Consider the following 240,394-nt stretch of genomic DNA (forward strand, 5'->3'; position numbering starts at 1 on the left):
GAACATGTTACTGAAGTAAGTCCAACTTGGACTGGTACCAGACTAAGGAACATGTCACTGAAGTAAGTCCAACTTGGACTGGTACCAGACTAAGGAACATGTGACTGAAGTCGGTCCAACTTGGACTGGTACCAGACTAAGGAACATGTTACTGAAGTAAGTCCAACTTGGACTGGTACCAGACTAAGGAACATGTCACTGAAGTCAGTCCAACTTGGACTGGTACCAGACTAAGGAACATGTCACTGAAGTCGGTCCAACCTGGACTGGTACCAGACTAAGGAACATGTGACTGAAGTCGGTCCAACTTGGACTGGTACCAGACTAAGGAACATGTTACTGAAGTCGGTCCAACTTGGACTGGTACCAGACTAAGGAACATGTTACTGAAGTCGGTCCAACTTGGACTGGTACCAGACTAAGGAACATGTCACTGAAGTAGGTCCAACTTGGACTGGTACCAGACTAAGGAACATGTTACTGAAGTCGGTCCAACTTGGACTGGTACCAGACTAAGGAACATGTGACTGAAGTCGGTCCAACTTGGACTGGTACCAGACTAAGGAACATGTTACTGAAGTCGGTCCAACTTGGACTGGTACCAGACTAAGGAACATGTCACTGAAGTCGGTCCAACTTGGACTGGTACCAGACTAAGGAACATGTTACTGAAGTCGGTCCAACTTGGACTGGTACCAGACTAAGGAACATGTTACTGAAGTCGGTCCAACTTGGACTGGTACCAGACTAAGGAACATGTTACTGAAGTCGGTCCAACTTGGACTGGTACCAGACTAAGGAACATGTTACTGAAGTCGGTCCAACTTGGACTGGTACCAGACTAAGGAACATGTTACTGAAGTCGGTCCAACTTGGACTGGTACCAGACTAAGGAACATGTTACTGAAGTCGGTCCAACTTGGACTGGTACCAGACTAAGGAACATGTTACTCAAGTCGGTCCAACTTGGACTGGTACCAGACTAAGGAACATGTTACTGAAGTCGGTCCAACTTGGACTGGTACCAGACTAAGGAACATGTTACTGAAGTAGGTCCAAATTGGACTGGTACCAGACTAAGGAACATGTGACTGAAGTCGGTCCAACTTGGACTCCAACTTGGACTGGTACCAGACTAAGGAACATGTGACTGAAGTCGGTCCAACTTGGACTGGTACCAGACTAAGGAACATGTCACTGAAGTAAGTCCAACTTGGACTGGTACCAGACTAAGGAACATGTGACTGAAGTCGGTCCAACTTGGACTGGTACCAGACTAAGGAACATGTCACTGAAGTAAGTCCAACTTGGACTGGTACCAGACTAAGGAACATGTCACTGAAGTCGGTCCAACTTGGACTGGTACCAGACTAAGGAACATGTTACTGAAGTAAGTCCAACTTGGACTGGTACCAGACTAAGGAACATGTCACTGAAGTCAGTCCAACTTGGACTGGTACCAGACTAAGGAACATGTGACTGAAGTCGGTCCAACTTGGACTGGTACCAGACTAAGGAACATGTTACTGAAGTCGGTCCAACCTGGACTGGTACCAGACTAAGGAACATGTGACTGAAGTCGGTCCAACTTGGACTGGTACCAGACTAAGGAACATGTGACTGAAGTCGGTCCAACTTGGACTGGTACCAGACTAAGGAACATGTGACTGAAGTCGGTCCAACTTGGACTGGTACCAGACTAAGGAACATGTTACTGAAGTCGGTCCAACTTGGACTGGTACCAGAATAAGGAACATGTCACTGAAGTCGGTCCAACTTGGACTGGTACCAGACTAAGGAACATGTTACTGAAGTCGGTCCAACTTGGACTGGTACCAGACTAAGGAACATGTCACTGAAGTAAGTCCAACTTGGACTGGTACCAGACTAAGGAACATGTGACTGAAGTCGGTCCAACTTGGACTGGTACCAGACTAAGGAACATGTCACTGAAGTCAGTCCAACTTGGACTGGTACCAGACTAAGGAACATGTTACTGAAGTAAGTCCAACTTGGACTGGTACCAGACTAAGGAACATGTTACTGAAGTCAGTCCAACTTGGACTGGTACCAGACTAAGGAACATGTTACTGAAGTCAGTCCAACCTGGACTGGTACCAGACTAAGGAACATGTTACTGAAGTAAGTCCAACCTGGACTGGTACCAGACTAAGGAACATGTTACTGAAGTCAGTCCAACTTGGACTGGTACCAGACTAAGGAACATGTTACTGAAGTCGGTCCAACTTGGACTGGTACCAGACTAAGGAACATGTCACTGAAGTAAGTCCAACTTGGACTGGTACCAGACTAAGGAACATGTCACTGAAGTAAGTCCAACTTGGACTGGTACCAGACTAAGGAACATGTTACTGAAGTAAGTCCAACTTGGACTGGTACCAGACTAAGGAACATGTCACTGAAGTAAGTCCAACCTGGACTGGTACCAGACTAAGGAACATGTTACTGAAGTAAGTCCAACCTGGACTGGTACCAGACTAAGGAACATGTGACTGAAGTCGGTCCAACTTGGACTGGTACCAGACTAAGGAACATGTTACTGAAGTCGGTCCAACTTGGACTGGTACCAGACTAAGGAACATGTCACTGAAGTCGGTCCAACTTGGACTGGTACCAGACTAAGGAACATGTCACTGAAGTCGGTCCAACTTGGACTGGTACCAGACTAAGGAACATGTCACTGAAGTCGGTCCAACTTGGACTGGTACCAGACTAAGGAACATGTCACTGAAGTCGGTCCAACTTGGACTGGTACCAGACTAAGGAACATGTCACTGAAGTCGGTCCAACTTGGACTGGTACCAGACTAAGGAACATGTCACTGAAGTAAGTCCAACTTGGACTGGTACCAGACTAAGGAACATGTTACTGAAGTTGGTCCAACTTGGACTGGTACCAGACTAAGGAACATGTCACTGAAGTAAGTCCAACTTGGACTGGTACCAGACTAAGGAACATGTCACTGAAGTAAGTCCAACTTGGACTGGTACCAGACTAAGGAACATGTCACTGAAGTAAGTCCAACTTGGACTGGTACCAGACTAAGGAACATGTTACTGAAGTAAGTCCAACTTGGACTGGTACCAGACTAAGGAACATGTCACTGAAGTAAGTCCAACTTGGACTGGTACCAGACTAAGGAACATGTTACTGAAGTCGGTCCAACTTGGACTGGTACCAGACTAAGGAACATGTCACTGAAGTAAGTCCAACTTGGACTGGTACCAGACTAAGGAACATGTCACTGAAGTAAGTCCAACTTGGACTGGTACCAGACTAAGGAACATGTCACTGAAGTAAGTCCAACTTGGACTGGTACCAGACTAAGGAACATGTTACTGAAGTAAGTCCAACTTGGACTGGTACCAGACTAAGGAACATGTTACTGAAGTCGGTCCAACTTGGACTGGTACCAGACTAAGGAACATGTCACTGAAGTAAGTCCAACTTGGACTGGTACCAGACTAAGGAACATGTCACTGAAGTAAGTCCAACTTGGACTGGTACCAGACTAAGGAACATGTCACTGAAGTAAGTCCAACTTGGACTGGTACCAGACTAAGGAACATGTTACTGAAGTAAGTCCAACTTGGACTGGTACCAGACTAAGGAACATGTTACTGAAGTAAGTCCAACTTGGACTGGTACCAGACTAAGGAACATGTCACTGAAGTAAGTCCAACTTGGACTGGTACCAGACTAAGGAACATGTCACTGAAGTCGGTCCAACTTGGACTGGTACCAGACTAAGGAACATGTTACTGAAGTAAGTCCAACTTGGACTGGTACCAGACTAAGGAACATGTGACTGAAGTCGGTCCAACTTGGACTGGTACCAGACTAAAGAACATGTTAAGAACCAGAACCACCTTCTTTGTATCTAACTGAAACACGTGAACAGAAGAATGTATCGATCTGTGATATTTAATCAGTGAGTGAGTCGGCGGAGAGTCCCGGCGCCGCCCGGAGCGCAGCGCAGCGGGGCGGGGTCTCTGTAGGACCTGTTGTACGGCTGTCGGTGCGGATCTCGCAGCTCCAGCTCTCTGCTGGACTCTCCGCGGCTCTCTGGAACTTTTCTCGGGCGACTTGGACTACGGTGGATCGCGGAGCAGCCCGCCGAGCTCAGGTGAGTCTGACCCAGGTCCCGTTGGACCCTTTTCACGGATCCAAGTTGGAATAAGCTGCTGGAAGGAAGGAACGCGCGTGCCAGGCGTGTCTGACAGCGGCGCTCCGGACTCCATGCAGGAATGTGGCGGTTTTACTTGAAGAGGGTTTTCTGTTTTATACTGTTAATGTGAGAGAAGCGGCTGCGCGTGCGTTCAAAGGGAGGCGGGACGTTCTCTGATTCGGTTCTAAAACACAGACCACACGCCCCAGTTCAGTACCGGTTCTGCTGGTTTCATTGGCTCAGCCGCTAAACCGGGCTGAGAGCAGCGAGTTTAAAAGTGGAGTTTTTGTACCAGAGTCTGGTCCAATGACGGACCTGCGGTTCGGTTCGGTTCTGACCTCAGGTTATCGGGCTGTGTTCTCTGAGCGTGTTTCTGTCTGCGGCTTCAGGCCTGTCCCGGCACGGCACCGATCAGCCCGGAGGGAATAACTCGCATTCCAACACACGCGGGAGCATACACGCACGCACGCACAGAGGCAAACTGCTGTAATTTTTATGGGAGAACATTTTAAAGGCACCTTCATTGACATTACATAAGACGAGTTTCCTCACGTGACCCGCGGACTGTTCAAAGTAAAAACAAATAACAGCCGGACACAGGAAGTGGATCTGACTCAGTTAACTGTTACTGAACACAGTGAAGTCTGCAGCCCTCAGCGGACGGGCTGAGTCCCGGTTCTGTTGGGTTCCGGTCGGTGTTCATGGGACGGTTCTGCAGGTTCTGTTCAGGCTCAGCAGTGATGGGGTCTGTTAAATCTGTTAAAACAAACAGAACCGCACAGCCTCCATGTTCTGCTGTCACTGCAGGTTTCTGGTTCTGACCCAAAGGGCTGATAAAATCCACGGTGGCTCAAATCAACTTTGTATTGATTAAAAACTGATCAACATCTGAATGTGGAACCCGGAATGATTTATGGACCGATCTGACGTCTGTTCAACATAAACGAAGTTCTTTAAATGGTTCAGTCTCAGTCTGCTGTCTGGGTGATGCTCAGAACCAGGGAACGGACCTAGCTGTAAAATAAAACCTGCTGTTCTCATTCATTTGATCAAAACAAGCTGGACCGACAGCACCAAAGGTCCAGCTAACGCTAACCTGATGATCAGCTTTCTCCAAAGGTTCCCACGTCAGTAAAGTGGAACCTTCAGGTAATGTGAGCAGAACCAAACCATGAAAGTGTTGAACTGCAGCTGACGGGCGACCCGGGACCCAGAAAGAAATGTGTTGCTTTGTGAAAGTCTGCAGACATTTAACCCAGAAACCTGAGCACCGGGTCAGAGGAGCTCCTCATCATCAGGGAGATGAAGATTATTAAACTGAAACATCCATTTGACTAATCTGAAGGATTTAGTCTGAGTCCAGAGTCAGATTATTGTTTGTGCCTAATCACCTCTAATCCACACACACTGTTAATGTGCTTTAATCTGCGCTTCAACTGGGCTCAAACCAGCAGCACCAGCTCAGGGTTCCACTGTCCTCAAACCGCAGTTTTCTGTTTCATGTCCTGGCATTCGGCCGGTTTCTGAACCACGGCCGGTCCAACCAGGTCCAGGTGAGGAGGAACCAGAAGCCCAGAGGTCCAGCTGCTGTTAACGTTTAAATAAAATCACTCTTCAGGGGTTTCCTTAAACTGAAGCCAGTCTTTAAAAATGGTTATTTTATTTGAGTAAAGCCAGTTCCCAACAAACAAGGCAACAGTGGAGAGAAACCCCTCCATCAGAACCAGAACCAGAACCAGGAAGGGCTCCAGCCCATCTGACTGAACCTTCCTCATAATAATCCACCTGCAGCTGCAGGAACTCATCATCATCATCATCATCTGCTGTAAGGAGGGGGCAGAGCCACTGATCAGGTTATTGATCATCTTTCCCTCCTGCTTTGTTACTTTCAGTCTGAGAAACTAAAAGATTCTGATTGGTCAGCTGAGCTCACCTCCACCTGTTCAGCACCAACTGCACAGATCACAGAACCGAGCACCAGCATCATGTTGTTGGTCAGTTAAAGCAGATAACCAGTTGGATCTGCTTCATGGCCCATGGTTCTGGGGGTGGAAAAGCTGTCATGTGATCAATAACCTGATACGTACTGTTACAGCAGTTCTGTTATTGATCGGTGCAGCTGGCGTTGGTCCCGAGAATGAACTGAGATGATCCTGTTGATCTGATGGAGGTGTATCTGTTTTAACCTGCTGTTTCACCATGGTAACCGATGCTGAGCTCATCACCATGGTAACCGATGCTGAGCTCATCACCATGGTAACCGATGCTGACCTCATCACCATGGTAACCGATGCTGAGCTCATGATTCTGTTCAGAGTTTCAGATTAAATGGTCTGATAACTGACAGAATTGAACCTGAAGAGAAAACCATGATAGAAGCTGTTATCTCTGATTTGCGGTTCTGGTTCTGGTTCTGGTGAGCAGTGAACACAAAGAAAGTCTGGCTGTGATGAACTGACTCACAGAACAACTGTTTAATTAACACTTACTGAGAAATAAATGAGTATAGAGCTGAGAAACATCTGCAGGAAGTGTCTTCTGCCGAGTCCGTGAAAAGTGTGTGTTACTGTGTGTGTGTCTGTGTGTGTGAGTGTGTGTGTTACTGTGTGTGTGTGTGTGTGTGTGTGTGTGTGTGTGTCTGTGTGTGTGTGTTACTGTGTGTGTCTGTGTGTGTGTGTGTGTTACTGTGTGAGTGTGTGTGTGTGTGTGTGTGTGTTACTGTGTGTGTCTGTGTGTGTGTGTGTGTTACTGTGTGTGTGTGTGTGTGTTACTGTGCGTGTAAATAAGAAATTAAATTGAACTGTAACTGTAATTAACTGCATTAAAACAGAGGGGATGTTCTCAGCATGGATGGAGGCCAAAGATAAGAAAATAGTTTTTTAAAAGTGTTGGAGGCTCTAATGCTAGACTGATCCACAAGTTGGGTTGAGCTAACAGAGCTATGAGCTAACAGAGCTGTGAGCTAACAGCAACTATGAGCTAACAGCAGCTATGAGCTAACAGCAGCTATGAGCTAAAAGCAGCTATGAGCTAACAGAGCTATGAGCTAACAGCAGCTATGAGCTAACAGAGCTATGAGCTAACAGCAGCTATGAGCTAACAGAGCTATGAGCTAACAGAGCTATGAGCTAACAGCAGCTATGAGCTAACAGAGCTATGAGCTAACAGCAGCTGTGAGCTAACAGCAACTATGAGCTAACAGCAGCTATGAGCTAACAGAGCTATGAGCTAACAGCAGCTATGAGCTAACAGAGCTATGATCTAACAGCAGCTATGAGTTAACAGAAGCTATGAGCTAACAGAGCTATAAGCTAACAGAGCTTTGAGCTAACAGCAGCTATGAGCTAACAGAGCTATAAGCTAACAGAGCTTTGAGCTAACAGCAGCTATGAGCTAACAGAGCTATGAGCTAACAGAGCTATGAGCTAACAGCAGCTATGAGCTAACAGAGCTATGAGCTAACAGAGCTATGAGCTAACAGCAGCTATGAGCTAACAGAGCTATGAGCTAACAGCAGCTATGAGCTAACAGAGCTATGAGCTAACAGAGCTATGAGCTAACAGCAGCTATGAGCTAACAGCAGCTATGAGCTAACAGAGCTATGAGCTAACAGAGCTATGAGCTAACAGAGCTATGAGCTAACAGCAGCTATGAGCTAACAGAGCTATGAGCTAACAGAGCTATAGCACACGTTCATTCATTCATTCTTCTTAAAGTATTGGTGAAATAAAGACAGATAATGCCTTATTTAGAGGCTGCATCCTCTAAGCCCCGTTCACTCCGTTATATGGATCTCCAGTTATCTAAATATCTTCTGAAGGACGCCGACTTTCACCAAACTGTTCTCAGTGAGCAGATGAACGTATTTCATGCCAGAAATAAGGTTTAAAAACACCGGAGTTCCCCTTTAATAAACGCAAGACTCTTTCCAAGTGAACCTTTAGTATTCAGATCAGGGGCAATTAAATTTGGAAATAATCTGCAAAATAGTGAAAATAAAGGTGGTGAGTGGGTGGGATGCAGTATCAGTGCCTTTAAAGGTGCAGCACGTGGCAGACAGGCAGGTAATTGGTGAAGAGTTGTTGCTTTTGTTGCAGTGAGATCAGCAGCTTAAAGCAGCTTTACCCATAATGACCTGGGGCGACAATTTTAAGACTCTGACTTTGAACATTTTTACAAATATTGATAAATGTGAGCACAAAGTCAGTGATTTCCAATAAAAGCTTAAAAACCACATTGTTTTTATTTTTTAGAGGCTGAGAAGTAAAAGATTTTATTGGACGGTTTTAAGTTCTCCAGAAAACCCTCAAAATCTGGTTTAGGTTTGTAAAGCGAAGTGTTATTTATCTGCGTGTGGTCCTTCTGGTGGCCCTAAAACCATGAAAATCCACATTAATCTCCTGAGTGTGTTTGGTGGTTAAGACCTGGTTTATGGCGCTGTACCTCTGGGTGGGTGCTGGGGGTCCAGGAAGTGTCAGTACCAGCCAAAGGTTTGGACCCAACGTAAGTCTGAAGTCTTTCCAATCGAGTCCAGTCCAAAGTAAACACACGAGTCCCAATTACAGTCAGGTTCAAATAAACTTTGAATTTTCAAGTCATTTGACCAAATATCAAATTCAAATGCAGAATAATAATAAAATATTTCCAGAAATAATAACTGGTGCATTTATTTTCCAAAGTAAGCAGCAACTGAAAGGACAAATAATTAACCCAGGACCAAAAATATACCTCGGCTCTAAGCTAACGTTACCTAGCCTTAGCTTACAGTTCTTTATGTAGCTGGTGCCTCCCGGCCATAATGTTCGTTCCGCACGTTTTGCACCCCGCAGTTCGCTTCTTATTGACCACGTGGTCATTTGTAAGCAGACCAAATCACCTTCAGTACCATTTTTTCCAAATGGGACCCAGTAATGTCACTGTGACTTCACAGTATGTTGTGTTGGACTTCAGGGTAGATGGTGTAAACCGACTGAAAATTAATACAGTTGATTGATTGAAATATGCTGTGAAATATCAAGTATTTTCATATATATATATATATATATATATATATATATATATATAAAGTGTGGTGCCGGGGTGGTTTTGAATGTCTCTGAAGCAGGGAATTGTGGGACAGAATAGCTCCCTTTGTTTCCTGAGGGACAGCAGTAAGGAAGCATTGGAGCTCCTTTGCTCAGTTTTTGGAGGATTCTCTCCAGTTCAAACTTTCAGGTCTCACTCTCCGTGAGGAAAGAGAGGAAACAGAAGTGTTGGACCAGAACCAAGGAGATTTGGACCAGAACCAAGGAGATTAATACATGCTGTGTCCTGCAAACACAAAGTTTCCTTCAGATCTCTTCCTGCAGTCACATGATCCCGAACCGTTCTGAGAGTCTGCAGTGAGTCCGATTCTGTGCAGGTTCTGTTTCTGCCGTTTGCAGATGTTGGGGGTCGGACCAGGACCTCACAAAGAGGGCAGAGGGGCTCAGGGTGGGGGTGTTTATTGTTGATTCCAGATTAGGGTGGGGCCTCCACAGGCTTATATTAACGCACACAGTGGGGTGTGGAGGAAGCGTCCTTGATCACACCAACTGCTGCACCCCTCCCCCTCCTGTGTGTCAGATCACGCACACACCGCCGTGTAGCTGGAGGTGATATTAATAATCCATGAAGAAGCTGGTTTTCTCCGAATCGCTCCCTGTGGAGGCTGCTAACCAGCTGCCTGTCAGGCAGACTCTGCATCACTTTCTGCTCTGAAACTGCTTTACTTTTACTTTGCTGCAACCTGTAATTGAATAAATCTGAAGCGATTCTGGTGTCCAGCGGGTTGCGGTTTGGACTCATGTCGAGGTGTAAAATCCATGCAACAGCTTGGGGTGACGTGGTCGTCAGATTATAAACGCACGCAGCTGCTGGTTTCTTCTTCTGCAGCTTCGGTTTTACGCCTGCAGTCCCTGCTGTCTGCAGGGTGGGGCCTGAGGTCCTGGCACTGCTGATTGGTTTGAGCTTTGTGGTGTCCCTCCTCAAAAAACCTGGAACTAAAGTTTGTTAGATTTTTGATTTTCACCCAGAAACCGTTTAAAATAATGTAAACGAGTTGGAACCAGAGTTCTGACAGATTGATCCGGAGAAGAAGAGTAGAAAAATAATCTGGTTACTAGTGTGTGTGACCCGTCGGAGCTGGTTCGGTTCTGCTGCTGGGGCTCACCTGGACCTCCAGCTGATGAACATATTTTTTGCGCTGCACCTGAACTGTGACATCATCAGGTGTGACATCATCAGGTGTGACATCATGGTCACATTTCGACCAGATTCTCAGGGCCAGAATCAGACCGGTTCCGGTTTTAGCTCCACTCGGTTAGTCAGGCATGTCCCGCTGATGGTTGGGGTTTCCATGGAGACGGTAAGGTTTCCATGGTGATGAGGAGCAGAACAGGACCTCGGATAGATGGTGAAACAGCACAGCGTGTGTTTGGCTGATGAAAAATTCTGTTTGATGTTGAATTGAAGCCACTGACTCCCAGAACCGGTCGGATCAACTTTATTCTCAACATCATCAGTGGCCGTTTGTGGTCAGAGCAGTTTTCTCTGAGTGGGAGGCAAACAGAACAATCCCTGAATGGGATGTGGGTCGATGTGTTGGTTCTGAAGAATCAGACCGTCGGGGTGAAGTGGGCCGGGACCCGGGCCTCTGATTAGGAGTTTCAGCCTCTGTTCATGGAGCATCCTGACACCCTGCATCGTGCTCAGCAGACATTTCATTAGATGGTTCTGGTTCTGGTTCTGGTGAGCAGGTGTGGTTCCCTACCTCCAAACCTGGGCTCAGGTTCTGTTTCCATCCAGCTGCTGTCGTGATGTTATAAAAAATATAAACAACAGAACCAGTTGGACCCGCTATTGTGTTTATGTGTGTATTTTTGTGTGTGTCTGTGTGTATTATAGTGTGTATTATAGTGTGTATTATAGTGTTATTGTGTGTTATAGTGTGTATTGTGTGTGTTATAGTGTGTCTGTGTATTATTGTGTGTATTGTTGTGTTATAGTGTGTCTGTGTGTGTTATAGTGTGTCTGTGTGTATTATAGTGTGTATTATAGTGTTATTGTGTGTTATAGTGTGTATTGTGTGTGTTATAGTGTGTCTGTGTGTATTATTGTGTGTATTGTTGTGTTATTGTGTGTCTGTGTGTGTTATTGTGTGTATTGTGTGTATTATAGTGTGTGTTATTGTGTTATTGTGTGTCTGTGTGTGTTATAGTGTGTATTATTGTGTGTATTATTGTGTGTCTGTGTGTGTTATAGTGTGTATTATTGTGTGTATTATTGTGTGTCTGTGTGTGTTATAGTGTGTCTGTGTGTGTTATAGTGTGTATTATTGTGTTATTGTGTGTCTGTGTGTATTATAGTGTGTATTATAGTGTGTGTCTGTGTGTATTATAGTGTGTATTATTGTGTTATAGTGTGTCTGTGTGTATTATAGTGTGTATTATAGTGTGTGTGTGTATTATAGTGTGTATTATTGTGTGTATTATTGTGTGTCTGTGTGTGTTATAGTGTGTCTGTGTGTGTTATAGTGTGTATTATTGTGTTATTGTGTGTCTGTGTGTATTATAGTGTGTATTATAGTGTGTGTCTGTGTGTATTATAGTGTGTATTATTGTGTTATAGTGTGTCTGTGTGTATTATAGTGTGTATTATAGTGTGTGTGTGTATTATAGTGTGTATTATTGTGTTATAGTGTGTCTGTGTGTATTATATAGTGTGTCTGTGTGTGTTATAGTGTGTATTATTGTGTTATTGTGTGTCTGTGTGTATTATAGTGTGTATTATAGTGTGTGTGTGTATTATAGTGTGTATTATTGTGTTATTGTGTGTCTGTGTGTATTATAGTGTGTATTATTGTGTTATAGTGTGTCTGTGTGTATTATATAGTGTGTCTGTGTGTGTTATAGTGTGTATTATTGTGTTATTGTGTGTCTGTGTGTATTATAGTGTGTATTATAGTGTGTGTCTGTGTGTGTTATAGTGTGTATTATTGTGTTATTGTGTTATTGTGTGTCTGTGTGTATTATAGTGTGTATTGTGTGTATTATTGTGTTATAGTGTGTATTATTGTGTTATAGTGTGTTATAGTGTGTATTATAGTGTGTTATTGTGTGTCTGTGTGTATTATAGTGTGTATTATTGTGTTATAGTGTGTCTGTGTGTATTATAGTGTGTATTGTGTGTCTGTGTGTATTATAGTGTGTCTGTGTGTATTATTGTGTTATAGTGTGTATTATTGTGTTATAGTGTATTATAGTGTGTATTATTGTGTTATTGTGTGTCTGTGTGTATTATAGTGTGTATTATAGTGTGTGTCTGTGTGTGTTATAGTGTGTATTATTGTGTTATTGTGTTATTGTGTGTCTGTGTGTATTATAGTGTGTATTGTGTGTATTATTGTGTTATAGTGTGTATTATTGTGTTATAGTGTATTATAGTGTGTATTATAGTGTGTTATTGTGTGTCTGTGTGTATTATAGTGTGTATTATTGTGTTATAGTGTGTCTGTGTGTATTATAGTGTGTATTGTGTGTCTGTGTGTATTATAGTGTGTCTGTGTGTATTATTGTGTGTATTATTGTGTTATAGTGTGTATTATTGTGTTATTGTGTGTTATAGTGTGTATTGTGTGTATTATTGTGTGTATTATAGTGTGTATTGTGTGTATTGTTGTGTTATTGTGTTACAGGAAGTCTCCTCTGAGTCGCACAATGAGCTGTTTTTACTCTCCTGCTGTTTCCGTTTCCTTCCCAGCTTTGGGTTAGACTTCCAGCCTCTTCCCTAACAGAACCTCCGGGTTCCTCCTCCTCGGTCCGTTCTCTGTCTGTCGGCTGCGGCTCTTTTTCGGTTCACCAACAGAACCTCGAACAGAACCTCGAACAGAACCTCGAACAGAACCTCGAACAGAACCTTTTACTGTTCTGTAACTCGTCTCCGGAGGGATTTTGGAGCGGCTCAGAGCAGAAGGTGAGCAGGATTTGTTGTAAATGAGGAAGATTAGGGCTCAGGCAGGTGTAGATCGGATCAGAACCAACAGGAAGCGCAGTCGGCACCACTCAGACACTTTGAATTCTTTGGTGTGAACGCTGGGTTCTGATTGGCTGAAAGGAGCCAGGAAACCTGAGGCCTGAAGCAGCAGGGAGATATTTCAGGCCCGAGTGTGACCCGTTCCCTGTTCACGTGCACTCTACTGGGCTGGTTCACGTGCACTCTGCTGGGCTGGTTCACGTGCACTCTGTTGGGCTGGTTCACGTGCACTCTGTTGGGCTGGTTCACGTGCACTCTGCTGGGCTGGTTCACGTGCACTCTGTTGGGCTGGTTCACGTGCACTCTGTTGGGCTGGTTCACGTGCACTCTGCTGGGCTGGTTCACGTGCACTCTGTTGGGCTGGTTCACGTGCACTCTGTTGGGCTGGTTCACGTGCACTCTGCTGGGCTGGTTCACGTGCACTCTGTTGGGCTGGTTCACGTGCACTCTGCTGGGCTGGTTCACGTGCACTCTGTTGGGCTGGTTCACGTGCACTCTGTTGGGCTGGTTCACGTGCACTCTGTTGGGCTGGTTCACGTGCACTCTGCTGGGCTGGTTCACGTGCACTCTGCTGGGCTGGTTCACGTGCACTCTGTTGGGCTGGTTCACGTGCACTCTGCTGGGCTGGTTCACGTGCACTCTGCTGGGCTGGTTCACGTGCACTCTGTTGGGCTGGTTCACGTGCACTCTGTTGGACTGGTTCACGTGCACTGTTGGGCTGGTTCACGTGCACTCTGTTGGACTGGTTCACGTGCACTCTGCTGGGCTGGTTCACGTGCACTCTGTTGGGCTGGTTCACGTGCACTCTGTTGGACTGGTTCACGTGCACTCTGTTGGGCTGGTTCACGTGCACTCTGTTGGGCTGGTTCACGTGCACTCTGCTGGGCTGGTTCACGTGCACTCTGCTGGGCTGGTTCACGTGCACTCTGCTGGGCTGGTTCACGTGCACTCTGCTGGGTTAGGGGTGGCTGTGCTTCCCGACCCGGAACTTGTTTATTCTTCTGTCTCCAGTGTCGGGTTCAGGTTAAACCGGCCGGTTCTGATGATGGGTTCTGCTCAGGAAGATAAAGGTTTGTTTGGAGCAGTGAGATGTCAGATGATCTTGGATCAGCTGCAGTCTGGTAACAACAGAACTCTGTTCCTGCTGCTTTCAGCCGGGCTTTAAATGGCTGCTCTGGGATCAGATTACAGCCTCTGGAACAGAAAGAGTGTAATTGGTGTCTGAGAGAGCAGCTGTCCTCATTCAGCAGCTTCTGTTACACCCCCAACTTATAAATACACACGTGCACACTCACATGCACACTCACATGCACACTCACACACATTCACACATGCACACACACTCACACACACATGCACACACACGTGCACACACACGTGCACACAGGCAGAACATGAACACAATAAATGAAGAACCCTTAAATCTGGAGCTGAAAACCAAAATCTGAAGAAATTCCGACTGAATGAAAAATGAATCTGAAATAAATCAGTGATTCCTTTAACTCTTATTTATCGTCAGACAGTCTGAGCTCAACATGTTTCCTGTTCAGCTTCATTTAATCTGGTAACAAACATCATTTCTACACCTCAGACCTGCAGCATCCCATAAAGTCAGTGAACCTTTTCCCACTTTGTCTCCTTCTGCCAACACTTAAAGCCGTTCTGACTCTGAGGAAACCAGGTGATGCAGAGTTCCAGCTGTTATTTTGTCCCATTCCTCCTTAAACAGGTCTTAAGGTGTGCAGCAGTGCGGGGGGGTGGTTGTTTCTCTGCTGGGGACAGGTCAGGACTGCAGGCAGCCAGTCCTGCACCCGTACCTCTTCTTCCTCAGCCAGGCCTTTGGACTGTGGCAGAATGTGGTTTTCCATGGTCTGCTTGAACAATGCTGGGACGTCCCAGGAAAAGATGTGGCCTTGAAGGCAGCATATGTTGCTGTAAAATCTCAGGGAACTTTTCTGCATTAATGCTGCCGTCACAGAAGTGGAAATGAGCTTTGCCCCCTGATCCAACCCCATACCATCACAGAGCCTGGCTGCAGGGACTGGCTGCTGACAGCAGGCTGGATGCTGCTTTTGCTCTTTGCTCCATTTCTTCCAGCAAAGATGTGGAATACTGATGGGTCTGACCACAGCACACGTTTCCACCGTGTGACGGTCCATCCCAGACGCCTCCGAGCCCAGAGAAGTGGACGGTCCATCCCAGACGCCTCCGAGCCCAGAGAAGTGGACGAGGTTAACATCAGGCTTCTTTCCTGCACAGTACAGCTTGTGGTGCTTAAGGTTTCCACAGTAAACCTTCATCAAATAGGAACATTTTAAACTCCTCTGCTGCTCACAGACTCTCATGGAGGCTGATTTAGAATCTCTGAACTGCCAGCTCCAACATTTTTAGAATTTGTTGTCGCCTAAAATGTAAAAATGAACGTTTTTCAGTCAAAATGAATTAATTTTGACTGAAAAAAAAAGAAATATGTTCAGACAGAAATAAACTTTTATGATTTGGGGTTTGCACTAAAATGAAAAAAGGACATTTCTAAATGAACCATTGGTTTCATGATTCTGTTCGAAGGATGAAAACGAAAGTTAGTGAACACAGATTCAGCATCAGAGCAGCCACAGCTGCCGGGTCGGTCCGGGTCGGTCCGGTTCGGTCCGGGTCGGTGCGGGTCGGTGCGGGTCGGTCCGGGTCGGTCCGGGATAAACCGAGCACACTTTAACAGACTCAGATGTAAACGGGAGCTGAAAGTTTCCCACCTGCAGCACTGAGGAACCCACATGTCTGAGAGTGCACGTGATTAAATGTGTGCTGCTGAGAGTGCACGTGATTAAATGTGTACGATATTCCATGTATGCAGATTACAGCTTGATATTGTCTCAGTTTGCTGAGTTTCAATCATCAGATTAACTCCAGAGATTAGTGAAAGAAGGCCGCTGGCTTTAATGGGACCGGGCCGCTGGCTTTAATGGGACCGGGCCGGCGGCCGCTGGCTTTAATGGGACCGGGCCGCTGGCTTTAATGGGACCGGGCCGCCGGCTTTAATGGGACCGGGCCGCCGGCTTTAATGGGACCGGGCCGCCGGCTTTAATGGGACCGGGCCGCCGGCTTTAATGGGACCGGGTCGGCGGCCCATTTAACCACAGTTTGCATCTTTCTGAGCAGGGATCACATGATTCTGGATCAAAGTTGCAGATGAAGAAGAACCACAGGCTGTGTGGTTCTGTGTGGTCATAGTTGCCATGGTGTCGCTCCTTTTCTTCTCTGATTGGCTTCTTAGAGACAGAAGCTCCGCCCCCTGGTTGCAGTCCAGAGTCCAGGCACCAACCTGTGGTTCAGGTCCAGGAGAGATGCTTTTGATTTACAGGAAACCATATGTCAGCATATGGATCATGTTGGACCATGAGTTCAACACCAGAACCAGAGAACCTCTTCATGAGAAGTTCTGTCTTCAGTGAACACCGAGACGTTCGGGTTCAGCCTCTGTGATTCTGCAGGTTTATTCAGCCTCTGTGGTTCTGCAGGTTTATTCAGCCTCTGTGATTCTGCAGGTTTATTCAGCCTCTGTGTGATTCTGCAGGTTTATTCAGCCTCTGTGATTCTGCAGGTTTATTCAGCCTCTGTGGTTCTGCAGGTTTATTCAGCCTCTCTGTGGTTCTGCAGGTTTATTCAGCCTCTCTGTGGTTCTGCAGGTTTATTCAGCCTCTGTGTGGTTCTGCAGGTTTATTCAGCCTCTGTGGTTCTGCAGGTTTATTCAGCCTCTGTGGTTCTGCAGGTTTATTCAGCCTCTGTGATTCTGCAGGTTTATTCAGCCTCTCTGTGGTTCTGCAGGTTTATTCAGCCTCTGTGATTCTGCAGGTTTATTCAGCCTCTGTGGTTCTGCAGGTTTATTCAGCCTCTGTGATTCTGCAGGTTTATTCAGCCTCTCTGTGGTTCTGCAGGTTTATTCAGCCTCTGTGATTCTGCAGGTTTATTCAGCCTCTGATTCTGCAGGTTTATTCAGCCTCTGTGTGGTTCTGCAGGTTTATTCAGCCTCTGTGGTTCTGCAGGTTTATTCAGCCTCTGTGGTTCTGCAGGTTTATTCAGCCTCTGTGTGGTTCTGCAGGTTTATTCAGCCTCTCTGTGGTTCTGCAGGTTTATTCAGCCTCTGTGATTCTGCAGGTTTATTCAGCCTCTGTGGTTCTGCAGGTTTATTCAGCCTCTGTGGTTCTGCAGGTTTATTCAGCCTCTGTGTGGTTCTGCAGGTTTATTCAGCCTCTGTGTGGTTCTGCAGGTTTATTCAGCCTCTGTGGTTCTGCAGGTTTATTCAGCCTCTGTGGTTCTGCAGGTTTATTCAGCCTCTGTGGTTCTGCAGGTTTATTCAGCCTCTCTGTGATTCTGCAGGTTTATTCAGCCTCTGTGATTCTGCAGGTTTATTCAGCCTCTGTGGTTCTGCAGGTTTATTCAGCCTCTGTGGTTCTGCAGGTTTATTCAGCCTCTGTGGTTCTGCAGGTTTATTCAGCCTCTCTGTGATTCTGCAGGTTTATTCAGCCTCTGTGTGGTTCTGCAGGTTTATTCAGCCTCTGTGTGGTTCTGCAGGTTTATTCAGCCTCTGTGTGGTTCTGCAGGTTTATTCAGCCTCTGTGGTTCTGCAGGTTTATTCAGCCTCTGTGGTTCTGCAGGTTTATTCAGCCTCTGTGGTTCTGCAGGTTTATTCAGCCTCTGTGATTCTGCAGGTTTATTCAGCCTCTGTGGTTCTGCAGGTTTATTCAGCCTCTGTGTGGTTCTGCAGGTTTATTCAGCCTCTCTGTGGTTCTGCAGGTTTATTCAGCCTCTGTGGTTCTGCAGGTTTATTCAGCCTCTGTGGTTCTGCAGGTTTATTCAGCCTCTGTGGTTCTGCAGGTTTATTCAGCCTCTGTGTGGTTCTGCAGGTTTATTCAGCCTCTGTGGTTCTGCAGGTTTATTCAGCCTCTGTGGTTCTGCAGGTTTATTCAGCCTCTGTGATTCTGCAGGTTTATTCAGCCTCTGATTCTGCAGGTTTATTCAGCCTCTGTGTGGTTCTGCAGGTTTATTCAGCCTCTGTGATTCTGCAGGTTTATTCAGCCTCTGTGTGGTTCTGCAGGTTTATTCAGCCTCTGTGTGGTTCTGCAGGTTTATTCAGCCTCTGTGTGATTCTGCAGGTTTATTCAGCCTCTGTGATTCTGCAGGTTTATTCAGCCTCTGATTCTGCAGGTTTATTCAGCCTCTGTGGTTCTGCAGGTTTATTCAGCCTCTGTGGTTCTGCAGGTTTATTCAGCCTCTGTGTGGTTCTGCAGGTTTATTCAGCCTCTGTGTGGTTCTGCAGGTTTATTCAGCCTCTGTGGTTCTGCAGGTTTATTCAGCCTCTGTGGTTCTGCAGGTTTATTCAGCCTCTGTGGTTCTGCAGGTTTATTCAGCCTCTCTGTGATTCTGCAGGTTTATTCAGCCTCTGTGATTCTGCAGGTTTATTCAGCCTCTGTGGTTCTGCAGGTTTATTCAGCCTCTGTGGTTCTGCAGGTTTATTCAGCCTCTGTGGTTCTGCAGGTTTATTCAGCCTCTCTGTGATTCTGCAGGTTTATTCAGCCTCTGTGTGGTTCTGCAGGTTTATTCAGCCTCTGTGTGGTTCTGCAGGTTTATTCAGCCTCTGTGTGGTTCTGCAGGTTTATTCAGCCTCTGTGGTTCTGCAGGTTTATTCAGCCTCTGTGGTTCTGCAGGTTTATTCAGCCTCTGTGGTTCTGCAGGTTTATTCAGCCTCTGTGATTCTGCAGGTTTATTCAGCCTCTGTGTGGTTCTGCAGGTTTATTCAGCCTCTGTGGTTCTGCAGGTTTATTCAGCCTCTGTGGTTCTGCAGGTTTATTCAGCCTCTGTGGTTCTGCAGGTTTATTCAGCCTCTGTGGTTCTGCAGGTTTATTCAGCCTCTGTGTGGTTCTGCAGGTTTATTCAGCCTCTGTGGTTCTGCAGGTTTATTCAGCCTCTCTGTGGTTCTGCAGGTTTATTCAGCCTCTGTGATTCTGCAGGTTTATTCAGCCTCTGATTCTGCAGGTTTATTCAGCCTCTGTGTGGTTCTGCAGGTTTATTCAGCCTCTGTGATTCTGCAGGTTTATTCAGCCTCTGTGTGATTCTGCAGGTTTATTCAGCCTCTGTGTGGTTCTGCAGGTTTATTCAGCCTCTGTGGTTCTGCAGGTTTATTCAGCCTCTGTGGTTCTGCAGGTTTATTCAGCCTCTGTGGTTCTGCAGGTTTATTCAGCCTCTGTGTGGTTCTGCAGGTTTATTCAGCCTCTGTGGTTCTGCAGGTTTATTCAGCCTCTCTGTGATTCTGCAGGTTTATTCAGCCTCTGTGGTTCTGCAGGTTTATTCAGCCTCTGTGTGGTTCTGCAGGTTTATTCAGCCTCTGTGGTTCTGCAGGTTTATTCAGCCTCTCTGTGGTTCTGCAGGTTTATTCAGCCTCTGTGGTTCTGCAGGTTTATTCAGCCTCTGTGGTTCTGCAGGTTTATTCAGCCTCTGTGGTTCTGCAGGTTTATTCAGCCTCTGTGTGGTTCTGCAGGTTTATTCAGCCTCTGTGTGATTCTGCAGGTTTATTCAGCCTCTCTGTGATTCTGCAGGTTTATTCAGCCTCTGTGTGGTTCTGCAGGTTTATTCAGCCTCTGTGGTTCTGCAGGTTTATTCAGCCTCTGTGATTCTGCAGGTTTATTCAGCCTCTGTGGTTCTGCAGGTTTATTCAGCCTCTGTGTGGTTCTGCAGGTTTATTCAGCCTCTGTGGTTCTGCAGGTTTATTCAGCCTCTGTGGTTCTGCAGGTTTATTCAGCCTCTGTGGTTCTGCAGGTTTATTCAGCCTCTGTGGTTCTGCAGGTTTATTCAGCCTCTGTGTGGTTCTGCAGGTTTATTCAGCCTCTGTGTGATTCTGCAGGTTTATTCAGCCTCTGTGGTTCTGCAGGTTTATTCAGCCTCTGTGGTTCTGCAGGTTTATTCAGCCTCTGTGATTCTGCAGGTTTATTCAGCCTCTGTGGTTCTGCAGGTTTATTCAGCCTCTGTGTGGTTCTGCAGGTTTATTCAGCCTCTGTGTGGTTCTGCAGGTTTATTCAGCCTCTGTGATTCTGCAGGTTTATTCAGCCTCTGTGGTTCTGCAGGTTTATTCAGCCTCTGTGGTTCTGCAGGTTTATTCAGCCTCTGTGTGGTTCTGCAGGTTTATTCAGCCTCTGTGATTCTGCAGGTTTATTCAGCCTCTGTGGTTCTGCAGGTTTATTCAGCCTCTGTGATTCTGCAGGTTTATTCAGCCTCTGTGATTCTGCAGGTTTATTCAGCCTCTCTGTGGTTCTGCAGGTTTATTCAGCCTCTGTGGTTCTGCAGGTTTATTCAGCCTCTGTGATTCTGCAGGTTTATTCAGCCTCTGTGGTTCTGCAGGTTTATTCAGCCTCTCTGTGGTTCTGCAGGTTTATTCAGCCTCTGTGGTTCTGCAGGTTTATTCAGCCTCTGTGATTCTGCAGGTTTATTCAGCCTCTCTGTGGTTCTGCAGGTTTATTCAGCCTCTGTGGTTCTGCAGGTTTATTCAGCCTCTGTGGTTCTGCAGGTTTATTCAGCCTCTGTGGTTCTGCAGGTTTATTCAGCCTCTGTGTGGTTCTGCAGGTTTATTCAGCCTCTGTGGTTCTGCAGGTTTATTCAGCCTCTGTGGTTCTGCAGGTTTATTCAGCCTCTGTGGTTCTGCAGGTTTATTCAGCCTCTGTGGTTCTGCAGGTTTATTCAGCCTCTGTGATTCTGCAGGTTTATTCAGCCTCTGTGGTTCTGCAGGTTTATTCAGCCTCTGTGGTTCTGCAGGTTTATTCAGCCTCTGTGGTTCTGCAGGTTTATTCAGCCTCTGTGGTTCTGCAGGTTTATTCAGCCTCTGTGGTTCTGCAGGTTTATTCAGCCTCTGTGGTTCTGCAGGTTTATTCAGCCTCTGTGATTCTGCAGGTTTATTCAGCCTCTGTGGTTCTGCAGGTTTATTCAGCCTCTGTGGTTCTGCAGGTTTATTCAGCCTCTGTGGTTCTGCAGGTTTATTCAGCCTCTGTGGTTCTGCAGGTTTATTCAGCCTCTGTGGTTCTGCAGGTTTATTCAGCCTCTGTGGTTCTGCAGGTTTATTCAGCCTCTGTGTGGTTCTGCAGGTTTATTCAGCCTCTGTGATTCTGCAGGTTTATTCAGCCTCTGTGGTTCTGCAGGTTTATTCAGCCTCTGTGTGGTTCTGCAGGTTTATTCAGCCTCTGTGATTCTGCAGGTTTATTCAGCCTCTGTGATTCTGCAGGTTTATTCAGCCTCTGTGTGGTTCTGCAGGTTTATTCAGCCTCTCTGTGGTTCTGCAGGTTTATTCAGCCTCTGTGGTTCTGCAGGTTTATTCAGCCTCTGTGATTCTGCAGGTTTATTCAGCCTCTGTGATTCTGCAGGTTTATTCAGCCTCTGTGATTCTGCAGGTTTATTCAGCCTCTGTGGTTCTGCAGGTTTATTCAGCCTCTGTGTGGTTCTGCAGGTTTATTCAGCCTCTGTGTGGTTCTGCAGGTTTATTCAGCCTCTCTGTGATTCTGCAGGTTTATTCAGCCTCTGTGTGGTTCTGCAGGTTTATTCAGCCTCTCTGTGGTTCTGCAGGTTTATTCAGCCTCTGTGGTTCTGCAGGTTTATTCAGCCTCTGTGGTTCTGCAGGTTTATTCAGCCTCTCTGTGGTTCTGCAGGTTTATTCAGCCTCTGTGGTTCTGCAGGTTTATTCAGCCTCTGTGGTTCTGCAGGTTTATTCAGCCTCTGTGGTTCTGCAGGTTTATTCAGCCTCTGTGGTTCTGCAGGTTTATTCAGCCTCTCTGTGGTTCTGCAGGTTTATTCAGCCTCTCTGTGGTTCTGCAGGTTTATTCAGCCTCTGTGGTTCTGCAGGTTTATTCAGCCTCTGTGGTTCTGCAGGTTTATTCAGCCTCTCTGTGGTTCTGCAGGTTTATTCAGCCTCTGTGGTTCTGCAGGTTTATTCAGCCTCTGTGGTTCTGCAGGTTTATTCAGCCTCTGTGGTTCTGCAGGTTTATTCAGCCTCTCTGTGGTTCTGCAGGTTTATTCAGCCTCTGTGATTCTGCAGGTTTATTCAGCCTCTGTGGTTCTGCAGGTTTATTCAGCCTCTGTGGTTCTGCAGGTTTATTCAGCCTCTCTGTGGTTCTGCAGGTTTATTCAGCCTCTGTGTGGTTCTGCAGGTTTATTCAGCCTCTGTGATTCTGCAGGTTTATTCAGCCTCTGTGTGGTTCTGCAGGTTTATTCAGCCTCTGTGATTCTGCAGGTTTATTCAGCCTCTGTGGTTCTGCAGGTTTATTCAGCCTCTGTGTGGTTCTGCAGGTTTATTCAGCCTCTGTGTGGTTCTGCAGGTTTATTCAGCCTCTGTGGTTCTGCAGGTTTATTCAGCCTCTGTGTGATTCTGCAGGTTTATTCAGCCTCTGTGGTTCTGCAGGTTTATTCAGCCTCTGTGATTCTGCAGGTTTATTCAGCCTCTGTGTGATTCTGCAGGTTTATTCAGCCTCTGTGGTTCTGCAGGTTTATTCAGCCTCTGTGTGATTCTGCAGGTTTATTCAGCCTCTGTGGTTCTGCAGGTTTATTCAGCCTCTGTGGTTCTGCAGGTTTATTCAGCCTCTGTGATTCTGCAGGTTTATTCAGCCTCTGTGTGGTTCTGCAGGTTTATTCAGCCTCTCTGTGGTTCTGCAGGTTTATTCAGCCTCTGTGGTTCTGCAGGTTTATTCAGCCTCTGTGGTTCTGCAGGTTTATTCAGCCTCTGTGGTTCTGCAGGTTTATTCAGCCTCTGTGGTTCTGCAGGTTTATTCAGCCTCTGTGGTTCTGCAGGTTTATTCAGCCTCTGTGATTCTGCAGGTTTATTCAGCCTCTGTGATTCTGCAGGTTTATTCAGCCTCTGTGGTTCTGCAGGTTTATTCAGCCTCTGTGGTTCTGCAGGTTTATTCAGCCTCTGTGGTTCTGCAGGTTTATTCAGCCTCTGTGATTCTGCAGGTTTATTCAGCCTCTCTGTGGTTCTGCAGGTTTATTCAGCCTCTGTGGTTCTGCAGGTTTATTCAGCCTCTGTGATTCTGCAGGTTTATTCAGCCTCTGTGGTTCTGCAGGTTTATTCAGCCTCTGTGTGGTTCTGCAGGTTTATTCAGCCTCTGTGGTTCTGCAGGTTTATTCAGCCTCTGTGGTTCTGCAGGTTTATTCAGCCTCTGTGGTTCTGCAGGTTTATTCAGCCTCTGTGATTCTGCAGGTTTATTCAGCCTCTGTGATTCTGCAGGTTTATTCAGCCTCTGTGGTTCTGCAGGTTTATTCAGCCTCTGTGGTTCTGCAGGTTTATTCAGCCTCTGTGGTTCTGCAGGTTTATTCAGCCTCTGTGGTTCTGCAGGTTTATTCAGCCTCTGTGGTTCTGCAGGTTTATTCAGCCTCTCTGTGGTTCTGCAGGTTTATTCAGCCTCTGTGGTTCTGCAGGTTTATTCAGCCTCTCTGTGGTTCTGCAGGTTTATTCAGCCTCTGTGGTTCTGCAGGTTTATTCAGCCTCTGTGGTTCTGCAGGTTTATTCAGCCTCTCTGTGGTTCTGCAGGTTTATTCAGCCTCTGTGATTCTGCAGGTTTATTCAGCCTCTCTGTGGTTCTGCAGGTTTATTCAGCCTCTGTGGTTCTGCAGGTTTATTCAGCCTCTGTGGTTCTGCAGGTTTATTCAGCCTCTGTGGTTCTGCAGGTTTATTCAGCCTCTGTGGTTCTGCAGGTTTATTCAGCCTCTGTGGTTCTGCAGGTTTATTCAGCCTCTGTGATTCTGCAGGTTTATTCAGCCTCTCTGTGGTTCTGCAGGTTTATTCAGCCTCTGTGGTTCTGCAGGTTTATTCAGCCTCTGTGATTCTGCAGGTTTATTCAGCCTCTCTGTGGTTCTGCAGGTTTATTCAGCCTCTGTGATTCTGCAGGTTTATTCAGCCTCTGTGGTTCTGCAGGTTTATTCAGCCTCTGTGATTCTGCAGGTTTATTCAGCCTCTGTGATTCTGCAGGTTTATTCAGCCTCTGTGGTTCTGCAGGTTTATTCAGCCTCTGTGTGATTCTGCAGGTTTATTCAGCCTCTGTGGTTCTGCAGGTTTATTCAGCCTCTGTGGTTCTGCAGGTTTATTCAGCCTCTGTGGTTCTGCAGGTTTATTCAGCCTCTGTGATTCTGCAGGTTTATTCAGCCTCTGTGGTTCTGCAGGTTTATTCAGCCTCTGTGATTCTGCAGGTTTATTCAGCCTCTGTGGTTCTGCAGGTTTATTCAGCCTCTGTGGTTCTGCAGGTTTATTCAGCCTCTGTGGTTCTGCAGGTTTATTCAGCCTCTGTGATTCTGCAGGTTTATTCAGCCTCTGTGATTCTGCAGGTTTATTCAGCCTCTCTGTGGTTCTGCAGGTTTATTCAGCCTCTGTGGTTCTGCAGGTTTATTCAGCCTCTGTGATTCTGCAGGTTTATTCAGCCTCTGTGGTTCTGCAGGTTTATTCAGCCTCTCTGTGGTTCTGCAGGTTTATTCAGCCTCTGTGGTTCTGCAGGTTTATTCAGCCTCTGTGGTTCTGCAGGTTTATTCAGCCTCTGTGATTCTGCAGGTTTATTCAGCCTCTGTGGTTCTGCAGGTTTATTCAGCCTCTCTGTGGTTCTGCAGGTTTATTCAGCCTCTCTGTGATTCTGCAGGTTTATTCAGCCTCTGTGGTTCTGCAGGTTTATTCAGCCTCTGTGGTTCTGCAGGTTTATTCAGCCTCTGTGATTCTGCAGGTTTATTCAGCCTCTCTGTGATTCTGCAGGTTTATTCAGCCTCTCTGTGGTTCTGCAGGTTTATTCAGCCTCTGTGGTTCTGCAGGTTTATTCAGCCTCTGTGGTTCTGCAGGTTTATTCAGCCTCTGTGTGATTCTGCAGAGGAACAAACCTTCATGCTCTTTAGGAAGAACTGAACCAGTGCTTCTGCTTCCTGACTGAAATGAACACTGAGCTGAATGTTCTGAGTGACGACACGTCTGATATTTCCTCAGATGGATGAATGGACTCTGTGTCTGCCTGCGACCTCCTGGCCTCACTTCCTCCGACTCTCTCAGATATTACTGCACAGTAGGGACCTCCATCCCTCCTGATGACCAGAACCCAGAACTGACCCTCGGCTCAGACCTGGAGCCAGCCTGAGATTAAGTTTTTGAACAAACTTGAGTTTTATGTCTTTGTTGGTTTATAAATGGTCAGACATTACATCTAATTCAGCGTTTTCTTGCAATTCTTTTTGATATCTGTGTGAAACTGCAGTTTAGTGGTGATCATTTTGCAGCTCTGTCCTCAAACTTCAATATGATGAATAATCCAAATCCATTTGTTCCAAACAAATATTCTCTCAGCTTTGATTTAGCCCCCTGAAAGCAGCATGAAGGCAATAAACGAGCCAAACTGTGCTGCACCGTGTCATGGAAGAGCTGCATTAGCTGCTGTGGTCCTGTCATTGTCTCCTTGACCCGAGCTCTCTGGGTCCGATCCAGTGTCCTAACAGGACTTTCTTTGTTGAATAAAGGGCAAATGAACATAAAGATATCAACAAAGTGTCTGAAATTGAAGTGAGAGATGTTTAGGTGCTCATATTTGAACCTTTTCGGACCCGATGACCTCCTTAAAAACAGCCTTATTTTACATGAAACTATTTTTAAGCCCCTGAACAAACTTTCCTGTTTCTATGGAAGATGACTGGCTGCTCCGATCCCTGATCATTACCTCTGATCCTGATCTTTTTAAAGACGATTATCTGTTTTAAAACTCATATAAACACATTATTCTGCACCTGGGCTGCAAACAGAGGTCTTCACATCACCAACAGTAATAATGCAAACATCTGAAGTCGATTAATGAACGAAAATGTTCAGACAAAAGCCTGAAAACGCTGACTTTCATGCTGTATCACACTAACATGAGGTGACTGATCTCTGATGAGAAAAACCCTCCTCACAAAAACCAAGGGGAAGTTGTTGGTCCCTGCTTTTTGTCTTGCAGGCCCCAGCTGCTGTCCTTCAGTCTTTCAACATCTCAGAGCCCCAGAATAAAGCCGTCTTTGTCTTTGACACCTGCCCCTGATTGACAGGAGGCGGAGCCACAGCTGAGGGTCACTACAGGAAAGAGTCGCTGTTTTCTGAGGCTGTATGAACATCATGAGCAGAAAGATTCACTGTTTCTGACATGCTGTCCGCCTTCATTCCTCCCAGAAATGAGCTTTCCTCAGTTTAACCCGTTTCCAGAGAGACAGCAGTCCATGGTCATGTGTCTGCAGTCAGCAGGATGGGTCGGTGACCTGAAGCTCGCCATAAAAAGCTTTATTTTCACTGAACATTAAAGGTGTGTGCAGGCCAAAGCAGGGTGGGACAGGTGAGAAGGAGCTGCTCCCTCTGCATATAATCAATCAATATCTGCAGCGACTCACCAGCTCATTAACTCATTCTGTGCCCCGCCAAACAAACAAGAAGTGATTCATTGCTTGACCTCAGCGTCGGCCTTGAAGGCAGATGGCTGCCGAGGAGCCCAAAGAAATGAGGCTGCAGGCTGGGAGCCAAGAAGGGGGTGCAGGAACACACCTGGTCACACGTTCAGATCTTTATTCTAACGGCACCGTTAAAAACACTGAGTCACTGAGCAGTGCAGGTATGGGGCCACCTGAGGGAGACCTGGGTTCAGATCCCCTGCATGGAAGGTTCTACCTGCAGGTGAGACCCCCCCACTCTACCTGCCCCCCTGTGAGGTGCTTTGGATAAAAGCGTCTGCCAGATGCATAAACAGCTGTCCGATTGGTCATCTCTGATCTCTGAGATGTTCAGAGTGCTCTGGGTTTATCAGACTCTGTAAATATATCAGACGGGGTTCAGAAATCTGTTCTTGATCAATAAGAAGTTCTCTCTCTGTCAGATTCTGATCAGAACAAGAGCCCCTGAGCGTCAGATAAACCTGTAGAACTGACATGTTTCTGTGTTCCTGCAGGAAACGCCCTCCTGATGAAGAAGGATCCTCCTCCTCATCACAACAGCAGGTTGCCTCAACAGGTAGGTGCAGCTTTTATCCCGCCGGCCCGGAGGCAGTGACCTCAGAACCCCGCGGCGAGCACAAGAGTAAAAACAACCCGCAGGCGTTGAGTTGCCTGCGATGGAGACCTGCCAGCATCTTAGACTCAGGTCTGGACTTTCTAGGCTTTTCTTTGAGGTCAGGATTTCCCGAGGTTAAGACGTAACGGCGGAACCAAAGGCTGCAGAGATGGTCACGGTGCTTTATGCCGCCCTGAGGGGGGGATTAAGGACGGGGGGGCAGGAAACAGATGTTAGACAGCTGGAGTAAAATGGCCGAACCTGACCAAAACAGAACAGGAAGCATAAAGGAAAAGCAGCATCTATGAAGCAGAAAAAGCCCGACGAGGACAGTTTAGTCCTAAAAATGAATGGATGTGACGGCTGGTCTGTTTCCATCCATCAGGAACCAGATGTTAGACAGCTGAAGGACAGCAGTTTGCCTGTTTTCCTTCAGCAGCTCAGAGGGAAGGACGATGGAAGCAAAGAGAGACTCGGTTCTGGAGGAGTTAATAAGCGGCTGCAGCCTGCTGCTGGCACTGAGCCAAGAGCCTGAATGTCTCTTCATGTCCAGTTTGCTTTTTAAAAGAGTTAACGATAATAAGTTGAAGCTGAAAAATGTTCTTCTCTCTTCTATTTATTTAACTTTAGTCCTGCTGAGAAAACACGTTTCAGTGATTAAAAATATATTTTTCAATTAAGTTTAGTTGTATATAGATGTATAAAATACATAATATATATTATCAGTAGTGTGGGTGATGGCATTTATTCATCTTATCCTAACTCTGACCTTAGTAATCACAGGAGGACTTTTCCCCAAATCGTGCATCTTCTCCCAGAAGGAGGCTGTTCACCTCTTTCTTCTTCTTCTCCCCATCTCTGATCCACCTGAACTCGTGGTCACCATGAAACCTGCTCTGAATCTGTTGCATCTGAAGGTCGTGTTTCAGCGACTCTTTAAGCGTTTTTCTGGGACAGATCATCACGATAAGAAGCAGATCTGCAGGATGATCAGTTGTGTCATCCGCTGAAATGAGTTTCTGTAAATTACCGTCAGATTCAGACAGATGACTTTAATAAAGCGGTGATTTGATTCTCAGCCTGCGTGTTTTTTGTCCCTGCTGAGTTCCCGTAGATCGTGAACAGGCTGAACTTCTCTCTGCAGCTGCAGTTTGTTCCTCAGGAGACGATGAATCGAGTTGTGTTGGATGGTCTGTGGGACACATTTCCTCCCAATTACTGCGCCTCACCTTTCACCTCCTCCCCTCCCCCGCATTCATTACTCCGCCTGATTGGTTCGTGTCTGAATGGGCTGCTTTTCACGCTCTCTAAACACTCACCCCCCTTTGGAGCCTCTGCAGCCATCCTTCATCCTTTGTTTCTGCCTCACATACCTGAAGCCCTCGCTCTCATTTATATAATACGATGTATTATAGTATAGAGAAAAGATTCAGGACTGGACAATACTTTGGGTTTGGAAGCAGTTTGACACAAAGTTCCTCAGAATTAACACGGTTCTGTCCAGAGTCCTGATCCAGAGTCCTGATCCAGAGTCCTGATCCAGAGTCCTGACCCAGAGTCCTGACCCAAAGTCCTGACCCAGAGTCCTGACCCAGAGTCCTGACCCAGAGTCCTGACCCAGAGTCCTGATCCAAAGTCCTGACCCAGAGTCCTGACCCAGAGTCCTGACCCAGAGTCCTGACCCAAAGTCCTGATCCAGAGACCTGATCCAGAGTCCTGATCCAAAGTCCTGACCCAGAGTCCTGACCCAGAGTCCTGATCCAAAGTCCTGACCCAGAGTCCTGATCCAAAGTCCTGATCCAGAGTCCTGACCCAAAGTCCTGACCCAGAGTCCTGATCCAAAGTCCTGATCCAGAGTCCTGACCCAGAGTCCTGACCCAGAGTCCTGACCCAGAGTCCCGATCCAAAGTCCTGACCCAGAGTCCTGATCAGCCCTCATTTCTTTACTGACTTCTATTAAAACAGGAAACAGCTGATTTACTGAAACATGGTCAAATATGAATATAAATACAGAATATGAGGTTTTGTGATGGATTCTTTTCAGTCTGGTTTTCACAGATTACATCCAACCGCTGTACTGAAACTATCCTGTTCTGGTGTCACTGGATCTCTCCTCTGCCTTTGATGCTGTCCGCCACACAGTAAACAGGCTGTAGGAATGGTTTAGGATTACTGGTGTCCTTTTATAATGGTTCACATCCCACCGGTCTGGGATCTTTCACTGTTTCTGGGAATCGGGTAATGTCTGATTCTGTGGGGTACCTCAGGGATCTGTTCTTTTTCCAGTTCTCTTTTTGCTGTTTCCTCTTTGCCAAGTTATTCAATGTTACAATAATATTTCTTATCATCTCTATGCTGATAACATCCAGATATTATTAATCTTTTTGAAATATTGGAAATGGTCTTGTTTATAAAATTGCCTGACAGATACCAAGCAATGGTTAAAAGACAACTGCCTTCAGTTAAACAATGAGAAAACTGAAACTTTTATAGTAGCTCCAGACAAGCTGATCCCAGACAAAACACATCAGCTTTATGGGCTCTTCTGATGAATCAAATGCTAGAAATTTGGGTGTCTTTGATAGTTCGGTGTCATTTGAACATCCCTACAAACAATTAGTCAGGAGGTCAGATGGTTAGGATTTCCTGTGGTCAGATGGTTACGTTTTCCTGTGGTTCTGTGGTCAGGTGGTTCTGTGGTTAGGTGGTCCTGTGGTTAGGTGGTTCTGTGGTCAGGTGGTTCTGTGGTTAGGTGGTTCTGTGGTTAGGTGGTTCTGTGGTTAGGTGGTTCTGTGGTCAGGTGGTTCTGTGGTTAGGTGGTTCTGTGGTCAGGTGGTTCTGTGGTTAGGTGGTCCTGTGGTCAGGTGGTTCTATGGTCAGGTGGTTCTATGGTCAGGTGGTTCTGTGGTTAGGTGGTCCTGTGGTCAGGTGGTTCTGTGGTCAGGTGGTTCTGTGGTCAGGTGGTTCTGTGGTTAGGTGGTTCTGTGGTTAGGTGGTTCTGTGGTCAGGTGGTTCTGTGGTTAGGTGGTTCTGTGGTTAGGTGGTTCTGTGGTCAGGTGGTTCTGTGGTTAGGTGGTTCTGTGGTTCTGTGGTCAGGTGGTTCTGTGGTCAGGTGGTTCTGTGGTTAGGTGGTTCTGTGGTCAGGTGGTTCTGTGGTTAGGTTGTCCTGTGGTCAGATGGTTCTGTGGTTAGGTGGTTCTGTGGTTAGGTGGTTCTGTGGTTAGGTGGTCAGGTGGTTCTGTGGTCAGGTGGTTCTGTGGTTAGGTGGTTCTGTGGTTAGGTGGTCCTGTGGTCAGGTGGTTCTGTGGTCAGGTGGTTCTGTGGTTAGGTGGTTCTGTGGTTCTGTGGTTAGGTGGTTCTGTGGTTAGGTGGTTCTATGGTCAGGTGGTTCTATGGTCAGGTGGTTCTGTGGTCAGGTGGTTCTGTGGTCAGGTGGTTCTGTGGTTAGGTGGTGCTGTGGTTAGGTGGTCCTGTGGTTAGGTGGTTCTGTGGTTAGGTGGTCCTGTGGTTAGGTGGTTCTGTGGTCAGGTGGTTCTGTGGTTAGGTGGTTCTGTGGTTAGGTGGTTCTGTGGTCAGGTGGTTCTGTGGTTAGGTGGTTCTGTGGTCAGGTGGTTCTATGGTCAGGTGGTTCTGTGGTTAGGTGGTTCTGTGGTTAGGTGGTCCTGTGGTCAGGTGGTTCTGTGGTTAGGTGGTCCTGTGGTTAGGTGGTTCTGTGGTCAGGTGGTTCTGTGGTTAGGTGGTCCTGTGGTTAGGTGGTTCTGTGGTCAGGTGGTTCTGTGGTTAGGTGGTTCTGTGGTTAGGTGGTTCTGTGGTCAGGTGGTTCTGTGGTTAGGTGGTTCTGTGGTTAGGTGGTCCTGTGGTCAGGTGGTTCTGTGGTTAGGTGGTTCTGTGGTCAGGTGGTTCTGTGGTTAGGTGGTTCTGTGGTTAGGTGGTTCTGTGGTCAGGTGGTTCTATGGTCAGGTGGTTCTGTGGTTAGGTGGTCCTGTGGTTAGGTGGTCCTGTGGTCAGGTGGTCCTGTGGTCAGGTGGTTCTGTGGTTAGGTGGTTCTGTGGTTCTGTGGTTAGGTTTTCCTGTGGTCAGGTGGTCAGGTGGTTCTGTGGTCAGGTGGTTCTGTGGTTAGGTGGTCCTGTGGTCAGGTGGTCAGGTGGTTCTGTGGTTAGGTGGTCAGGTGGTTCTGTGGTCAGGTGGTTCTGTGGTTAGGTTTTCCTGTGGTCAGGTGGTTCTGTGGTCAGGTGGTTCTGTGGTCAGGTTGTTCTGTGGTTAGGTGGTCCTGTGGTTAGGTGGTTCTATGGTCAGGTGGTTCTGTGGTTAGGTGGTTCTGTGGTCAGGTGGTTCTGTGGTCAGGTGGTCAGGTGGTTCTGTGGTCAGGTGGTTCTGTGGTCAGGTGGTTCTGTGGTCAGGTTGTTCTGTGGTTAGGTGGTTCTGTGGTTAGGTGGTCCTGTGGTCAGGTGGTTTTGTGGTCAGGTGGTCAGGTGGTTCTGTGGTTAGGTGGTTCTGTGGTTAGGTGGTTCTGTGGTCAGGTGGTTCTGTGGTTAGGTTTTCCTGTGGTCAGGTGGTTCTGTGGTTAGGTGGTTCTGTGGTCAGGTTGTTCTGTGGTTAGGTGGTTCTGTGGTTAGGTGGTCCTGTGGTCAGGTGGTTCTGTGGTCAGGTGGTCAGGTGGTTCTGTGGTTAGGTGGTTCTGTGGTCAGGTGGTTCTGTGGTCAGGTGGTTCTGTGGTTAGGTTTTCCTGTGGTTAGGTTTTCCTGTGGTCAGGTGGTTCTGTGGTCAGGTGGTTCTGTGGTCAGGTGGTCAGGTGGTTCTGTGGTTCTGTGGTCAGGTGGTTCTGTGGTTAGGTGGTTCTGTGGTTAGGTTTTCCTGTGGTTCTGTGGTCAGGTGGTCAGGTGGTTCTGTGGTTAGGTTTTCCTGTGGTCAGGTGGTCCTGTGGTCAGGTGGTTCTGTGGTTAGGTGGTTCTGTGATCAGGTTGTTCTGTGGTTAGGTGGTTCTGTGGTTAGGTGGTCCTGTGGTTATGTGGTTCTGTGGTTAGGTGGTCCTGTGGTCAGGTGGTTCTGTGGTCAGGTGGTTCTGTGGTTAGGTGGTTCTGTGGTTAGGTGGTCCTGTGGTCAGGTGGTTCTGTGGTCAGGTGGTCAGGTGGTTCTGTGGTCAGGTGGTTCTGTGGTCAGGTTGTTCTGTCGTTAGGTGGTTCTGTGGTCAGGTTGTTCTGTGGTTAGGTGGTTCTGTGGTTAGGTGGTTCTGTGGTTAGGTGGTTCTGTGGTCAGGTGGTTCTGTGGTTAGGTTTTCCTGTGGTCAGGTGGTTCTGTGGTTAGGTGGTTCTGTGGTCAGGTTGTTCTGTGGTTAGGTGGTTCTGTGGTCAGGTGGTTCTGTGGTCAGGTGGTTCTGTGGTCAGGTGGTCAGGTGGTTCTGTGGTGAGGTTTTCCTGTGGTTCTGTGGTCAGGTGGTTAGGTGGTCAGGTGGTTCTGTGGTTAGGTTATCCTGTGGTCAGGTGGTTCTGTGGTCAGGTGGTTCTGTGGTCAGGTGGTCAGGTGGTTCTTTGGTCAGGTGGTTCTGTGGTCAGGTTTTCCTGTGGTTCTGTGGTCAGGTGGTCAGGTGGTCAGGTGGTCAGGTGGTTCTGTGGTTAGGTTATCCTGTGGTCAGGTTGTTCTGTGGTCAGGTGGTTCTGTGGTCAGGTGGTTCTGTGGTCAGGTGGTCAGGTGGTTCTGTGGTCAGGTGGTTCTGTGGTTAGGTTTTCCTGTGGTTCTGTGGTCAGGTGGTCAGGTGGTCAGGTGGTTCTGTGGTCAGGTGGTCAGGTGGTTCTGTGGTTAGGTTTTCCTGTGGTTAGGTTTTCCTGTGGTTCTGTGGTCAGGTGGTCAGGTGGTCAGGTGGTTCTGTGGTCAGGTGGTCAGGTGGTCAGGTGGTTCTGTGGTCAGGTGGTCAGGTGGTTCTGTGGTTAGGTTTTCCTGTGGTTAGGTTTTCCTGTGGTTCTGTGGTCAGGTGGTCAGGTGGTCAGGTGGTCAGGTGGTCAGGTGGTTCTGTGGTCAGGTGGTTCTGTGGTTAGGTGGTTCTGTGGTCAGGTGGTTCTGTGGTTAGGTGGTTCTGTGGTCAGGTGGTCAGGTGGTTCTGTGGTTAGGTGGTTCTGTGGTCTGGTGGTTCTGTGGTCAGGTGGTTCTGTGGTCAGGTGGTCAGGTGGTCAGGTGGTTCTGTGGTTAGGTGGTTCTGTGGTTAGGTGGTTCTGTGGTAAGATGGTCAGGTTGTTCTGTGGTTAGGTTGTTCTGTGGTTAGGTGGTTCTGTGGTTAGGTGGTCAGGTGGTTCTGTGGTCAGGTTGTTCTGTGGTTCTGTGGTTAGGTGGTTCTGTGGTCAGGTTTTCCTGTGGTCCTGTGGTCAGATGGTTAGGTTTTCCTGTGGTTCTGTGGTTAGGTGGTTCTGTGGTCAGGTGGTTCTGTGGTTCTGTGGTCAGGTGGTTCTGTGGTCAGGTGGTTCTGTGGTTCTGTGGTCAGGTGGTTCTGTGGTTAGGTGGTCCTGTGGTCAGGTGGTTCTGTGGTCAGGTGGTCCTGTGGTCAGGTGGTCCTGTGGTCAGGTGGTTCTGTGGTCAGGTGGTTCTGTGGTTAGGTGGTCAGGTGGTTCTGTGGTTAGGTGGTTCTGTGGTCAGGTGGTTCTGTGGTCAGGTGGTCCTGTGGTCAGGTGGTTCTGTGGTCAGGTGGTTCTGTGGTTAGGTGGTCAGGTGGTTCTGTGGTTAGGTGGTTCTGTGGTTCTGTGGTCAGGTGGTTCTGTGGTTCTGTGGTCAGGTGGTTCTGTGGTTAGGTGGTCCTGTGGTCAGGTGGTTCTGTGGTCAGGTGGTCCTGTGGTCAGGTGGTTCTGTGGTCAGGTGGTTCTGTGGTTAGGTGGTCAGGTGGTTCTGTGGTTAGGTGGTTCTGTGGTTAGGTGGTCCTGTGGTCAGGTGGTTCTGTGGTCAGGTGGTTCTGTGGTCAGGTGGTCCTGTGGTTAGGTGGTCCTGTGGTCAGGTGGTTCTGTGGTCAGGTGGTTCTGTGGTCAGGTGGTTCTGTGGTTAGGTGGTCAGGTGGTTCTGTGGTCAGGTGGTCAGGTGGTTCTGTGGTCAGGTGGTCAGGTGGTTCTGTGGTCAGGTGGTCAGGTGGTCAGGTGGTCAGGTGGTCAGGTGGTTCTGTGGTTAGGTGGTTCTGTGGTTAGGTGGTTCTGTGGTCAGGTGGTTCTGTGGTTCTGTGGTCAGGTGGTCAGGTGGTTAGGTGGTTCTGTGGTTAGGTGGTTCTGTGGTTAGGTGGTTCTGTGGTCAGGTGGTTCTGTGGTTAGGTGGTTCTGTGGTTAGGTTTTCCTGTGGTTCTGTGGTCAGGTGGTTCTGTGGTCAGGTGGTTCTGTGGTTAGGTGGTCAGGTGGTTCTGTGGTCAGGTGGTTCTGTGGTCAGGTGGTTAGGTTTTCCTGTGGTTCTGTGGTTCTATGGTTAGGTTTTCCTGTGGTTCTGTGGTCAGGTGGTTCTGTGGTTAGGTGGTTCTGTGGTTAGGTGGTCAGGTGGTCCTGTGGTTAGGTGGTTCTGTGGTCAGGTGGTTCTGTGGTCAGGTGGTTCTGTGGTTAGGTGGTTCTGTGGTCAGGTGGTTCTGTGGTCAGGTGGTTCTGTGGTTAGGTGGTTCTGTGGTTAGGTGGTCAGGTGGTCCTGTGGTCAGGTGGTTCTGTGGTCAGGTGGTTCTGTGGTTAGGTGGTTCTGTGGTCAGGTGGTTCTGTGGTCAGGTGGTTCTGTGGTTAGGTGGTTCTGTGGTTAGGTGGTCAGGTGGTCCTGTGGTTAGGTGGTTCTGTGGTCAGGTGGTTCTGTGGTCAGGTGGTTCTGTGGTTAGGTGGTTCTGTGGTCAGGTGGTTCTGTGGTCAGGTGGTTCTGTGGTCAGGTGGTTCTGTGGTTAGGTGGTTCTGTGGTTAGGTGGTTCTGTGGTTAGGTGGTTCTGTGGTTCTGTGGTCAGGTGGTCTTGTTGTCATGTTTTCGTTGCTGTTCTTGTTTCTATTGGTTTTGTTGTTTGAAGCTTTTTTTCTTGTTGCTGGTGTGGTCAATGGTGCTGTTTTTGGTCAAAGTGAGAGTTGATTTTATGATTTTATCTCTCTCTTATGAGTCTTTGTTCAAGAGTTTCATTCTGAGGAGACTGCACTCTGATTGGTCAGGACTGTCCTTTGTGTGTTTGGCTGTAAATTGTCAAGTGAACAGAATCTAAATCGTTTTTAATTGGCAGCTTTTTAATGCAGAAATATAAAGTCACATCATGGACACCAGCTGACCACACACTCATCAGTTTCCAGTCTTTGTGAGGACCCTCAGACACATCCGGACCTGAATTCTATAGCAGAACCTGCTTTTACTGGACCCTGAAAAAAGATCCAAACCCAAGCAACACCAAGAGGACATGCAGAATGCCCTCCTGTGGAGACACACACACATTAGCACAACCTCAGGCTGTGTGTGTGTGCAGCAGTGCATGTGACCCTGTGTGATTAATATTACATGAGGCTCCTGATGGGAGGTGGACAAACAGCTGAGCTCCAACACACACACATGTGCACGCATGAGGATACTGTTAGACACACACACACATATTTACCGGCAGCATAAGATGATGTTGACACATGCTTTGTCTTCACGTAGCATTAAACATTTGTGGTTACCATAACAACCGGAAACTGCAGCTGCTGTGATCTGTCTGCTATGGACCACTCGGGTGTCGGCAGACAGAAACTTTCTTGCTGCTGTCACATTCAAATACAGCGGTTCCACACTGATATATCCATGCTGGTTAGTATCAGATGTTCAGTATCCACAGCTCAGGAGGCTGCAGGCGATCTGAGACACATCTGAGCTCATATGAAACATGTTTGTTTGGACTCAGAGTTCCACTTCCTGGAGGGTCATTCACTTCCAGATGTTTGCTCCTGAAACACACACTGCTGATTTCAGTCCAGTTTATTCATACAGGACCCGTTTACATCTGAAGTCCTCAATCTCAGACCTCCAGCTCCGTTAAAATCAGTTCAGTTTGTCTGAATGTAGAAGCAGAAAGTTCTGAGTCATCCAGGTCTTTATGTCTTTAAGACAGGCTTGTAGTCTGACCAACCTGTAGGTTTCATCTGGTTCCATAGATAAGTACAGCTGAGTATCATCAGCATAACAATGGAAATTTATGCCCTGCTGTCTGATAATGTTACCTAATGGAAGCATGTATAAAGAGAAAAGAATCGGTCCAAGCACAGAACCCTGAGGAACTCCATGACTTACTCCGGTGTGTGAGGAAGATTCTTCATTTACAAGAACAAACTGGAATCTATCAGATAAATATGACTTAAACCAGCCTAATGCAGTTCCTTTAATCCCAATAACATGTTGAAGTCTCTGTAACAGAATGCTGTGATCGATCGTATCAAATGCAGCACTGAGATCCAACAGGACAAGCACAGAAACAAGTCCGCTATCAGAAGCTAACAGGAGATCATTGGTAACTTTCACCAGTGCTGTTTCTGTGCTATGATGCACTCTGAATCCTGACTGAAACTCTTCAAACAGATTATTTCTATGTAAATGATCACAAAGATTGGATATAGGTCGATAATTAGCCAACACTTCTGAATCAAGAGTAGGTTTTTAAGTAAAGGTTTAATTACAGCAACCTTAAAAGTCTGAGGAACATATCCTGTCAACAAAGACAGATTGATCAAATCCAATATGGAAGTATTGATTAAGGGGAAAACCTCCTTGAACAGTCTGGTTGGGATTGGGTCTAACATACAAGTTGATGGTTTAGAAGAGACTATTGCTGCTGTTAGCTCAGAGAGATCAACTGGACAGAAGCCGTCTAAATACAAATCAGGTTCTAAAGATACTTCTAAAGCTGCTGCACTTGATGATACATCAGTGATAATAATGGGAAGGATTCCATTAATCTTCTCTCTGATAGAAACTATTTTATTGATGAAGAATCTCATGAAATCATCACTGCTGAGAGTTAAAGGAATACATGGCTCAACAGAGCTCGGACTCTTTGTCAGCCTGGCAACAGTGCTGAAAAGAAACCTGGGATTATTCTTATTCTCTTCTATCAATGATGAATAATAAGCAGTTCTAGCTTTACGAAGATCTTATTATACGTTATTAAACTATCTTTCCAGACTAATTGAGACTCTTCTAAATTAAAGGCCACTGTCTCTCCAGCTTTCTTGCAGTCTGCTTTAAAGCAGCTGTGAATTATACCAAGGAGCCAACCTCTTCTGACTGATTACCTTCCTTTTCAGAGGGGCAACATTGTCCAGTGTTGTACGCATTGAAGCTGTAGTGCTGTCAACAAGAGAGTCAAGTTCTACTGGAGTAAAATTTAGGTAGCCGTCCTCTGTCATATCAGCACATGGCAGTGAAGAAAAGGAGGATGAAATCAACTCTTTAAATCTGGTTACAGCATTCTCTGACAGACACCTTCTATATGTAGAATTCTTCTCAGAAGCTGTTAACTGTTCACTCTCAATGCCATAAGTCAAAGGTCAAGGGTGTGATTAAGGCAGTGAGTCGGTCTGTGAACACTTTGAGAAAATCCAATAGAGTCTAATATAGAATTAAAGTTAATATTTTGTGTTGTTTTCATTGTTGTCTCTGGTCCCGCTGTCAGCTGTCAGAGGGGCGTGGCCTCTTTGATTTACTAACTTTCTCTTCCCCCCTTATTAAATATTCATGAGGCTGGTGTCTCCTCTGTGGATAGCCCCGCCCCCTCCTCTCTCTCCCTGTTGTGTGGGACAGTCTCTCGCCCTCTCTCTCAGAACAATGATACAGCTGCTCGCCCGCCCCCTCTCTCTCTCTCTCTCTCTGTGTGTCGGGCTCGTTCGTCCTCTCTCTCTCTCTCTGTTGTTGGAATGAAAGAAAGACGGAGGTAAGTCTCTCTCTCCCTCTCTCATGCATGTCTCTCACCCACTGATCAAGCTTTGATTGACAGCTGTTTACGAGGCTCTGATGCAATTAGTCGACTGGTTGAGAGACGCTGACTGTCTCTGAAGTTCGGCTTCGTACTTCAGAGATTAAACAAAAGAAACTACGAGCCTTTTTTTCACATTGATCGTGCACGGACAGCCGCGTTTGAAAGTTTCATCAGAAGAAGAATGATTTCCTCCATAATGTCTCCAGCAGAGTCCCTTCGGGTCGGTGAATTGTTGTTGTTTTCTGTGGGACACGTGCACGACATGTTGGGAGGCTCAGAAACACAAAGTAAAAACCTGCAGCTGGTTCATGAAGATTCTGCCACTGTGTTCATCAGAGTTGTGAATAAACAAAATGTCAGTGGTGAAAATCCTCTGAGCATCGCTGAGCTGCCTGCTGTTGGTTTGGTTGTTGATGAATGGTTCCACCCAGCAGTAGGATCTGATTTTGCTGCCTTGATGTTGTTGATCTTTCTCGTTTGGACCTTATTCTCTGAATTCTGGATGGTTCAGTATCTGGAGCTCTGAGCAGAGAAGCACGTCGTCCCATAAAGATGTTTTCTTCTCTTGAGACGTAGAAATAATTCACTGATTTGGTGGGAAAATGTCCTGCTGTCAGAAACTGTCGGGATGTTTCGGCCGGTCCGAGGAACACGATTGGTGCCGAGTTCTGGAAACTCAAACCGCGGGAAGCTGTCTCTGGTGGCTGGAAGCAGCTCTGAGAGGATGGGGTGTGGTTCAGGTGGAAACCTCTGCGTTCTCTGCAGCTTCGCCGCCGCTCTGAGAGGACTGAGCTGAACCTCGCTGATAGGACAATGACTTTGGTTGGAGGTCCAAACTGTGAGATGGGATAAGAGGCAGGACTCTGTCTTGTTCTGGTTCTGGTTTCATGAAGTGATTGGAGAATCAGTTAAAGGCAGGCAGAGCAGAATATTTCTGAAATACAGCATGCAGACTCCTACCCCTCAATCATGTGTTCTGACCCAGTAGAACTCTGTAGGTTCTACTTGGAACCGCTAAAAGTTTTATTTCTGTGAACCAGAGGAAGAAGAACCAGGAACAGAACCAGAGGAAGAGTTCTGCAGCAGTTCCTTAAACTGGAAAAATATTTTATGTATGAAGCAAAGATCGCTGAGACAGACAGCCTGAGCCCACTGGATTCTGGTACCAGAAGAGACCCAGTTCAGGTCCAGGTGGGGTCTGCCAGGTTTGGTTTTGGTATGTAGGGTCCAAGAACAGCAAATCTGGACCAAAGGCCCACTGAGGCTTACAGACAGGAAGTACAGAGGTTCTGATCAGAAACCTAACACCACTGGACCAGCTGCTGGGTCACAACCAGACTAACCTGGACAGGTGCAGGTGGTCATTTGGGGGCTCAGTTCTGATGGGCTCAGTTCTGATGGGCTCAGTTCTGATGTTCTCAGTTCTGATGGGCTCAGTTCTGATGTTCTCAGTTCTGATGGCCTCAGTTCTGATGGCCTCAGTTCTGATGTTCTCAGTTCTGATGGGCTCAGTTCTGATGTTCTCAGTTCTGATGGGCTCAGTTCTGATGGGCTCAGTTCTGATGTTCTCAGTTCTGATGTTCTCAGTTCTGATGGCCTCAGTTCTGATATTCTCAGTTCTGATGGGCTCAGTTCTGATGTTCTCAGTTCTGATGGGCTCAGTTCTGATGGGCTCAGTTCTGATGGCCTCAGTTCTGATATTCTCAGTTCTGATGGCCTCAGTTCTGATGGCCTCAGTTCTGATATTCTCAGTTCTGATGGCCTCAGTTCTGATGGCCTCAGTTCTGATATTCTCAGTTCTGATGGCCTCAGTTCTGATATTCTCAGTTCTGATGTTCTCAGTTCTGATATTCTCAGTTCTGATGGGCCCAGTTCTGATGGGCTCAGTTCTGATGTTCTCAGTTCTGATGTTCTCAGTTCTGATGGCCTCAGTTCTGATGGCCTCAGTTCTGATGTTCTCAGTTCTGATGTTCTCAGTTCTGATGTTCTCAGTTCTGATGGGCTCAGTTCTGATGGCCTCAGTTCTGATGTTCTCAGTTCTGATGGCCTCAGTTCTGATGTTCTCAGTTCTGATGGCCTCAGTTCTGATGGCCTCAGTTCTGATGGGCTCAGTTCTGATAGGCTCAGTTCTGATGTTCTCAGTTCTGATGGCCTCAGTTCTGATGGGCTCAGTTCTGATGTTCTCAGTTCTGATGGCCTCAGTTCTGATGGCCTCAGTTCTGATGTTCTCAGTTCTGATGGGCTCAGTTCTGATGTTCTCAGTTCTGATGGGCTCAGTTCTGATGGGCTCAGTTCTGATGTTCTCAGTTCTGATGGGCTCAGTTCTGATGGGCTCAGTTCTGATGGGCGGCACCAGCAATGATGAACTGCACTAATTAGAGAGTGCTGATGTACGCACACACTGAAACACACCGTGATGTAATTAGCATCAATATTAACGCCTCTCACCTTCCTGTACATGTTCACACATTTCTCCTCACGCACTTACAGATGTGTGTGTTACTGTTGGAGAATCAAAGTCTTGTACTTATTAATATTTCATGTTTGCAGTGATCAGTATTCAGTTTGTGGAGTTTCGCTCAGAGCTGCAGAGGACCGAAATATGGAAGAAGCATTGATAGTAGAACAGCTGAAGAACAGACTGTGTTGAGGTACAGTAGAACGCAGCAGAACACGGCAGAACAGACTGTGTTGAGGTACAGTAGAACGAGATAGAATGCCGTAGAACACAGTAGAACACAGCAGAAGACAGTAGAATATGGTAGAATGCAGTAGAACAGACTGTGTTGAGACACAGTAAAACGCAGTAGAACACAGTAGAATGAAGCAGAACACAGTAAAATGCAAGAGAATACAGTAGAAATCAGTAGAACACGGTATAAAGCAGTATAACATGGTAGAACAGACAATATGTTGAGGTTCTGTAGAACACAGTAGAATGCAACAGAATACAGTAGAAAAGGTACAGAAGAAATCAGTAGAACTCAATAGAACACAGTAAAACGCAGCAGAATACCGTAAACCGCAATAGAAAGCAGTAGAACACAGAAGAACGAATCAGAACAGGGTAAAAAAGCAGGATAACACAATAAAAACGCAATAGAAAACAGTAGAACAGACCAGGTGTGAGGCATTCACTGACCGTTGGACAGTGCCTGACTGGAATCGTGGATCATAACGTCCAGGCTGCTGCTTCCTTTGGTTCATCGGAGTTTCAGATATTTTTAGATGGGGGAGTTGTTTCCCTGCAGGAGATTCGAGTCTCTGCTGCAAATCGGTTGTTATTCACTCATTATTCTGATCTTCTGCTCAGGATTAGTGAGGGAAATCTCTACTAATTCTTCTGTCAAACACTGACTGTTGTCCTGTCAATAGAAGCAGGATCTCATCCAGATTATAAACAGTCGAGAACAGCAGCTACCGGCATTAGTGCCTAATCGTCTCAGCAGAAAGAGATTGGATCAGAACCAAAGAGTCCACAGCTGTTTTCAGATCTCTGGCAAACTGAACTTTCACTGTAAATGGGTGTTTCTATCTGAGGTTGAACCATCTTCAAACAGAATGAGAACAGTTCTTTGGGTTTGATCATCATAGATAAACATGTTGGTTATCTTCCTTTAAATATTTAATAACAAAGCTCAGAATCTCAGTAAAAATCCATCTGATAGCTTCTGTCTGACCTCCTTCTTTACTCTGATCAACAGTCTGACTCACACTTGGTGTCTTTGACCACAGCTCTGATGAATGGATCATGTAACCAAAGATCTTTTTCATCTTTAAATCAGACAGCAGATGCCATGATGACCTTTGACCTCTCTGAGTTGTGGTTAAAAACTGTTGATATGATGTAAACTCTGTCAGAGCCGTTCGTCAGACTTGTTGTGGTTGTTTTTATCTCACAGGTACCAACGCTGTCGTGGTTAGAGCTGAGCGGGTCATGTGGTATTCACACTGGACCCAGTCAGAGTGCTGGTGCTGACCCACTCTTCCAGGTGAACAGGTGTGGATCTGCCAGGACAGATCCTGTCTGGGCACTGAAGCCTGTTAGCTCAGCTACAGCAGTTTATATGACTAAATTATCCCTCTCATCGTGAACCTCATCACGTCTCTGGTGCTGTTTCCTGGTTCCGCCGTCTCCGTATTTGATGACAGACATAGCAGAAGCAAAAGTCAGTCGTTTAGTAGTTCAGACGAATAGAAACCAGTTGGTGTAACCTAGCTAACACCTTTATATTCCATCCATTCATTTTCTAAACCCGATTAATGCAGCGCCAGCCTATCAGGCAAGAAGCAGGGTAAACCCGGGCAGTTCGGTGGTCCATCACAGGTCACCTTTACATACACGTTTTTCTCTTTTCATCTGGGACTTTTTGACAGGAGAAACAGGTAGGGACAAACTGACCTGGACCAAAGTTAACTGGCTATGAGTTACTACATCCACTCTTGTTAAAACTCATGAGTCCGGAGCTTGATCAGGTCACAAACCAGTAGATTTTTAAACTATGGTATGTCTTCTTCATTCTTTCATACCACATGGTTTAGGGACCCACCAACTCCCCAGGAAAACTCCCGGTGAGTACCGGGAACCAATCAGGTGAAAGGAAGATTTATCAGGATTGCAGGACTCAGCTGACATGCAGAAGGCAGGGCCTACAACCTGTGGTTCATCAGCCTACGGGGGTCATGTGATCAGCTGCTTTCAGGCGATCTGCTGGTTCCTCTGAGGTGGACCAACAGAGTTCAACCTGAGCTTCTGTACCTGCCGCCCTGTCGCGTCTGTGGTAACCATGGGAACAACAGGATGTGTTTAAAAAGCTTCCGACAGTAACGAGTTGTCACCATGGTTACAAATTGACTTCCTGTGGGGACTTTGATGATGATGAGGATGTGTAAAGATACTCTCTCACACACACACCCATCCCGCTGGGATTTAATGTGTTTGTGTCTCAGTTGTCAAACACTTGATGATATCAAACTGAAAAATATTTATGAGCTCACTGGGGTGTGTGTGTGTGTGTGTGTGTGTGTGTGTGTGTGTGTGTGTGTGTGTGTGTGTGTGTGTGTGTGTGTGTGTGTGAGTGTGTGTGTGAGTGTGTGTGTGAGTGAGTGTGTGTGTGTGTGTGTGTGTGTGTGTGTGTGTGTGTGTGTGTGTGTGTGTGTGAAAAAGACAAAGACATGACAAAATAATCGTGAAGCAGGAAGACCCAAGAAGAAAACAAAGAAAAGTGGAAGAACGACATTTAGTTCTATGTATTTCTAACAGGAAGTTCTACTGTCTGTACGCAGTAGCACACCTGCTCACAGGTGTGTCCTCAATCTGCAGTGTGTAGGTGTGTGCCTGTAAGATGTCATACAGCCGTAAAAGGTGTCATCACTGTATCATAATGACATCATTAGGATAAAGATATTTGACAGTCTGTTACAGGTAACATCAGTTTGTTACAGATCTGTGTTTTACTGCAGTGTTTCAAACAGGCTCCGACGAGTCGGTCCGTGGGTCTAGGGACGAGCCTGACTGTGGGTCTAGGGACGAGCCTGACTGTGGGTCTAGGGACGAGCCTGACCGTGGGTCTAGGGACGAGCCTGACTGTGGGTCTAGGGACGAGCCTGACTGTGGGTCTAGGGACGAATCGGGACCGTGGGTCTAGGGACGAGCCTGACTGTGGGTCTAGGGACGAGCCTGACTGTGGGTCTAGGGACGAGCCTGACCGTGGGTCTAGGGACGAGCCTGACTGTGGGTCTAGGGACGAGCCTGACTGTGGGTCTAGGGACGAGCCTGACCGTGGGTCTAGGGACGAGCCTGACTGTGGGTCTAGGGACGAGCCTGACTGTGGGTCTAGGGACGAGCCTGACTGTGGGTCTAGGGACGAGCCTGACTGTGGGTCTAGGGACGAGCCTGACTGTGGGTCTAGGGACGAGCCTGACCGTGGGTCTAGGGACGAGCCTGACCGTGGGTCTAGGGACGAGCCTGACCGTGGGTCTAGGGACGAGCCTGACCGTGGGTCTAGGGACGAGCCTGACTGTGGGTCTAGGGACGAATCGGGACCGTGGGTCTAGGGACGAGCCTGACTGTGGGTCTAGGGACGAGCCTGACTGTGGGTCTAGGGACGAGCCTGACTGTGGGTCTAGGGACGAGCCTGACCGTGGGTCTAGGGACGAGCCTGACTGTGGGTCTAGGGACGAGCCTGACTGTGGGTCTAGGGACGAGCCTGACTGTGGGTCTAGGGACGAGCCTGACCGTGGGTCTAGGGACGAGCCTGACCGTGGGTCTAGGGACGAGCCTGACTGTGGGTCTAGGGACGAGCCTGACCGTGGGTCTAGGGACGAGCCTGACTGTGGGTCTAGGGACGAATCGGGACCGTGGGTCTAGGGACGAGCCTGACTGTGGGTCTAGGGACGAGCCTGACTGTGGGTCTAGGGACGAGCCTGACCGTGGGTCTAGGGACGAGCCTGACTGTGGGTCTAGGGACGAGCCTGACTGTGGGTCTAGGGACGAGCCTGACCGTGGGTCTAGGGACGAGACTGACTGTGGGTCTAGGGACGAATCGGGACCGTGGGTCTAGGGACGAGCCTGACTGTGGGTCTAGGGACGAGCCTGACTGTGGGTCTAGGGACGAGCCTGACTGTGGGTCTAGGGACGAGCTTGACTGTGGGTCTAGGGACGAGCCTGACTGTGGGTCTAGGGACGAGCCTGACTGTGGGTCTAGGGACGAATCGGGACCGTGGGTCTAGGGACGAGCCTGACTGTGGGTCTAGGGACGAGCCTGACTGTGGGTCTAGGGACGAGCCTGACTGTGGGTCTAGGGACGAGCCTGACTGTGGGTCTAGGGACGAGCCTGACTGTGGGTCTAGGGACGAGCCTGACTGTGGGTCTAGGGACGAGCCTGACTGTGGGTTTAGGGACGAGCCTGACTGTGGGTCTAGGGACGAGCCTGACTGTGGGTTTAGGGACGAGCCTGACTCTGGGTCTAGGGACGAGTCGGGACTGTGGGTCTAGGGACGAGTCGGGACTGTGGGTCTAGGGACGAATCGGGACCGTGGGTCTAGGGACGAGCCTGACTGTGGGTCTAGGGACGAGCCTGACTGTGGGTTTAGGGACGAGCCTGACCGTGGGTCTAGGGACGAATCGGGACCGTGGGTCTAGGGACGAGCCTGACTGTGGGTCTAGGGACGAATCGGGACCGTGGGTCTAGGGACGAGCCTGACTGTGGGTTTAGGGACGAGCCTGACTGTGGGTCTAGGGACGAGCCTGACTGTGGGTCTAGGGACGAGTCGGGACTGTGGGTCTAGGGACGAGCCTGACTGTGGGTCTAGGGACGAGTCGGGACTGTGGGTCTAGGGACGAGCCTGACTGGGTCTAGGGACGAGCCTGACCGTGGGTCTAGGGACGAGTCGGGACCGTGGGTCTAGGGACGAGCCTGACCGTGGGTTTAGGGACGAGCCTGACTGGGTCTAGGGACGAGCCTGACCGTGGGTCTAGGGACGAGTCGGGACCGTGGGTCTAGGGACGAGCCTGACTGTGGGTCTAAGGACGAGCCTGACTGTGGGTCTAGGGACGAGCCTGACTGTGGGTCTAGGGACGAGTCGGGACTGTGGGTCTAGGGACGAGCCTGACTGTGGGTCTAGGGACGAGTCGGGACTGTGGGTCTAGGGACGAGCCTGACTGGGTCTAGGGACGAGCCTGACCGTGGGTCTAGGGACGAGTCGGGACTGTGGGTCTAGGGACGAGTCGGGACTGTGGGTCTAGGGACGAGCCTGACTGGGTCTAGGGACGAGCCTGACCGTGGGTCTAGGGACGAGTCGGGACCGTGGGTCTAGGGACGAGCCTGACCGTGGGTTTAGGGACGAGCCTGACTGGGTCTAGGGACGAGCCTGACCGTGGGTCTAGGGACGAGTCGGGACCGTGGGTCTAGGGACGAGCCTGACTGTGGGTCTAAGGACGAGCCTGACTGTGGGTCTAGGGACGAGCCTGACTGTGGGTCTAGGGACGAGTCGGGACTGTGGGTCTAGGGACGAGCCTGACTGTGGGTCTAGGGACGAGTCGGGACTGTGGGTCTAGGGACGAGCCTGACTGGGTCTAGGGACGAGCCTGACCGTGGGTCTAGGGACGAGTCGGGACTGTGGGTCTAGGGACGAGTCGGGACTGTGGGTCTAGGGACGAGCCTGACTGGGTCTAGGGACGAGCCTGACCGTGGGTCTAGGGACGAGTCGGGACCGTGGGTCTAGGGACGAGCCTGACCGTGGGTTTAGGGACGAGCCTGACTGGGTCTAGGGACGAGCCTGACCGTGGGTCTAGGGACGAGTCGGGACCGTGGGTCTAGGGACGAGCCTGACTGTGGGTCTAGGGACGAGCCTGACTGTGGGTCTAGGGACGAGCCTGACTGTGGGTCTAGGGACGAGTCGGGACTGTGGGTCTAGGGACGAGCCTGACTGTGGGTCTAGGGACGAGTCGGGACTGTGGGTCTAGGGACGAGTCGGGACTGTGGGTCTAGGGACGAGCCTGACTGTGGGTCTAGGGACGAGTCGGGACTGTGGGTCTAGGGACGAGTCGGGACTGGGTCTAGGGACGAGCCTGACCGTGGGTCTAGGGACGAGCCTGACTGTGGGTCTAGGGACGAGCCTGACTGTGGGTCTAGGGACGAGCCTGACTGTGGGTCTAGGGACGAGTCGGGACTGTGGGTCTAGGGACGAGCCTGACCGTGGGTCTAGGAACGAGTCGGGACTGTGGGTCTAGGGACGAGCCTGACTGTGGGTCTAGGGACGAATCGGGACCGTGGGTCTAGGGACGAGTCGGGACCGTGGGTCTAGGGACGAGCCTGACTGTGGGTCTAGGGACGAGCCTGACCGTGGGTCTAGGGACGAGTCGGGACCGTGGGTCTAGGGACGAGTCGGTACCGTGGGTCTAGGGACGAGTCGGGACCGTGGGTCTAGGGACGAATCGGGACTGTGGGTCTAGGGACGAGCCTGACTGTGGGTCTAGGGACGAGCCTGACCGTGGGTCTAGGGACGAGTCGGGACTGTGGGTCTAGGGATGAGTCGGGACTGGGTTTAGGGACGAGCCTGACCGTGGGTCTAGGGACGAGTCGGGACCGTGGGTCTAGGGACGAGTCGGGACCGTGGGTCTAGGGACGAATCGGGACTGTGGGTCTAGGGACGAGCCTGACCGTGGGTCTAGGGACGAGTCGGGACTGTGGGTCTAGGGATGAGTCGGGACTGTGGGTCTAGGGACGAGCCTGACTGTGGGTCTAGGGACGAGCCTGACTGTGGGTCTAGGGACCGTGGGTCTAGGGACGAGTCGGGACCGTGGGTCTAGGGACGAGCCTGACTGTGGGTCTAGGGACGAGCCTGACTGTGGGTCTAGGGACGAGCCTGACTGTGGGTCTAGGGACGAGCCTGACTGTGGGTCTAGGGACGAGCCTGACTGTGGGTCTAGGGACGAGCCTGACTGTGGGTCTAGGGACGAGCCTGACCGTGGGTCTAGGGACGAGCCTGACTGTGGGTCTAGGGACGAGTCGGGACCGTGGGTCTAGGGACGAGTCGGGACCGTGGGTCTAGGGACGAGTCGGGACCGTGGGTCTAGGGACGAGTCGGGACCGTGGGTCTAGGGACGAGTCGGGACCGTGGGTCTAGGGACGAGTCGGGACTGTGGGTCTAGGGACGAATCGGGACTGTGGGTCTAGGGACGAGTCGGGACTGTGGGTCATGTAGTAAAGCCAGACTGACTAAACTAGGACTCAGGACAGGCCCTGGACCGGGTCTTAGTCCCTGTCCAGGACCGGCTCTTAGCTTTTATATCTGAACTAGCTCAGCAGACTGAAAGTAGGACGAGTAGAAACACTGAGGGAGGGAGTCACCGAGGGAGAAGAACAGGATATGAACAAAGAGAAGAAATTTAAGTGTGCACACACACAGTAACACACTGTAACACACCCACAGCTGTGTGTGTGCACATCTCTTTGAAGGGTGTGAGAGTCAGCAGCAAACCACAGAGATAATATGTGGGTGGAGGTGTGTGTGTGCCTGAGGTAAGGCAGCCTGTAATCATCACCTCCCTATGATGAAAGCAGCCTGTCCTTCATTTACATAAGGTGGGTGGGGGTGGGTGGGGGCACAAAAGAGGAGTAAAGTGCAAACTGCTGAGATTGGCAGAGTAAACTGCTGAATGTTTCACTGCAGATGCACCTGCAGCATTGTCTCTGTTGCAATGGTTACCAGCAGAACAAAACACCTGAGTGATGCGAGAAGTTCACCTGACAGCCAATCAGAGAGCAGGACCTGCTTCTATAGGAGGTTTGTGTCCACAAAGGAAGTTCCAGAGGTCCTGGAGGAGCTCCCCGTGTTCCTATGGAGACTCAGATTTTCTTGAAGGGTATCCAGGGATAACCACATAGGTCATTGAAGTCCTGGACAATGTTCCAGGTCCACCCCGTAGGTCTGTCAGAAGAGACCAGAAAACATTTCAGGAAGTCCTTGAGGAAGTTCTAAGTGTTTTCCAGGCCGGTTAACAAGGATCAAAGAGTCTGTAGTATGCTCCTGGATCCGAAAGGAGTTTCCAGGGACCCTTAATGAGATTTTGATGGTTGCTCCAAGTTTTGTGTTTTCTGCTGAGTTTTGTGCTCTCATGGCCTCTGTAGGAATTTTGGGGGGTGTCACAGAGAGACAAAGCAGATCTGAGCTCAGCAGATCAAACAGGAGTTTGTTTTCTATTTTTTTTTACGCTTCACCGCCTCTGTCTCTACCTCCTTCTTCTGTCCTTCCTCTCACCTCTTTCTGAAACTCCACTTTCCTCCCTGACAGCCGACAGCTCTCCTTCTGCTCAGCGGCATGAATTATAGATGAAGCTCCCTTCAGCTCGGGGAGGAGCTGATTAGCATACAGACTGTGTGAGGATGTGCAGAATTACCATGGAAATGTTGAACTATGTGTGTGTGTCCTGAGGCCTCTCAGGGTGTTTCCCAGCATGCACCAGGGGAAGTTAAACAGTCTGTTTGTGTCCAACATGCAGCAGGATGGCCAGAAACTGTAAAAAAGAAGCCAAAGTAACCCAGAAAAGTTCTGTTCAGGTTCTGATTCACCGAGGGGAACATTAGTGAACGTGGGGAACATCAGTGAACGTGGGGAACATTGGTGAACGTGGGGAACATCAGTGAACGTGGGGAACATCGGTGAACGTGGGGAACATCGGTGAACGTGGGGAACATCTGTGAATGTGGGGAACATTAATGAATGTGGGGAACATTAGTGAACGTGGGGAACATCGGTGAACGTGGGGAACATCGGTGAACGTGGGGAACATTAGTGAACGTGGGGAACATCGGTGAATGTGGGGAACATTAATGAATGTGGGGAACATTAGTGAATGTGGGGAACATCGGTGAACGTGGGGAACATCGGTGAATGTGGGGAACATTAATGAATGTGGGGAACATTAGTGAATGTGGGGAACATCGGTGAACGTGGGGAACATTAATGAACGTGGGGAACATCGGTGAATGTGGGGAACATTAATGAATGTGGGGAACATTAGTGAACGTGGGGAACATCGGTGAACGTGGGGAACATCGGTGAACGTGGGGAACATTAATGAATGTGGGGAACATTAGTGAACGTGGGGAACATCGGTGAACGTGGGGAACATCGGTGAATGTGGGGAACATTAGTGAACGTGGGGAACATCGGTGAACGTGGGGAACATCGGTGAACGTGGGGAACATCGGTGAACGTGGGGAACATCGGTGAACGTGGGGAACATTAGTGAACGTGGGGAACATCAGTGAACGTGGGGAACATCGGTGAACGTGGGGAACATTAGTGAACGTGGGGAACATCGGTGAATGTGGGGAACATTAGTGAACGTGGGGAACATCGGTGAACGTGGGGAACATCGGTGAACGTGGGGAACATCGGTGAACGTGGGGAACATTAGTGAACGTGGGGAACATCTGTGAACGTGGGGAACATCAGTGAATGTGGGGAACATTAGTGAACGTGGGGAACATCTGTGAACGTGGGGAACATCAGTGAACGTGGGGAACATCAGTGAACGTGGGGAACATCGGTGAACGTGAGGAACATCGGTGAACGTGGGGAACATCAGTGAACGTGGGGAACATCGGTGAACGTGAGGAACATCGGTGAACGTGGGGAACATCGGTGAACGTGGGGAACATCGGTGAACGTGGGGAACATCGGTGAACGTGGGGAACATCAGTGAATGTGGGGAACATTAGTGAACGTGGGGAACATCTGTGAACGTGGGGAACATCGGTGAATGTGGGGAACATTAGTGAACGTGGGGAACATCGGTGAACGTGGGGAACATCGGTGAACGTGGGGAACATTAGTGAACGTGGGGAACATCGGTGAACGTTGGGAACATCGGTGAACGTGGGGAACATCGGTGAACGTGGGGAACATCGGTGAATGTGGGGAACATTAGTGAACGTGGGGAACATCGGTGAACGTTGGGAACATCAGTGAACGTTGGGAACATCGGTGAACGTGGGGAACATCGGTGAACGTGGGGAACATCGGTGAACGTGGGGAACATTAGTGAACGTGGGGAACATCAGTGAACGTTGGGAACATCGGTGAACGTGGGGAACATCGGTGAACGTGGGGAACATCGGTGAACGTGGGGAACATCGGTGAACGTGGGGAACATTAGTGAACGTGGGGAACATCAGTGAACGTTGGGAACATCGGTGAACGTGGGGAACATCGGTGAACGTGGGGAACATCGGTGAACGTGGGGAACATTAGTGAACGTGGGGAACATCAGTGAACGTGGGGAACATTAATGAACGTGGGGAACATCGGTGAATGTGGGGAACATTAATGAACGTGGGGAACATTAGTGAACGTGGGGAACATCGGTGAATGTGGGGAACATTAGTGAACGTGGGGAACATCAGTGAACGTGGGGAACATTAGTGAACGTGGGGAACATCAATGAACGTGGGGAACATCGGTGAACGTGGGGAACATCAATGAACGTGGGGAACATCGGTGAACGTGGGGAACATCGGTGAACGTGGGGAACATCGGTGAACGTGGGGAACATCGGTGAATGTGGGGAACATTAGTGACTGTGGGGAACATCAATGAACGTGGGGAACATCGGTGAACGTGGGGAACATCGGTGAACGTGGGGAACATCGGTGAACGTGGGGAACATCGGTGAACGTGGGGAACATCGGTGAACGTGGGGAACATCGGTGAACGTGGGGAACATCGGTGAATGTGGGGAACATTAGTGAATGTGGGGAACATCAATGAACGTGGGGAACATCGGTGAACGTGGGGAACATCGGTGAACGTGGGGAACATCGGTGAACGTGGGGAACATCGGTGAACGTGGGGAACATCGGTGAACGTGGGGAACATTGGTGAACGTGGGGAACATCGGTGAACGTGGGGAACATCGGTGAATGTGGGGAACATTAGTGAACGTGGGGAACATCGGTGAACGTGGGGAACATCGGTGAATGTGGGGAACATCGGTGAACGTGGGGAACATCGGTGAACGTGGGGAACATCGGTGAACGTGGGGAACATCGGTGAACGTGGGGAACATCGGTGAACGTGGGGAACATTAGTGAACGTGGGGAACATCGGTGAACGTGGGGAACATTAGTGAACGTGGGGAACATCGGTGAACGTGGGGAACATCAGTGAACGTGGGGAACATCGGTGAACGTGGGGAACATCGGTGAACGTGGGGAACATCGGTGAACGTGGGGAACATCGGTGAACGTGGGGAACATCGGTGAACGTGGGGAACATTAGTGAACGTGGGGAACATCGGTGAACGTGGGGAACATTAGTGAACGTGGGGAACATCGGTGAACGTGGGGAACATTAGTGAACGTGGGGAACATCGGTGAACGTGGGGAACATCGGTGAACGTGGGGAACATCGGTGAACGTGGGGAACATTAGTGAACGTGGGGAACATCGGTGAACGTGGGGAACATTAGTGAACGTGGGGAACATCGGTGAACGTGGGGAACATCGGTGAACGTGGGGAACATCGGTGAATGTGGGGAACATCGGTGAACGTGGGGAACATCGGTGAATGTGGGGAACATTAGTGAATGTGGGGAACATCGGTGAACGTGGGGAACATCGGTGAACGTGGGGAACATCGGTGAACGTGGGGAACATCGGTGAACGTGGGGAACATCGGTGAACGTGGGGAACATCGGTGAACGTGGGGAACATTAGTGAACGTGGGGAACATCGGTGAACGTGGGGAACATCGTTGAACGTGGGGAACATCGGTGAACGTGGGGAACATTAGTGAACGTGGGGAACATCAGTGAACGTGGGGAACATCGGTGAACGTGGGGAACATCGTTGAACGTGGGGAACATCGTTGAACGTGGGGAACATCGGTGAACGTGGGGAACATCGGTGAACGTGGGGAACATCGGTGAACGTGGGGAACATCGGTGAACGTGGGGAACATCGGTGAACGTGGGGAACATCGGTGAACGTGGGGAACATCGGTGAACGTGGGGAACATCGTTGAACGTGGGGAACATCGGTGAACGTGGGGAACATCGGTGAACGTGGGGAACATCGGTGAACGTGGGGAACATCGGTGAACGTGGGGAACATCGGTGAACGTGGGGAACATCGGTGAACGTGGGGAACATCGGTGAACGTGGGGAACATCGGTGAACGTGGGGAACATCGGTGAACGTGGGGAACATCGGTGAACGTGGGGAACATCGGTGAACGTGGGGAACATCGGTGAACGTGGGGAACATCTGTGAATGTGGGGAACATTAGTGAATGTGGGGAACATTAGTGAATGTGGGGAACATCAGTGAATGTGGGGAACATTAGTGAATGTGGGGAACATCGGTGAACGTGGGGAACATTAGTGAATGTGGGGAACATCGGTGAACGTGGGGAACATCGGTGAATGTGGGGAACATCGGTGAATGTGGGGAACATCGGTGAACGTGGGGAACATCGGTGAACGTGGGGAACATCGGTGAACGTGGGGAACATCGGTGAACGTGGGGAACATCGTTGAACGTGGGGAACATCGGTGAACGTGGGGAACATCGGTGAACGTGGGGAACATCGGTGAACGTGGGGAACATCGGTGAACGTGGGGAACATCGGTGAACGTGGGGAACATCGGTGAATGTGGGGAACATCGGTGAACGTGGGGAACATTAATGAACGTGGGGAACATCGGTGAATGTGGGCTCTGCAGAGGTGTGACCTCTTTCACAGGTATAGACAGGTGTGTTTGCTTTGTTTTTAGACCAGATTTCTTTTATGTGGCTGGTTTAGTATCAGTTTGGTGAAAAAGAGCTTCGGACAGGACTAAAGGCCAGTTCTGAGTCACATATATTGGCCGAGCTCACTCTAGCTTAGCCTAAGTTATGAACCCTGCTGCGCTGTTTGGTTCAAAGCCTCCCCCTCTGTTTACCTACTGCAGCTAAAGAGGAGCTGCCATGGTGGCCTCCTCCATCCCCCCATCAGTCGTCCTCGTCTTCCTCGCCATCCTCCCCCCTCCCTCCCAGCCCGCAGATGTCGTGGCGCAATGGGTGAAGCTGGAGGGCTCCCCGCTGTCTCACATGCTGCTCAACCCGGGGGTGGGGCTTCTGTATGTGGGCGGAGTTGACCACCTGTACCAGCTGACCTCGGACCTGGAAGTGGTGTCACATGTGAACACTGGCCCCCACCTGGACTCCCCAGACTGTCTCCCTCCCATATTTCCTCAGGACTGCCACTCAGCAGCGCCAACTCACAACCACAACAAGCTGCTGCTGATGGAGGCGGGGCAGGGGGCGGAGCCAGGGAGCCTGATTGTATGCGGCTCTCTCTTCCAAGGAATCTGTGAAAAGAGGTAACTTAGTGCTGGTTTCCACTCAATGTTTGCTGTTCATTTGTCATCATATTTTTCACTGATAAATAGTTTTAAATCAGCTGTGACACTCGTTCGTCCAACCTTCTCACCGTGTTTGTGAATCTTTCTGATGACTTCATGTATTTGTGTCCCCTCCTTCTCTGCAGGAGTCTATCCAACATCTCTCAGCTCATCTATCAGACCTCCAACCCCGTTGACACTCAGTACGTTGCAGCCAACGAACCTCGAGTCTCCACTGTTGGTGTGGTAATAACCACAAAGAGCAAACAGGATGCAGATGGGGCTGGCGGCCTGCTGCACCTGATGCTGGTTGGTCGAGGTTACACCAGCAAGGGTCCTGGCGACATCCCACCGATCACAACACGCCGTCTGTTCCCTGTGAATCCACCTCGCAGGGCTTTTTCTCAGGAGGAGGAGCTTGGGAAACTCGTGGTGGGAAGTTACTCTGAGTACAACAACCACTTTGTGAAAGCTGTTGCCCACGGCAACCACGTCTACTTCCTGTTCTCCCGGCGCGATATGTGGCACAAGAAGGAGTACCGGACGTACGCCTCCAGGCTCTGCGTCTCCGATCGCAGCTTCTATTCGTACGTGGAGGTGCCCCTGCTGTGCGAGGGCGGCTACAACCTGGCTCAGGGGGCGTGGTTTGGTAACCACTCGGGCGAGGCCGTTCTGTTCGTTGTCATGGCAGCAGGGCAGGCATCTACACCTGTGGCGACAAGTCGCTCAGCACTCTGTGTTTATGAGATTGGACAGCTGGACGCCATGATGCTGAGGGCACAGGAAGTGTGTTATACAGAGGGCGGGCGGGGCAGCGGCGGACAAGAAGAGGCCTACATCGAATACGCCGTGTCGTCAAAGTGTCTCAGGCTACCGAAGGTAAACACCTGCGAACAGGTAACACACGTAACCACATAGCTTGACACTCCTCAGAGGGGGCAACATTCAGATGTTCTGGTTCTGTGTTCCGAGGCTCAAAGGCAGGCGTTCCTCACCAGATGTTTGTGGACAGCTTCAGAAACACGTTCAGAAAGATCTGAACAGCAGAGGTTTAAACTGTCTGTCCTCTCTGTCTGTGTGAACCATTCAATCACACGCATTGATCTGCTCTAATCCAAGAGGTACATCTGATGACATCACAATTCACTGATGACATCACAGATTCGGAGCTGTTTTGGAAAAAGCTGTTGATGGTCATCACCTGTGTCACTGTGTGTGTGTCTGTGTGTGTGTGTGTGTGTGTGTGTGTGTGTGTGCGTGTGTGTGTGTGTGTGTGTGTGTGTGTGTGTGTGTCTCTGTGTGTGTCTGTCTGTGTGTGTGTGAGTGTGTGTCTCTGTGTGTGTCTGTGTGTGTGTGTGTGTGAGTCTGTGTGAGTGTGAGTGTGTGTGTGTGTGTGTGTGTGTGTGTGTGTGTGTGTGTGTGTGTGTGTGGATTATCCTGGGCAGCTGTCACTCAAATACACACAGCTGGCAGGATTTGACGGATTTGACCCACATAACATTCAGATTAAAGTGTGTTAGAGGAAGCTTCAGTGTTTGTTTGTTTCTCACTGAGCGCCGTTTCTTTACAAGGACTCTCTTTCGGAGTACCCCTGTGGGGGAGAGCACACCCCCAACCCCATCGCCAGCGCCGTGCCCGTTCAGGCCACGCCCACCGTCACCCTGGCTACCCAGCTGACGGCCGTCACCGCAGCAACGGAAGCAGGACTCACCATCGCCTTCCTGGGCGACCGCGAGGGACGACTGTATAAGGTGACATCACGCAAAAACACACGTGCACATTTTTAACCTCCAAGTGCGAACACGTGGCACGGTGACCGGTCTGCCGGTACTGGTTCTGACACCAGAACCTTACTTCCTGCCTCGCTGCCTCACAGATGTGAACAGCAGAGCTTTGATTCTCTCATCAATATTTAGGGAATGATTCAGGTGCACCTGCTGAGTCTTTACCCAGAGTGCACCTGCTGGGTCTTTACCCAGAGTGCACCTGCTGGGTCTTTACCCAGAGTGCACCTGCTGGGTCTTTACCCAGAGTGCACCCGCTGGGTCTTTACCCAGAGTGCACCTGCACCCGCTGGGTCTTTACCCAGAGTGCACCTGCTGGGTCTTTACCCAGAGTGCACCTGCTGAGTCTTTACCCAGAGTGCACCTGCTGGGTCTTTACCCAGAGTGCACCTGCTGGGTCTTTACCCAGAGTGCACCCGCTGGGTCTTTACCCAGAGTGCACCTGCACCCGCTGGGTCTTTACCCAGAGTGCACCCGCTGGGTCTTTACCCAGAGTGCACCCGCTGGGTCTTTACCCAGAGTGCACCAGCTGGGTCTTTACCCAGAGTGCACCAGCTGGGTCTTTACCCAGAGTGCACCTGCTGGGTCTTTACCCAGAGTGCACCCGCTGGGTCTTTACCCAGAGTGCACCTGCTGGGTCTTTACCCAGAGTGCACCCGCTGGGTCTTTACCCAGAGTGCACCTGCACCCGCTGGGTCTTTACCCAGAGTGCACCTCCACCCGCTGGGTCTTTACCCACAGTGCACCTGCTGGGTCTTTACCCAGAGTGCACCTCCACCCGCTGGGTCTTTACCCACAGTGCACCCGCTGGGTCTTTACCCAGAGTGCACCTGCACCTGCTGGGTCTTTACCCAGAGTGCACCCGCTGGGTCTTTACCCACAGTGCACCCGCTGGGTCTTTACCCAGAGTGCACCTGCACCTGCTGGGTCTTTACCCAGAGTGCACCTGCTGGGTCTTTACCCAGAGTGCACCTGCACCTGCTGGGTCTTTACCCAGAGTGCACCCGCTGGGTCTTTACCCACAGTGCACCCGCTGGGTCTTTACCCAGAGTGCACCTGCACCTGCTGGGTCTTTACCCAGAGTGCACCTGCTGGGTCTTTACCCAGAGTGCACCTGCACCTGCTGGGTCTTTACCCAGAGTGCACCTGCTGGGTCTTTACCCAGAGTGCACCCGCTGGGTCTTTACCCACAGTGCACCTGCTGGGTCTTTACCCAGAGTGCACCTGCACCCGCTGGGTCTTTACCCAGAGTGCACCTGCACCCGCTGGGTCTTTACCCAGAGTGCACCTGCACCCGCTGGGTCTTTACCCAGAGTGCACCTGCTGGGTCTTTACCCAGAGTGCACCTGCACCTGCTGGGTCTTTACCCAGAGTGCACCCGCTGGGTCTTTACCCAGAGTGCACCCGCTGGGTCTTTACCCAGAGTGCACCCGCTGGGTCTTTACCCAGAGTGCACCCGCTGGGTCTTTACCCAGAGTGCACCCGCTGGGTCTTTACCCAGAGTGCACCCGCTGGGTCTTTACCCAGAGTGCACCCGCTGGGTCTTTACCCAGAGTGCACCCGCTGGGTCTTTACCCAGAGTGCACCCGCTGGGTCTTTACCCAGAGTGCACCCGCTGGGTCTTTACCCACAGTGCACCCGCTGGGTCTTTACCCACAGTGCACCTGCTGGGTCTTTACCCACAGTGCACCTGCTGGGTCTTTACCCAGAGTGCACCTGCACCTGCTGGGTCTTTACCCAGAGTGCACCTGCTGGGTCTTTACCCAGAGTGCACCTGCTGGGTCTTTACCCAGAGTGCACCTGCTGGGTCTTTACCCAGAGTGCACCTGCTGGGTCTTTACCCAGAGTGCACCTGCTGGGTCTTTACCCAGAGTGCACCTGCTGGGTCTTTACCCAGAGTGCACCCGCTGGGTCTTTACCCAGAGTGCACCTGGGCAACTGTCAGCTAATCAACAAGGTTTGGACCCTGAAAGCCCGGCTTTCCTGCCGTGTGTCTCCTGTTTTTGTAGGTGAGGAGCCAAAAGGAGGAACTCTGCAGGACTTTGTTACTTAACTGGACCCGGTCATCAGGCCTCTGGTGAAAACTGGGTCAGAACCCTGTCATCATGCTGCATCCATTTTTTTGACAGCAGCAGAACCACCAGTTTACAGTCTGGGCATGAAGTCCGACTCAGTTGATCTTTCCAGTGTGGACCCCACCTGCACACATGACGAGCACAGGCACCGGTACCAGGTTCTGTCTGAGTTTAGGTTGAACGGGCTTTGTCCTGGTTCTGAGAGACCTAGATTCAGGTAACAACCAGAGGGTGGTTTTTCAGTGGCAGGATTTCTGTATTTGTGGATTTTGTTTTAGACTTTTCTCTTTGTGACTGGAAACTGGGTAAAATCAGAACCTAAAGCCAGTTCAGTTCTTACTGGGCTGAACTAGCGAAGGTGAAGGGTTAGGGTTAGGGTTAACCCTAACCCTAACCCTAACCCACAGATTGTTCATCATCTGAGAACAACTGAAACTCTTTTTGAGTTCAGAGGCTGAGGACACAAAATTAAATCAGCAGAGATACTGATCAGATTATTGATCATCTTTCCCTGACAGAAAGAAATCATTCTGATTGGTCAGCTGAGCTCAGCTCCACCTGTTCTACATCAACGTGCACAGATCCACGCTCACAGAGCTGAGAACCAACCTTCATGTTGTTGGTTGGATAACCGGGAGATAAGCTGTCGGATCTGTTTCAGAATACAAACTGTTGTCCTGGACAGCTGGTGTTACATCCGTACAAACTCTACCTGATCAATAAATCCCAGATGAGGATGTCAGTTTACCTCAGGCTCTCCTGCTGCTGGGATACAGCAGCGCCACCCGGTGGTGGGCGGAGGCGTCCCAGTGCTTCCCTTCTGTTGTTGCTGACAGTCGCAGCTTCCAGCATCTCACGGTGCTTCAGCTGTCAGAACACAGATGGTTCTGTGAGGCCAGGACCCGATCAGATCCTGCAGGACCCGATCAGATCCTGCAGGAACCTTCAGAAGAGAGGAGTCAGAGCTGACCTCTGTGAACTCCCCTGTGTTGCAGGTATTGGTGCGCTCCGGCAGGTCCGGCGACCTGTATGGCAGCGTGTTGGTTGACAGTGGCAGCGCCATCAGTGCTGATCTCCTTTTGGATGAGAGCCAGCAGCAAGTTTACGTTTTAACCAATGACAAGGTAAGGAAACCTCCTCTTTCCTGCCGTCCTCTCCCCCTCTTCTGCAATTCATGTCCAATCAGAAGCTGAGGTCAGGTTTCCTGTCTTTGTTTCAGTTGTCGAAGGTTCCTGTGGCGTCCTGCGAGGCTCACACCGACTGTGCGTCCTGCCTCGCTGTCAGAGACCCGTACTGTGGCTGGTGTGTCCTGGAGGGACGGTAGGTCTGCCATCCGTCTGTCATCCATCCATTTATTATCCATCCATCATCCATCCATCCATCATCCATCATCCATCCATCCATCCATCCATCATCCATCCATCCATCCATTTATTATCCATCCATCCATCCATCCGTCCATCCATCCGTCCATCCATCCATCCATCATCCATCCATCCATCCATCCGTCTGTCATCCATCCATCATCCATCCATCATCCATCCATCCATCCATTTATTATCCATCCATCATCCATCCATCATCCATCCATTTATTATCCATCCATCCATCATCCATCCATCCATCCATCCATCCATCCATCCATCCATCCATCCATCCATCCATTTATTATCCATCCATCATCCATCCATCATCCATCCATTTATTATCCATCCATCCATCATCCATCCATCCATCCATCCATCCATCCATCCATCCATCCATCATCCATCCATCCATCCATCATCCATCCATCCATCTATTATCCATCCATCCATCCATCCATCCATCCATCATCCATCCATCCATCCATCCATCCATCCGTCCATCCATCCATCCATCATCCATCCATCATCCATCCATCCGTCCATCCATCCATCCATCATCCATCCATCCGTCTGTCATCCATCCATCATCCATCCATCATCCATCCATCCATCCATCCATCCATCATCCATCCATCCATCATCCATCCATCCATCCATCCATCATCCATCCATCCATCCATCCATCATCCATCATCCATCCATCCATCCATCCATCATCCATCCATCCATCATCCATCCATCCATCCATCCATCCATCATCCATCCATCCATCCATCCATCATCCATCCATCCATCCATCCATCCATCATCCATCATCCATCCATTTATTATCCATCCATCATCCATCCATCATCCATCCATTTATTATCCATCCATCCATCATCCATCCATCCATCCATCCATCCATCCATCCATCATCCATCCATCCATCCATCCATCATCCATCCATCCATCTATTATCCATCCATCCATCCATCCATCATCCATCCATCCATCCATCCATCCGTCCATCCATCCATCCATCATCCATCCATCATCCATCCATCCGTCCATCCATCCATCCATCATCCATCCATCCATCTATTATCCATCCATCCATCCATCCGTCTGTCATCCATCCATCATCCATCCATCATCCATCCATCCATCCATCCATCCATCATCCATCCATCCATCCATCCATCCATCCGTCCATCCATCCATCCATCATCCATCCATCATCCATCCATCCGTCCATCCATCCATCCATCATCCATCCATCCATCCATCCATCCATCCATCATCCATCCATCCATCCATCATCCATCCATCCATCCATCCATCATCCATCATCCATCCATTTATTATCCATCCATCATCCATCCATCATCCATCCATTTATTATCCATCCATCCATCATCCATCCATCCATCCATCCATCCATCCATCCATCATCCATCCATCCATCCATCCATCATCCATCCATCCATCCATCATCCATCCATCTATCCATTTATTATCCATCCATCCATCCATCCATCATCCATCTGTTTTAAAAGTTTTATTAAACTTTTATCATAAAACAGACTTTTATTTTTACTGACTGGAGAAGAAGAAAACTCCAGTACAGGTGGTTTGATCGGCACCATCTGGTGGCCATGAGAGGAGCTGTGCTTTTTACATCTGAATATCTAAATCATATCATCTGCTGGATGCCACAAACCTTTGTGCAACTAAATAATTCCTAATCTGAATTTGCCGTGTTCAGTCCCCCAAACTCCACCGACCTCACTGTAAATCATCTCTGCTGTTTGATGCCCGACCCTCAGAGAAACCTCGGTGAACACATTGGTTCAGACGGCACCCTCCACCCACACATGAAAAACTTTCAATCCTGCTTTTTTCAGTTAAGAACAATCTCCAAAATAAAAGCGTTGCTTCACCCCCCAGATTTAGACACACATTTATCCTCTCTGGCCTGGATTATTGTAGTTATGGGCCAGAAATCCCTCTCCTGTCAGCAGCTGGCACAGGAAGCAGCAGCCTGCTTCTCTCTGGTTCTGATAGACGACGTCACATCAGCCCAATCCTGGCTGCCTCTACGCTTTAGAAGGGATTTTAAGATTTCACTGATCACTTTTAAAGCTTGAATGCATCTGGTCCCACGCTAGATATCAGAAATGTTGACCTCACAGCCTTGGATCCTCGGGGGCGGGGCCACTTTGCTATCAGGGCCCCTCGAGTTTGGCATTAATTTCCCTGTCCTTTGTTTATTTAATAATGTTATTCACATATTTTAAACTTTTATTCCCTGTTGTTTGTTTCTTGACTTTTGATAACTGTTCACAGTTTCCTTCACCTGGGTTTGGGTTAACTTAGCTTCTTACAGTTTGTAACTGTTATAAAAAGTTACTTCATAAATATTTGTGTTAGATCTTGTGATGCAGATATTAATCCTTTATTTTTGATTGATTCCAGTTCTGTTTTTTTTCTATGTCTAGATGTACCCGTAAACATCAGTGTCAGCGCCACCTGCAGGCCAACCATTGGCTCTGGAGTTTTGAACCGGCCAATCAGTGTGTCAGAGTACAGAGCCTGCAGCCAGCCAATCAGAGCAAGGAGGAGCAGAGACTGGTGTGTTATTGATGTTGTTCTGGTCTGGTAGAATTACCTTGTCTTCTGGAGCTCGGAATATAAACATAATATTCCTTTTTGTTGCTTTACTGATGATCTTCAGGTCTGTTTGCAGTGAGTTAGAAGCTGAAACCCACTGAAGCCTTCACTGGACGGTCTAACTGACCATAAAACCTGCATGAAGTCAAACTTTCTGAATGAAAATAAGACTTTTGTTTGGAGAATCTGTTTCTGTTCCACGGTTCTGCTGGTACTCTGGACCGTTCGGCTCCATAAAGTCGTTCTGCTGTCAGAAATCTGGCTCTGATGTTTTACTTCTCCTTTAAGTTTCATCAGAAAGTGGCCGGGCCTTCCTCGCGCCTCTTTGTCAAGAACGCTCTGCAGTTTCCACTGAAGTGCATCAGTTTGAGGTACAGGCAGGAGAAAACATGCCTAGTATCAGAGCTGAGGGACTCCAGGGATCAGCTGGTCAAAGGAATAGAGGCAGATGAGGGCAAGCCATCAGCAGGCTGCAGCTCAGAGAGGTCCAGTGACACCCTACCATGACCCTGCAACCTCTCCCACTGGTCTGGGAGTAAAGTGCACAATGTGCAACAACACCTCCACAGGCCTCCAACACATCCTGTCCTGGCGCTACAGGTGCAGACACAGCCAGCTCTGCTTACTCCTGGGTTAGGGTTAGCCAGGAGCTACAGAAGCTGAGTTCTTGGAGGTATGCAGGGTCGAGACCAGCAGGAAAAACAGCTCTGCTTACTCCTGGGAGGGCACGACAGCTGAGAGCTGACCAGGCAGCTAGTCTTCCCACAGAGGTCAAAGAGTCCTCTCTCAGACCAGACTGCGTGCTCCACAGCTGCAAGAAAGATCACCATCAACTCAGTCCTTTGAGAGGAAGGGATACCAACGACAAATGAGTTCAAGGGACGTATCGGGGGGCAGGCCAGGTAGCAACCTGGAGGTGGGATGCAGCAGCTTTGTGGGAAAGTCATTGATCCAACTTCTGAGGACAGCTGGAGTGACTGGGGGCCACCAAGGAGCTAGCAAACAAGGCAGAGAAGGCAAGCTACTGGTTGTGCCTTCAGACGAGGGATTGAACACCGAGATGAAACACCAGCTGGAGCTGAACAGGGGGCAAAACATCAGTGAATGGTTGCTCCAGCTGAAGACCCTGCAGCTGACCTGGAGGGCTTTAGAGCAGGAATACTCCACCTGTACAGATCAGCAGCTCAGCTCTGATGAAGCCTCTGAGTTACCCCCCTGTGATGTTGGTTGGTGTAGATCAGATTGGTTCAGATCTACGTTGTTTACAAAGAGTTCAGAACACAGCAGCTCGTCTTTAACTGACCTGAAAAAGCAGGAACACCAAACTCTGCTCTTGGCGTCCCTTCACTGACTCTGTGTTTCTGTCTCCAAGGTAACACTGTCTGTCGTCCAGCTTCCTGCTCTCCAGGGGGTGGAGTCTCTTTCCTGCGTCTTTGGGCACCTGCCACCTCAGCCTGCCAGCGTCATGGGAACAACTGTTACCTGTCAGTCACCGAAGCCGGAGCTCCTCCCAGCCATGCCAGCAGGAAGTGGTGAGCAGCCAGTTTCTGTAGGATTCATTCATTGTCCTGACTCCTGTCCTGACTCCTGTCCTGACTCCTGTCCTGACTCCTGTCCTGACTCCCGTCCTGACTCCCGTCCTGACTCCTGTCCTGACTCCTGTCCTGACTCCTGTCCTGACTCCTGTCCTGACTTGCTGACTGACTCCTGTCCTGACTCCTGTCCTGACTCCTGTCCTGACTCCTGTCCTGACTCCCGTCCTGACTCCCGTCCTGACTCCTGTCCTGACTCCTGTCCTGACTCCTGTCCTGACTTGCTGACTGACTCCTGTCCTGACTCCTGTCCTGACTCCCGTCCTGACTCCTGTCCTGACTCCTGTCCTGACTCCTGTCCTGACTCCTGTCCTGACTTGCTGACTGACTCCTGTCCTGACTCCCGTCCTGACTCCTGTCCTGACTCCTGTCCTGACTTGCTGACTGACTCCTGTCCTGACTCCTGTCCTGACTCCCGTCCTGACTCCCGTCCTGACTCCTGTCCTGACTCCTGTCCTGACTCCTGTCCTGACTTGCTGACTGACTCCTGTCCTGACTCCCGTCCTGACTCCTGTCCTGACTCCTGTCCTGACTTGCTGACTGACTCCTGTCCTGACTCCCGTCCTGACTCCTGTCCTGACTCCCGTCCTGACTCCTGTCCTGACTCCTGTCCTGACTCCTGTCCTGACTTGCTGACTGACTCCTGTCCTGACTCCCGTCCTGACTCCTGTCCTGACTCCTGTCCTGACTTGCTGACTGACTCCCGTCCTGACTCCTGTCCTGACTCCTGTCCTGACTCCCGTCCTGACTCCCGTCCTGACTCCTGTCCTGACTCCTGTCCTGACTCCTGTCCTGACTCCTGTCCTGACTTGCTGACTGACTCCTGTCCTGACTCCTGTCCTGACTTGCTGACTGACTCCTGTCCTGACTCCTGTCCTGACTCCCGTCCTGACTCCCGTCCTGACTCCTGTCCTGACTCCCGTCCTGACTCCTGTCCTGACTCCTGTCCTGACTCCTGTCCTGACTTGCTGACTGACTCCTGTCCTGACTCCCGTCCTGACTCCCGTCCTGACTCGTGTCCTGACTCGTGTCCTGACTCCTGTCCTGACTCCTGTCCTGACATGCTGACTGACTCCTGTCCTGACTCCTGTCCTGACATGCTGACTGACTCCTGTCCTGACTCCTGTCCTGACTCCCGTCCTGACTCCCGTCCTGACTCCTGTCCTGACTCCTGTCCTGACTCCTGTCCTGACTCCTGTCCTGACTTGCTGACTGACTCCTGTCCTGACTCCCGTCCTGACTCCTGTCCTGACTCCCGTCCTGACTCCTGTCCTGACTCCTGTCCTGACTTGCTGACTGACTCCTGTCCTGTCTCCTGTCCTGACTCCTGTCCTGACTCCTGTCCTGACTTGCTGACTGACTCCTGTCCTGACTCCCGTCCTGACTCCTGTCCTGACTCCTGTCCTGACTTGCTGACTGACTCCTGTCCTGACTCCTGTCCTGACTCCTGTCCTGACTCCTGTCCTGACTTGCTGACTGACTCCTGTCCTGTCTCCTGTCCTGTCTCCTGTCCTGACTCCTGTCCTGACTCCTGTCCTGACTTGCTGACTGACTCCTGTCCTGACTCCCGTCCTGACTCCTGTCCTGACTCCTGTCCTGACTTGCTGACTGACTCCTGTCCTGACTCCTGTCCTGTCTCCTGTCCTGACTCCTGTCCTGACTCCTGTCCTGACTCCTGTCCTGACTTGCTGACTGACTCCTGTCCTGTCTCCTGTCCTGTCTCCTGTCCTGACTCCTGTCCTGACTCCTGTCCTGACTCCTGTCCTGACTTGCTGACTGACTCCTGTCCTGACTCCTGTCCTGACTCCTGTCCTGACTTGCTGACTGACTCCTGTCCTGTCTCCTGTCCTGACTCCTGTCCTGACTCCTGTCCTGACTCCCGTCCTGACTCCCGTCCTGACTCCCGTCCTGACTCCTGTCCTGACTCCTGTCCTGACTCCTGTCCTGACTTGCTGACTGACTCCTGTCCTGACTCCTGTCCTGACTCCTGTCCTGACTCCTGTCCTGACTTGCTGACTGACTCCTGTCCTGTCTCCTGTCCTGACTCCTGTCCTGACTCCTGTCCTGACTCCTGTCCTGACTCCTGTCCTGACTTGCTGACTGACTCCTGTCCTGACTCCTGTCCTGACTTGCTGACTGACTCCTGTCCTGACTCCTGTCCTGACTCCTGTCCTGACTCCTGTCCTGACTTGCTGACTGACTCCTGTCCTGACTCCTGTCCTGACTCCTGTCCTGACTTGCTGACTGACTCCTGTCCTGACTCCTGTCCTGACTCCCGTCCTGACTCCCGTCCTGACTCCTGTCCTGACTCCTGTCCTGACTCCTGTCCTGACTCCTGTCCTGACTTGCTGACTGACTCCTGTCCTGTCTTCTGTCCTGACTCCTGTCCTGACTCCTGTCCTGACTTGCTGACTGACTCCTGTCCTGACTCCTGTCCTGACTTGCTGACTGACTCCTGTCCTGACTTGCTGACTGACTCCTGTCCTGACTCCTGTCCTGACTCCCGTCCTGACTCCCGTCCTGACTCCTGTCCTGACTCCCGTCCTGACTCCCGTCCTGACTCCTGTCCTGACTCCCGTCCTGACTCCCGTCCTGACTCCCGTCCTGACTCCCGTCCTGACTCCTGTCCTGACTCCTGTCCTGACTCCTGTCCTGACTTGCTGACTGACTCCTGTCCTGACTCCCGTCCTGACTCCTGTCCTGACTCCTGTCCTGATTTGCTGACTGACTCCTGTCCTGACTCCTGTCCTGACTCCCGTCCTGACTCCCGTCCTGACTCCTGTCCTGACTCCTGTCCTGACTCCTGTCCTGACTCCTGTCCTGACTTGCTGACTGACTCCTGTCCTGTCTTCTGTCCTGACTCCTGTCCTGACTCCTGTCCTGACTTGCTGACTGACTCCTGTCCTGACTCCTGTCCTGACTTGCTGACTGACTCCTGTCCTGACTTGCTGACTGACTCCTGTCCTGACTCCTGTCCTGACTCCCGTCCTGACTCCCGTCCTGACTCCTGTCCTGACTCCCGTCCTGACTCCCGTCCTGACTCCCGTCCTGACTCCTGTCCTGACTCCTGTCCTGACTCCTGTCCTGACTTGCTGACTGACTCCTGTCCTGTCTCCTGTCCTGACTCCTGTCCTGACTCCTGTCCTGACTTGCTGACTGACTCCTGTCCTGACTCCTGTCCTGACTCCTGTCCTGACTTGCTGACTGACTTCTGTCCTGACTCCTGTCCTGACTCCTGTCCTGACTCCTGTCCTGACTTGCTGACTGACTCCTGTCCTGTCTCCTGTCCTGACTCCTGTCCTGACTCCTGTCCTGACTTGCTGACTGACTCCTGTCCTGACTCCTGTCCTGACTCCTGTCCTGACTCCCGTCCTGACTCCCGTCCTGACTCCTGTCCTGACTCCTGTCCTGACTCCTGTCCTGACTTGCTGACTGACTCCTGTCCTGACTCCTGTCCTGACTCCTGTCCTGACTCCTGTCCTGACTCCTGTCCTGACTTGCTGACTGACTCCTGTCCTGACTCCTGTCCTGACTTGCTGACTGACTCCTGTCCTGACTTGCTGACTGACTCCTGTCCTGACTCCTGTCCTGACTCCCGTCCTGACTCCCGTCCTGACTCCTGTCCTGACTCCCGTCCTGACTCCCGTCCTGACTCCTGTCCTGACTCCCGTCCTGACTCCCGTCCTGACTCCCGTCCTGACTCCCGTCCTGACTCCTGTCCTGACTCCTGTCCTGACTCCTGTCCTGACTTGCTGACTGACTCCTGTCCTGACTCCCGTCCTGACTCCTGTCCTGACTCCTGTCCTGATTTGCTGACTGACTCCTGTCCTGACTCCTGTCCTGACTCCTGTCCTGACTCCCGTCCTGACTCCCGTCCTGACTCCTGTCCTGACTCCTGTCCTGACTCCTGTCCTGACTCCTGTCCTGACTTGCTGACTGACTCCTGTCCTGTCTTCTGTCCTGACTCCTGTCCTGACTCCTGTCCTGACTTGCTGACTGACTCCTGTCCTGACTCCTGTCCTGACTTGCTGACTGACTCCTGTCCTGACTTGCTGACTGACTCCTGTCCTGACTCCTGTCCTGACTCCCGTCCTGACTCCCGTCCTGACTCCTGTCCTGACTCCCGTCCTGACTCCCGTCCTGACTCCCGTCCTGACTCCTGTCCTGACTCCTGTCCTGACTCCTGTCCTGACTTGCTGACTGACTCCTGTCCTGTCTCCTGTCCTGACTCCTGTCCTGACTCCTGTCCTGACTTGCTGACTGACTCCTGTCCTGACTCCTGTCCTGACTCCTGTCCTGACTTGCTGACTGACTTCTGTCCTGACTCCTGTCCTGACTCCTGTCCTGACTCCTGTCCTGACTTGCTGACTGACTCCTGTCCTGTCTCCTGTCCTGACTCCTGTCCTGACTCCTGTCCTGACTTGCTGACTGACTCCTGTCCTGACTCCTGTCCTGACTCCTGTCCTGACTCCCGTCCTGACTCCCGTCCTGACTCCTGTCCTGACTCCTGTCCTGACTCCTGTCCTGACTTGCTGACTGACTCCTGTCCTGACTCCTGTCCTGACTCCTGTCCTGACTCCTGTCCTGACTCCTGTCCTGACTTGCTGACTGACTCCTGTCCTGACTCCTGTCCTGACTCCTGTCCTGACTCCTGTCCTGACTTGCTGACTGACTCCTGTCCTGACTCCTGTCCTGACTCCTGTCCTGACTCCCGTCCTGACTCCTGTCCTGACTCCTGTCCTGACTCCTGTCCTGACTCCTGTCCTGACTCCCGTCCTGACTCCTGTCCTGACTCCTGTCCTGACTCCTGTCCTGACTTGCTGACTGACTCCTGTCCTGACTCCTGTCCTGACTCCCGTCCTGACTCCCGTCCTGACTCCTGTCCTGACTCCTGTCCTGACTCCTGTCCTGACTCCTGTCCTGACTTGCTGACTGACTCCTGTCCTGACTCCTGTCCTGACTCCTGTCCTGACTCCTGTCCTGACTCCTGTCCTGACTTGCTGACTGACTCCTGTCCTGTCTCCTGTCCTGACTCCTGTCCTGACTCCTGTCCTGACTCCTGTCCTGACTTGCTGACTGACTCCTGTCCTGACTCCTGTCCTGACTCCTGTCCTGACTTGCTGACTGACTCCTGTCCTGACTCCTGTCCTGACTCCCGTCCTGACTCCTGTCCTGACTCCTGTCCTGACTCCTGTCCTGACTCCTGTCCTGACTCCCGTCCTGACTCCTGTCCTGACTCCTGTCCTGACTCCTGTCCTGACTCCCGTCCTGACTCCTGTCCTGACTCCTGTCCTGACTCCTGTCCTGACTTGCTGACTGACTCCTGTCCTGACTCCCGTCCTGACTCCCGTCCTGACTCCTGTCCTGACTCCTGTCCTGACTCCTGTCCTGACTCCTGTCCTGACTTGCTGACTGACTCCTGTCCTGACTCCTGTCCTGACTCCTGTCCTGACTTGCTGACTGACTCCTGTCCTGTCTCCTGTCCTGACTCCTGTCCTGACTTGCTGACTGACTCCTGTCCTGACTCCTGTCCTGACTCCTGTCCTGACTCCTGTCCTGACTCCTGTCCTGACTTGCTGACTGACTCCTGTCCTGACTCCCGTCCTGACTCCCGTCCTGACTCCTGTCCTGACTCCTGTCCTGACTCCTGTCCTGACTTGCTGACTGACTCCTGTCCTGTCTCCTGTCCTGACTCCTGTCCTGTCTCCTGTCCTGACTCCTGTCCTGACTCCTGTCCTGACTCCTGTCCTGACTTGCTGACTGACTCCTGTCCTGACTCCCGTCCTGACTCCTGTCCTGACTCCTGTCCTGACTCCCGTCTTGACTCCCGTCCTGACTCCTGTCCTGACTCCCGTCCTGACTCCTGTCCTGACTCCCGTCCTGACTCCCGTCCTGACTCCTGTCCTGTCTCCTGTCCTGACTCCTGTCCTGACTCCTGTCCTGACTTGCTGACTGACTCCTGTCCTGACTCCTGTCCTGACTCCTGTCCTGACTCCCGTCCTGACTCCTGTCCTGACTCCTGTCCTGACTCCTGTCCTGACTTGCTGACTGACTCCTGTCCTGACTCCTGTCCTGACTCCTGTCCTGACTCCTGTCCTGACTTGCTGACTGACTCCTGTCCTGACTCCTGTCCTGACTCCTGTCCTGACTCCTGTCCTGACTCCCGTCCTGACTCCCGTCCTGACTCCTGTCCTGACTCCTGTCCTGACTCCCGTCCTGACTCCTGTCCTGACTCCTGTCCTGACTTGCTGACTGACTCCTGTCCTGACTCCTGTCCTGACTCCTGTCCTGACTCCTGTCCTGACTCCCGTCCTGACTCCTGTCCTGACTCCTGTCCTGACTTGCTGACTGACTCCTGTCCTGACTCCTGTCCTGACTCCTGTCCTGACTTGCTGACTGACTCCTGTCCTGACTCCTGTCCTGATTCCTGTCCTGTCTCCTGTCCTGACTCCTGTCCTGACTCCTGTCCTGACTCCTGTCCTGACTTGCTGACTGACTCCTGTCCTGACTCCTGTCCTGACTCCTGTCCTGACTTGCTGACTGACTCCTGTCCTGACTCCTGTCCTGACTCCTGTCCTGACTCCTGTCCTGACCCCCGTCCTGACTCCCGTCCTGACTCCTGTCCTGACTCCTGTCCTGACTCCTGTCCTGACTCCTGTCCTGACTCCTGTCCTGACTCCTGTCCTGACTTGCTGACTGACTCCTGTCCTGACTCCTGTCCTGACCCCCGTCCTGACTCCCGTCCTGACTCCTGTCCTGACTCCTGTCCTGACTCCTGTCCTGACTCCCGTCCTGACTCCTGTCCTGACTCCTGTCCTGACTTGCTGACTCACTCCTGTCCTGACTCCTGTCCTGACTTGCTGACTGACTCCTGTCCTGACTCCTGTCCTGACTCCTGTCCTGACTCCTGTCCTGACTTGCTGACTGACTCCTGTCCTGACTCCTGTCCTGACTCCTGTCCTGACTTGCTGACTGACTCCTGTCCTGACTCCTGTCCTGACTCCCGTCCTGACTCCTGTCCTGACTCCTGTCCTGACTCCTGTCCTGACTCCTGTCCTGACTCCTGTCCTGACTTGCTGACTGACTCCTGTCCTGACTCCTGTCCTGACTCCTGTCCTGACTCCTGTCCTGACCTTTCTGCTTGCAGATCACATGATCCTGCCCGTTTCCCTGATGTTTAATCAGGTCAGCATCACCACAGGAAACATGACCTTCTACGACTGTGGAGCCGTGAGTCGCCTGAACCAGAGCTCCCAGTAAGACACCCAGCAACAGCCAGTCTTTGAAGAGGAAGGTGGCTGTGATTCTGATGATAATGTGTGTTTCAGGTGTTTGGCTTGTGTCAGCACTGCATGGAGGTGTAACTGGTGTCCTCTGGATCAACTTTGCACTCACAAGCAGAACTGTCCAAACCAGAACATCATCCAGAACCAGAGGGTGAGACCACTGTCCATCCATCCATCAGTTTGTCTGTGTGACTGATGTTTTGTCTCAGTCTCCCTTCTGTCTACCTGCAGGACTCTCCTGGTCCCACTTCCTGTCCTCTGATCTTCTCCCTAAAGAGTCCTGCCTTAGTGCCCATGGGCCTGAGCACCACAGTGGTTCTGCTGGGTCGGAATCTGGACGTTTACACGGTGAGACTCTGTTTATTGTTGTTCTTCATGTGTCGACCCTCTGAGACGGGGGGGGGACAGGATCTGGAGGTGCAGTCGGGGGGAGGAGGGCGTCTGGTTTGGGAACCTCAGGGTTACTTCTGTTGACCTTCAGCTCACAGCTGAGTGTGAAGCAGCTGGGATGAAAGTCAGCTCTTCCAGATCTGAGGCCACGGTTCTGAACCTCCGGGTCGGGGATGAGTCTCTGCCTCAGCTGATGATAAAATGGATGGATGGATGGATGGTGGATGGATGGATGGATGGTGGATGGATGGATGGATGATAAATGGATGGATGGATGGATGGTGGATGGATGGATGGATGATAAATGGATGGATGGATGGATGGTGGATGGATGGATGGATGATAAATGGATGGATGGATGGATGATGGATGGATAATAAATGGATGGATGGATGATGGATGGATGGATGGATGGATGGATGATGGATGATGGATGGATGGATAATAAATGGATGGATGGATGGATGGATGGATGGATGGATGGTGGATGGATGGATGGATGATAAATGGATGGATGATGGATGATGGATGGATGGATGGATGGATGGATGGATGGATGGATGATGGATGGATGGATGGATGGATGGATGGATGGATGGATGCATAATAAATGGATGGATGGATGATGGATGGATGGATAATAAATGGATGGATGGATGATGGATGATAAATGGATGGATGGATGGATGGATGATGGATGATGGATGGATGGATGGATGGATGGATGGATGGATGGATGGATAATAAATGGATGGATGGATGATGGATGATAAATGGATGGATGGATGGATGGATGGATGGATGATGGATGGATGGATAATAAATGGATGGATGGATGGATAATAAATGGATGGATGGATGATGGATGGATGGATAATAAATAGATGGATGGATGGATGATGGATGGATGGATGATGGATGGATGATGGATGGATGGATGGATGATGGATGGATGGATGGATGATGGATGGATGGATAATAAATGGATGGATGGATGGATAATAAATAGATGGATGGATGGATGGATGGATGGATGATGGATGGATGGATAATAAATAGATGGATGGATGGATGATGGATGGATGGATAATAAATGGATGGATGGATGGATGGATGGATGGTGGATGGATGGATGGATGATAAATGGATGGATGATGGATGATGGATGGATGGATGGATGGATGGATGATGGATGGATGGATGGATGGATGGATGGATGGATGGATGGATGGATGGATGCATAATAAATGGATGGATGGATGATGGATGGATGGATAATAAATGGATGGATGGATGATGGATGATAAATGGATGGATGGATGGATGGATGATGGATGATGGATGGATGGATGGATGGATGGATGGATAATAAATGGATGGATGGATGATGGATGATAAATGGATGGATGGATGGATGGATGGATGGATGGATGATGGATGGATGGATAATAAATGGATGGATGGATGGATAATAAATGGATGGATGGATGATGGATGGATGGATAATAAATAGATGGATGGATGGATGATGGATGGATGGATGATGGATGGATGATGGATGGATGGATGGATGATGGATGGATGGATGGATGATGGATGGATGGATAATAAATGGATGGATGGATGGATAATAAATAGATGGATGGATGGATGGATGGATGATGGATGGATGGATAATAAATAGATGGATGGATGATGGATGGATGGATGATGGATAATAAATAGATGGATGGATGATGGATGGATGGATGGATGGATGGATGGATGGATAATAAATGGATGGATGGATGATGGATGGATGGATAATAAATGGATGGATGGATGGATGGATGATAAATGGATGGATGGATGGATGGATGGATAATAAATGGATGGATGGATGGATGGATGGATGGTGGATGGATGATAAATGGATGGATGGATGATAAATGGATGGATGGATGGATGGATGGATGGTGGATGGATGATAAATGGATGGATGGATGATAAATGGATGGATGGATGATGGATGGATGATAAATGGATGGATGGATGATAAATGGATGGATGGATAATAGATGAACAGCAGAGTCAGAATATCCCATAATGTATCCATAATGTAACACAAGGAACTGGATGTTTTCTCTCTTATTTAAGAGATTTATTAATTAATTTTAATAAATGTATTTGTTTCAGATGTTTAATTAGATGAAGAATGACTCTGTGGAAACTGTTTGGTCTGCAGGATGAAGCTCAGTATTTGTGCGTCATTGAGATCGAAGGAGTTCAGTTTAACCTGACAGCTGCTGTGGAGAGAACACCTGACAACACCCACACCTTCACCTGCAGCAGCCACCGGGTAACACTCACTGCCCCCACCTGTCTGACACCTGCCTCCACCTGTCTGACTGCCTACACCTGTCTGACTGTCTCCACCTGTCTGACTCTCTCCACCTGTCTGACTGCCTCCACCTGTCTGACTCTCTCCACCTGTCTGACTGCCTCCACCTGTCTGACTGCCTCCACCTGTCTGACTCTCTCCACCTGTCTGACTCTCTCCACCTGTCTTACTCTCTCCACCTGTCTGACTCTCTCCACCTGTCTGACTCTCTCCACCTGTCTGACTGCCTCCACCTTTCTGACTGCCTCCACCTTTCTGACTGCCTCCACCTGCCTCCACCTGTCTGACTGCCTCCACCTGCCTCCACCTGTCTCCACTTGTCTGACTGCCTCCACCTGTCTGACTGCCTCCACCTGTCTGACTGCCTCCACCTGTCTGACTGCCTCCACCTGCCTCCACCTGTCTTACTCTCTCCACCTGTCTGACTCTCTCCACCTGTCTGACTGCCTCCACCTGTCTTACTCTTTCCACCTGTCTGACTCTCTCCACCTGTCTGACTGCCTCCACCTGTCTTACTCTTTCCACCTGTCTGACTCTCTCCACCTGTCTGACTCTCTCCACCTGTCTGACTCTTTCCACCTGTCTGACTCTATCCACCTGTCTGACTCTCTCCACCTGTCTGACTGCCTCCACCTGTCTGACTGCCTCCACCTGTCTGACTCTCTCCACCTGTCTGACTGCCTCCACCTGTCTGACTCTCTCCACCTGTCTGACTGCCTCCACCTGCCTCCACCTGTCTGACTGCCTCCACCTGCCTCCACCTGTCTGACTGCCTCCACCTGTCTGACTGCCTCCACCTGTCTGACTGCCTCCACCTGTCTGACTCTCTCCACCTGTCTGACTGCCTCCACCTGTCTCCACCTGTCTGACTCTCTCCACCTGTCTGACTGCCTCCACCTGTCTGACTCTCTCCACCTGTCTGACTCTCTCCACCTGTCTGACTGCCTCCACCTGTCTGACTGCCTCCACCTGTCTCCACCTGTCTTACTCTCTCCACCTGTCTGACTGCCTCCACCTGTCTCCACCTGTCTGACTGCCTCCACCTGTCTGACTGCCTCCACCTGTCTGACTGCCTCCACCTGTCTCCACCTGTCTGACTCTCTCCACCTGTCTGACTGCCTCCACCTGTCTCCACCTGTCTGACTCTCTCCACCTGTCTGACTGCCTCCACCTGTCTGACTCTCTCCACCTGTCTGACTGCCTCCACCTGCCTGACTGCCTCCACCTGTCTCCACCTGTCTGACTGCCTCCACCTGTCTGACTGCCTCCACCTGTCTGACTGCCTCCACCTGTCTGACTGCCTCCACCTGCCTCCACCTGTCTGACTGCCTCCACCTGTCTCCACCTGTCTGACTGCCTCCACCTGTCTCCACCTGTCTGACTGCCTCCACCTGTCTGACTGCCTCCACCTGTCTGACTGCCTCCACCTGCCTCCACCTGTCTGACTGCCTCCACCTGTCTCCACCTGTCTGACTGCCTCCACCTGTCTGACTGCCTCCACCTGTCTGACTGCCTCCACCTGTCTGACTCTCTCCACCTGTCTGACTGCCTCCACCTGTCTTACTCTTTACACCTGTCTGACTCTCTCCACCTGTCTGACTGCCTCCACCTGCCTCCACCTGTCTGCACCTGTCTTACTCTCTCCACCTGTCTGACTCTCTCCACCTGTCTGACTGCCTCCACCTGTCTTACTCTCTCCACCTGTCTGACTCTCTCCACCTGTCTGACTGCCTCCACCTGTCTTACTCTTTACACCTGTCTGACTCTCTCCACCTGTCTGACTGCCTCCACCTGCCTCCACCTGTCTGACTCTTTCCACCTGTCTGACTCTCTCCACCTGTCTGACTCTCTCCACCTGTCTGACTGCCTCCACCTTTCTGACTGCCTCCACCTTTCTGACTGCCTCCACCTTTCTGACTGCCTCCACCTGTCTCCACTTGTCTGACTGCCTCCACCTGTCTGACTGCCTCCACCTGTCTGACTGCCTCCACCTGCCTCCACCTGTCTTACTCTCTCCACCTGTCTGACTCTCTCCACCTGTCTGACTGCCTCCACCTGTCTTACTCTTTCCACCTGTCTGACTCTCTCCACCTGTCTGACTGCCTCCACCTGTCTTACTCTTTCCACCTGTCTGACTCTCTCCACCTGTCTGACTGCCTCCACCTGTCTGACTGCCTCCACCTGTCTGACTGCCTCCACCTGTCTGACTCTCTCCACCTGTCTGACTGCCTCCACCTGTCTCCACCTGTCTGACTCTCTCCACCTGTCTGACTGCCTCCACCTGTCTGACTCTCTCCACCTGTCTGACTCTCTCCACCTGTCTGACTGCCTCCACCTGTCTGACTGCCTCCACCTGCCTCCACCTGTCTTACTCTCTCCACCTGTCTGACTCTCTCCACCTGCCTGACTGCCTCCACCTGTCTGACTGCCTCCACCTGTCTCCACCTGTCTGACTGCCTCCACCTGTCTCCACCTGTCTGACTGCCTCCACCTGTCTGACTGCCTCCACCTGTCTGACTGCCTCCACCTGCCTCCACCTGTCTGACTGCCTCCACCTGTCTCCACCTGTCTGACTGCCTCCACCTGCCTGACTGCCTCCACCTGTCTGACTGCCTCCACCTGTCTCCACCTGTCTGACTCTCTCCACCTGTCTGACTGCCTCCACCTGTCTGACTCTCTCCACCTGTCTGACTCTCTCCACCTGTCTGACTGCCTCCACCTGTCTGACTGCCTCCACCTGTCTCCACCTGTCTTACTCTCTCCACCTGTCTGACTCTCTCCACCTGCCTGACTGCCTCCACCTGTCTGACTGCCTCCACCTGTCTCCACCTGTCTGACTGCCTCCACCTGTCTGACTGCCTCCACCTGTCTGACTGCCTCCACCTGCCTCCACCTGTCTGACTGCCTCCACCTGTCTCCACCTGTCTGACTGCCTCCACCTGTCTGACTGCCTCCACCTGTCTGACTGCCTCCACCTGCCTCCACCTGTCTGACTGCCTCCACCTGTCTCCACCTGTCTGACTGCCTCCACCTGTCTGACTGCCTCCACCTGTCTGACTGCCTCCACCTGTCTGACTCTCTCCACCTGTCTGACTCTCTCCACCTGTCTGACTGCCTCCACCTGTCTGACTGCCTCCACCTGTCTGACTCTCTCCACCTGTCTGACTGCCTCCACCTGTCTGACTGCCTCCACCTGTCTGACTCTCTCCACCTGTCTGACTGCCTCCACCTGTCTGACTCCCTCCACCTGTCTGACTCTCTCCACCTGTCTGACTCTCTCCACCTGTCTGACTGCCTCCACCTGTCTGACTGCCTCCACCTGTCTGACTCTCTCCACCTGTCTGACTGCCTCCACCTGTCTGACTGCCTCCACCTGTCTGACTCTCTCCACCTGTCTGACTGCCTCCACCTGTCTGACTGCCTCCACCTGTCTGACTCTCTCCACCTGTCTGACTGCCTCCACCTGTCTGACTGCCTCCACCTGTCTGACTCTCTCCACCTGTCTGACTCTCTCCACCTGTCTGACTGCCTCCACCTGCCTCCACCTGTCTGACTGCCTCCACCTGTCTCCACCTGTCTGACTCCCTCCACCTGTCTGACTGTCTCCACCTGTCTGACTGCCTCCACCTGTCTCCACCTGTCTGACTCTCTCCACCTGTCTGACTGCCTCCACCTGTCTGACTGCCTCCACCTGTCCTTCTGTAGTTTCAGTTTGCCGTCACTCAGCTGCAGTACTCCGCGCTCATCTACCTGCGCAGGGCTCAGAGACGCATCGATGCCTCACCTGGACTCCAGCGTAAGAAACTGTTTCTGTGAAGATTTAGTGTCTTTAGGGAAGAACTGGGTCGAGTTCTTCAGAGACCCATTCCTGCAGAACCGGGTTGAGGATGGGTGTTACAGTCCGAACAAAGACAGAAAACCTACAGTTTTGATCATATTTGTCGACATTTCATCTACTTTCAGTCCAGCTGTATGACTGCTCAGCTGGCCAATCAGATTGCTCGCAGTGCAGAGCGGTGCCTGAGGAATATGGCTGCGTGTGGTGCCCGGGAAGCCCCGCCCCCAGCTGTGTTTACAGACAGTCGTGCTCCAGGGTACCTGCAGACACCTGTCCGCCTCCTCAGATCACAGCAGTGAGTCCACGAGCCTGTCTGTCATCCTCAGAAGTCCTGCTACCGTGGAAACTGTTCAACCTTTGTCTGTGTTCAGGTCCTGCCGCTCTCTGGGCCTTTGGAGGGTGGAGTCCAGGTGACGATCACAGGGTCAAACCTGGGCATGAGGTACCAGGACGTGATGGGCGGAGTTACAGTGGCAGGTGTTCAGTGTGTGATTCAGCCTGAAGGATACCAGATCTCCACCAGGTAACTCTTCCTCTGAACCAGCCAGTCTTTATATTCACCCTCAAACTAAACCCAGACGTCCTGGTTCAGCAGACTGTAAACGTTCATCTGAAAAGTACCAGGTGAAGCTGCCAGGAAACACATTTATGTTCTACTCATCATTCTGAAACCGCCATCTGCCTCTAGGCTTCTCTAACGCTCCCTGACACACATCCTTCGATACTTCCCCAGAGACTCATCACCAGCATAAATAGCATACTGAAGCTACAGCGGCTAACTTTAGCATATATGGAGAAGTTAGTGTGTCCTGGACGCTAGTTTCTTGGATCCAGTCAAGGTGACATCATGTACTTCTGGTCCTGTAGGTCCAGTAAAGATGATCAGGAGCTGTAGGTCTGGACTCCACTGACACCAATTCAATTCAATTTTATTTATATAGCGCCAGATTACAACAATCATCACAAGGCACTTAAATAATATAGAAACCTCTGGCAGAACCAGAACCAGGAAGGGTGGCCATCCGCCTCGACCAGCTGGGGTTTGAGAAGACAGAAAAGAGGGAAAAGAGGGGGGAAAAACACCATAACACCATTCAAAGGATACCTGCTGGAACAGGGAAACACAAGTTAATAACCACAATAATGTCACATGGACAGAAAATCATTTGAGAAATTAAACAGGGGGAAAAGAGAGAAAAGTGAGGGAAGGTGAGACAGATGAGGTCCCCCAGCAGTCTAAGCCTATAGCAGCTTAACTATGGGATGTTTCAGGATTACCTGAGCCATCCCTAACTATAAGCTTTATCAGAAAGGAAAGTTTCAGCCTGATCTTAAAGGTAGAGAGGGTGTCTGCTTCCTGAAGCCAAACTGGCAGCTGGTTCCACAGAGAGGGGCCTGATAACTGAAGGCTCTGCCTCCCATTCTGCTTTTAGGGGCCTGATAACTGAAGGCTCTGCCTCCCATTCTGCTTTTAGGGGCCTGATAACTGAAGGCTCTGCCTCCCATTCTGCTTTTAGGGGCCTGATAACTGAAGGCTCTGCCTCCCATTCTGCTTTTAGGGGCCTGATAACTGAAGGCTCTGCCTCCCATTCTGCTTTTAGGGGCCTGATAACTGAAGGCTCTGCCTCCCATTCTGCTTTTAGGGGCCTGATAACTGAAGGCTCTGCCTCCCATTCTGCTTTTAGGGGCCTGATAACTGAAGGCTCTGCCTCCCATTCTGCTTTTAGGGGCCTGATAACTGAAGGCTCTGCCTCCCATTCTGCTTTTAGGGGCCTGATAACTGAAGGCTCTGCCTCCCATTCTGCTTTTAGGGGCCTGATAACTGAAGGCTCTGCCTCCCATTCTGCTTTTAGGGGCCTGATAACTGAAGGCTCTGCCTCCCATTCTGCTTTTAGGGGCCTGATAACTGAAGGCTCTGCCTCCCATTCTGCTTTTAGGGGCCTGATAACTGAAGGCTCTGCCTCCCATTCTGCTTTTAGGGGCCTGATAACTGAAGGCTCTGCCTCCCATTCTGCTTTTAGGGGCCTGATAACTGAAGGCTCTGCCTCCCATTCTGCTTTTAGAAACTCTGGGAACCACAAGGAAACCTGCAGCCTGAGAGCAAAGTGTTCTGTTGGGGAAATATCCAACTGTGAGATCTTTAAGATGTGAGAGGACCAGCAGAGTCTGTTCTTCAACACCTCTGAGAAACCAGCATCTTCTTATTCTTCTCTGACAGCCACAGTGCTTCCTGTTCCTCAAAAACAGCTTTTACTGAATCAGCAGCTGTGACGCAGTTACCTGTCCTCACCTGCATCCCCACCTGTCCATGTCTCTGTTAGGGTTGTGTGTGAGCTGCAGCCCAGTGGGAGGCAGAGGGAGGGGCCTGCGTTGGTTACCGTGGGAACAACTCCACCTGGCATGTCAACACAGATGTTCACCTATCGGGTAAGAATGAGTTCTACATCTCCACATGTTGAACCTGATCCTCTCTCAGGACACGCAGTTGTTCTACTCACCAAAATATAGAGACCGGGTCCAACTAGATTCAGATTTCATCCAGACTTGGACCCTTGCAAAACCCTCAGTGACCTCTGCTGTACATACAGTGACCTTTATTCTGGCTCCAGGAATCCAGTCAAGCTCAGCTCAGTTCAGTTCAGCTCAGCTCAGCTCAGTTCAGCTCAGCACAGTTCAGCTCAGCTCAGCTCAGCTCAGGTTAGTTCAGCTCAGCTCAGCTCAGCTCAGTTCAGTTCAGTTCAGCTCAGCTCAGTTCAGTTCAGCTCAGTTCAGTTCAGTTCAGCTCAGCTCAGTTCAGGTTAGTTCAGTTCAGCTCAGTTCAGTTCAGCTCAGTTCAGTTCAGCTCAGTTCAGCTCAGTTCAGGTTAGTTCAGTTCAGCTCAGCTCAGTTCAGTTCAGTTCAGCTCAGTTCAGTTCAGCACAGTTCAGCACAGTTCAGCTCAGTTCAGCTCAGTTCAGGTTAGTTCAGTTCAGTTCAGTTCAGCTCAGTTCAGTTCAGTTCAGCACAGTTCAGCTCAGCTCAGCTCAGCACAGTTCAGCTCAGTTCAGTTCAGTTCAGCTCAGTTCAGTTCAGCACAGTTCAGCTCAGTTCAGCTCAGTTCAGGTTAGTTCAGTTCTTTAGAAGGAGGTCCACCTCTGACTCCCAGGCCTGCTTCCAGCTGTGACCCAGAATCTTTGGCATCACTTAATCAGCTGAGGGACAGCAGCATTGTTGGTTAGGGTGAAGTGTTGGTGCCAGCGCATCCTTACAAAAGCACACCAGTTTGGTTCTGTAATAACTCCTGTTGCTGGCTCAGAGGCATATAACCCTAACCCTTTTACCTTCCATTCCAACTCTTATTGAGTATTTACATCAAAAGCTCTGATTCTCTCAGCTTTTTTATGTCTAACAAAACACTGAAGTTGAACTGCTTCCATCATGCACCTGTCTGCGTGACTCTGCAGGACCCTCAGCTGCTGACTCTGGTTCCTGATAAAGGGCCGGTCTCTGGAGGAACCAGGCTGACCATCAGAGGAAAACAGCTACTGACGGGACAAACGTCAGATCTGAGGGCCTTTCTGGGCTTACAGCCCTGCTACATGTGAGTCCCCTACAGCCACCACTGCTAATCTCACTACTGCAAACAGTGCTACTAGCATAACCACTAACTCTACTAGCATAACCACTAACTCTACAAGCATAACCACTAACTCTACAAGCATAACCACTAACTCTACTAGCATAACTACTCCTTCTACTAACATAACCACTAACTCTACTAGCATAACTACTCCTTCTATTAGCATAACCACTAACTCTACTAGCATAACCACTAACTCTACTAGCATAACCACTAACTCTACTAGCATAACCACTAATTCTACAAGCATAACCACTAACTCTACAAGCATAACCTCTAACTCTACTAGCATAACCACTAACTCTACTAGCATAACCACTAACTCTACAAGCATAACCACTAACTCTACAAGCATAACCACTAATTCTACTAGCATAACCACTAACTCTACTAGCATAACCACTAACTCTACTAGCATAACCACTAACTCTACTAGCATAACCACTAATTCTACAAGCATAACCACTAACTCTACAAGCATAACCTCTAACTCTACTAGCATAACCACTAACTCTACTAGCATAACCACTAACTCTACTAGCATAACCACTAACTCTACAAGCATAACCACTCATTCTACTAGCATAACCACTCATTCTACTAGCATAACTACTAACTCTACAAGCATAACCGCTAATTCTACTAGCATAACCACTAACTCTACAAGCATAACCACTAACTCTACAAGCATAACCACTAATTCTACTAGCATAACCACTAATTCTACTAGCATAACCACTAACTCTACAAGCATAACTACTAACTCTACAAGCATAACCACTAATTCTACTAGCATAACCACTAATTCTACTAGCATAACCACTAACTCTACAACCATAACCACTAATTCTACTAGCATAACCACTAATTCTACTAGCATAACCACTAACTCTACAAGCATAACTACTAACTCTACAAGCATAACCACTAACTCTACAAGCATAACCACTAATTCTACTAGCATAACCACTAATTCTACTAGCATAACCACTAACTCTACAAGCATAACTACTAACTCTACAAGCATAACCACTAATTCTACTAGCATAACCACTAATTCTACTAGCATAACCACTAATTCTACTAGCATAACCACTAACTCTACAAGCATAACTACTAACTCTACTAGCATAACCACTAACTCTACAAGCATAACCACTAATTCTACTAGCATAACCACTCATTCTACTAGCATAACCACTAACTCTACAAGCATAACTACTAACTCTACAAGCATAACCACTAATTCTACTAGCATAACCACTAATTCTACTAGCATAACCACTAACTCTACTAGCATAACCACTAACTCTACAAGCATAACCACTAACTCTACTAGAATAACCACTAACTCTACAAGCATAACTACTAACTCTACGAGCATAACCACTAACTCTACAAGCATAACCACTCATTCTACTAGCATAACTACTAACTCTACAAGCATAACCACTAATTCTACTAACATAACCACTAACTCTACTAGCATAACCACTAACTCTACTAGCATAACTACTCCTTCTATTAGCATAACCACTAACTCTACTAGCATAACCACTCCTTCTACTAACATAACCTATTTACGAACTACATTTCTGACGAATAAAACTACTTCTCCTTAAATTAACTACAACTCCTACTAGCATAATCCTACCAACATAACTACTGAGAGTGCTGCTATTATTATAACCACCACTACCACTACAGCTGGTTAAACTGCTACACAGATGAACCTTTCTGCAGGAAACAGTCTGGTTGATGAGTCCTGTCTCCTGTGTCCTCTCAGTGTCGGGGAGGTCAGTGACACCATGCTGGTGTGCCAGACTACTCCCAGTAATCAGATTGGTGGAGTCCCAGTTCGAGTCTTATTTGGTAAAGCTGAGCGAGCGGTTCCAAATGCTGCCTTTCTTTACCTTGACGACCCCATCATCACTGACGTCACACCTGCTGAAAGTTTCTATGCGTAAGGACCAATCACTGATCAGTAAGATGTTGTGTCATAACCACACATGCTAACAAGATGCTGACTTCCTGTCCTCAGTGGAGGGCGTATTATCACGGTGTCGGGCAAGAACCTGGATGTGGTGCAGCAGCCAATCATATCTGTGTGGGTGGAGCCTCTGGAGGTTCAGAGGGTGAAACGGAAAAGACGTTTGGCTCTCCTCACTGCCAAGCAGCAGCTGGTCTTCAACAGCACGATGACCACGGTGAAACCAACCAACCAATCAAAACCACGTTTGTCTTCGGAAGTTAAATCAGCCCATGTGACTGTCTGCCTGCTGCCTTCCTGTCTGACTTTCAGGTGTCGGAGCGCTGCTCGGTGGCGTCGCCCTCTCAGATTACCTGTCCGACCCCCACAGTGACCCCAGAGCTCAAAGTTAAAGGGGTGTGGCTTCAGCTCGATAACGTCAGGGTCCACTATGAGAGCATCAAGGTACCTCCACCAGTCGACCTTGGTTTTTTCCACATTTAAGGATAGTTTTTGCACCACAGTGATTTTACAGATTTTTGTGTTATTTCAAAGTTTTTTCCTGTATTTCTTTATTTTGGAGACCTTGAGAAACTGATGGCTCGGATTCCCTGACACATGTTCCCGATGTCTCCACCAAATTTATTGCTGATCCTCCAGATCAGAATCAGAGATTAATTTGAAAAATGAGGACAAGGTTCTGCTCAGGAGATCCAGACTGATCGAGGCTTTACGGAACAACTTTCCATCTCTGATTAAGTAAAATTTCTGTCTCTCAGGGTAAAAGCTTCACCTATCACCCTAACCCTCAAATCTTTCCTCTGAACCGAGAAGATCCGGATGCTCCATACCGTTTCAAACCTGGAGGAGTGATCGCTGTGGAGGTACAGTAATACTCAGATTGTGTTCCTGGTTCCTGTTAGAAAGCATCCGATCTGATGCCAGGGCATCTTTCAGGGGCAGGACCTGACCAAAGCCATGTCCAGGAAGGAAGTCACAGCGAGACTCGGAGATCAAGAGTGCGAGGTGAAAACTCTGGACAGTACCCACCTGTACTGCGAACCCCCAGAGGTTCAGCCAATGAGTGTGGATGGCAGCCATGATCTGCCCAGCCTCAAGGTAACAGACACACACTGTAACACACAAAGAAAGGTTTAACCTGACCTTACAGTTAGAGAAGGAGCCAGTTTGGGTTCAGGGGGATCACCCTACTCAGGGAAAGTTACTCCTGTGTGTTGGAGAGGACGCTCCAACCAACTGTCGAACCTCAGATTCAGGAGGAGCAGTGTGGTCTTTGCCCGGGTCATGGAACAGTGGACCAGATCTTTCACCATGTAGAGTTACTGAGTTAATTATGGGAGTTTGACCAAGCAGTCTACATGTGTTTTGTAGACTTGGAGACTGTAGGGAACTGTTTCCCCTGAGGGATTCTTTCGGGGTGCTGAGGGAGTATGGGGTACCGTAGCCGCTTTTCCAAGCTATCCGGTCCCTGTATAACCAAAGCAAGAGCTGTGGTTCTGGTTTACGGTGCTCCTCCACATGGAAAGGAGTCAGCTGGGGTGGTTCATCTGGATGCCTCCTGGTTTCCTGCCTTTGGAGGTTTTTGGGTTCATCCAACTGGGAGGAGGCCCTGGGGCAGATCCAGAACTCACTGGAGGGATTACCTGGGATTAACCCATCTGGTCTGGGCTACACCTTGGGATCTCCCTGTAGGAGCTGGAGAGTGTTGCTGGGGAGAGGGATGCCTGGGTTTCTCTACTGTTTCCTCCTTGACTTTGGATAAGCGGATGCAAATGGATGATTGATAGATTCCAGTTTGTATCAGTGATGAATGTTTTTCAGATGTCTTCATGGCAAACTCTAACTCTTTTGTATCATCCAGCTTCATTGACAAATATGGCTGAGCATCATTTACAAAACATTTAATTCAGTGTTGCCTCCAAATGGAAGCATGTATAAAGTGAAAAGCATTGTCCCAAGCACAGAACCCTGAGGAACTCCAAGACTTAGTTTTGATGGTGACTGTGGAAAGGAACGACTCCCTTTTAACAGGAAGAAACCTCTGGCAGAACCAGGAAGAAACCTCTGGCAGAACCAGAACCAGGAAGAAACCTCTGGCAGAACCAGGAAGAAACCTCTGGCAGAACCAGAACCAGGAAGAAACCTCTGGCAGAACCAGAACCAGGAAGAAACCTCTGGCAGAACCAGACTCAGGAAGAAACCTCTGGCAGAACCAGGAAGAAACCTCTGGCAGAACCAGAACCAGGAAGAAACCTCTGGCAGAACCAGAACCAGGAAGAAGCCTCTGGCAGAACCAGAACCAGGAAGAAACCTCTGGCAGAACCAGGAAGAAACCTCTGGCAGAACCAGACTCAGGAAGAAACCTCTGGCAGAACCAGGAAGAAACCTCTGGCAGAACCAGAACCAGGAAGAAACCTCTGGCACAAACAGACTCAGGAAGAAGCCTCTGGCAGAACCAGAACCAGGAAGGGTGGCCAGGACTGATTCGTAACCCTGATCTGAAGGTAGCTGCCACTCACTCTGTCTGCCTGTCTCTCTCTCAGGTGTTCATGGGAAACCTGCAGGTGGACCTGGGATTGGTTCAGTACGACAGTGACTCCTTGCTGTCTCCCGTCCCTTTGGCTGCTCAGATCAGTTTGGGGGTGGGAGCTGCTGTCATCATCCTGTCGGTGCTGGTCGTCATCCTCATGTACAGGTAGACACCTGTCTGTCTCTCCACCTGTCTGTCTCTCCACCTGCTGCCTCCACCTGTCTGTCTCTCCACCTGTATTCTCTCCACCTTCTTCCTCCATCTCTGTCTCCACCTGCTGCCTCCACCTGTCTGTCTCTCCACCTGTCTGTCTCTCCACCTGTCTGTCTCTCCACCTGCTGCCTCCACCTGTCTGTCTCTCCACCTGCTACCTCCACCTGTCTGTCTCTCCACCTGTCTGTCTCTCCACCTGCTACCTCCACCTGTCTGTCTCTCCACCTGCTACCTCCACCTGTCTGTCTCTCCACCTGCTACCTCCACCTGCTACCTCCACCTGTCTGTCTCTCCACCTGTATTCTCTCCACCTGTCTGTCTCTCCACCTGTCTGTCTCTCCACCTGCTGCCTCCACCTGTATTTTTCTCCACCTGCTGCCTCCACCTGTCTGTCTCTCCACCTGCTGCCTCCACCTGCTGCCTCCACCTGTCTGTCTCTCCACCTGTATTTTTCTCCACCTGCTGCCTCCACCTGTCTGTCTCTCCACCTGCAGCCTCCACCTGTATTCTCTCCACCTGCTGCCTCCACCTGTCTGTCTCTCCACCTGCTGCCTCCACCTGTATTATCTCCACCTGTATTCTCTCCACCTGTCTCTCCACCTGTATTCTCTCCACCTGCTGCCTCCACCTGTCTGTCTCTCCACCTGCTGCCTCCACCTCTCTGCCTCCACCTGTCTGTCTCTCCACCTTCTTCCTCCATCTCTGTATCCACCTGTCTGTCTCTCCACCTCTCTGTCTCCACCTGCTACCTCCACCTGTCTGTCTCTCCACCTGCTGCCTCCACCTGTGTTTTTCTCCACCTCTCTGCCTCCACCTGTCTGTCTCTCCACCTCTCTGTCTCCACCTGCTGCCTCCACCTGTATTCTCTCCACCTGCTACCTCCACCTGTCTGTCTCTCCACCTGCTACCTCCACCTGTCTGTCTCTCCACCTGTCTGTCTCTCCACCTGCTGCCTCCACCTGTCTGTCTCTCCACCTGCTGCCTCCACCTGTGTTTTTCTCCACCTCTCTGCCTCCACCTGTCTGTCTCTCCACCTCTCTGTCTCCACCTGCTGCCTCCACCTGTATTCTCTCCACCTGCTACCTCCACCTGTCTGTCTCTCCACCTGCTACCTCCACCTGTCTGTCTCTCCACCTGTCTGTCTCTCCACCTGCTGCCTCCACCTGTATTCTCTCCACCTGCTACCTCCACCTGTCTGTCTCTCCACCTGCTACCTCCACCTGTCTGTCTCTCCACCTGTCTGTCTCTCCACCTGCTACCTCCACCTGTCTGTCTCTCCACCTGTCTGTCTCTCCACCTGCTGCCTCCGCCTGTATTCTTTCCACCTGCTGCCTCCACCTGTCTGTCTCTCCACCTGCTGCCTCCACCTGTATTCTCTCCACCTGCTGCCTCCACCTGTCTCTCCACCTGCTGCCTCCACCTGTATTATCTCCACCTGCTGCCTCCACCTGTCTGTCTCTCCACCTGCTGCCTCCACCTGTCTGTCTCTCCACCTGTATTCTCTCCACCTGCTGCCTCCACCTGTCTGTCTCTCCACCTGCTGCCTCCACCTGTCTGTCTCTCCACCTCTCTGCCTCCACCTGTTCTCACAGCTGTTGTTTCCTCTTCAGGAGGAAGAGTAAACAGGCCCTCAGAGACTATAAGAAGGTTTTGCTGCAGCTGGAGACTCTGGAGATCAACGTTGGAGATCAGTGTCGTAAAGAGTTCACAGGTCCACAAACCCTCGCTGCCTCAGATATTTCTCCATATTTCTGCCATCAGCAGCTGATCGCTGCTCTTACTCAGTGACGTTAACCCCCCAGTTCTTCTCTTTGCCCTCTTAGACCTGATGACGGAGATGATGGACCTGAGCAGTGATGTCGGAGGACCTGGACTTCCTCTGCTGGACTACAGGACTTACGCAGAGAGAGTCTTCTTCCCAGGCCAGCAGATGGCGCCACTGAGTCGTCAGCTGGACCTGCCGGAGTCCCGGAGGCAGACAGTGGAGCAGGGCCTGCAGCAACTCAACAACCTGCTGAACAACCGACTGTTCCTCACCAGGGTGCGTGCTGTGCTGTGCTGTGCTGTGCTGTGCTGTGCTGTGCTGTGCTGTGCTGTGCTGTGCTGTGCTGTGTCCGAGCCTGTGTCCAAGCAGGTGAGAGCCCGAGCTGCAGGTGATAATGACTCTGTGTGTGTCACAGTTCATCCACACCCTGGAGGCCCAGCAGGGCTTCTCTCAGAGGGACCGGGGGTACGTGGCCAGTCTGCTGACCATGGCTCTGCATGATAAGCTGGAGTACTTCACGGAGGTCATGAAGAGTCTGCTGCAGGACCTGGTGCAGCAGTACGTTGCCAAGAACCCAAAACTCATGTTGCGCCGGTACGTAAAATAAACGCATCCTCAGATATAATGAAGCACCCGAACAGAGGATTTCAAGGTTTTAAAGCTGCTGTTTCATTAAAGATTCTCCTAAAGTGAACCAAGAGGTTCGTCTCCACAGAGCTCAAATCCTGAAGGTTTGACCTTCAGCCGACCTTCAACATCTGCTGCTTCCTTAAATCGTCATTATGTTTTTCAGTGAACATCCAGCTCCAGGACTGTGATGATCCAAACAGCTGCATGTGTCTTAGTCTCAGCTCTGGTTTAGTCTCCTAGGCTCCTGTTTTCTTTTCTTTTCGTCTTCTCCTTCAGTTCCTGGTTAGAACTTTGGTTCATGGGCAGAAAGAGTTGTTTCCAAGTTGAAAGTGGCTTTACTTTATTCACATTCATTCATCCCCAAGTGGGCCGCACCCTAGGACCCTGGTTCTAGGTCTCTGGTTCTAGGACTCTGGTTCTAGGTCTCTGGTTCTAGGACTCTGGTTCTAGGACTCTGGTTCTAGGTCTCTGGTCCAAGGTCTCTGGTTCTAGGACACTGGTTCTAGGACTCTGGTTCTAGGTCTCTGGGTCTAGGACTCTGGTTCTAGGTCTCTGGTTCTAGGTCTCTGGTTCTAGGACTCTGGTTCTAGGTCTCTGGTTCTAGGTCTCTGGTTCTAGGACTCTGGTTCTAGGACACTGGTTCTAGGACTCTGGTTCTAGGTCTCTGGTTCTAGGACTCTGGTTCTAGGTCTCTGGTTCTAGGTCTCTGGTTCTAGGACTCTGGTTCTAGGACACTGGTTCTAGGACTCTGGTTCTAGGTCTCTGGGTCTAGGACTCTGGTTCTAGGTCTCTGGTTCTAGGTCTCTGGTTCTAGGACTCTGGTTCTAGGTCTCTGGTTCTAGGTCTCTGGTTCTAGGACTCTGGTTCTAGGTCTCTGGTTCTAGGACTCTGGTTCTAGGTCTCTGGTTCTAGGACTCTGGTTCTAGGTCTCTGGTTCTAGGTCTCTGGTTCTAGGACTCTGGTTCTAGGTCTCTGGTTCTAGGTCTCTGGGTCTAGGTCTCTGGTTTTAGGACTCTGGGTCTAGGTCTTTCGATCTAGGACTCTGGTTCTAGGACTCTGGTTCTAGGTCTCTGGTTCTAGGACTCTGGTTCTAGGTCTCTGGTTCTAGGACTCTGGTTCTAGGTCTCTGGTTCTAGGACTCTGGTTCTAGGTCTCTGGTTTTAGGACTCTGGGTCTAGGTCTCTGGTTCTAGGACTCTGGTTCTAGGTCTCTAGTTCTAGAACTCTGGTTCTAGGTCTCTGGTTCTAGGTCTCTGGTTCTAGGACTCTGGTTCTAGGACTCTGGTTCTAGGACTCTGGTTCTAGGACTCTGGGTATAGGTCTCTGGGTCTAGGTCTCTGGTTTTAGGACTCTGGGTCTAGGTCTCTGGTTCTAGGACTCTGGTTCTAGGTCTCTGGTTCTAGGACTCTGGTTCTAGGTCTCTGGTTCTAGGACTCTGGTTCTAAGACTCTGGTTCTAGGACTCTGGTTCTAGGTCTCTGGTTCTAGGTCTCTGGTTCTAGGACTCTGGGTCTAGGTCTCTGGTTTTAGGACTCTAGTTCTAGGTCTCTGGTTCTAGGACTCTGGTTCTAGGACTCTGGTTCTAGGTCTCTGGTCCAAGGTCTCTGGTTCTAGGACACTGGTTCTAGGACTCTGGTTCTAGGTCTCTGGGTCTAGGACTCTGGTTCTAGGTCTCTGGTTCTAGGTCTCTGGTTCTAGGACTCTGGTTCTAGGTCTCTGGTTCTAGGTCTCTGGTTCTAGGACTCTGGTTCTAGGACTCTGGTTCTAGGACTCTGGTTCTAGGTCTCTGGGTCTAGGACTCTGGTTCTAGGTCTCTGGTTCTAGGTCTCTGGTTCTAGGTCTCTGGTTCTAGGACTCTGGTTCTAGGTCTCTGGGTCTAGGTCTCTGGTTTTAGGACTCTGGGTCTAGGTCTTTCGATCTAGGACTCTGGTTCTAGGACTCTGGTTCTAGGTCTCTGGTTCTAGGACTCTGGTTCTAGGTCTCTGGTTCTAGGACTCTGGTTCTAGGTCTCTGGTTCTAGGACTCTGGTTCTAGGTCTCTGGTTTTAGGACTCTGGGTCTAGGTCTCTGGTTCTAGGACTCTGGTTCTAGGTCTCTAGTTCTAGAACTCTGGTTCTAGGTCTCTGGTTCTAGGTCTCTGGTTCTAGGACTCTGGTTCTAGGACTCTGGTTCTAGGACTCTGGGTATAGGTCTCTGGGTCTAGGTCTCTGGTTTTAGGACTCTGGGTCTAGGTCTCTGGTTCTAGGACTCTGGTTCTAGGTCTCTGGTTCTAGGACTCTGGTTCTAGGTCTCTGGTTCTAGGACTCTGGTTCTAAGACTCTGGTTCTAGGACTCTGGTTCTAGGTCTCTGGTTCTAGGTCTCTGGTTCTAGGACTCTGGGTCTAGGTCTCTGGTTTTAGGACTCTGGGTCTAGGTCTTTGGTTCTAGGACTCTGGTTCTAGGTCTCTGGTTCTAGGACTCTGGTTCTAGGTCTCTGGTTCTAGGTCTCTGGTTCTAGGACTCTGGGTCTAAGTCTCTGGTTTTAGGACTCTGGTTCTAGGTCTTTGGTTCTAGGACTCTGGTTCTAGGTCTCTGGTTCTAGGACTCTGGTTCTAGGTCTCTGGTTCTAGGTCTCTGGTTTTAGGACTCTGGTTCTAGGTCTCTGGTTCTAGGACTCTGGTTCTAGGTCTCTGGTTTTAGGACTCTGGGTCTAGGTCTCTGGTTCTAGGACTCTGGTTCTAGGTCTCTAGTTCTAGAACTCTGGTTCTAGGTCTCTGGTTCTAGGTCTCTGGTTCTAGGACTCTGGTTCTAGGACTCTGGTTCTAGGACTCTGGTTCTAGGACTCTGGGTATAGGTCTCTGGGTCTAGGTCTCTGGTTTTAGGACTCTGGGTCTAGGTCTCTGGTTCTAGGACTCTGGTTCTAGGTCTCTGGTTCTAGGACTCTGGTTCTAGGTCTCTGGTTCTAGGACTCTGGTTCTAAGACTCTGGTTCTAGGACTCTGGTTCTAGGACTCTGGTTCTAGGTCTCTGGTTCTAGGTCTCTGGTTCTAGGACTCTGGGTCTAGGTCTCTGGTTTTAGGACTCTGGGTCTAGGTCTTTGGTTCTAGGACTCTGGTTCTAGGTCTCTGGTTCTAGGACTCTGGTTCTAGGTCTCTGGTTCTAGGTCTCTGGTTCTAGGACTCTGGGTCTAAGTCTCTGGTTTTAGGACTCTGGTTCTAGGTCTCTGGTTCTAGGACTCTGGTTCTAGGTCTTTGGTTCTAGGTCTCTGGTTCCAGGTCTCTGGTTCTAGGACTCTGGTCTAGGTCTCTGGTTCTAGGACTCTGGTTCTAGTTCTCTGGTTCTAGGACTCAGGTTATAGAACTAGTACTAGAACTTTCTAGGACTCAGGTTCTAGGTCTCTGGTTCTAGGATTCTGGTTCTAGGACTCTGGTTCTAGGTCTCTGGTTCTAGGTCTCTGGTTCTAGGTCTCTGGTTCTAGGACTCTGGTTCTAGGTCTCTGGTTCTAGGTCTCTGGTTCTAGGACTCTGGGTCTAGGTCTCTGGTTTTAGGACTCTGGGTCTAGGTCTTTGGTTCTAGGACTCTGGTTCTAGGTCTCTGGTTCTAGGACTCTGGTTCTAGGACTCTGGTTCTAGGTCTCTGGTCCAAGGTCTCTGGTTCTAGGACACTGGTTCTAGGACTCTGGTTCTAGGTCTCTGGGTCTAGGACTCTGGTTCTAGGTCTCTGGTTCTAGGTCTCTGGTTCTAGGACTCTGGTTCTAGGTCTCTGGTTCTAGGTCTCTGGTTCTAGGACTCTGGTTCTAGGACACTGGTTCTAGGACTCTGGTTCTAGGTCTCTGGTTCTAGGACTCTGGTTCTAGGTCTCTGGTTCTAGGTCTCTGGTTCTAGGACTCTGGTTCTAGGACACTGGTTCTAGGACTCTGGTTCTAGGTCTCTGGGTCTAGGACTCTGGTTCTAGGTCTCTGGTTCTAGGTCTCTGGTTCTAGGACTCTGGTTCTAGGTCTCTGGTTCTAGGTCTCTGGTTCTAGGACTCTGGTTCTAGGTCTCTGGTTCTAGGACTCTGGTTCTAGGTCTCTGGTTCTAGGACTCTGGTTCTAGGTCTCTGGTTCTAGGTCTCTGGTTCTAGGACTCTGGTTCTAGGTCTCTGGTTCTAGGTCTCTGGGTCTAGGTCTCTGGTTTTAGGACTCTGGGTCTAGGTCTTTCGATCTAGGACTCTGGTTCTAGGACTCTGGTTCTAGGTCTCTGGTTCTAGGACTCTGGTTCTAGGTCTCTGGTTCTAGGACTCTGGTTCTAGGTCTCTGGTTCTAGGACTCTGGTTCTAGGTCTCTGGTTTTAGGACTCTGGGTCTAGGTCTCTGGTTCTAGGACTCTGGTTCTAGGTCTCTAGTTCTAGAACTCTGGTTCTAGGTCTCTGGTTCTAGGTCTCTGGTTCTAGGACTCTGGTTCTAGGACTCTGGTTCTAGGACTCTGGTTCTAGGACTCTGGGTATAGGTCTCTGGGTCTAGGTCTCTGGTTTTAGGACTCTGGGTCTAGGTCTCTGGTTCTAGGACTCTGGTTCTAGGTCTCTGGTTCTAGGACTCTGGTTCTAGGTCTCTGGTTCTAGGACTCTGGTTCTAAGACTCTGGTTCTAGGACTCTGGTTCTAGGTCTCTGGTTCTAGGTCTCTGGTTCTAGGACTCTGGGTCTAGGTCTCTGGTTTTAGGACTCTAGTTCTAGGTCTCTGGTTCTAGGACTCTGGTTCTAGGACTCTGGTTCTAGGTCTCTGGTCCAAGGTCTCTGGTTCTAGGACACTGGTTCTAGGACTCTGGTTCTAGGTCTCTGGGTCTAGGACTCTGGTTCTAGGTCTCTGGTTCTAGGTCTCTGGTTCTAGGACTCTGGTTCTAGGTCTCTGGTTCTAGGTCTCTGGTTCTAGGACTCTGGTTCTAGGACTCTGGTTCTAGGACTCTGGTTCTAGGTCTCTGGGTCTAGGACTCTGGTTCTAGGTCTCTGGTTCTAGGTCTCTGGTTCTAGGTCTCTGGTTCTAGGTCTCTGGTTCTAGGACTCTGGTTCTAGGTCTCTGGGTCTAGGTCTCTGGTTTTAGGACTCTGGGTCTAGGTCTTTCGATCTAGGACTCTGGTTCTAGGACTCTGGTTCTAGGTCTCTGGTTCTAGGACTCTGGTTCTAGGTCTCTGGTTCTAGGACTCTGGTTCTAGGTCTCTGGTTCTAGGACTCTGGTTCTAGGTCTCTGGTTTTAGGACTCTGGGTCTAGGTCTCTGGTTCTAGGACTCTGGTTCTAGGTCTCTAGTTCTAGAACTCTGGTTCTAGGTCTCTGGTTCTAGGTCTCTGGTTCTAGGACTCTGGTTCTAGGACTCTGGTTCTAGGACTCTGGGTATAGGTCTCTGGGTCTAGGTCTCTGGTTTTAGGACTCTGGGTCTAGGTCTCTGGTTCTAGGACTCTGGTTCTAGGTCTCTGGTTCTAGGACTCTGGTTCTAGGTCTCTGGTTCTAGGACTCTGGTTCTAAGACTCTGGTTCTAGGACTCTGGTTCTAGGTCTCTGGTTCTAGGTCTCTGGTTCTAGGACTCTGGGTCTAGGTCTCTGGTTTTAGGACTCTGGGTCTAGGTCTTTGGTTCTAGGACTCTGGTTCTAGGTCTCTGGTTCTAGGACTCTGGTTCTAGGTCTCTGGTTCTAGGTCTCTGGTTCTAGGACTCTGGTTCTAGGACTCTGGTTCTAGGACTCTGGGTATAGGTCTCTGGGTCTAGGTCTCTGGTTTTAGGACTCTGGGTCTAGGTCTCTGGTTCTAGGACTCTGGTTCTAGGTCTCTGGTTCTAGGACTCTGGTTCTAGGTCTCTGGTTCTAGGACTCTGGTTCTAAGACTCTGGTTCTAGGACTCTGGTTCTAGGTCTCTGGTTCTAGGTCTCTGGTTCTAGGACTCTGGGTCTAGGTCTCTGGTTTTAGGACTCTGGGTCTAGGTCTTTGGTTCTAGGACTCTGGTTCTAGGTCTCTGGTTCTAGGACTCTGGTTCTAGGTCTCTGGTTCTAGGTCTCTGGTTCTAGGACTCTGGGTCTAAGTCTCTGGTTTTAGGACTCTGGTTCTAGGTCTTTGGTTCTAGGACTCTGGTTCTAGGTCTCTGGTTCTAGGACTCTGGTTCTAGGTCTCTGGTTCTAGGTCTCTGGTTTTAGGACTCTGGTTCTAGGTCTCTGGTTCTAGGACTCTGGTTCTAGGTCTCTGGTTTTAGGACTCTGGGTCTAGGTCTCTGGTTCTAGGACTCTGGTTCTAGGTCTCTAGTTCTAGAACTCTGGTTCTAGGTCTCTGGTTCTAGGTCTCTGGTTCTAGGACTCTGGTTCTAGGACTCTGGTTCTAGGACTCTGGTTCTAGGACTCTGGGTATAGGTCTCTGGGTCTAGGTCTCTGGTTTTAGGACTCTGGGTCTAGGTCTCTGGTTCTAGGACTCTGGTTCTAGGTCTCTGGTTCTAGGACTCTGGTTCTAGGTCTCTGGTTCTAGGACTCTGGTTCTAAGACTCTGGTTCTAGGACTCTGGTTCTAGGACTCTGGTTCTAGGTCTCTGGTTCTAGGTCTCTGGTTCTAGGACTCTGGGTCTAGGTCTCTGGTTTTAGGACTCTGGGTCTAGGTCTTTGGTTCTAGGACTCTGGTTCTAGGTCTCTGGTTCTAGGACTCTGGTTCTAGGTCTCTGGTTCTAGGTCTCTGGTTCTAGGACTCTGGGTCTAAGTCTCTGGTTTTAGGACTCTGGTTCTAGGTCTCTGGTTCTAGGACTCTGGTTCTAGGTCTTTGGTTCTAGGTCTCTGGTTCCAGGTCTCTGGTTCTAGGACTCTGGTCTAGGTCTCTGGTTCTAGGACTCTGGTTCTAGTTCTCTGGTTCTAGGACTCAGGTTATAGAACTAGTACTAGAACTTTCTAGGACTCAGGTTCTAGGTCTCTGGTTCTAGGATTCTGGTTCTAGGTCTCTGGTTCTAGGTCTCTGGTTCTAGGTCTCTGGTTCTAGGACTCTGGTTCTAGGTCTCTGGTTCTAGGTCTCTGGTTCTAGGACTCTGGGTCTAGGTCTCTGGTTTTAGGACTCTGGGTCTAGGTCTTTGGTTCTAGGACTCTGGTTCTAGGTCTCTGGTTCTAGGACTCTGGTTCTAGGACTCTGGTTCTAGGTCTCTGGTCCAAGGTCTCTGGTTCTAGGACACTGGTTCTAGGACTCTGGTTCTAGGTCTCTGGGTCTAGGACTCTGGTTCTAGGTCTCTGGTTCTAGGTCTCTGGTTCTAGGACTCTGGTTCTAGGTCTCTGGTTCTAGGTCTCTGGTTCTAGGACTCTGGTTCTAGGACACTGGTTCTAGGACTCTGGTTCTAGGTCTCTGGTTCTAGGACTCTGGTTCTAGGTCTCTGGTTCTAGGTCTCTGGTTCTAGGACTCTGGTTCTAGGTCTCTGGTTTTAGGACTCTGGGTCTAGGTCTCTGGTTCTAGGACTCTGGTTCTAGGTCTCTAGTTCTAGAACTCTGGTTCTAGGTCTCTGGTTCTAGGTCTCTGGTTCTAGGACTCTGGTTCTAGGACTCTGGTTCTAGGACTCTGGGTATAGGTCTCTGGGTCTAGGTCTCTGGTTTTAGGACTCTGGGTCTAGGTCTCTGGTTCTAGGACTCTGGTTCTAGGTCTCTGGTTCTAGGACTCTGGTTCTAGGTCTCTGGTTCTAGGACTCTGGTTCTAAGACTCTGGTTCTAGGACTCTGGTTCTAGGTCTCTGGTTCTAGGTCTCTGGTTCTAGGACTCTGGGTCTAGGTCTCTGGTTTTAGGACTCTGGGTCTAGGTCTTTGGTTCTAGGACTCTGGTTCTAGGTCTCTGGTTCTAGGACTCTGGTTCTAGGTCTCTGGTTCTAGGTCTCTGGTTCTAGGACTCTGGGTCTAAGTCTCTGGTTTTAGGACTCTGGTTCTAGGTCTTTGGTTCTAGGACTCTGGTTCTAGGTCTCTGGTTCTAGGACTCTGGTTCTAGGTCTCTGGTTCTAGGTCTCTGGTTTTAGGACTCTGGTTCTAGGTCTCTGGTTCTAGGACTCTGGTTCTAGGTCTCTGGTTTTAGGACTCTGGGTCTAGGTCTCTGGTTCTAGGACTCTGGTTCTAGGTCTCTAGTTCTAGAACTCTGGTTCTAGGTCTCTGGTTCTAGGTCTCTGGTTCTAGGACTCTGGTTCTAGGACTCTGGTTCTAGGACTCTGGTTCTAGGACTCTGGGTATAGGTCTCTGGGTCTAGGTCTCTGGTTTTAGGACTCTGGGTCTAGGTCTCTGGTTCTAGGACTCTGGTTCTAGGTCTCTGGTTCTAGGACTCTGGTTCTAGGTCTCTGGTTCTAGGAATCTGGTTCTAAGACTCTGGTTCTAGGACTCTGGTTCTAGGACTCTGGTTCTAGGTCTCTGGTTCTAGGTCTCTGGTTCTAGGACTCTGGGTCTAGGTCTCTGGTTTTAGGACTCTGGGTCTAGGTCTTTGGTTCTAGGACTCTGGTTCTAGGTCTCTGGTTCTAGGACTCTGGTTCTAGGTCTCTGGTTCTAGGTCTCTGGTTCTAGGACTCTGGGTCTAAGTCTCTGGTTTTAGGACTCTGGTTCTAGGTCTTTGGTTCTAGGACTCTGGTTCTAGGTCTCTGGTTCTAGGACTCTGGTTCTAGGTCTTTGGTTCTAGGTCTCTGGTTCCAGGTCTCTGGTTCTAGGACTCTGGTCTAGGTCTCTGGTTCTAGGACTCTGGTTCTAGTTCTCTGGTTCTAGGACTCAGGTTATAGAACTAGTACTAGAACTTTCTAGGACTCAGGTTCTAGGTCTCTGGTTCTAGGATTCTGGTTCTAGGACTCTGGTTCTAGGTCTCTGGTTCTAGGTCTCTGGTTCTAGGTCTCTGGTTCTAGGACTCTGGTTCTAGGTCTCTGGTTCTAGGTCTCTGGTTCTAGGACTCTGGGTCTAGGTCTCTGGTTTTAGGACTCTGGGTCTAGGTCTTTGGTTCTAGGACTCTGGTTCTAGGTCTCTGGTTCTAGGACTCTGGTTCTAGGTCTCTGGTTCTAGGTCTCAGGTTCTAGGTCTCTGGTTCTAGGTCTCTGGTTCTGGGACTCTGGTCCCATGACAGTGAGTGGAACGAACGAATCTGGTTGTCTGTTGGTGGAGTTTGGACCCCTTTCTTTAAATCTGGGTTCCCTGGTAAATGGACCTGGTTCTGGACCTGGACCGACCCATCTCTGATCTGTTTGTCTTTCAGCACAGAGACAGTTGTTGAGAAGATGCTGACCAACTGGATGTCCATCTGCCTCTACTCCTTCCTCAAGGTAACTGCTTACATGTCACCAATCCATCTGTCTGCCTTGCCCCGGCACCTGTCTCACCCTCACCTGTCTCTCTGCAGGAGGTGGCAGGTGAGCCACTCTACATGCTCTATAGAGCCATAAAGTACCAGGTGGACAAGGGTCCAGTGGACGCTGTGACGGGAAAAGCTAAAAGAACGCTGAACGACAGTCACCTGCTGCGAGATGACATTGACTACTGCGCTGTGGTAACCATGGCAATACACCTGCCTACTGCAGTGTCATTGGTTCATTTACACCTGGACAGGTTAAGGTCAGAGGTTTCCTGAGCACCTGTTAATCATCTGTCTGTTTTTTCCACCTGTCTGTCAGACTCTGACGGTCTTAGTGAAGAATGGAGTCGAGGTTCAGCCGTGTCCTGTTAAAGTCCTCGACACTGACACCATCACACAGGTAGGTGCCCTACCTGCCTCCCACCTGTCTGTCTGCTCCTGGCCTTGTTACCTGCCTCCCACCTGTCTGTCTGCTCCTGGCCCTTCTACCTGCCTCCCACCTGTCTGTCTGCTCCTGGCCCTTCTACCTGCCTCCCACCTGTCTGTCTGCTCCTGGCCCTTCTACCTGCCTCCCACCTGTCTGTCTGCTCCTGGCCCGTCTACCTGCCTCCCACCTGTCTGTCTGCTCCTGGCCTTTCTACCTGCCTCCCACCTGTCTGTCTGCTCCTGGCCCGTCTACCTGCCTCCCACCTTTCTACCTGCCTCCCACCTGTCTGTCTGCTCCTGGCCTTGTTACCTGCCTCCCACCTGTCTGTCTGCTCCTGGCCTTGTTACCTGCCTCCCACCTGTCTGTCTGCTCCTGGCCCGTCTACCTGCCTCCCACCTGTCTGTCTGCTCCTGGCCTTTCTACCTGCCTCCCACCTGTCTGTCTGCTCCTGGCCCGTCCACCTGCCTCCCACCTGTCTGTCTGCTCCTGGCCCGTCTACCTGCCTCCCACCTGTCTGTCTGCTCCTGGCCCGTCTACCTGCCTCCCACCTGTCTGTCTGCTCCTGACCCTTCTACCTCTGCTCCTGACCCTTCTACCTGCCTCCCACCTGTCTGTCTGCTCCTGACCCTTCTACCTCTGCTCCTGGCCCGTCTACCTGCCTCCCACCTGTCTGTCTGCTCCTGACCCTTCTACCTGCCTCCCACCTTTCTACCTGCCTCCCACCTGTCTGTCTGCTCCTGGCCATTCTACCTGCCTCCCACCTGTCTGTCTGCTCCTGGCCCGTCCACCTGCCTCCCACCTGTCTGTCTGCTCCTGACCCTTCTACCTGCCTCCCACCTTTCTACCTGCCTCCCACCTGTCTGTCTGCTCCTGACCCTTCTACCTGCCTCCCACCTTTCTACCTTCCTCCCACCTGTCTGTCTGCTCCTGGCCCGTCTACCTGCCTCCCACCTGTCTGTCTGCTCCTGGCCCGTCTACCTGCCTCCCACCTGTCTGTCTGCTCCTGACCCTTCTACCTGCCTCCCACCTTTCTACCTGCCTCCCACCTGTCTGTCTGCTCCTGGCCCGTCCACCTGCCTCCCACCTGTCTGTCTGCTCCTGGCCCGTCTACCTGCCTCCCACCTGTCTGTCTGCTCCTGGCCCGTCCACCTGCCTCCCACCTGTCTGTCTGCTCCTGGCCCGTCCACCTGCCTCCCACCTGTCTGTCTGCTCCTGGCCTTTCTACCTGCCTCCCACCTGTCTGTCTGCTCCTGGCCCGTCTACCTGCCTCCCACCTGTCTGTCTGCTCCTGGCCCGTCTACCTGCCTCCCACCTGTCTGTCTGCTCCTGGCCTTTCTACCTGCCTCCCACCTGTCTGTCTGCTCCTGGCCCGTCTACCTGCCTCCCACCTGTCTGTCTGCTCCTGGCCCGTCTACCTGCCTCCCACCTGTCTGTCTGCTCCTGGCCTTTCTACCTGCCTCCCACCTGTCTGTCTGCTCCTGGCCCGTCTACCTGCCTCCCACCTGTCTGTCTGCTCCTGGCCCGTCCACCTGCCTCCCACCTGTCTGTCTGCTCCTGGCCCGTCCACCTGCCTCCCACCTGTCTGTCTGCTCCTGGCCCTTCTACCTGCCTCCCACCTGTCTGTCTGCTCCTGGCCTTTCTACCTGCCTCCCACCTGTCTGTCTGCTCCTGGCCTTTCTACCTGCCTCCCACCTGTCTGTCTGCTCCTGGCCCTTCTACCTGCCTCCCACCTGTCTGTCTGCTCCTGGCCCTTCTACCTTCCTCCCACCTGTCTGTCTGCTCCTGGCCCGTCCACCTGCCTCCCACCTGTCTGTCTGCTCCTGGCCCGTCTACCTGCCTCCCACCTGTCTGTCTGCTCCTGGCCCTTCTACCTGCCTCCCACCTGTCTGTCTGCTCCTGGCCCTTCTACCTGCCTCCCACCTGTCTGTCTGCTCCTGGCCCGTCTACCTGCCTCCCACCTGTCTGTCTGCTCCTGGCCCGTCTACCTGCCTCCCACCTGTCTGTCTGCTCTCTGCAGGTGAAGGATAAGATCCTGGATCAAGTCTACAGAGGAGCTCCGTTCTCTCAGAGACCAGCGGCCGACAGTCTGGACCTTGGTACACACCTGTCTGTCTCACCTGTCTGTCTCACCTGTCTGTGGTCTGACAGAAAGCTTTTACTCAGCTGGTTTTCCATTTTTCAACAGAATGGCGTTCAGGTCAAGCAGGTCACCTGACCCTGTCGGATGATGATGTCACAGCCGTGGTTCAAGGTCGCTGGAAACGCCTGAACACACTGCAGCACTACAAAGTAAGAACGAAACACAGCCGCCCCCTGCTGTGCTCCAGCTCGCTGCTGACGCCATGTTCTCCTCCTTCTCAGGTTCCGGACGGCGCCACGGTCGCGTTGATCCCTCGATCTCAGAGTTCAGGAGGAGTCAGCCAGGTGTTCCAGACTGGAGAGAGTAAGAACACAGCAAATACAACACTGAAGGAGGTTAAATATGTGGAGCCAACGAGAATAAAAACGTAAACCACATAGAACGCATGAAACCATCAATTTTATTTATAAAACAATGTCATCTCAGGGCACTTCAAAGATACAGTCCAATTTAAGCCAATTAGAGTCCAATTCACTGTAATTAAGTCCTAATCCAGTTGATGATGGCTCACCTGAGCCATCCCTAACTATAATTTAGGCTGCATGAATGTTAAAGTCACCCCTACAGTAACTTTATCTGTACTCAGCACTAACTGATAAAAACTCTGAGAATTCAGACAGAAACTCAGAATAAGGGCCAGGTGGACGATACACAGCAACAAACTTTGGGAAGAACTGAGAATCAGAGATTCAAAGAGCTGAAACTAATCTTTAGGATCTATTGTCCGACAGAATTTAAACACCTGGAACCAGAGAGAATGAAAAACTTCCTACTGTTGAAAAATGAGTGCGTAAGAACAACCATAAATGATGCAGAACTTAAAGCAGTTAATGAGGAACATCCAGAACCACGAGACCTACCATGAGTCACAGAATTTTGCTGTGGTTGCCATGGTGACCGACAGTATCTCTGTGGTTGCTGTAGAAACGCCGATGCTTGAGGGTGAGGAGGAGGAGGGTCTGCGTCTGTGGCATCTGGTGAAGAGCAGCGAGGATCCGGAAATCCCGAAACACAGGAAGAGTAGCATGAGGGAGAGGGAGAGGGCCAAGGCCATACCTGAGATTTACCTGACCAGGCTGCTGTCCATGAAGGTAACACATCAGACTGAAATGAACACCTGTCTGCCTACACCTGTATCCTTTCACCTTTTTCTTACACCTGTCTGCCTACACCTGTGTCCTTTCACCTTTTTCTTACACCTGTCTGCCTACACCTGTGTCCTTTCACCTTTTTCTTACACCTGTCTGCCTACACCTGTGTCCTTTCACCTTTTTCTTACACCTGTGTCCCTACACCTGTGTCCTTTCACCTTTTTATTACACCTGTCTGCCTACACCTGTATCCTTTCACCTTTTTCTTACACCTGTCTGCCTACACCTGTGTCCTTTCACCTTTTTCTTACACCTGTCTGCCTACACCTGTGTCCTTTCACCTTTTTCTTACACCTGTCTCTCTACACCTGTGTCCTTTCACCTTTTTCTTACACCTGTCTCTCTACACCTGTGTCCTTTCACCTTTTTCTTACACCTGTCTCTCTACACCTGTGTCCTTTCACCTTTTTCTTACACCTGTCTCTCTACACCTGTGTCCTTTCACCTTTTTCTTACACCTGTCTCTCTACACCTGTGTCCTTTCACCTTTTTCTTACACCTGTCTCTCTACACCTGTATCCTTTCACCTTTTTCTTACACCTGTCTGCCTACACCTGTGTCCTTTCACCTTTTTCTTACACCTGTGTCCCTACACCTGTGTCCTTTCACCTTTTTCTTACACCTGTCTCTCTACACCTGTATCCTTTCACCTTTTTCTTACACCTGTCTCTCTACACCTGTATCCTTTCACCTTTTTCTTACACCTGTCTGCCTACACCTGTGTCCTTTCACCTTTTTCTTAAACCTGTATCCTTTCACCTTTTTCTTACACCTGTCTCTCTACACCTGTATCCTTTCACCTTTTTCTTACACCTGTCTGCCTACACCTGTATCCTTTCACCTTTTTCTTACACCTGTCTCTCTACACCTGTGTCCTTTCACCTTTTTCTTACACCTGTGTCCTTTCACCTTTTTCTTACACCTGTCTCTCTACACCTGTGTCCTTTCACCTTTTTCTTACACCTGTCTCTCTACACCTGTGTCCTTTCACCTTTTTCTTACACCTGTCTCTCTACACCTGTGTCCTTTCACCTTTTTCTTACACCTGTATCCTTTCACCTTTTTCTTACACCTGTCTCTCTACACCTGTGTCCTTTCACCTTTTTCTTACACCTGTGTCCTTTCACCTTTTTCTTACACCTGTCTCTCTACACCTGTGTCCTTTCACCTTTTTCTTACACCTGTCTCTCTACACCTGTGTCCTTTCACCTTTTTCTTACACCTGTATCCTTTCACCTTTTTCTTACACCTGTCTCCCTACACCTGTGTCCTTTCACCTTTTTCTTACACCTGTATCCTTTCACCTTTTTCTTACACCTGTCTCCCTACACCTGTATCCTTTCACCTTTTTCTTACACCTGTCTCCCTACACCTGTATCCTTTCACCTTTTTCTTACACCTGTCTGCCTACACCTGTATCCTTTCACCTTTTTCTTACACCTGTCTCCCTACACCTGTATCCTTTCACCTTTTTCTTACACCTGTCTCCCTACACCTGTATCCTTTCACCTTTTTCTTACACCTGTCTCCCTACACCTGTATCCTTTCACCTTTTTCTTACACCTGTCTCCCTACACCTGTGTCCTTTCACCTTTTTCTTACACCTGTCTCCCTACACCTGTATCCTTTCACCTTTTTCTTACACCTGTCTGCAGGGGACATTACAGAAGTTTGTGGACGATGTCTTTGTGGCCATCCTCAGCACCAAGCGTCCTCCTCCCATCGCTGTCCGTTTTTTCTTTGACTTCCTCGACGATATGGCTGAGAAACATGGGATTGATGACCCCGAGACCGTCCACATCTGGAAGACCAACAGGTGAGACGCCACCTCAACTCTGAGAAACAAAGCAGACTGTCAGGTGACCCGTTTCTGACCCGCCTGTCTCTCCCAGTCTCCCTCTCAGGTTCTGGGTCAACATTTTGAAGAACCCTCAGTTTGTTCTGGACGTTCAGGTGACCGACAGCATCGACGCCGTCCTGTCGGTCATCGCTCAGACCTTCATCGACTCGTGCACCACCTCTGAGCACAAAGTGGGCCGGGTATGATCCATCTTCCCTTTTAGCGATCCGTCTGTCTGCTCTGTCTGCTCAGTCAGGTGACCTCATTGCACCTTTTTGTCCAATCAGGACTCTCCTGTTAACAAGCTGCTGTACGCCAGAGAGATCCCACGATACAAGCAGCTGGTGGAGAGGTGAGACCTTTACCGATTCTGTTCCCATGTAAACACTCCAAGTCTGGTTCTTGCTGGCTTTGGGTTAGGGTTAGGGTTAGGGTTGCCATGGCATCGGGTTGTAAAGAGCCGCTGTGTGTGTGCAGGGTTAGGGTTAGGGTTAGGGTTGCCATGGCATCGGGTTGTAAAGAGCCGCTGTGTGTGTGCAGGGTTAGGGTTAGGGTTGCCATGGCGTCGGGTTGTAAAGAGCCGCTGTGTGTGTGCAGGGTTAGGGTTAGGGTTAGGGTTGCCATGGCGTCGGGTTGTAAAGAGCCGCTGTGTGTGTGCAGGGTTAGGGTTAGGGTTGCCATGGCGTCGGGTTGTAAAGAGCCGCCGTGTGTGTGCAGGGTTAGGGTTAGGGTTGCCGTGGCGTCGGGTTGTAAAGAGCCGCTGTGTGTGTGCAGGGTTAGGGTTAGGGTTGCCGTGGCGTTGGGTTGTAAAGAGCTGCAGTGTGTGTGCAGGGTTAGGGTTAGGGTTAGGGTTGCCATGGCGTCGGGTTGTAAAGAGCCGCCGTGTGTGTGCAGGGTTAGGGTTAGGGTTGCCGTGGCGTCGGGTTGTAAAGAGCTGCTGTGTATTTGCAGGTATTACAGCGACATCCACAGCGCCGCTTCAGGATGCTACCAGGAGATGAACTCCACTCTGACCGAGCTGTCCGGGGTCAGTAAGCACCAACCAATCACCTGACCTGTCTCACTGTACCTGTCTCACTGTACCCGTCTCACTGTACCCGTCTCACTGTATCTGTCTCACTGTACCCGTCTCACTGTACCCGTCTCACTGTATCTGTCTCACTGTACCCGTCTCACTGTACCCGTCTCACTGTACCCGTCTCACTGTACCTGTCTCACATGACCCGTCTCACATGACCCGTCTCACATGACCCGTCTCACTGTACCCGTCTCACTGTACCCGTCTCACTGTACCCGTCTCACATGACCTGTCTCACTGTACCGTCTCACTGTACCCGTCTCACTGTACCCGTCTCACTGTACCCGTCTCACATGACCTGTCTCACTGTATCTGTCTCACTGTACCCGTCTCACATGACCTGTCTCACTGTACCCGTCTCACATGACCTGTCTCACTGTACCTGTCTCACATGACCTGTCTCACTGTATCTGTCTCACATGACCTGTCTCACTGTATCTGTCTCACATGACCCGTCTCACATAACCCGTCTCACATGACCCATCTCACTGTACCCGTCTCACTGTACCCGTCTCACTGTATCTGTCTCACTGTACCCGTCTCACTGTACCCGTCTCACTGTACCCGTCTCACTGTACCCGTCTCACATGACCTGTCTCACTGTACCCGTCTCACATGACCTGTCTCACTGTACCTGTCTCACATGACCTGTCTCACTGTATCTGTCTCACATGACCTGTCTCACTGTACCCGTCTCACTGTACCCGTCTCACTGTACCCGTCTCACTGTACCCGTCTCACATGACCTGTCTCACTGTATCTGTCTCACATGACCTGTCTCACTGTACCCGTCTCACATGACCTGTCTCACTGTACCTGTCTCACATGACCTGTCTCACTGTATCTGTCTCACATGACCTGTCTCACTGTACCCGTCTCACATGACCTGTCTCACTGTACCCGTCTCACATGACCTGTCTCACTGTACCCGTCTCACTGTACCCGTCTCACTGTACCCGTCTCACTGTACCCGTCTCACATGACCTGTCTCACTGTACCTGTCTCACATGACCTGTCTCACTGTATCTGTCTCACATGACCTGTCTCACTGTACCTGTCTCACATGACCTGTCTCACTGTATCTGTCTCACATGACCTGTCTCACTGTACCCGTCTCACATGACCTGTCTCACTGTACCCGTCTCACATGACCTGTCTCACTGTACCCGTCTCACTGTACCCGTCTCACTGTACCCGTCTCACATGACCTGTCTCACTGTACCTGTCTCACATGACCTGTCTCACTGTATCTGTCTCACATGACCTGTCTCACTGTACCTGTCTCACATGACCTGTCTCACATGACCTGTCTCACTGTACCCGACTCACTGTACCCGTCTCACATGACCTGTCTCACTGTACCCGTCTCACTGTACCCGTCTCACATGACCTGTCTCACTGTACCCGTCTCACTGGACCTGTCTCACTGTACCTGTCTCACATGACCTGTCTCACTGGACCTGTCTCACTGTACCTGTCTCACATGACCTGTCTCACTGTACCCATCTCACTGGACCTGTCTCACTGTACCTGTCTTTCTCTCCGCAGAGTTTTTCCTCAAAGATGAACAGTGTTGTTGCTCTTCATGAACTCTACAAGTACATCAACAAATACTATGACCAGGTAACACCCAGAGGTCATACGACTTTGGCTGAGAGTATTTTTTTCATCAGGAGAGGGTTATTTAAGCGATTTGAAAGTTTCTCTGAATCTGAAAAAGTTTAAGCCTGAAATATTAAATCTATTTGAACTCTCCTCCACCTCTCTGTCTCAGATCATCATGTCCCTGGAGGAGGACCAATCTGGTCAGAAGATGCAGTTGGCCTACCGGCTGCAGCAGGTCGCCGCCCTGGTGGAGAACAAAGTCACAGATCTCTAACTTCTGCTGATGAAGGACAGGAGCCACATCAGTGCTCTGATTGGACGCCTGTGACCCTGAGTCCTCTCCTGTGTGTTTGGGATGTACAAAGTTTATGTAGTTGGACTCAGGGGAACCAGGTCCTCGGATCCCTCCACAAACCACCCAACACCCAGGATGGAAGGATAGTTCCCTCAGGCTAACTCAACGTCAGATTACCTAATGTTAAATCAATCTGAGGTTAAATAAAGTTAATCTGACGCTGAGTTAGCCTCACAATGACTTGATTTAACCTGAGAAGAAGCGCTGAATTTTACCCAAACCAACAATGACAATCTAACCAACCAGGCAGCATTATCGCCACCTGCCGCCTTGCACTACATTTCCTAGAGTTTTCTCTTCGTGAAAAAGCACAAGTTCAGTTGTTTGTAGTCGAATCACTTGTATTGATCTGCCGACGTCAGACCTGCTGTTTTGTCTGTTTTGACTTTTCTACTGAAGCCAGCAGCTCTGACTCTGAGCGTCCGAATGCAATAACAGACTCTAAATCAGGGAGCATTTCCACCACCTTTCAGTTTGACTCCAGCTTCTCATTGATTATTGATCAGTTTGCAGAGCCCACAGTGACTCACTTGGTTCAGTTCTGTGACGCAGACTCGCAGGTCGCCTCAGGTCAGATGAATGTTAAGGTCAGAGGTCAGCACCTGCTTTATCATACAGACCAGAACCATGAAGTTCTGATTTGGGCCTGGTGACCTCTGCTGACCCATTAAGAGTCCCTGTTGAGGTGTAGATGATCTTAGGTAACCAGGTCCAGTTCTAAAGAAGGCTTTACAACAGAATCGGGTGAACAGTCCTTTCTCAGTCGAGTCTGGTTCTGTTTGTCTTAAGGTTCCGCTCAGACTGAGTCTACTGGACCCTCCTGGAGTCTGGGATCATTTCTTTTGGAGCGCTGATCTTTTCCGGGTCCATACCAGTCTGGATCCAGTCGGGTTGCTTAAGTTCAGTGGGCCCAATCAGAACCTCAGTCCTGTAAAGGAACCCAGGATCAAAGGAACCTGCTGAACGAACACAAAAACAATCATGAACCTGTGGCAGGAGCTAACTTTGGGTAACTTATTTTGTGTATATACTGTAACTTGTATTTGTATTTATTGATCCCAGCTGTGCCTTCACTCTTGCAGCTCGGTGGCGCCTCATGTGTCCCAAGGCATGGTGGGAAAATAAATAATGTCTACTCTAACAGGTGAGCTCACCTGAGAGTCCGTGTTGGTCCAAAAGAACCCGTCATCCTGGTAACTGGATCTGATGCTGGTAAACAGCTGGTTCAGATGATCAGAACACTTAAATGTTTTCAGAACCTCATCAGAACCGCACTAACAGGCTGATTTATTCAATAACTGATGATCAATAGTTTAACCTCCATTTTAAAGTGGGTGAATTCAGACATTCATCAGATCTTTAACCAGAACAGAATGTTTCATCATTTAATCTGTGAACCAGTTCGTAACCCGAACTAAGAACCAGAACCAGAACTTTGGACCAGAACTCGACTTCTGGATGAAACCTGCTGAGCTGAAGCAGTGTCACATGACACATGATGTGAGCATGCTCAGAACCCGAAGACAAAAACCTGGTGAACACAAACAGATCAGAACTGCTGCAGAACCTGTTATCTCTGCATAAAGGTTCTGGTTCTGAACTCTTGCTGATCCTTACTTCACACCTCAGAGAACCTTATCTCTGACACCTTCAGAATGAATTCAGTCCAGTTAAAAACATGTTGGTGAGCAGCGGTTCTGCTGGAGCCGGTCTAACTGGTGCTGTGTGGAGCGGTTGGTTCCGACCCATTTCCAGCAGCTTTTCTTTGAACTGGACGGTACAGACTTAGCTTTAGTTTGCAGCTCCATCAGGCTGAAGTCAAACCTCAGAACTGCCTCTGAGGTGAAAGAAGCAATAACCTCGACAGGTCGACTGTACCGGACAGACCTGAAGGTCCTGGAACCGGCCCGGTCCGTTTCAGCCACAGGTCACCTGCCAGCAGCCGGGTTATAGCTGCTGTTGAGTCGTCCTGAACAGCAGCTACCTGGACCTAGAATTCCCTGCACGGTTCCTTCGGGTTCCTCCCAGAACCCCCTGGACTCCTGGCTGTGTCCCGTCTGCAGATGGACTGACAAACCTGAACCAGCGACCCGGGAAGGTTCTGGTGTACGCTCTTCCTGCTGCTTGCAGCCTCTTTTCTTCTTCTTCTTGTGTTTTTTGACCCCGTGTTTGACCTGCAGTCGTAGTTCTTTCTCTCAGTAATTTCTGCATGCATGTGATGATGATGATGATTTATGGTGCTTCTTCTACATAATTTCATTGTTTACTTTTTAAAATGAGGGGCGGGGCTTAAACTTTGGATACAGTTTGATGCTCAGCTCTGATTGGTCGAGCTGTTTGTTATTGTTTTCTACTGAATAAATTCAGGACGGTTATGAAGCTCAGCTTTTCTACTTCCTGTGTACAGTTTGCTATCAGTGTGTAAATGTGCCTGTAAATACCTGTCTGGGGAGGAGGAGGATGAAGGTGTGGGTCTGTTGTGGGGAGGCAGGCGGCCAAACTCAGTTTGTATTATGTAAAAATAAAGTTTTAATTTTAGCAGCTCTCTGTTGTGTTCATCTGTGTCCACTGGGGGCAGAGTTGAGTAATAATCCGATCGGTTACCAATAAGATACTCAAATATTGATCATTAGGAGTTTTTCAATTTCCTTTAATGCTCCTTTCATACTCTCTCAAGGCATGTTAACAGACCTGTGCTATTAATTTCACACTTTCACAGCTTTCTGTAACCTTTAAAGTGTCCTGATCAACAGTTCTGCAGCTTTCTGAAACCTTTAAAGTGTCCTGATCAACAGTTCTGCAGCTTTCTGTAACCTTTAAAGTGTCCTGATCAACAGTTCTGCAGCTTTCTGAAACCTTTAAAGTGTCCTGATCAACAGTTCTGCAGCTTTCTGAAACCTTTAAAGTGTCCTGATCAATAGTTCTGTAGCTTTCTGTAACCTTTAAAGTGTCCTGATCAACAGTTCTGCAGCTTTCTGAAACCTTTAAAGTGTCCTGATCAATAGTTCTGCAGCTTTCTGAAACCTTTAAAGTGTCCTGATCAACAGTTCTGCAGCTTTCTGAAACCTTTAAAGTGTCCTGATCAATAGTTCTGCAGCTTTCTGAAACATTTAAAGTGTCCTGATCAATAGTTCTGCAGCTTTCTGAAACCTTTAAAGTGTCCTGATCAACAGTTCTGCAGCTTTCTGAAACCTTTAAAGTGTCCTGATCAACAGTTCTGCAGCTTTCTGTAACCTTTAAAGTGTCCTGATCAACAGTTCTGCAGCTTTCTGTAACCTTTAAAGTGTCCTGATCAATAGTTCTGCAGCTTTCTGAAACCTTTAAAGTGTCCTGATCAATAGTTCTGCAGCTTTCTGAAACATTTAAAGTGTCCTGATCAATAGTTCTGCAGCTTTCTGAAACCTTTAAAGTGTCCTGATCAACAGTTCTGCAGCTTTCTGAAACCTTTAAAGTGTCCTGATCAATAGTTCTGCAGCTTTCTGAAACCTTTAAAGTGTCCTGATCAATAGTTCTGCAGCTTTCTGAAACATTTAAAGTGTCCTGATCAATAGTTCTGCAGCTTTCTGAAACCTTTAAAGTGTCCTGATCAATAGTTCTGCAGCTTTCTGAAACCTTTAAAGTGTCCTGATCAACAGTTCTGCAGCTTTCTGAAACCTTTAAAGTGTCCTGATCAACAGTTCTGCAGCTTTCTGAAACCTTTAAAGTGTCCTGATCCACAGTTCTGCAGCTTTCTGAAGCTCTTTCACAGTTTTTCTTTGGACATTTTCTGCTTTTTCCCTCATCTTCAGTCCTTGTTCCTGAGCATTTTCAGTGTTTTTTCTTTGTTCAGCCACTTAACTCTGACCTTTGAACCCTTCAGGCAGAAAAAAGGCTCCTAACTCAAGGGATGAACCAGTGTTGTGTCGACACAGAACAGACAACTTAGCAAATTAAATATATAAAGAAATGAGGGGCAGCTAACACCTCTGCACAGATTCAGATTACTTCATTATTTTGTCTTAGTTTTAGTGTTAAATGTTGAGTGAAGAGCAAAAGTCTGATGTACATTTCACTGTATTCTTGGTTTTGCACAATATTTGACATAAATACTCATAATGTCCACATTTATGCTGCTGTCTCTGAGGCGGTCAAAGGATGTATAACTGGAACTAAATGAACCATCATATCACAGAGATACTTCACTACCAGGAACTAAAGGCGCACTGACACAGCCGCCACCAAAGGACAAATCAAATAATCAAAGAAAATCTTTATGTATACAAAAAAAATCCTATAACGCCGATAAATGTGAGATAAATGCAGGTTTATTGTCAACAGTGGCTGAAGTCGTGCTCATATTAAGTAACTACAACTAGCTGGTTAACATGATAAATTAACCAGAACTAACTACATGAAATAAGGCTGTTGACTTCATCTGTTACAGAGCAGTCAGCTGATGCCTCTCAATGCCAAAAAATGTTGTAATTTCATCAATTTAGCGGATAAAATACTTCAGAAACACAGGAAATGAACGATGGTCAGCGGTGGAGGTGTTCGACCCATCAGCAGCTCCAGCATTTCTTCCTGTTCCAGTAAGGGAGGGTATTCTCGCTCTTTTTACTCTGGTTGAGTCTGCTTCTGTCTTCTCTTCAGATTTTTGGATTTAGTTCATTTGGTGTATTTTTTCAGCATCATAGAACTTCCTGCTGAACGTTTCTTTCCTTCTGTCAGTAAAATGAAGACTCTTTGGTTAACACGAGCTCCTGGTGTCTCTGTCGGCTCAGCTTAAAGCCGGCAGAGTGGCCTTGGAGTTCAGTCCCATCTGTGAGTGAAACGCATTCAGACTGTGTCTTTGTCCTTCTGAGCTTTTAGTCTGATATTGATCTGATATTCCCCATCAGTTTCCTCCATTGGGCTCCAGGCAAACACCCACAGCGTTTCCTCCTCAAAGCCTCTGGGATTTGGAGTCTTTTCTGGACTTTTGACATTTGGAAAGCTCGGCTGCCCCCCTCCCCACCCCAACACCCGCCCCTGTGCCCCGCCAGCTCCGTTTCAGCGTGCTCGCTCACTGCGCATGCGTACAGCGCGGTGTCCGATGTCAAAGTGTCAGCAGCTGTTCGCGAATGGCAGAACCGAGCAACAAGTGAAACGCGCGTGGAATAACCATAAAGTCCCGGTCCATAGGCGATACTGAGACGAACCGGAACCGCAGCTGACTGCCAGCGGATCGTCAGTTCTAACGGACCGACCCACAGGCCGCGGCCCGCACTCACCCAGCTGCTCCGGCCGGACCCGGCTGGACTCTGACACGGGGTGGCCAGTGGACCCTCGGAGCCTCCTTTGGCCGAACCGTCTCCGGGTTTCAGGTCCTGTTTCTGGTTAAGTTCGGCCCTCGGAAGGAGCCGGTTCGTGCTGTCGGAATAGAGCTCTGACCCGGTTCGGTTTAAGGACCGGAAGCCAACATGTTGATAGGTAAGTTAGGCGTGACCCGAGTGACGGTGCTGGTACCGGAGAATGTGACTGAGCAGCACATGCTAAGCTAAGTAACGGTACCAGGCTGTGACACCCGGAGCAGGGTTCAGCTGACCTCCCACCAGATTCCTTTAAAATAAGCCGTCATTTTCCAAGTCTGCCCCCCCAACAGCCCCCCGAATTCCGCAGGAAACCCACTTTAGTTTGGTTCTGAGGTCAGTTTGTCAGGATGAATTCGGCTTTTTATGGCAGTCCCAGGTGGTTTGTGCTGGGCTTAAATTGACCCTGATTGGTGTCTAAATGATTACTGATCAGTGGTTTTAAATCCTGGAGCAGGTTAAAGGTCATGTTCTGCCTCCTGTCTGAGAGCCACCTCTTCAAATTTAAACATTTTAATAGACTGTGGCTGAAATAGACTGTTTTCCTCTTCACATTTAAACATTTTAATAAACTGTGGCTGAAATAAACTGTTTTCCTCTTCAAATTTAAACATTTTAATAAAGTGGCTGAAATAAACTGTTTTCCTCTTCACATTTAAACATTTTAATAAACTGTGGCTGAAATAAACTGTTTTCCTCTTCACATTTAAACATTTTAATAAAGTGTGGCTGAAATAAACTGTTTTCCTCTTCAAATTTAAACATTTTAATAAACTGTGGCTGAAATAAACTGTTTTCCTCTTCACATTTAAACATTTTAATAAACTGTGGCTGAAATAAACTGTTTTCCTCTTCACATTTAAACATTTTAATAAAGTGTGGCTGAAATAAACTGTTTTCCTCTTCAAATTTAAACATTTTAATAAAATGTGGCTGAAATAAACTGTTTTCCTCTTCACATTTAAACATTTTAATAAACTGTGGCTGAAATAAACTGTTTTCCTCTTCACATTTTAATAAAGTGGCTGAAATAAACTGTTTTCCTCTTCACAGCTGCAGTCAGCACCAGAACTGGAAGCTCCGCCCCCACAACCACTGGCAAAAAACCCAGAAGAAGAGGAAAAAAACACCGGAGAGTCCCAGCTGAGGAGAACCGGTGAGAAACGGCACACACCTGATGTCACACCTGATGTCACACCTGATGTCACACCTGTCGCTGTCTCACCTCACCTGGATGTGTCTCACACCTGGATGTGTCTCACACCTGGATGTGTCTCACACCTGCATGTGTCTCACACCTGGATGTGTCTCACCCCTGGATGTGTCTCACACCTGGATGTGTCCCACACCTGGATGTGTCTCACACCTGGATGTGTCTCACCCCTGGATGTGTCTCACACCTGGATGTGTCTCACACCTGGATGTGTCTCACCCCTGGATGTGTCTCACACCTGGATGTGTCTCACCCCTGGATGTGTCCCACACCTGGATGTGTCCCACACCTGGATGTGTCCCACACCTGGATGTGTCTCACCCCTGGATGTGTCTCACACCTGGATGTGTCTCACACCTGGATGTGTCTCACCCCTGGATGTGTCTCACCCCTGGATGTGTCTCACCCCTGCATGTGTCTCACCCCTGGATGTGTCTCACACCTGGATGTGTCTCACACCTGGATGTGTCTCACCCCTGGATGTGTCTCACCCCTGGATGTGTCTCACCCCTGGATGTGTCCCACACCTGGATGTGTCTCACACCTGGATGTGTCCCACACCTGGATGTGTCTCACCCCTGGATGTGTCTCACCCCTGGATGTGTCTCACCCCTGGATGTGTCCCACACCTGGATGTGTCCCACACCTGGATGTGTCTCACACCTGGATGTGTCTCACACCTGGATGTGTCCCACACCTGGATGTGTCTCACCCCTGGATGTGTCTCACACCTGGATGTGTCTCACCCCTGGATGTGTCTCACCCCTGGATGTGTCTCACACCTGGATGTGTCCCACACCTGGATGTGTCTCACCCCTGGATGTGTCTCACCCCTGGATGTGTCTCACCCCTGGATGTGTCTCACCCCTGGATGTGTCTCACACCTGGATGTGTCCCACACCTGGATGTGTCTCACCCCTGGATGTGTCTCACCCCTGGATGTGTCTCACCCCTGGATGTGTCTCACACCTGGATGTGTCCCACACCTGGATGTGTCTCACCCCTGGATGTGTCTCACACCTGGATGTGTCTCACCCCTGGATGTGTCCCACACCTGGATGTGTCTCACACCTGCATGTGTCTCACCCCTGGATGTGTCTCACACCTGGATGTGTCTCACACCTGAGAGGCAGAACCCTGGAACTCAGTTCTGGCAGGTTAAAGTGAGCTGAACCGGTTTTTATTGTGTGCCTGTAGAACAGAACCGTGTCATTGGACCATGACTGTCTGCTGGACAATGACTCGGTCCAGAGGCTGATGAAGTCCTGAGTTTACAGAGTTCTGCTGAGGGTGTTCCTCAGGGCTCCGTGTTGGCGCCAGTGGAGTTGTTTGAAGACGTGGAAGCAAACGCTGAAACTGTTTTCACACGGTGTTGTCATGGAGACGCAGGAGCTCAGGAAACAAACCTCCAGTCTGAACCGGACCTCACCTGATCAGCTGACAGATGACATCACACTGAGGCGTCTGATCTCCACTTGGTCCTGGGTCACATGACCCGGCACCATTGAAGGGAATTTGGGCTGAAACGGCGAGCTCAGAGCGTGGCGGTTCTGAAGCTGACAGAACCTCCTCAGGAACAAAAACAGACTGATGGATCAACTGGGTTCTGCTGAGTGAAGTTCTGTCCAACCCAACTGTGGGGCATGGTGATGTCATCCCTTCATGTTGTCATGGTTACCAGTTTGTTTGCTGGCAGGTTCTGGTGGTTAGTGAACTGGTTCTGAGGCAGCTGCAGCCGGGTTTAAAAACCTGTTTATAAACGGTACTTTGGTGTAAAAGGTTCTGGTTCTGCTCCTCGTCCACTTTGACCTGTTTGTTCATATCATAAAATGTTCTGGTTTCTGGGTTCTGTCCAGCAGAACTTTCTGTGTCCTATAAACCCCGGGAAGTGAAATGGGTCGACCTGGCAGAGCAGAACCTTCAGCGCGTTTCCTCCTGAACACGTTAGTCCGAACTGCAGATGGTTCTGGTGTTGGTTCCACCTGCAGAACCCCACCAGGCACGTGGCTGTTGGGCAGGGCCTGCACGCTGTTGACCTCTGACCCTCAGACTCCTCCCACCCAGCCCAGAATCAGACGCCACGAAGGGGCGGTTCTGAGGTCCGCTCGCTGCCTTGAGAAGCTTCCACTTAAACATAGACACACAGCTGTGACTCGTGCGCTCTGAGGTCATCTGAACAGAAATAGACTGAGTGTGTGTTATATGACCCGGGTTGTGTGTGGCCCTGTGACATCATCACTGTAACCGTCCGGCGCTGTCAGAAACAAAACTGGTCCAAACTCAGGCTGTTGTTCATGGTGTAAACAGCGAGCCAGAACGTGCGCTGAGGAGGACGGTCGGGCTGGTTCTGCTGGTTCTGCTGGTTCAGCTGGTTCTGCTGGTTCTGCTGGTTCTGCTCAACCATAAGTGCATTATCCATGTATCCACCCCACTTTGTCCTGTGTGGTTCTGGTATTTCCACATCCAGAGTAACACAGAAGTATGTAAGTTCAGCAGAACCAGCAACAGAACCTTGGACACCTGTTGTTCACAGCCAACAGATTTAACCAGCTGCAAGGAAGCTAACATGTTTCTGTATTTATCAGACGCTTTGATCCAACTTACAGATGAAGATATAACAGCTTTATATAAAGCTAACAATAAGCTCCATAGAAGGAACCCAGGAGTCCGACTCTGTCAGAGGGGACAGAGTAGAGATAGGGTGCAGGCATAGAAGGAAGAGCAGAAAGATAAAGAGATAGAGGGGGGAGGGAAGTACAAGGTAAGTGCTGGGATAGGAGATGCTCTCTGAAGAGCTGGGTTTTCAGGAGCTTCTTGAAGATAGACAGGGACGCCCCTGTTCTGGTAGCGCTCGGTAGGTCATTCCACCATCGTGGGACGACACATGAACAGAGTTTGGATTGTCTTAGGCGTGGTGTAGGAGCTGCTAGACGACAATCCTGGGACCAACGGAGGGACCCAGTTGGGACAGAAGCCTTTGCAAGAGCCTTCAAGGAGATGGAGCCGTTCCATTAAGCTCTTTGTAGCTAACATCAGGGACTTGGATCTGATGCAGGCGGCTAAGGGCAGCCAGAGGAGCTCAATGAACAGAGGGTTAGAGGGGGGACGTGTTCTTTTAGGCTAACATGTCTGCTGGATTTAATCAGTGGGTTAAAGTTACCCTAAAAACAGAAGGTACCTCCAGGTAGGCCGAGTGATGCAACAGCTAACTCCTAAAAATATGTTCAGCTGAAGTTTGATGTATGTAACTCATCTCAGTGTGATTTACAGTCAATGTTCTGCTGGATATGAGACGTCTTTGGGTTCAGCAGAGCTCTGTACGCCACCTCCTGGCTCTCCTACGGTTCTTCTTCTCGGAGGCCTCAGCATGTAGCTGAAGGACACTTGGAACGAGGGGCCTAGGTTTATGCATTTAGTATTAAGCAGTGCATTAAGTATCCTCATTAACTGACACTGCGATGTCTTGGTTTGTTTTCTCTCCCTGTTTCAGGCCCAATGAGTCGTGTGACCCTCAGAGTCTGCGGGCCAACAGCAGCACACCCCGAACTCACCCCGAGGCAGACCAGCTGCCCCCCCAAACTACAGCAGAAACCCCCACAGGATCCGGTGCAGAGGATCCTCATGAAACTACCTCATCGCCCGCCCACCAGATGATGACTCCCGCCATCAAAGATACGATACATCCCCTGGTAGCACCTCGAAAGTCTCCGGAAACCTCTCAGGTTCTCAGCCAGTCACCTGCCACATCCGGAAGCCCCGCCCCCAGTCCGCCGCCGGCCGTTACCCATAATGCCTCCAGGTCACCTCACAGAACTCTACAGACCGTGTCTGCAGAGGCGGAGCTCTTCAGTCCACCTTCTCCTCACAGCGAGGCCTTGAACGTCTCTGAACATCCTGCCAAAGCTCGTTCCACTCCTCCCTCTAGCCCCTCCCACCCTGACCCCTTCCTCTTGACCTCTGTGACATTCACCTCCAGTGTCTCCTCACACCTTTATTCCCCCCTCTGCTCCTCCGTCGCCGCCTCCATGCTTGCTTCTGTGGACTCTCCCAGCCCTGCTTTTAACTTATGTCCTATTATGTCATCGCCCACATCATTGATGACCACACCCCTTTCAGATCAAAGCCCGCCCCCTCCAGAATTAACCCCGCCCCCTGCTCAGCTGTTGGGCTCCGATGACGAGGAGCAGGAGGACCCGTCAGATTACTGCAAAGGTATATTAAGACATTTTTTATATCAGAAAACTACAAACTAAAGATGGTTTTGACATGTTTTAACGGATTCAGGGACAGTGATGATCCAGCAGGATGAAAGAGGAAGATTTATGGAAACATTGTTCAATACATTAAAACAGAAAAACACGGCTCAGTGGTTAAAACATAACTCACTCTGTAGGTTTACGGTACCAAACTCCACCTGTGCAGTTTGGAGATAAATAGACATTATATTGTTGTTTAATAATTAAACTGATGCAGACAATGAGCTGGTCCAGGTCCGTTTGTCTGGTTCTGGTTTTCCACCAGCCTGGCACAAGCATTTCATCAATGTGATAAAACCTTACAGAAAACCATCTGGGACATGATTGGATAAAGCATGTGTCCATCAGTCTGTCTCAGGCCAACTTGAACCAATCAGGTTAACAAAGGAGCTGCCACTGGAGGATGCACAATGGTCCAGTTTTTAAAACCAGTTACTTCCAGGTTGGTCTCACCTCCAGACGAGTCATCAGTCTGTGCTCCTGTGTTCCAGGTGGTTACTACCCGGTGAAGATCGGTGACCTGTTCAACGGGAGGTACCACGTGGTCAGGAAACTGGGCTGGGGTCACTTCTCCACAGTCTGGCTCTGCTGGGATCTGCAGTACGTCTTATTCAAAAACTCCATCAGAGGTTTTGCACAGATTCTGCTGTCAGAGGCTCTGAATGTGTGTCTGTTTCAGGAAGAAGCGTTTCGTAGCCCTGAAGGTGGTGAAGAGCGCTCCACATTACACTGAGACGGCTCTGGACGAGATCAAACTGCTCCGCTGTGTGAGTGCCTGAGCTTCCTCATCTGTGCCAGCGTTAGATTCAGGTGTGCTCAGGTGACTTGTCTGTCTCTCCAGGTGAGGGACAGCGACCCCTCTGACCAGTACCGGGAAACGGTTGTCCAGCTCATCGACGACTTCAAGATCTCTGGGGTCAGCGGAGTGCGTATCCTTCCCATCAGTTGTCTGCCTGCCTTTTTGTTTAATGGCCTGTCTGTAAGAGGTTTCCTCAGCCTCTCCCAGATGTCTGCATGGTTCTGGAGGTTTTGGGTCATCAGCTGTTAAAATGGATCATCAAGTCAAACTACATGGGACTTCCTCTGGTCTGCGTCAAGGCCATCATCACGCAGGTACGGTAAAATATAGAGACTCGGGCCTCCGGGGACCTGCTGATTGGCCCAAAGACCACTCTGTCTTTGGCCCCGACTACTCGGGACTCGGTAACTCGGTGACCGGCGGGGACTCGGCCATCCTCTGACTCGTTGACCGGCGGGGACTCGGCCATCCTCTGACTCGTTGACCGGCTGGGACTCGGCCGTTCTCTGACTCGTTGACCGGCGGGGACTCGGCCATCCTCTGACTCGTTGACCGGCGGGGACTCGGCCATCCTCTGACTCGTTGACCGGCGGGGACTCGGCCATCCTCTGACTCGTTGACTGGCGGGGACTCGGCCATCCTCTGACTCGTTGACCAGCGGGGACTCGGCCGTTCTCTGACTCGTTGACCGGCGGGGACTCGGCCGTCCTCTGACTCGTTGACCGGCTGGGACTCGGCCGTAGTCTGACTCGTTGACCGGCTGGGACTCGGCCATCCTCTGACTCGTTGACCGGCGGGGACTCGGCCATCCTCTGACTCGTTGACCGGCTGGGACTCGGCCGTAGTCTGACTCGTTGACCGGCTGGGACTCGGCCATCCTCTGACTCGTTGACCGGCGGGGACTCGGCCATCCTCTGACTCGTTGACCGGCGGGGACTCGGCCATCCTCTGACTCGTTGACCGGCGGGGACTCGGCCGTTCTCTGACTCGTTGACCGGCGGGGACTCGGCCATCCTCTGACTCGTTGACCGGCGGGGACTCGGCCGTTCTCTGACTCGTTGACCGGCGGGGACTCGGCCATCCTCTGACTCGTTGACCGGCTGGGACTCGGCCGTCCTCTGACTCGTTGACCGGCGGGGACTCGGCCGTCCTCTGACTCGTTGACCGGCGGGGACTCGGCCGTTCTCTGACTCGTTGACCGGCGGGGACTCGGCCGTTCTCTGACTCGTTGACCGGCGGGGACTCGGCCGTCCTCTGACTAGTTGACCGGCTGGGACTCGGCCGTCCTCTGACTCGTTGACCGGCTGGGACTCGGCCGTTCTCTGACTCGTTGACCGGCTGGGACTCGGCCGTTCTCTGACTCGTTGACCGGCGGGGACTCGGCCATCGTCTGACTCGTTGACCGGCTTGGACTCGGCCATCCTCTGACTCGTTGACCGGCGGGGACTCGGCCATCCTCTGACTCGTTGACCGGCGGGGACTCGGCCATCCTCTGACTCGTTGACCGGCGGGGACTCGGCCGTTCTCTGACTCGTTGACCGGCGGGGACTCGGCCATCCTCTGACTCGTTGACCGGCTGGGACTCGGCCGTAGTCTGACTCGTTGACCGGCTGGGACTCGGCCGTAGTCTGACTCGTTGACCGGCTGGGACTCGGCCGTCCTCTGACTCGTTGACCGGCTGGGACTCGGCCATCCTCTGACTCGTTGACCGGCGGTGACTCGGACGTAGTCTGACTCGTTGACCGGCTGGGACTCGGCCGTCGTCTGACTCGTTGACCGGCTGGGACTCGGCCGTCCTCTGACTCGTTGACCGGCTGGGACTCGGCCGTCCTCTGACTCGTTGACCGGCTGGGACTCGGCCGTCCTCTGACTCGTTGACCGGCGGGGACTCGGCCGTAGTCTGACTCGTTGACCGGCTGGGACTCGGCCGTAGTCTGACTCGTTGACCGGCGGGGACTCGGCCGTAGTCTGACTCGTTGACCGGCGGGGACTCGGCCGTAGTCTGACTCGTTGACCGGCTGGGACTCGGCCGTAGTCTGACTCGTTGACCGGCGGGGACTCGGCCGTTCTCTGACTCGTTGACCGGCGGGGACTCGGCCATTCTCTGACTCGTTGACCGGCTGGGACTCGGCCGTTCTCTGACTCGTTGACCGGCTGGGACTCGGCCGTAGTCTGACTCGTTGACCGGCGGGGACTCGGCCGTCGTCTGACTCGTTGACCAGCAGGGAGTCATTTTCTGACCCGAACTCTGTTTTGTGTCTGCAGGTTCTTCAGGGGCTCAGCTACCTCCACACCAAGTGTAAGATCATCCACACGGACATTAAACCAGAGAACATCTTATTGGTCGTCGATGAGGTTTACGTCAGGAGATTGGCTGCTGAAGCCACCATCTGGCAGAGAGCGGGAGCTCCGCCCCCCTCTGGGTCATCAGGTGAGCAGCTATCAAGTAATTTAGATTAAACCTGTCAGTAAGTCTTAAGAGAGTCAAACTGAGTCACCTTACCTGGAAACTGTGGTTTCCAGGGTGATGGCGAGAGCTTCAGGTCTGTCTGTCTTTCTTTCTTAGCTGTTTCTTTTTCCCATTTCACAGTTCTAACTGCGCTGTTTCTCCTGTCTGTCTCTGTCTGTCTGTCTTCCTGTTTCCTGATGTTTCCTTCCTGTCTCTCTGTATCTAGTTAGCATGGCTCCCAGGGACCTGCAGGTAAGTGTCCTGGTGTGACGCCTGCCATGTTCTGATTGGTTACTGTGCAGCAGGTGTAATAAGTTGGGTTGATTGTTTAGATCTCTGTACAGCAGCACTGTGTATTGATGTCTGATAATTAGTGCATGTTCAAAAATAAATATGGTATCCCATCATATTTACGAGACGACTGAAAACCTTCGTCCCTTTTTAAAGTTTCCAGAACGGGTTTGATTTTTCTGTCAAATGCTTTTTGAGTGTGTTTTGACCACATAGAGCTACCGTACATAGGCATATACAACGCATGTGTCCAAACCTCAACCACTTTAAAACAATGTAAAGAATGACATGGGGCACGGGTTAGCTGAGATCAGAACCAGAACCTTCCTGTACCACCACACCACCGACAGCTCCACTTGAAGATATAGTCCAATTCAATCCAGTTTACTGATCAAGATTCAGAAATAGTAGACACCCACAGTCCCCTCATGCAACGGTCCTACTGAGACCTCAAATGTTCAGTCCAGACTCTTTAATGTCGTCCCACGATGGTGGAATGAGCTACCGAGCGCTACCAGAACAGGGGCGTCCCTGACATCTCCTACCCTGCACTTCCTGCTACACCTGCACTCTATCGCTGTCACCTCTGACAGCCTGACTGTAATGTTATATCCTCATTTTTAAGTCGTTCTGGATAAAAGCGTCTGCTAAATGCAGAAACTTCCAGCTCTGCGATAACGCTCCAGGAGAAACAGTCGAATAGTTGCTGTCTACTCACTCGCTTGGATACCGGTGGTTAAATATTACCCAAAGCCTCATTCAAGGTTTCAGTGAGCTGCATTTCTGCATCATGTCCCGCATGTTGTGCACCCACCAACATCATGTTTCTAGTTGTTTTGTATGATCTTCAGCCAGTTAAAGGTTTAACTGCTAATCTCCAGAACATCTGCAGAGTTCATATCAGCTGTGAAATCTGCTGGGGGCAATAAACGTGGATGGTGTTACAGTTAACAGGCGGCGGCCATCTTTAGATACAGTCCCAGAACCTCCTCCACTGTAACCTCCACCTTTGGGTCCATACACAAAGTGTGTGTTTGTGAGCACTGAAATATCGTCATAACACATGTGATAATATTATTGATGGATAGTGTAGTGGTATGATAGCCACCTGTGTTCAAATCCCCTGCATGAAAGGTTCTACCTCCAGTAGGGGTCCTTAGGCCCCCTTACCCTACCTGTAAGTCGCTTTGGATAGAAGCGTCTGCCAGATGCATAAACATAACTACCTGTGTGTGCAGGATGGGAAGATCTCTAAAAACAAGAAGAAGAAACTCAAAAGGAAAGCGAAGCGTCAGCAGAGACTATTGGAGGAGAGAGTGATGGATTTACAGGTAGAGAAATACTACACCGATACCTTACAGATACCTTACAGATACTACACCGATACCTTACAGATACCTTACAGATACTACACGGATACCTTACAGATACTACACCGATACCTTACAGATACCTTACAGATACTACACCGATACCTTACAGATACTACACAGATACCTTACAGATACCTTACAGATACTACACCGATACCTTACAGATACCTTACAGATACTACACCGATACCTTACAGATACTACACCGATACCTTACAGATACTACACCGATACCTTACAGATACTACACCGATACCTTACAGATACCTTACAGATACTACACCGATACCTTACAGATACCTTACAGATACTACACCGATACCTTACAGATACCTTACAGATACCTTACAGATACTACACCGATACCTTACAGATACCTTACAGATACTACACCGATACCTTACAGATACTACACAGATACTACACAGATACTACACAGATACCTTACAGATACTACACCGATACCTTACAGATACCTTACAGATACTACACCGATACCTTACAGATACCTTACAGATACCTTACAGATACCTTACAGATACTACACAGATACTACACAGATACCTTACAGATACTACACCGATACCTTACAGATACTACACCGATACCTTACCGATACCTTACAGATACTACACAGATACCTTACAAATACCTTACAGATACTACACCGATACCTTACAGATACCTTACAGATACTACACCTATACCTTACAGATACCTTACAGATACTACACCGATACCTTACAGATACCTTACAGATACCTTACAGATACCTTACAGATACTACACCGATACCTTACAGATACCTTACAGATACTACACCGATACCTTACAGATACCTTACAGATACCTTACAGATACCTTACAGATACTACACCGATACCTTACAGATACCTTACAGATACCTTACAGATACTACACCGATACCTTACAGATACCTTACAGATACCTTACAGATACTACACCGATACCTTACAGATACCTTACAGATACCTTACAGATACCTTACAGATACTACACAGATACCTTACAGATACTACACGGATACCTTACAGATACTACACCGATACCTTACAGATACCTTACAGATACTACACCGATACCTTACAGATACTACACCGATACCTTACCGATACCTTACAGATACTACACAGATACCTTACAGATACCTTACAGATACCTTACAGATACTACACCGATACCTTACAGATACCTTACAGATACTACACAGATACCTTACAGATACCTTACAGATACTACACCGATACCTTACAGATACCTTACAGATACTACACCGATACCTTACAGATACCTTACAGATACCTTACAGATACTACACCGATACCTTACAGATACCTTACAGATACCTTACAGATACTACACCGATACCTTACAGATACCTTACAGATACTACACAGATACCTTACAGATACTACACCAATACCTTACAGATACCTTACAGATACTACACAGATACCTTACAGATACCTTACAGATACCTTACAGATACTACACCGATACCTTACAGATACCTTACAGATACCTTACAGATACTACACCGATACCTTACAGATACCTTACAGATACCTTACAGATACCTTACAGATACTACACCGATACCTTACAGATACCTTACAGATACTACACCGATACCTTACAGATACTACACAGATACCTTACAGATACCTTACAGATACTACACAGATACCTTACAGATACCTTACAGATACTACACCGATACCTTACAGATACTACACAGATACCTTACAGATACCTTACAGATACTACACCGATACCTTACAGATACCTTACAGATACCTTACAGATACCTTACAGATACTACACAGATACCTTACAGATACCTTACAGATACTACACAGATACCTTACAGATACCTTACAGATACTACACAGATACCTTACAGATACCTTACAGATACTACACCGATACCTTACAGATACCTTACAGATACTACACCGATACCTTACAGATACCTTACAGATACTACACCGATACCTTACAGATACCTTACAGATACCTTACAGATACTACACCGATACCTTACAGATACCTTACAGATACCTTACAGATACTACACCGATACCTTACAGATACTACACAGATACCTTACAGATACCTTACAGATACTACACAGATACTACACGATACCTTACAGATACCTTACAGATACTACACAGATACTACACAGATACCTTACAGATACCTTACAGATATTACACCGATACCTTACAGATACCTTACAGATACTACACCGATACCTTACAGATACCTTACAGATACTACACCGATACCTTACAGATACCTTACAGATACCTTACAGATACCTTACAGATACTACACCGATAACTTACAGATACCTTACAGATATTACACCGATACCTTACAGATACTACACAGATACCTTACAGATACCTTACAGATACTACACAGATACCTTACAGATACCTTACAGATACCTTACAGATACTACACCGATACCTTACAGATACTACACCGATACCTTACAGATACCTTACAGATACCTTACAGATACTACACCGATACCTTACAGATACCTTACAGATACTACACCGATACCTTACAGATACCTTACAGATACTACACCGATACCTTACAGATACTACACAGATACCTTACAGATACTACACAGATACCTTACAGATACCTTACAGATACTACACAGATACCTTACAGATACCTTACAGATACCTTACAGATACTACACAGATACTACACGATACCTTACAGATACCTTACAGATACTACACCGATACCTTACAGATACCTTACAGATACTACACAGATACCTTACAGATACCTTACAGATACTACACCGATACCTTACAGATACCTTACAGATACTACACCGATACCTTACAGATACTACACAGATACCTTACAGATACTACACAGATACCTTACAGATACCTTACAGATACTACACCGATACCTTACAGATACCTTACAGATACCTTACAGATACTACACCGATACCTTACAGATACTACACAGATACCTCACAGATACCTCACAGATACCTTACAGATACCTTATAGATACTACACCGATACCTTACAGATACTACACCGATACCTTACAGATACCTTACAGATACCTTACAGATACTACACCGATACCTTACAGATACCTTACAGATACCTTACAGATACTACACCGATACCTTACAGATACCTTACAGATACTACACCGATACCTTACAGATACTACACCGATACCTTACAGATACCTTACAGATACCTTACAGATACTACACCGATACCTTACAGATACCTTACAGATACTACACCGATACCTTACAGATACTACACAGATACTACACAGATACTACACAGATACCTTACAGATACTACACCGATACCTTACAGATACTACACAGATACCTTACAGATACTACACCGATACCTTACAGATACCTTACAGATACTACACCGATACCTTACAGATACCTTACAGATACTACACCGATACCTTACAGATACCTTACAGATACTACACAGATACCTTACAGATACTACACAGATACCTTACAGATACTACACAGATACCTTACAGATACTACACCGATACCTTACAGATACCTTACAGATACTACACCGATACCTTACAGATACCTTACAGATACTACACCGATACCTTACAGATACCTTACAGATACCTTACAGATACTACACCGATACCTTACAGATACCTTACAGATACTACACCGATACCTTACAGATACCTTACAGATACTACACAGATACCTTACAGATACTACACCGATACCTTACAGATACCTTACAGATACCTTACAGATACTACACCGATACCTTACAGATACCTTACAGATACCTTACAGATACTACACCGATACCTTACAGATACCTTACAGATACTACACCGATACCTTACAGATACCTTACAGATACCTTACAGATACTACACCGATACCTTACAGATACCTTACAGATACTACACCGATACCTTACAGATACTACACAGATACTACACAGATACTACACAGATACCTTACAGATACTACACCGATACCTTACAGATACTACACAGATACCTTACAGATACTACACCGATACCTTACAGATACTACACAGATACCTTACAGATACTACACCGATACCTTACAGATACCTTACAGATACTACACCGATACCTTACAGATACCTTACAGATACTACACCGATACTACACCGATACCTTACAGATACTACACCGATACCTTACAGATACTACACCGATACCTTACAGATACTACACCGATACCTTACAGATACTACACAGATACCTTACAGATACCTTACAGATACTACACCGATACCTTACAGATACCTTACAGATACTACACCGATACCTTACAGATACTACACCGATACCTTACAGATACCTTACAGATACTACACCGATACCTTACAGATACTACAGCGATACCTTACAGATACCTTACAGATACTACACCGATACCTTACAGATACCTTACAGATACTACACCGATACCTTACAGATACTACACAGATACTACACAGATACTCACACACAGGTGTTTGTTTTTCAGAGGATGGAGGAAGGGGAGGGTCTGCTGCCCCCTGATGTCACAGATGGTGAGTACACACCTTTCTATAACAGCGATTTTAAATGTTTTACAGGAACATGACACATAAAATTCATTCTAAGAACATGTTAATTGGTTTAAAAAGATGGTGCCACTTGTATCTGGAAAGATCGTTACTTTAATGGAGATAATTCATTGTTGATATTAAATACCTGAATGTGTCTTCATCCTCAGGCTCTGCTGTTGTCAATGGCAACACTTCCTACTGCACAGCCAATAGCAAAGCCAGTCCAGAGTCCAGCTGCTCCTGGTTGGAGGACAGGTGTAATGGCCACGCCCCCGGACGTTTCTCCAGCCCCGCCTCTGGCCTCTCAGGGTTCTCCAGCTCTGTGATGTCAGCGACGTCTGAGTCAGCACTTTCCACTCAGTCAGGATGCTCGAGTGGACGAGACGGTCAGAACGCTCGCTGTCTTTAAACTGAATTCATAAATGTAATCTTTGAAAGGGGAAATTTTCTGAGCTCTTGTTGAGGCGTTTGAGACAGTCTTTGGTTAAAGCAGCTGTTGGTTTAAGCACAGCGGCTCTCTGTCCTGTTTGACAGCACTTTGTTAGCTCAGCTGTTATCCCTCAGTGAGAAACGTGCTCATGGTCTCATGATTGAGTGACATTGGCGAGTTGTAATGCTTTTGGTGTGTCGTTTTAAATTCTGGTGGACGCACACTGAGTGGACCATAAACAGTCCTGCTATGGTTAAAAATGTTAAGTTCAGACGACCTGAGGATACAGAGAAGGTACAAAATATCTGCCAAGATGGTGGTCGTCTTACCAGGAAGCAGTGTGACCTACAGCCTGTCATGGGGGGAGTTCAGCAGTCGTTCTGTAGCTCCCAATCACACTAAAGTTCTTCTCGCTGTATCCGCAGTCTTCAGTGCCTCAGACTTCGTTATCAGTCCTCTCGACCCCCAGAACGCCGACCGTCTTCGAGTCAAAATAGCTGACCTTGGAAACGCCTGCTGGGTGGTGAGACGCCTTCTTCTTCTCCTCTTCCTCTTTGAACTTCTTCCTTCAGACCAATCAGATGGCTCTTCTGTCTCTGTCCTCATCTCTCACAGCACAAGCACTTCACCGAGGACATTCAGACCAGGCAGTACAGAGCTGTAGAGGTTCTGATCGGAGCCGAGTATGGCCCACCTGCTGACATCTGGAGCACTGCCTGCATGGTAAACAACTGTTTTATTCTTTTCAATTCAGTTTTATTGATAAAGCGCCAAATTACAACAAATCAGGGCACTTCAAAGATACAGTCCAATTCAAGCCAATTGGAATTCATCCATCCATCCATATTCTATACTGTCAATCCGTCGGTCGGGTCGTGGGGGGGCTGGAGCCTATCCCAGCAGTCATCGGGCGAAAGGCGGGGTCACCCTGGACAGGTCGCCAGTCCATCACAGGGCCACATAGAGACAAACGAGAGAAACAACCACAACAGCTCACACTCACTCCTAAGGAGGATTTAGAGACACCAGTTAACCTGACAGCATGTCTTTGGACAGTGGGAGAACCCGGAGAACCCGGAGAGAACCCACACATACACAGGGAGAACATGCAGACTCCACACAGGAAGGCCCCAGGCGGGGATCGAACCTGGAACCTCTGTTGTCCTGCACGGTGACGATCAGCACCATGGCCTCACAACAAACACCGTAACACCAGGCCAGAGAGGTGCATCATGGGAGCTCCCCCAGCAGGCTGGGCCTATAGCAGCAGAACTATGGGATGTTTCAGGCTCACCTGAGACATCCCTAACTATAAGCTTTATCAGAAAGGAAAGTTTCAGCCTGATCTTAAAGGTAGAGAGGGTGTCTGCTTCCTGAAGCCAAACTGGCAGCTGGTTCCACAGAGAGGGGCCTGATAACTGAAGGCTCTGCCTCCCATTCTGCTTTTAGGGGCCTGATAACTGAAGGCTCTGCCTCCCATTCTGCTTTTAGGGGCCTGATAACTGAAGGCTCTGCCTCCCATTCTGCTTTTAGGGGCCTGATAACTGAAGGCTCTGCCTCCCATTCTGCTTTTAGGGGCCTGATAACTGAAGGCTCTGCCTCCCATTCTGCTTTTAGGGGCCTGATAACTGAAGGCTCTGCCTCCCATTCTGCTTTTAGGGGCCTGATAACTGAAGGCTCTGCCTCCCATTCTGCTTTTAGGGGCCTGATAACTGAAGGCTCTGCCTCCCATTCTGCTTTTAGGGGCCTGATAACTGAAGGCTCTGCCTCCCATTCTGCTTTTAGGGGCCTGATAACTGAAGGCTCTGCCTCCCATTCTGCTTTTAGGGGCCTGATAACTGAAGGCTCTGCCTCCCATTCTGCTTTTAGGGGCCTGATAACTGAAGGCTCTGCCTCCCATTCTGCTTTTAGGGGCCTGATAACTGAAGGCTCTGCCTCCCATTCTGCTTTTAGGGGCCTGATAACTGAAGGCTCTGCCTCCCATTCTGCTTTTAGAAACTTTTAGAAACTAGAAACTGGAGCTCGGTCATTAAGGGCTTTATATGTGAGGAGAAGGATTTTAGATTGTGTTGAGCTCCATGTTTAAAACCATAGAAGAATACAAACTTCCTTGTTTAGGTGGTCATGTGACCTGGCTGCTGTTGTTGTTTCAGGCCTTTGAGCTGGCGACAGGAGATTACCTGTTTGAGCCTCATTCGGGAGAAGACTACACCAGAGATGAAGGTACCTCCATCAGGTTCTGGTACCTCAGGTGTAGCTGTGGTATAAATGTTCCGTTCAGAACCGAACCGTGACTCTCGTCCCTTCACTCAGATCACATCGCTCACATCATTGAGCTGCTGGGGCCGATCCCTCTGCCCTTCGCCTTGTCTGGCAGGTACTCCAGAGAATACTTCAACAGGAGAGGTGAGCTGTCTGTTCTGCCTGGATGTACTGTTATTACCCACAATCCTTAGCTGTGAAGGTCAAACGCTCGTTCAGACACGATAAACAGTCAGCTGCCATCGGATGTTAAAGGGGCAGAATCTGAAGCTCTGTGATTGGTCGTTTGATGCTGAGATGTACCCTGGGAGTCGCGGTCATATGTTTGTGATGTTTCCTCCTTGTTTACCTGTTCAGGTGAGCTGCGACACATCTCCAATCTGAAGCCGTGGGGTCTGTTTGAGGTTCTGCTGGAGAAGTACGAGTGGCCGCTGGACAAGGCGGCGCAGTTCAGCGACTTCTTGCTGACCATGTTGGAGCTGCAGCCCGACCGCCGAGCCACGGCAGCGCAGTGTCTGCAGCACGCCTGGCTGCAGTCGTAAAGGAGCTCAGGAAGTGGCGTCTCACACTGCGACGTCTCGCACTGCGACGTCTCACACTGCGACGCGTCTCACTGCGACGCGTCTCACTGCGACGCATCTCACACTGCGACGCGTCTCACACTGCGACGCGTCTCACTGCGACGTCTCACACTGCGAGGTCTCACTGCGACGCGTCTCACACTGCGACGCGTCTCACACTGCGACGCGTCTCACTGCGACGTCTCACACTGCGAGGTCTCACTGCAACGTCTCACACTGCGACGTCTCACACTGCAACGTCTCACACTGCGACGCGTCTCACTGCGACGTCTCACACTGCGACGCGTCTCACTGCGACGTGTCACACACTGCGACGTCTCACACTGCGACGCGTCTCACTGCGACGTCTCACACTGCGACGTCTCACACTGCGACGCGTCTCACTGCGACGACTCACACTGCGACGCGTCTCACACTGCGACGTGTCACACTGCGAGGTCTCACACTGCGACGTCTCACACTGCGAGGTCTCACTGCGACGTCTCACACTGCGACGTCTCACACTGCGACGTCTCACACTGCGACGCGTCTCACTGCGACGTGTCTCACACTGCGACGTGTCTCACACTGCGACGCGTCTCACACTGCGACGCGTCTCACTGCGACGTGTCTCACACTGCGACGTGTCACACTGCGACGTCTCACACTGCGACGTCTCACACTGCGACGTCTCACACTGCGAGGTCTCACTGCGACGTCTCACACTGCGACGTCTCACACTGCGACGTCTCACACTGCGAGGTCTCACTGCGACGTCTCACACTGCGACGTGTCTCACACTGCGACGTCTCACACTGCGACGTCTCACTCCGACGCCTCTCACTGCGACGTCTCACTCCGACGCCTCTCACTGCGACGCGTGTCTCACTCCGACGTCTCACACTGCGACGTCTCACACTGCGAGGTCTCACTGCGACGCGTCTCACTGCGAGGCGTGTCTCACTCCGACGTCTCACACTGTGACGTCTCACACTGCGACGCGTCTCACACTCCGACGCGTCTCACTGCGAGGCGTGTCTCACTCCGACGTCTCACACTGTGACGTCTCACACTGCGACGCGTCTCACACTCCGACGCGTCTCACTCCGACGCGTCTCACTCCGACGCGTCTCACTCCGACGTCTGGTCTGTGGCAATTGATCAGCTGAGCAGATCACCTCAGAGGCTGGATCCAAACGTGAAGTTCAGTGTTTAGGTCCCGTTTTAAACCATCGCGTTCAAACAGAACGAGCTCTGAAAGAGCTCATCGCAGCAGAATTGGTCAGGAAGTCCCACAGGAAGTCATGCGGGGGGACAGGTGACTGAAGCCAGGTGGGCTCACCTGTTTTCTCAGTTTCTGTTGGGACGCTGAGTCATAAATGTCCACTGAGGCCCGTCTGTTAACAAGATGTTCTGACTCTGCATCCTCCGGTCACCTGACCACACATCATCTCTGTAACCAGCTCCATGTCTCCGTCAGGTAAACTCATCATCTTCCATCCTCCTGCTGACGACTCGCGCTCAAACAACTCGCACTTTACTCTCCGTTTATGGTTAAAAGCGGGCGTGTAGGTCCATATGCACTTGGATCCATTTTGACTTCCTGTGGGAAGTCTTTTTCTGTTCAGCCCAAAATATTCGGGCCCCCGGGTCCCCCTGGTGGTGGAATCAGCCGTCGTTTGGGTCCAGCCTCGGTTCTTCAGTGTCTGAGGGTCCCTGCTGACCTTTGACCTGCAGCTCGCAGTCGATCACTGGACGTTCAAAACGTTCACGTCTTTGTTTGGTTTCTGTTTTTCTGACTTTCTGTTGATGTGAGCTTTTAGTTTTTATCTGTCTGTCACTTCCTGCTGCACCTGTGGGGGTTATTGAACATTGATAACTGATTATTGATCGGGCCTCTTGAACCTCCCTGATGACCTCTCACTGACCTCTCCCTCTCCTGTGCTCACCTGAAATAGTGCCTTGAAAGAATTCGCCGCTGCCGTGTCACGGTGACATCACCAGTGATGTAATGAGGCTTTTTTCTACATGTATGTGTGGAATGTTTCCTCTGTAAAAATAAAGATGAATGAATGATCACCTGGTCCTGGTGTCTGACTTCACCCCCCCTTCCTGACCCGATCGCTGATGTTCTGGTTCTGCTGACACAGTTCAGACACCAACATGTTATTCACGGTGAAACACAGAAAACGTATCGCATGTTCAAAGAGGCATTTTGTCCCCTAAAGTTGTAACAGGTCTGTTTCCCATTGTATGGCATCCCCTCTTCTTTTAACATCTGTAAACATCTGGAACTGCTGGGCCTTTGGGAGAGGAGCTCTGAAGTGAAGATTTTAGATATTCAGAAGTATCTTTAGAACCTGATTTGTATTCAGACAGCTTCTGCCCAGTTGATCTCTCTGAGCTAACAACAGCAATAGTCTCTTCTAAACCATCAACTTGTATGTTAGACCCAATCCCAACCAGACTGTTCAAGGAGGTTTTCCCCTTAATCAATACTTCCATATTGGATTTGATCAATCGGTCTTTGTTGACAGGATATGTTCCTCAGACTTTTAAGGTTGCTGTAATTAAACCTTTACTTAAAAAACCTACTCTTGATTCAGAAGTGTTGGCTAATTATCGACCTATATCCAATCTCCCTTTTATGTCTAAAGTCCTTGAAAAAATAGTTTCAGTTCAACTTTGTGATCATTTACACAGAAATAATCAGTTTGAAGAGTTTCAGTCAGGATTCAGAGTGCATCACAGCACAGAAACAGCACTGGTGAAAGTTACCAATGATCTCCTGTTAGCCTCTGATAGCGGACTTGTTTCTTGTCCTGTTGGATCTCAGAACTGCATTTGATCCGATCGATCACAGCATTCTGTTACAGAGACTTGAACATGTTATTGGGATTAAAGGAACTGCATTAGGCTGGTTTAAGTCATATTTATCTGATAGATTCCAGTTTGGTCCCATACCCCCCCGCCAGGGTATGGGCACACTCAGATGCAGTGATGGTGGAAGCAATTAGCGCTCAGGTGTGTCTGGAGCCTGGTGGCAGTAATCACGGTGGAAGCTTGGACCCAGAAAACCTGCCAGTTTCTTGTTGGTAAGTAGCCGTTTTTTTCTATACAATTTCCGCCTCTGTGTTGTAGCGCCCACCCCCCCCCCCCCCCCCCCCCCCCTGCTGGAGGAAGGCTTCGGAGACCCGTTAAGTGGTCCAGGTACAGCTGTGCCATAAACCTGGGGCTGCGGCGCATTACCGGAGCTGCTGTGCTCCGTGCTATCTGCGGCAGTTGCAACGGCGTCCTGGTTTGTTCCTTTCTATGGGTTAGGGTTCCTTTCCCGTTCCATTCTATGGGTTAGGGTTCCTTTCTATGGGATAGGGTTCCTTTCCCGTTCCTTTCTATGGGTTAGGGTTCCTTTCCCGTTCCTTTCTATGGGTTAGGGTTCCTTTCTATGGGATAGGGTTCCTTTCCCGTTCCTTTCTATGGGTTAGGGTTCCTTTCTATGGGATAGGGTTCCTTTCCCGTTCCTTTCTATGGGTTAGGGTTCCTTTCTATGGGATAGGGTTCCTTTCCCGTTCCTTTCTATGGGTTAGGGTTCCTTTCTATGGGATAGGGTTCCTTTCCCGTTCCTTTCTATGGGTTAGGGTTCCTTTCCCGTTCCTTTCTATGGGTTAGGGTTCCTTTCCCGTTCCTTTCTATGGGATAGGGTTCCTTTCCCGTTCCTTTCTATGGGTTAGGGTTCCTTTCCCGTTCCTTTCTATGGGTTAGGGTTCCTTTCCCGTTCCTTTCTATGGGTTAGGGTTCCTTTCCTGTTCCTTTCTATGGGTTAGGGTTCCTTTCCCATTCTCAGTCCGGCGCTATGAGGCAGCGGGGGTCAGCCTCTCTCCCCACATTCTGCTTGGACTTTTTATCTGACTTTTTACTGATTTATGACTTTGTCACTGGCTTTTGTTTTTGTCGATATTATAATTCTGATTTTAATTTTGTTTTGCTTGTGTCTGATAATAGTTTTATGGCCCTATTTTGTTTCTTTGTTCTTTATTAGTTTATTCAATTGAAGTGACAACTGGTTTAAATTGATTTAATATCGTTCAGGTTGGCTGCTATCTCACCTGTACGCTCCACCCTCCTGTTGGAAGCACCTGTGACCAGGTGTGACCAGGTGTGACCAGGTGTGACCAGGTGTGACCAGGTGTGACACACACACTGACACACACATGCAGGCATGGTTTGATTTCCTTCAGATTGTTTGGTATCTTGTTTGATTTACTTTTACCCGCATCATTTGAATTATTTGTGGTTTTATTTGAAGGAATTGGGTGTTTTTGATTGTAATTTTTGGGAATTCCTTACATCATAGGTTGTCCGTGACCATCACCTGTGCAGGTTAAATCAGTTAAGTCCTTTGTAGGATGCTCATCACCAGCTGTTTTTTTGTTGTTAGTTTTTCAGTTGTCATTTAGTTTTTAAAGTATTAAAGAAAATAAATTTTTGTACTGGAAGTCTGTCTTAGTGTGGTATTCGAAGCTGAGTGACCTTAAGACTCCCTGGGTGGAGTTCCTGGGGTTTAGGTCCCCCCAGATGGTGTTGTCAAGCTTTTTTACACTCCTAGTATTGTGTCACCACCCGACGAACACACCTCGCCACACTTTAAATTAAGAATCTTCCTCACACACCAGAGTAAGTCATGGAGTTCCTCAGGGTTCTGTGCTTGGACCGATTCTTTTTACTTTATACATGCTTCCATTAGGTAACATTATCAGACAGCATGGCATAAAGTTCCATTGTTATGCTGATGATACTCAGCTGTACTTATCTATGAAACCAGATGAAACCAACAGGTTGGTCAGACTATAAGCCTGTCTTAAAGACATAAAGACCTGGATGACTCAGAACTTTCTGCTTCTAAACTCAGACAAACTGAAGTTGTTCTCTTTGGACCTGAGCGCTTCAGGGAGAAATTGTCTAGTTATATAGTTACTCTAGATGGTATTTCCTTGGCTTCTAGTTCTACAGTGAGGAACCTTGGAGTTATTTTTGAGCTGCAGCGGTGTTGTACCCACATGTCGTCTCATGTAGTTTGTTAAAATAATATTTTATGAATATTGTGCAGTTATGCAGGTACTGCTCTGCTTGTCAAACTCGTTGCACGATTGTTGGCTGATACACAAACTGCTGTAAAACACACTTTATCTGACTTATGTGACAGGGTTACCAAACCAAAACTACTCCACAGACACGTGCACGAGCGTGGTTCATGAAAACTAACTTACAGGAGGCAATGAGGAGAAATCTTCACTGAAACAGTTCCAGTTCACTGAGAGTTGCAGGTTTTATTTACACAAAAGGAAACAGCAAAAAAAGCTCAGAGTGAAAAACTACAAAGCAAAGATAAAAAAAACATTGAAACTGTACACAGTGCACCTGAACGCATCACAGACTGTCCACACAGCTGGTCCTGCACCTGAACGCATCACAGACTGTCCACACAGCTGGTCCTGCACCTGAACGCATCACAGACTGTCCACACAGCTGGTCCAGCACCTGAACACATCACAGACGGTCCACACAGCTGGTCCTGCACCTGAACGCATCACAGACTGTCCACACAGCTGGTCCAGCACCTGAACGCATCACAGAAGGTCCACACAGCTGGTCCAGCACCTGAACGCATCACAGACTGTCCACACAGCTGGTCCAGCACCTGAACGCATCATAGACTGTCCACACAGCTGGTCCAGCACCTGAACGCATCACAGACTGTCCACACAGCTGGTCCAGCACCTGAACGCATCACAGACGGTCCACACATCTGGTCCTGCACCTGAACGCATCACAGACGGTCCACACAGCTGGTCCAGCACCTGAACGCATCACAGACGGTCCACACAGCTGGTCCAGCACCTGAACGCATCACAGACTGTCCACACAGCTGGTCCTGCACCTGAACGCATCACAGACGGTCCACACAGCTGGTCCTGCACCTGAACGCATCACAGACGGTCCACACAGCTGGTCCAGCACCTGAACGCATCACAGACGGTCCACACAGCTGGTCCTGCACCTGAACGCATCACAGACGGTCCACACAGCTGGTCCTGCACCTGAACGCATCACAGACGGTCCACACAGCTGGTCCAGCACCTGAACGCATCACAGACGGTCCACACAGCTGGTCCTGCACCTGAACGCATCACAGACGGTCCACACAGCTGGTCCTGCACCTGAACGCATCACAGACGGTCCACACAGCTGGTCCTGCACCTGAACGCATCACAGACTGTCCACACAGCTGGTCCAGCACCTGAACGCATCACAGACGGTCCACACAGCTGGTCCAGCACCTGAACGCATCACAGACTGTCCACACAGCTGGTCCTGCACCTGAACGCATCACAGACGGTCCACACAGCTGGTCCAGTACCGGTGCTGTAGGCAGGGCAGCAAACACTTAGGGTTAGGTTTAGGGATTGTTTGGAGGCCGGCCGCAGCTTTGAGGTGACACTGGTACAGCAGCGCCACCCACTGGCTCCGCCCCGGTACTGCAGAAGCAGCTCTGACCAGTCGTACTTACAGTGGCAGTAGAAGAGGTGCATGCTGGGAGGCTGCCTGAAGCTGTGGTCACATGACCAGACAGAAACAACCTTTGAACTTAAACACCGTAAAAGGTGTCAGAACAGAACAGGTGTGGGTCAGAACAGCTGTGGGTCAGAACAGAACAGCTGTGGGTCAGAACAGGTGTGGGTCAGTACAGTACAGGTGTGGGTCAGAACAGCTGTGGGTCAGAACAGGTGTGGGTCAGTACAGTACAGCTGTGGGTCAGAACAGCTGTGGGTCAGAACAGGTGTGGGTCAGAACAGCTGTGGGTCAGTACAGGTGTGGGTCAGAACAGGTGTGGGTCAGAACAGCTGTGGGTCAGAACAGGTGTGGGTCAGAACAGGTGTGGGTCAGTACAGGTGTGGGTCAGTACAGTACAGCTGTGGGTCAGTACAGGTGTGGGTCAGAACAGGTGTGGGTCAGTACAGGTGTGGGTCAGTACAGTACAGCTGTGGGTCAGTACAGGTGTGGGTCAGTACAGCTGTGGGTCAGAACAGCTGTGGGTCAGAACAGCTGTGGGTCAGTACAGCTGTGGGTCAGAACAGCTGTGGGTCAGTACAGCTGTGGGTCAGTACAGCTGTGGGTCAGAACAGTACAGCTGTGGGTCAGAACAGCTGTGGGTCAGAACAGCTGTGGGTCAGTACAGCTGTGGGTCAGAACAGCTGTGGGTCAGTACAGCTGTGGGTCAGAACAGGTGTGGGTCAGAACAGTACAGCTGTGGGTCAGAACAGTACAGCTGTGGGTCAGAACAGTACAGCTGTGGGTCAGAACAGTACAGCTGTGGGTCAGAACAGGTGGGGGTCAGTACAGCTGTGGGTCAGAACAGTACAGCTGTGGGTCAGAACAGTACAGCTGTGGGTCAGAACAGTACAGCTGTGGGTCAGAACAGGTGGGGGTCAGTACAGCTGTGGGTCAGAACAGAACAGCTGTGGGTCAGAACAGAACAGCTGTGGGTCCTGATCAATGAATCTGCAGTCACTTATCTGAAAACAGTTTAATTTCATTCAAAAATACTTTTATAAAATCAGTTCACTTAAAACAGGATCAATGCAGTCAATCAGCTGATCAATAACAAAACAATCAGTTACAGTGACATCATCGTCTGATTGTCTGGTAAATGTTTTGAATCCTGAAGCAGTTCAGAGGTTCAACATGAAACACTGAGCTTCTCTTATTGCTTCAGACCTGATCTGGATCCAGCTTTGAACCCGGATCCTGAGTTGGACCTGAATGTGGGCCTGGTTCTGAATGTGGGCCTGGACCTGAATGTGGGCCTGGTTCTGAATGTGGGCCTGGTCCTGAATGTGGGCCTGGTTCTGAATGTGGGCCTGGTCCTGAATGTGGGCCTGGATCCGGAACTGGGTTCATCCAAGTCCCCCTGCAGATGGTCTGGACAGTCCCGGGCGATTCTTGACCTGGTGGTCTTATTGCAGGACTCTCTGCGGTCCAGATCGCACTGCAGAACCTGGTCCAGATCGCACTGCAGAACCTGGTTCAGATCGCACTGCAGAACCTGGTTCAGATCGCACTGCAGAACCTGGCCCAGATCGCACTGCAGAACCTGGTTCAGATCGCACTGCAGAACCTGGCCCAGATGGCACTGCAGAACCTGGTCCAGATCGCACTGCAGAACCTGGTCCAGATCGCACTGCAGAACCTGGGTCAGATCGCACTGCAGAACCTGGGTCAGATCGCACTGCAGAACCTGGCCCAGATCGCACTGCAGAACCTGGTTCTGCTGGTTAAACTTGGTGCTCAGTTTTTAGTGCAGACATGTTGAGTCCAAAGCATAAGATTACCTGATGCTTCCTTTCCGGACACCTGAGGGATTAACAGGTCGCCTGATCTGAGCTGAGCTGGTGATGTCAGCTGGTGATGTCAGCTGGTGATGTCATCGAGCAGAGCTCTGACTGATTACCTCAGAGGAGACGTCCTCTTCCTCTGTGAAGTCGATTGTTCGAGTGTAGTCTGATCACAGGATGAAGACGGTCGCTGCTCTTCTGCAGGAAGAACCTGAAACCTTTGAGGTGTGAAGACTGCGACCAGGTCTCTGAGCTCCAGGTGCGTCGGAGGGTCTCAGAAAGACCCCCAAACAGCTCCAGGTGCGTCGGAGGGTCTCAGAAAGACTCCCAAACAGCTCCAGGTGCGTCGGAGGGTCTCAGAAAGACCCCCAAACAGCTCCAGGTGCGTCGGAGGGTCTCAGAAAGACTCCCAAACAGCTCCAGGTGCGTCGGAGGGTCTCAGAAAGACCCCCAAACAGCTCCAGGTGCGTCGGAGGGTCTCAGAAAGACCCCCAAACAGCTCCAGGTGCGTCGGAGGGTCTCAGAAAGACTCCCAAACAGCTCCAGGTGCGTCGGAGGGTCTCAGAAAGACCCCCAAACAGCTCCAGGTGCGTCGGAGGGTCTCAGAAAGACCCCCAAACAGCTCCAGGTGCGTCGGAGGGTCTCAGAAAGACCCCCAAACAGCTCCAGGTGCGTCGGAGGGTCTCAGAAAGACCCCCAAACAGCTCCAGGTGCGTCGGAGGGTCTCAGAAAGACCCCCAAACAGCTCCAGGTGCGTCGGAGGGTCTCAGAAAGACCCCCAAACAGCTCCAGGTGCGTCGGAGGGTCTCAGAAAGACCCCCAAACAGCTCCAGGTGCGTCGGAGGGTCTCAGAAAGACTCCCAAACAGCTCCAGGTGCGTCGGAGGGTCTCAGAAAGACTCCCAAATAGCTCCAGGTGCGTCGGAGGGTCTCAGAAAGACCCCCAGACAGCTCCAGGTGCGTCGGAGGGTCTCAGAAAGACCCCCAAACAGCTCCAGGTGCGTCGGAGGGTCTCAGAAAGACCCCCAAACAGCTCCAGGTGCGTCGGAGGGTCTCAGAAAGACCCCCAAACAGCTCCAGGTGCGTCGGAGGGTCTCAGAAAGACCCCCAAACAGCTCCAGGTGCGTCGGAGGGTCTCAGAAAGACCCCCAAACAGCTCCAGGTGCGTCGGAGGGTCTCAGAAAGACCCCCAAACAGCTCCAGGTGCGTCGGAGGGTCTCAGAAAGACCCCCAAACAGCTCCAGGTGCGTCGGAGGGTCTCAGAAAGACCCCCAAACAGCTCCAGGTGCGTCGGAGGGTCTCAGAAAGACCCCCAAACAGCTCCAGGTGCGTCGGAGGGTCTCAGAAAGACCCCCAAACAGCTCCAGGTGCGTCGGAGGGTCTCAGAAAGACTCCCAAACAGCTCCAGGTGCGTCGGAGGGTCTCAGAAAGACTCCCAAATAGCTCCAGGTGCGTCGGAGGGTCTCAGAAAGACCCCCAGACAGCTCCAGGTGCGTCGGAGGGTCTCAGAAAGACCCCCAAACAGCTCCAGGTGCGTCGGAGGGTCTCAGAAAGACCCCCAAACAGCTCCAGGTGCGTCGGAGGGTCTCAGAAAGACCCCCAAACAGCTCCAGGTGCGTCGGAGGGTCTCAGAAAGACCCCCAAACAGCTCCAGGTGCGTCGGAGGGTCTCAGAAAGACTCCCAAATAGCTCCAGGTGCGTCGGAGGGTCTCAGAAAGACCCCCAAACAGCTCCAGGTGCGTCGGAGGGTCTCAGAAAGACCCCCAAACAGCTCCAGGTGCGTCGGAGGGTCTCAGAAAGACCCCCAAACAGCTCCAGGTGCGTCGGAGGGTCTCAGAAAGACCCCCAAACAGCTCCAGGTGCGTCGGAGGGTCTCAGAAAGACCCCCAAACAGCTCCAGGTGCGTCGGAGGGTCTCAGAAAGACTCCCAAATAGCTCCAGGTGCGTCGGAGGGTCTCAGAAAGACCCCCAGACAGCTCCAGGTGCGTCGGAGGGTCTCAGAAAGACCCCCAAACAGCTCCAGGTGCGTCGGAGGGTCTCAGAAAGACCCCCAAACAGCTCCAGGTGCGTCGGAGGGTCTCAGAAAGACCCCCAAACAGCTCCAGGACTCAGGAATCGCTGCTTCACCAGAAGCGTTTTATTTCCCTGAAACAGCATCATGAGTGAGGTCATCCGCTGGACTGTTCTGATTGGTTCGTCGGTAGGACGGTTCTCACGGGCCAGTTTGGACCGTTTGTTCTGATGAGCTGGTTTGTGGGTCAAAGCAGAGCCACACTGGGAGAATTTGGACTCAGTCCAGTCTCAGATTGCAAGACATCAACAGAAGCCCAGAAATGTTCAGTGTAAACGGGCTTTAAGTCCAGGGTTCTGAAGAACCTGTGCATCATTGGTTCTCTCATTTTCAATCGGCCGTCAAATACTGAAAAACTGGCTGGTTATTTAGTTTTTATTATAACACCAAAGACAAAAGGGCAGAGCTTTATTTGAATGTTTAATTGGTTGGGTTTAGTCACCAGGAGGCTGGAAATCAGGCGTTCTTTAATAAAAAATAACCAGACAATTTTTCATTGACCTTTGATTTCAAAGTGAAAATGGAAAAAATGACCGATGCACAGATTCTTAATCTCTGCCGAATCTGTCTTTAGTCGGAATGTTTCAGAGACAACGTCTTTGAAGCAGGAAGTTCTGCTTGGACTGTGTCCTTTGGAGTTTGCTCTCTTGTTTCTGAATGACAGCAGCTCATCTGATCACCTGTGTGACATCATAGTGGGAGGGACCATAACCTGAGGAGGAGCCTTCATCCACCAGGACTACAAGCTCCACCGGGTCACAGGTGGGCTTGGGTCAGTCCCCTGGACACATCAAGCCCAGGAAGCCAGCCTGGGATCGGTCCTTGGGTCAGTCACACCAGAGTCCCAGGTGACGGCTGGTCCAGCGGAGGGTCTCTGAGAGCGACTTCCTGTTTCTGAGAGGGGGCCGAGTCATGGTGGAAGGAGCCGTCCACAGACCTGAGAGAGGGAGACAGCTTTATTATTAGCTTTTACAGGTGCATCACCTGAGCTCTGGTAAGGAGTCAGGAAGGGGCGCTGCTCAGAGGCTTCAGGTGTGTCGAGTCTTCAGATTGGACTGAGCTGCAGTGACCAGCAGGGGGCGGCAGAGGACAACTGGCTGATCAATACACCGTATACTGACATATAGGCTGTCCTCAGGGTCCTAAAGGTGTTGGAAGAGTTCTGTTTTCAGAGAGAACTCGCTGGGTTAGAGCCAGGGTCAGTCGGGTCAGAACCAGCGCCAGTCCGTAACAACCGGTCTGATGTGGGAAAGGGTGGACAGCTGTTTCAGTCCAGAAATCACTGAATTAATTTAATTTGGATTGTGGAAGGTGGCTCTGTTACCTGGAGAGAAAAGGGGCGGAGCAAAGATCCATCAGGTTACTGTAGGTCCAAACTCTGCTTTAAGTTGGAGCGACGCCTTAATTCTACTTTTACCGACGATATGAAAATGAAAAATGTTTGTTTTCATTAAAAGTCGCGATTGACAGAAGATGGAAGGAACAAAGTAGAATTTTCAGTTATAAATTGAATGTTTTTCTGATATTTTACTTTTCGCTGCTACATGCTAACACGCTAATCTGTAATCTTTGTAATCTGAGTGAGTAATCTATCAATCTATCAGTACCATCAAATGTTGCCCTAAAATGTCTAAAAGTCAGGTTTTAAAGGAAAACTTTTAAAGGAAAATCCAGGTGTTCAGTGACATCACGGGAAGACCCAGGTCTCATGTTCCCCTCAGAGGACGAAGCTAAACGAGTGGAGCGCTGCGTTGGGATTTTTATGATTGTATGGGCATAAATTCCCAAAGTTCTGCGGGTTAGCGTTCGAGTTCGAGTTAGCGTTCGAGTTAGCGTTCGAGTTAGCGTTAGTTAGAGTTAGAGTTAGAGTTAGCGTTAGAGTTAGAGTTAGCGTTCGGGTTAGCGTTCGGGTTCGAGTTAGCGTTCGGGTTAGCGTTCGAGTTAGCGTTCGAGTTAGCGTTCGAGTTAGCGTTCGAGTTAGCGTTCGGGTTAGCGTTAGAGTTAGCGTTAGAGTTAGCGTTCGAGTTAGCGTTCGGGTTAGCGTTCGAGTTAGCGTTCGAGTTAGCGTTCGGGTTAGCGTTCGGGTTAGCGTTCGGGTTAGCGTTCGGGTTAGCGTTCGAGTTAGCGTTAGGGTTCGAGTTAGCGTTCGGGTTAGCGTTAGAGTTAGCGTTAGAGTTAGTGTTAGAGTTAGCGTTCGAGTTAGCGTTCGGGTTAGCGTTCGAGTTAGCGTTCGGGTTCGAGTTAGCGTTCGGGTTAGCGTTCGAGTTAGCGTTCGAGTTAGCGTTCGAGTTAGCGTTCGGGTTAGCGTTCGGGTTAGCGTTCGAGTTAGCGTTCGAGTTAGAGTTAGGGTTAGCGTTTGAGTTAGCGTTCGGGTTAGCGTTCGAGTTAGCGTTCGGGTTAGCATTGTGGGAACTTTTACCTGCCGTGCAGCGGGTGTCCGTGGAACGTGGCTGAGTGCGGCAGCATCGGTTTGTGATGCGGCGCGGCGTGATGATCCGCCTCCGTCTGATAGGCTGACTGCTGGATGATGCCATGAGTTGTTCGTCTGCGCTGCAAAGCTCCAGCCTTGAGCACGGCGTTCATCTTGGTGCCGGCGCCATTGACCTTCCCAGCCACCGAGTTCTGCTGGGCAGAGCCTAAGGTGTTCCTCAGGTACCAGTCCCTCAGACCTGAGAATCAGACACCAGCAGAGTTACACCTGAGCAGCAGGTTCAGGAGCAGTTCTGACCCGGAACCAGGAAACAATTCAAACCCAGGAGAACCAGACCGGCCCAGTCTCCCGGTCTGATGCTCACCTTCCAGGGCCAAGGCTTTGTGGAGGCTCCTGGTGGCCTCTTCCAGCTGGGAGTCCTGGTGGGGGGGCAGCGGTGGTGGCCGGGGGGGCAGCAGGTGGGGGTGGGGGTCGGGCTGGATAGTTGGCGGGGCTTCGGTCGGCAGGAATGGGCCGCAGGACTTGGTGCGGGTGACTCGACGCTGGTCGCCCTGGTGGCTGCAGTAGGTGGGGGGGGCTCCAGCTGGCTGCTTCGAGCTGCTGTACAGCTGCGACGTGATTGGCTGCCTGCTGGGCTGGGACTGCTGTCGCTGGAGCTGCTTCCCCCACACATAGTCCAGCAGAACCTCGCTGTAACCCCCCCCCCCTCGCCCCTCTTCCCCTCCCTGGCGCTGCCCCTCCCCCCCTCTCGCCCCCCTCAGTGACGCCGTTGTTCACCCTCGTCCGTCTGTCCGGCGCCGTCTCAGAGCTCCAAAACGCTCCCGTGGCGTTCGTTCCCCGGGACACCCAGCCTCCCCCCTGCTGCACCCCCAGTTCCTCCTCTGGGGGGAAGGTGGGGCCCAGGATGCCGTCGGAGTGACAAACTGCTCGGCTTCCCCCGTCGCCTCCCCCCCCCGGGTCAGAGGAGGAGGGGGAGGAGTCCTGAGAGCAAAGGGGAGGATGGGAGGGAGGCAGGAGGGGGGGCTTCTGGTTCTGAAGAGTCTCTGGATGTTCGGTTCTGAAAGAAGAAGACAGGAAAAGTTGAACTGGTTCAAACCAGAATCAGACCCGTGGACTGTGACCCGGGAAACAACAACTTGGGTTAAAGTTAAACCACAACACGACATTTCACAGGCCGGTTGGTGAAATGTGCAACGCCGTGGTCCAACGCCGGCGTTTAACCCGCTGCCGCCAGAAAACGCCACATCCCGGAAAACGCCACATCCCGGAAAACGCCACATCCCGGAAAACGCCACATCCCGGAAAACGCCACATCCCGGAGGACGGAACATTTCTCTGAGCTTGATTTGTTGTAGGTTCAAACTCCCTGATGTCAGCTGACACGACTTCATGAGGACGGGGAAGAGATCTGAGCCGGTGGTTATCTTTAGTTATCACATGACAGCCGATACCTTGAACGGACCAATCAGAAGTGACCTTCTGTCTCCTCACATGACAACTTCTACAGAAACACGACTGAGGGAACTGATAACAGAGGGAACTGATAACAGAGGGACCTGATAACAGAGGGACCTGATATCAGAGGGAACTGATAACAGAGGGAACTGATATCAGAGGGACCTGATAACAGAGGGACCTGATATCAGAGGGAACTGATATCAGAGGGAACTGATATCAGAGGGACCTGATAACAGAGGGACCTGATATCGGAGGGACCTGATATCGGAGGGACCTGATATCGAAGGGACCTGATATCGGAGGGACCTGATATCGGAGGGACCTGATATCGGAGGGACCTGATATCGGAGGGACCTGATATCAGAGGGACCTGATATCAGAGGGACCTGATAACAGAGGGACCTGATATCAGAGGGAACTGAGATCAGAGAGAACTGATAACAGAGAGAACTGATAACAGAGGGAACTGATATCGGAGGGACCTGATATCAGAGGGAACTGATATCAGAGGGAACTGATATCAGAGGGACCTGATAACAGAGGGACCTGAGATCGGAGGGAACTGATAACAGAGAGAACTGATATCAGAGAGACCTGATATCAGAGGGAACTGATATCAGAGGGACCTGATATCGGAGGGAACTGATATCGGAGGGACCTGATATCAGAGGGACCTGATATCAGAGGGAACTGATATCAGAGGGAACTGATATCAGAGGGACCTGATATCAGAGGGACCTGATATCAGAGGGACCTGATATCAGAGGGAACTGATATCAGAGGGACCTGATAACAGAGGGACCTGATATCAGAGGGAACTGAGATCAGAGGGAACTGAGATCAGAGAGACCTGATATCAGAGGGAACTGATATCAGAGGGACCTGATATCAGAGGGACCTGATATCGGTGGGAACTGATATCAGAGGGACCTGATATCAGTTCCCTCTGATATCAGAGGGAACTGATATCAGAGGGAACTGAGATCAGAGGGAACTGATAACAGAACCTGGAGGACGAAGACTCAAACGGAACCAGAGAAACATGCAGGGTTTAAACCTTTTCAGACCCATCACCTGTTGATTCTGTCAGCTGCAGAAAACTCAAGAATATATGAAACAAACTAAACTAAAGCTTCTGTGGACATGTTAACACATTCAGCTGAAGGTGGAGAATAAACCTACTTGTTCCTGGATTTGTTCTGGTATAAAACCTCCACAGGAGACCCAGCAGAGACCAGCAGGCGGCGACACTGAGACACGCCATCATCTGACAGACAGGAAGTGATAAAGGCAGGCTGTGATGGTTCTGAATGCATCGCAGTATTCACCAAAGTATCAGGAGGAACTAAACCAAAAAGATCAAATACAGCAGACTGTGTGCAGTCAGGGGGCCCGAGGCTCAGCGCCGGGGGGGGGGGCTCAGCGCCGGGGCACGAAGCCATGCCCCCCCGATGCTGAGCCTCAGGGCCTGTTCACTGTAAAATGCATCAACTTGGCGGATTAACAGGGAGGCGTCCTGAGAACCGTGTGGAGGCCACGGTCCTCACAAAGACAGGAAGGTACCGTTGTCGTGTCCCGGGGAGTCTGAAGCCGAGCTGCTCTCCGACCGCACTGCATCGTCTGGAAAAACACGCACACACACACACACACACACAGTAACACACACACACAGTAACACACACACACACACACAGGTAACACACACAGTAACACACACAGTAACACACACACACACACACACACACACACACACACACACACACACACACACAGTAACACACACACACACACACACACACACACACACACACACACACACACACACACACACACAGTAACACACACACACACACACACACACAGTAACACACACACACACACACACACACACACACAGACACAGGTTAGAAATAAGACAGGAAGAAGCTCGTTTCCTCGACTTCCTGAAACCACGGCTGCTGGGTTACTGTGTGTGTGTGTGTGTGTGTGTGTGTGTGTGTGTGTGTGTGTGTGTGTGTGTGTTACTGTGTGTGTGTGTGTGTGTTACTGTGTGTGTGTGTTACTGTGTGTGTGTGTGTCTCTGTGTGTGTGTTACTGTGTCTGTGTGTGTGTGTGTGTGTGTCTGTGTGTGTGTTACTGTGTGTGTGTTACTGTGTGTGTGTGTGTGTGTTACCTGTGTGTGTTACTGTGTGTGTTACTGTGTGTGTGTGTGTGTGTGTGTTACCTGTGTGTGTTACCTGTGTGTGTTACCTGTGTGTGTTACTGTGTGTGTGTGTGTGTGTTACCTGTGTGTGTTACTGTGTGTGTGTGTGTGTGTGTGTTACCTGTGTGTGTTACCTGTGTGTGTTACTGTGTGTGTGTGTGTGTGTTACCTGTGTGTGTTACTGTGTGTGTGTGTGTGTGTTACCTGTGTGTGTTACTGTGTGTGTGTGTGTGTGTTACCTGTGTGTGTGTGTTACTGTGTGTGTGTGTGTCTCTGTGTGTGTGTTACTGTGTCTGTGTGTGTGTGTGTGTGTGTCTGTGTGTGTGTTACTGTGTGTGTGTTACTGTGTGTGTGTGTGTGTGTGTGTGTCTGTGTGTGTGTTACTGTGTGTGTGTTACTGTGTGTGTGTGTGTGTGTGTGTGTGTGTGTTACCTGTGTGTGTTACTGTGTGTGTGTGTGTGTGTGTGTTACCTGTGTGTGTTACCTGTGTGTGTTACTGTGTGTGTGTGTGTGTGTTACCTGTGTGTGTTACTGTGTGTGTGTGTGTGTGTGTGTGTGTGTGTGTTACCTGTGTGTGTTACCTGTGTGTGTTACCTGTGTGTGTTACTGTGTGTGTTACTGTGTGTGTTACTGTGTGTGTGTGTGTGTGTGTGTTACCTGTGTGTGTTACCTGTGTGTGTTACCTGTGTGTGTTACTGTGTGTGTTACTGTGTGTGTGTGTGTGTGTGTGTTACCTGTGTGTGTTACCTGTGTGTGTTACCTGTGTGTGTTACTGTGTGTGTTACTGTGTGTGTGTGTGTGTGTGTGTTACCTGTGTGTGTTACCTGTGTGTGTTACCTGTGTGTGTGTGTGTGTGTCTGTGTGTGTGTTACTGTGTGTGTGTTACTGTGTGTGTGTGTGTGTGTGTGTGTCTGTGTGTGTGTTACTGTGTGTGTGTTACTGTGTGTGTGTGTGTGTGTTACCTGTGTGTGTTACTGTGTGTGTCTGTGTGTGTGTTACTGTGTGTGTGTTACTGTGTGTGTGTGTGTGTGTTACCTGTGTGTGTTACTGTGTGTGTTACTGTGTGTGTGTGTGTGTGTGTGTTACCTGTGTGTGTTACCTGTGTGTGTTACCTGTGTGTGTTACTGTGTGTGTTACTGTGTGTGTGTGTGTGTGTGTGTTACCTGTGTGTGTTACCTGTGTGTGTTACCTGTGTGTGTTACTGTGTGTGTGTGTGTGTGTTACCTGTGTGTGTTACTGTGTGTGTGTGTGTGTGTTACCTGTGTGTGTTACTGTGTGTGTGTGTGTGTGTTACCTGTGTGTGTTACTGTGTGTGTGTCTCTGTGTGTGTGTCTCTGTGTGTGTTACTGTGTGTGTGTCTCTGTGTGTGTGTCTCTGTGTGTGTTACTGTGTGTGTGTGTGTTACTGTGTGTGTGTGTGTGTGTTACCTGTGTGTGTGTGTTACTGTGTGTGTGTGTGTGTTACTGTGTGTGTGTGTGTGTGTGTGTGTGTGTGTTACTGTGTGTGTGTTACTGTGTGTGTTACTGTGTGTGTGTCTCTGTGTGTGTGTCTCTGTGTGTGTTACTGTGTGTGTGTGTGTGTGTTACCTGTGTGTGTTACTGTGTGTGTGTCTCTGTGTGTGTGTCTCTGTGTGTGTTACTGTGTGTGTGTGTGTTACTGTGTGTGTGTGTGTGTGTTACCTGTGTGTGTGTTACTGTGTGTGTGTGTGTGTTACTGTGTGTGTGTGTGTGTGTGTGTGTGTGTGTGTGTGTGTGTTACTGTGTGTGTGTTACTGTGTGTGTTACTGTGTGTGTGTGTGTGTTACTGTGTGTGTTACTGTGTGTGTGTTACTGTGTGTGTTACTGTGTGTGTGTGTGTGTTACTGTGTGTGTGTGTGTGTGTGTTACTGTGTGTGTGTTACTGTGTGTGTGTGTGTGTGTGTTACTGTGTGTGTGTTACTGTGTGTGTTACTGTGTGTGTGTGTGTGTTACTGTGTGTGTTACTGTGTGTGTGTTACTGTGTGTGTTACTGTGTGTGTGTGTGTGTTACTGTGTGTGTGTGTGTGTTACTGTGTGTGTGTGTGTGTGTGTGTGTTACCTGTGTGGACGCCTCTGTGCACGGTCCTCTTGCCGTGGTGAGTGTGTGTCTGTGAGTTGTGTTCAGAGTCGCTGTGTTTTCTCAGAGCTCCACTGAACAAAGTTTTCTTCGGCTTCAAACGCTGAGTTTCCTCCGCCTGCAGAGAGAGAAACGTTCACTCAGATCGATTAGTTAATTAAACTAAGTGAACCCCTGATCCAGCAGCTTCAGCAGCAGTGAGTGTAAAACTAAGTGAACCCTGATCCAGCAGCTTCAGCAGCAGTGAGTGAAACTAAGTGAACCCCTGATCCAGCAGCTTCAGCAGCAGTGAGTAAAACTAAGTGAACCCCTGATCCAGCAGCTTCAGCAGCAGTGAGTAAAACTAAGTGAACCCCTGATCCAGCAGCTTCAGCAGCAGTGAGTAAAACTAAGTGAACCCCTGATCCAGCAGCTTCAGCAGCAGTGAGTGTAAAACTAAGTGAACCCTGATCCAGCAGCTTCAGCAGCAGTGAGTAAAACTAAGTGAACCCCTGATCCAGCAGCTTCAGCAGCAGTGAGTAAAACTAAGTGAACCCCTGATCCAGCAGCTTCAGCAGCAGTGAGTAAAACTAAGTGAACCCCTGATCCAGCAGCTTCAGCAGCAGTGAGTAAAACTAAGTGAACCCTTGATCCAGCAGCTTCAGCAGCAGTGAGTGTAAAACTAAGTGAACCCCTGATCCAGCAGCTTCAGCAGCAGTGAGTAAAACTAAGTGAACCCCTGATCCAGCAGCTTCAGCAGCAGTGAGTAAAACTAAGTGAACCCCTGATCCAGCAGCTTCAGCAGCAGTGAGTAAAACTAAGTGAACCCTTGATCCAGCAGCTTCAGCAGCAGTGAGTAAAACTAAGTGAACCCCTGATCCAGCAGCTTCAGCAGCAGTGAGTAAAACTAAGTGAACCCCTGATCCAGCAGCTTCAGCAGCAGTGAGTGAAACTAAGTGAACCCCTGATCCAGCAGCTTCAGCAGCAGTGAGTGTAAAACTAAGTGAACCCCTGATCCAGCAGCTTCAGCAGCAGTGATGTTATGTTTATGCATTTTTCAGACGCTTTTATCCAAAGCACCTTACAGGTAGGCAGGTAGGGTAAGGGGGCAGGTTTGGTTGTATTTACCTCATTTTCAGACCTGGTCAGACCAGATAATTGTTTATTGTTCTGATACTTAAACCGTATTTTGACTGTTGGAGCTGGACATCAAATGAGAACTATTTGTAAAGAGAAGCTATAGAGTTTTCAGGTGTCCTACTTTCCCCACAGCACCTGAATGCACCGATATCAATTTCCTCACCTCCACTCGCCACTTTCGGTTTCCCTGGCGGGACGTCCCACCTTGCCTCCGAAAACACGGCGGCTTCTCCCCCACCTCCAGGGGGAAGTCACTGGGAACTGCACCTGTCAGCTCCTGACCAATAGAAACGCAGGAAACACCTCACATGTTGCATCATATGATCCCACTACAGCTTCTGATGAATGAAGGCTTTATTTCGAACATAGTGGTATAAATATTACAAATTAAGCTACACACACACCTGGTGTGGAGAAAAAAACAAAAGAAAGTTACGTTGAGTATGTTCCGCCTGTGTTGCATTCATTGTTGCAAAACTTGTTCTGTAAATAGTTTGTTATCGTGATCAAAACCATTGATCTGAACCTCAATGCTGATGCTGTCCTGTAAATAGTTTTCTAATCTGCAATAAATAACTATTTTTATCAACTGCATGCTTAAAATAACATACTGGTTAAAGCCCCGCCCCTTTCAGGACAACCTGACCCACTTCCGGGTTAAACCCCGCCCACTTCCAGGTTAGGCCCCGCCCATCCCGAGTACAGATACAGATCATTCATATGGTTAACAGATGCAGATAATGCCGTACTCGCTCAGTTTAGTTTTATTTAGATTTAATGATCATTTGTTTCTATCAAACCATCTCCATTAGCTTCTTTAAATCCCCTCCAGAACAAAAAATATTGTCATCGGCAAACAATACTAATTTTAATCCTTTTGATTTCTATAAAGGATGAACAGTTTCGGACCCAGTACTGATCCCTGGGGGACGCCACAAGCAATGTCCAAGCATGACGATGTAAACTCTCCCAGGGTGGTGCTGATTTATGTGTTCCACCAATCATATTCCTTCTCCTGCTATGACATCACTCACCGCTTCCTGCAGACAGATGCGTCTCAGCTCAGCCAATCGTGTGGTAAGGAGTGCCTGCAGGTTCCGCCTCCTCTCCTGCAGCTCCGCCATTCGCTCCCTCTGCTTCCTGTCTGGACAGGTGAGAGGATCTTCACAGACAGGTGACAGACAGGTAAAGGTGACAGACAGGTAACAGACAGGTGACAGACAGGTAAAGGTGACAGACAGGTAACAGACAGGTGACAGACAGGTAACAGACAGGTGACAGACAGGTAAAGGTGACAGACGGGTAACAGACAGGTGACAGACAGGTGACAGACAGGTAAAGGTGACAGACAGGTGACAGACAGGTAAAGGTGACAGACAGGTAAAGGTGACAGACAGGTAACAGACAGGTGACAGACAGGTAAAGGTGACAGACAGGTAACAGACAGGTGACAGACAGGTAAAGGTGACAGACAGGTAAAGGTGACAGACGGGTAACAGACAGGTGACAGACAGGTAAAGGTGACAGACGGGTGACAGACAGGTGACAGACAGGTAAAGGTGACAGACGGGTGACAGACAGGTGACAGACAGGTAAAGGTGACAGACGGGTAAAGGTGACAGACAGGTGACAGACAGGTAAAGGTGACAGACGGGTAAAGGTGACAGACAGGTGACAGACAGGTAAAGGTGACAGACAGGTAAAGGTGACAGACGGGTAAAGGTGACAGACAGGTGACAGACAGGTAAAGGTGACAGACAGGTGACAGACAGGTAAAGGTAACAGACAGGTAACAGACAGGTGATAGACAGGTAAAGGTGACAGACAGGTAAAGGTGACAGACGGGTAAAGGTGACAGACGGGTGACAGACAGGTGACAGACGGGTAAAGGTGACAGACGGGTAAAGGTGACAGACAGGTGACAGACAGGTAAAGGTGACAGACGGGTAACAGACAGGTGACAGACAGGTAAAGGTGACAGACGGGTAAAGGTGACAGACGGGTGACAGACAGGTGACAGACAGGTAAAGGTGACAGACAGGTGACAGACAGGTAAAGGTGACAGACGGGTAACAGACAGGTAAAGGTAACAGACAGGTAAAGGTGACAGACAGGTAAAGGTGACAGACGGGTAACAAACAGGTGACAGACAGGTAAAGGTGACAGACGGGTAAAGGTGACAGATGGGTAAAGGTGACAGACAGGTAACAGACAGGTGACAGACAGGTAAAGGTGACAGACAGGTGACAGACGGGTAAAGGTGACAGACAGGTAAAGGTAACAGACAGGTAAAGGTGACAGACAGGTAACAGACAGGTGACAGACAGGTAAAGGTGACAGACAGGTGACAGACAGGTAAAGGTGACAGACGGGTAAAGGTGACAGACAGGTAAAGGTGACAGACGGGTAAAGGTGACAGACGGGTGACAGACAGGTGACAGACAGGTAAAGGTGACAGACAGGTAAAGGTAACAGACAGGTAAAGGTGACAGACAGGTAAAGGTGACAGACGGGTAACAAACAGGTGACAGACGGGTAAAGGTGACAGATGGGTAAAGGTGACAGACGGGTAAAGGTGACAGACGGGTAAAGGTGACAGACAGGTGACAGACAGGTAAAGGTGACAGACAGGAGACAGACAGGTAAAGGAGACAGACAGGTAAAGGTGACAGACAGGTAAAGGTGACAGACGGGTAAAGGTGACAGACAGGTGACAGACAGGTAAAGGTGACAGACAGGTGACAGACAGGTAAAGGTGACAGACAGGTAAAGGTGACAGACGGGTAAAGGTGACAGACAGGTGACAGACAGGTAAAGGTGACAGACAGGTGACAGACAGGTAAAGGTGACAGACAGGTGACAGACAGGTAAAGGTGACAGACGGGTAAAGGTGACAGACGGGTAAAGGTGACAGACGGGTAAAGGTGACAGACGGGTGACAGACGGGTAAAGGTGACAGACAGGTAAAGGTGAGTTCTGGTCATGGGTTGTATAAAATCTGCTCTCACCAGGGGCTGAGATGAGTTGACCTTTGACCTCCATGGTAGGTGCTCCCCATGTGGCCCCGCCTCCCCAGACGCCGTCACTCACCTGGAAACAGATCGACACCCTTAAAGCCGTGCAGACGACTTCTGGGAACACTGCAGGTATTTCTTACCTTGTGACGGGGTTCATGAGAGCTCCAGTAGTGCACACCTGTGGCCATCCACCAGCCACCGAGCACAGGTGTGACCGACGGGTCGGCCTCTCAGGTCAGGCTGAGGACCAATCACAGGTCACCTGGACGCTAGTGTGTGTTTGGATGGATTCTTTTTCATAAAATCTGGAAGAGATCCAAAGCAGAAGGTTAAAGCGGGTGTTCCTCAGGGCTCAGTTTCAGCTCCCCTGATGTTCTGGCTCATGGCGTTCAGGCTCCGCCCACGCTGCCGGAGGAGCAGTTCAGCTGATTCAGCTGATGGTGGGTAACAGACAGACCATCAGACAGACTCATGGGATTAAATCAGACCGGCTGGTTGGGAGTCTGTCGGGCTGAAGGAACGTACGGGTTTGGGGCTTTTTGTGTGGGACACACCTGATCTTATCTGAGTGTCTGAACACATGAACGTGAGAAAAGGCTCCAGGTCCAAACATGTGACCCTGCACAGCCTGAAGATAAGAAGCAGGTCCAAACATGTGACCCTGCACAGCCTGAAGATGAGGAGCAGCTCCAGGTCCAAACATGTGACCCTGCACAGCCTGAAGATGAGCAGCACCAGGTCCAAACATGTGACCCTGCACAGCCTGAAGATGAGCAGCTCCAGGTCCAAACATGTGACCCTGCACAGCCTGAAGATAAGAAGCAGCTCCAGGTCCAAACATGTGACCCTGCACAGCCTGAAGATGAGAAGCTCCAGGTCCAAACATGTGACCCTGCACAGCCTGAAGATGAGAAGCTCCAGGTCCAAACATGTGACCCTGCACAGCCTGAACTTTTATAAAACCTCTGTTGGTACCACAACCAAAGAGCCTCTCCGTCAGATCACAGCTGGTTAAATGCTTTTGATCTTAATGTGACAGAAACTAAAGAATCGATCATAGAGTTCAGGAACATCAATGAACCAAAACTCCGCCTCATGCAGAGAACATCCAAGTATCTGGAAACAGTCTGACTTCCAGCTGAAGTCTGATGCAAACACAGAATCTGTTACTGGGAGAGAAGCTGAACACTTTAAAGCACTCTGATAACAGGATGGAGGATGCTTTATTAAACATCTTTATCTTCCCAAAGTGAGAAGGAGTCTCTGCAGCCCAGATGTTGAACTGCTGGCTGAGTTTCTGTCTTTCACTAACAGCATTAAGTTCTCACAGCAGGAATTAGACGGTCGTTTTAACTGCAATTCTATTCTTCTTCTGTGCTTGCTGCAGATATTTTAACACCTTAAATTCAAAATACAAAGATGTTGGGATCTAAGTCCAAATGTTCTGCTTATATAAAGTATTTGTAGCGTTTCTGAAAAGCAGAGGACCATGTTGAAAGGAAAGTTTACAAACTGTCATTAACTCACAGTGGAAGGATCTTTCTGACCAGCTGTTAGTCTGTAACAGAATATTTGGTTTGAGGAGTTAAATAATCAGAATATTTGGTTTGAGGAGTTAAATAATCAGAATATTTGGTTTGAGGAGTTAAATAATCAGAATATTTGGTTTGAGGAGTTAAATAATCAGAATATTTGGTTTGAGGAGTTAAATAATCAGAATATTTGGTTTGAGGAGTTAAATAATCAGAATATTTGGTTCGAGGAGTTAAATAATCAGAATATTTGGTTTGAGGAGTTAATTAATCAGAATATTTGGTTTGAGGAGTTAAATAATCAGAATATTTGGTTTGAGGAGTTAAATAATCAGAGTATTTGGTTCGAGGAGTTAAATAATCAGAATATTTGGTTTGAGGAGTTAATTAATCAGAATATTTGGTTTGAGGAGTTAAATAATCAGAGTATTTGGTTTGAGGAGGTAAATAATCAGAATATTTGGTTTGAGGAGTTAAATAATCAGAATATTTGGTTTGAGGAGTTAAATAATCAGAATATTTGGTTCGAGGAGTTAAATAATCAGAATATTTGGTTTGAGGAGTTAAATAATCAGAATATTTGGTTTGAGGAGTTAAATAATCAGAGTATTTGGTTTGAGGAGTTAAATAATCAGAATATTTGGTTTGAGGAGTTAAATAATCAGAATATTTGGTTCGAGGAGTTAAATAATCAGAATATTTGGTTTGAGGAGTTAATTAATCAGAATATTTGGTTTGAGGAGTTAATTAATCAGAATATTTGGTTTGAGGAGTTAAATAATCAGAATATTTGGTTTGAGGAGTTAAATAATCAGAATATTTGGTTTGAGGAGTTAAATAATCAGAATATTTGGTTTGAGGAGTTAAATAATCAGAATATTTGGTTAAATAATGACGGGTTGATGCTTTATTACAATGTGACGTTGACCTAAATGTGTTTGTTATTAATGTTTTTTATGAAGCTGAGATTCAGATTGATTCAGATTGATTCAGATTAATTCAGATTGATCCAGATTGATCCAGATTGATTCAGATTGATCCAGATTGATCCAGATTGATCCAGATTGATCCTCTCTCATGTTTCAGGTGACGGCAGCTTTTGTGTGCTGACCTCTGATCAACTTTGACCAAACTGGAGAACAAGATGTCCTCTGACAGCAGAGCGAACAGCCCTGAGAACAGGAAGTGGAGCCCAGCAGGAAACAGGAAGGAGGAAATGAGCTGGAGGGGGCCAGTCCCTGAAAAAACCCAGAAGAATGGAAAAGATGCGAAATCTGCATCCAGTCCCAGAGCTCAAACTGAACCAGGCTCTGCTTCAGAACCCTCTCAGAACCCTCTCAGAACCCTCTCTGAACCCTCTCAGAATCCTCTCTGAACCCTCTCAGAACCCTCTCTGAACCCTCTCTGAACCCTCTCAGAATCCTCTCTGAACCCTCTCAGAACCCTCTCTGAATCCTCTCAGAACCCTCTCAGAACCCTCTCTGAATCCTCTCAGAACCCTCTCAGAATCCTCTCAGAACCCTCTCAGAATCCTCTCAGAACCCTCTCAGAACCCTCTCTGAACCCTCTCAGAACCCTCTCTGAACCCTCTCTGAACCCTCTCAGAACCCTCTCTGAACCCTCTCAGAACCCTCTCAGAGCCCTCTCTGAATCCTCTCTGAACCACAGGGAGTGTGTTTGAGCCTCCTGATCCCAGAGCACAGAAGTTCTTTCTGAGCTAACATCGTTCTCTTCTGGGTCAGACAGACCCGATACCAAACAGTTCTGGGTTCTAAACATGGAGCCCAACGTCACCCTGCCCCCAGGCTGTGATGTCAGAAGCTCTTAGATAAAGAAAACCAAAGACTTCTTCTGCTTCTGGTTCTCTGGCTGTCAGAACACAAAGAGCGAGTTCAGAATCAGGAACTGAAACAGAACCAGAAACAGAACCAGTTCAAATGGAGTCTGTGATGGAAATAAATCCCGACAGAGACAAAGATCAAAGCTGAGCCGACCGCACGAAGCGTTAAACTCTTCCTGGTTCTGGTTCTGATGGAGGTGACAGAAATAATAACATCAGAGAGGAATGGGTCGGGTACAGCTGGGGGTCATCAGCATAGCAGAGGACATTTAAAGAGGAACAAACTGAAGCAAGGTTTAAAAGAACGGCGCCGGGAGCCGTGTAACGGCGCTGAAACTGAGGGTCGGTTCTGATCCAGAATGGATCTGTGCTTCCACCCAGACTAAGATCTATTTCTGTTATTATTCAGGAGTTTAAACACCGGGACTCTTCATCATCCTCACTGAGGTTCCTCTGCAGCCAGATGTGTCAAACATCTGTACCATCGAAATCTGTCCAGGTCCTGGTTCTGGTTCTGGTACGAGTCCAGAACAAGCTGCTGCAGTATACTCAGTATATTAATAATCAATAATTCATCAGCTGATCTTTGAGGAGCTGAAAATGAATGTTTTTCTTCTGTTTTTACAGTTTAATCTGCTCTGCGTCACATTTAAAAACAGATTTTAACTTTTCAAAGCTACGTTTGGCCTCCAGAATTAACTTTGTAGATCTCAGACGAGTCGTAATTACATTTTGAATAGTTGGACTTTTCATTCAAGACATCTGTAACGAAATATAGAAATATCCACAACTCCATTTTTACCAGGAGAAATGACGTCACTTTTGTCTTTCATGTGTACGGCGTTTGTCATTAGATCTCTAATTAGTTACAGATACCCGCTACGTATTTACGGATATCCGCTACGTAGTTACGGATACCCGCTACGTAGTCACGGATACCCGCTACGTAATTACGGATATCCGCTACGTATTTACGGATACCCGCTACGTATTTACGGATATCCGCTACGTAATTACGGATATCCGCTACGTAGTTACGGATACCCGCTACGTAGTTACGGATATCCGCTACGTAGTCACGGATATCCGCTACGTAGTCACGGATATCCGCTACGTAATTACGGATATCCGCTACGTAGTCACGGATACCCGCTACGTAATTACGGATATCCGCTACGTATTTACGGATACCCGCTACGTATTTACGGATATCCGCTACGTATTTACGGATATCCGCTACGTAATTACGGATATCCGCTACGTAGTTACGGATATCCGCTACGTATTTACGGATACCCGCTACGTATTTACGGATATCCGCTACGTAATTACGGATATCCGCTACGTAGTTACGGATACCCGCTACGTAGTTACGGATATCCGCTACGTAGTTACGGATACCCGCTACGTAGTCACGGATATCCGCTACGTAGTCACGGATATCCGCTACGTAATTACGGATATCCGCTACGTATTTACGGATATCCGCTACGTAGTTACGGATATCCGCTACGTAATTACGGATATCCGCTACGTATTTACGGATATCCGCTACGTAGTTACGGATATCCGCTACGTATTTACGGATATCCGCTACGTATTTACGGATATCCGCTACGTATTTACGGATATCCGCTACGTAGTTACGGATATCCGCTACGTAGTTACGGATATCCGCTACGTAGTTACGGATATCCGCTACGTAATTACGGATATCCGCTACGTATTTACGGATATCAGCTACGTAGTTACGGATATCCGCTACGTAGTTACGGATATCCGCTACGTAATTACGGATATCTGCAACGTCATTTCGCCAAGTCAAAACTTAATTTAAGATGTCTGAAAAGGGACGTGTAGATTTCTTTAATTGAGCTGAATTAAAGATATCTGTAACTAGAATTATGACTAGTCGTAGATATCTAATGACAAACCATACACATGAAAGGCAAAAGTGACGTCATTTGTCCGAGAAAGAATGTAGTTGTGGATATCTGAAATGTTCTTTTTGCCACACAGATCTAGTCTGACAGTTAAATGTTCAAATGAAATGTTAAAACGCGTTCCCTCTCCACCTCTGACGTCACCACTGATGACGCTGATTCCAGGAGAAAACACAAACAAACAGCCTCGCGGGAGCAGCAGTGAAATTACCTGCAGCATCAGCTGTCCTCCGGCCGGTCCCTTCAGAGCCGGACAGAAGCCAGAAGAAAGCCGGATAAAAAGCTGGAGCAGCCCGGCATAAAGGCGGCTTTGACCCGCTGGATGTGCAGTTCGGCTCAGCTCAGCTCGGTTCTTCTCTCGGAGAGCTGTGACTGAACTCTGCGGCGTCTCTGCGTCAAGCGTCCTAACGTCACATCTCCACTTCCGCTTCAATCTGTCAAAATAAAACCGGAAGTACGTAATGTTAAATATTAATGTTAAAAACATTAAAACCTTTTTTTATTTATTCAATAATTCTCTCTCTATATATATATATATTTTTATTCATTTCTTTGGTTTATATCCGTGATTAGTTTACAGAATAAATACGAATAAGTCAATCGGATGTTTATATTTAATCTGATCTCAGATTAAATAACATTTGTTCACAGTTTATTTCCTTTCGCTCTGATAAATTTCAGCGAATCCCGAACCTTAAAACGACTGTTTTCAGTAGAAACCCAAAGGAGCAGGTGTTCGGTCCGGTTGATGCTCGCCACAAACCTGTCAGGACTTTGGAGAAAGCTTCAGAGGAACTGAAGTGGCACCACAGCGCCCCCCTGTGGCCAGAACCCACTTCAGATCGTTGTCATGGTGATGGAACCGAGCTCTGGTCCTGTGACATTTTCTGTGTTCTGGTTCTGAGAGAGACCGCTCCAACCCGCAGAACTCTCTCTTTCAGTAACAACCCGACCCGTATCCAGAACTTCTTGCTCTCAAATAGAGGTTCTGGAGTTCTGACTGACAGAAAACTGGACCTGAGCAGACCTGCTGTGGTCATGTTTTTGTTGGAACCAGAAGTTCTTAGAACAACAGTTCTGTGGTTCTGGGTTGTTTGACCACAAAGTGAAGACGGATCAGAACTCGCAGCCTGTTCTGAGTTTTACAGATTCTGTAAGTTCTGAAGAACTTTGTGGGTTTGCTGCAGGTTCCGGACTCAGTCGCAGTCTCTACTGTGTGTGATCTGTACCGGTACCGGTACCGGTTCTGTTTATTTATTAGAATTTAGTGGTTTTAAGGCAAACCTTCAGAACTTTTGACTTGTTGTCTGCGAGTGTTTCCGGGTCTCCAGAACTGATCTGGACCTTTAAGTGACGTGTTTGAGGATCCAGTTTCACACTGAGCCACAGGCGAGCCGACTGTCCAGAACCTGGAGGTTCTGCTGCTGGAGGCCGGGCCTGGATTGGAGGGACAGTGTTTGTCCTAAAACAAACATTAAACCCACAGAAAACGTGTCACATTGTTCCGGTACCACATGGTTCTGTTGGACCTCTGGGACCACAAGCCCAGTTTGTATTAATGATCAGATTTTTAATGAACCTGATCAGAATCATTGATTTATAACCAGCACAAAGTCAGGGCGGGTTCAGATTTTATGGACGTGCTCCTCACTCCGGATCATCTGAACCAGAACCAGAACCAGGTCTGACTGTGAGACCACCTGAGCAGCAGAACTCCAGCCTCTCACAGCAGAACTTCTGGGAGCTTTTGTTCTGTTTGCCCCGATGTCTGTCTGTGACTCTGTGACTCTGAACCTGGTTCTGACCCAAACCCTGGACCTGGATCTGGAGGTCTGAAAGTGCCACAGAACCGGCAGAACCCAACATGTCCACACACACACACACAGACAGGGTGCCCGGGGGTTGAAAGGTTATTGGCTGCTTGGCTGGAGCTCTCAGCCAATCAGATGTGAGAACTGAGAGTTGGGCTTTTCCTCATTGTTGCTGAGCAGAGAATCATCTGACCTACATTCATCCTCCTCTCACACACATGAGCTCAGGCTGAGGCTCAAAGGCACGGCGGCAGCAGCTATCTGGGGGTCTTTGTATCTCTGCGAGGACCTCAGCTGAAACAGCGAAGATGCAGTCGAAACGGATCAGAGCCAAACAACGGAACCCAGAAACCTGTCAGGTCCCGGTTCTGATCAGAAGCTTTTAGTACATGAGGCAGAGCAGAAAAGATGTGGGCCAGAACCGGCAGAGGCAGGTGCAAACACCTGGTTTAACCTCACGGGACAGTGAACCCGCTCAGAACCCGTTCAGAACCCGCTCAGAACCCGTTCAGAACCCGCTAAGAACCCGTTCTGACCCTGCTGAGAACCCGTTCAGAACCCGCTCAGAACCCGCTAAGAACCCGCTCAGAACCCGCTCAGAACCCGTTCAGAACCCGTTCAGAACCTGCTCAGAACCTGCTCAGAACCCGTTCAGAACCCGTTCAGAACCTGTTCAGACCCCGCTCAGAACCCGTTCAGAACCCGTTCAGAACCTGTTCAGACCCCGCTCAGAACCTGCTCAGACCCCGTTCAGAACCGTTCAGAACCCGCTCAGAACCCGCTCAGAACCTGCTCAGACCCCGTTCAGAACCCGTTCAGAACCCGCTCAGAACCCGTTCTGAACCCGCTCAGAACCTGCTCAGAACCCGTTCAGACCCCGCTCAGAACCCGTTCTGAACCCGCTCAGAACCCGTTCTGACCCTGCTGAGAACCCGTTCAGAACCCGCTCAGAACCCGCTAAGAACCCGCTCAGAACCCGCTCAGAACCCGTTCAGAACCCGTTCAGAACCTGCTCAGAACCTGCTCAGAACCCGTTCAGAACCCGTTCAGAACCTGTTCAGACCCCGCTCAGAACCTGCTCAGACCCCGTTCAGAACCGTTCAGAACCCGCTCAGAACCCGCTCAGAACCTGCTCAGACCCCGTTCAGAACCCGTTCTGAACCCGCTCAGAACCTGTTCAGAACCCGTTCTGAACCCGCTCAGAACCTGTTCAGAACCCGTTCAGAACCCGTTCAGAACCCGTTCTGAACCCGCACCAAATCATAACAAATGTCATCTGGAGGCTCAGTGATGCAGTCCAATGAAAACCAATTAGAGTCCAGTTCATTCACACAGAACCAATTCAGAAACCATTTCCTCTGAGGAAACTACCAGAACCGAAACTTCTCTCTGGTCCAAACCCCTGAGAGAAAAAACCCTTTAACAGGAAGAGACCTCCATCAGAACCAGAACCAGGAAGAAGCCTCCATCAGAACCAGAACCAGGAAGAGACCTCCATCAGAACCAGAACCAGGAAGAGACCTCCATCAGAACCAGAACCAGGAAGAAACCTCCATCAGAACCAGAACCAGGAAGAGACCTCCATCAGAACCAGAACCAGGAAGAGACCTCCATCAGAACCAGACCCGCTTGGAACAAAAAGTCCTGTAAAGGAGCTGGATCAGAGCCCAGAACTGATCCGGACTTCTTTGTTCTCAGTCCTCTGCTCTCAGGGAACGGATCAGAACATTTTCCCCAGTTTAATGAACGGCAGCTCGTCTGTCGTGAAGCAGCAGAACCGAGCCTCGTGTGAAAGGTTCAGAACCACGAACGCTCTGCTGGAAGCGTGTTCTGATGAGAGCGGATCGGGTCGTGGTTCTGGTCTTCCTGTTTGAGTGGGAGGCGTCCTGAAGGCTGAGACTCAGCCATCGGAGGGAGATCAGGTGACCACGTGCACGGAGGGAGCTGATTGGTGCAGGGGAGGTGACCACGTGCACGGAGGGAGCTGATTGGAGCAGGAGAGGTGACCACGTGCACGGAGGGAGCTGATTGGAGCAGGGGAGGTGACCACGTGCACGGAGGGAGCTGATTGGTGCAGGAGAGGTGACCACGTGCACGGAGGGAGCTGATTGGAGCAGGAGAGGTGACCACGTGCACGGAGGGAGCTGATTGGAGCAGGGGAGGTGACCACGTGCACGGAGGGAGCTGATTGGAGCAGGGGAGGTGACCACGTGCACGGAGGGAGCTGATTGGAGCAGGGGAGGTGACCACGTGCACGGAGGGAGCTGATTGGTGCAGGGGAGGTGACCACGTGCACGGAGGGAGCTGATTGGAGCAGGGGAGGTGACCACGTGCACGGAGGGAGCTGATTGGTGCAGGAGAGGTGACCACGTGCACGGAGGGAGCTGATTGGTGCAGGGGAGGTGACCACGTGCACGGAGGGAGCTGATTGGAGCAGGGGAGGTGACCACGTGCACGGAGGGAGCTGATTGGAGCAGGAGAGGTGACCACGTGCACGGAGGGAGCTGATTGGTGCAGGAGAGGTGACCACGTGCACGGAGGGAGCTGATTGGTGCAGGAGGCCCAGGTGTAATTCATGCGGCAGGTTCTGTCTGCGACCCTTTGATGCTGCAGGTCACCTGACCTTCCTGAGGTCATGATCTACGCTGTGATTGGCTGTGGCATCGACCTCACTGAGGCAGCAGGAAACGGGCCGTGATGAAACCGGGACAGCTGATTGGTCCAGATCCCTCAGGTGTGACAACGAACCGCGACTCAGCTTCATCCACTCAGAGCTGCGGTTTGGACCTGCGGTTCTGCCACTCTGTTGGACTCCAGGCCTTCTGTCCAGATGTTCTGAGCATGCTCAGTGTGCAGCTGTTCAAGGGGGAACATCAGGCTGCCCAGAACAGGAAGTGATGTCATCACAAACCAAGACCGACCCATCGACCCACTGATCGGTGCCGCCCACGTGAACCGGACCCTGATGGAACCAACGGCCTGATCCACTCCTGCATCATGTGACCAAACACCTGCCCAGGTGGAGGAACCTGCTGATCCTGGCTCAGGCCCATTATTAGTCTTCACCAGAACCTCACCTGTCAGGTGACATCTGACCTCAGATCAGCCTGCAGCTCACTATGAACTCTGGGTAATACTCACCGCCTGCCTGGTGTCACCTGAGCGTCACGCAGGTAAATCATCACTCATCAGATTATTCACAGCAGAACCGATCAGATCCGGAACTTCAAATGTTTAAAATGTTAAAGTAAAAATGTCAGATTCTCTGTGTGACGACATCAATCAGCTGATCCACTCACAGAAAGAACACAAAGACAGCAAAAAGAGCACGAGCTGCGGTCTCATGGAGTCACGTGACATGTTTGCCAGTTTGCTGTCACAGCTCGCGACCCTCTCTCTATGAACTTCTTCTGAAAATGGAACAAAAATGAAATACTGCCATCAATAATCAATCACATTAGCTCATTGATCACCTGCAGCACGTGGGGCGGGTTGGGACACGCCACAACATCAGCACCACCTGTCAGGTGTCATCAGCCTGCTTCACAGCTGCATGAGCCCCAACCAGCCTCCTTTTAAAAAGCTTCACATTTTGCGCGCGGATGACGCCACAGCGGCTCAAACAAACTGAGGATTTTTCTGCGTCACTTCGTTCGGTTCCGTCTGACCTGTGAGCCGATTTAAAGAAGAGATCAGTGTGATCAATTACCCGCCTCGTGCTGTTCTGATTCCGCGCGCTGCCGCACACGAGGTGGGCAGCCTGAAAAGCACCGACCTTCAAACGGAGTCTGGTGTGCTGGTTCCCTCCGTGCGGAGGGATCGCTCATACCTGGATCACCTGCGGTCCGTCACGTCATCTTCGACCCAGTCCAGACTGTCTCGCACTCCGCGTACATCAGCTGTGATCGATGAGGTGATCAGTCAGATGGGATCGATGTTCTTATCCTCCTCCTCCTCTGCGCAGCATCTCCGTGCTCAGCACCATCAGCAGAACGATGCGCGCTCCCGACGCGAGTGCCACGCCGCAGACAAGCACACGCCCTCGCCCAAGCGCGCACACGGGACGCAGCCTTTAACATTATTTACTTGATTGAAACATACGAGGTCAGAGCAGCCGCGCCCCCTGTTGATGACGTGTCTGTAGGGGGAGATGACGTCACGGCATTTAAATTATTCCTTGATTACATCTGGGTCCGGTTCTAATCCACAGAACCAACAGAATGTGGCTGATTGGACCCGAGCTGAGGGCCTAGAACATGAACTCACAGCTCAGTTTAGCAGTTGGACCATAGAGGAGGTCCGGTTCTGCTGGGACCAGAAACTTCACAGAACCTCCAGAACCAGGTTACTGACTGGACTTAGTTGGGTTGGGTTCAGAATCACTGGCTCTCTTAACTTGTGCTCAGTTGGTAAATGTTCCAGAGCTTTGTTGATCCAACTTGGTGCTGGTTCTGTTTTAGAGTCCGATCCTCCAGTGAAACTAATCAATAGGCCAATATTCAATAAGTGTGATCAGCTTTTAAAAGCCGCATCGAAACATTCCCTGCAGCGTCATGTGACCTGTTCACATGATGTTTCTGACCCGGTTCTGACCCGGTTCTGACCTGCTAAGACAACAGGAGGTGGACTCCACACAGCCGGTGAAAAATGCTCTAAAAATCTTTATTATTTATCATTCATGCCCCGCCCACATAAAGCAGCCAATGGGTGAGCTCCCTCAACAACAAGCAGAAACCAGAGAAGAAGAAGGAACTTCCTGACATTCAGTGATAAAAAGAAAACAAAACTATTTACAACAGCCGCTCTAAGCCCCGCCCCCATCAGGCCCGCTGGCAGCGCCTCGGAGAGGTGGAGCTAAGGGACTACTTTAACTCAAATAAACCCTGCCTCCTGCCGTTTCCATGACAACAACAAAAAAATACAAGTTCTGATTGGCTGTACAAATATGATACAAGTCTTTGTTTGGAGCTCCGCCTCCTTATCAGCTGCAGGGCAGAGCCTCCTATTGGTCAGTCCGAAACTTCTTTGGTCCAACTGGTTTACTGAAAAAGAACCAAGAAAACAGAAGTTAGTAAGATTTACCAGCAGCCCGTCAGAACCAGAACCAGAAACTGGACTACCTGCACAGGTGGAGAGCAACTGGCTCCAACAGACTGATTCTAACTGGACTGGAAGCATTACATGTTGCTATGGAGACAGCAGGACCTCAGAGATAATGTCTGTGACTGATGCAACCCAAACTCAGAGATTCTGGTGCGGTTCCGGTATCAGAATATGTTTATGGCCGACAGCTGATGTCACGGGCCGCACCAGAACCGGTTAGAGTTCTGTTGGACGTGGTGCGGTTTGGGGGGTTTCTTACACATCAGGTGAAGCTCCGCCTCTCTTCACCGTGTCTTTGCTGGTTTCTATGGAAACAGAAAACAAACATCAGTATGGTCGCCTCTGAACAGAACCTTGTCTGAACATCTGGAGTTCTGGTTCTGGTTTACCTTGCAGCCACCGGACCTGAGTAGCAGGGCCGTAACCCTTCTGGTTGCGGGCGGCAATGCGGAAGATGATGGCGGGCTTGGTAGTGTGGTCGATGTGAGCGTTGGTGAGGCTCGAGGCCTGGACCCGGCAGGATGGGCTGGTGCCGCAGTACACCCTCATGAAGGCCAGTTGGGCTGGACCAGAACCGGACCTGGAGGATGTGGCCTGGCTGGACTGGATGGCCAGGTAGACCGAGTACTCGGTGATCTTCCCTGAGGTGACGGCGGGCGGCTCCCAGGTCAGCTGGGCCCCATCCAGGTTCTGCAACCACAGATCATGTGACCCGTCTGAACCGAAACAGAACCATCTGTAACCCGAAGCCTCTCAGCCGACTGTGTCTCACCTTGCTGATCTTGATGGTGCACGGCGCTCCCGGGAAACCGGGCAAACACGTTTTAAACGCAGAGACCTCGGAGAAGGCGCCACGCCCGCAGATGTTGATCCCCGCCACACGGAACTTATAGGCCACGCCTGGCTGCAGTTCGGTCTTCCTCATCTGACTGTAGTCTGACACGACACCCGAGTTATCCTGCAGGTACAGCACGCCGTCAGCCAGGTGACCCACACATCCATCAAATGACCACCGCATAATAAAAACAGAGTCTTACAACGGCCATGTTGAGGTCGTGGGGGACGTAGTAATGCGTGACCACCATGTTGGTGACTTTGACTATCCCAACGTCGAACCATTGATTCTCCTTCGGGTTCACCTTGACGCCATGTTTCTGCAGCACACATATCACATGTTGTTAGTGATGTCACAGTTTCTCTTTTACTCACACCGTCTCAAACTGCTGGGTGCAAACTAGCCTGGCGTTAGCTTGGCGTGTGCGTGGTGTTAGCATGGCGCTAGCCTGGTGTTTGCCTGATGTTTACGTGGTGTTAGCCTGGTGTTTTCCTGTAGTTAGCCTGGTGTTAGCGTGGTGTTAGCCTGGTGTTTGCGTGGTGTTTGCGTGGTGTTTTCCTGTAGTTAGCCTGGTGTTTGCCTGATGTTTACGAGGTGTTTTCCTGTAGTTAGCCTGGTGTTTGCGTGGTGTTAGCCTGGTGTTTTCCTGCTGTTTGCGTGGTGTTTTCCTGTAGTTAGCCTGGTGTTTGCCTGATGTTTACGTGGTGTTAGCCTGGTGTTTTCCTGTAGTTAGCCTGGTGTTAGCGTGGTGTTAGCCTGGTGTTTGCGTGGTGTTTTTCTGTAGTTAGCCTGGTGTTTGCGTGGTGTTAGCCTGGTGTTTTCCTGTAGTTAGCCTGGTGTTTGCGTGGTGTTAGCCTGGTGTTTTCCTGCTGTTTGCGTGGTGTTTTCCTGTAGTTAGCCTGGTGTTTGCGTGGCGTTTGCCTGTAGTTAGCCTGGTGTTTGCGTGGCGTTTGCCTGTAGTTAGCCTGGTGTTTTCGTGGTGTTAGCCTGGTGTTTGGTTTCTCACTGCTGTGGTTGCTGCCATGCCATTTGTCATTTCTGTCAGCTGGGCGGTTGCTGCGGTCTTCGCCAGACTGGCTATCATAGCAGGGCTGGGGCCAAACGTGCTGGCTAATCGGGCAACGGCGCTAGTCACAGCAGACGATGTAAGGTCGTGTACGTTGCTCTCTGCTGTCGGGTCATTGAGGCTGTCGGCTGGAGCGAGGCCCTCTGAAACAGTCAGGGGTGAATAACTATTTAAAACCTGGTGGCGAAGATGTCACCGTGATGTCATACGTAGATGACATCAGAAACAATCACAGCTGTCAGAATTAAAGGGTCTGGCAGGAATTTAAATCCCGTTCAGTCACAGCAGGCCTACCTGTGGGGAAGCTGCTGTGCTGTGGTTCTGGTTCTGGGTGGGGAACATCCTGCTGCTGCTGTTGGACCAGCGACGCCAGCTCCTGTGGCGTTAGAACGATGGGGATGGTCTGATCCTCTGAGGCCCCACCTCCACCTGCAGAGCAGAGACGTTTAGAGACAGGATGTGGACCAGAGACCTTTGTGTCCTCTGAGCGCCTCACCGCTGCGCCCTGCCGCCTGAAGGACCGCCTGCAGCGTCGCCTGCTGAGCTGCATCCTCTGTTGCCGTGGCAACAGTCAGATGATCAGGGGTCAGTCCTTGCGTTACCATCAAGGTCGTCATCCTGGAGACCTTCTCCCCTCCGTCTCCCTCTGTTGACATCAGCTCCTGAGGAAGACCGCCATCCGAGGACACCTGAGGGAGGCGGAGGCAGCAGTTAGTGTGTGTGTGCGTGTCAGAGTGTTACCTGTACCCCCCCCACTCTCCACATGAACCTGCAACACTGACGCTGCTGATGACATCACATCCTTTGACTGGCTGTCTGTCTGCATAGGCTCCTCCCCCCTGCCCTCTCCAACTAAGGAGGAGATCTCCTACAGACACAAAACAGTGATAATGACGGCGGGCAGTGAGGAAAAAGCATGTCCGTAAAACGGAGGGACAACATACAGGTATGGAAGGTCCAGGTGTGGGCGTGGCCTGTGTGACAGTGGTAACAGCTCTGCTCTGACTGGCTGTGGTGGAGGAGGCGGGGTCAGAGCAGGAGGAGGGGTCTGTGGAGTCTCCTGGCTGGTTATCTCCGCCCTGCTGAGCTGGAGACAGGAAGTGATGTAACAGATGCAAGATCAAAAACATGGAGCCCCAGATGTGACTCAGCAGGTGGGATCCAGCTGTGAGCAGGTGGGATCCAGCTGTGAGCAGTTACCTGTAGCTGTGGTGGCGGTGTTGGTGGTGCCGGTCTCGTGGGTCTCACAGGGCGGGTTGGAGCACACCTGGAAAAACGAGTTCATCAACACCTGTACGCTGTCACTGATCACCTGTAGCAGCCAGGTGTTATCTCACCTGTTGGACCCCTCCAGCTCCAGCTGTGGTGGCGGTGTTGGTGGTGCCGGTCTCGTGGGTCTCACAGGGCGGGTTGGAGCAGACCAGCGTCACCACTGCATCATCAGTGACATCACAAACAGCTGATTATTCCTCTGACTGAGATACTGTGGACTTCATCAGAAGTTAGCTCAGTCAGCTCAGAGTTAGCTCGAAGTTAGCTCAGAGTTAGCTCGAAGTTAGCTCAGAGTTAGCTCAGAGTTAGCTCAGAGTTAGCTCAGAGTTAGCTCGAAGTTAGCTCAGAGTTAGCTCGAAGTTAGCTCAGAGTTAGCTCGAAGTTAGCTCAGAGTTAGCTCGAAGTTAGCTCAGAGTTAGCTCGAAGTTAGCTCAGAGTTAGCTCGAAGTTAGCTCGAAGTTAGCTCGAAGTTAGCTCAGAGTTAGCTCGAAGTTAGCTCGAAGTTAGCCCAGAGTTAGCTCGAAGTTAGCTCAGAGTTAGCTCGAAGTTAGCTCAGAGTTAGCTCGAAGTTAGCTCAGAGTTAGCTCGAAGTTAGCTCAGAGTTAGCTCGAAGTTAGCTCAGAGTTAGCTCAGAGTTAGCTCAGAGTTAGCTCAGAGTTAGCTCAAAGTCAGCTCAGAGTTAGCTCGGAGTTAGCTCAGAGTTAGCTCAGAGTTAATTATGGTGCTCGATGAATCGACAATCCCCAAAATTTTTCCATTTACTGTCTAAAACCAATGGACACGTCCTTTGTTTTTGTGGCATTCAGTTCTAAAAATGTTTCATTGCACAACTTTAGCAGTGGTCTGTGTGCAGGATAAAAAAGAGGAGAGAGGCCTCTAGATGCTTGTATATAAAGTTGAGGGTAATAGTGGCAACATGGCCAGAGCTCGCAGTGCTGCTGTGAAGAAGAGCGGTAAAACCCCTACAGGTGTGTCTACCTGTGGCACACGCCGTTTCTCCTGCCTCCCGCTCAGCTGTACTCGTTGTGGTTGTTGTTGTAGTACTGCCAGGTTCCTCTGAGGTAGGAGAAGCCATGATGGACACGGGCAGATCCTGGACCAGCGGCTGGGCCTCGGCGCCGCTGGGAGTCGTGATCAGAGTCACCTGCGGAGAACGCTTCGGTATTACACCTGAACGCATGAAAGTACTCGCAGAACATTCCCACGGAACCTCAGTAGAACTATTAACCACCTGTCTTGGGCCCGTGGCGGGGGCTACCTGGCTGGCCAATGAGGCGATGGTTGCCAGGGTGGTGATGGGCGTGGCCAGTGAGGCGCTGGCGACAGCAGCGGCTCCTCCTCCCGCCGCGGTGGAGACACTTCCTGTTACCGTCCCCTGACTGGACACATCTACAGAGACGGGACATACACACCTGACACACCTGCAAACGTGTCTGTGATGCAGCGCAGGTACATCGCAGCCATACCTGTGGTCGCCTTGACGACCAGTGTGGCGACAGTGGTTTTGGTACGGACACCTCCTGGCGACAGCAGCCGGACGCCGCTCACTGGGACGGCCCTGATGATGGTACCAGCAGCTCCTTTCAGCAGCACCTGAGCGCACACACACACTGCTGACATCACCTGGAGCGGCGCGATGCGTGGCCGCGGGTGTGACCACGGGTGTGACCACGTGTGTGACCACGGGCTCACGAAGTTAGCTCAGAGTTAGCTCGAGGCTAACTTCGAGCTAACTCTGAGCTAACTTCGAGCTAACTCTGAGCTAACTTCGAGCTAACTTCGAGCTAACTCTGAGCTAACTTCGAGCTAACTCTGAGCTAACTTCGTGCGTGACCACGTGCGCGACCACGTGCGTGCTGATTAATGAACGCTCCGCCCAGGCGCCTGTTCGGTTCTCACCTGTGTGTCTGGTACCTGTGTGACCCCCTGATGTCCGGCGGCAGACGTTTTGGGGACAGCGGTGGTGATTTTTCCCGTGGTTCCGGGACTCCCCACCTTGGTGGTGAGGATGGTGATTGGGCTGTTCCCACCTGCAGGGGGAGGAGCCTCTCTCAGTCAGCCGCCACATGACAGCGGCAGCAGCTCAGGTGTGTGTGTTCGGGTGCTGTACCTGCGCCCCCCTGCAGTGCTGACACTGGGATGGTCTTTATGATGGTGGCGCCGGGCTTGGCTGCCATAGATCGGGCCGGCGCCGTGCTGAGGATGGTGGTCTGCTTGCCGTCAGCTGAGGTCACCAACTTCAGGATGGTTCCTGCAGGGAGCGCCTTCCTCTGAGGAGGTACAGGGACTCATTAAATGGGTCAGTCTAACATCTGAGGCAAACAGGGCCGGGTTAATACCTGCAGGAACTGGGAAACTGGGCCGCTCCCCGGCTGCCCGGGAACTGCTCCACTCTGGACCACAGACACCACCTTCCCCAGGTTCCCAAGTTTACCGATCTGAAAAATGACATTAAAGCAAAGAAGCTTTACCAAACCTTTATTTACAAGGCTTAACGGGACGGTTACACAGCGCCCGGTTCATCCTCCACCTGCTGGTCACCGAGTCAAACCAAACCTTTACAGAACCCGGGCTGGTAAAAAGTAAAAAGACAACCAGACCCAGTCCCTGATTGGTGGATGGATCTGCCATCATATTTGTTCTCCTTTACCTGATTGGATGGCAACCTGAGCTGTGATCATGTGACTGCAGATGGCGCTGTGGTGAGGTCACAGGTGTAAAATAAATAAATCTCACCAGAGCCCCGCCTCCTCCAGCACTCAGTGGACTGTTGAGCAGCGTGATGGTCTTTGTGACTCCGCCCACCACCGTGGTAACCACCTGAGCCTGCTGAGAGAGCGCCACCGCGCCCGACTTATGGACCGTGATTACTGGCCGGCCCCGGGGTTCTGAGGCCCCGCCCACCTGTGCGGCTGCCGTCTTTAGCAGCCGAGTGGCCAGGTTGTTCACCTGAGAGAGAGCGAGATGTCAGATCAGACAGGTGTCAGGATCAGAACCGCTCTAACCGGGATACTGGACTCACGGTTACAGGCTTCGCCACGCCGCCTCCTCCAGAGACGCCGAGCGCGGCCGCTGTGGACGGAGGCATCTTCTGGGTCACCGCTGCTGCTGCCGCCAGTGCCGCCATGCCACTCATCTGAGGACTACCGCCGACTGGCTACGAGACAGGAAGAGGGCGTGACCACAGAGCAGCTCACCTGGTCGCCATGGAGGAAGAAGACCAGGAGCCCGGATTGAAAAGACCACGCCTCCTGGTCTTCATCGTCAGGGTGACTTCACATGATGAGCAGTGGGTTGCCATGGTAACAACTGCAGGTGAGAGCTTACCGTCTGACCGGGCTGCGTAGGCACCACCATACAGACACCTGCAGGAAGTGATGTCACAGCGCCCGGGGATGTGGTCGTGGCCTGTTTGACGGTGATGACAGAGGCTCCGCCCACTGCACCTGGAGCTGTCGCCACCTTCAGGACTGCTCAAAGACACAGATGACGGGTGAGCCACAACTACAACCTCCACAGGTACCTGCAGGTAAGAGACTCACCTGGTGCTCTGGCAGCCAATGGGCTTCCAGGAACAGAGGCTGAGGGGACCAGCAGGACGCTCTCATTGGGTAGTGCTGCGGTGCTCCTGGGGGAGCCGACTATAGGCGTGGCCGTGTGGGCAGGAAGGTTGTACTTCTGTAGCTGCAGCAGGTAGGTGTCGGCCGTCTGGGACGGCCCCCAGCTCACCTCCAAAGAGGAGGTGTTGGCCCGGACCAGCTGGACCCGAGAAGGGGCGGTGGGTCGCTCTGAGGAGGACAGGTGAGGAGGACAGGTGAGGAGGACAGGTGAGGAGGACAGGTGAGGAGGACAGGTGAGGACAGGTGAGGAGGACAGGTGAGGAGGACAGGTGAGGACAGGTGAGGAGGACAGGTGAGGTAGGACAGGTGAGGACAGGTGAGGAGGACAGGTGAGGAGGACAGGTGAGGAGGACAGGTGAGGACAGGTGAGGAGGACAGGTGAGGAACAGGTGAGGACAGGTGAGGTAGGACAGGTGAGGAGGACAGGTGAGGTAGGACAGGTGAGGAGGACAGGTGAGGACAGGTGAGAACAGGTGAGGACAGGTGAGGTAGGACAGGTGAGGACGGGTGAGGACAGGTGAGGTAGGACAGGTGAGAACAGGTGAGGAGGACAGGTGAGAACAGGTGAGGAGGACAGGTGAGGTAGGACAGGTGAGGAAGACAGGTGAGGAGGACAGGTGAGGAGGACAGGTGAGGACAGGTGAGAACAGGTGAGGACAGGTGAGGTAGGACAGGTGAGGACGGGTGAGGAGGACAGGTGAGAACAGGTGAGGACAGGTGAGGAGGACAGGTGAGGAGGACAGGTGAGAACAGGTGAGGACAGGTGAGGACAGGTGAGAACAGGTGAGAACAGGTGAGAACAGGTGAGGTTGGACAGGTGAGAACAGATGAGGACAGGTGAGGAGGACAGGTGAGGACAGGTGAGGACAGGTGAGGACAGGTGAGGTAGGACAGGTGAGGAGGACAGGTAAAGGAGATTTGCTTTTATTTCCTGCAGAACTGATCCTGATGTTCTACTTTCTGGCACCAGAACCCTGACCCACTGGTTCTGAGATGTTAAAGTTATTTTCCTAGTTTTAAGGCTCTTAATTCTATCAGAACCTTCAGGTTCTTCTGGGTTCTTTAATGGTCCCTAAAGTCCGAACTAAAACCCACACTAAGACAGCCGCCTGTAACCATGGTAACAGAGGATGATGACTTTTCCAAACCTTTCAGATCTGAACTTTATTTCCACCCTCACCTGTCTCCAGGTACCACAGGTCCTTGCAGCACACCTGGTTGTTCCACGCCTTCCGGTAGCCATCTCTGCCGCTCCAGACGTAGAGCCGCGAGTTGATGGCAGCGCTGCAGTGACCGGCCCGGGCCCGCGGCAGGTTTTCCTCCTCGCTGTCCATCAGAACCGTCTCCCAGCACATCGTCTCTGCAGGTGAACACACAGGTGAGCGGTCTGTGTGTCTGCAGGTGTGTGCATACAGGTGTGTGTGTGTGTGTGTGTGTGTGTGTACCCAGGTTGATGCACGCCAGCGTGTTTGTGCACTTCCACTCCTTCTCATGAGTCGCCATCTTGACGTCGTCCATCACCAGAGGAACCCACCCACCAAACACGTACATCCTGCGGACAGGTGAGGAGGACAGGTGAGAACAGGTGAGAACAGGTGAGAACAGGTGAGGACAGGTGAGAACAGGTGAGGACAGGTGAGAACAGGTGAGGAGGACAGGTGAGAACAGGTGAGAACAGGTGAGGAGGACAGGTGAGAACAGGTGAGGACAGGTGAGAACAGGTGAGGACAGGTGAGAACAGGTGAGGAGGACAGGTGAGAACAGGTGAGGAGGACAGGTGAGAACAGGTGAGGACAGGTGAGGACAGGTGAGGACAGGTGAGAACAGGTGAGGAGGACAGGTGAGAACAGGTGAGGACAGGTGAGGACAGGTGAGGACAGGTGAGGACAGGTGAGGACAGGTGAGGACAGGTGAGAACAGGTGAGGACAGCTGAGAACAGGTGAGGACAGGTGAGGACAGCTGAGAACAGGTGAGGACAGCTGAGAACAGGTGAGGACAGGTGAGAACAGGTGAGGACAGGTGAGGACAGGTGAGGAACAGGTGAGAACAGGTGAGGACAGGTGAGAACAGGTGAGGACAGGTGAGGACAGGTGAGGAACAGGTGAGAACAGGTGAGGACAGGTGAGGACAGGTGAGGACAGGTGAGGACAGCTGAGAACAGGTGAGGACAGGTGAGAACAGGTGAGGACAGGTGAGGACAGGTGAGGAACAGGTGAGAACAGGTGAGGACAGGTGAGGACAGGTGAGGACAGCTGAGAACAGGTGAGGACAGGTGAGAACAGGTGAGGACAGGTGAGAACAGGTGAGGACAGGTGAGGACAGGTGAGGACAGCTGAGAACAGGTGAGGACAGGTGAGAACAGGTGAGGACAGGTGAGGACAGGTGAGGACAGCTGAGAACAGGTGAGGACAGGTGAGGACAGGTGAGGACAGCTGAGAACAGGTGAGGACAGGTGAGGACAGGTGAGAACAGGTGAGGACAGGTGAGAACAGGTGAGGACAGGTGAGGACAGGTGAGGACAGCTGAGAACAGGTGAGGACAGGTGAGGACAGGTGAGGACAGGTGAGAACAGGTGAGAACAGGTGAGAACAGGTGAGGAACAGGTGAGAACAGGTGAGGACAGGTGAGGACAGGTGAGGACAGCTGAGAACAGGTGAGGACAGGTGAGAACAGGTGAGGACAGGTGAGAACAGGTGAGGACAGGTGAGGACAGGTGAGGACAGCTGAGAACAGGTGAGGACAGGTGAGGACAGGTGAGGAACAGGTGAGAACAGGTGAGGACAGGTGAGGACAGGTGAGAACAGGTGAGGACAGGTGAGACAATGACATCACAACATGCTCAGCTGCATCACATCGTCACTTTACTTGTTTCCAATGGCGGTGGCGGAGTGCAGGCTGCGGGGAAGCGGCGGCGTCCCACTGAGGACAGGTTGGCTCCACTCCAGAGAGTCTGTGACATCATCACGGCAGGCGCCAGTCAGAGAATGACGGTTACTCTTCTCACCACTTAGGGAAAGTGTTCCAGGTGTGACTTACCTGTGTGGAGGACCCACAGGTCGCCCAGCCTGCAGCCGCTCATCCCACCATAGATGATGAGTCTGTTGGCTCCGTGGCTGCTCGCCACCACCGCCGCCGTGTGACTCTCTCTGGGGGGCGGCGACGGGCCGGACGTGGCGGGGATGTCCCAGCCGACCACGCTGGAGCCGGCCCGCAGCTCCAGACAGTACAGGTCGTTCAGGTACCTGAGGGGAGGGGTCACAGTCAGGTGGGGAGTCCGAGGCGCCACCTGACCAGGTGAGGCTCCTCTTACCTGGGGATGTTGTTCTTGGGGTCTTCGCTGTCATTGGCCAGTCCTCCAAACAGGTAACACCGGCTGCCAATCAGAGAGAAGCTGTGACCCAGGCGGGGGCAGGGGGGCGGGCCGTTCCGGGGTGCTTTGGCCTTCAGGTGTTTCCACTCCCAGCGACTCGCCTGTAGGGGATCAGACCGCAGGTCAGCTGATGTCTAACGGGCGCCATCTTACTCATGCTGCCACTTCCTTCACTTGAACCAATCCCACTGGCTCCGCCCTCACTGACCTGCAGCTCGTACAGGTCGCTGCTGTATTTGCCGTACTCCACCATCCCCCCAAACACCAGCAGCCGCGTCCCGTCACAGACGAAGCCGAAGGCGGCGCAGCCGGGGGGCACTTCGCCACGCACCGCCGGGATGAACCACTGGTTGGTAGCTGAGGGAGACCCGTTAGGATGTTGGAAAAAACAAAGAACTATCAGTTTTATTCTGATTTATTCACTTTAACTCAGATTCAGACCAGCAGGACCTGACAGAACCTCCAGGGCCCGGTCCAACAGCAGGTTCAGAACCTGCCTAACCGAGTGAAAAGAGCAGGAAGTATGAGAGCAGCAGCCATGATCAGAGTTGTCCGAATCCTCCAAATACCAAGGAAAGGAGCTCCGATGCTTCCTTAAGGATCTCCTTTAGGAAACACCGGACCGTCCTTTAGGAGAGGAGCTCATTCTGTCCCAGAATGCCTTGCAGCTGCAGCTTTTATAGCAACGCTCCATTATTTTCATCCAGTCGTACCAACTGTGATTCATAAATCAGTTCATTTGTAAGTCGCTTTGGATAAAAGCGTCTGCTAAATACATAAACATAAATATGAGGACAGGAGGATGAGTGAGCAGCATATATGACAGCACTATATTTACATTTTTATCTTTATTTTTCCACTTCCAAACAGATAATAAAGTAATATTCTATGAGTTATAATATTAAATGTACATTAAATAGCCTTTGTGTAACAATGGGATGAAATTGGTTTAAGTATCTGAAGCATTTTTGGTAGAATATTGATTTTTGTTTCTGTGTCCGCTGTAGCAGAGGGGCGTGACTCTCTGACGTCAGCAATGTTTTCAGTAAAAAACGCGCCATTTCTCTCTGGAGCCGCTCCGTTAGCCCACAGCTAGCCGCTTAACTTCGAGGCAGCCGCTAACGTAGCTTAGCATGCTAGCCCTCCGGACGGAGCCGCAGAATAAGCCCCCGGATGGAGCTCCACTCTCACCCACATGAACCCGCAGTTGTACCTGTGTTGTAGACGTGCAGTTCGTCCACGATCCCCTCGTTGCCCCCGCCAAACACCACCATCAACTCCTTAATAGCCACGGCCCGGTGTCCGTGCCGGGGCCGCGGAACCGGCCCGGTCCAACCCGAGACGCGCTTCCAGCGGGGCTGTAGCACCGCAGGGGTCGCGGCTTCAGATGCCATGAAGCCACCGTCTGGATAGGCAGTTTCGGTCCGCGGTGAAGATCCACGTGAACGTTTAACTCTTCTCTAATATGGCATTAGCCTGCTAACTAGCTCGGAGGCTAAGTGACCCGCTAAGCTGAGGCTAACTAGCTTCTGCTGTCTGATTAATCTACTTTTCTGCGGCTGGTTGGGGTTAAACAGTCTGCTCTTTAGGAGTCGGTCATTTTTCACTAAGATCACTAAGTTTAGCTAGCCTACAGCGGACAGTCCGCCATCTCAGGCCGGTGAACGCTGCGCAGAGTCGGGAGGAGGCCAGCCGCCAGTAGCTACTCAGGCTAACAGGATGTAGCAGAAACACAAACGATTGCCCAGCTACGGGACCGCGCGCTGCGCTGCTGCAGCGATGTTCCGAAGCTCTGCGGAGACCACCGCCGGCTGCTGTCAAACATGCAAAGCCGTGATTCTGTGCACCGAGACGGGGGCCGCCATCTTACTCTAACAGCGTCTCCGAAAACGCTGGGGATAGATAGCTAGATGGCTAACGGCTAATAGCTAACAAATTCAGTACCGAGAACTACGGAAGCCCGTTTCTGCCAGTTCACCACCGTGCGACCTGTCCAGGTTATCTCAGTAGTCCTGTGTGACGGGGTGGTGCCGTCCAGGCCCAACAGTTCATAAATCTGTTTAAAATGAGATAAATTCTGTAACTTTTCTTCAGAATAACTTATGTATTTGATTTTTAATCAGTCTTTGAAAGTTGACTTTTGCTTCTCCCTTTCAGTGGAATTCACTTATTTTCACCATTAGAACAGTTTTTAGATGATTTGTCTGCTCTTTACATCACCTGAAAGTATTTACATGGTGAAAAGCTCGTATTTCATCACTTTTTGGCTCTTTGCAGGTTGTTACGAGCTGGAGGAAAATGGGAAAATGTTGATGAGGAATCATGGATGTACGGGCTGGTCTGGTTTCTGATCCAATGATGGGTTTTCTACAGTTTGTAAAGTTGTTGACAGATGGTAAAAATGTAGACAAAGATCCACTGGAACCCAAACTAACTGAATTCTGAACCGATTCTCATGACATTTGTTTTTATAACTGAATGATTCCAGACACGAGTTCTTAGTTTCCTGACCTTCTGTCTCCCAGCAACAACAAATATTCTGTAAATAAATGTCAATTCAGTAAAAAACAAACTGAAATTTGGCAAATGTCCTGCTGGCAACAGGAGAAACGAAGTCTGATGAGAACAGCTTGGATTGGATGTCCCTCTCAGCTGATATAAGCTCCACCCCCTGCAGCCCTCAGGTACTTCAGAGCCAATGAATGAATCTGCACATTCAGCCTGTTGTGTACTGAAGGTTTGTGTCTCAGCAGGGGGTCCGCAGCACAAAGAGGGGCTGCACCGTCACTCATTACTACTCCAGAAACACTCCGGCTGCATCAGTCACTCTGAGGCACTGTGTGGGAACCATCTCCTCATCTTTAACACGAACTAAGGAGGACCAGGAATAAACCAAACGCTGCCTCCATCCTGGGGGAAGAGGTGGAGGAGAGTTTACCTGGAGTGGAACTACAAGAAGGACGGAAAGGTTTCTTCTATAAATCTGTGGCCTGCTGTGCAGCAGCAGAGACTCTGAACAAACAGATAAAGAAGGCTGGTTCTGGCTGGGTTCTGGGCTGGGTTCTGTGCTGGGTTCTGGGTTGGTTCTGTGCTGGGTTTTGTGCTGGTTCTGCTCTGGGTTCTGGGTTGGTTCTGGGCTGGGTTCTGGGTTGGTTCTGCTCTGGGTTCTGGGCTGGTTCTGCTCTGGGTTCTGGGCTGGGTTCTGTTCTGGGTTCTGTGCTGGTTCTGCTCTGGGTTCTGGGCTGGGTTCTGGGCTGGGTTCTGTGCTGGGTTCTGCTCTGGGTTCTGGGTTGGTTTCTGTTCTGGGTTCTGCTCTGGGTTCTGTGCTGGGTTGGTTCTGGGCTGGTTCTGACTGCAGAGAGAAGAATTCTGCACAGGTGAATGGACACGAAGAACACTGACCATCCTCTGTATAATGTGTGTTCAGGCAGAGGCTTCTTCAGCTCTGCTGCAACAGAGAGATGCAGGAGGTCCTTCCTGCCAGCAGCACTAACTGTTCATAATGAATTATCACTTTCTTTTGGGGTTAATAAAGTGTTTTTCATTTCAGTAACATAACACAACAAGTGCCTCCATTTATTTTGTTTGTAGAAAAACATTTTTAAAAATCAAAATAATTAAATACAGTTCAGGAGCTGAAAGTGTAGAAAGAAGTCGACTGATTTGCTGAAAATGTGAGCCTGGTTGAAATGATGCTGCTCAGCTGCTGCTCAGCATCCACAATCAGGAACGTTTCATGACAAAGGAACCGATGTTTCAGTGAAGTGTTTGAATAAATAGTTCTAGTTTCCGGATGCGGCAGGTTGCTGCTCGCTGAGAGCAGTTCAGCTGGCAGCTTCCTGCTTCCTGTCTTTGGTCCACAACAGGAGTCGGTCAGGTGTGTTTAGCTGGAAGATAATCCAGCTCATCGCTCTCCTCTGGTCCTCTGAGACCCACAGAACTCATCCCTGTGTCTGTCAAACACAAGCAGCTGGTTCAGAACAAAGCATCGAGGAACCAGACGGTAACAGGACAAATATCAGTGAGAAACTATTACAACAGCAGGCAGAATCTGTGGCTCTGAATGTTCAGGAGGAAACACACCCGGTCGTTTATGTTTAAACGCAGTAATTAACGGTTCACATGCATTACTACGAGTTCCGCTGAGCACATCTCCGGCTTGGTCCATTACTGCTGGTGAGAAAGCATCGTTTGCTAGCATCTGCTGCTAACTTACAGCTAACTGCTAACTTACAGCTAACTGCTAACTCACAGCTAACTGCTAACTCACAGCTACCTACTAACTTACAGCTAACTGCTAACTTACAGCTACCTACTAACTTACAGCTACCTACTAACTTACAGCTAACTGCTAACTTACAGCTAACTGCTAGCTTACAGCTAACTGCTAACTTACAGCTAACTGCTAGCTAACTGCTAGCTGACAGCTAACTGCTAAACTGTTTCCCTCAGGGATCAATAGAGTAAACAGAACAGAAGGGGGCCCAGGACTAAGCCCTGTGGTACACCACGGGTCAGATGAGCCACAGAGCAAGTAAAGTAATTCTGAGACCCAAACGGTTTTGTTTTGACTTAGAAATGAATCCTTAACTCCAGCCAGGATCCTAAATGATGCGAGGACGTGATAAACGAGTTAAAAACCTACTCAGGTCGTCACATGACAGCAACTCCGGGGTTCTGATCTGACCCTCCTCGTACTGGGCTTTCTTCTCCAGCAGGTGCTGCTTGCTGGGATTCACATGAACTGAAACAGAAAGTAGAAACGCTGTCAGACTCGCCTTCACTGTGATGTCAGAGAAACAAGCTCCGCCCACCACGCCGCTCATTCACTGTGATGTCAGAGAAACAAGCTCCGCCCACTTCACTGCTCATTCACTGTGATGTCAGAGAAACAAGCTCCGCCCACCACGCCGCTCATTCACTGTGATGTCAGAGAAACAAGCTCCGCCCACCACGCCGCTCATTAACTGTGATGTCAGAGAAACAAGCTCCGCCCACCTCGCTCATTAACTATGGAACCTACCCGAGGGCCCAGGCGACATGGACTGCAGGGACCCTGCTGGAGACAACCCATGGTGTCCCACAGCGGCCCCGGACCCTGGGTGGACGGGTCGGGGGGGGGAGGAGTACCAGTCCTCCATGGGCACAGAAGGCCGGGCTGTAGCTGGACTCGGGTTCTGGGCTCTGAAGGTCGGAGACAGGGACCGGCAGCTGGTTCCGTTGGACCGGAGGTGGTACTGGGAGAAACCTCGACTCTCATCTGTCTCACAGGGGCCCAGGAAGGAGGAGCAGGAGGAGGGGGGGGGTAAGGAGGAGGAGTGTAGCGGGTGAGGGGGGGTGAGGGAGGAGGAGGAGGAGGAGGAAGAGGAAGAGGAGGAAGAGGAGGAGGAAGAGGAGGAGGAGGAGGAGGAGGAGGGCTCCAGTGGTCCCAGTTTGGACAGCTGCTGGGAAACACTAAAGTCCAGGGAACGGGGGGGTCTGGGGAAGGAGGGGCAGGGAGGGAGGGGGGAGGAGGAGGAGGAGGAGGAGGAGGAGGAGCCGGCCTTCCTCACAACGCTGTGGATGTTCTGAAGTTTGTCAAACACCTGAGAAAAAACATCCAGGTGAGAAACAGAAGAGGCTCGGACTGCCACCATCAGCAACTCGCCACTAATTTAAAAGTCGATGCGTCGTTTGTTTGTTTTTTTCAAACTTTGTTTTTCTCTGGAAGCTGCTGCCTTTCTGTCCTTCACACACATCCGTTGTCATGGTAACCGCGGTCAGCCGTGATGTCACAGGAAGTTAAACAGACGGACTCTGGTATCATGGCTGCCCGGCAACGGAGCTCAAAAGTGTGGGAGCATTTAAAAAAAACTAAAGACAAATATCTGTAAGGCAGAACTTTCCTTCCACAGCAACGATGCACCTGAACAGGAAGCATGTTGTTGTGCTTATTGTGGAGAGGGACCGTCATCTCGGTAAGCTAACCGGCTAGTTAGCTGCTAACATTAGCATAAACAGAGCGTTAGCTTGCTGCTTACTCATACTGATAGCTGTAAACGCTAACATTAGCGATGATGATGTGATTAATTAGCCTCAGAACACATATTTAATGTGTTTTCTGTGACGTTAGAACACTGATGTGTTTGAACAGGAACGCTAATGTTTTCTAAAGCTAAAAAAGGTAATTTATCTTCAATGGACGCTTTGTTTCAAAGCTACATGCACACCTCAGCAAGCAAATGTCCTGACTGAGTCCAAACTGAACAGGTTGCTGTTATATCTGAGTCCAAAACTTAGTGAATAATTCCTTAGTTTCAGGTGCCTCATCTGATTTAAACGTGTTTGATGCCAGAAACGAATGAAGGAAAGAAAAACCTTCGTGTTTATTTTTGTGTTTTTGCTTCACAGTTAAATAACTGTTTGTTGCAACAAGCTGAATATCTAAAAAAGGGTCTTTTCTTCGTTAGCATCTAGCTAAAACAGTCCAAGCTGAAGGCTAATGATGGTTCTATAAGAGCAGCTGCATGTTTTACTTTCAGGACACGTACGATCCGATTGGTCGACTAACAGAAGAAAATAATCGGTGATTAGTCGATAATTGAAATAATCGTCTGTGGCAGCCCGACTCTGAACTCTGAGGAACTCCTGGTTCTGGTTCTGGTTCTGACCTCCGTCATGCTCGGCCTCTTCTTCCTCTGCCTGTGGAGACTCCTGCAGGCCAGAACTACCATCTCCAGGCAGCCAGCAGGCTCAGCAGCGCCCCCTGCAGACAGAACCAGGAGGTACCAGGAGAATTCAGAACTGCTGTTACCAGAACCACAACTGGTCCAAACTCCGGCACTGACCTGAGATCAGGCGTCTGTCCAGCTGGTTCCGCCACGCTTCTGCGGTCGGACCGTTTGGACCAGCTGCAACATCTTCCACCAGGTCCTTCTGCAAACCAGAACCACATCAGAACCACAACATAACACTGAGAAAGTGTTTGGACTTCAGAACACCAATCAGGGAGATGGACCAAACGATCAGAACCGGATCAAAGTTCTGGTTTTAACTTTTCTAGAAAAGAGGAGACTAAAGGAAGGTTGATTATCTGCAGACCGGACCGTCGGAACACACCGGTCTATCCAAACCGATCCAGACCGGGCCCAGACCGGACCCAGACCGGACCCAGACCGGACCCAGACCGGGCCCAGACTGGACCCAGACCGGACCCAGACCGGGCCCTGGACCAAACGATCTGACCTTTCTGCTGTGGTCCAGTTTTATCTATCTAAGGATAAATTCTGACCAGGTATCTCTCTCCGGACTTCGGGTCTCTCTCCAGAGCTCGGTTCCCGGTCAGCACCTCCAGCAGAACCTGAAACACACACAGAACCCAGTGAAGGCCACTCCTCCGGACAGATTTCCCATCAGCCCCTGCAGAGTCTCACCACGCCGAAGCTGTAGACGTCCACGGCCGAGCACAGCTCTCCCCTCCTCACATATTCGTCTGGCAGGTACGCCAGCGTTCCTCGGACTGTCGCCGTTTTGCCCACGGAGGCCGTCTGAGTGGCCGAGCAGCCAGACGGGCCGGGCGGCGCGTACCGGGCCAGACCGAAGTCTGAAAGCTTCGCCACGAGGTGCTGGTCCAACAAGATGTTTGAACTGCAGACAAAGAGAAAGAGCCCTGTTTTAAAGCCGTTCAGCCTTAAATCAGCAGGTGAAAACACAGCTGGTCCAGATTCCTCTTGAGTTCTGTTGCAGTCGCTCGATCCTACAGAACCAGACTGGTGCCTAAAAAACAAACTTAAGTAGGAATGAACTGAACTGTGTCAGGAAGCAGACACCCTCTCTACCTTTAAGATCAGGCTGAAACTTTCCTTTCTGATAAAGCTTATAGTTAGGGATGGCTCAGGTGAGCCTGAAACATCCCATAGTTCTGCTGCTATAGGCTTAGACTGCTGGGGGGCCTCATCTGTCACACCTTTCCTCACTTTGCTCTCTTTTTCCTCCTGTTTAATTTCTCAAATGATTTTATGTCCATGTGACATTATTGTGGTTATTAACTTGTGTTTCCCTGTTCCAGCAGGTATCCAAACCCCAGCTGGTCGAGGCGGATGGCCACCCTTCCTGGTTCTGGTTCTGCCAGAGGTTTCTTCCTGGTTCTGCCAGAGGTTTCTTCCTGGTTCTGCCAGAGGTTTCTTCCTGGTTCTGGTTCTGCCAGAGGTTTCTTCCTGGTCCTGGTTCTGCCAGAGGTTTCTTCCTGGTTCTGGTTCTGCCAGAGGTTTCTTCCTGGTTCTGGTTCTGCCAGAGGTTTCTTCCTGGTTCTGGTTCTGCCAGAGGTTTCTTCCTGGTTCTGCCAGAGGTTTCTTCCTGGTTCTGGTTCTGCCAGAGGTTTCTTCCTGGTTCTGCCAGAGGTTTCTTCCTGGTTCTGGTTCTGCCAGAGGTTTCTTCCTGGTTCTGCCAGAGGTTTCTTCCTGGTTCTGGTTCTGCCAGAGGTTTCTTCCTGTTAAAGGGAGTCGTTCCTTTCCACAGTCCCTCAGGCTCAGGACGGGAGATTGGACTGAAGACAAGTTTCGGTCCAATCTGTTGGTTTCCTTAGCTCGGATATTATTTTTTTAATTGGCTCTATATGAATTAATTGGATTATGATTACAATGAATTGAATTCCAATTGGCTTGAATTGGACTTTATTACTTAAGTGCCTTGAGATGATATTTGTTGTAATCTGGCGCTTTATAAATAAAGCTGAACTGAATGACAGAACATGTCATCGTTCTTTTCTTTGAGGGAATATTTTTGGTTTCAAATCATTAACACGTTTATTTTCTTTTTTAAAGTTTTTTTTAGGGCTCGTGGCCTTTGTGCAGCCTCTGCTCCATCAGCTGAGCCATACAGCCGTGGCAGGTTCTGACCGGGTCTGGGTACTGATGGCAGCTGCTGTAACTGTGGACTCCTTCACGGTTCCGTCACTTTGAACAAATCATGTGAATCAACCACCCTGCCACACCTGCTGCTACAGGTTTCTGATGTCATGTGGTGGCGTTCTGACCTCTTGACGTCTCCATGGATCAGTGGTTCCTGACCTGTGGGGGGGCAGTGCAGGAACTGCAGAGCTGCTGCTGCTCCTTCAACAATACCGACTCTGTCGGGCCACGAGACGGGCGTACGCTCCTGAAACACATGCAGGTAAACACATCCAGGTAAACACATGCAGGTAAACACATCCAGGTAAACACATCCAGGTAAACACATCCAGGTAAACACATGCAGGTAAACACATCCAGATAAACACATCCAGGTAAACACATGCAGGTAAACACATCCAGGTAAACACATGCAGGTAAACACATCCAGGTAAACACATCCAGGTAAACACATGCAGGTAAACACATCCAGGTAAACACATGCAGGTAAACACATCCAGGTAAACACATCCAGGTAAACACATGCAGGTGAACACATCCAGGTAAACACATGCAGGTAAACACATCCAGGTAAACACATCCAGGTAAACACATCCAGGTAAACACATGCAGGTAAACACATCCAGGTAAACACATCCAGGTAAACACATCCAGGTAAACACATGCAGGTAAACACATCCAGATAAACACATCCAGGTAAACACATCCAGGTAAACACATCCAGGTAAACACATCCAGGTGAACACATCCAGGTAAACACATCCAGGTAAACACATCCAGGTAAACACATGCAGGTAAACACATCCAGATAAACACATCCAGGTAAACACATGCAGGTAAACACATCCAGGTAAACACATGCAGGTAAACACATCCAGGTAAACACATCCAGGTAAACACATGCAGGTAAACACATCCAGGTAAACACATCCAGGTGAACACATGCAGGTAAACACATCCAGGTGAACACATCCAGGTAAACACATCCAGGTAAACACATAAACACATCCAGGTAAACACATCCAGGTAAACACATGCAGGTAAACACATCCAGGTAAACACATCCAGGTAAACATATAAACACATCCAGGTAAACACATCCAGGTAAACACATCCAGGTAAACACATAAACACATCCAGGTAAACACATCCAGGTAAACACATGCAGGTAAACACATCCAGGTAAACACATCCAGGTAAACATATAAACACATCCAGGTAAACACATCCAGGTAAACACATCCAGGTAAACACATCCAGGTAAACACATCCAGGTAAACACATAAACACATCCAGGTAAACACATCCAGGTAAACACATCCAGGTAAACACATCCAGGTAAACACATAAACACATCCAGGTAAACACATCCAGGTAAACACATCCAGGTAAACACATCCAGGTAAACACATAAACACATCCAGGTAAACACATCCAGGTAAACACATCCAGGTAAACACATAAACACATCCAGGTAAACACATGCAGGTAAACACATCCAGGTAAACACATCCAGGTAAACACATCCAGGTAAACACATAAACACATCCAGGTAAACACATCCAGGTAAACACATCCAGGTAAACACATAAACACATCCAGGTAAACACATCCAGGTAAACACATCCAGGTAAACACATCCAGGTAAACACATAAACACATCCAGGTAAACACATCCAGGTAAACACATCCAGGTAAACACATCCAGGTAAACACATGCAGGTAAACACATCCAGGTAAACACATCCAGGTAAACACATGCAGGTAAACACATCCAGGTGAACACATCCAGGTAAACACATCCAGGTAAACACATCCAGGTAAACACATCCAGGTAAACACATGCAGGTAAACACATCCAGGTAAACACATCCAGGTAAACACATGCAGGTAAACACATGCAGGTAAACACATCCAGGTAAACACATCCAGGTAAACACATGCAGGTAAACACATCCAGGTAAACACATCCAGGTAAACACATCCAGGTAAACACATCCAGGTGAACACATCCAGGTAAACACATGCAGGTAAACACATCCAGGTAAACACATCCAGGTGAACACATCCAGGTGAACACATAAACACATCCAGGTAAACACATCCAGGTAAACACATCCAGGTAAACACATCCAGGTAAACACATCCAGGTAAACACATCCAGGTGAACACATCCAGGTAAACACATCCAGGTAAACACATCCAGGTAAACACATGCAGGTAAACACATGCAGGTAAACACATCCAGGTAAACACATCCAGGTAAACACATGCAGGTAAACACATCCAGGTAAACACATCCAGGTGAACACATCCAGGTAAACACATCCAGGTAAACACATAAACACATCCAGGTAAACACATCCAGGTAAACACATCCAGGTAAACACATCCAGGTAAACACATCCAGGTAAACACATGCAGGTAAACACATCCAGGTAAACACATCCAGGTGAACACATCCAGGTAAACACATCCAGGTGAACACATAAACACATCCAGGTAAACACATCCAGGTAAACACATCCAGGTAAACACATCCAGGTAAACACATCCAGGTAAACACATCCAGGTGAACACATCCAGGTAAACACATCCAGGTAAACACATCCAGGTAAACACATGCAGGTAAACACATGCAGGTAAACACATCCAGGTAAACACATCCAGGTAAACACATGCAGGTAAACACATCCAGGTAAACACATCCAGGTGAACACATCCAGGTAAACACATCCAGGTAAACACATCCAGGTAAACACATGCAGGTAAACACATCCAGGTAAACACATCCAGGTAAACACATGCAGGTAAACACATCCAGGTAAACACATCCAGGTGAACACATCCAGGTAAACACATCCAGGTAAACACATCCAGGTAAACACATCCAGGTAAACACATCCAGGTAAACACATGCAGGTAAACACATGCAGGTAAACACATCCAGGTAAACACATCCAGGTAAACACATGCAGGTAAACACATCCAGGTAAACACATCCAGGTAAACACATCCAGGTAAACACATCCAGGTGAACACATCCAGGTGAACACATCCAGGTAAACACATGCAGGTAAACACATCCAGGTAAACACATCCAGGTAAACACATCCAGGTAAACACATCCAGGTAAACACATCCAGGTGAACACATCCAGGTAAACACATGCAGGTAAACACATCCAGGTGAACACATCCAGGTAAACACATGCAGGTAAACACATCCAGGTAAACACATGCAGGTAAACACATGCAGGTAAACACATCCAGGTAAACACATCCAGGTGAACACATCCAGGTAAACACATGCAGGTAAACACATCCAGGTAAACACATCCAGGTAAACACATCCAGGTAAACACATCCAGGTAAACACATCCAGGTGAACACATCCAGGTAAACACATGCAGGTAAACACATCCAGGTAAACACATAAACACATCCAGGTAAACACATCCAGGTAAACACATCCAGGTAAACATATAAACACATCCAGGTAAACACATCCAGGTAAACACATCCAGGTAAACACATGCAGGTAAACACATCCAGGTAAACACATCCAGGTAAACACATCCAGGTAAACACATCCAGGTAAACATATAAACACATCCAGGTAAACACATCCAGGTAAACATATAAACACATCCAGGTAAACACATCCAGGTGAACACATCCAGGTAAAAAGATACCGATACACAACAACAAAAAAAAGAGGTTTTTGTGATTTCCACTTTGGGAAAAACTGAGAATCAGAGATTCAATAGAGCTAAAACTAATCTTGGGTCTAGGACTGATTAGTAACCCTGATCTGAAGATAGCTGCCACTCCTCCTCCTCTGCCTGTGGTTCTAGGAACATGAACATTTAAATAGTCAGAGGGAGTTGATTCATTAATGCTAACATGATCCTCCTGCTGCAGCCAGGTTTCTGGAAGACTAAATATATCAACGTAAGACTACAACTCTGCATCCTGGTCTCAGCCCTCCTTTTGGAACGCATCCAGTGAACATAAACTCAGGTAAATGGTGGCATTGTGAGTTTAGGCTAATCCTTTGCTGCTTTCGTAATGACCGCACCAACGATCTAACACCTGAGCCAGGTGACACCGACTTAACCCCGAGAGAAATTCAAAGTATTCAGCAGCTACATAGATGCCCGAAGGCAGGTTGGTATCAACAGTCTTTACAGTTATACAGTCAGTCTTAGGGGACTACATTCTCCTACAACCAAACAGAAGCTCTGCATCATTTCAAAGCCTTTCCAGGACATTTCTGTGGGTAAATCCCAGCAGTGAGGAGAAACTACCTCCTGTATCCCTGAGAGATTCACGGTCCTCCCTTATTAATGACCTCTGGGACACTGTTACGACTGCAGCTTCAGTTAATGTACGACCTGCAGCAGCAACATCCCACAAGGACTTTTATTGGTGCCCCTTTCTCTTCTTGGGACTCCATCTTATTTTTGTAACCTCTCTCTGTCCAGATCTATTTCCTGTTGATCTCTCAAAATCATCATGAACAAATCAATTCAAACCAATGAGATGACAACTGCACACAGAACATGGATCAGATAGCCTGATCCATGTTCTTACGGGTCACTGTAAGCCCGTTTCAGGTGTTCTGCTCCAACATCACAGGTAAAAAAAGTTTCTCCTCATTCTTTGCTCCACAGTTCTGACGCCTTTCAGCCACCAGTGACCCAGTTGGCCTGGCATTTACCCTAATTTAATTTAAATTTACACACACACGAAAGGTTTTTACATTGTGTAAGCGGTCCTCCAGTGATCTGTTGTCCATGTAGCGGTAGATCAGACACATGGTACCTCCTCCTTCACTGAAACCCAACAGATCCACGATGTTGCGGTGTCTGAACCTGAAGACAGACTGTGTTACTGCTTCGGGTGAAACGTTTAGCTTCTACACGAACAACACAAGGTCAGTGCTCTGCATATGGTGCGATGGCTTGACTCACTTTGACAGTTTCTCCACTTCAGTCTGGAAACTTCTCCTCAGTAGAGACCAGTCAATCTGGCAATCCTGCAAACAACAACAATGACCAATCACAGTCCACTTCCTGCCAGAGACATTAACCAATGAGTGCTTTCAGACAGCGTTTCTGTAGTTACTGTCATTACAGGTTTTCATCCACAGGGACACTAGCCCACGGCGGCGTTTGTGTTAACACGTGGGACATATGTAGAGGACAGAGTTCATCGAAACAAAGGATACCCAAAGAGTTGGTCCAAACCGGGACATATGCAGAGGAAAGAGTTCATCGAAACAAAGGATACCCAAAGAGTTCGTCCAAACCGGGACATATGCAGAGGAAAGAGTTCATCGAAACAAAGGATACCCAAAGAGTTCGTCCAAACCGGGACGTATGCAGAGGACAGAGTTCATCGAAACAAAGGATACCCAAAGAGTTCGTCCAAACCGGGACATATGTAGAGGACAGAGTTCATCGAAACAAAGGATACCCAAAGAGTTGGTCCAAACCGGGACATATGTAGAGGACAGAGTTCATCGAAACAAAGGATACCCAAAGAGTTGGTCCAAACCGGGACATATGCAGAGGAAAGAGTTCATCGAAACAAAGGATACCCAAAGAGTTCGTCCAAACCGGGACGTATGCAGAGGACAGAGTTCATCGAAACAAAGGATACCCAAAGAGTTGGTCCAAACCGGGACATATGTAGGGGACAGAGTTCATCGAAACAAAGGATACCCAAAGAGTTGGTCCAAACCGGGACATATGCAAAGGAAAGAGTTCATCGAAACAAAGGATACCCAAAGAGTTCGTCCAAACCGGGACGTATGCAGAGGACAGAGTTCATCGAAACAAAGGATACCCAAAGAGTTGGTCCAAACCGGGACATATGTAGGGGACAAAGTTCATCGAAACAAAGGATACCCAAAGAGTTCGTCCAAACCGTGACATATGTAGGGGACAGAGTTCATCAAAACAAAGGATACCCAAAGAGTTCGTCCAAACCGGGACATATGTAGGGGACAGAGTTCATGGAAACAAAGGACACCCAAAGAGTTCGTCCAAACCGGGACATATGTAGAGGACAGAGTTCATCGAAACAAAGGATACCCAAAGAGTTCGTCCAAACCGGGACATATGTAGAGGACAGAGTTCATCGAAACAAAGGATACCCAAAGAGTTCGTCCAAACCGGGACATATGTAGGGGACAGAGTTCATCGAAACAAAGGATACCCAAAGAGTTGGTCCAAACCGGGACATATGCAAAGGAAAGAGTTCATCGAAACAAAGGATACCCAAAGAGTTGGTCCAAACCGGGACATATGTAGGGGACAAAGTTCATCGAAACAAAGGAAACCCAAAGAGTTTGTCCAAACCGGGACATATGTAGAGGACAGAGTTCATCGAAACAAAGGATACCCAAAGAGTTCGTCCAAACCGTGACATATGTAGGGGACAGAGTTCATCAAAACAAAGGATACCCAAAGAGTTCGTCCAAACCGGGACATATGTAGGGGACACAGTTCATCGAAACAAAGGATACCCAAAGAGTTCGTCCAAACCGTGACATATGTAGGGGACAGAGTTCATCGAAACAAAGGACACCCAAAGAGTTCGTCCAAACCGGGACATATGTAGAGGACAGAGTTCATCGAAACAAAGGAAACCCAAAGAGTTCGTCCAAACCGGGACATATGTAGGGGACAGAGTTCATGGAAACAAAGGACACCCAAAGAGTTCGTCCAAACCAGGACATATGTAGAGGACAGAGTTCATCGAAACAAAGGATACCCAAAGAGTTCGTCCAAACCGGGACATATGTAGAGGACAGAGTTCATCGAAACAAAGGATACCCAAAGAGTTCGTCCAAACCGGGACATATGTAGAGGACAGAGTTCATCGAAACAAAGGATACCCAAAGAGTTGGTCCTAACCGGGACATATGTAGGGGACAGAGTTCATCGAAACAAAGGATACCCAAAGAGTTCGTCCGAACCGGGACATATGTAGAGGACAGAGTTCATCGAAACAAAGGATACCCAAAGAGTTCGTCCAAACCGGGACATATGTAGGGGACAGAGTTCATCGAAACAAAGGATACCCAAAGAGTTCGTCCAAACCGGGACATATGTAGAGGACAGAGTTCATCGAAACAAAGGATACCCAAAGAGTTCGTCCAAACCGGGACATATGTAGAGGACAGAGTTCATCGAAACAAAGGATACCCAAAGAGTTCGTCCAAACCGGGACGTATGTAGAGGACAGAGTTCATCGAAACAAAGGATACCCAAAGAGTTCGTCCAAACCGGGACGTATGTAGGGGACAGAGTTCATCGAAACAAAGGATACCCAAAGAGTTCATCCAAACCGGGACATATGCAGAGGACAGAGTTCATCGAAACAAAGGATACCCAAAGAGTTGGTCCAAACCGGGACGTATGTAGAGGACAGAGTTCATCGAAACAAAGGATACCCAAAGAGTTTGTCCAAACCGGGACATATGTAGAGGACAGAGTTCATCGAAACAAAGGATACCCAAAGAGTTGGTCCGAACCGGGACATATGTAGAGGACAGAGTTCATCGAAACAAAGGATACCCAAAGAGTTTGTCCAAACCGGGACATATGTAGAGGACAGAGTTCATCGAAACAAAGGACACCCAAAGAGTTCGTCCAAACCGGGACATATGTAGGGGACAGAGTTCATCGAAACAAAGGATACCCAAAGAGTTCGTCCAAACCGGGACGTATGTAGAGGACAGAGTTCATCGAAACAAAGGATACCCAAAGAGTTCGTCCAAACCGGGACATATGTAGGGGACAGAGTTCATCGAAACAAAGGATACCCAAAGAGTTCATCCAAACCGCGACATATGCAGAGGACAGAGTTCATCGAAACAAAGGATACCCAAAGAGTTGGTCCGAACCGGGACGTATGTAGAGGACAGAGTTCATCGAAACAAAGGATACCCAAAGAGTTCGTCCAAACCGGGACATATGTAGGGGACAGAGTTCATCGAAACAAAGGATACCCAAAGAGTTGGTCCGAACCGGGACGTATGTAGGGGACAGAGTTCATCGAAACAAAGGAAACCCAAAGAGTTCGTCCCAATCGGGACATATGTAGGGGACAGAATTCATCGAAACAAAGGATACCCAAAGAGTTCATCCAAACCGGGACATATGTAGAGGACAGAGTTCGTCCTAATATGGACAGAAAGACGCCGTTTACCCAAACGGGTACGTGAAGCGAGGTTGGCGTTCCACTAAATGGAGACAAGGACGGTATTTGGGGGACATCAGTCCCACCAGGTGTGGCTGTCTGAAAGCACCTTGTGACATGCTGCGCTGTGATTGGCTGACCTGTCGGAGCCTCTTGATGGCGCAGTCCATGTTACTCAAAGTGGCTCTGTACACGACGCCAAACCCCCCCTCCCCCACCTGCAGGGCCGGGGAGAAGCCTTGTGTCCCAGCATGCAGCTCTTCGTACGACCAGGACATGACTGCACCGACGACGCTGCAGGGCACAGCGGAGCGGTCAGGAGGGATGACATCATCATCGTCGTGCTGCTCCTCCTGTTAAGATTTATTATGAATAAAGTTTATTTTATATGATGATCGATCCCGGGTGAGTTATTATTGATGAATGATTTTTACCTGACGCTGTGGCTGGTCCTCAGAGAACAGATCATTTGGGGGGCGGGCGGGTCCAGGTAGAGATCTCCCTCCCCCTTTACTGTCTGAACAGTCAACTGAAGGTGAAGAACAGAGATGACATCATAACTATCACTAACCAATCTGTTTTTATCTTCATGATCAGTCAGGAGTCACTGATGATCTAACAGCTGATCAGACCTTACCTCTAACAGCTGATCAGACCTTACCTCTAACAGCTGATCAGACCTTACCTCTAACAGCTGATCAGACCTTATCTCTAACAGCTGATCAGACCTTACCTCTAACAGCTGATCAGACCTCTAACAGCTGATCAGACCTTACCTCTAACAGCTGATCAGACCTTACCTCTAACAGCTGATCAGACCTCTAACAGCTGATCAGACCTTACCCCAACAGCTGATCAGACCTCTAACAGCTGATCAGACCTCTAACAGCTGATCAGACCTTACCTCTAACAGCTGATCAGACCTTACCTCTAACAGCTGATCAGACCTTACCACTAACAGCTGATCAGACCTCTAACAGCTGATCAGACCACTAACAGCTGATCAGACCTCTAACAGCTGATCAGACCTTACCTCTAACAGCTGATCAGACCTCTAACAGCTGATCAGACCACTAACAGCTGATCAGACCTCTAACAGCTGATCAGACCACTAACAGCTGATCAGACCTCTAACAGCTGATCAGACCTCTAACAGCTGATCAGACCTCTAACAGCTGATCAGACCTTACCACTAACAGCTGATCAGACCTCTAACAGCTGATCAGACCTATAACAGCTGATCAGACCTTACCTCTAACAGCTGATCAGACCTTACCTCTAACAGCTGATCAGACCTTACCTCCAACAGCTGATCAGACCACTAACAGCTGATCAGACCTCTAACAGCTGATCAGACCTTACCTCTAACAGCTGATCAGACCTCTAACAGCTGATCAGACCACTAACAGCTGATCAGACCTCTAACAGCTGATCAGACCTCTAACAGCTGATCAGACCTCTAACAGCTGATCAGACCTCTAACAGCTGATCAGACCTCTAACAGCTGATCAGACCTCTAACAGCTGATCAGACCTTACCACTAACAGCTGATCAGACCTTACCTCTAACAGCTGATCAGACCTTACCACTAACAGCTGATCAGACCTTACCTCTAACAGCTGATCAGACCTTACCTCTAACAGCTGATCAGACCTTACCTCTAACAGCTGATCAGACCTTACCTCTAACAGCTGATCAGACCTTACCTCTAACAGCTGATCAGACCTTACCTCTAACAGCTGATCAGACCTTACCTCTAACAGCTGATCAGACCTTACCTCTAACAGCTGATCAGACCTCTAACAGCTGATCAGACCTTACCTCTAACAGCTGATCAGATGTTACCTCTAACAGCTGATCAGACCTTACCTCTAACAGCTGATCAGACCTTACCCCAACAGCTGATCAGACCTTACCTCTAACAGCTGATCAGACCTTACCTCTAACAGCTGATCAGACCTCTAACAGCTGATCAGACCTTACCTCTAACAGCTGATCAGACCTTACCTCTAACAGCTGATCAGACGTTACCTCTAACAGCTGATCAGACCTTACCTCTAACAGCTGATCAGACCTTACCTCTAACAGCTGATCAGACCTTACCTCTAACAGCTGATCAGACCTCTAACAGCTGATCAGATGTTACCTCTAACAGCTGATCAGACGTTACCTCTAACAGCTGATCAGACCTTACCTCTAACAGCTGATCAGACCTTACCTCTAACAGCTGATCAGACCTTACCTCTAACAGCTAATCAGACCTTACCTCTAACAGCTGATCAGACCTCTAACAGCTGATCAGACCTTACCTCTAACAGCTGATCAGACCTCTAACAGCTGATCAGACCTCTAACAGCTGATCAGACGTTTCCTCTAACAGCTGATCAGACCTTACCTCTAACAGCTGATCAGACCTTACCTCCAACAGCTGATCAGACCTTACCTCCAACAGCTGATCAGACCTTATCTCTAACAGCTGATCAGACCTTACCTCTAACAGCTGATCAGACCTCTAACAGCTGATCAGACCTTACCTCTAACAGCTGATCAGACCTTACCCCAACAGCTGATCAGACCTTACCTCTAACAGCTGATCAGACCTTACCTCTAACAGCTGATCAGATGTTACCTCTAACAGCTGATCAGACCTTACCTCTAACAGCTGATCAGACCTTACCTCTAACAGCTGATCAGACCTTACCTCTAACAGCTGATCAGACCTCTAACAGCTGATCAGACCTCTAACAGCTGATCAGATGTTACCTCTAACAGCTGATCAGACCTCTAACAGCTGATCAGACCTCTAACAGCTGATCAGACCTTACCTCTAACAGCTGATCAGACCTTACCTCTAACAGCTAATCAGACCTTACCTCTAACAGCTGATCAGACCTCTAACAGCTGATCAGACCTTATCTCTAACAGCTGATCAGACCTTACCTCTAACAGCTGATCAGACCTTACCTCTAACAGCTGATCAGACCTCTAACAGCTGATCAGACCTTACCTCTAACAGCTGATCAGACCTTACCTCTAACAGCTGATCAGACCTTATCTCTAACAGCTGATCAGACCTTACCTCTAACAGCTGATCAGACCTTACCTCTAACAGCTGATCAGACCTTACCTCTAACAGCTGATCAGACCTCTAACAGCTGATCAGACCTCTAACAGCTGATCAGACCTCTAACAGCTGATCAGACGTTACCTCTAACAGCTGATCAGACCTTACCTCTAACAGCTGATCAGACCTTACCTCTAACAGCTAATCAGACCTTACCTCTAACAGCTGATCAGACCTCTAACAGCTGATCAGACCTTACCTCTAACAGCTGATCAGACCTCTAACAGCTGATCAGACCTTACCTCTAACAGCTGATCAGACCTTACCTCTAACAGCTGATCAGACCTCTAACAGCTGATCAGACCTTACCTCCAACAGCTGATCAGACCTTATCTCTAACAGCTGATCAGACCTTACCTCTAACAGCTGATCAGACCTCTAACAGCTGATCAGACCTTACCTCTAACAGCTGATCAGACCTTACCTCTAACAGCTGATCAGACCTTACCTCTAACAGCTGATCAGACCTCTAACAGCTGATCAGACCTCTAACAGCTGATCAGACCTCTAACAGCTGATCAGATGTTACCTCTAACAGCTGATCAGACCTCTAACAGCTGATCAGACCTCTAACAGCTGATCAGACCTCTAACAGCTGATCAGATGTTACCTCTAACAGCTGATCAGACCTAACCTCTAACAGCTGATCAGACCTCTAACAGCTGATCAGATGTTACCTCTAACAGCTGATCAGACCTTACCTCTAACAGCTGATCAGACCTCTAACAGCTGATCAGACCTCTAACAGCTGATCAGATCTTACCTCTAACAGCTGATCAGACCTTACCTCTAACAGCTGATCAGACCTTACCTCTAACAGCTGATCAGATGTTACCTGTTGGCAGAGCTTGAGTTGGTGGAATGGCGGAAGGAAGTGACTCAGGAGGAGGAGGAGGGGGAGGAGGAAGAGGAGGAGGAGGGTTCACACTCGGCGTCCCTGCACACAGAAAGACGGACATCTGAACATTAAATAGTTCTTCTGGGTCAGGGGTCAGAGGTCAGAGGTGGACTCACAGCCCAGGATAACGTCCCGTGGCCTAAACAGCTGCAGAGACTCCAACAGGTCAATCAGCTCCCCGACTCGTCCGTTCCTGATTCCCCATTGGTTCATCACGCTGTCGGTCCGCCTCTCCCTCCTCTCAGCCAATCGCAGGGCGGTCTGGTCTTTGAGGACCTCGGAGGCTGCAGACAGAGATCGGACCGTCCGTCCGGGACAGATGTCAGTGGAAGGGTTCGGTCTGTTTGGGTTTAAGATTTATTCTCATAAATACACACGAAATTTATCCTCTGCTTTTAACCCGTTGGGACCTGCTGACTCACGTGCACATGCACATGCACGTGCACAGGGTCACACCCTCATAGAGTCAGATGCCACACACTGGAGCGGTGGGCAGCCAATCACAGCCCGGGGAGCAGTGCCTTGCTCAAAGACACCTCTGCCGTAACACTGGTGGACTGACACCCTCCAGCTGTCAGTTTCACTTTGAGTGGTGACTGTTGGAATCGAACCGCCAACCTTCTGGTGCTTGACGACCCCCTGCCCAGTCCCTGCCGCTCTGAACCATCACAGCAACACGAAATGTCAGCATTATTGTTGTTTTTGTGTCCACATCCAGCACAAAATGTGGGCTCGTCCCTCTCAGGCTCTCCTTCAGCAGATAGAAGCTCAGCTGGATCTGAACCAGCTGGATCTGAACCAGCTGGATCTGAACCAGCTGGATCTGAACCAGCTGGATCTGAACCAGCTGGATCTAAACAGCTGGATCTGAACCAGCTGGATCTGAACAGCTGGATCTGAATCAGCTGGATCTAAACAGCTGGATCTGAACCAGCTGGATCTGAACCAGCTGGATCTGAACAGCTGGATCTGAACCAGCTGACGGCCATGTTTCAGCTCTGAGAAACTCTGGTGCTGCTCAGCAGGATGTTTGGATCATTCTCTTGTTGCAGGATGAAACTTTGGAGGCATTTACTGGAACTGGAGCAGATGTTTCTATGCAGCTCAGAATTTATGGTGCAGCTGCCATCAGCTGTTTATGTGTTTCTGTTTCTGTATTTATCAGACGCTTTTATCCAAAGTGACTTACAAATGAAGATATAACAGCTTTATAAAAAGCTAACAATAAGCTACATAGAAGGAACCCAGGAGTCCGACTCTGTCAGAGGGGACAGAGCAGAGATAGGGTGCAGGCATAGAAGGAAGAGCACGGCCAGTTTAGACGAGGCCTGAACCCGGTTCTGTTCACAGATGTTAAACTGGGCCAGAACAGGGTTCATTGAACCCAAACAGAACAGGGTTCATTTAACCCAAACAGAACAGGGTTCATTTAACCCAAACCTGCTCCAACCTGCAAATGAAAAAAAGAAAAGTCTGCGCTCTTTGACTCTTTCATGCATTTCCAGAAGTGGACCTTCTCTCAGATGACCCACTGATGGAAATGTTAAGCAGGCCGAGGCCTCGCTTTCATCCATCAGGTCACTGTGAGCGTTCATAAAGGCCAAATGTGTCAGGGTTTGGGGGCTGCAGGGTTTGGGGCTGCAGGGTTTGGGGGCTGCAGGGTTTGGGGCTGCAGGGTTTGGGGCTGCAGGGTTTGGGGCTGCAGGGTTTGGGGCTGCAGGGTTTGGGGCTGCAGGGGCTGCAGGGTTTGGGGCTGCAGGGTTTGGGGCTGCAGGGTTTGGGGCTGCAGGGGCTGCAGGGTTTGGGGCTGCAGGGTTTGGGGCTGCAGGGTTTGGGGCTGCAGGGTTTGGGGCTGCAGGGGCTGCAGGGTTTGGGGCTGCAGGGGCTGCAGGGTTTGGGGCTGCAGGGGCTGCAGGGTTTGGGGCTGCAGGGGCTGCAGGGTTTGGGGCTGCAGGGTTTGGGGCTGCAGGGTTTGGAGCTGCAGGGGCTGCAGGGTTTGGGGCTGCAGGGTTTGGGGCTGCAGGGTTTGGGGCTGCAGGGTTTGGGGCTGCAGGGTTTGGGGGCTGCAGGGTTTGGGGCTGCAGGGTTTGGGGCTGCAGGGTTTGGGGCTGCAGGGTTTGGGGCTGCAGGGTTTGGAGCTGCAGGGTTTGGGGCTGCAGGGGCTGCAGGGTTTGGGGCTGCAGGGTTTGGGGCTGCAGGGTTTGGGGCTGCAGGGGCTGCAGGGTTTGGGGCTGCAGGGTTTGGGGCTGCAGGGTTTGGGGCTGCAGGGGCTGCAGGGTTTGGGGCTGCAGGGTTTGGGGCTGCAGGGTTTGGGGCTGCAGGGTTTGGGGCTGCAGGGTTTGGGGCTGCAGGGTTTGGGGCTGCAGGGTTTGGGGCTGCAGGGTTTGGAGCTGCAGGGTTTGGGGCTGCAGGGGCTGCAGGGTTTGGGGCTGCAGGGTTTGGGGCTGCAGGGTTTGGGGCTGCAGGGGCTGCAGGGTTTGGGGCTGCAGGGTTTGGGGGCTGCGGGGTTTGGGGCTGCAGGGTTTGGGGCTGCAGGGTTTGGGGCTGCAGGGTTTGGGGCTGCAGGGTTTTGGGGCTGCAGGGTTTGGGGCTGCAGGGTTTGGGGCTGCAGGGTTTGGGGCTTAGCCGCTCTCATGGAAAGGGGGTCAGTTCTGGGGAACCCACATCCACTTCCCCTGAGCCCCTGAAGAACTGCCTGCTCGCGCCCTGGGCTGCCGCAGTCAGGCGGGCCGCATTTCACAATAAAAGCATAGATCTATGCATTCATTACATGAAAGAGATAAATGTCAGATATATGACAAATTTAGTTTCAATTCAGATTCTTTATGTTTTTAAAGCGATCACAACCCGTCTGTGCCAGCGGGTCACCGTCAGCACGGTTCCTGTTCGGGTCGGAACCAGCGACCCTCAGAGCTGTACGTGAACCCGGGAGGACGGTCAAAGACGTCACGTTCACGCAGCTGTTTAAATAAACCGAACTGTTCCGCTGAGAGCTCAAACCGTGACGTCAGAGAACCTGTAGGCAGGTGTGACCACGCTCCCACCCCGGGACACACGCCACTGATTACGTCATATTGTTTAGTTGCGTAAAAACCTACCTCCTCCGTGTTAGCAGCCAGCACACAGTCTAAGTTCTGGTCCAAACTCACCGAAGCGGGTCCAGTCCAGGTCCGACAGCCCGTCCATGACTCGGCAGAACTCCCAGAGGACAGACGAGGGCAGGTTATAGAGGAACTGATCCCGCAGGTCCCCTCCCGACATGTTTCTACCGGTACCGAGCCTCGCTCCGAACTTAACTAACGGTACGACCCGGGCCCACCGAGTCACAATAGAATCACCTGCAATCAACCCGTTAAAACTTCCCAAACTGTCCACAAGTTCAGCTTTTCACTCACTTCCGCCCGCGGAGTCAATGTGATCAACGTATTCAAACCCACTTCCGGTTCAGGGACAAAATAAAAGCCCGCGTTTAAAGCGGATCCGAATAGGACCCGAACCCAGGTCCAAGTGGCTGTTTTCAAACGCTGTTGATAAACTCTCGGTTTCCTGGAATATATCCAAACTTTAATGAGTGAATTATTCAGCCTGACTGACTGCCCCCCCCCCCAGCAGCAGTCTGTTCATGGGGTTTGGAGCCTTCAGCCGCTCTGCCCCTCTCTGGGTTAGGGGTTAGGGGTTAAGGGTTAGGGGTTAGGGGTTAGGGGTTAAGGGTTAGGGGTTAGGGGTTAGGGGTTAGGGGTTAAGGGTTAGGGGTTAGGGGTTAGGGGTTAGGGGGTTAGGGGTTAGGGGTTAAGGGGTTAGGGGGCAGGGGTTAAGGGGTTAGGGGTTAAGGGGTTAGGGGTTAGGGGGTTAGGGGCAGGGGTTAAGGGTTAAGGGTTAGGGGGCAGGGGTTAGGGGTTAGGGGTTAAGGGTTAGGGGTTAGGGGTTAAGGGTTAGGGGTTAGGGGTTAGGGGTTAAGGGTTAGGGGTTAGGGGTTAAGGCGTTAAGGGGTTCCCTCTGTGGAACTCCCTGCCCCCTGACATCAGGAATATTCTCTCAGTTTCAGCTTATCTCTAAACCCACTTATTTAGACCTGACCTGTAATATCTGTCTTTTGTTCTGCTGCAGACTCTGCTGTTGTCTGTTGTTTAAATTATATTTTGATTGTTGTCGACCTTGAGTGCCAAGAAAGGCCTAACAAATAAAATGTATTATTATTATTATTCATTTTTAAGCTTTAGACTGAAGGTCTAACTTCCTGTCCTCAACTTCCTGTTGTCGTTTCTTCATCTGAAGTAGTTTTTTCAACTTTTTTAACTTGATTTAATCGAAACAATTTAGAACATTTGTGACAATATTCACACGTTAGGAAACAAACAAAGAAAACATGATAAATCTGTAACTGTAAGAAATAAAGTGCACCCAAAAGAGGTTAAAATCATTTAAGACTTAACAAAGTTTAACGAAGCATGCGTTTGTTTCTCTGAAGTTGTTCACAGTATTTTTATGGAGGCGTAGACCAGAATCTGCACTGAAGCGAGACCTCGCTGAGTTCTGGACCATGTAGTGATCCTGGTTCACTCTGGAAGCCTGGATTCGACCTGGTCAGGTGGTTTATCTGCAGGTAGATCTGTTTTACATCCACAGCAGCATGAAATCTACCAAAAGATGTGAACTCATCACAAAAAGATTCAAACTATAAAATCATTTAAATCAGTAAACTGATGAAAGGTCTCTGGTTCCACAGATCAGGACAGACCACCAGTCAGACCACCAGTCAGACCAGTCAGACCACCAGTCAGACCAGTCAGACCAGCAGTCAGACCAGTCAGACCACCAGTCAGACCACCAGCCAGACCACCAGCCAGACCACCAGTCAGACCACCAGTCAGACCACCAGCCAGACCACCAGTCAGACCACCAGCCAGACCACCAGCCAGACCACCAGTCAGACCACCAGTCAGACCACCAGTCAGACCAGTCAGACCAGCAGTCAGACCACCAGTCAGACCACCAGTCAGACCAGTCAGACCAGCAGTCAGACCACCAGTCAGACCACCAGTCAGACCACCAGCCAGACCACCAGCCAGACCACCAGTCAGACCACCAGTCAGACCAGCAGTCAGACCAGCAGTCAGACCAGCAGTCAGACCACCAGCCAGACCACCAGCCAGACCACCAGTCAGACCACCAGTCAGACCACCAGCCAGACCACCAGCCAGACCACCAGTCAGACCACCAGTCAGACCAGTCAGACCACCAGTCAGACCACCAGTCAGACCAGTCAGACCACCAGTCAGACCACCAGCCAGACCACCAGTCAGACCAGTCAGACCAGCAGTCAGACCAGTCAGACCACCAGTCAGACCAGTCAGACCACCAGTCAGACCACCAGCCAGACCACCAGCCAGACCACCAGTCAGACCACCAGCCAGACCACCAGCCAGACCACCAGTCAGACCACCAGCCAGACCACCAGCCAGACCACCAGTCAGACCACCAGCCAGACCACCAGTCAGACCAGTCAGACCAGCAGTCAGACCAGCAGTCAGACCACCAGTCAGACCAGCAGTCAGACCAGCAGTCAGACCACCAGTCAGACCACCAGTCAGACCAGCAGTCAGACCAGCAGTCAGACCACCAGTCAGACCACCAGTCAGACCACCAGCCAGACCAGTCAGACCAGCAGTCAGACCAGTCAGACCAGCAGTCAGACCAGCAGTCAGACCACCAGTCAGACCAGCAGTCAGACCAGCAGTCAGACCACCAGCCAGACCACCAGTCAGACCACCAGTCAGACCACCAGCCAGACCACCAGTCAGACCACCAGCCAGACCACCAGCCAGACCACCAGTCAGACCACCAGCCAGACCACCAGCCAGACCACCAGCCAGACCACCAGTCAGACCACCAGCCAGACCACCAGTCAGACCACCAGCCAGACCACCAGCCAGACCACCAGTCAGACCACCAGCCAGACCACCAGTCAGACCAGTCAGACCAGCAGTCAGACCAGCAGTCAGACCACCAGCCAGACCACCAGCCAGACCACCAGTCAGACCACCAGTCAGACCAGCAGTCAGACCAGCAGTCAGACCAGCAGTCAGACCACCAGCCAGACCACCAGCCAGACCACCAGTCAGACCACCAGTCAGACCACCAGCCAGACCACCAGCCAGACCACCAGTCAGACCACCAGCCAGACCAGCAGTAAGACCAGTCAGACCACCAGCCAGACCACCAGTCAGACCACCAGTCAGACCACCAGCCAGACCACCAGTCAGACCAGTCAGACCACCAGCCAGACCACCAGTCAGACCACCAGCCAGACCACCAGTCAGACCAGCAGTAAGACCAGTCAGACCACCAGCCAGACCACCAGTCAGACCACCAGCCAGACCACCAGTCAGACCAGCAGTAAGACCAGTCAGACCACCAGCCAGACCACCAGCCAGACCACCAGTCAGACCACCAGTCAGACCACCAGCCAGACCACCAGTCAGACCACCAGCCAGACCACCAGTCAGACCAGCAGTAAGACCAGTCAGACCACCAGTCAGACCACCAGCCAGACCACCAGCCAGACCACCAGTCAGACCACCAGCCAGACCACCAGCCAGACCACCAGCCAGACCACCAGTCAGACCACCAGCCAGACCAGCAGTAAGACCAGTCAGACCACCAGCCAGACCACCAGCCAGACCACCAGTCAGACCATCAGCCAGACCACCAGTCAGACCAGCAGCCAGACCACCAGTCAGACCACCAGCCAGACCACCAGCCAGACCACCAGCCAGACCACCAGTCAGACCAGCAGTCAGACCAGCAGTCAGACCACCAGCCAGACCACCAGCCAGACCACCAGTCAGACCACCAGTCAGACCACCAGCCAGACCACCAGCCAGACCACCAGTCAGACCACCAGTCAGACCAGTCAGACCACCAGTCAGACCACCAGTCAGACCAGTCAGACCACCAGTCAGACCACCAGCCAGACCACCAGTCAGACCAGTCAGACCAGCAGTCAGACCAGTCAGACCACCAGTCAGACCAGTCAGACCACCAGTCAGACCACCAGCCAGACCACCAGCCAGACCACCAGTCAGACCACCAGCCAGACCACCAGCCAGACCACCAGTCAGACCACCAGCCAGACCACCAGTCAGACCACCAGCCAGACCACCAGTCAGACCAGTCAGACCAGCAGTCAGACCACCAGTCAGACCACCAGCCAGACCACCAGCCAGACCACCAGTCAGACCACCAGTCAGACCAGCAGTCAGACCAGCAGTCAGACCACCAGCCAGACCACCAGCCAGACCACCAGTCAGACCACCAGTCAGACCACCAGCCAGACCACCAGCCAGACCACCAGTCAGACCACCAGCCAGACCAGCAGTAAGACCAGTCAGACCACCAGCCAGACCACCAGTCAGACCACCAGTCAGACCACCAGCCAGACCACCAGTCAGACCAGTCAGACCACCAGCCAGACCACCAGTCAGACCACCAGCCAGACCACCAGTCAGACCAGCAGTAAGACCAGTCAGACCACCAGCCAGACCACCAGTCAGACCACCAGCCAGACCACCAGTCAGACCAGCAGTAAGACCAGTCAGACCACCAGCCAGACCACCAGCCAGACCACCAGTCAGACCACCAGTCAGACCACCAGCCAGACCACCAGTCAGACCACCAGCCAGACCACCAGTCAGACCAGCAGTAAGACCAGTCAGACCACCAGTCAGACCACCAGCCAGACCACCAGCCAGACCACCAGTCAGACCACCAGCCAGACCACCAGCCAGACCACCAGCCAGACCACCAGTCAGACCACCAGCCAGACCAGCAGTAAGACCAGTCAGACCACCAGCCAGACCACCAGCCAGACCACCAGTCAGACCATCAGCCAGACCACCAGTCAGACCAGCAGCCAGACCACCAGTCAGACCACCAGCCAGACCACCAGCCAGACCACCAGTCAGACCACCAGCCAGACAACCAGTCAGACCACCAGTCAGACCACCAGTCAGACCAGCAATCAGATCAGTTTAAGGAGTTTGACTTTAAAGAGGTTTTGACACCACAGAAGAAGAAAGGACTGATTCAATAGAAGCAGGTAGAAGATGGTCATTATGGCGTCATCAGAGGGAAAGGATGAAAGTTGGTGGATCTGCTGGTGAACCCGACTCTAACTTCAAGTGAGACTTTTATTTTCTGACAGGAACTCCTAAATGCAGACTTCCTCTCAGGTTTGACTGACACGACTCATTTCCCCATTTGGGCCAAAAAGCCTGAAGTCAAAGCCAGTGTCAGAACGCTCACTTCTTGTTTCCAGCTGATTCCTCTGGACGCCTGAACGCTTTGTCACTTCCGTTGGTTCCTGCTGAAACACGGTTTCTACTGTTCCCACACAACGGTTAAACTTTCAGAGCAACGTCTCACATCAGAGGAGATCTGACTCAGCTTTTTACGTTAAATCCGACTCTTCGCCTATTTTACAAAACAGCGCCGCCCTCCTGGAAGCCTTCTACATATGTTATGATGCGTAACCACGGCAACGGGAATGTTGTTAACCTATTGGATCGGCTCACTGGGCTTCCCAAAGCCCAAGTAATGTCTGGAATAAGACCTCAAATCAGGATGGACTGAAGAGGAGGCGTCTGGAATGCAAGACGGGAACAAAATGGAGGGAAAGGAGGAGGAAGTTCAAACCATTTCTTCCCCTGATCATCAGGGGAAATGTTTCAATTATATGATTTAAGTGATTATGTTGGTTCTCCTGAATTTAGCCTGCAGTCGGTTGTTCGAAAGCTGGATAAGTTTATCCTGCTTAGGTTACCATGGTGATTTATTCTCTGCAGCTAGCCTGCTCCGGACCAGGCTAAATACCAGGCTAAATACCAGGCTAAATACCAGGCTAAATACCAGGCTAAATACCAGACTAAATACCAGGCTAAATACCAGGCTAAATACCAGGCTAAATACCAGACTAAATACCAGGCTAAATACCAGACTAAATACCAGGCTAAATACCAGGCTAAATACCAGACTAAATACCAGGCTAAATACCAGACTAAATACCAGACTAAATACCAGGCTAAATACCAGGCTAAATACCAGACTAAATACCAGGCTAAATACCAGGCTAAATACCAGACTAAATACCAGGCTAAATACCAGGCTAAATACCAGACTAAATACCAGGCTAAATACCAGGCTAAATACCAGACTAAATACCAGGCTAAATACCAGACTAAATACCAGGCTAAATACCAGGCTAAATACCAGACTAAATACCAGGCTAAATACCAGGCTAAATACCAGGCTAAATACCAGACTAAATACCAGGCTAAATACCAGGCTAAATACCAGGCTAAATACCAGGTTAAATACCAGGCTAAATACCAGACTAAATACCAGACTAAATACCAGGCTAAATACCAGGCTAAATACCAGGCTAAATACCAGACTAAATACCAGGCTAAATACCAGGCTAAATACCAGACTAAATACCAGGCTAAATACCAGGCTAAATACCAGGCTAAATACCAGGCTAAATACCAGGCTAAATACCAGGCTAAATTCCAGGCTAAGTTGATTCTGTTGTCTTATCTTTGGACTCAGCAGCTGCGCTGATCAGAAATTAATGTGTTTTATAGTCATTCCTCGTTTTAAACAAGCAACAGTAAATTATTACTTTAAAAAAAGAAATAAACATGATCAAATTAAAAAAAGAGGTAAAGTTAGCCTGTTACGATAGTTGTTCTTCAGAATTGGGGCCTGTTCATGTGTTCCTCTGTAAATAAACTCCCTTCATTGTGTTTGCAGCTCAAATCTGATTTTATTGCAGTTATTAGTCATTAGAAACGGCTTCACTTGCAAAGGTGTTTGCAATTAAGTCCGTGATTAGGGTAAAAACCGACACTATAATAAGTCCCGTGAACCTGAACATGTCCTGTTTTAGAGGACATTATGAATAATGAGGTTGAACTGTTCGGTGGCATTTGGACCTCAGAGGGGTTAGAGACAGCTCAGGTCCACTGGCGTTTAGTGGCGAGTATCTATTGGAAATATCCAGATTTTCAGGCGAGGCCACCCGCTACCTGTGTGGAATACTGGGTCCCAGAACCCAGCGCGCACAGCGCCGCGCACAGCGCCGGCTCCACAGATGGTCTGTGTTGCGCTTCGTGTTTTCTCTACTCCATCGGGATGCTGAGAACCTTAATAAAGGACACTTTATTCTGGCAAATGAATGAAAGGGTCAGGTGTTTAAGCCCCGCAGAAGGCTGAGGACGACCCATTCATTTGAATCAGGTGAACCATGGAAAACATGCAGGGCGGGGTGCCTGGAGGACCAGGACTGAGAAACACTGCTTACATCACAGCTCTGAAGATATCAGCTCATAGCTGCTGCTGCTGCTGTTGTTGTTTTGAGGACCTCATCAGTTGTTTACTGAGTCTGTCTGAGCATTTCATTATTTGTTTGTAGATCATCAAAGTTCTGAGTTCACAGATATTTTAAATGAATGATTTTTGGATAATTAATAGTTTGTTTTGTTTTTATCTTTCACTAAATTGTATTATTTGTATTCTGTCAGTATAATTAATGAGTTATCTGTACATTTATTTGATTGATTATTGATCATAATTTGTGAATGAGCAGCAGCAGAGGACTGGTTTCTTATTTTTACAGAGCGGCCATGAACAGCTCGGCCCGATCGTCACCGGGTTCACCTCTCGCGAGATTTCGCCGTCCTGGGACCAATGTGATCGAATGTCTCGCGGTGTTTGGGAACTGACGGAGGGGGCGGGGTGCAGCAGGAGGGAGCAGAGATGTTTGGAGGCTTTTTTTTAAATATAAAATTATTTATTTAAATAAAAATGGCCGCCGTGGAGAGCGGAGAGGAGAGACTGTAAGTGAATTTTACATTTCATCCTCTGTTAAAGCCTCGCACGTGCCGCCGCCTCCGACACCCGCGAGCCTTTTCTGTTGTGCGTTTTATCGAAGTCAAAGTGCGTTGGTTTTCACCCCGGTCTGTCTCCGCGGAGCGGGGTTAGTGGGAATACGTCACCAACTTACTGCTAAGTCTGTACTTTAGCTGTAGCTTAGCCCGCTCCCTGCGCACCGCTGGGCCGCGCGACTTCCACACAACTCCCCGGGAAGTGAGGGCGGAGGCCGGCGGAGGGGCGTCCGCGACCGCCGGACCTCCGGAGGCCGGCGGCCCCGTTTCCACCCGCCTCCCTCAAACAGGCTGTCGGCTAACGGGCTGCTAGCTGCCCAGTAAACACACACACGAGCGCGCGTGCGCGCACAGCTTAACAGTACCTCGGGTTAACGCTGCAGCCTCCCACAGTTAGCACAGCGTTAGCATGTTAGCAGGCAGCTGCCGGAGTGCCGCTGAGCACAAAGTGCGTGTACGGCGTCGCGTGTCAGAGCGGCGGGCGCGCGGGTGTTTGTTCAGCAGTAAACTTCCTGTTCCTGTGGTGGCTGCTTCACCTCCACCTGCAGCTCCAGCACCAGAACAAAACAAAACAACTGACCCCAGGGAACCAGAACCGGGCCTTCAGAACACCTTAGTCTGCTCAGCAGGTTCAGCTGACCCCAGGGAACCAGAACCGGGCCTTCAGAACACCTTAGTCTGCTCAGCAGGTTCAGCTGACCCCAGGGAACCAGAACCGGGCCTTCAGAACACATGTAAACACCTTAGTCTGCTCAGCAGGTTCAGCTGACCCCAGGGAACCAGAACCGGGCCTTCAGAACACCTTAGTCTGCTCAGCAGGTTCAGCTGACCCCAGGGAACCAGAACCGGGCCTACAGAACACATGTAAACACCTTAGTCTGCTCAGCAGGTTCAGCTGACCCCAGGGAACCAGAACCGGGCCTTCAGAACACCTTAGTCTGCTCAGCAGGTTCAGCTGACCCCAGGGAACCAGAACCGGGCCTTCAGAACACATGTAAACACCTTAGTCTGCTCAGCAGGTTCAGCTGACCCCAGGGAACCAGAACCGGGCCTTCAGAACACATGTAAACACCTTAGTCTGCTCAGCAGGTTCAGCTGACCCCAGGGAACCAGAACCGGGCCTTCAGAACACATGTAAACACCTTAGTCTGCTCAGCAGGTTCAGCTGACCCCAGGGAACCAGAACCGGGCCTTCAGAACACATGTAAACACCTTAGTCTGCTCAGCAGGTTCAGCTGACCCCAGGGAACCAGAACCGGGCCTTCAGAACACCTTAGTCTGCTCAGCAGGTTCAGCTGACCCCAGGGAACCAGAACCGGGCCTTCAGAACACCTTAGTCTGACCCAGGTAGCTCACTGAGGCTTTCCTTTGAGGAGCCCGTGGCTCGGTTCAGGTTCTGGAGAATGTTCTGAGGCAGCTTTCATCTTCAAGCAAAACATACGGAATAATTGTTGTTCATGAAGCTGTTTTATGTCCTGAAACTGAAGAAAAGCAGGAATCTGATACAAAACCATCTTATTTAAGAGCCCAATATTCTAAATATATTTAAATAAATGATTAATAAATGATTAATTTGTTCTAACTGCTTTTAATTCAGAGGAAGTTTTGATCTTTAACAAAAGGTGAAGGTTTCCTTTCCTTCAGCCAGAACAGTTCGGTTTCATGAAACTAGAAAGAAACTAATTACTGTGTCATCCAGAACTTTTAAAACCGGACCGGCTTCTCAAACCGGACCGGCTTCTCAAACCGGACCGGCACCCCCAGGTGATGCTTCTGGGTTCGACTCCTCCTGCTTGGTTCCGGCCGCTCGGTTCAGGCTCCAAACCTCCATCTTTCTGCAGTAATCCAGCTGAACTCCCGTAAAGCTGCGCTTTTTCTCTTTCTTCAGTCAGAACCTGGGTCAGAAATCGGCCCGTTAGCACTTCCTGTTAAAGCGTTTCTGTCGCTCTGCTCTGATAAAATCCTGGTTTTATAACCTCAGAAACACCGTTAAAGTGGACTTTCAGCTGGACCAGAACCTCCCACAGAGGCAGCAGGAGGTTTCTCTCTCAGTTCATCGTCTCAGACAGACTTCAGTCAGTACCCGGGTTCTGCTGCTGTTGGGATGGGGGTCCGGTTAGGTGGTCCGGTCCAGCTGGACTGCAGCTGAGTGACGGAACACCAGCTCGTAAATATTTAAATCACTTTTAAACGCTCATTTAATCAGTTGATGTTAAAACCTTCATCCTTCACTCATTCCTGTTGGACTTCCTGCTGCAAACATAACCCAGCAGAGGGTTCTGATCCCGGCTGGTTCTGATCCCGGCTGGTTCTGATCCCGGCTGGTTCTGATCCTGGCTGGTTCTGATCCCGGCTGGTTCTGTACCCGGCTGGTTCTGATCCCGGCTGGTTCTGAGTGGAGTTTGCATGTTCTCCCCGTGTAAGTGTGGGTTCTCTGGGTTCTCCGGGTTCTCCGGGTTCTCTGGGTTCTCTGGGTTCTCCGGATTCTCCGGGTTCTCTGGGTTCTCCGGGTTCTCCGGGTTCTCTGGGTTCTCTGGGTTCTCCGGGTTCTCTGGGTTCTCCGGGTTCTCCGGGTTCTCTGGGTTCTCTGGATTCTCCGGGTTCTCCGGGTTCTCTGGGTTCTCCGGGCTCTCTGGGTTCTCCGGGTTCTCTGGGTTCTCTGGGTTCTCCGGGTTCTCCGGGTTCCTCCCAGCATCCAGAAACAGCTGTTCGGTCAGCTGGTGACTGGAAGTCATCTCTGAGTGGGAGGGGCTGGCTGTGTGTCTCTGACTGTTTACTGGCAGGACACCTGTCCAGGTGTGTCCTCTCAGCCAATGACAGCCGGGACGGGCTCCACCCCCCTGCAGCCCTGAGTTGGATTAAGCGGGTGATCTTTAATGATCTTTGAAGTCCTTTTGCCACCACAGAAAGCTGAGCCCTGATTGGTCCACGTCCCGGACCCGGCGCCCATCAGCAGCAGGGTCTGTCGTCCAGATTCAGACGCAGTTTTCAGTCCCTGAACACAACAGTGTGTGGCCACAGACTGCTGTAGGACGCCGTCAGCTGACCTCTTAACAGCCGTTTGCTTTAATGTGCAGGTACTGAGGCATCGGTACGATCCAACACAGAACCGACCGGTTAGCATGAGCCTGATCGGACCTGTGGGTGAGCTGGTGGGAAAAAGGCTGTTATGGAATGAGCTGTGAGGGGAAAAGTTAAAGCTTGAGTTGAGGTTAGGGAACAGCTTTGAACAGGTGGTTTAAAGGTAAGGAGGCGGGTATTTACCACCAGGGTTAGGGTTAGGGTTAGGTTGGTATCTGTAAATACCGTGTGGATGTGGGCGGGGCCTCGGTGTGACGGGGAAGTTGGTGTAAATACCGTGTGGATGTGGGCGGGGCCTCAGTGTGACGGGGAAGTTGGTGTAAATACCGTGTGGATGTGGGCGGGGCCTCGGTGTGACGGGGAAGTTGGTGTAAATACCGTGTGGATGTGGGCGGGGCCTCGGTGTGACGGGGAAGTTGGTGTAAATACCGTGTGGATGTGGGCGGGGCCTCGGTGTGACGGGGAAGTTGGTGTAAATACCGTGTGGATGTGGGCGGGGCCTCGGTGTGACGGGGAAGTTGGTGTAAATACCGTGTGGATGTGGGCGGGGCCTCGGTGTGACGGGGAAGTTGGTGTAAATACCGTGTGGATGTGGGCGGGGCCTCCGTGTGACGGGGAAGTTGGTGTAAATACCGTGTGGATGTGGGCGGGGCCTCGGTGTGACGGGGAAGTTGGTGTAAATACCGTGTGGATGTGGGCGGGGCCTCGGTGTGACGGGGAAGTTGGTGTAAATACCGTGTGGATGTGGGCGGGGCCTCAGTGTGACGGGAAAGTTGGTGTAAATACTGTGTGGATGTGGGCGGGGCCTCAGTGTGACGGGGAAGTTGGTGTAAATACCGTGTGGATGTGGGCGGGGCCTCGGTGTGACGGGGAAGTTGGTGTAAATACCGTGTGGATGTGGGCGGGGCCTCGGTGTGACGGGGAAGTTGGTGTAAATACTGTGTGGATGTGGGCGGGGCCTCGGTGTGACGGGGAAGTTGGTGTAAATACCGTGTGGATGTGGGCGGGGCCTCAGTGTGACGGGGAAGTTGGTGTAAATACCATGTGGATGTGGGCGGGGCCTCGGTGTGACGGGGAAGTTGGTGTAAATACCGTGTGGATGTGGGCGGGGCCTCGGTGTGACGGGGAAGTTGGTGTAAATACCGTGTGGATGTGGGCGGGGCCTCGGTGTGACGGGGAAGTTGGTGTAAATACCGTGTGGATGTGGGCGGGGCCTCCGTGTGACGGGGAAGGGTTTCAGCTTCAGCTTGTTGCTCAGAATCTTTCTGACTTCAGGTGTTCACGGCCAGTTTTTAGGGTCACACTGGCTTGAACTGTCCAGGTTTAGCTGAGATGTGTCGTAGCGAAAGGAAAGAGATCGATTCAATTTAATTCTGGTCTTTAACTCTGGTCTTTAACTCTGGTCTTTGATCCTGGTCTTTGATCCTGGTCTTTGATCCTGGTCTTTAACTCTGGTCTTTGACTCTGGTCTTTGATTCTGGTCTTTAACTCTGGTCTTTGATTCTGGTCTTTGATCCTGGTCTTTAACTCTGGTCTTTGATCCTGGTCTTTAACTCTGGTCTTTGATTCTGGTCTTTGATCCTGGTCTTTAACTCTGGTCTTTGACTCTGGTCTTTAACTCTGGTCTTTGATCCTGGTCTTTAACTCTGGTCTTTGATCCTGGTCTTTAACTCTGGTCTTTAACTCTGGTCTTTAACTCTGGTCTTTGATCCTGGTCTTTGATCCTGGTCTTTGATCCTGGGCTTTAACTCTAGTCTTTGATCCTCGTCTTTAACTCTGGTCTTTGATCCTGGTCTTTAACTCTAGTCTTTGATCCTCGTCTTTAACTCTGGTCTTTGATCCTGGTCTTTGACTCTGGTCTTTGATTCTGGTCTTTGATTCTGGTCTTTGATTCTGGTCTTTAACTCTGGTCTTTGACTCTGGTCTTTGACTCTGGTCTTTAACTCTGGTCTTTGATCCTGGTCTTTAACTCTGGTCTTTGATATCTGATCTTTAACTCTGGTCTTTGATCCTGGTCTTTAACTCTGGTCTTTGATCCTCGTCTTTAACTCTGGTCTTTGATCCTGGTCTTTAACTCTGGTCTTTGATCCTCGTCTTTAACTCTAGTCTTTGATCCTGGTCTTTGACTCTGGTCTTTGATTCTGGTCTTTGATTCTGGTCTTTGATTCTGGTCTTTGATCCTGGTCTTTAACTCTGGTCTTTGACTCTGGTCTTTAACTCTGGTCTTTGATCCTGGTCTTTAACTCTGGTCTTTGATCCTGGTCTTTAACTTTGGTCTTTGATTTTGGTCTTTGATCCTGATCTTTAACTCTGGTCTTTGATTCTGGTCTTTAACTCTGGTCTTTGATTCTGGTCTTTAACTCTGGTCTTTGATCCTGGTCTTTAACTCTGGTCTTTGATTCTGGTCTTTAACTCTGGTCTTTGATCCTGGTCTTTAACTTTGGTCTTTGATCCTGGTATTTGATTCTGGTCTTTGATTCTGGTCTTTGATCCTGGTCTTTAACTCTGGTCTTTGACTCTGGTCTTTAACTCTGGTCTTTGATCCTGGTCTTTAACTCTGGTCTTTGATCCTGGTCTTTAACTCTGGTCTTTGATCCTGGTCTTTAACTTTGGTCTTTGATTTTGGTCTTTGATCCTGATCTTTAACTCTGGTCTTTGATTCTGGTCTTTAACTCTGGTCTTTGATCCTGGTCTTTAACTTTGGTCTTTGATCCTGATCTTTAACTCTGGTCTTTGATTCTGGTCTTTAACTCTGGTCTTTGATCCTGGTCTTTAACTCTGGTCTTTGATCCTGGTCTTTGATCCTGGTCTTTAACTCTGGTCTTTGATCCTGGTCTTTGATCCTGGTCTTTAACTTTGGTCTTTGATCCTGGTATTTGATCCTGGTCTTTGATCCTGGTCTTTGATCCTGGTCTTTAATTGGTCTTTGATCCTGGTCTTTAACTCTGGTCTTTAACTCTGGTCTTTGATCCTGGTCTTTAACTCTGGTCTTTGATCCTGGTCTGTGATCCTGGTCTTTAACTCTGGTCTTTGATCCTGGTCTTTGATCCTGGTCTTTGATCCTGGTCTTTAACTCTGGTCTTTGATCCTGGTCTTTAACTCTGGTCTTTGATTCTGGTCTTTAACTCTGGTCTTTGATCCTGGTCTTTAACTCTGGTCTTTGATCCTGGTCTTTAACTCTGGTCTTTGATTCTGGTCTTTAACTCTGGTCTTTGATCCTGGTCTTTGATCCTGGTCTTTGATCCTGGTCTTTAACTCTGGTCTTTGATCCTGGTCTTTAACTCTGGTCTTTGATCCTGGTCTTTAACTCTGGTCTTTGATCCTGGTCTTTAACTCTGGTCTTTAACTCTGGTCTTTGATCCTGGTTTTTAGATCTGGTCTTTAACTTAAACTTTGACACATCAAAGAGCAGAGACAGAGGTCAGAGTGAGAAGTCAGACCAATCCCTAGGTAATTAAACCATTCTGTCTTCATGACCTCAGACTGAACCATTTATATCCTTTAGTGCCTTTCTGCACAGGAGGAGCATATTACTGTCATAGGAGAAGAAGAGTAGTTTTCAGAGGGTGATGCAGAAGAAAGGGAAGGGATCAGTGGTTGTGGAAGCTGTTGACCAGGAAGTACATGAGAAATGGAGCATCATCATTTTTATTTTCAGAAAGAAGTCACTAATGTGTGAATCGACTGATTAAAGAGAAGAAAATATGAAGGAAAGAAGAGAACTCAGGACAGATGAAGGCAGAAAGCAAGAGGAAACACTCATGTGGCTTTTCCCAGATGGACAAACAAAGTGCTTCAGAGTGCTTCACTGAAGTTTTTTCATCCACAAGTAACTAGACTCAGTTACTGATCCTGGTGCAGTTTGTTGTTAGATTCTGCAAATGGGACACATTAACGTTGGTTTGTATTAATCCTCCATCCTGCTGTCAGCCATCAGTTTTAACTGTTGGACAGAACCAGACTCAAACCGAGGTGAACATTTGTTCCTGTTTAATTATGTTTTTAAACCAACCAGTTAACGGACAGAGGAAACGTTACCTCATTATTCAGCAGTGAAACTGTAGCTGTAGCCCAAAATGACTGCATTTGAGAGGGTGAATAACATGAAAAGCGACACCAGTCAATAATAGATACAGCATTAGCTGCATAGCACTTTCCTTAACAATGTTACAAAGTGTTTTACAAGCAGGGATCAGGTGAATCAGGGCCGATGGATGTTCACAAAGCCCCAGCAATGAAATACGCAACGACTGTGTCAGACAATAACAAAGGCAAGGAAGTCTTCAAACGTTGCTGCAGACTTCATGTGATGTGAGCCACAAGTTTTTCATGGGGAAGGTCATAAGTAAAACTTATCAGTAGAAATAAAAGCAGAGCATGTGTTTTTGCTCTGTCTGAAGTGTGAAGAAATGAGGCAAGAACAGAGTGGCTGTTCTGCTGCTTACTTCCTGTTCTGGCGGACCGGTCTGACGGCAGCTTTGTGTCACTGAGACGGTTTCAGGAGACTTCACTGAAGGAACAAACTTCCTGTTCCTAAGCTGCTGCAGACACTAACCACTGCTGTGACTCATCGGCTGCTTTTACAGCCTAATGTTGACTTCCTGAAGCTTCATTAACGTCCGCTTCAGCTAATTTATATGCTGTATGGTTCAGAAGGTCCACAGTTTGAAGGATCTCCTATTGTACAGAGTTATTGGCACATTTATAGATAGATGTGACGAGTTTTTATTCAAATTAAATTCAGTTTTATTTATAAAGGGCCAAATCACAACAACTGTCATCTCAAGGTAGATTCAGTCCAACTCAAGCCACTTCGAACCCAAGGAGAGATAAATCAGGTTTGTTTCCACTTGCCCAGACGCAGGGTTTATGTCCCCCAGGCAGGTGGGCATCTGTTAATGTTGAGTCCTGACAGATGTGGATTAGAGGGGCAGAAAACTAACACAAAAGCTTCAGGGGGGAGAAGATTTCAACATAAAACAGGAAGTGTACATGAAGGTTCAAAACATAACCCAAAATCATGACAGCTACATTACTGACAGGATAAGTTAGAGCTGGCTAATATTGGTGTCTGGCTGGACCCGTGACCAATGGTTCTGCTGCTAATGTAAAGCCCACCTTAACTCTCTGGGCCTCTCAAGAACCCTGCTAATGATACCCTGGGGTGCTATTAAAAGTGTTCTGTTGACATTTACACCACCTCAATCAGTAAGGTTTCTGTCGTTATCACAGCGGTTGGACGCAACTTTAAGCTGTGGTCAGTTGATGTTATGTTCTTTCCCCAGTGAGCAGGGTCAAGAAGGCGAGGAAGGACCTGCCAACCCCCAGCCCCCCAGCCGAGAAAGAGAAAGGTCCCACAGTAAGAGTAAGAAGGCTCGCAGGGAGCGTCGCCATGCTGACCAGGGGGCAGAGGCGAAAATCTCGGCCACACCAGCCAGGTCGCCACCACAGGAGGGGGTGGAGCCAGAGAGTCAGGTATAGAGCAGGTCTTGGGATGGGTTGACTCTATCCTCCACCAAACTATGACACAGTATATCATAGCTGATGGTGAAAGATGTTCAGGTCATGAGGTGTTGTGCCACTTCCTCTGTGCTGCAGCCAGTGGCGGGACCATCGGAGCCAGGCTCGGGACCAGGGTCGGAGTCCGCAGGATCACCCAGGCAGCGCCGCTCCATCATTCGGGACCGTGGGCCACTTTATGACGACCCTACACTGCCTGAAGGCTGGACCCGCAAACTGAAACAGAGAAAGTCGGGGCGCTCTGCAGGAAAGTTTGATGTCTACCTGATCAAGTAAGCCACATCCACCCTGATGTTGGTCAGCCATGCTGGGGTGAAGTAAAAACTCTGACTGATTACTGTCCAACTTTTGTTGTTTTCTTGCTGCGAAGTTCGGAGGGAAAGGCATTTCGTTCCAAGGTGGAACTTATGGCCTACTTCCAGAAGGTTGGTGACCGAACCACTGACCCCAATGATTTTGATTTCACTGTTACTGGGCGTGGGAGCCCCTCTCGCCGCGAAAAGCGCCCCCCCAAGAAACCAAAAGTGGTGAAACCTTCGGGGCGAGGCCGTGGGCGGCCGAAAGGTAATCAGTCACTGATACCAAAGTTGACCTGGAGTCATTTTGCTGAACTCAGCAGTTCTTGAATCTTTCAGTGTGTGCTCATCTCTTTTTGTGCTCTTGTAGGCAGTGGGAAGATACGGCAAGCCACTGAGGGTGTGGCCATGAAGCGCGTGGTAGAGAAGACTCCAGGGAAGCTGCTCGTCAAAATGCCCTTCAGCAAGCCAGAGTCCTCCACTGGTGCCCCCTCGACCACCTCAAAGGTACCATTGGTCTTTCATTAAGTCAAACAGTTCACAGATCTGCTCTTTATGACAAAATTTGCCTTGACTTGATTCCTGCAGGTGGTGTCTCCTGCCGTGGTGTCCAAGTCCCGTCCTGGCAGAAAGAGGAAATCAGAGCAGGAGCTTCCACCTCAACCTCAGACTGCCCCCAAGAAACGGGGCAGGAAACCAGCGTTAGCATCAGCAGCATCTTCAGTTGCCACGACATCCACCTCCTCGGCATCTGTCTCTGGTAGCTCAACAGCTGGAAGCTACGCTGCGGCTGCCATCTTGGCTGCTGAGGCCAAACGTAGAGCAGCCAAGGAGTCTTCCACTAAACCTGTTGTCCAGGAAACAGCCCTACCAATCAAAAAACGGAAAACAAGAGAAACAGTAGAGGAAATGGAGAGTGTTCAGACCCCAAAAGTTACAACCACAGAGACTGGAGGGAGGACTACTTCAGAGGACAAGGGAGGTAAAGCAGAGGGGGCTCAGAGCTCTGATCTTCAGTCTACTCCCTCTGAACGGAGCCAGTCACAGTCACAGATGCAACCCTCTGCCTCAGATGGCAGCCAATCATATGGACACAAGACGCATAAGGGGCGGAAGCACAAGGAGAAAACTGGAGCAGGAGATGGAGGAAGCAGAGAAGAGGAGCTTGGTGAAGATGAAGCAGGATCTGAAAGAAGTGGCAGCAGCCGTAGCAGCATCAGCCCAACAAAAAGCCACAAAAGGAAGGAGCGACCACCTCACAAACACCACCATCACCACCACCACCACCACCATCATCATCATCGCCACCAACAGTCCTCTGCCTCACCATTAGATCAGCCTCCACCTCCTCCTCCAGTCCCTGGACATCTACCACCTTCCAGCCAGTCCAGGCCTGAAGCTGAGCCACAGATTATTCTTCAGCACCCCCCCCAACTGTCACAGCAGGACCCCCCCAGATCACAGCCCAAGTTTGTGCCTGAACCTCAGCATCCAGTCCCTCAGCCATGCCACCAGCTTCAAACCTGTCCTCAGACCCAGTTCCCCAGCCAATCCCAAGTCCAAAGTCGACAGCCAGTACCTCAGTCTTCTCCCACTAGACACAACAAACCCCCAACTCAAACCCACAGTCAGCCTCAATCCACTAACCAGAAAGTACAGTCACAACCAGCCCACTCCCCAACTCTGCACCGAACCCAGCCCCAGGCTCTGCATGCTCCACCTCAGTCTCCACCCCTCGTAAATGTTCATCCATCCCTAATAAGGCATCCAAAATCACAAACCCAGTCCTCCACAGCACTCGAGCCTCAAGTCCAGCCCATGCACCCATCTCAACATCAAACCCAGCTCAAAAAACTATCCCAGCCCCGGCCATCACTTACGTCTCAACTCCAAACGCAGGCCAGGACACCAACCCAATCTCAGCCTCAACCCCAGACCCAGACCTCAACGCAAGTCCAGAGTCAACCCCAGACCAGGACTCCAACGCAAGTCCAGGGTCAACCCCAGACCAGGACTCCAACGCAAGTCCAGGGTCAACCCCAGACCAGGACTCCAACGCAAGTCCAGGGTCAGCCCCAGACCAGGACTCCAACGCAAGTCCAGGGTCAACCCCAGACCAGGACTCCAACGCAAGTCCAGGGTCAACCCCAGACCAGGACTCCAACGCAAGTCCAGGGTCAACCCCAGACCAGGACTCCAACGCAAGTCCAGGGTCAGCCCCAGACCAGGACTCCAACGCAAGTCCAGGGTCAGCCCCAGACCAGGACTCCAACGCAAGTCCAGGGTCAGCCCCAGACCAGGACCCAAGCGCAAGTCCAGGGTCAACCCCAGACCAGGACCCAAGCGCAAGTCCAGGGTCAGCCCCAGACCAGGACTCCAACACAAGTCCAGGGTCAACCCCAGACCAGGACCCAAGCGCAAGTCCAAGGTCAACCCCAGACCAGGACCCAAGCGCAAGTCCAAGGTCAACCCCAGACCAGGACCCAAGCGCAAGTCCAAGGTCAACCCCAGGCCAGAACTCAAACGCAAGTCCAGGGTCAACCCCAGGCCAGAACTCAAACGCAAGTCCAGGGTCAACCCCAGGCCAGAACTCAAACGCAAGTCCAGGGTCAATCCCATACCAGGACTCCAACGCAAGTCCAGGGTCAAGCCCAGACCAGAACCTCTGTCCAACTTCAATCTCACCTGCAACCTCTGCATCAGGTGTTAACCCAACCACATACAAGGTACCCATCGCAACACCAACTTCAGACTCCATGCAGACCACAACCCGGACAGTCTCTCTCCCAGTCGACTCCACCAGTGTCCCAGTCCCAAGCACAACCACAATTTCAGCAGATTCAAACGCAGCTGCGTCCTCAACTCCACTCTCAGCTCACCAGACCACATGAGCAGCATCTGTCATCCCACAGACCATTGTCCAGTCTAGCCCGGACCAACTTCGCCCCTGCTCAGCCAAACCAGAGCGAACAGCCCCAAGACCTAAGTACCACACGACCCAGCCGGGGAGGCCAGCTGCCGAGGAGAGAGGTCAGCTTCGAGAGTGTCAGGGCAGAGGGGAGAGCGGAGCTGGCCACAGAGAGCAGAGAGGTTTTAGGAGGCGGCAGAGGATCAAATAGTACCTCGAGGCCCCTGAGCTCTGTGCCTCCTGGGCCCCCGGAAGCAGCAGGGGGGGGTGTTGTGCCCGGGGCGGATAGCAGGGCTCGGCTGAGGGCAGAGCCAGAGGCAGCAGGTGAAGGCAGGGAGCTTAGAGACATCGTTCCCCAGTCCACCGTCCCCTGTCCCAGCCGTGAAGAGACCGTAGAGTCACGGACTGCCGTCAGTGAAAGAGTCAGCTGATTGGTTTGACTGAAGAAAGGCTGACTGATGGGGGGCCTGACGGGCTTTGTCAGCAGCAGGTGGAAGAGAGCTGAGGCCGGGCTGCTAATGGTTTATAGACAGAATGAGGGTGTTTCACAGTGATGGAAAGACTCCTCGGCTCTGTCTAATTCTATCTAGAGACTCCTTAAAGTTCTGGACGTGAGAACCAGCCCGGCGCCAAGAGACAGCTGGAAGAGAAGTGTCTTTTTCTAGGAAAAACAAATGAAAAGGAAAAAGTGACAAAAAGTGTGTGTGTGTGTATATAATCAAAAGGCAGCTGTTGTGTCCCGCTAGTCTCCATCGGGAGGGGGGAGTAGTTTGGAACTAAAACCAATGCTTAACAACACATTACTCTGATGAAACGTTGCTTCCGGAATATAACCTGTTTCCTTTTATTTAGTAGTTAATTGTTTTGTCTTTGTTATACAGCTTTAAACTCTGATATTACTGATGGTCCCAGACTCCCGACTGACGGTTCAGCTCTAAACGCCTCTTTTTGACTGACAGTAACTTACGGAAACTAGTCCTCGACTGAATGCCTCGGAGATGATGTGGGGCGGCGGTTTGCACCTTAAACTGGTTTCTCACAGTTTTGTTTTCTTCCCCATTTTCAGTTAGAAGAAGAGGGGGGGTCAGTAAATCCTCAGTCCACTCAGCCCTGATTGTGAACATTGTTTGAAATATTTGAACCACGTGAGGAGTTCTTGGTTCCCCTGACAGACTCAGAAACTGATGAGTCAGGCGAAGAAGGACAGCTGCTCATGTTTCAAGTATTTACAGTTGTTCTTCCAGGATTTTTCCAAACTGGTCTTCATGAATTTGTTTGTTTCTGTACTGTTTTGTTTCCAAAGGAAGCACTATTAATATCAAACCAAACCCACTTCTAAAGTAGCTTTATTTTAGTTCTCAGTTTTAAAGAACAAGCAGGAAAGGATTTCTTTTAATTGTGTCTTCATGTTGAATGTCTGGAACAGTTTGCAGTCCTCCAGTTTGTACAATCAACCGCCTGCATGTCGCTCAGAGACCGCAGGCCTTCAACCAGAGCGCAGGTACGCAGAGGCCGGCCAGGCCGGTTTGAACTGATGTCAAACCTGGACCAAAGTCCGGTTCAGCTTCATGTGGGTCAGCTGTGCAGACAAATGATTCAGTTGTTCTAACCGAGAGTCTGTAAGTTCAGATCTGAGAGGTGAGGCTGATGCTTTCATGGTTTAATCCACCTGTAAGGTCAGATCTGAGAGGTGAGGCTGATGCTTTCATGGTTTAATCCACCTGTAAGGTCAGATCTGAGAGGTGAGGCTGATGCTTTCATGGTTTAATCCGCCTGTAAGTTCAGATCTGAGAGGTGAGGCTGATGCTTTCATGGTTTAATCCACCTGTAAGGTCAGATCTGAGAGGTGAGGCTGATGCTTTCATGGTTTAATCCGCCTGTAAGTTCAGATCTGAGAGGTGAGGCTGATGCTTTCATGGTTTAATCCGCTCAGACTCCACATGAAAGAAATGTTCTGCTGGTACTGACCAGGAAAATGAAGTAAACAACAAAACGGTACAAAAGAGTTTTCAGGGTTCATCCAATATTTGTTTCTATTCCAGAGCCGAGTCGCAGCGTTTCAGATGCTGCGTTCAAGTCACATCAGAACTGCAGGAATCAAAAAGCTCCACCCTATAAAACTCAGTGTTTAGCTCAATAATCTGCACTTTTTAGCCTGTACAGTTAGCTAATGTAGCTTTACCTGAGGACTGATTATGCACTATGTTCCATCTGTCCTTCATCTGTCCTTCATCTGTCCTTCATCTGTCCTTCATCTGTCCTCCATCTGTCCTTCATCCTGCTCATCCTGCTCAGATCCACACAGATCCACACAGATCCTGCTCAGATCCACACAGATCCACACAGATCCACACAGATCCACCACAGATCCACACAGATCCACACAGATCCTGCTCAGATCCACACAGATCCACACAGATCCACCACAGATCCTGCTCAGATCCACACAGATCCACTCAGATCCACAAAGATCCACCACAGATCCTGCTCAGATCCACACAGATCCACACAGATCCTGCTCAGATCCACACAGATCCACACAGATCCACTCAGATCCACACAGATCCACATAGATCCACACAGATCCACACAGATCCACTCAGATCCACACAGATCCACACAGATCCACCACAGATCCACACAGATCCACACAGATCCTGCTCAGATCCACACAGATCCACACAGATCCACACAGATCCACCACAGATCCACACAGATCCACACAGATCCTGCTCAGATCCACACAGATCCACACAGATCCACCACAGATCCTGCTCAGATCCACACAGATCCACTCAGATCCACACAGATCCACTCAGATCCACACAGATCCACACAGATCCACCACAGATCCTGCTCAGATCCACACAGATCCTGCTCAGATCCACTCAGATCCACACAGATCCACACAGATCCACACAGATCCACCACAGATCCACACAGATCCACACAGATCCACCACAGATCCTGCTCAGATCCACACAGATCCACCACAGATCCACACAGATCCACCACAGATCCACACAGATCCTGCTCAGATCCACACAGATCCACACAGATCCACCACAGATCCTGCTCAGATCCACACAGATCCACTCAGATCCACACAGATCCACTCAGATCCACACAGATCCACACAGATCCACCACAGATCCTGCTCAGATCCACACAGATCCACACAGATCCTGCTCAGATCCACACAGATCCACACAGATCCACTCAGATCCACACAGATCCACATAGATCCACACAGATCCACACAGATCCACTCAGATCCACACAGATCCACACAGATCCACCACAGATCCACACAGATCCACACAGATCCACCACAGATCCTGCTCAGATCCACACAGATCCACACAGATCCTGCTCAGATCCACTCAGATCCACACAGATCCACACAGATCCACCACAGATCCTGCTCAGATCCACACAGATCCACACAGATCCTGCTCAGATCCACACAGATCCACACAGATCCACCACAGATCCACACAGATCCACACAGATCCTGCTCAGATCCACACAGATCCACCACAGATCCTGCTCAGATCCACACAGATCCACACAGATCCTGCTCAGATCCACTCAGATCCACACAGATCCACACAGATCCACACAGATCCACCACAGATCCACACAGATCCACTCAGATCCACACAGATCCACACAGATCCACCACAGATCCTGCTCAGATCCACACAGATCCACTCAGATCCACACAGATCCACATAGATCCACACAGATCCACACAGATCCACCACAGATCCACTCAGATCCACACAGATCCACACAGATCCACTCAGATCCACCATAGATCCTGCTCAGATCCACACAGATCCACACAGATCCTGCTCAGATCCACTCAGATCCACACAGATCCACACAGATCCACAGAGATCCACACAGATCCACCACAGATCCACTCAGATCCACACAGATCCACACAGATCCACAGAGATCCACACAGATCCACCACAGATCCACTCAGATCCACACAGATCCACCACAGATCCTGCTCAGATCCACACAGATCCACTCAGATCCACATAGATCCACACAGATCCACCACAGATCCTGCTCAGATCCACACAGATCCACACAGATCCTGCTCAGATCCACTCAGATCCACACAGATCCACAGAGATCCACAGAGATCCACCACAGATCCACACAGATCCACTCAGATCCACACAGATCCACACAGATCCACCACAGATCCTGCTCAGATCCACACAGATCCACTCAGATCCACACAGATCCACACAGATCCACTCAGATCCACACAGATCCACAGAGATCCACAGAGATCCACCACAGATCCACACAGATCCACTCAGATCCACACAGATCCACACAGATCCACCACAGATCCTGCTCAGATCCACACAGATCCACACAGATCCACACAGATCCACTCAGATCCACACAGATCCACATAGATCCACACAGATCCACACAGATCCACACAGATCCACCACAGATCCACACAGATCCACACAGATCCACCACAGATCCTGCTCAGATCCACACAGATCCACACAGATCCACACAGATCCACTCAGATCCACACAGATCCACATAGATCCACACAGATCCACACAGATCCTGCTCAGATCCACACAGATCCACACAGATCCTGCTCAGATCCACTCAGATCCACACAGATCCACACAGATCCACCACAGATCCTGCTCAGATCCACACAGATCCACACAGATCCACCACAGATCCTGCTCAGATCCACACAGATCCACTCAGATCCACACAGATCCACACAGATCCACATAGATCCACACAGATCCACACAGATCCACTCAGATCCACACAGATCCACACAGATCCACCACAGATCCACACAGAGGTAGATAATGTACGATCAGTCCTTGGACTGTGAAAGGAAACATGTCAGGAGCCACAGATCAGATTCCAACAGCATTTTCTTTTCCCTGAACAGTTTCTCACATCCACAAAGAACCCCGACTTTCTGTCTGTGGCCTCAGAACAGCACAGACTGCAGAGTAAAAAGTGTGCTGTGGACCCTCTGCTTCACCCCACTTTTACTCTGAATTAGACTTCTGAGTCATGGACTCAGCTCAGCATCAACGATCCAAACAACTAAATAAGATTCAGCCTCAGAATCATAAGGAAACCAGCATCCTGTCCTCTGAGGTGCCGGAGCTGCACCAGCCTCTGATTAACAGATCTCAGATCAGTTCAAGTGAACCAGTCAAGGATCCAACAGAACCTGGTCCAATAGAACCAAACTGCTAGCATTAGCATTCAACATGGTTAAATTCTGTAATTTACATTCTCACGGCGGGTTTTTCCCACCGAGGATTCAGCTGAGATTAATGTTCAATAAATAAAGAGCAACAGAATGAATGATCCGATTAAAACGGGCTTCAGGTACTGAGTCGTCATTTAGGAGCGCTGTCCAGGCAGGTGAGCCGTGAGGATCTCTGCCTCTCGGCCCTGAACTTCCAGACTCTGTCTTCACAAAGTGTAAAATGAATGTCTCCATCCCGGACAAATAAACGTGCCTCTCTGAAGCGTGACCTCACCTGGAGCTGCGTGACCTCACCGTGACCTCACACAGGTGACCTCACACGGGTGACCTCACCGTGACCTCACACGGGTGACCTCACCGTGACCTCACACGGGTGACCTCACCTGGAGCTGCGAGGCCGTGACCTCACACAGGTGACCTCACCGTGACCTCACACAGGTGATGGGGTCGTGACCTCACACAGGTGACCTCACCGTGACCTCACACAGGTGACCTCACCTGGAGCTGCGAGGCCGTGACCTCACACAGGTGACCTCACCGTGACCTCACACAGGTGATGGGGTCGTGACCTCACACAGGTGACCTCACCGTGACCTCACACAGGTGACCTCACACAGGTGATGGGGTCGTGACCTCACACGGGTGACCTCACCGTGACCTCACCGTGACCTCACACAGGTGGCCTCACACAGGTGACCTCACACAGGTGACCTCACACAGGTGACCTCACCGTGACCTCACACAGGTGGCCTCTGCGTACCTGCTGCAGCCTGCTGCCACGCCTGCCCACAGCAGCCTGTTAGCTTCCTGCAGAACTCAAACGTCCCTCTGTGATCGGATTCTCTCCACAGGACTCGACCGGCACAAACTACCGTAACCAGCCACCATATTGCATGTTCCAGAGTTTAGTGCCTATAATATTGTGCGTCTTGCCAGAAGCCACCATGTCAGCTAAGCCATGTTGTGTTTCTAGACTTAGTAGTGATGTGTGGTGACTTCATAGTTGCTAATATTGAGGATGAATATTCTGCTTTTACTCTGGTTGGAATTCAGTGAAACTCCAAAATACACTGTCGCTGTAGACAAACTAGTTTTTACCTGTTTTCTTATTTTTCTTTCTAACTAAAAGCGTTTGTTGTCCCCTGATGTGTGTCGTCTGACTGGTCCTCACACCAACACCAAGACCGAAAACTACTGCTGCTCCGACACTCACAAAGGTTAAAGGTTAAAGGTTAACATTCAGAGCTGCTCATCAGAGGGAATTACATAAGAATAGGTTCTGCTGCTGTGGAAAAGTCCACCTTCTCCCAGTCTGTCGGGACATAAAACAGCTGCTCCTCAGCAGGTGTTAAACTCAGTAAATTCAACCTCAGATCAACACTGTCTCATTATTTATGGAATAAAAACTTCCATAAATTCCCTGAGGTTTCCTGTGGGACGTTCTCAGTCTCTCTCCTGGTTCTGGAGGAATCTCGGCCCTCTTCTCTCCAGCTTCAGCTCATTGAGGTTTGCAGCTTTGGTTTCTGCACAGCTCTCTTAAGGTCCCACCACAGCATCTCAGTCAGGCTGAGGTCTGGACTCTGACTGGACCATTGCAGCACCTTGATTCTTTTCTTTTTCCCACATTCTGCTGTAGATCTGCTGCTGTGTTTGGGATCTTTGTCCTGTTGATGAGCCAGTTTCAGCCCAGCTTTAGCTGTGGGACAGACGGCCTCACATCTGACTCTAGAATACTTTGGTATCCAGAGGAGTTCATGGTGGACTCAATGACTGCAAGGTGCCCAGGTTCTGTGGCTGCAGAACCAGCCCAGATCATCAGCCCTCCACCACCGTGCTTGACAGCTGGTATGAGGTGTTTGTGCTGATCTGCTGTGTTTGGTTTCCTCCAAACGTGCTGCTGTGCATTAGGACCAAACATCTCCACTTTGCTCTGGTCTGTCCAAAGGACATTGTTCCAGAAGTCTTGAGCTTTGTTCAGATGCAGCTTTGCAAACCTAAGCTGTGCTGCCATGTTCTTTTTAGAGAGAAGAGGCTTTCTCCTGCAGCCCTTCCAAACAAGCCATCCTTGTTCAGCCTTTTTCTAACTGTGCTGTCATGACCTTTAACCTTTAACATGCTAACTGAGGCCCGTAGAGTCTGAGATGTATGACCTTTAACCTTTAGCATGCTAACTGAGGCCTATAGAGTCTGAGATGTATGACCTTTAACCTTTAACATGCTAACTGAGGCCTGTAGAGTCTGAGATGTATGACCTTTGAGCTTTAACATGCTAACTGAGGCCTGTAGAGTCTGAGATGTATGACCTTTAACCTTTAGCATGCTAACTGAGGCCTGTAGAGTCTGAGATGTAGCTCTGGGCTTCTTCACCTTGGGGTGACCTTTAACCTTTAACATGCTAACTGAGGCCTGGAGAGTCTGAGATGTAGCTCTGGGCTTTTTCACCTTGGGGTGACCTTTAACCTTTAGCATGCTAACTGAGGCCTGTAGAGTCTGAGATGTAGCTCTGGGCTTTTTCACCTTGGGGTGACCTTTAACCTCTAGCATGCTAACTGAGGCCTGTAGAGTCTGAGATGTAGCTCTGGGCTTTTTCACCTTGGGGTGACCTTTAACCTTTAACATGCTAACTGAGGCCTGGAGAGTCTGAGATGTAGCTCTGGGCTTTTTCACCTTGGGGTGACCTTTAACCTTTAGCATGCTAACTGAGGCCTGTAGAGTCTGAGATGTAGCTCTGGGCTTCTTCACCTTGGGGTGACCTTTAACCTTTAACATGCTAACTGAGGCCTGTAGAGTCTGAGATGTAGCTCTGGGCTTTTTCACCTTGGGGTGACCTTTAACCTTTAACATGCTAACTGAGGCCTGTAGAGTCTGAGATGTAGCTCTGGGCTTTTTTGCTTCTTACCCTCTGAGTTCCTGTGGAAGCAGTGAGGGTTCACTTAGTTTTTCACTCACTGTTTTGTCTCAGTTTGTGTTCCATAAATAATGAGACAGTCGTGTGTTGATCTGAGGGTGAATTTACTGAGTTTAACTCCTGCTGAAGAACAGATTTTATTATGTTCTGATGTGTAAAACCTGAGAACTGACAGAGGGTGCACTTTATTTTTCACATGACCGTTTATCTCCTACAGTAGCCCAGGAGGGACAAACCTCACCTTCTGCAGAAGGTCTTCTGTGAGGCTGAGTTGAAGCAAACTGAGTCGGTGTCGTTCCTCATCTTCACCACCAGATGTCACCCTGGAGTTTAACTGGTTTAATCCGTGAAGCTGAGTGAAGCTTTCCTCTAAAAACTGAAGAAGAACCTGAATCTTCTTATTTTAAAGGAGCTACGCAAGTCTGTCAGATTCCACAGCTGGACATTTTCACACATTTTCACACATTTTCACACATTTTCACACATTTTCACAGCATTCTCACACTAAACTGATGAATTATTCAGCAGAGATCCTGAAACCCACTCAGGCCTGCTGTAATCAATCATCAGTCAAACACTAATGAAAAACTGATTCTTCACACAGCTGACAGTTAATCAATGATCAGCTTCCATCTGAAGTCGGTCAAAGCCACATTTAGTTGATTTAATTTAACATAAAAAGCAGATTTTTCCTCAGTCAAAGCTGAGAAAAGGTCATTTTCTGTTTGGAGTTAGGACCTTAATGTAAAATATGTCTGTAAAGGTCAGGTTTAGTCTTTCCCTGTTCCTCAGGGTCAGGGGTCAGGGGTCAGGGGACCTAAAGCAGCTCTATCAGCAGAAAGTCACTGTGTTCATGAGCAGTGACGGCGGCTGGGAAGGAGACCAGGGTTCGGTTCGGCTTCCAGGGATAAAGACAAGAAATAACGCTGAAAACTACGCAGAATACAGGGAATAAAGCCCAAAGAAAACAGGAACTGAGACTAAGAAACACGGAGCAGGAAATATTCTGTTATGATCTGATCCATTTATCCACTGGATCCGTGTTGGTTCTGTATGTTCAGCGGGTATCGAGCTGTGAGAGAGCAGCACAGAGAAGGATTCAGTTCAGTTCGGCTCGGTTCGGCTCAGTTCGGCTCGGTTCGGCTCAGTTCGGATCGGTTCGGCTCAGTTCGGATCAGTTCGGCTCTGTTCGGATCAGTTCGGCTCTGTTCGGCTCTGTTCGGCTCAGTTCGGATCAGTTCGGATCCGTTCGGATCAGTTCGGATCAGTTCGGATCCGTTCGGCTCAGTTCGGCTCTGTTCGGCTCAGTCGGTCCGAACAGCTGCCTCTGGGCCCGAACCTCCGCAGTCCAGCATGACCGAAGCTCTTCAGATTAGATGAAAGCAGGAATGATCTGTGGCACTGGCAGAACCGCAGGTTCTGAGGAACCCGTAGGGCTTCATGTTCGTGCATGTTGGCGTGCACCGAACCAAAGTGCACTCGGAACCAGCGCCGTCACGTGCCTGGCTAAAAGCGCAGCTCTTCGATTAGCTGGCAGATGAATATGGCGGCGCAGGTGGTCCCGGTGCTGTTGCTCCTGACTGGTTCGGCGATGTTCGAACCCGCTCCGGACTCTGAGCGCGGCAGGATGGCGCTGCGGCGCGTGCAGAGTCTCGCCGCTCAGGCCCGGTACGGAGAGTGCTGGGCTCGTGCTCTGGAACAGCTGGACACGAGCTGCAGAATCATGTCGGCGGAGAGCCAGAGCCGCCTCGCGCTGCGGTTCACTCACTGTCACCTGAGCAGGTAAGAACCGCCTCACCTGAGGTTCTGACCCGCCTCACCTGAGGTTCTGACCCGCCTCACCTGAGGTTCTGAACCACCTTATTCTGAGGTTCTGAACCGCCTTATTCTGAGGTTCTGACCCGCCTCACCTGAGGTTCTGAACCGCCTCACCTGAGGTTCTGAACCACCTCACCTGAGGTTCTGACCCGCCTTATTCTGAGGTTCTGAACCACCTTATTCTGAGGTTCTGAACCGCCTTATTCTGAGGTTCTGAACCGCCTCACCTTAGGTTCTGACCCGCCTCACCTTAGGTTCTGACCCGCCTCACCTGAGGTTCTGAACCACCTTATTCTGAGGTTCTGAACCACCTCACCTGAGGTTCTGAACCGCCTCACCTTAGGTTCTGACCCGCCTCACCTGAGGTTCTGAACCGCCTCACCTGAGGTTCTGACCTGCCTCACCTGAGCAGGTAAGAACCGCCTCACCTGAGGTTCTGAACCGCCTTCATCTGAGGTTCTGACCCGCCTCACCTGAGGTTCTGACCCGCCTCACCTGAGCAGGTAAGAACCGCCTCACCTGAGGTTCTGACCCGCCTCACCTGAGGTTCTGACCCGCCTCACCTGAGCAGGTAAGAACCGCCTCACCTGAGGTTCTGACCCGACTTAATCTGAGGTTCTGACCCGCCTCACCTGAGGTTCTGAACCGCCTCACCTGAGGTTCTGACCCGCCTCACCTGAGGTTCTGAACCACCTTATTCTGAGGTTCTGAACCGCCTTATTCTGAGGTTCTGAACCGCCTCACCTGAGCAGGTAAGAACCGCCTCACCTGAGGTTCTGAACCGCCTTATTCTGAGGTTCTGAACCGCCTCACCTGAGGTTCTGAACCGCCTCACCTGAGGTTCTGAACCGCCTCACCTGAGCAGGTAAGAACCGCCTTCATCCAAAGAATGTATTGGAGTCTTAAAGAAGAATTAGCAGAAGAACCATCTGATGGTTCCGGATCTCAGAACAGGGGCGGCGGGTCCGTCTCATTATTTGGTTCCGCTCAGCACAAATGGATCGACACTGAAGCCGTCAGATGGAGCTGCTCTGCTGCTTAGAAACAGGTGACTGACCTTTAGAGGTCTGACTGTCTCACCTGTCTCTGCAGCGCAGGCAGAGATTTCCCATCATGCCCCGAGGGTTCAGAGGTCAGCAGCTGTACAGCTGGGATGGACACGGTGGCCTTCAACGCCTACACAGAGTTCTTCACCCACACCCACTCCATCTGCCACTTCCTGCAGTCCGAAGCCTGGCAGAACCGAGCCGAAGGCACCATGTACAGGTGAGCCGGCCCCAGGTGAGCTGAAACTGTTTAAGGTGAGCCGGCCGCAGGTGAGCTGAAATTGTTTAAGGTGAGCCGGCCGCAGGTGAGCCGGCCGCAGGTGAGCTGAAACTGTTTAAGGTGAGCCGGCCCCAGGTGAGCCGGCCCCAGGTGAGCTGAAACTGTTTAAGGTGAGCCGGCCCCAGGTGAGCCGGCCCCAGGTGAGCTGAAACTGTTTAAGGTGAGCCGGCCGCAGGTGAGCCGGCCGCAGGTGAGCTGAAACTGTTTAAGGTGAGCCGGCCGCAGGTGAGCCGGCCCCAGGTGAGCTGAAACTGTTTAAGGTGAGCCGGCCCCAGGTGAGCTGAAACTGTTTAAGGTGAGCCGGCCGCAGGTGAGCCGGCCCCAGGTGAGCTGAAACTGTTTAAGGTGAGCCGGCCCCAGGTGAGCTGAAACTGTTTAAGGTGAGCCGGCCGCAGGTGAGCTGAAACTGTTTAAGGTGAGCCGGCCCCAGGTGAGCTGAAACTGTTTAAGGTGAGCCGGCCGCAGGTGAGCCGGCCCCAGGTGAGCTGAAACTGTTTAAGGTGAGCCGGCCCCAGGTGAGCTGAAACTGTTTAAGGTGAGCCGGCCGCAGGTGAGCTGAAACTGTTTAAGGTGAGCCGGCCCCAGGTGAGCTGAAACTGTTTAAGGTGAGCCGGCCGCAGGTGAGCTGAAATTGTTTAAGGTGAGCCGGCCCCAGGTGAGCTGAAACTGTTTAAGGTGAGCCGGCCGCAGGTGAGCTGAAATTGTTTAAGGTGAGCCGGCCCCAGGTGAGCTGAAACTGTTTAAGGTGAGCCGGCCGCAGGTGAGCTGAAATTGTTTAAGGTGAGCCGGCCCCAGGTGAGCTGAAACTGTTTAAGGTGAGCCGGCCCCAGGTGAGCCGGCCCCAGGTGAGCTGAAATTGTTTAAGGTGAGCCGGCCGCAGGTGAGCCGGCCGCAGGTGAGCCGGCCCCAGGTGAGCCGGATGAAGAACTGGTTTGTTTCTGTGTCGGTTACCATGGTAACCGAGTCTAAGTTCAAGTTTCATCTCCGTGGAAACAAGAACCACAGCTTCACTCACGTCAGGGTTAATGAAACACCCAAAACCTGCTGATTTAACTGTGTTTGTGTCTCAGACTAAGAGAGACCTCAGCAGGCGTCGCTGAGCAGCTTCAGTCCACCAAGCAGATGGCCAAAGACCTCGTTGAAGCCCAGAGTGCTGCCTTACAGGCACAGAAAGAAATCCTGTCCAATGGAGAGAAGCTGAGATCCACCCTGAAGGACTCCACACAGGGTAAAAACAAATCTCAGCCTGACAGACTTAAGCAGGGCGAAACGCTTCTTAGCCTGAGGGACAGTACTCGGGGCGAAACGCTTCTCTGCCTGAGGGACAGTACTCGGGGCGAAACGCTTCTCAGCCTGAGGGACAGTACTCGGGGCTAAACGCTTCACCGCCTGAGGGACAGTACTCGGGGCGAAACGCTTCCCTGCCTGAGGGACAGTACTCGGGGCGAAACGCTTCTCAGCCTGAGGGACAGTACTCGGGGCAGTTCTTCTCCACCTAATTAATAAAACGTCCTGTGGTGTCACACCTTTTGCCTCCACCTCAGGTCTGCAGGCGGTGTTCTCCGACCTCAGCAGCGTCTCCAGGGAGCAGCAGGTGGCGCTGTCTGAGCTCTTCGACAGAGTTTCCTTCCTCCAGAGTTTCCTGCTGATGGAGGCTCACAGCCTGAGCTCCTGCTTCTACAACGCTGCTGCGCTCTGCTCCGCCTTCCTCATCACATCCACCCCACGCTCCGCCAAAGCCAGGTAACCCCTCACCTCCACCCACAGCCAGGTAACTCCTCCCCCTCACCTCCACCCACAGCCAGGTAACTCCTCCCCCTCACCTCCACCCACAGCCAGGTAACCCCTCCCCCTCACCTCCACCCACAGCCAGGTAACTCCTCCCCCTCACCTCCACCCACAGCCAGGTAATTCCTCCCCCTAGTCTCCACCCACAGCCAGGTAACTCCTCCCCCTCACCTCCACCCACAGCCAGGTAATTCCTCCCCCTAGTCTCCACCCACAGCCAGGTAACTCCTCCCCCTCACCTCCACCCACAGCCAGGTAACTCCTCCCCCTCACCTCCACCCACAGCCAGGTAACCCCTCCCCCTCACCTCCACCCACAGCCAGGTAACTCCTCCCCCTCACCTCCACCCACAGCCAGGTAATTCCTCCCCCTAGTCTCCACCCACAGCCAGGTAACTCCTCCCCCTCACCTCCACCCACAGCCAGGTAATTCCTCCCCCTAGTCTCCACCCACAGCCAGGTAACTCCTCCCCCTCACCTCCACCCACAGCCAGGTTCCCCCTCACCTCCACCCACAGCCAGGTAACTCCTCACCTCCACCCACAGCCAGGTAACTCCTCCCCCTCACCTCCACCCACAGCCAGGTAACTCCTCCCCCTCACCTCCACCCACAGCCAGGTAACCCCTCCCCCTCACCTCCACCCACAGCCAGGTAACTCCTCCCCCTCACCTCCACCCACAGCCAGGTAAACCCTCCCCCTCACCTCCACCCACAGCCAGGTAAACCCTCCACCCACAGCCAGGTAACTCCTCCCCCTCACCTCCACCCACAGCCAGGTAACCCCTCCCCCTCACCTCCACCCACAGCCAGGTAACCCCTCCCCCTCACCTCCACCCACAGCCAGGTAACCCCTCCCCCTCACCTCCACCCACAGCCAGGTAACCCCTCCACCCACAGCCAGGTAACCCCTCCACCCACAGCCAGGTAACTCCTCCCCCTCACCTCCACCCACAGCCAGGTAACTCCTCCCCCTCACCTCCACCCACAGCCAGGTAACCCCTCCACCCACAGCCAGGTAACTCCTCCCCCTCACCTCCACCCACAGCCAGGTAACCCCTCCACCCACAGCCAGGTAACTCCTCCCCCTCACCTCCACCCACAGCCAGGTAACCCCTCCACCCACAGCCAGGTAACTCCTCCCCCTCACCTCCACCCACAGCCAGGTAACCCCTCCACCCACAGCCAGGTAACTCCTCCCCCTCACCTCCACCCACAGCCAGGTAACCCCTCCCCCTCACCTCCACCCACAGCCAGGTAACCCCTCCCCCTCACCTCCACCCACAGCCAGGTAACCCCTCACCTCCACCCACAGCCAGGTAACTCCTCCCCCTCACCTCCACCCACAGCCAGGTAACCCCCCCCCCCACCTCCACCCACAGCCAGGTAACCCCTCCCCCTCACCTCCACCCACAGCCAGGTAACTCCTCACCTCCACCCACAGCCAGGTAACTCCTCACCTCCACCCACAGCCAGGTAACCCCTCCCCCTCACCTCCATCCACAGCCAGGTAACTCCTCCCCCTCACCTCCACCCACAGCCAGGTAACCCCTCCCCCTCACCTCCACCCACAGCCAGGTAACTCCTCCCCCTCACCTCCATCCACAGCCAGGTAACTCCTCCCCCTCACCTCCACCCACAGCCAGGTAACTCCTCCCCCTCACCTCCACCCACAGCCAGGTAACCCCTCCCCCTCACCTCCACCCATAGCCAGGTAACTCCTCCCCCTCCCCTCCACCCATAGCCAGGTAACTCCTCCCCCTCACCTCCACACCCTGGTGTGTGTTCAGGTTGGTGTTGTTGGGGTTGGTGTGTCTCAACTTCTACCTGGAGAGGAAGATCTACCAGTTTGTGATGAGCTCAGATCATCCAGCTCACCTGCACATGGTCAGTACCTCCACCCGCAGCTCCACCCACAGCTCCACCTGGTGTGCAGGTGTGACACACTCGCTGTGTGTGTTCAGGAGCTGCTCTCCGTGTACATCGGCGTGTTGCGGCGCTTCATGGTGTGTGTCGGAGTGTGTGTTCTGGTTCTGGCGTGTGTCCGGTACCGAGACCCCGTCCAGCAGAGCCTGCAGCTGCTGCAGCGGCTCAGAGAGACGCAGAGCGACCTACAGGAGGCGCTGCGGCGTGCAGGTGAGTGTTTACCTGAGACTGACCCGTGGACCCGAGCCCCCTCTGATCGGGCCGCTGTCTGTCCGCAGAGAATTTATCGAAGGAGACCGAGGTGGACGGCGGGCTTCATGGGAAGGTGAGAGCAGCAGCTCACCTTTGCACACCTGCAGCTGGTCTCAGTAACTCACCTGTTACCTGTTTCTCCAGAGGAGATCAGGGAGGAGATCAGGGAGGAGACAACGACCTGAGACAGCGAGAGCAAGGAAAGAAGAAGAGGAGGAGGAGAACAGCAGCTCAGAAAGGTCTCACCTGTCTCATGGCGGTCAGTATCCTTCTGATGGGGATCAGTTATCAGTCAGTTATTCATGTTCATTAACATTAATTAATCGTTAATTAACTTTAGTTAACTTTAATTAATTAACTTTAATCGTTAATTTACTTTTTATGTCTTAAAATTGTGACGAATGCTGTTTCTGGAGGTAAGCGTTAAAATGAACGTTACTGCTAGCGTTAATGTTAGCGTTAAAATGAACGTTACTGCTAGCGTTAATGTTAGCGTTAATTTGAACGTTACTGCTAGCGTTAATGTTAGCGTTAATTTGAACGTTACTGCTAGCGTTAATGTTAGCGTTAAAATGAACGTTACTGCTAGCGTTAATGTTAGCGTTAAAATGAACGTTACTGCGAGCGATAATGTTAGCGTTAAAATGAACGTTACTGCTAGCGTTAATGTTAGCGTTAAAATGAACGTTACTGCGAACGTTAATGTTAGCGTTAAAATGAACGTTACTGCTAGCGTTAATGTTAGCGTTAAAATGAACGTTACTGCTAGTGTTAATGTTAGCTTTAATATGAACGTTACTGCTAGCGTTAATGTTAGCGTTAATTTGAACGTTACTGCTAGCGTTAATGTTAGCGTTGATATGAACATTACTGCTAGCGTTAATGTTAGCGTTAAAATGAACGTTACTGCGAACGTTAATGTTAGCGTTAATATGAACGTTACTGCTAGCGTTAATGTTAGCGTTAATATGAACGTTACTGCTAGCGTTAATGTTAGCGTTAATATGAACGTTACTGCTAGCGTTAATGTTAGCGTTAATTTGAACGTTACTGCTAGTGTTAATGTTAGCGTTAAAATGAACGTTACTGCTAGCGTTAATGTTAGCGTTAAAATGAACGTTACTGCGAACGTTAATGTTAGCGTTAATATGAACGTTACTGCTAGCGTTAATGTTAGCGTTAATTTGAACGTTACTGCTAGTGTTAATGTTAGCGTTAAAATGAACGTTACTGCTAGCGTTACTGCTAGCGTTAATGTTAGCGTTAAAATGAACGTTACTGCTAGCGTTAATGTTAGCGTTAAAATGAACGTTACTGCTAGCGTTAATGTTAGCGTTAATTTGAACGTTACTGCTAGTGTTAATGTTAGCGTTAAAATGAACGTTACTGCTAGCGTTAATGTTAGCGTTAATTTGAACGTTACTGCTAGCGTTAATTTGAACGTTACTGCTAGCGTTAATGTTAGCGTTAAAATGAACGTTACTGCTAGCGTTAATGTTAGCGTTAAAATGAACGTTACTGCGAGCGATAATGTTAGCGTTAAAATGAACGTTACTGCTAGCGTTAATGTTAGCGTTAAAATGAACGTTACTGCGAACGTTAATGTTAGCGTTAAAATGAACGTTACTGCTAGCGTTAATGTTAGCGTTAAAATGAACGTTACTGCTAGTGTTAATGTTAGCTTTAATATGAACGTTACTGCTAGCGTTAATGTTAGCGTTAATTTGAACGTTACTGCTAGCGTTAATGTTAGCGTTGATATGAACATTACTGCTAGCGTTAATGTTAGCGTTAAAATGAACGTTACTGCGAACGTTAATGTTAGCGTTAATATGAACGTTACTGCTAGCGTTAATGTTAGCGTTAATATGAACGTTACTGCTAGCGTTAATGTTAGCGTTAATATGAACGTTACTGCTAGCGTTAATGTTAGCGTTAATTTGAACGTTACTGCTAGTGTTAATGTTAGCGTTAAAATGAACGTTACTGCTAGCGTTAATGTTAGCGTTAAAATGAACGTTACTGCGAACGTTAATGTTAGCGTTAATATGAACGTTACTGCTAGCGTTAATGTTAGCGTTAATTTGAACGTTACTGCTAGTGTTAATGTTAGCGTTAAAATGAACGTTACTGCTAGCGTTACTGCTAGCGTTAATGTTAGCGTTAAAATGAACGTTACTGCTAGCGTTAATGTTAGCGTTAAAATGAACGTTACTGCTAGCGTTAATGTTAGCGTTAATTTGAACGTTACTGCTAGTGTTAATGTTAGCGTTAAAATGAACGTTACTGCTAGCGTTAATGTTAGCGTTAATTTGAACGTTACTGCTAGCGTTAATTTGAACGTTACTGCTAGCGTTAATGTTAGCGTTAAAATGAACGTTACTGCTAGCGTTAATGTTAGCGTTAAAATGAACGTTACTGCGAGCGATAATGTTAGCGTTAATAAGAACGTTACTGCGAACGTTAATGTTAGCGTTAATAAGAACGTTACTGCGAACGTTATTGTTAGCTTTAATATGAACGTTACTGCGAACGTTAATGTTAGCGTTGATATGAACATTACTGCTAGCATTAATGTTAGCGTTAAAATGAACGTTGCGAGCGTTAATGTTAGCGTTAAAATGAACGTTACTGCGAGCGTTAATGTTAGCTTTAATATGAACGTTACTGCAAACGTTAATGTTAGCGTTGATATGAACATTACTGCTAGCATTAATGTTAGCGTTAATTTGAACGTTACTGCTAGCGTTAATGTTAGCGTTAAAATGAACGTTACTGCAAACGTTAATGTTAGCGTTGATATGAACATTACTGCTAGCATTAATGTTAGCGTTAATTTGAACGTTACTGCTAGCGTTAATGTTAGCGTTAAAATGAACGTTACTGCGAGCGTTAATGTTAGCGTTAAAATGAACGTTACTGCTAGCGTTAATGTTAGCGTTAAAATGAACGTTACTGCTAGCGTTAATGTTAGCTTTAATATGAACGTTACTGCTAGCGTTAATGTTAGCGTTAAAATGAACGTTACTGCTAGCGTTAATGTTAGCGTTAAAATGAACGTTACTGCTAGCGTTCATGTTAGCGTTAAAATGAACGTTACTGCTAGCGTTAATGTTAGCGTTAAAATGAACGTTACTGCTAGCGTTAATGTTAGCGTTAAAATGAACGTTACTGCTAGCGTTAATGTTAGCTTTAATATGAACGTTACTGCTAGCGTTAATGTTAGCGTTAAAATGAACGTTACTGCGAGCGATATGCAAATGTTAATGTCAGCATTATGTGAGTTTCCTCCTTGTTACTCGTCCAGCTGAGCAGCATCTCAACCAGGTGATTTCTTCTTCTTTGCACAGGTAGCACAGCTGATTGCAGCATCACACCTGCTTCCCACAATGCATCTGTGCAGAGTGCAGGGGGACGCCGCTCCCCTCCTGCCTCCCCCCTTGTCTACAGCATCCTGGTGGACGACGTAAAGGTGGGGCTGTCCTTATTGTTGCTTTTTATTGTTGTGTAAAGGTGAAGAAGCACCAGGAGGTCCTGATTGATCCAATAAAATGAGGGTATACAAATCAATGATCAGCTGATCGATAAATTGATCAGTCTTTATTTTTCTCATGCAGACAAACATAAACATTATAAATGCAAACATTTCAGGTCACCTCCCATTAATATTTTTAAATTAAATATAAATATATTTAGTTTTATAAGTATTTTAACTACTTTAAACATTTAAATATTATAGCATGTTTACATTTCATCATCTTTTTAAAACATTTTACAAATATTTGTGGGACATTTTAGAGTTTAGAACCCTTTTTTGACGTATTTTGTGGTGATTCTTGATTGCTGATGGTCTGATCAGCTGTTTCCTTTGCTTTGTACACATCTTCATCCTCTTCTTCAGGCGCAGCCTCGTTACAGACTGAGGAGGAGACGCTCAGAGACTCACTGAGTGATGTCATCGCTGAAGGAAAGAAACGTCGTCTGCTTCATTGGAACTTTATTTTTATTTAAAACTTTGTGAATTTCAATAAAACCGTTTTAGATCAAACGCGTTGTGAGATAACGTCACTCTGCAGCGGTTTGCTGCCACTTTCCTTCATGCTTTGTTTTTCAGAAAGACTTTAGTCTGTGTTGCCCAAACAAAGAGAAGAAAAAAGAAATGAGGCTCATTTTTCTAAGCATTTGTTTTTGTAATATTCTTCTCTGCTACAAGCAGGAGTCTAACTGAACCAGCTCCAGAATGAAAATGGCAGACATTAAAGGTGACATATTGTATAAAAAACTCCTTCTTCCTGTTCCTGGGAGCATATATCAGGGCGTCTGAAGTGTAAAACTCCTTCTTCCTGTTCCTGGGAGCATATATCAGGGCGTCTGAAGTCACCAGCAGGTGTAAAACTCCCCAAAAACACAACCCTGGTGTTTATTTAGTTCCCCTTTGTGTGAAAGTTCCTCCTTTAACGAGCCGTTCTGATTTTCATTTCTAAACTACGTCACTCCTTAAGTTGGCTCCGCCTCCTCTGCTAAGCCCCGCCCACTCACCTCCACCCTGCTGGACGGATGAAGCCAGCTTCTGGTGGAAATGTTCTGCTGTCAGCTGCACTGAGGAGCATGCATCTTCCATCCAGCAGCAGCCTCAGAGGATATAAGAGCCCAGTGGATAAACTATATCTGAGGCTAATGTTCCAGCAGAGTTAGCTAAAGACTGTGAATGTGCAGCAGACACTTTTCATCCCACTGTTTTAACAACTTGGTCCAGTTCAACGCTGGACTGAAGAAACTGAGCCACAAAGAGGATCAGTTCCAACTCTCAGAGCCTGAACTTCAGAGCAGGGAAATGGAAGCATCTGAGAAATAACTCCTCATGGTTTATTTACTGATTTATTTCTTCCTTTAGCAGCAGCTAACGCTAACAGCTTAGCTAATGAAATAACTCCTCATGGTTTATTTACTGATTTATTTCTTCCTTTAGCAGCAGCTAACGCTAACAGCTTAGCTAATGAAATAACTCCATGGTTTATTTACTGATTTATTTCTTCCTTTAGCAGCAGCTAATGCTAACAGCTTAGCTAATGAAATAACTCCTCATGGTTTATTTACTGATTTATTTCTTCCTTTAGCAGCAGCTAATGCTAACAGCTTAGCTAATGAAATAACTCCATGGTTTATTTACTGATTTATTTCTTCCTTTAGCAGCAGCTAACGCTAACAGCTTAGCTAATGAAATAACTCCTCATGGTTTATTTACTGATTTATTTCTTCCTTTAGCAGCAGCTAACGCTAACAGCTTAGCTAATGAAATAACTCCTCATGGTTTATTTACTGATTTATTTCCTCCTTTAGCAGCAGCTAACGCTAACAGCTTAGCTAATGAAATAACTCCTCATGGTTTATTTACTGATTTATTTCTTCCTTTAGCAGCAGCTAACGCTAACAGCTTAGCTAATGAAATAACTCCTCATGGTTTATTTACTGATTTATTTCTTCCTTTAGCAGCAGCTAACGCTAACAGCTTAGCTAATGAAATAACTCCTCATGGTTTATTTACTGATTTATTTCCTCCTTTAGCAGCAGCTAACGCTAACAGCTTAGCTAATGAAGATGACGTACACCAACTTCTAAGGAGTTACTGCTGTTCCTTTCTGAAAGATGAACATTATTGTTCCCACATTACTTTGTTAGCTGAAGCTTTCTAGCTGAACGGTTCCGTTCTGTAACTCAGACAACCTGCAGCTGTGTTTAAGGTGTGTTTCCTGCTAACTTACAGCTAACTGCTAACTTACAGCTAACTGCTAAACTGTTTCAATAGAGTAAGTGAGTAGGTGCATTTTACCCCTTAGCGGCCTGATAAATATCACCAATACAAACACTTAGAGTGAGGAGCCTGTTGTGTTTTTCACATTTATTCAGTGCCACAGAAAATTTGTTCTTGTTTTAATTCCTGTCAAAGTGAAAAAGACCAAAGTGTGTTCACTCATCTGTTTATTCAGTTCAGCTCCATGTCATGTATGTGCAGCCTAAACATCAGTCAGGTTAAAAGAGGCCTGCTGGGATACGTTAGTTTTATGTTCTGGTCCATGTCTCCACAAAGAAGAACATCTTACAACCTACATGTGGACCTGGAACCAGAACCAGAACCTTGCACTGCAGTCCGTCAGAGTCACGGTGGTTAAACTGGTCTGTATCACTCCGAGTTGTGTTCAAGCTGTCTGAGCACTTTGCTCTACAGGAACCTCACTGATGGTGGCACATTGGTTATCTTAAAACTGCTAAAAACCACATCACACATTCAGAACCATCGAAGTCCAAACTGAACCCAACTGCAGTGCCGATCACATTGTGGGGT

The 240,394-nt window shown here is 49.8% G+C and overlaps 7 protein-coding genes and 1 long non-coding RNA gene across 12 annotated transcripts; 5 read left to right on the plus strand and 3 right to left on the minus strand.

Annotated features, from left to right (window-relative positions):
* The first annotated feature begins 4,071 nt into the window (after positions 1–4,071).
* Positions 4,072–108,614, plus strand: plxnb3 (plexin B3). Of its 2 annotated transcripts, XM_072367990.1 has the most exons (40): positions 4,072–4,147; positions 27,205–27,266; positions 53,683–54,093; positions 54,261–54,993; positions 55,686–55,865; positions 58,969–59,097; positions 59,193–59,293; positions 61,821–61,953; positions 63,365–63,524; positions 70,732–70,840; positions 70,913–71,021; positions 71,102–71,218; positions 73,485–73,598; positions 77,346–77,436; positions 77,604–77,773; positions 77,850–78,001; positions 79,800–79,905; positions 80,922–81,058; positions 82,884–83,060; positions 83,139–83,304; positions 83,400–83,531; positions 83,846–83,950; positions 84,024–84,185; positions 85,631–85,782; positions 87,441–87,541; positions 87,654–87,871; positions 88,011–88,189; positions 97,385–97,451; positions 97,529–97,675; positions 97,800–97,880; positions 99,925–100,003; positions 100,093–100,196; positions 100,269–100,350; positions 100,972–101,138; positions 102,854–103,014; positions 103,091–103,238; positions 103,326–103,390; positions 103,990–104,065; positions 105,665–105,739; positions 105,891–108,614. In XM_072367990.1, exons 3-40 carry the CDS (start codon positions 53,699–53,701, stop codon positions 105,993–105,995), a joined length of 5,685 nt encoding a protein of 1,894 aa, XP_072224091.1. In that variant the 5' UTR covers positions 4,072–4,147; positions 27,205–27,266; positions 53,683–53,698; the 3' UTR covers positions 105,996–108,614. The 2 variants fall into 2 exon arrangements, with proteins under 2 accessions (XP_072224091.1, XP_072224092.1); XM_072367991.1 differs by lacking the exons at positions 4,072–4,147; positions 27,205–27,266 and adding an exon at positions 38,127–38,178.
* A 2,530-nt stretch (positions 108,615–111,144) lies between these two features.
* srpk3 (SRSF protein kinase 3) lies at positions 111,145–129,850 on the plus strand. Its single transcript, XM_072367497.1, has 17 exons — positions 111,145–111,527; positions 112,460–112,562; positions 116,110–116,831; positions 117,367–117,475; positions 117,555–117,642; positions 117,717–117,804; positions 117,882–117,988; positions 119,940–120,105; positions 120,350–120,375; positions 121,653–121,745; positions 126,379–126,424; positions 126,610–126,828; positions 127,298–127,395; positions 127,488–127,595; positions 129,026–129,095; positions 129,186–129,278; positions 129,492–129,850. The coding sequence occupies exons 1-17, from the start codon at positions 111,518–111,520 to the stop codon at positions 129,674–129,676; spliced, it is 2,331 nt and encodes a 776-aa protein (XP_072223598.1). The 5' UTR covers positions 111,145–111,517; the 3' UTR covers positions 129,677–129,850.
* A 10,281-nt stretch (positions 129,851–140,131) lies between these two features.
* Positions 140,132–163,635, minus strand: ccdc120a (coiled-coil domain containing 120a). The gene is given in 13 exon segments (XM_072367708.1): positions 140,132–141,094; positions 142,577–142,826; positions 142,953–143,328; positions 143,330–143,645; positions 145,229–145,313; positions 145,610–145,666; positions 148,326–148,461; positions 149,626–149,739; positions 150,497–150,624; positions 152,471–152,552; positions 152,620–152,784; positions 158,006–158,228; positions 163,435–163,635. Coding segments are annotated over 11 exon segments (1,698 nt in total). The 5' UTR covers positions 152,668–152,784; positions 158,006–158,228; positions 163,435–163,635; the 3' UTR covers positions 140,132–140,988.
* Positions 163,636–164,263: 628 nt separating this feature from the next.
* Positions 164,264–176,266, minus strand: hcfc1b (host cell factor C1b). Of its 2 annotated transcripts, none has more exons than XM_072367946.1 (29): positions 176,086–176,266; positions 175,081–175,229; positions 174,813–174,973; positions 174,539–174,744; positions 174,368–174,452; positions 172,947–173,053; positions 172,682–172,861; positions 171,424–171,669; positions 171,209–171,351; positions 170,904–171,038; positions 170,618–170,830; positions 170,221–170,319; positions 169,992–170,151; positions 169,781–169,911; positions 169,348–169,474; positions 169,113–169,270; positions 168,860–169,025; positions 167,947–168,041; positions 167,810–167,876; positions 167,554–167,696; positions 167,379–167,477; positions 167,106–167,298; positions 166,904–167,038; positions 166,550–166,752; positions 165,746–165,862; positions 165,481–165,666; positions 165,098–165,398; positions 164,968–165,013; positions 164,264–164,647 (listed from the first exon to the last, which is right to left on the minus strand). In XM_072367946.1, the coding sequence occupies exons 1-29, from the start codon at positions 176,264–176,266 to the stop codon at positions 164,608–164,610; spliced, it is 4,272 nt and encodes a 1,423-aa protein (XP_072224047.1). In that variant the 3' UTR covers positions 164,264–164,607. The 2 variants fall into 2 exon arrangements, with proteins under 2 accessions (XP_072224047.1, XP_072224046.1); XM_072367945.1 differs by having other exon boundaries at positions 164,265–164,647; positions 171,209–171,354.
* A 2,184-nt stretch (positions 176,267–178,450) lies between these two features.
* Positions 178,451–199,434, minus strand: irak1 (interleukin-1 receptor-associated kinase 1). Its single transcript, XM_072367947.1, has 15 exons — positions 199,145–199,434; positions 196,112–196,279; positions 195,933–196,034; positions 192,408–192,502; positions 192,114–192,326; positions 188,736–188,800; positions 188,525–188,636; positions 183,886–184,007; positions 182,285–182,498; positions 182,143–182,211; positions 181,700–181,787; positions 181,523–181,617; positions 179,896–180,457; positions 179,518–179,616; positions 178,451–178,825 (listed from the first exon to the last, which is right to left on the minus strand). The coding sequence occupies exons 1-15, from the start codon at positions 199,254–199,256 to the stop codon at positions 178,746–178,748; spliced, it is 2,196 nt and encodes a 731-aa protein (XP_072224048.1). The 5' UTR covers positions 199,257–199,434; the 3' UTR covers positions 178,451–178,745.
* A 7,169-nt stretch (positions 199,435–206,603) lies between these two features.
* Positions 206,604–221,140, plus strand: mecp2 (methyl CpG binding protein 2). Of its 3 annotated transcripts, none has more exons than XM_072366431.1 (6): positions 206,604–206,890; positions 215,305–215,494; positions 215,618–215,811; positions 215,910–216,103; positions 216,206–216,342; positions 216,424–221,138. In XM_072366431.1, the coding sequence occupies exons 1-6, from the start codon at positions 206,859–206,861 to the stop codon at positions 219,172–219,174; spliced, it is 3,498 nt and encodes a 1,165-aa protein (XP_072222532.1). In that variant the 5' UTR covers positions 206,604–206,858; the 3' UTR covers positions 219,175–221,138. The 3 variants fall into 3 exon arrangements, with proteins under 3 accessions (XP_072222532.1, XP_072222531.1, XP_072222530.1); XM_072366430.1 differs by lacking the exon at positions 206,604–206,890 and having other exon boundaries at positions 213,340–215,494; positions 216,424–218,418; positions 218,491–221,140; XM_072366429.1 differs by lacking the exon at positions 206,604–206,890 and having other exon boundaries at positions 213,342–215,494.
* Positions 221,141–223,414: 2,274 nt separating this feature from the next.
* Positions 223,415–225,182, plus strand: LOC140271657 (uncharacterized). The gene is made up of 2 exons (XR_011907860.1): positions 223,415–224,689; positions 224,729–225,182. It is a non-coding gene; the product is annotated as an uncharacterized lncRNA (long non-coding RNA).
* Positions 225,183–228,204: 3,022 nt separating this feature from the next.
* LOC140271805 (uncharacterized) lies at positions 228,205–238,092 on the plus strand. The gene is made up of 9 exons (XM_072367104.1): positions 228,205–228,726; positions 229,855–230,028; positions 231,159–231,316; positions 231,633–231,831; positions 233,664–233,760; positions 233,838–234,124; positions 234,196–234,310; positions 237,402–237,523; positions 237,953–238,092. The coding sequence occupies exons 1-8, from the start codon at positions 228,482–228,484 to the stop codon at positions 237,519–237,521; spliced, it is 1,395 nt and encodes a 464-aa protein (XP_072223205.1). The 5' UTR covers positions 228,205–228,481; the 3' UTR covers positions 237,522–237,523; positions 237,953–238,092.
* Positions 238,093–240,394: the final 2,302 nt, after the last annotated feature.

This window comes from Leuresthes tenuis, unplaced genomic scaffold, assembly GCF_036924035.1.
Source record: "Leuresthes tenuis unplaced genomic scaffold, fLeuTen1.0.hap1 SCAF_16, whole genome shotgun sequence".
NCBI lineage: Eukaryota > Metazoa > Chordata > Actinopteri > Atheriniformes > Atherinopsidae > Leuresthes > Leuresthes tenuis.

Coding starts and splice junctions, on each gene's coding strand:
- mecp2 (XM_072366429.1), top strand. CDS start 215,171: ATGATACCCTGGGGTGCTATTAAAAGTGTTCTGTTGACATTTACACCA. Junction 215,812..215,909: donor TTTGATGTCTACCTGATCAA/GTAAGCCACATC, acceptor CTTGCTGCGAAG/TTCGGAGGGAAAGGCATTTC. Junction 216,104..216,205: donor AGGCCGTGGGCGGCCGAAAG/GTAATCAGTCAC, acceptor GTGCTCTTGTAG/GCAGTGGGAAGATACGGCAA.
- plxnb3 (XM_072367990.1), top strand. CDS start 53,699: ATGGTGGCCTCCTCCATCCCCCCATCAGTCGTCCTCGTCTTCCTCGCC. Junction 78,002..79,799: donor GGATACCAGATCTCCACCAG/GTAACTCTTCCT, acceptor TGTCTCTGTTAG/GGTTGTGTGTGAGCTGCAGC. Junction 101,139..102,853: donor CCAGGCTGCTGTCCATGAAG/GTAACACATCAG, acceptor ACCTGTCTGCAG/GGGACATTACAGAAGTTTGT.
- irak1 (XM_072367947.1), bottom strand. CDS start 199,256: ATGTCGGGAGGGGACCTGCGGGATCAGTTCCTCTATAACCTGCCCTCG. Junction 179,617..179,895: donor CATGTCGCCTGGGCCCTCGG/GTAGGTTCCATA, acceptor TTTCTGTTTCAG/TTCATGTGAATCCCAGCAAG. Junction 178,826..179,517: donor GCTGTCATGTGACGACCTGA/GTAGGTTTTTAA, acceptor TGTGTTTGACAG/ACACAGGGATGAGTTCTGTG.
- hcfc1b (XM_072367945.1), bottom strand. CDS start 176,266: ATGGCATCTGAAGCCGCGACCCCTGCGGTGCTACAGCCCCGCTGGAAG. Junction 173,054..174,367: donor GCCACCGCCATTGGAAACAA/GTAAAGTGACGA, acceptor ACCTGTCCGCAG/GATGTACGTGTTTGGTGGGT. Junction 170,152..170,220: donor CAGTTTCCCAGTTCCTGCAG/GTATTAACCCGG, acceptor GTACCTCCTCAG/AGGAAGGCGCTCCCTGCAGG.
- srpk3 (XM_072367497.1), top strand. Junction 120,376..121,652: donor TGGCTCCCAGGGACCTGCAG/GTAAGTGTCCTG, acceptor CTGTGTGTGCAG/GATGGGAAGATCTCTAAAAA. Junction 127,596..129,025: donor TCTGGAGCACTGCCTGCATG/GTAAACAACTGT, acceptor TTGTTGTTTCAG/GCCTTTGAGCTGGCGACAGG.
- LOC140271805 (XM_072367104.1), top strand. CDS start 228,482: ATGAATATGGCGGCGCAGGTGGTCCCGGTGCTGTTGCTCCTGACTGGT. Junction 231,317..231,632: donor CCTGAAGGACTCCACACAGG/GTAAAAACAAAT, acceptor CCTCCACCTCAG/GTCTGCAGGCGGTGTTCTCC. Junction 234,311..237,401: donor GTCTCACCTGTCTCATGGCG/GTCAGTATCCTT, acceptor TTCTTTGCACAG/GTAGCACAGCTGATTGCAGC.